The 219,337-nt window shown below is 47.5% G+C and overlaps 2 protein-coding genes across 16 annotated transcripts; one reads left to right on the top strand and one right to left on the bottom strand.

Moving 5' to 3' along the window:
• Positions 1-24,177: 24,177 nt before the first annotated feature.
• lcp1 (lymphocyte cytosolic protein 1 (L-plastin)) lies at positions 24,178-138,400 on the bottom strand. 8 transcript variants are annotated; one of them, XM_038802661.1, is made up of 18 exons: positions 95,600-95,715; positions 77,410-77,510; positions 75,037-75,194; positions 72,489-72,615; positions 68,870-69,005; positions 61,601-61,682; positions 61,254-61,419; positions 57,845-57,987; positions 54,421-54,441; positions 51,796-51,822; positions 51,481-51,576; positions 44,298-44,493; positions 43,423-43,501; positions 37,172-37,286; positions 31,664-31,797; positions 30,677-30,800; positions 28,657-28,780; positions 24,178-26,228 (listed from the first exon to the last, which is right to left on the bottom strand). In XM_038802661.1, the coding sequence occupies exons 2-18, from the start codon at positions 77,474-77,476 to the stop codon at positions 26,167-26,169; spliced, it is 1,857 nt and encodes a 618-aa protein (XP_038658589.1). In that variant the 5' UTR covers positions 77,477-77,510; positions 95,600-95,715; the 3' UTR covers positions 24,178-26,166. The 8 variants fall into 8 exon arrangements, with proteins under 8 accessions (XP_038658589.1, XP_038658592.1, XP_038658594.1 ...); XM_038802664.1 differs by lacking the exon at positions 95,600-95,715 and adding an exon at positions 95,382-95,401; XM_038802663.1 differs by lacking the exon at positions 95,600-95,715 and adding an exon at positions 138,295-138,400 and having other exon boundaries at positions 24,189-26,228.
• Positions 138,384-209,576, top strand: LOC119969274 (leucine-rich repeat-containing protein 63). Of its 8 annotated transcripts, XM_038802674.1 has the most exons (11): positions 138,850-139,232; positions 139,815-139,854; positions 140,119-140,227; positions 145,914-146,324; positions 150,308-150,382; positions 154,264-154,418; positions 170,424-170,522; positions 171,831-171,967; positions 186,957-187,040; positions 202,203-202,442; positions 209,219-209,576. In XM_038802674.1, exons 3-11 carry the CDS (start codon positions 140,137-140,139, stop codon positions 209,373-209,375), a joined length of 1,449 nt encoding a protein of 482 aa, XP_038658602.1. In that variant the 5' UTR covers positions 138,850-139,232; positions 139,815-139,854; positions 140,119-140,136; the 3' UTR covers positions 209,376-209,576. The 8 variants fall into 8 exon arrangements, 7 of the variants coding, with proteins under 7 accessions (XP_038658598.1, XP_038658605.1, XP_038658604.1 ...); XR_005461325.1 differs by lacking the exons at positions 138,850-139,232; positions 139,815-139,854 and adding an exon at positions 138,384-138,551 and having other exon boundaries at positions 202,325-202,442; XM_038802670.1 differs by lacking the exons at positions 138,850-139,232; positions 139,815-139,854 and adding an exon at positions 138,384-138,551.
• The last annotated feature ends 9,761 nt before the right edge of the window (positions 209,577-219,337 follow it).

Raw genomic sequence — 219,337 nt, 5'->3', positions numbered from 1 at the left:
CTGTTCAGCTATTAGAGATCTCGGTAGAAAGCAATCTCCCACAAGCCCCAAAAAATTACCTCAAGAGATTTGACCGTTGTTTAAATCTGCCAGCCGTGACCCTAGAAAGCTGATTGTAATACATTTAAATGAGAGCTAGTTGAATGGCAGACCCGGGAGTGCTAGTTTTACACTTGTGATGCACCAGTATTCAAGTTAGGTTGCAAAATAAAGAGCACAACTGTTGCCAGGATTGACAGAAGTGAGAGGCGGCACAGTGTAGTTAGCACTGTTGCTTCACAGCGCCAGGGTCATGGGTTCGATTCCCGGCTTGGGTCACTGTGCGGAGTCTGGACATTCTCCCCGTGTCTGCGTGGGTTTCCTCTGAGTGCCCTGGTTTACTCCCAAAAGTCTCGAAAGGTGTGCTGTTAGGTGAATTGGACATTCTAAATTCTCCCTTTGTGTACCCAAACAGGTGCCGGAATTTGGCGACTAGGGGCTTTTCACAGTAACTTCATTGCAGCATTAATGTAAGCCTACTTGTGACAATAAAGATTTTTATATTATAAGTTTTGCCGTACAGAGATTGCTCCTCGTATGAGCAGTGACCACAGCGGCTGGCAATGACCATAGAGAGTCTTTGACTTGCTTCTGATTGTAACAATATGACGCCACTGGGATTTGGTACACCAGCCTGTCCCACCCCTCCCCAACGTCCGAGCACTTCAGGATCAGATATGGAAGCCTGTATGGGCTAAACTTTGGATGCCATTATAATGGCTGGTAAAAAGGAGAATGAGAAAGCATTTAACGGCAATGCATCAGATACATTATTTCCCCTTCCCATGAGTGGAACATAGTTGCAATGAGGAACATCGATAGTTTGGTGTTGATGGAAAAGGAAAATGAGTGCCTATGGAATTATTGATTTCATCCCTCCAGTTCCTCCCTTCCCATTCATCCTTCTTTCCCAATTGTTTGTGGCCCAACAACACCCCAGAAATCATTGTTGTGCCTCACTGATTGGGGAAATCCATGCAATAAATAATAAATACAGTAATATCATAGCTGTTCGTTGCCTGGTTCTTTTCAACACAAAAGGTGTGGCTACTGCTTGCAGGGTTACTTTAGAAGTTGGGCACAAATGAGAGAAAGAAAACCGATCTAAAAAAAAAGTAATTGCTCAGAATCTACAATGAAGTAGAACATGCTACAAAGACATGGATTGCCATCAGCTTTTGAAAAGACCGAAGGCAGTCTTGACCTGTGACTTCAGTCAAATCTCTGACATCCTCCAAGCCTCTCAATATTTATAGATGGCTCCCAAATTTTCTAAAAATATCCTGCGCTATCTTTTTTGATTGCCTAATTGTATTTTACAATTTAGTGCAACTTTCCCACATGTATGGTTGGTCAGAGAATTGTTACAGCGCAGAAGGAGGCCATTGGACACGGCGGCTGGGACTTTTCTGTTCCACCTGTGACGATGCACATCGCTGGTGGGAGCAAAAATATGGAGAGCAGCCAAAAGTCCATTGACATTGGGCAGAAAATACTGGCCATTGTGTCTGCACAGACTCTCCAAATGAGCAGTTCATTTGGGGCCATTCTTCCACTTATAGGAGATTATGGTATGGCATTTTCTCCAGCCAATGGCGAGCCACCTCCGCCACCGGAAAACACGCCATGGAAATTCCTGGTCTATGACATTTAGTTTCAATGATGTGGAGATGCCAGCGTTGGACTGGGGTGAGCACAGTAAGACGTCTTACAACACCAGGTTAAAGTCCAACAGGTTTGTTTCAAATCACTAGCTTTTGGAGCACTCCTCCTTCCTCAGGTGAAAGAAGAGGTATGTGTTTTAGTTTTTCAAGCCACTGATTTACAAAAGGGATCAAGTTCTCCTTTGCAAGGGCAAGGAGTGTGTTTATAGGTCTTGCTGCTGAATAACATAGCTTTGAAATTCTTAAAAGTTATTGTAAATCTCCAATTTTACAATAATTAATAAAACAGTATTGTCACGATAATAGCACATTGTGATTGAGGATTCCATTATTAGATACTATACGATATGCTCTGTACTACATATGGGGTCATCGGACCTGGAGGTTAAAGGTCAGATAGGACATGTTAAAGACGGTCGGGATAAGGCTTCAGATGCATTGCAGATGTGTGTTCATCTCAGGAAAATGTGTTATCAATAAGGTTAGTCCAACAACAACGATGCTGTCAGCATGCATCATAAAAACAAGACAAGTATTTTAAGATTGAATTAAATTTGTTTCCTAAAGAGACTGTTAATGTGTCAATTCCTAAACTTAATTAAATGTTAGTAAAATTGAGTGGGTGTTCTTCAAATGAAGACCAGTGATGCCACACTGAAATACAGTTGCCTTGTCATTCTTGCCCAATGGTGCATAATTTAAGAGGCTTGGGAGCAGGAAGGTTCCCTATCTTCTCAGCAAGCACAGGGAGCTGTGAAAAATTAGGGCATTTTCTGGATAGACAGTCGACAATAAACTGAGTTTTCGTAGCCTTTTAATGCAGAAAAATATTCCAAGATGCTTCATAGAAATGTAATGAAACCAAAATGGACACCGATTCACAAGATTATTTCAGGACTGGATGCAAAGCTTTTATTACCTCTGGCCGGAAGGTCTAGAACAAGGGGTCACAGTCTCAGGATACAGGATATGCCATTTTGGACTGGGATGAGGAGAAACTTCTTCACTCAGAGGATAGTCAACCTGCAGAATTCTCTCCCACAGAAAACTGGGGAGGCAAAATCACTGAATATATTTAAGAAGGAAATAGATTTCTAGACTTTAAAGATGTCAAGGAGTGTGGAGAAAGTGCAGGAGTTATGGCCATGATCATGTAGAATGACCAAATTGCCGACTCTTGCTCCTATTTTCTATGTTTTTATGGATCAAAGACTAGGGTCAGGATTCTCCATTTTACAAGAATAGAACGTCGAGACAAAAACAACACGTTGCAACGCTCTGATCCTTCACCAGAGGCCTCAGAGCACTGCCCGCCTTCAATTTGATTAGCAGGCTGGAAACCCAATTCACAACCCACCCCCCTACCCGTCATGGTGGTCCCCTAGGTGGGTCAAGAGCTCAGAAAATAACTGAGGTAGCCCCCAAAGTCCATCAAAAGGCTCCGCTCCCCCCACATTGCAAATCCTTCCCCTCCCCCCAGCCTACATCATCCCCCACCACAGGAATAACAGGTCACCTCCCCAACACATTTACGCATGAGGGTGACCCCACCCGACCAGCCCCCCATCAGCAGCCCCCCCCATCAGAGACCCCCCCCCCCATCAGAGACTCTCCAACAGTTGTCCCCTTCAGACATCCCTGCCTGAGAGCTGAAGAGCAGCCCAGGCATTACAAAGAAAAAAGAAAGTACAGCACAGGAACAGGCCCTTTGGCCCTCCAAACCTGTGTCGATCATGATGCCCTAACTAAAAACAAAATCCTTCTGCCCTTACTCGGTCTGTATCCCTCTATTTCCTCCCTATTCCTGTACCCATCCAGATGCCTCTTAAATGTTGCTAATATGCCTGCTTCCACCACATCCACTGGCAGCGCTTTCTAGGCACCCGCCACTTTCTGCATGTAAAATGCACCCTGCACATCTCCCTGGAACTTTCCCCCTCTCACCTTGAACCTGCGCCCCCTTGTAATTGATACTTCCACCCTTGTAAAAAGGCTCTGACTATACATTCTGTCTATGCCTTTCATAATTTTGTAGACCTCTGTCAGGTCTCCCCTTAGCCTCCGTTTTCCAATGAATATATAGTGAAAGATGACTGCATTTTCACTTAACTTTTCCTAACATCTGCTGCCTCAGACAAAAGTGTTTAAAGTAGCAGCCGTTACAAGTGTTGAAGCTTCCTCAAAAGCCAAGTACACTTCAAAAGGCTTCAAATCCCCTGACAGCCTTTTAAATGCAAAATTACCATTCAATTTCACAGAGCAATACATTGCATTAGCTAGTGATTGGTAGTTTTATTGACTCAGAGATAGGTGCGTGGTGGATTGTTTATATTTCCCTTCATGCTTAAATGCATTTCAAGTATATTGGGAGGGTGAGCAGCCAGAAGTCGTGGTGCACATTGGTATCAACGATGTAGGTAGGAAAAGGGGTGCGGAGGTAATAAACAAGTTTAGGGAATTAGGCTGAAAGTTAAAGGCCAGGACAGACAGAGTTGTCATCTCTGGTTTGTTGCCGGTGTCACGTGATAGCGAGGCTAGGAATAGGGAGAGAGTGCAGTTGAACACGTGGCTGCAGGAATGGTGTCGGAGGGAGGGCTTCAGGTATTTGGATAATTGGAGCGCATTCTGGGGAAGTGGGACCTGTACAAGCAGGACGGGTTGCATCTGAACCAGAGGGGCACCAATATCCTGGGAGGGAGGTTTTCTAGTACTCTTCGGGAGGGTTTAAACTAATTTGGCAGGTGAATGGGAACCAGATTTGTAGTCCAGCAACTAAGGAAGCTGATATTCAGGACACTAAAGCGTGTAGTGACACAGTGGGGAAGGTGACACTGACAAAGGAGAGTACTTGCAGGCAAGGAGATGGGTTGAAGTGTGTATACTTCAACGCAAGAAGCATCAGGAATAAGGTGGGTGAACATAAGGCGTGGATTGGTACTTGGGACTACGATGTGGTGGCCATCACGGAAACTTGGATAGAAGAGGGGCAGAAATGGTTGTTGGAGGTCCCTGGTTATAGATGTTTCAACAAGATTAGGGAGGATGGTAAGAGAGGTGGGGGGGGGGGGGCATTGTTAATTAGAGATAGTTTAACAGCTGCAGAAAGGCAGTTCGAGGAGGATCTGCCTACTGAGGTAGTATGGGATGAAGTCAGAAATAGGAAAGGAGCAGTCACCTTGTTGGGAGTTTTCTATAGGCCCCCCCAATAGCAGCAGAGATGTGGAGGAACAGATTGGGAAACAGATTTTGGAAAGGTGCAGAAGTCACAGGGTAGTAGTCATGGGTGACTTCAACTTCCCAAACATTGAGTGGAAACTCTTTAGATCAAATAGTTTGGATGGGGTGGTGTTTGTGCCGTGTGCCCAGGAAGCTTTTCTAACACAGTATGTAGATTGTCCGACCAGAGGGGAGGCCATATTGGATTTGGTACTTGGTAATGAACCAGGGCAGGTGATAGATTTGTTAGTGGGGGAGCATTTTGGAGGTAGTGACCACAATTCTGTGACTTTCACTTTAGTAATGGAGAGGGATAGGTGGGTGCAACAGGGTAAGGTTTACAATTGGGGGAAGGATAAATACAATGCTGTCAGACAGGAATTGAATTGCATAAGTTGGGAACATAGGCTGTCAGGGAAGGACACAAGTGAAATGTGGAACTTGTTCAAGGAACAGGTACTGCGTGTCTTTGATATGTATGTCCCTGTCAGGCAGGGAAGAGATGGTCAAGTGAGGGAACCATGGTTGACAAGAGAAGTTGAATGTCTTGTTAAGAGGAAGAAGGAGACTTATGTAAGGCTGAGGAAATAAGGTTCAGACAGGGCGCTGGAGGGATACAAGATCGCCAGGAGGGAACTGAAGAAAGGGATTAGGAGAGCTAAGAGAAGGCATGAAAAATCTTTGGCGGGTAGGATCAAGGAAAACCCCAAGGCCTTTTACACATATGTGAGAAATATGAGAATGACTAGAGCGAGGGTAGGTCCGATCAAGGACAGTAGTGGGAGATTGTGTATTGAGTCTGAAGAGATAGGTGAGGTCTTGAACGAGTACTTTTCTTCAGTATTTACAAACGAGAGGGGCCATATTGTTGGAGAGGACAGTGTGAAACAAACTGGTAAGCTCGAGGAGATACTTTTTAGGAAGGAAGATGTGTTGGGCGTTTTGAAAAACTTGAGGATAGACAAATCCCATGGGCCTGACGGGATATATCCAAGGATTCTATGGGAAGCAAGAAATGAAATTGCAGAGCCGTTGGCAATGATCTTTTCATCCTCACTGTCAACAGGGGTGGTACCAGGGGATTGGAGAGTGGCGAATGTCGTGCCCCTGTTCAAAAAAGGGAATAGGGATAACCCTGGGAATTACAGGCCAGTTAGTCTTACTTCGGTGGTAGGCAAAGTAATGGAAAGGGTACTGAAGGATAGGATTTCTGAGCATCTGGAAAGACACTGCTTGATTAGGGATAGTCAGCATGGATTTGTGAGGGGTAGGTCTTGCCTCACAAGTCTTATTGAATTCCTTGAGGAGGTGACCAAGCATGTGGATGAAGGTAAAGTAGTGGATGTACTGTACATGGATTTTAATAAGGCATTTGATAAGGTTCCCCATGGTAGGCTTATGCAGAAAGTAAGGAGTCATGGGATAGTGGGAAATTTGGCCAGTTGGATAACGAACTGGCTAACCAATAGAAGTCAGAGAGAGGTTGTGGATGGCAAATATTCAGCCTGGAGCCCAGTTACCAGTGGTGTACCACAGGGATCAGGTCTGGGTCCTCTGCTGTTTGTGATTTTCATTAATGACTTGGATGAGGGAGTTGAAGGGTGGCTCAGTAAATTTGCAGATGATACAAAGATTGGTGGAGTTGTGGATAGTGAGGAGGGCTGTTGTCGGCTGCAAAGAGACATAGATAGGATGCAGAGCTGGGCTGAGAAGTGGCAGATGGAGTTTAACCCTGACAAGTGTGAGGTTGTCCATTTTGGAAGGACAAATATGAATGCGGAATACAGGATTAACGGTAGGGTTCTTGGCAATGTAGAGGAGCAGAGAGATCTTGGGGTGTATGTTCATAGATCTTTGAAAGTTGCCACTCAAGTGGATTGAGCTGTAAAGAAGGCCTATGGTGTGCTAGCGTTCATTAACAGAGGGATTGAATTTAAGAGCCGTGAGGTGATGATGCAGCTGTACAAAACTTTGGTACGGCCACATTTGGAGTACTGTGTGCAGTTCTGGTCCCCTCATTTTAGGAAGGATGTGGAAGCTTTGGAAAAGGTGCAAAGGAGATTTACCAGGATGTTGCCTGGAATGGAGAGTAGGTCTTACAAGGAAAGGTTGAGGGTGCTAGGCCTTTTCTCATTAGAACGGAGGAGGATGAGGGGCGACGTGATAGAGGTTTATAAGATAATTAGGGGAATAGATAGAGTAGACAGTCAGAGACTTTTTCCCCGGGTGGAACAAACCATTACAAGGGGACATACATTTAAGGTGAATGGTGGAAGATATAGGGGGGATGTCAGAGGTAGGTTCTTTACCCAGAGAGTAGTGGGGGCATGGAATGCACTGCCTGTGGAAGTAGTTGAGTCGGAAACATTAGGGACCTTCAAGCGGCTATTGGATAGGTACATGGATTATGGTAGAATACTGGAGTGTAGATTAATTTGTTCTTAAGGGCAGCACGGTATCATTGTGGAAAGTACAATTGCTTCACAGCTCAAGGGTCCCAGGTTCGATTCCGGCTTGGGTCACTGTCTGTGTGGAGTCTGCACATCCTCCCCGTGTGTGCGTCTGTTTCCTCCGGGTTCTCTGTTTTCCTCCCACAGTCCAAAGATGTGCAGGTTGGGTGGATTGGCCATGATAAATTGCCCTTAGATTATCATGATTAAACTAGGACAAAGGTTTGGCACAACATCGTGGGCCGAAGGGCCTGTTCTGTGCTGTATTTCTTTATGTTCTTTGTTCTATCCTGCATTGATGCTAACCACAATGTTAATAATACTCTTGCTATTAACAGCTCCTTACCACAACAAAAGGAGTTAAGTGCTTTCTACTGTGAAAAAGAGGAAGAAATGAAATGAGAAATGAAATGAAAATCGCTTATTGTCACAAGTAGGCTTCAATGAAGTTACTGTGAAAAGCCCCTAGTCTCCACATTCTGGCGCCTGTGCAGGAAGGCTGGTACGGGAATTGAACCTGCGCTGCTGGCCTGCCTTGGTCTGCTTTAAAAGCCAGCTATTTAGCCCTGTGCTAAACCAGCCCCTGGAAAATGTGGGGTCAGCATAAAAGCAAGCTACTTGAGATGCATTCAAGTGTGAAGAGAAAGATATGCCCCCTGCTCATTGATTCTGTATTCTTGCAACAAAAAAAATTCTGTAACCCTCTTGTTGAAAACTACTGTTACATCTTCAATCTCCTTTTCTCTCACCAAGGGCTGGTTTCACACAATGGGCTATATAACTGGCTTGTAATGCAGAGCACTGCCAGCAGCGCAGGTTCAAATCCCATACCAGCCTCCCCGCATAGGCACGGGAATGTGGCTTCGAAGGACTGTGGCTTCGACTGTGGAAGACTTTGCAGCATTTTGATTCCAAACAACCTACCGAAGCGATGGATCACACGCCACTTCCAGAGTTGCTGAAAACTACCGGTAATTTGAATAGTAACTGGAAAATGTATAAACAGCAGCTTCAAATATAAATGGCAGCTACTGCCCTAAAAGAAGCCCCCGACGAGAGAAAGATTGGGATATTACTCTCAACGGCAGGCTGGCAAGCTGTAGACATTTATAACTCTTTTACGTGTGGTGACAGTGAAGACAAAACTAGCTTTCAAGTGATCATGGCAAAATTTGATGAACACTGTAAATCACAATCAAATGAAATCATGGAACAATTTAACCTGCGTAACAGATTCCAAAAAAATGGGGAGACTATCTCTAATTTTGTCACAGATCTCCCCTTGCTAGCACAAGGTTGTAACTATGCTGATGCAACAGACTCCATCATCAGGGATCAGTTAATCTATGGTCTCTCAGGTGAAAATGTAAGGGAATCATTAATGCAGCAAAATGATTTAAATTTAAAAACTACTATAGCAAAATGCTTACAGCAAGAACAGAAAAAACAGCGTACCTGGAGTTTCTTGAGAAAAAAAAATGGAGAAATACTCCACGAGGGAGAACACATATGGCGTTTGAATCATAAATGCCACAGAGGAACCGCACGAGCCTCAATACGTGCATACCATTGAATCCACAAGCGAAGGAGTGCAACGGTTCAAGTGAACAACTCCCCAATTACGTTCAAGCTCGACACGGGAGCATCCGCAAACATGATGACAAGCAAAGATCTTGCATCTATCCCGGGGACACGAGATGATACCAGCCGCATGCAAGTTAACAGACTACAATGGCAACCAGATCACCTCACTGGGATCATGCCACCTACAAATAGTTAATAAGAAAGTCACAAAAGGACGACATTTTGAGATCGTGGACAACAAAAGAACGTCACTGTTAGGTGCTCAAGCCTGCAAGGATTTGTGGCTGATACAAAGGATTTTCATGAACACGGTTGACTCATCACGACTGGCCGATGCCATCCAGCTGCTTCTCAGTGAGTATCCTGACGTCTTTTGTGGCATGGGTACATCACCCTACAAGTACAAAATCCTGCTCATAGACGATGCTACACAGGTCATTCATGCACCAAGGAGGGTACCAGCTCCATTGTGGGACAAGCTAAAAGCAGAACTCCAACGCCTCCAATCTTAAGGCATCATATCACAGGTCACACAGCCGACTGACTGGCTCAGCTCGTTGGTATGTGCCAAGAAGCCGTCCAGTGAACTCAGAATCTGTTTAGATCCCAAAGATTTGAACAAAAACATTCGCAGGGAACATTGCCCTATCCCCAAGCGAAATGACGAAGGCTCGCATATTCACCAAACTTGATGCCTCACAAGGCTTCTGGCAGATGCAGCTCGATGATTCCAGCCGACTGCTGTGTAATTTCAACACACCGTTTGGACGATACTGTTATAATTGTATGCCTTTCGGGATTATCTCTGCATCCGAAATATTTCACAGAATTACGGAGCAGATGACGGAAGACAGTGAAAGCGTCCGTGTAAATGTTGATGACATCATAATATGGTCAACGACAGAGGAAGACCACATTGCTCGGTTAAAACAAGTCTTCCAAAGAATCCACCAATTTGGGCTGAAGCTCAACCAAGCCAAGTGCACCTTCGCACGTTTATCTCTGACCTTCCTGGGTGACATGATATCAGAGCACGGGGTGAAGCCGGACGCTGAGAAGATCGCGGCAATTCAGAACATGCAGTGGCCACATGACAAGAAAGCGGTGCTCAGGTTTCTTGGATTCATCAACTTCCTAGGAAAGTTCATATCAAACCTAGCAGCACGGACGATGGCGTTACGGCAAGTGATAAGGAAGGACACGGAGTTTGACTGGACTCCACGCCACCAAGACGAGTAGGTGGATCTGAGACACCAATTGATGGCAGCTCCAACACTGGCATTCTTTGACCTGGCAAAACCCACAAAGATCTCCACCGATGCCAGTCAGCATGGAATTGGTGCAGTGCTACTTCAACAGAATGACCAGTCGGACTGGGTCCCAGTGGCTTACACTTCTCGAGCGATGACCGCCACCAAGTGCAGGTGTGCACAGATAGAGAAGGAGTGCCTGGGATTGATCACGGGTATAACAAAATTCCACCACTATGTGTATGGTCTTTCCACATTTCTAGTGGAGACTGATCATAGGCCACTGGTCAACATTATCAACAAAGATCTCAATGACATGACGCTGCGCCAACAACGCATGATGATGAAGTTGCGGAGCTACGACTTCATGCTGGTCTACACTCCTGAGAAGGACCTAATAATAGCTGACACCTTATCCAGAGCCATTGATGCTGACAGTCCACCTCCTGTTTCCATTAATGATGTATAAGCTCATGCACAGTGGTGCAGGGAGACACTCCCGGCAACAGACAAAAGGCTGCAGCAAATTCGTCAGGCAACACAGGAAGATGCGACCCTGCTGCAGGTCATGCACAACCTTCAGCATGGCTGGCCAAGAGGGCGGTGCCCACAGTTCCAAAACATCCAAACTGAACTGTCCGTGGTGGATGGCATCATACTGCGAAATGACAGAATCGTCATTCCACTGCCGCTCCGGGCGGACATGCTCCGCAGGATTCATGAAGGGCACTTTGGTGTCGAGAAGTGCAAAAGAAGAGCATGGCAATCCGTGTACTGGCCTGGGATAAACGAGGACATAACAAACATGGTGCTCACATGTGCACGTGTCATAAACATCGACCGGCACAATGCAAGGAGCCACTCCGACAGCATGAGATGGCTACGTCACTGTGGGACAAAGTTGGTATTGACTTGTTTCATTCCATGGGTCGACACTATGTTCTTCTCATCGATTATTACTCCAACTTTCCGGAAGTAATGAAACTCCCAGATCTCACATCGGCGTCAGTTATCAAAGCCTGCAAGGAAACCTTCTCGATGCATGACATCCCACAGACGGTCATGTCCGACAATAGCTCTTGCTTTGCAAGCTGGGAGTGGTTGGAATTCTCAAAAAAATACAACTTCAAGCACGTGAATTCGAGTCCACACTTTCATCAGTTTCATGGCAGGGTGGAGAAAGGTGTCCACATTATTAAGCAACTGATCAGCAAGGCCACTGAGAATTCTGACATACACTTGGCTCTATTGTCATATCGTTCATCGCCTTTGAGCTCTGCGCTGTCACCGGCTCAAATGCTCTTCAATTGAGATGTGAGGACAACGTTACCGGCGTTACACTTCGCCAATCCAGATCACTCGTCAGTCCTGGACAAGATGCGTCACCAACGTCACGGACAAAAGCAGCACTATGACCGGCAGGCAAAAGTACTGCACCCGTTAGCGATCAATGACATGGTTAGATTGCGACACCCTGGTGGAGGATGGTCTAACATGGCGATGGTGCTCCGCCAAGTATCGCCTTGATCGTACATTGTGAAGTCTGATGATGGAATACTGTTTTGACGCAATCGGCGAGACCTACTGAAGGTTCCACCTCATCAACCTGTATTTCCGATGTTAGATCTGCAGGACTCTATCAGGCGACAACCCGGGACACCAGCAGTTGACTCCCAAATGGACATTAAAAACCTCTGGGTCTCCATGCACAGTCAGGAGGTCTACCCGAATCAGACGTGCACCCGTCTGAACTTGTAAACATGAACTGATACTCATTGTTCTCTGTTCTGTATTTGTGCATGAAACTAACTGTGTTTGATTTTTTTTAAAGCTACAGTTCTGCAACTATGAAAAAAAATGTGAAAAAGGGGGATGTAGTGATCTTTATATGGGTATGTACAGAAGGGGCTGATGGGTAATGGAAAGACCACAAGGGGGCAGCACTGGCATGTATAAAAGTGGGGCGCAAGCAGCCCTCTGGTCTCTTTGGCTGATTTGATTGTGAGAACAGAGGCAGAAATTTAGCTCAGGGCTGCTAGCGTGGTCAGGCCTAGTTGTAGAGCATAGAAAAGTTGTAACCTTTCTACTAGTACAGTTCTTAAAGTAAGAACTCACTCAGTTACTTAAGTTGTGTTGCTCAATAAACCTTCTGTAAAACTTCTGGACGACTTGGAGCCTTCTTCCAAAGCCTCTATTGTAACTGAGTTGAGTAGCGCAGATGACCTGCTTTACAGGTAACAAAACAGAGGGTAGCTGGCTTGACCAAGTCACTTGATCTCCTGGACTTTGCTTGATCATCTACAGGGAGCTGGTGAGGAGTTTCACAGCAATTTTTCCTGAATAAGTTTTAGTTTTTTTCTTACCTCTACCAGGAAGTTGTTTTATTAACATAGAACATAGAACATTACAACGCAGTACGGGCCCTTCAGCCCTCGATGTTGCGCCGACCAGTGAAACCATCTGAAGCCTATCTGACCTACACTATTCCATTTTCATCCATATGTCTATCCAGTGACCACTTAAATGCCCTTAAGGTTGGCGAGTCTACTACTGTTGCAGGCAGGGCGTTCCATACCCCTACTACTCTCTGAGTAAAGAAACTGCCTCTGACATCTGTCCTATATCTACCACCCCTCAATTTAAAGCTGTGTCCCCTCATGTTTGTCATCCCCATCCGAGGAAAAAGACTCTCACCGTCCACCCTATCTAACCCTCTGACTATCTTATATGTCTCTATTAAGTCACCTCTCAGCCTTCTCCTAACGAAAACAACCTCAAGTCCCTGAGCCTTTCCTCGTAAGACCTTCCCTCCATACCAGGCAACATCCTAGTAAATCTCCTCTGAACCCTTTCCAAAGCTTCCACATCCTTCCTATAATGTGGTGACCAGAACTGCACGCAGTACTCCAGGTGCGGCCGCACCAGAGTTATGTACAGCTGCAGCATGACCTTGTGGCTCCGAAACTCAATCCCCCTGCTGATAAAGGCTAGCACACCATATGCCTTCTTAACAGCCCTATTAACCTGGGTAGCAACTTTCAGGGATTTATGTACCTGGATGCCGAGATCCCTCTGTTCATCTACACTACCAAGAATCTTGCCATTAGCCCAGTACTCTGCATTCCTGTTACTCCTTCCAAAGTGAACCACCTCACACTTTTCCGCATTAAACTCCATCTGCCACCTCTCAGCCCAGCTCTGCAGCTTATCTATGTCCCTCTGTAACCTATAACATCCTTCAGCACTATCCACAACTCCACCGACCTTCGTGTCATCTGCAAATTTACTAACCCATCCTTCTACACCCTCTTCCAGGTCATTTATAAAAATGACAAACAGCAGTGGCCCCAAAAGAGATCCTTGCGGTACACCACTAGTAACTGAACTCCAAGATGAACATTTGCCATCAACCACCACCCTCTGTTTTCTTTCAGCTAGCCAATTGATGGGCAATTGGGCAAGGTGGGGTGGGAGGAGGGGGAAAGAACAGGCCATGGGATTAGTGGTGAGAGAAGTTTGCATCATATAGGGTAGAATAGGTTTGATGGACTAATTTATCTTTCTTGGTTCTTTACATATGGGTGCATAAGGAGGCCATTTGGCCCATTGAGTCTGCACCCCATCCTATCCCCATAGCCCCACCAAACACCTCTTTTGGACACTAAGGGCAAATTAGCATGGCTAATCCACCTAACCTGCACATATTTGGACATCAGAGGGCAAGTTAACATGGCCAATCCACCTATCCTGCATATTTTTGGACTATGGGGGGAACCGGAGCACCCAGAGGAAACCCATGCAGACATAGGGAGAACGTGTAAACTCCACAAACAGTTGCCCAAGGCTGGAAGTGAATATGAGTCCCTGGCGCTTTGAGGCAACAGTGCTAACCACTGTTAACATGCTGGCTAATATTTTTACTTGGATAGTCAGCCTCAGAGGGCAACACAGTGGTGCAGTGGTTAGCACTCCTGCCTCATGGCGCTGAGGTCCCAGGTATGATCCCGGCTCTGGGTCACTGTCCGTGTGGAGTTTGCACATTCTCCCCGTGTTTGTGTGGGTTTCACCCTCACAACCTAAAGATGTGCAGAGTAGGTGAATTGGCCACGCTAATTTGCCCTTTGGAAGCAAAAATGAATTGGGTACTCTAAATTTATTTTAAACATAGAGAAATAAAAGGAAAGTCAGCCCTAGTGATGTTATACCATCAGGGATCCTTGGCCATTGACAGCACCTGTTGGAAAATCATGCCCACTCATAATTACAAGGAGAAGAAAACAACATAGTACCACCTATTGAGCCCTTTATTTCAGGCAGTTGAGCATAATCAGTCTACTTTGTAGAAAGGAATTCTAAAATGCATACCTTATTTTATAGCTCGTCGAGATATTGTGGGAATCTTTTGTGTTGCCAGTGATCTGATGTTTTTCATAGAATTTACAGTGCAGAAGGTGGCCATTCGGCCAATCGGTTCTGCACAGGCCCTTCGAAAGGGCACCCTACCTAAGCTCACACCTCCACCCTATCCCCATAACCCAGTAGCCCCACCTAACCTTTTTGTGACACTAGGGCAATTTATCATGGCCAATCCACCTAACCTGTACATCTTTGGACTGTGGAAGGAAACCTGAGCACCCGGAGGAAACCCATGCATACACGGGGAGTACGTGCAGACTCCACACAGAGAGTGACCCAAGCGGGATCGAACCGCGGGAATTGGACCCTGGTGCTATGAAGCAACAGTGATAACCACTGTGCTGCCCTGCAGCCGATACCGAATGATGGAGGCCATTCCTACCACAACCTAATCAAGTCAAAATTTCATTCACACAGCTTTTCCAAAATCTGGGCTCAAAAATGATCATCTGTCATTTTAATTGTCTAGAGATGCAACACCATTGATGGAAATTAAATTATGCAGTTTGACGCACAAACAATTTGACTGAGGTAACCGCTGGCTTCAAAAAATTTGATAAAAAAACAATGTGCAAAGACAAGCAGCCTCGGGTCCAGAATCTAAGGACAAAATGAACCATGTGTTCAAAGACAGTTAATTTTTAGCTAGATGGATCTAGAGCTGCTCACAGAGGATTGTTATTGAATGATAACTTGTCACAGTTATTAGTTGAACAGTGGAACTTTTGCCTTGAAATCATGCTGCGCAATATATTGTAATGAATCTGCTAATGCTTTTGTGTGTAATTCCCCCAGCTGGCTTAAATAAAGGTCTTCAATGTATTTATTAATATACGCAGCCTGATTTCAATCCTTTAGATTGTGATCTGCATGTGAATGCTTATGTGCAACAGTCAGTACCGCTGCTTTAGTCATCTGGTCCTTCTGCATTTATGGCAGGCATGATATAAGGATGACAAAAGATGGAAAACAGCATCAATAAGAGTTAAACGTCAAATAGCATTTACGCAGCATAAAAAAATAGAAAATAGAAAAAAAAATCATACAATGATAGGAGCCAGGCCAAAGGGATTGAAACAGAAGAATGGCAATTTTCAATTTGATACCAGGAGCCAACGTAAATCAATAAGCTCCGGGAATAATGGGCTAGTAGCACTTGATGTGTGATTGGATGAGGGCAGTGAAACCTTAGATGAGGATAGGTAGTCAGGCCAGGAGAGAATTGGAGGTGGCCAAGACATGAATTTGGATTTCAGCAGCAGTGGCGCTGAGGCAGGAGTACAGATGGGTAATGTTAAAGATGGGAATTGGCAATCATCGTGACAAAGGAAATATGGGATCAGAAGATCAGCTCAGGATTAGACAGGATACTGTGGTTAAACGAGCAAGAAACGGGGGGTTAGGTACTTTTTGGCGCAACCATTTGGGCGCGGCCGTTTTGGCGCGGCCGCTTTGGCGCCAACCCGTTTTGGCGCCGGCTGTTTTGGCGCCCGGACGTTTTGGCGCCAAAATAACATTTCTTTATTATTAGCCTCAGGTGAGTTGGCTGGTGCGGGTGCGTTGAGTTGGGTGCTGGTGCATTCTATCACCGTCTGTTTATATATTGGCGTTATATATTGGCATTATTGACGTTTTGGCACCAAAATAACATTTCTTTATTTGTGAATTAGCCTCAGTTGAGTTGGCTGGTGCGGGTGCGTTGAGTTGGGTGCTGGTGCGTTCTATCACCATCTGTTTATATATTGGGGTTATATATTGGCATTATTGACGTTTTGGCACCAAAATAACATTTCTTTATTTGTGAATGAAACTGTTCTTAAATTTGAAAACATGGATGCTATCGAGTACTTGAGGAGCCTTGCTCATAATTACCAAATGAACTAAACTAAAGGTTTTTTAACTTTAGTTTTTAACTAAATGAACAATTACCAAATGAACTAAACTAAAGGTTTTTTAACTTTAGTTTTTAACTAAATGAACTAATTTAAGGTTTTTAACTAAATGAACTAATTTAAGGTTTTTAACTAAATGAACTAATTTAAGGTTTTTAATTTACAATAAAGATAAAAGAATACATGAAAGTGTTCTTAAATTTGAAAATTTGAGTACTTGAGGAGCCTTGCTCATAATCACCAAATGAACTAAATTAAATGAACTAATTTAAGGTTTTCTGTCGTCTGCGCCCAAACGGCCGCGCCAAATTGGCTGCGCCCAATTGTCCCATGGCGCCCAAACGGCTGCGTCCAAACGGCCGCGCCAAAACGGCCGCGCCCAATTGTCCCATCCCCAGAAACGGGGGTAAGACCCTTACTCAACATTGATCTTGATAATTGTGAAGGTATGTTTTTGTCTTGTTATCCCAACCCATACCAGGAGAGAATATTGGGAATATGGGGACTGTCATGTATTTGCATTGGGAGCAAATGGCAAGTGTCTGTGCCAGCACAGTGCTTCATATACAGCCCCCCAAGAGGACATCCCCATAACTTCATCAGTCACAATCTCTGGCGGATTGCCACTCTCGACAGACTTACTCATGCTGGGAATCCAAAGCCCACGGGGCGCGATTCTCCGCAATGGCCGACGCCGGCGTGAAACCCGGAGTGTTTCATGACGGCGTCGGAGGCCGCTCCTCGCCCCCTATTCTCCCCCCCCCCCCCCCCGAGGGTCTAGAAGCGGAGTTGCGGGGAACTCGGCCACCGTTCCTTGACGCTGGTGTCAAGGCGGCGCGCCGATAATGGCACGGCCGGCGGTGCCTACATGACGTCAGCCACACATGCGCAGGTTGGCCGGCGCCAGCCCGCGCATGCGCGGTTGCCGTCTTCCCCTCCGCTGCCCCGCAAGACATGGCGGCTTGATCTTGCAGGGCGGCGGAGGGGAAAGAGTGCGTCTCTTGGAGACGCCGGTCCAACGATCGGTGGGCACCGATCGCGGGCCAGTCCCCTCCCGAGCACGGCCGTGGTGCTTGACCCCCTCTCCACCCCCCACAGGCCCCAAACTTACCTATCACACGATGTTCACGCCTGCAGCGACCAGGTGTGGTTGCCGCCGGCGTGAACAGGTCGGGAACGTCAGGCCGCTCGGCTCATCTGGGCCGGTGAATCGCGGGTCACCGTGTCTGGGGGGTGGGAGAATCGCGGGGGGTGCCAGAGCGGCCCTCCCGCGATTCTCCCACCCGGCCTGGGGAGCGGAGAATCGCGCCCTGTCTTTCTCGCTCAGGATCGGTGAGACAGGAGTCGCGAAGCACGCTCCCAGCTACATCAGCATGGAGTAACTGGGGGGGGGGGGGGGGGGTGCCCCGTGCGAGGCTGGGTTTGGGTTTTTTAAACAGTTACTCAGGAGTTAAATGTGATTTTTTTTCTCCTCTAACCTTTTCAGAGTAACTACCAGGGCAAAACTTGCAGAACCATCTGAAGTTAGCGATTTAAATCGCTTCCGACAAATGGTTCCCAGTCCAGTGCAATTGTCTGGAGGGAGTTAGCACTTCTGGGTAATTGCCGAGTAAATCCTTTTGTGGGGACTTCCTAGAGGTATTCCCCAGCACACCATTGGTGTATCCCCTAAATGCAATGCTGGGGCACCAGGAAGTAATGGTCCAATATGGTGGATCTAGAAGCTTTGTCAATAAAAGATGCTGCTTAACCCTTCAATGTCCATTCATGTGTCATTCATAGCCCAGTCTAGCTATTGCCCTAGATTATCTAGGGCTCATTACCATGCATTGTATCTTCTATTTAAAAACATGTCTTGGAGTCAGGATATTGACTTTAGTTTACTTTCTCTTGTTGTGAGCCTGGCTCATTCTCAGTGGTCCAGAACAAGGCAGTAGCTCGCAGCACATTCCATGTCACTCAACAATGTTGGTAAGGACATACGACATACAGTGTGGGCTGCATTTTATGGAGCACTGCAGTCCCCACTACCTCCCCATCAGAAAAGTCAGGGGCACGTCCGCCCGACACAACAGATTGTCCCACAGCTATTTAATGACTTTCAAGCCATTAATTGTTTCAAGCCAGGACTTTGGCCCGCCTCTGGAAATCTCACCTGCTAATTCCAATCAAATGGCCGGCAACTTTCTGATCCCAACAACATCACTGGGAGCAGTGGCCACAGCTAGTACTGCATCCAGTCCCCAACAGCGAGGAGCCAAAGAGTTGCAGGGGCCCTCCAATGGGCCCAAGGGCATCATAAAGAGTTCCTCCATAACCTTGCCCTCCACCAGCCCACACAGTGAAAGCTACCAGACTGGATGCTTGGTGTGGGCCGCATTGGTTAAACCCTAGTGTCGGCAGGATGAGGCCTGTTATAACGTACCAGATTATTATTGGCTGGGGACTAACGGCAATCCCACAATCCTTATTATGAGCTCCCCAATGAGGAGGGCGGAGAAATCATTAGCAGAGTCATCTGCATAAATAGAGCTAACCGGTGTGGAAACAGCTAGAGGAAAGAGCAGTGGTGGAGAATTGCTGTTGTATAGATGTAATTGTAAATAAAGTTATTTCTTTTCGGTTCTACAAACTCGTGCTGGATTCTTCGTGGCCCTCACAAAAAGGCCCTTAAAAAATGGGCAGGTAGGTGGCAGGCATGGCGCCATGGTATTTTATGGGCACCCCCTACCTGCAAACCTGCTGCTGGAGCGTCATAAAATCTGAAGAGGGAGCACAGAGTTAGTTACAGTGCGCAGCTGAGAGGACCAAGTGGTATTGGAAGAAGACGACCAGGGATCGTCTGACTTAATAACCACACATGCCTCCAATCAATGACCCCTTGTATTAAATAGAATTAACAGCACAGAACCAGGCCCTGTAACCTACTTGGTCTGTGTCGCTGTTTCAGTTCTACACAAGCCTCCTTCTACTCCCTCAGCATATCCTTCTAATCTCTTCTCCATCCTGGATTTACCTAGTTTCCTCTTAAAAGCAGTCATGCTAGTTGCCTCAACCATTCCGTCTGACAATGATATCCACAGTGTAACCAATCTCCGGGGAAAGAACATAAGAACTAGGAGCAGGAGTAGGCCATCTGACCCCTCGAGCCTGCTCTGCCCTTCAATGAAATCATGGCTGATCTTTTGTGGACTCAGCTTCATTTTCCGGCCCGAACACCATAACCCTTAATCCCTTTATTCTTCAAAAAACTATCTATTTTTATCTTAAAAATATTTAATAAAGGAGCCTCAACTGCTTCACTGGGCAAGGAATTCCATAGATTCACAACCCTTTGGGTGAAGAAGTTCCTCCTAAACTCAGTCCTAAATCTCCTTCCACTTATTTTGAGGCTATGCCCCCTAGTTCTGCTTTCACCCGCTAGTGGAAACAACCTGCCCGCATCTATCCTATCTATTCCCTTCATAATTTTATGTTTCTATAAGATCCTCCCTCATCCTTCTAAAATCCAACGAGTACAGTCCCAGTCTACTCAACCTCTCCTCGTAATCCAACCCCTTCAGTCCTGGTATTAGCCTAGTGAATCTCCTCTGCACACCCTCCAGCGCCAGTACGTCCTTTCTCAAGTAAGGAGACCAAAACGGAACACAATACTCCAGGTGTGGCCTTACTAACACCTTATACAATTGCAACATAACCTCCCTAGTCTTAAACTCCATCCCTCTAGCAATGAAGGACAAAATTCCATTTGCCTTCTTAATCACTTGTTGCACCTGTAAACCAACTGTAAACCAACAAACTCTGCAGACTTCCCGGAGTCCTCTGCACTTTTTGCTTTACCACTCATCTTAGTGTCGTCTGCAAATTTGGACACATAGCCCTTGGTCCCCGACTCTAAATTATCTATGTAAATTGTGAACAATTGTGGGCCCAACACTGATCCCTGAGGGACACCACAAGCCAACCAGAGAAACACCCATTAATCCCCACTCTTTGCTTTCTATTAATTAACAAATCCTCTATCTATGCTACTACTTTACCCTTAATGCCATGCATCTTTATCTGATGCAGCAACCTTTTGTGTGGCACCTTGTCAAAGGCTTTCTGGAAATCCAGATATACCACATCCATTGGCTCCCCATTATCTATTGCACTGGTAATGTCCTCAAAAAATTCCACTAAGTTAGTTTGGCACGAGCTGCCCTTTATGAAACCATGCTGCGTCTGCCCAATGGGACAATTTCCAACCAGATGCCTCGCTATTTCTTCCTTGATGATAGATCCCAGAATCTTCCCTACTGCCAAAGTTAAACTAACCGGCCTATAATGACCCACTTTCTGCCTACCACCTTTTTTAAACAGCAGTGTCACTTTTGCTCATTTCCAATCCATCGGGACCACCCCAGAATCTAGTGAATTTTGGTAAATTATCACTAGTGCATTTGCAATTTCCCTAGCCATCTCTTTTAGCACTCTGGGATGCATTCCATCAGGGCCAGGAGACCTGTCTACCTTTATCCCCATTAGCTTGCCCATCACTACCTCCTTAGTGATAACAATCATCTCAAGGTCCTCACCTGTCATTTCTCCTGAGCACTTTACTGATTTATTAAAGCCTCTCTTATATTTATGACCCCTAGTTTTGGACTAGCCCAAGTGAAAACATCTTTTCCACGTTTAGCCCATTAAACCCTTTCAACATTTTCAAAGAGCTCTATTAGGTTATGCCTCAGTAGTGTTCCATAGAACCCTTATTGCGGAAGGAGGCCATTTGACTCATCGAGCCTGCACCGACCCTCTGAAAGAGCACCCTACCTCGGCCTATTACCCCGCCCAATCCCCGTAAACCCATCTAACTTGCACACCCTTGGACATTAAGGGGAAAGTTTAGCATGGCCAGTTCACCTAACCTACACATCTTTGGACTGTGGGAGGAAACCCATAAGGACACCGGGAGAATGTGCAAACTTCAGTCACCCAAGACCGTAAATGAACCTGGTTTCCTGGCGCTGTGAGGCAGCCATGCTAACTACTGTGCCACCGTTCAAGCCATGCAGTGCATCAGTCCAAAGTCCCTGTGCACAAGTCAGCCCCTTTAAATTATCATGCATGTGCACCAGTGCAAAAATATTTAAAGGGACCATGCACTTAAATCACCCACGCAGTCCTAAAGTATTAAAAGGTATGCTGCTCCTTGGCCCTCTTATTTTTTTCTAAAGAACCCCAGCCTTTTCAATCTTTCCTAATGGTTAAAACTTCTCAGTTTCAACATCATCTTCGGAAATGTCCCCACCATCTGCAGTGCCTCCACATCCTTTCTGTAAAATAGACCGGAACTGTGCATGGTACTCCACAAGTGTGGTCAGCTTTTTTTTGAGAAATGTAACAATGTGGTGAAATCGTGCAATTTTGTCATGTCAATGCAACTCTTAGATGGGATAGGAGGTGAAACTGCTGACGGGTTTAAACAACGCAGCTGTCCTATACTTGATCCACGTGTGGGAAAACATGTTGGCTGATAATACTGAAGCCAAAAGCCGGGAAGTAACCTTCACTGTCCCCCAGCAGTGATATCACGATTGTGCAAGTTACTTTGCAGCAGATGGTATAGTTCTGCAATCGGTTCCCTGGCAATCTAAAGGCTGCAGAGACAATCTTGGTCGGTGTGGGCAGACGCAGGTGTGGGCAATCTGGCTTTGACGCCTGCTGATCTCCTTGGCACATCGTTCTTTTATCTTGTACCATTCAGCCATGAAATGTCACACTGGGACTGTTGCAGAATCGACATTGACTTGTCGATTTCTGAGGAACACTGCCTTGCACTTACCATTCTCTCAGCTCCCATGAAAACCTACAAGAGCTCCTCTCTTCAGCTTTTCCTGTTCTATGAAGTTTCCTAAATGTGTTGATTGTAGCCAGCTTTCCAATGAATTAACAGACAGTATTCAACTAGTTTAGATGCTTACCTTCTGTTCCAATAAAAATATTAAACTCAAAAAATTGTAAAAATTACAAAAAAAAGAAAAACACACAATATAGCAGGCCATGAAAAGTATCAAAAACAAATCCCTCGGCCCTCTTAGGAGCTACATCATGCATGGATCCTCAGGCTCAATCCAAATGGGGGAAAAGGTGTTATCAACATAATTCTGTTCTATACAGACAGAAATTCCTGCCATGCTTCATTTCAATGTGTTCTATTATTTAAACGAATGTCCTGCACGGAAAGGTCAGCCAGTCAATCATGCATGGAACATAGACATAGAGTCAGTCTGAAGTTGGATCGCTGTTCATGTCTGTCTGTTTTATCACAGCTGTACTATGTTCTTCAGATAGAGAAAGGTGGCGCAAGCTCATAGCAACCTTATGTCCCTCAAGGGGATGAAGAGACTAAGTAAGTAAGGACCGTGCTCTTTACCTATCAAGGAGTACATTAGTCTTTCCCTGAGCCACATAATGTTTATGTCAGGATATGTCAAACTGATTTCACAATTCCAATCTCTTTGGGTTGACTGTAGGTACACATGGTGAAGCAATACAAGCGAATGAAAGGGAGATGAAGTAAGGTGGGAGGAGGTTCAAACGGAGCTTTAACACTGGCACAGACCTGTTGAGCTGGATGGTCTGTTTCTATGCTGTAAAATCCAGTGTAAACGTATTCTGCCAAGCCAAAAGAGTGTGTTATGTCATGCAAACTGATACACCCACATAATTATCTCAAAGGCCCAACAGGGACATGCCCTGTAGATCCTCCTCCATCACATAGTTGGACTGAACCTGAAATCACTGTAGCTAAATTAGGGATTGTCTCCTGATATACTCGGCAAGCTCCATGTGGTACTTTGCCATACCCATGAGGAACCTCGCAGGTTTAATGAGGTTTGTAAAACATTTTCAGTAAGAATGATATAGCAGAGCACTTGGCAGCCAGTTTCATAGAATTTACAGTGCAGAAGGAGGCCATTCGGCCTCAAGTATATTACTTTTGGAATATAGGCACTGTTACAGGCAGCCAATTTTCCCACCAAGTCTCACAAACAGAAAACCAGGCGAATACCCTGTCCTTATGGTGTTCATTTGAGGGGAAACAATTCTTCGACTAGTGGCCATGGGATCTTTTGTGCTCTCAACAATAATCAGTCAGGGCCTTAGTTTAACACCTCCTCTGTAAGATTCCCCTCCTACAGTACAGCATTCCTTCAGCGCTGCACTGAAGTACTAATCTGGATGATATGTTCAAGTTACTAGTATTTGAGTCCACAACCTTCTAGCTCAGCTGACAGAGCTATCAGTAGTAGCTGCTCTGTATTAATTGATAGCAGTTGGGACAGTATTGAGAGTGCTACACTTAATGAATGTCTCTGGCTAGAGTGGAACGAAAAACAAAAATAAACTGTAATAGCCAGAACGGGGTGGGAATGATTATCTTTCCCGTGGTCCTTGTGGAGTATGAGCTCCCTGCTAGGAGTGGGGAATCTCTAGTAACCTCTGTATAAAAGGAACCGACCGACCAGATCAGGAATCCAGTAGGGATCTACCGGGCAGTGTACATATCGTGGCATAAATAAAACTATGTTTCTTTATTTTACTCAGTGTGGACACACCGTGTCCTTATTAAATAAACCAAGATTCCCATTTGCAGGGCAGAGAAAGATGGAAAAAAATGTAGATATACAATTTTATTTTGCTTTACTTGCAAGATGTCAAACCATTTTAAAAAATTTAATTAATCAGGATATTTATATGAAGGCATGAATTTCTAGCTTAGCAAGTACCTTAAATAAACAGCATCTTATGCTTAAAGCTGCCATTTTTAAATGAATTTTACATAACCAAAATATAAAAACACACTTTTTTTGGCGTAGAAAAGTTAGTTATGAAAATGAAATGCAGTAATTTAGATTTTCTAGCATTGCTGTAAATGAGACAACACATTAGGGGCCATTTTGGTTAGTTTACATTCAATACTGTTCAATTGTTTCTGGATTCAGAGAAGGACTGACCAAAGAGACATTCTATGTGCACAAATGCAAGCTCATTTGTTTAGAAAGTAAGACCAATTTCCAGTATTTAGCTAGAGGATATTGCCCAGGGTGCACTGTTTGCAGGATTAATGGATAGAAAATCCTGCTGAAAATCCTATCGTAGAAGTGTTAACCCGCTTAAAATAAATGGGCCAACACCTATACTGTAAATGACAAGGGAATATCATAGAAATGGGTTGCATGTTCATTCCCCATTGCCAATAATGGATCTGGGTGAATATGTAGGGACTACACACGCTACAATTAACATATGCTTTGATCTTTGTGAAGCACATTGAAGCTGCTAAATTTAAGGTCTGAATCTAGCTATAACAGAAATGCTGGTTTATAACATCAATCTGCAATAGAAATATTATTGACAAAGCAGAATGGGCCAGGTTATTCTGAGAAAATTAACAGTATCTGACTGACGCACCCTGTTATCAATTTGCAAATTAGCCAGCAACTTGTGGCAAGAGAAAAACTTCTTGTGAATGTCAAACTGCCCCTAATTTCTAGCCAATTTGTGTTGCTTTGTGGTTAACCTCACAAATATGCACTTCACACTTAAATTTCCTTGTGATTTCCACCAAGTTTCTGCATTTAAACATTGAATGTCCATTGTACTGAAGTTTAGTAATTAACAACACAAGAATCATTTTGATGTGATAATTATTAGCCAATTAACCTCTCTGGCATAGAAAGTGAACAATTATAAGTTAGGCATCTCATTCTTTCAGCTTGTGAAGTGTTCTAGGCAACATTAAATATAATGACAAATTTTAATTCATTTTCCTTTCTCTTTTCTTCCATCTCTCAATCCAATATTCCCCTCCCCTTTATGTTTCTTATGGCGCCTGATCTGATATTGAATTCACCAACTTTTGCAGTTCCTTCTTTAGTTTTATTGGTTAAGAAGATAGATACTTGGACCTGTTGTTCACCAAGGTTCCAGATGCCCCGTTTCCCTCTCTACATTGTCAGCTCGCACTTCCAGCAACTTTGTAGGCAACATATTTTAAACCTAAATATGCACAAACAAATCTAACCGGATATGTAGCACAATATCATGCTCGGGCAAAACCTGGGTCACTTTCCAGAAGGAGCAAATGTCCTCAGGGCTTCTTCCACTGCATCACAATGGCACAGTAGAACAAGCTCGGAAAACATTTGCCGACAAATAAGTTCTTTTGACACTACTCAAGTGGTACTTGTTGAAATAGGTAAATGGTTTGGTCAATGGGTAAGTATTGTAATTGGTATTATTTAAGCACCAGTTGCAACCCGTTTTGTTTTAGTGCAGGAAGTTTCGAGTATGCATAAAGGTTCCATAGCTCAGCATGCGTTCTAGTAAGCATCCTGCTGAAGGGTTTTTCTTTACAATCACTGGGGAAACATGGATCTTCGATCGACCATGATTATCTCAGCAGTAGCAAAGCCAGTTAAAATGGTTGTGACAAAACAGGAGCAAATTGAAGCAAATGTCCTACATTTGAAAGTTGCACCCAGGCTAGGAACTAGTGAAAAGAAAATAGATCAATTTAACTTGGGTCAGATCTTTCAGACTTTCTTCATTCCTTTTCCCATCAAACATGCAAAAACAGTCATAACCATTTTCGGGTTTACTTCAACTAGGTCCTCTGGAAGAGCATAGACTCGAGTTCCAATTTTTCTTGCCATTGAAATGGCGTACCTGGAGAAAAAAACAACAGAATCAAATGTATTTGGGCCGGGCACAAGTTTTTAATAAAAGCAACCTCATTGTTCCAGTTAAATTATTGAACGTGCTGTGCAACTGCACTAATTTAAATATTGCTGGCAGATTTCTGACACTTCTTGTGATCTGAATGGTAGTTCGGAGTGCCGCAGAAACTTAACAAGCAGTGCTGAATGAAATGGTACGCTAAATTATTGTAGGAATTGTAGACTTCTGACTTTTTGAACTTATCCTTCTTATTTCCTGCCTTGTTATGATCAGGCCCTCGGGCATCAAACAACACCTTGAATTTATACAGCACCATCCTAAAATGGTCAAAGGTTATTCACAGGATCATAATTAGACTAAAAGTGACACAAAACCACAAGAAAGATATAAGGACATGTGACCAAAAGTTTGGCTAAGGAGGGAGGTTCAAAGGAGGAAAGAGAGGTGGACAGGCAGGCTTGCAGGGGGAATTTAAAATATTTCAGGCTGAGGCAGTGAAGGCATGTCCACCATTGGTTGGATGAAGGAATTGGGAGTTTTCAATAGGTGAGATCTTTAGGGATATTCAGGATGGATGCACCACGTTTCAACAATTCTAGGTGCAACTGGTTCCATTTCTTATGATTTCTAATTTAAAGGGAAAAGTAAAGGTATCACTTAATAACCAGTTCTGATGAGGGTGTCACCAAGACTCTGAACAAAGAAAGCATTATTTCCCTATATTTGAATTCCAGCACTTAATCTATCTATGCCCCCTTGTAGCTTCCTGCTTCCATGCTGAAAATTTACTGTGCCTAATTGGCATCATCTGTAAACTTGGATATACTCTCTCTATTTCTTCACTGAATTCAATGATATATATATGTATACATATATATATATATATGGGGAAAAGTGGAGGCTCTAGTGCAGATACTGGGAGAACAACACTTGTCACATTCCACTTAATAGGTGATGGTCATCCATTCTGTAAAGCCACCTAAGCAGATACATGGGAATGCCACCACCTAGATGTTCTCCTTCAAGTCATTCACCATAATGACTTGGAACTATATCACCCACCATACTCTGCCATTGGGTCAAAACAATATCCTGGAGCTCCCTCCCTAACAGCACAATGGATGTACCTACACCATAGGAATTGCAAGCGGTTCACAAAAGGCTGCCACCACCTTTTCCAAGGGCAATTAGGGATGGGCAATAGATGCTGCCCTAGCCAGTGATGCCACATCTTGAAAATAAATTTTATTTAAAAAGGTTTCAAGAATCTGAAATCCTCTCTTCTATGTCATCTTCCTGTTACATGTTGACACCCCAAATGTTGCCCTCTGTCTGCTCCAGTACATGGCATTGGGATCTGGAGTTCTCCAGTCAGGCCTAGGACACAGTCTGAATAGCAGGTGCAGTGAATCTCTGCAGTATCCAAATTGAGGGATGACTAACTACATTCTCTTTCTTATAAAGGGTTAATCTTGCAATTGGCCAAAAACATACAATAAAGAGCAACTTGAAACTAACTCCAAGCAGCACCATGAGTAATTTATCTGGCACATTTAACATAGTACAAACTCCCATTATACTTTCACAAGAGCAATGTCAACACAAAAAAAACCATTCTTGATGCTGAGCCATATAAGGAAACATCACAAGAATGATCAAAGAAGTAGGTTTTAAGGAACAACTTAAAGGAGAGAGACGGAGGGGTTTCACAAGAGAATTCCAGAGCTTAGGGCCTTGGCAGATCAAATTAATGCCACCGCTGGTGGGCTGATTACAATCAAGAATGCACAAGGGGCCAGAATTGGAGGAGCACTGGGATCTCAAAGACTTGTAAAGCTGGGGGAGGGATGGACAGGCCATTGAGAAATCTGAAAACCAGGGTGAGGATCATCAAATTGAGGTGTTGTTCGGCAGGGAGGCAGTGAAGACCAGCAAGCACAGGGGGCATGGATTAACGAGATTTGGAACATGTACAGACAGTAGAGTTTTGGATGAACAAAATTCAAAGTAAAGTCAAATTTCATAGCAATTACATCCTGAAGCTCTATTTTAACCACTTAGGTCAAATCCTCTGGCTGTTCACGTCTGCAGGATCTTCCAGCCCTGCCGACGGCGCACCAGGTGTTGGGTGGATTGAATGGGAAATCCCATTGACAGCAGCGGAACCAGAAGATCCTGCCAATGGGGACCGTCTCCAGCTGCCAGGGAACACGCCATGGGGAGAATAGAGGATCTTGTCCTTTCAGTGAGGAAATTAATAATGTCCCTGCTTTATCCAACAATACCAGAATTACATAGAATTATTCTGCCCAACAGGTCTATGTCAGAGCTTATGCTATCAACAAGCCCTTCCATTCCTTTCCTCTGATTATATACCTTTTCCTGAAATTATGCTGCTAGCGTATAGGCTACTCACTTGGCATTTGAAGTTTCTCTTCATCAGTCAGATCTCCAGTCTTCACAAGGTCATACCTGACTGACCCGGGCTGAATGGCATCGATCAGATCCAGTACTGGTATACTTGTGCTAATTTCTTTGTCCTGTATATTGAATAACATGGATGTTATTGGACGACATACACATCAGAAAAGCTCTGCACAAACTGTACACTCTTATGGGCCTGTGTTCTTACGCAGGGAACCAGCAACAATCCTTGCTATCGGGTCACCACTATCTCAGACAAACACAGCTGGCACCAAAACTCACAGCTGGGAGAGAGGCCTGCGCACACTGGGGCAGAAACCTTCCGGCCATTCACACCGGTGGGATCTTCTGGTCCCACCGATGCTGCACTCCTGTTGCGGGGTTCACGGCAGCGAAAAGTGCATTCAGCAGGGAACCCCATTGACAACGGCAGGACCAGGTGATCCCGACCCCAGCCAATGGCGGGCTGTCTGCACTGCCGTGAAACACGCAACGGGTGGCGTGGAAAATCCCGCCCAGGGAGTTCATGAATTTCAGACTTGAACTTCACACTCTCAACCCTACACAGGTTAGTGTGGGATGTCACCTTTAAATAGTATCCACATGACCATCAAACTTCTTTCTTACAAGAAATCACTGCAATCAATTGTTCCACTTAATTTGATTACCAGACTTGAATGTTTTCAGGGGCAACAGGAACAAAGGCCAGAATGGCGGTGATTGGGTAATTTCCCTCTAAGTTGATCGTATTGCTATAAGTGGCTGGGATTGATTTTACCCACATGATGTGTGCTAGGTAACTATCCTCCATTCATTTAATTTTACTGGAGATGTAATCCTGTTTTTATCGGGAGACAGTTATGGGGCGGAATTCTCCCAATCCATCCACAGTGGGTTTGGAGGTGGGCGGGTGCAGAGATTCTGGCGAGCGGCAAAAAGACAGCTACCGTGCTGATGAACAGACTTCTTCTTGAAGCTGCTAGCCTCTTCACTCTAGGTTGAGGACATCCTGCATGGTCTGGTGAAGACAGGTGGGCTGGAAAGAATGATATGAGTGGGCAGCACGGTACCACGCTGGTTAGCACAATGGCTTCACAGCGCCAGGGTCCCAGGCTCGATTCCCGGCTTGGCTCACTCTCTGTGCGGAGTCTGCATGTTCACCCCGTGTCTGCGTGGGTTTCCTCCAGGTGCTCCGGTTTCCTCCCACAGTCCAAAGATGTGCAAGGGTAGGTGGATTGACCATGCTAAATTGCCCTTAATGTCCAAAAAAGGTAAGGTGGGGTTACAGGGATAGGGTGAAAGTGTGGGGATAGGGTGGAGGTGTAGGCTTAGGTAGGGTGCTCTGTCCTAGGGCTGGTGCAGACTTGATGGGCCGAATGGTCTCTTCTGCACTGTAAATTCTGTGATTTTTGAGAGTGTGCTGAGCTGGTATTTAAATATGGCGCCGGGACCTTTGAACCTTCCAGCTGAGGTGGGCATGGACAAATCAGCTGCTGGCCCACAGGAAAGTCAGAGAGGAATTTGTCCTTGCATAATTAATGACGTTCCAAGCACAGAATCTGGCACAAGATCCCGCCATTCTGGTTGGCCAGACGGGCACTACTGAGCTGCCCGGCACCGCACTTCATCTCAACCTGGGATGCATAGTTCCAGTCATGGGTGCTGTTTGCTGTAATCAGTATAATCATTTAGTGGACTCTATTAAGTAAATACACTGTTGCTGTCATGCATAGAGACTCTTCAAGCAGACTCTTCTGTAGTTCATACCCACTGTCAAAATAGGCTGTTTGCTGACTAAATGGACTCTGCTATGAGTCCCACCCCATCTCTCACTCATTGACAACACTGTCAGCCATTATATGGTCACACCATTAAACAAAACTTTTGTGTAAATGGAAGCAGGTTGTGAAAGTCAAGCTGACCTGTGTAATACTGGGGAATTTAAATAACAAAAATTCTATCTTTGAGCAATGCCACGGGGGATCTACAAGTAAAACAACAAAGTAAATTACCTTAAAGCTTGCAATAGAGGAACTTTTCTGTGAATCCGACAAAGTTTTATTCACCCAGTTTACAATGATCTCATCGTTAACCTTTTCTCCATCACCAATTTCCTCCAGCATGTTCAATGTATACCTAGGAGCAAAGAAAATAGTGTTACTTTGATCTGTGAGAAGAAATATCATCACTACCATTGGTGCAGTGTCAGGAGTTAAAGAATAGTGCCTGGACTATAGTACTGATGAAAATACTTTTGATTCTGAGGCGGCATGGTGGCGCAGTGGTTAGCATCGTTGCCTACGGAGCTTGAGGACCCGGGTTTGATCCTGGCCCCCGGTCACTGTCCATGTGGTGTTTGCACATTCTCCCCATATCTGCGCGGGTCTCACCCCCACACCCCAAAGATGTGCAGGTTAGGTGGATTGGCCACACTAAATTGTCTCTTAATCGGAAAAAAATAATTGGGTACTCTAAATTTATTTTTCTCAAAAGAAAATACTTTATTTTTAAATACATTTGATGAAAATTACTTGAAACTAAAGCAGGATAAAAACAACAAGTTATTATGATCTAGGATGCATTGCCTGAAAGGCAGATGGAAGCAGATTCAATAGTTTCCTATTCCACAACAGCTTCCCCCATTGTTCACAAACTGACTGACGTATTTCACACAGGCTTCAATAATCCACCCACCTCACTGAAGATCTCAAACTCAGGAAAATCCAAAGTTGAAGCAGGTGTTTGAAGAGGAAAGATTTGCAGGTATGTGGGAATAGAGCAGGGCAATGAGGAACTAATTGAATGGCCGGACTTTGTTGTCTTGCGCAATGCAAGGGCAGGACCGACCCCCTAGATTATTTTATCCCAATGTACAAGGTAAAACCAAGCAGCAAGAATATACCAAACTGTCCATATTTCCAACATTCATCAGTTAGACTTCATTACAGTGCCATCAATATCTAGCTTTTATCAATCTTACAAGTTAAAATCCCACTCACCTCCTCATTAACTGCCACATCAAAGCTAAAGTTGGCATGTGTTTGCCCTCATTCAGATCTTGACCTGCAATCCCAACGAGTGAAAACTTGGCTTTGTTCCTTCCCAGCTCAACTGCATAGTTACAGTTTTCCAACTTTTGGGTAATAAAAGGTATATGTTAATGCCATGCCAAGAAGATATGGAAGAAAATAATATATATATCTATATCATCCCGCCCATTTTATAAAATTATTTAAAAATGTATATATAATCGACAAAGACTGAAGCCATGACAGGCTACGACTCACACAAAAGGCATTTCTAGCCATCAGAAAACCACAACAACCGTGTTACCTCTAAAGAGGCACCAATACCCCCTGTGACTGCAGAAATAAAATTACGAGGAAATGCACAATGACCCCTTTGCATTTCTGAGGCAAATCCCTGACCAATAGCGATGGTCTATCTGCGAAGATGAATGACCATCAAACTTTATTAATGGACGAAACAGAACATCCGAAGAATCTTGATGAGAAATATACATCCTTTGTCCAAACCAAGGGGAAGAAGTGGGTGTTCTGTCACCTGACCCCCCCCCCCCCCCCCAAAGCTGCTAGAACCTGTAATATTGTCTTGTGAAGCTAAAGGAGATAGTCTGCCGTCTTCCATCAACTAAAGAGCAGTAGAACTGGAGCTCTGTCCAAGTTTAAATTGTCTGGCCCTCATCTTCACTTTTTGTGTTGGAGGGTCTGAACACTATATCAGTGCCTACCAAAAGACTAATTCATCTCTATGTGCTTCTCCCACCGTGGACGTCAATGCTACTGGAAAAGTGGATTACCCTGCATCACCTTCAACCTACTAACCTCTCTGAGGGAATACACCATTACAATTTTGATTCTGACTCAAGGGAAACAACATTTCTTATTTTATTTCTGATGACTGCCCTGTACCTCATTCTTTCTCTTATCTCTCTTTTCTTGTATTAATGCAAAAAGGGGATGGGGCAACACTGTGGACCCTCTTCTCGTGTTTTGAGCATGTGTAAAATAAACTAACCCTCTAATTTTATCCTATCTTGAGTTTGTTGTGGGGTTATTGATAGAGAAATGGATCATTTCAAAACTATTGGGCTGGAGAAAAACTGCTGTGATTTATAAAGGGGGAAATCTAAAATCAAAAACACCTTTCTGTTTACAGATGGGTGGTGAGTGGGGGAATCAGGGCCGTTCTAAATTAAACCCACTTCTCTCCATCACATTACCAACTTTCTGGTTTCACTCATTATCAGTGATTTAATTTTGTTTTTTAATTGATCATTTAGTTTAACAGAACCCTTTGGCTGTAGTGGTACAGCTTCATATGGCCTGGGTTTCAATCCTAGTCTTCTGTCATTTGTGCTCACTTCAACCCAATGAACAAATCCCACCAGCAATATGGAATACTGAAACCTATTCAAGAACTGAAAGACTGACTCACGGGCTTGAACTCAATCCCCGACATCTCCCCTCCCACAAGATGCTCTGGATTGAGCTTCATCATTCTATACCATACAGTTCAGCGATGCAGATCTGCTGGGATGGTCGGACGTTGCTCACCAATTTTATGTACCTACTGGGCATCTGGCCGCCATCCTGATGCCAATGATAGATGGAGAGGCCTCAAACTTGTTCCTTCACCAGCATCATGCTAGAAAGCTCCACAAATGGAACTACATTTAACAATATAGCACAGGCAGTCCTGGAGTCCCAGTCTAATTCACTGACATTTGGGTTAATTTGGATCAGAGAAAGTCATCCGCTTCCTCATGTTGAAGAGTCTATTGTTTTAACAACATTTAACAAATGCACTGATTTATTTTTCAGAATTAAACGAGAGGTTAGAAAATTCAAAACAGTGAAAGTAGATTCATTACTAACCTTTAAAAGAGAATTAGATATGCATTTGAAAAGCAAAAAGAAAAATTACAGGGGAAGAGCAGCAGAGAAGGATTAATTCAGGGGTGGACAAACTACGGCCCGCCAAAGGTCTTTATGCGGCCCACCATGATCAAGTCATTAAAAAAAAAAATTTCTTTTTTAAAAATTCTTTTTTTTTTAATTTTAAGGTTAATGTGGGGGGGCTGTTGGGTTACTGGTATAGGGTGGATACGTTGACTTGAGTAGGGTGATCATTGCTCGGCACAACATGTGTTTCATGTGAAGTTTCTACTTTAAAATATTAATTAATAAAAATTAATTGCTTTTTTTTTCTTTAAACTGAGTTACTTTGTTTTTCAAATAAATGTGTTTCATGTAAAGTTTCTACTTTAAAATACTAATTAATAAAAATTAATTGCTTTTTTTTCTTTAAAACCTTTTATTTTGGCTATTTTAAATATTAATTATTTTACTTAATATACTATGTGGCCCTTTAAAATTGTGAATTTCTGAATGTGGCCCTTGCACGGAAAAGTTTGCCCACCCCTGGATTAATTGGATAGCCCTTTCGAAAGAGCAGGTACATGCACATTCTCTCCGTGACTGCGTGGGTTTCACCCCCACAACCCAAAGATGTGCTGGTTAGGTGGATTGGCCATGCTAAATTGCCACTTATTTGGAAAACAAAAATAGGGTACTCTAAATTTTTTAAACAAATAAATAAATAAAGAGCAGGTACAGGTATGATAATCAAAATGGCCTCCTCCTGTGTTGAATGACAGTAGATTTCGAAATTTCTTTCTTCAGAACGTAGTTTGAGTTTGCATTTCCTGGGCACGTACAATGAAAGTAGATTTTATCTATCTTTCTAATAGGAAACTAGGTAGTTGCTTGAAAAAGAGGAGATATAAAGAATGGAAAGTGAGCATGAGAGTGGGATTAGATTAGGTGGTTCAAGTGAGATTAGGAACCAGTATAGACTTGATAGGCTGGATGGTCTAGTTTTGTACTGTGACATTTGACATTTGCCAAATAGTGCTGGAAATGAAAAAGCACACTGCTTACCAACTGCTTATGCCCTAATGCTAATAGAAGTGTAGATCTGGGGGGAAAATCTGGCCTTCCAATGAAACTTCGGGAGAATTTTTTCCCTAAAATTCTTGCTGGTAGGGGAGGAGATATGAACAGTGACTGCCATTCAGTGTTCAAGAAATCAATTTGAATGCCCTGAAAATATGTTCCACTTCAAACAAATCATGGGGCACTAGGTAAGTCATCAGGCAGTCCCAATGATTACACTTTCAAGGATGGCTCGACAGTAGTTCACCCAGAGCTCATGCACCTATAGCCAATGAACGAAGAGACTACAGCCATAGATTCTGTGAGACTGGCTGTAATTGCAATCATATAGATTGATAGTCAAGTGTTCTAAATTTTAACTTAGTACTCAGCTTCAAAGACTGGGAAACAGAATATCTAGCCATCTTGCACCAGGAAAACCAAGGAACTATTTCCCTATAGTCACATATACATTCTTTAGTTATATATACATCCCAATTTTGACCTACCCACCATTCTCCAGTTCCCAGCAACACACTCCTGTGATTTCGACCTGCTGTTTTGACTAAATCTTTTAGTGTGGCTCACTACTAGGGTCTTTATTATGGCACAGAAAGCGGCCATTCGGTCCTGGAGCCTATGCCAACTATTCATATAGAGCAATCCAGTCAGTCCAATGCGCTCTCTCCAACCCTGCAGCTGTGCAAGTTTCTTTCCTGCAAGAGCCTTTCCATGCCTGTGGGTTTGCAACAGCAGTCATTTGTCATACTTATCTATTTATGATCGTCTAAAGTGCTGTAATTCCTATTTTAAAGAGTAGCAAAGATCTAAAGCCTGTTTCAACTGTGATGTACATGAGGGAATCTCAGAACTACGAAAGGTGCAGAGACAGAAACCCTCATTGATCTAGAGCAGGGGTGGGCAAACTTTTCCGTGCAAGGGCCACATTCAGAAATTCACAATTCACAAAGGGCCGCATAGTATATTAAGTAAAATAATTACTTCACCCGGTTATGATTCTGGGCGCCTCATATAGAACATAGAACAGTACAGCACAGAACAGGCCCTTCGGCCCTCGACGTTGTGCCGAGCAATGATCACCCTACTCAAGTCAACGTATCCACCCTATACCAGTAAGTAACCCAACAGCCCCCCCCCCCTATTAACCTTAAAAAAAAAATTAAAAAAAAAAAAAAAAAAATTTTAAAAAAAAAATTTTTTTTTTTTTTTTTAATGACTTGGTGGGCCGCAGAAATACCTTTGGCGGGCCGCATGCGGCCCGCGGGCCGTAGTTTGCCCACCCCTGATCTAGAGGCATCGAGGATCTCAGATTACCTCAGTTACAATGCAAACCAGTAAATAGTCAGATTAACAGTATTTCAATGACATTTATTACGATCCCAGACCAGACCCCAACAGTGGCTAATGTAATAGACCAAAACCCCAATATTTTATTTCATTTTGTAAGACTGTGCGGAAAGAATACTTCGCTCCAAGAGTGATTGTATGAAGAAATCGGGATTTGGTATTTTAAAACAAAACTTTATTATTAACACAATATTAAACTCTTTAACTTCACACCTGAAAATAGCTTACAATTAGTTACCCTTTAACCAATACTACTAAATACAGTAAATATAATACCCTTAATTACTATCTCTATTCCCAATTAAACAACAAGAAAAATGGCTCAGAGTAATACTTGCTTTCCAGAACAGATTTGGCTCCTGTTGGAACTCCTGCAGACTCTGGCTAGATGTCTTCAAAAAGCTGTTTCAACTAGTTTTTTTTCAGTTTCCCCCTTGTCCTAAGACAAGTCTGCACTGCTTTAAATACTATTGATCTTTTTTTTAAACTATCCTATTAGGGCAACACGGTGGCATTGCTGCCTCACGGCGCCGAGGTCCCAGGTTCGATCCTGGCTCTGGGTCACTGTCCGTGTGGAGTTTGCACATTCTCCCCGTGTTTGCGTGGGTGTCGCCCCCACAACTCAAAGGTGTGCAGGGTAGGTGGATTGGCCATGCTAAATTGCCCCTCAATTGGAAAAAATGACTTGGGTACACTAAATTTATTTTAAAAAACTATCCTACTGTGAGAGCAAAAAACCTTACTTTGTGGACTCAGTGTTAGCTAGATCAGAACTCAACTCAAAAGCTCTCTCAAAAATGTCTGAATACCTTAGCTCCACCCAGCAATGACATCATCTCCTCACGCTGAAAGCGAATCAAATTCCCAGGCTGAAAACACATTAACTTCCCAGAGACTCCTCCGAGTCAATCAACAGTGCATTAGCCCAGATATTTTACTCTGGTCAATTTCACCTCTGGCTCCTAAAAGCTTTCAGGTCTTGCAAAACAAGATTATTTAAAAAAACGTGACTACTGCAGTCAATCACACTCTATCCCAGGCCTTCAACCCATACGTTTCCAAATGTTTATAATCCGCTATATCTAAAATCCTGTCTTCGTCACATATGATTAGCCTTCAGTTAGCACAAAGCCAGTTAGCATATATCCTGCCAGAGATTCAAATCTTTCATAGAAAACTCACTTTCTTCATGTTAGCACCCAGTTTAGGATAAGGTGGTTTGTTCACCCGACTCCAGTCCACTGGAACCTTGATCTTTTCATAGAGCTGCAGAATCACCAAGGCATCCTGCAGGTCACTGCAACAAAATGGTTGATAGAGAATTAAATCATTTCCACAGTATGTTATGGGAAAAATATGATTGAACTTGCAAATTGTGCACTCAGAACAGCTCTGGTTGGGGTGTAGGTCTGGATAAAGGTCCAGCCAGAATCCGTAACTGAATATTCAGGCCCAGAGACTGGTGCAGTTTTTTAAAACAGGGAACAGGTGAAATTCAAAGGTTGATTGACATCGGAAAGAGAAAAAGACACAGCACCCTGATGTAGGAGCTATAGTTGGGGTCACAGAAGAAGAATGCCACCGCGCACAATGTTCTTCCAATAATTCCAAATTGGCAAATGGACTGCTAATAATTAAGGTTTTTAAAAAATAAATAGAGCGGAAAGAAAAAACTTCAACTTTCAAAATACCCAAACGGCTTCCTGCCTTTTACAAACCTGACTGCTGGCTGTATTGATGGATTGACATTCCAGTCTGTGATAACCTGACAGGCCTAGTTTTGAGCCCGATTAAAATTGGATATCCTAAATTAAAGAAGTGGACACTTTAAATTAAACTGCAGTCAGCTCCAGCGAATGGCCTGCTGGGAATTCGGACTTGGCCAAGTTTGAAAAGACAAACTCAGACAGGCTGCCTGGGTATGCCTGGGCCTGCCCTGTCAATCGCCCATCAAGAGATCATTGCACCCTATTGATGTGCACCGATCTATTGGCCGGAGCCCAGATTGAGCCAGACTCAGGCATCCAGAGTTCCCACCATTACCTTATTTAGTAAGGGAGTATGTGCAGACCACACCACCCGGAGGTGGACACCTGGGGCGGGCTCAGGTGTCCTGTCAACTGGATCATTGGCTGAGACCCCCTCCCAAGGCTTCGTTGGCAGAATGCCAGAGGAAGTGGCAAAAGAGAGCGAATGGAAGGGGGACAAAAATAGTCACCCACGGCACATCAGGAACGAAGACTCGCTCGACATGGGAGGTGACCTTGACTAACCGAGACTGACCAGAGAAGGAAGGAAGGAAGAAAATGCCAGCAAGACCCACCTTCGTGACAACAGATCAGAGGGACTCAAGAATCGGACCCACATTTCCATCAAGCTATCTTTGCAGGCAGTATAACCGAATCTTGGCTATTTCTAGTATAATATATGTAGAGTTAATTTATGGGTTAATAGTGTGTTTAATAGATTGTTAAATTTGTACTTGTGCTTGTCCTTTGTTCTCCTCGCTATTAAAAGACACCTGGTTAAAACCTTTGAGTAAGAAAGCTAGTCAAAAGTATCTGAATTGGACAGATATCAAAATTGTAATGAACTAAATCTGCTACAATTTATATTGATTTAACTGATGGCGAAGATATGCTCGACATTTATTCAATAGTTTCACCAGCACTCATTGAGAGGTTACAATATTTTTGGATTAATTGTTTAGAGTCTACATTTGTAAATCAGTACTGTTTGTTTTATAATTGGCTGTGTCTGATTTAGCCTATATCCTAAAACCTGATGCATACGCTGGCTGCTAATGTTAACAATTGGACTGTGGGGAAGAATAATTTGATTCAAACATCATGTTGGTACCATCTAATGGTGGGCAACAGAAGTACAGTATCAAAAGGCAAATCACAGATTTAAGAATTAATTTATGCTCCACCTCAACCGCAAACAGTAATCATGTAAAGATTTCTTGACTTATTCACGTTTCAAACAGTATTAATATTAAATGTAATTTACTTAAATGGGCTGTTTGTCATCAGTGATGAATTCTTACTCATTTCAAATAAACAGGTTAACACCTACCTAAATAAAGGATAAGAGTTCATTGGAGAATGATCCACACAGGACATTCATGACCTGAACTTCAATCGAAAAACATATCACTATTCAGTCCGTAACTGATTTTGAGCTGTTCACTGTGGCCGATCAGTAGTATGCATGCCTCTGACTGAGAAGGTTCTGGGTTCAAGTTCCTGTGAAGTGATATAAGCCTATAATCTAGGCATACTGAGGGAATATTGCATTGTTGGAAGTGCTATCACGGAGATGGGATGTCAAACCAAGGTTTGTTTTGCCTCAGGTGGATGCATGGCACTATTTCAAAGAAGAGAAGGGGAGTTATCCCCTATACCCCATCAGTATTTATCCCTCAATCAACATCACAAAGTTTATCTGGTCATTATCACATTGCTGGTTGTGGACCCTGAAGCTCCCCGGTGGAGTGGAGCTAACCTATCGGACAAGCGGAAACTGTTCAACCTCTGACGCCTCCAGGCCAGAACCAAGACCACCCCAACTTTTGTCATCGAGCTGCAGTCTGCAGATGATGCCTGTGTGTACGCACACTCAGCAGTCGAGCTACAAAACATTGTTGATGCATTCACCAAGGCATATAAGAGAATGAGCCTCAGACTAAACATCCAGAAAACAAAGGTTCTCTACCAGCTCCCGCTCCTGCCATGCAAAACTGCCCCCCGACCATCAAGATCCACAGTGAGCCCCTGGACAATGTGAATCATTTCCCATACCTCGGAAGCCTCCTCTTGGTGTGAGCAGACATCATAGAATTATATAATTTACAGCGCAGAAGGAGGCCATTCAGCCTATCGGATCTGCACCAGCCCTTGGAAAGAGCCCAAACCTCCACCCCATCCGTTGTACCCCAGTAACCCCACCTAACCGTTTGGACACTATGGGGCAATTTATCATGGCCAATCCACTTAACCTGCACATCTTTGGACTGTGGGAAGAAACCGGAGCACCCGGAGAAAACCCACGCAGACACGGGGAGAACGTGTAAACTCCACACAGACAGTCATCCGAGGCTGGAATTGAACCCAGGACCTTGGAACTATGAGGCAGCAGTGCCCCTTCGACGATGAAATCCAGGAACGACTCCAATGGGTCACCTGAGGAACAGAGTGTTCGAAGACCGAGACTTCAAATCCAGTACCATGCTCATGTTCCACAGAAGCCGTGGTCCCCGCCTACTGTATGCATCAGAAACATGGACAATGTACATCAGCCACCTCAAATCTCTGGAGTGATATCCCTAATGTTGCTTCACAAAATCTTGCAAATCCACTGGCAGGATAGGTGTACCAACGTGAGCGTCCTCTCCCAGGCCAATATCCCCAGTATCGAGGCACTGGTCACGCTCATCCACCTGCGATGGGCTTGCCTGACTCAAGACTCACGAAACAAGTGCTCTACTCTGAGCTCTGCAATGGTGATCGCTAGGAGGGCAGAGAAAACGCTACAAGTATACTCTGAAAGCCTCTCTAAATAAATGCAACATCCCCATCGACACTTGGGAATCTCTTGCCTTAAAACGCTCAAACTGGAGAAGAAGCATCCGCGAAGGCACCAATCACCTCGAGCGTCACAGGGTGGAGCACGCGGAGGCCAAGCACAAACAGCGGAAGGAGAGCGCGGAATCCAGAGCGTCCCACCCATCTCATCAACCACCATCTGCCAAACCTGTGGCGGAGTATTCAGCCACTGCAGAACCCACCTCTCTGGAGTGGAAGCAAGTCAGCTGTAGGTGGGAGAACCACTGTCTAGCCATCCTAGACACTGAGGGACTGCCCAAGAAGAAATGAAATGAAATGAACTGAAAATCGCTTATTGTCACGAGTAGACTTCAATGAAGTTACTGTGAAAAGCCCCTAGTCGCCACATTCCGGCGCCTGTTCAGGGAGGCTGTTACGGGAATCAAACCGTGCTGCTGGCCTGCTTGGTCTGCTTTCAAAGCCAGCGATTTAGCCCAGTGTGCTAAACAGAAGCTACTTGTGGGGGCTAATTGGCTGCTGTAGTTTATATGCTATGGTAATGACTCAATTTCAGAATTATTGCTGGAATAACGCCAATAGCGCAAAGACAAATCAAATGGGCGGGACGGAGTGGGTAATGTACATGCCATGGGACTGGGTGTGAGGGGCCATATGAGTGGAGCAGGGGCTGCCGTGGTGGTTCAAACCACGGAGGAGGAGAACACTGTTCACATTATGGGCGCAGTGGGGGTGCCCACTCCATGAATACTGTCCAAAGCCACCCCTCGAACATCAGGCCTGCTGTTGGATGGATTTTCAACAACTCTCTGCCATGAATACACAGTGGCAGCTGATACTCTCCCGTTATCCACAAATCCATTGGTGAACCACCATCAATGGAAGAGCTGCAACGAGCAATCAAATGAATGAAAAACAACAAAGCCTGTGCCCCCGATGGTATTCCAGCTGAGATCTTCAAAGCTGGAATACCATTGCTCACATCAAGGCTCCAGGCACTGTTCCTAAGGACTCCCCAATTTCAGAAAGGTAACAGTTGCAATTATCTTCAAGAAGGGAGATAAATCACACTGTGGAAAGGATCGAGATACTTCCTTCTTTTACATAGCAGGGAAAATCCTCAGTTGCATTCTCCTGAATCACCTACTTCCTGTGGCTGAGGAAATCCTCCCAGAAACACAGGGTGGCTTTAGACTTTCCAGAGGAACCTCTAACATGGTCTTTGTTGCCAGACAAATCCAAGAATGTCAAGAATAACATCAGGAATGCTTCAGTGCATTCATTGACCTGACCAAAGCACCTGACTCAGTAAATCACAAAGATCTATGGATTGTGCTCCAAAGATTTAGATGTCGAAGAAACGTTATCCTGCAATTGCTTCATGATGATTTGACTGCAATTGTCTCAAATGGGAGATTTGAAACAGGCACCTTCAAAATCCAGGCTGGGGTCAAGCAACGTTGTGTGATAGCCCCCGATATTATTAATAACCTAAAAGATATCGGCTATTCACCTCATCAAAGATCAACTGCCCTCTAATGCCAATGCTAAATATGGTCTAGCTGGAAAACTCTTTTAACCTCAGTTGCCTCCATGCCAAAACTAAACTGAGCACCATAGACATACATGATTTACAGTTTGTGTATTACTGCAGTATTATTGCCCACTCTGCACTCGATTTGCAAGCAACTCTTGATCTGTTCAATTCTGCATTCAAGACGCTTGGCCTGTCCTTGAATGCTGACATAACAAACTCATATATCCCAAATTTGTTCCTCGAAATATTCCACCGGATCAGCTGCACCAGCTGAGCCTTCTATAAAATAAAGCAGCAGGTGTTTGACAACAAAAAACCTCTGCAAGCCAACAAAAGTTCTAATGTACAGACATGTTGTCATTACCACATTCTAGTACTGCAGTGAGAGTTGGACTGTCTATCAGTGGCACTTTATAGCCAGAGATAAATCCTTTCAGCAACGTCTCTGCCCCATCCTCCAGATTCAAGGGGAGGACAATCAAACAAATGCTAGTGTCCTTCTTGAAGCCCACTCCACAAGCATTCATGAAAATCTCCTGCAAAATCAACTTTGATGGCCTGGAAACTGTGTCCGGATGGTCAGAAGGCATCTCTTCCGTTAGGTCCTGTTCTCTCAACTCTCAAATGGCAAACATGTTGGGGAGGACAAAGAAAAGGGTTCAAAGACATTCACAAGTTCTCTTGAAGTGTGACAACATTGACATTAATAACTCGAAGAGCTTACTACCAAACATTCAGAATAGCGACAACTTGTCCATCAAGCTGCATCACGTTTTGAGTCCAAAGGCCTTAATGATGGTGCAGAATGGCTGCAGAGAAGGAAAGGAAGGGGAGTGAATCCTGCACACTGGTTCCCACTACCCCACTGGATATCCTGCCCCATGTGCCCAAAGATCTGTGGGTCAAGAATCAGCCTGTTCAGTCACGCGAAGATTGATAGCAGAAACCCGTGAACGTGTAGGCATCATCCTTGAACTAAGGGACAGGTGACAACGAGATTTCCAAAGTACTTCATTGGCTGCAAACGCTGTGGAATGTCCTGAAATTGTGCTGTAACATTTTATAATGATGAGTGCCGTTGAAGTCTTGGAATGGAAGATGCTGCAATTGGTTGTACCTGTATTGTGATACTTGCACGGTATTGAAGTGTAGCTAGCTTATTCACATATGACTGAGCTGGACTACTAAACATCGAGTTATTGTGATTGCTGCATGTGATTGATCCATGTATTCACATGGTGGGTAAGTGTTCTGCCAGATTGTCACTGCAGAACAGAGCAATATCACCCAGGCATCACCCGAGGATTATGATTTTCTTTCAGTTACCTCACCTGTACAAATGGTTCACGCGAGGAGTCACACCAAGTGAGTTCATCCAGTTTCTGAATGTCCTTTCTTCTCTCGTTTCACCTACAAGTTTAGAAAAATGGTCAATTTACCTGAATGATTGACAGAAAGTTATCAAAAGAGTAGGAAGTACAATCAATTCCTGAATCATGCAAACGCAGCAGCCACAATCATTTTTTTTTAGGAAACATCTTATTGAGGCATTTATAATTTTAACATTTTAACAAATTAACATTCTAAATAACAGAACGGTCCCACACACGCAAAACCCCCACAGTAACATGCTGAACTTCACCTGCCCTAACTCCTAGCTACACATATATTAGAATCTCTAACCTTATTTTCCACTTCCATGCCTCCCCTTTACATAGCCCCCCCCCCCCCCCCCCCCCCATTCCCCCACCCCACTTCTGCTGATGGTCAGTTTTCCTTACAGGACTCAATGAATGGCTGCCACCTAAGCAGCCACAATTTTAAAGTCAGCACAAGCGGGGCAGTGGTTAGCACTGCTGCCTCATGGCGCCGAGGTCCCAGGTTCGATCCCAGCTCTGGGTCACTGTCTGTGTGGAGTTTGCAAATTCTCCCCGTGTCTGCGTGTGTTTTGCCTCACACCCCAAAGATGTGCAGGGTAGGTGGATTGGCCACGCTAAATTGCCCCTTAATTGGAAAAAAAATAATTGGGTCATCTAAATTTATTTTAAAAATGAGGCTCAAGTTTGTCCGACAACAATGAGTATATGTAGTACCAGAGGAGGAGCAGGTAGTTATTAATGGGAGCTCAGACTGAACTAACCGTATTGTTCAGCGGTAGGTGGGCTTTTACATGCTCAGAGACATATTAATTTTCCCTGAAGCTTACCCTCCAGGAGACTCCAGTCTATGTCCTGGTTCTCGGGTTTCCGAAGAGCTGGATATTTGTTGAAAAGATTTGCAACAAAGGCCAAGTTGAGCTTGGGGTTTCCACGAACGACATCTGTTGCTGTGACAAACTGTCTGCAGCCAAGCCTTTCAGCCTGCTGAAGCATTGACTCTGCCCGTTTCAGGTCATCATTTTCCTGTATGAGTAATTGTAGTAATTGTGATTTACCATCAAACATAGTTAAAACAAAAAGTCAGACTAAAATCCTTTAAGATATTCTCTCATTCACTAAATGTAACACAAACCTACCTCACTTGATATCTGTCCTGTGGAGGAGTTTGAATTGCCGGGTGGGAATGGGTTTCGCTATCTGCAGGTGAGTGACTTTGTACAAAGGCAGGTTTCGACCTTTCCGCTTCGACCGCCACAGGGGGTACAGGATAAGGCAGTTTCAAAAACGGGAGTGAGGGAAGGGAAGGTCTCAGAGATTTACAAAGAGCTCATGGAGTGGGAGGGCACCCAGATAGGGGAGGTAAAGCGCAAATGGGAAAATGAAATGGGTAAGGAGCTGGAGGCAGGTTGTGGGAGGATGCTCTGAGTAGAGTCAACATGTCCTCATCATGTGCCAGGCTCGGCCTGATACAGTTCAAGGTGGTTCACTGGGCACACATGACGGTGGCCCGGATGAACAGTTTTTCTGGGGTGGTGGACAGGTGTGTGAGATGTGCAGGAGGGCCCGCAAATCACGTCCACATGTTTTGGGCATGGCCAAAGCTTAGGGGATTCTGGCAGGTATTTGCGGATGTCATGTCCATGGTGCTAAAAACGATGATGGCGCCTAGTCCAGAGATGACGATGTTTGGAGTGTCGGAGGACCCGGGAGTCTCGGAGGCGAGAGAGGCTGATGTTTTGGCCTTTGCCTCCTTGGTAGCCCGGAGACAGACCCTACTATCGTGGAGGGACTCGAAGCCCCCAAAATCAGAGGTTTGGGTTAGTGACATGGCTGGGTTTCTCAGGCTTGAGAAAATTAAGTTTGCCCTGAGAGGATCAATGTTAGGGTTCATCCGGAGGTGGCAGCCGTTTATCGACTTCTCCAGAGAAAACAAAACTGTTAGCAGATTCAATAAGGGGGGGGGGGGGGAAGGTTAGGGAATGAGGGAGGGTAGGGGGATTTGTTCAGTTTAGACAGGATCAGCGAGAGGAGATGGAGGGACTTTGGGAATTGTGTGTATAAGCTATGTTGGCGGGGTATTGATGTTGGTTGGGGGGTGTTACGTACTGAATTATGTTTACATTTGTATTCGTATCTTTCGTTGTTATAAAATCATAAATGCCTTAATAAAATGTTTGTTAAAAAAAAATATTTACATGTTTAAAAAAGAGCAAAAACACAAACTTCTGATGAAAGCTGTTAACCTATGTGACACAGAAGCATTAACCCTTTGACAACTGTGTTACACAGAGAAAGTAACCTGTTAACTTTAATTATAACCTGCAACCATATCCATTAACCTATTAATCAATTGTTCTGTGGGGAAGTTAAACCCATTAGCCAGAGTGCTGCACAATGGAAATTAAACTCATTAATCAATGTGTTATACAGAGAAATTAAATTCCTGTGAAAGTCTAATCAATTAATCCATTAACTAATGCTCAGGAATTCAACTCATTTAGACATCAAGAGGATTTGAAATGAGTTATTTAGTATGTTATACACAGAATGTTAAAGCCTTATCCAGTGTGGGAATATTAAACCCTTAACCAGAGTATTAGATAATATATTAAAACAGTTCGCCAGTGAGTTAAATTTCATATTTTGAAAAAAATATTTTAATTCTCCTTTTTCACATTTTCATCCAAATTTAAACCCACCAACATTGAACAATAACAAAGTACAATGGTAATCCCCGATAAACAATCCCTTCCTCCCACCAACCCCCAAACAGCCCCAACATTTTAAATACAAACATCAATGAAAAGGAATCAGGAATCTACCATCTCACCAACCCCATACATAGTCACCAACAACATACACAGTCCAAACCACCCCCCCACCCCAACAACCCCTCCCCCTACCCAACCCCGTCTTCCCACCCCAACCCCGTCCTCCCACCCCAACCCCGTCCCCCCACCCCAACCCCGTCCCCCCACCCCAACACCCCCCCCTAATGTTTGATGTTATCCAGTTCTTGAAAGTGCACAATGAATAAAGCCCATGAATTGTAGAACCCTTCCTTCCTTCCTTCCCCTCAACTCAAACTTCACCTTCTCGAGGGTTAAAAACTCCAGCAGATCCCCCAGCCACGGCAGGGCACAGGGTGGAGAAACTGACCTCCACCCCAACAGGGTCCACCTTCCGGCAATCAGCGAGGTGAAGGCTACAACATCTGCCTCGACACCCGCTTCCGACCCCAGCCAATCCGATACCCTGAATATGGCCTCCAGAGGACCCGGCCTGTCTCGCATGTACCACCTTCAAAATTATCTTGAAAATCTCCCTCCAATACCCCTCCAGCTTTGGACAGGACCAAAACATATGAACGTAGTTTGCCGTGCCTTCTCTTCTCCCAGAATCATCCCATAAATTGCCAAAACCACGCCCTTCTCCATTCCCCCTGTCGTCAGCACCTCCTCCAACAGTGCGGGGGCTGCGCCACCGTAGAGCTCTGTATCTCCTTCCTAGCGAACTCTCGGACCTGCATATACCTAAACATTTCCCCCTGCCCCAACCCATATTTCGCCTCCAACTCCTTCAGTCCTGCAAACTGGCCCCTCAGAAACAAATCCTTTAGTGCCCTGACTCCCTTCTCCTCCCATCTCTGAAAACTCCCATCCCACTTCCCTGGCTCAAATCTGTGATTCCCCTAAATCGGCATTTCCCTTGACCCCGCCCCCAGCCTAAAGTGCTGGCGCAACTGCCTCCAGATTTTCAACGTCGCTACTACTACCGGACTCCCCGAATATTTCCCCAGGGTCATTGGGAGTGGCGCTGTTGCCAACGCCCTCAGCCCTGACCCCCTACACAGACTCTCCTCCATTCTAACCCACTGGGAGTCACCCCCTCTAACCCAGCTCCTCACCTTCTCTGCATTCGCCGCCCAGTAATAATATGGTAAGTTTGGAAGACCCAACCCCCTGACTGCCGTCCTCTCCGCAACAGCACCTTCCTAATGCTAGCCACCTCACCCCCCCCCCTCCTCCATATAAACAAGGTAATCATCTTTTCAACCCCCTTGAAAAATGCCTTTGGCAGGAAGATCGGCAGGCACCGAAAAATAAACAAAAATCGCGGCATATTATTTTAATTGCCTGTACCTGACCTGCCAGCGACAGAGGGAGACCATCCCACCGTGTCAGATCTGCTTTCACCCTCCCCACCAAACTAGTAATGTTATACCTAAGGAGCCCCCACAATCCCATGCCACCTGCACCCCAGATATCCAAAGTGAGTCCCTGCCCCACGGAATGGTAACTCCCCCACCCCTGCCCCCAACCCCTGCCGAGACACCACAAAATATTCACTTTTCTCCAAATTAAGTTTACATCCCAAAAAAGACCCAAATACTCGAAGCAACTCCAATATGCCCCCCATCGACCCACTCGGTTCTGATACATACCAGCAAGTCGTCCGCATCCAAAAATACCTTATGCTCTACGTACCTCTCCCTTTCCACATCTACAAACTCCTCAACGTGATGGCCAACGGCTCAATCGCAAGCGCGAACAACAGGGGGCACATAGGACATCCCTGCCTGGGCCCACGGTGCAGAGCAAAATATCCTGAATTCATGTTATTTGTGCGGACGCTCGCCCTCAGCTCCCTCTACAACAGTCTTACCCAATCCACAAATCATGGCCCGCTCCAAAACTGCCATCAAATACCTACACTCTACTCTGTCGAACGCCTTCTTGGCATCCAATGCCACAACCACCTCTGTTTCCCTCCCCTCTGCCGGTGCCATAACCACATTCCTATAATAGTAACCCTGTAATGTTTGAAAAGAGCTGCCTCCCCTTTACAAATCCCGTCTGATCTTCTCCTATTACCTTTGGGGGGCACTCCTCCAACCTTCCCGCCAATACCGTCGCCAACACTTTGGCTTCCACATTCAAGAGTGATATGGGCCTAAATGACCCACATTCTGTCTGATCCTTATCCTTCTTGAGCAACAGGGAGATTGATGCCTGGCCCAAAGACTGTGGCAACACCCCCTTCCCCATCGCCTCCTCAAACATCCCAACCATCAGTTGTGCCAACTTATCTTAAAATTTCTTGTAATTCTTCACTGGAAACCCATCTGGCCCTGCTACCTTCCCCGACTGCATCCTCCCAATCACATCTTTTATCTCCTGCTCCACTATCGCCCCATTCAATATGTCCCTATCCCCCTCCTCCAACCTCGGGTATTCCAAACCATCCAGGAATTCCTGCCTCTCCCGATCCCCCCCAGGTGGCTCCGACCTATACAACCTCTCGTAAAACTCCTCAAACACTCTATTACTCTGATCTGGAGCCACCACCAACTCCCCTGCCCTATCCCGCACCTGAACAATTTATCTCGCCGCTGCCTCTCTCCAAAGCTGCTCTGCCAACATGCGCCCTGCCTTCTTTCCATATTCGTAAACCGCTCCCCTTGCCCGCCTCAATTGGCGCACCACCTTTCTTGTGGGCAGCCAGTCAAAACTCGCCTGTAACTCCTTCCTCTTTTCCAACTTCGTTGGATCCCCGTCTTCTGCATAACTCCTGCCTACCTCCAACATCTCATCTACTATCCTTTGTCGCTCCACCGGCGCCTGATCCGATATCGCAATTGCCGAGTATTCCAACCCCTTAACCCCAGATAACAGCGCCTTCTCCACCACAAAAAAGTCAATTTGCGAATAAACCTTGTGGACCGAGGAGAATAAAGAGTACTCTTTATGCAGAAACCTCCAAGGGTTCACCCCTCCCATTTCCGCCATTAGTCCAGCCAATGCCTTCGCCCCCCCCCCCCCCCCCCCTCCCCCACCCACCCCGACGGGACAAGCGAAAACAGCTGTGACTTGCCCAATTTCGGCTCCTGCACCAAGTTCCAGTCCCCACCCACTATCAATTTGTGTGAATCCAAGTCGGGGATGGCCCTGCACATCTTCTTCACAAATCCTGCATCATCCCAGTTGGGTCCATACACACTTACCACCCTCCCCTCCAATGCCCATGTCACTATCACACACTTACCTCCTTGGTCTGCAACTACTTTCTCCATCTGGAACCGTACTCGTTTGCTAACCAGTACCACTACCCTTTGAGCCCTGCCATCAAATCCCGAATGAAACATCTGGCTGACCCAGTCCTTCCTAAGCCTCACCTGGTCCTTCACCCTTCAGTGAGTCTCCTGCGGCATCGCCACATTGGCCTTCAAACCTTTCAGATGCGCCAGAACCCTTGATCTCTTGACTGGGCCACCCAACCCCCTCAAGTTCCACATAACTATCCTAACCGGGGAGTCTCTCACCACTCCCCTCCCTTCTTATCCACCATCATTGTAACACCGGGCCCTATCCCATGAGCCTGACCCGCCCCTATCCATTGTTAACATTGAACCCCCTCCCAGAATCTTCCCTGCACCTCTTGGAAAACCCTCACCCAGTATCGATCTCCTCTCCTGCCTTTCACACCTTAGGCCCATCAAAACCTGCTCGCCAGGCTCCGATGTTCGCAGCCCCTCCCCCCCACCTCACCTCTACTCACTAGCCGACTTAAATTAGCTAGAACGGGGGCCCCCACCCAAGGCTTTCCCTCCCCTCCCCTGTCCCAGGAAAAAAACCAAACACAGACATCTCAGTAAAATAACATAACATTGTCGCAACAAAGAATGACAATCAAAAAAAATTTAAACTTTATAACAACGTGAAGTAAATAAAGAACAATGGAGATCAAACACAAAACATTTATACATTCTCCCAACTCCCCTTTCCCACTCCACAACCCCTCTTCAGTTCCAGTCTTCACTCCTGCCCCAGGCTTTCTGCCTTCACGAACGCCTCCGCCGCCTCCACCATCTTGAATTTGAAATCTCTGCCGTTGTAGGTGACCCTCGGCTTCACTGGATGCACTATACCAAATCGCACCTCGCTGTTGTATAATGCAGTCTTAACTCGGCCGAAAGCCGCTCGCCTTTTTGTCAGCTCCACCATCAAGTCCTGGTAAATGCGAACACCGGCACCAGCCCACTGCACCTCCCCCTTCTGCTTTTCCCAACATCTTCTCCTTGTGGTACTCATGTGGTACCTGTGGAAGCAGATGATCACTGCCCTTGATGGCTCATTTAACTGGCTTTGGCCTCAGCGATCGATGGGCTTGGTCCAGTTCATATCGGGAGGGCTCCTCACCCTCCCCCATCAATTCTGCCAACATGTTGGCGAAGTACTCCGTCTGCCTTGAGCCCTCTACCCCTTCGGGAAAGCCCACAATCCGCAAATTTTGCCGCCTCGAGCGGTTCGCCAGGCCCACCAGCTTTGCGCGAAGCCCCTTATTGGCCTCAACCACCGTCCGCAGCTTAACCCCCATCGAGGTGAGCTGATTACTGTGCTGCGACATGGCCTCCTCCACTCCCTTCATCTTCTCACTCCGCTCCCTCACCTCGGCTGATGTCTTTGCCACAGCCACCCTCACCGGGGCAATTGCCTCCTCCACCAAAGCCACTGCCATCTCCTTCCTCGATGCCTCCATGTGCTTCGCAAACTGCTTCTCCAGCTCCAAATACATCACCTCAGTCATCCTCTTTGCTGTAAGCAGTGCGGCGCCACCCAGCAGCCCAGCCTCCACCATCTTGCCAGCTCCCGGGCTGGCCCTCTCACTCAGCGGTGAACCCTCACTCCCTCCCTCCTTCCAGGCTGTTTTTCTTAATCCTTTTGACATCCTTTGCCTTCCTTGTACTTTCCTTCATTCATTCATTCGCAAATTGCTCCCAGGACCAGACTTTAAAACTCCTAAAAACACACCTCAACCAACATGCGGCTTCCCCTCTACATGTCGCCACCGGAAGTCGAGTTAAATTTCATGTTAACCTTTATTTCTTTTTATAGTTGGAACCAATCTTTAAGCAAACTAAATATCATTTTCCAGATTTTAGGTAAGTGTAACATGACAAGATGCATTGTACAAACAGGTCATGGGAAGATTGTAGGTTTTAGTACTTACATTAATACCGGACATATCAACTGGAATCGGAGCTTGTCCCTCTTCATCGCCTTTTGGTGCAATTTGATTGAGGAGGTGGTAGTAAGCTTTTGAATCCTGCGGAATTGGTGAGGAGACTTAGAGACTGTTGCATTCATTACAAAAATAGGTACAGCACACTGAGAGAATGCTGCTCTTAACAAAGACTTGTCATTAACTCCGAAAGGTTAAATTTTGCATGCAATAAGATACAACATAAATTGATTCAAATACATCATCGCTAGGTGCATTGAATCCACCTTAATCCAATACACTAAAAACGGTTTGAACAGATACCTTCATCAAGTTACAGAAGTCAGTCAGCTTTTGAGTTCACCCATAGGACAACAGTCCAGAAACACGAGACATCCAGGGGGCAGCATTAAGAATTCAAACAGACAAAGAGTACAGGAAAGTAAAACGGGACAGGATTTAGCATTTAAGGCAGACACATCGAGGGTAAAGCATTCAAGGGACCATTACTGCAAGCTGTAGCACAACAGTAAAGACACGGTAAATATGTTTCCAGTCTTGTTGTCATCGCCTCCTCTAATACTTGGCAATTCAGAAAATTTGTACTTTAATGAAGCTTTCGAGGGTACGGTGGTATAGTGAAGCTACTGGACTAATATTCTGGTTCTTACGAGTTCACTCCCGCCATGGCAGTTTGGGAATCTGAAATCAGTTTTCAATAAAATGTTGGTGTCAGTAAAGCTGACCATGGAGCTGCCGCGTGTCAGCAAACCTCAACTGGCTCATCAACCCTTGAGAGAAGAAAATCCATCATCCTTATTGGGAATGACCTATCGGTTGTCCAGTCCCACACTGATGTAGCTGACTCTTTGTGAAATGGGTGTAGTTAACCGTTCTGTTGTATTAAACTGCTATTAGGGATTCAAAAAGAGGGTCCATCATGACCTTCCCAATACAACTGGGGAGAGGTAATGAAAACTGGCAATGTTCACATCTTAACTTTTTTTGTTTATGGTTACTTTAACAGTCATTTTTCTTGTAAGAATTTGCTTTATATTAATTACATTCTTCTCCTATTTTAATTGAATGTTCAACTAAAAACAAAATCAATTTACTGGTCAAGGGTAAACTTGTCTTGCTTGTGGAAATCTCGCCTCTTGAGTCAGGGGCTGTGGGCCTCTATCCAGGATATAAATCAGTAATCCAGGTTGATGGATCGGCATTGAGGGAACGCTGAAACATTGGAAGTGCTACCTTTTAGATCAGATACTAAAGAGAACTCGGTGGGGGTGGGTGGTTGCAACAAATCCCATGGCACCACATGGAGAGCATCAGGAAGCCTGACCAACAGTCCTCACTCAACCGACACTATCAAAAACAGATTAACTGGCCACTCATCTCAGGTGCCTGTGTGGGATCTTGCTGTGCACAAAAGGGCTGCGTTTGCTCAAGAAAATAATTTGTTTACTGAGACGCACTTTGGTACGCCCCTTGGACATTAAAAGTCATTGCATGAGATGCAAGACTTTTTCTCTTTCACATGAATAGTGATTGAAACTCAACATATAAATGGTAAATTTCTTCTTCGCTTTACGTACTTCCAACAAAGGGCCGATCTAACCATGGAGAACTGGAGGCTCTTTAGACCCACTATGCCGAGGACTGGAATACCCAGGCTCAAATCCTAGTTTCTGGTGTCCCTTTGAATGTTGAGCTCCAATATAAGGCAGAATGTCAGGAACTCCAGGGGACAGAGGAGAGGTTTCTTGCCCAGACCCCAGTATCTGAGCCAAGAATGGTGTAACACCACTGACCAGTCCTACTGATCAAAGATGCCAAATGTGTATGAAATCCAGATGTTACATATTCTTGATAACATTCTCCTTACTTTGATTTAAGAAGTGCAAATGTTGTTTTTTATTGTTGCTGCATCTAATGGGGCAGCACGGTAGCATGGTGGTTAGCATAAATGCTTCACAGCTCCAGGGTCCCAGGTTCGATTCCCGGCTGGGTCACTGTCTGTGCGGAGTCTGCACGTCCTCCCCGTGTGTGCGTGGGGTTCCTCCGGGTGCTCCGGTTTCCTCCCACAGTCCAAAGATGTGCGGGTTAGGTGGATTGGCCATGATAAATTGCCCGTAGTGTCCTAAAAGGTAAGGTTAATGGGGGGGGGGGGGTTGTTGGGTTACGGGTACAGGGTGGATATGTGGGTTTGAGTAGGGTGATCATTGCTCGGCACAACATCGTGGGCCGAAGGGCCTGTTCTGTGCTGTACTGTTCTATGTTCTATGTTCTAATAACTCACTGAGTTTGTGTCTAGCGTGGAGGCATGTGCAGATGCTTCTCCACCTATCAGACCAGGTTTATATAATAATACAAGAAAAACAAGGGCTGAAAAAAGTATTTTCAGCCCATAAAAGCTCAATGCTCCCAATTCATACATGTCAGCATCCAACTGCTTTTTGTACATTCTTAATTCTTTGGTCTTGGCGGCATGTGCTAGCAGTGTATTCTGAGCACACGTTGAGCAAAGTGGTTGTTGTTAATGTTTTACACTGATGTATCACTTCTCTTTGTGCATGTACAATGGTTGTGGGAAAATTTAACAATTCCTGGAGCAGGAGGAGTGTTTACAAATTGGATAATCAGGCACCGAGGCCAACTCATAACCTCTTGATTCTGCAAAGATTAAAACGGAGATTTAGCGGGCAGTGAATGGGAGGATACTGCTCTTTCTCCATGCTCATTTCAGAGATCAGCACTCCTGTTGATGAAGGCTCCACACTAGGAGTTCTAACATATCATTTACCCCATGGTACTAGATATAGGAAATAATTTTAACAGTAACATTAGGTTGTCAATTGCACATGCACCCTGGACAATTTTGTACAACGCTTAGAAGGAAGACAGTTGGGAACTGCAGGTGGTAGGGTTTATAGCGATCGAACTTACTTCAGTTTCTTCTATTGAAGGCTAGTTTAAGAAAATAGGAAATATATTACTTTTACAGACATTGTTGACAAAAGGCAGCTCATGAATTGATGTGGCACTCTGATGGATCAATGTGGTATACCACAGAATGGGGATAGAGGGGGTACACCATCTCTCATAGGCCCTCGCGCCTATAGAAGTTCGGACCTCAATTGATCTCACGGGATCATGACAGGCTGGAATGCACTGTCTGGAAGTGTGGTGGAGGCAAGTTAAATCAAGGCATTCAAGCGGGCATTAGATGATTACTTGAATAGAAACAATATGCAGGGATATGAGAAAAACGGGGCGGCACAGTGGTTAGCACTGTTGCCTCTCAGCTCCAGGGACTCAGGTTCAATTCCGGCCTCAGGTGACTGTCTGTGTGAAGTTTGCACATTCTCCCCATGTCTGCATGGATTTCCTCCCGGTGCTCCGGTTTCATCCAACAGTCCAAAGATGTGCGGGTTAGGTGGACTGGCCATGCTAAATTGCCCCTTAGTGTCAAAAAAGGTTAGGTGGGGTTACTGGGTTATGGGGATGGGGGGGTGGAGCTGTGAGCCTACGTCGGATGCTCTTTCCAAGGACCGGTGCAGACTCGATGGGTCGAGTGGCCTCCTTCAGCACTGTAAATTCTATGAAAAGGCAGGGAATGGCACTAAGTGACGATGCTCGTTTGGAGAGACGGTGCAGACACAATGGGCCAAATGGCCTCCTTCAGTATCGACCAATTCTGTGAGGCCATCTTGAAATGGGATTGTGAAACACTACATGTGAGCCAACATCATAAAAAAGATTATTTGGTTATTGTTCTCAGTGATGTTTATGGGACCAGGGTTTATACAAAGTCTCTATCATGTTCACGGGCAGCACAGTAGCACAAGTGATTAGCACTGTGGCTTCACAGCGCCAGGGTCCAAGGTTCGATTCCCTGCTGGGTCACTGTGCGGAGTCTGCACGTTCTCCCCGTGTCTGCGTGGGTTTCCTCCGGGTGCCCCGATTTCCTCCCACAGTCCAAAGACGTGCAGATTAGGTGGATTGACCATGCTAAATTGCCCTTAGTAACCAAAAAAGTTTAGGAGGGGTTATTGGGTTACAGGAATAGGGTGGAAGTGAAGGCTTAAGCGGGCCTGTGCAGACTCGATGGGCCGAATGATCTCCTTCTGCACTTATGTTCTATGTTTGCCTACATTACAAAATAATTTGTTGGCTGTAAATGTTTTGTGATGTCTTTGAGCATGTGAAAGCTGCTCGACATATGTAAGTATGGACAGCACAGTAGCAAAGTGGTTAGCACTGTTGCTTCACAGCACCTGGGACCCGGGTTCGATTCCCGGCTTAGGTCACTGTCTGTGCATAATCTGCAAATTCTCCCCGTGTCTGCGTGGGTTTCCTCCGGGTGCTCCAGTTTCCTCCCACAAGTCCCGAAAGACGTGCTTGTTAGGTGAATTGGACATTCTGAAGAATTCTCTCCAGTAATTTCCCTACCACTGACATAAGGCTCACCGGCCTGTAGATCCCTGGATTATCCTTGCTACCCTTCTTAAACAAAGGAACAACATTGGCTATTCTCCAGTCCTCTGGGACATCACCTAAAGACAATGAGAATCCAAAGACCTCAGGGTCAAGGCCTCAGCAATTTCCTCTCTAGCCTCTTTCAGTATTCTGGAGTAGATCCCATCAGGCTCTGGGGACTTATCTACCTTAATATTTTTCAAGATGCCCAACACCTTGTTATTTTGGATCTCAATGTGACCGAGGCTATCTACACACCCTTCTCCTGACTCAACATCCACCAATTCCTTCTCTTTGGTGAATACTGATGCAAAATATTCATTTAGTACCTCGCCCATTTCCTCTGGCTCCATACATAGATTCCCTCGCCTGTCCTTCAGTGGACCCATCCTTTCCCTGGCTACCCTCTTGCTTTTTATGTACGTGTAAAAAGCCTTGGGATTTTCCTTAACCCTATTTGCCAATGACTTTTCGTGACCCCTTTTCGCCCTCCTGACTCCTTGCTTAAGTTCCATCCTACTTTCCTTATATTCTACACAGGCTTCGTCTGTTGCCAGCCTTCTAGCCCTGACAAATGCCTCCTTTTTCTTTATGACACTAATAAAGATCATTATTATAAGTTCATTTTTTTCCAAAGGATTTAGAAGGAAATATTACATAAACGTAGGGAGCAATCAAATTGTTTCATTCAAGAACTATTAGATTATCATCACAAATGTTCAGGATGAGGTTTGCCTTTTGCAACCGTGAAAGCACCAAGTGTTTAAAAGGTTTGGTCCAGCACGGGCCAATGGCAGAATGAAAGCTAGCATTGCGGCTTATTATTGACGAATGGAAGAATAAGCACTATGGTACTGATAGTAATTGTCCTACACCAGTCATCCGGATAGCCTCTATAGGAACAAAGGGACAGGATTAGGCCATTTGTCCAATCAAGCCTGCTCTGCCATTTGACTAGATCCTGCTGATCTTCTACCTCAATGCCATTCTCCCGCTCTTCCTCCATATTCCTTGATGTCTTTAGTAACATGAAATCTATTTACCTCTGTCTTGAACATAATCAATATATCATAATCATAATGAGCCTCCGCAGCCCTCTTTAGTGAAGAAATTCCTCCACCACAGTCCTAAATGGTCTACCTCTTATCCTGAGTCTGTGTTCCTTGGTTCTATACTCCTGCCAGGGCCAACATCCTTCCTGAATCTACTCTGTCCAGCCCGTTAAATTTTAAAAATAAATTTCAATGAGATTGCATCTCATTCTTCTAAACTCGAGAGAATACAGGCCCAGTCTCCTCAAACTCTCCTCAGAGTGCTATCTCACCATCCCAGAGATCAGTCTGGTGAACATTCTTTGCACTTGCTCTATGGCAAATATATCCTTCCTCAGGTAAGGAGACTAAAACTGTACATGTGCGGTGTCACCAAGGCTCCACAAAATTGCAGCAAGGCATCTTGATTCCAGTACTCAAATCATCTTGCAATAAAGACCAAATGAAGACTGCCTGCGTAGTGAAATGCAGATCCAGGGCAATGTGGGATGGACAATAAATATGGCCTTGCCAGCGTCACCCACATCCCAAGAAAATATTTAAACATAATTGTGGGAAGTTCGGAGTTCTGTACTTGTACACATTTGGAACTGAATGGAGAATTCTGAAACATTTTGTTACATATTAAGGTACTTGAATTTCAGCCTTGTAAAACTTACATGGCATGATTCCATGAAATAACACAAGCTGCCACAAACGTCAATAAAACATTTGGTTGGATTATATTCCAGTTAACAAAGCAGCATAGACCGTAAAGCCTATATTGTATCAGTTTCTCTCCTACAGTTGGTGAGACTAAAAATTACTAAATAATTTTCTAGTGAATTCATCACTTGTACCTTGATATCAGTGCTGAAGTTGTTAACTTTTTTGCAGCCGGCACCTTCCAGGTGGTAGTTAGCCCATCGTAGCAGCAGCTCCTCGGGAGACAGTTTCATTAGGTCTTCCAGATCTTCCCCCTCTCGGAGCAGGGCAATCAGCGCTGAAAACAAATGCATCTTATAAATAACAATGGCCGCTCCCTGTTGTTAACTTTTTTTTGAAAGTATTTTTATTCAACAAATTTCCAACAGCTTTACAATACAAAACAACCCCATAAAAATACCCAGCCCACCCACCCCCAACAGTCAACCAATTCCCGAAACTGCACGATGAACAAACCGCAACACTTGTAGAATCCATCACTCGTCAAAATCAGAGCAAACTTCACCTTTTCCAGGGTCAGAAACTCCAGGAGGTCCCCCCCCCCGCCCCGCCACGCTGAGGCACAAGGTGGGGAAGGTGACCTCCATCCCAGCAAGACCGACCTACAAGTAAACAGCGAGGTGAAGGCTAAAACATCTGCCCCCACATCCATCTGGAGCCCCGACCGTTCAACGCCCCAATTATAGCTTCTAGGGGACCGGGCTCCACGTCCACATGTAAAACCCCCAAAATGGTGCTGAGCACCGGACTCCAAAACATTTCCAGCTTCGGGCAGGACCAAAACATATGTACATGATTCACAGGGCCCTCCCACATCGCTCACAGACATTCTCCACCCCCTCGAATAGCCGGCTCATCCTAGACTTTGTGAGTTTCGCCCTGTACACTACCTTCAGATTTATCAGCCCCAGCCTCGTGCACAAAGTCGAGGCATTTACCCTCCACAGCACCTCACACCACAGACCCTCATTCAGCACCGCCCCCCAACCCCTCCCTCTTCTCCTTAACCCATTCCATGGACACCCTGTCCTCCTCCAAAATCCTCCCATTAATTGCCGAGACAACCCCGTTCTCCAAACCCCTCGCTGACAGCATCGCCTCCAACTACGAGGAGGCAGACGCTATCGGGAATGTCGGAAAGACCTTCCTCACAAAGTCCGGTACCTGCATATGCCTAAAGCTTTCGCCCCATGCCAGCGCAAACCTCTCGCCCAACTCCTCCAAACTCACAAATTGCCCTCCCAGAAACAAATCCTTAATTTCCTTAATCCCCCTCTCTTCTTATCCCCGAAACCTTGCATCCATCCTCCCCAGCTCAAACCCATAATTCCCTGATTGGCATCCCCTTGACCCATCTCCAAACCTAAAATGCTGTCTAAACTGTCTACAGATCTTCAATGTGGCCACCACCATGGCCACACCATGTACTTCTCTGGGGCCATTGGGAGTGGTGCCGTTGCTAGCACGCTCAACCCTGACCCCTGCAAGAGCCTGCCTCCATCCTCACTGACAAAGCCCCTTCCCCAGCCCACTCCAACCCCAAACCTTCTCTGCATTTGCTGCCCAATAATATACAACAAATTTGGGAGACCTAACCCCCCCAAGCCTGCCGTCCCCTCTGCAGTATCACCCTCCTAATCCTGGCATCTTCCCCGCCCAAACAAATGGGGAGATCAGCCTGCTCATCCCTTAAAAAACACGTTGGGCAAAAAGACCGGCAGGCATTGAGACAAGAACGGGAATCACGGCAAAACATTCATTTTCCTGCCTGCACCTGGCTCGCTAACAACAGAGGGAGTTTGTCCCACCTCAGAAAGTCATCCTTCATCCTCCCCACCAAGCTCGCTCCTAACACATTAAAGTCACCCTCTTGTAGCTGTGATTTGATAGAGACAAATTGTGAACAGGGGGTAATCAATGACATAGTTCCACAATGAATAATTATTACACTGCACTGACTTCTAGCTCTTGGGGGAGACAAAAGCTAACTTGCAGTTGATGAAAAGCACAGCTTTGATGGTGTATCAGAAAATACCATTATAATTGCAACTCTGTTTCTCCATAAGCTTATTTTGCAAATGACAGCTAGTTTCAAGCAATCACAAAATGAACAATTTTAAAAATGGGTTTGATGAATTGATACCCTGTAATCCCAATTCAATAGAGTTAACAGAAATCAAATTCAATTCCTTCTGCATAACATGTATCCTCGAGCCGCTACCCCGTACAGGCTTGGTGACCTAGGTTAAAATCTAATTCTGATTTATTGCTAATGGGCATGCTTGTGGATAACAATGTTGTACAGGTTGAGGCACTTGGCTGTGCTCAAGTCAAGAGGATGAAGGAAACAGGTAGATTTATCACCTGTTGACAGTGACTGAGGGGAGAAAATTTAAAAATACACGTTTCAACATTAATTCTTGGGATGAGGGCACAGACCAGGAAATTATAGACCTCATTGGCTTAATGTCAATTGTGGGAAAGTTAGTAGAATCTGTCACGAGGGGCACATGCAGGGGGTACAGATTCATTACAATGATACTGGGGTGAAAAGGGTTAAATTGCAGGTTGCACAGATTAGGCTTGCTTGAACAGAAACGATTGAGGGGTGATCTAGTTGAAGTGTTTTAAGATGCTGAAAGGTGTTGATAGGGTAGATGGACAGAAACTATTTTGTTCTGGTGAGAGAACAAGGGAGAGTTAGACCATTCAGGGGAGATTCACTAGGTTAATCCCAGAGTTGAAGGGGTTGGATTACAAGGAGAGGTTGAGTAGACTGGGACTGTACTCGTTGGAATTTAGAAGGATGTGGGGGGATCTTATAGAAACATATAAAATTATGAAGGGAATAGATAGGATAGATGCGGGCAGGTTGTTTCCACTGGCGGGTGAAAGCAGAACTAGGGGGCATAGCCTCAAAATAAGGGGAAGTAGATTTAGGAGGAACTTCTTCACCCAAAGGGTTGTGAATCTATAGAATCCGTTACCCAATGAAGCAGTTGAGGCTCCTTAATTAAATGTTTTTAAGATAAAGATAGATAGTTTTTTGAAGAATAAAGGGATTAAGGGTTATGGTGTTTGGGCCGGAAAATGGAGCTGAATCCACAAAAGATCAGCCATAATCTCATTCAATGGCGGAGCAGGCTCGAGGGGCCAGATGGCCTACTCCTGCTCCTATTTCTTATGTTCTTATATCAGAAAGTACTTCTTCACACAAAGGGAAATGGGAACCTGGAAATCTTCCCACCCCCACCACAAAAAAGGTGCTGAGACTGGATCAACTGAAAATGCCAAAATTGACATTGATGTGAGGCAAGGTTCTAAATGATTATAAAACCAAGGCAAGTAGGTGAAGTTAAGATACAGCCAAGATCTAAATGAATGGCGGACGGGCTCGTGAGGCTAAATAGCTTATTCTTGTTCCAATGAGGACAATCTCTAAAAGAGCATACTTTCCATTAGTGATCTGAACAATCCTTACCCTTTATCCTTCAAGTCTTAATTAACTCTAAAACCTAAAATTGTGGAGACACCAGCACCTACCCTCATTTCTGCTCAGTTCAATGTCTGCAAACAGACCAATTTTGATAACTTGCCACAACAGGCCCAACACAAGGTGAGGCTTCCCCTCCTTCAGATCCTCAGCACCGATATTAACCACATGACACCCAATTGCTAAGGCAGAATTCAAAGCCAGATTCAAATTTTCCTGTAAAAAATAGAAAGAGTGGAAGCAATTATAAACATTTGTACATGTCATATTTAATACAAAAAGAAACCATTATGGCGGCGAGCAATGTATTTAGTCATCCAAGACAAGCACACCAACTCAGTGTTAAAATGGTGAATATATATTTATCAATTCATACTTTGCAAGTTAATCTCTCTACCTGTATAGTGAATGGGGTGAGCTTCTTTTTGTTAATCGTCCTCTCATCGATTGTATCAGGCACCGACAGGTTGATCATTTTGCTACATTAAAATAGAAGACAGAAATGCAGATAAATTATGAATATCCATGACTCATGCAACCAAGGAACAAAAATTGAAACAAACAAATGTACAATAGATTACTTTTTCAAAGGCAACAAAGAAAAAGGGACATGTTTTAAAAATCAGGTATTAAACAGGTACATGTGAGCATTATCTTGCTCATTCTTCCCTCTTGAATTTCACTGTATTGTGAAGAATTCTACAGTATGTCAAAGACAAAGCATGGTGGCGCAGTGGGTTAGCACTGCAACCTCACGGTGCCGAGGTCCCAGGTTCGATCCCGGCTCTGGGTCACTGTCCGTGTGGAGTTTGCACATTCTCCCTGTGTTTGCGTAGGTTTCGCCCCCACAACCTAAAAATGTGCCAGCTAAGTGGTTTGCTGCGGAGTGCCAGCACAGAACAGGCCCTTCGGCCCTCGATGTTGTGCCGAGCAATGATCACCCTACTCAAACCCACGTATCCACCCTATACCCGTAACCCAACAACCCCCCCTTAACCTTACTTTTTAGGACACTACAGGCAATTTAGCATGGCCAATCCACCTAACCCGCACATCTTTGGACTATGGGAGGAAACCGGAGCACCCGGAGGAAACCCACGCACACACGGGGAGGACATGCAGACTCCACACAGACAGTGACCCAGCCGGGAATCGAACCTAGGACCCTGGAGCTGTGAAGCATTTATGCTAACCACCATGCTACTGTGCTACCATCTCGCTGTTTTAAAAACGGGATAAAGATCCGGAGGTTTGTGGGTCCTATAGGCCAATCTCCCTGATTAATGTAGACACTAAACTGCTGGCCAAGATCCTGGCGTCCAGAATCGAGGACTGCGTACCGGACGTGATTGTGGAGGACCAAACGGGGTTTGTTAAGGGGAGGCAGCTGGTAGCCAATCTAAGAAGGCTACTCAATGTGATTATGATGCCCCCGGAGGGCAGAGAGGTGGAGGTAGTGGTGGCAATGGATGCCGATAAGGCTTTTGACCGGGTGGAGTGGGACTATTTATGGGAGGTGCTGGGACGGTTTGGGTTTGGAGAGGGCTTTGTGGACTGGGTTAAACTGCTATATCAGGCCCCAGAGGCTAGTGTAAGGACGAACAGGACGACATCTGAGTATTTTAGACTACACCGCGGGACAAGACAGGGATGTCCCCTCTCTTCACTGCTGTTTGCGTTGGCCATGGAACCGCTGGCAATTGCTCGGAGAGCGGCAAGGGCTTGGTAGGGAATGGTCGGGGGGGGGATAGAACACAAGGTCTCGCTCTAGGCGGACAACCTGCTTTTGTATGTGTCAGATCCAGCGGCAGGGATGGACGGGATTATGGAAATCCTAGGGGAGTTTGGCCGGTTTTCGGGCTACAAGTTGAACATGGCAAAAAGCGAGATGTTTGTGGTGCAGGCGAGGGGTCAGGAGAATAGGCTGAGGGAGCTACCATTTAGGCTGGTTGGGGTAAGTTTTAGGTATCTAGGGGTACAAGTGGCGTGCGCCTGGGGTAAGATGCATAGGTTGAACTTGTCCAGGCTGATGGAGCAAATGAGGAGCGAGTTTCGGAGGTGGGATGCACTCCCGCTGTCACTAGCGGGGAGAGTACAGACAGTGAAGATGACGATCCTCCCGAGATTCCTGTTTATTTTTAAGTGTCTCCCTATTTTCATTCCGCGGTCCTTCTTTAAAAGAATCAATAAAATAATCCTGGGATTTGTTTGGGCGGGGAAGTCCCCGGGGGTAAAGAGGGGGATGCTGGAACGGAACCGTAGCGAGGGGGGACTGGCGTTGCCAAACCTCAGCAACTACTACTGGGCGGCTAGCATAGCCATGATAAGGAAATGGATGGTGGGTACGGGGTCGGTTTGGGAGCGGGTGGAGGCTGCTTCGTGCAGGGGCACCAGCTTGGCAGCCCTGGTCACGGCTCCCCTGCTGTTTCCGCCGGCCAGGTACTCCACCAGCTCTGTAGTGGTGGCGGCTTTGCGGATTTGGGGCCAATGGAGGAAGCAGGCGGGGGAAGTGGGAGCGTCGGTCTGGTCCCCAATATGTGACAACCACCGATTTTTCCCGGGGAAGATGGATGGCGGGTTTCGAGCGTGGCGGAGGTGGGAAGGATGGGTGACTTGTTCCTGGAAGGGAGCTTCGCGAACATGAGGGCGCTGGAGGAGAAGTTCGGGCTGGCGAGTGGGAATGACTTTTGGTACTTGCAGGTGCGGGATTTTGTACGTAGACAGGTCCCGTCCTTTCCACGCTTTCCACCAAGGGGGATCCAGGACAGGGTAATTTCCAGGTGTGAGGTAGAAGAGGGGAGAGTCTCAGATATTTATAAGGAGCTTATGGGAGCGGAGGACACAGGGACCGAGGAACTGAAACTTAAGTTGGAGGAGGAGCTTGGTGGGGGGTTGGAGGGAGGCGTATGGGCAGACACTCTGAGGAGGGTAAATGGAAGCGCAACATGTGCCAGGCTCGGTCTGATTCAGTTCAAGGTGGTTCACCAGGCCCACATGATGGTGGCCCGGATGAGCAAATTCTTTGGGCTGGAGGACAAGTGTGCTAGATGTGGGCGTGTCCAAAACTCAGGGGATACTGGCAGGAATTTGCGGACGTCATATCCCGGGTACTGAAAATAAGGGCGGCGATAAGTCCAGAGGTGGCGATTTTTGGGGTGTCGGAAGACACGGGAGTACAGGAGGGGATAGAGGCCGACATTGTGGCCTTTTCTTCCCCGATAGCCCGGCGACGGATACTGTTGGCCTGGAGGGATTCAAAGCCCCCAAAAACCGAAGTATGGCTGTCGGACATGGCAAGCTTTCTCGGCTTGGAAAAAATCAAGTTCGCCTTACGAGGATCACTATCGGGGTTCGCCCGGAGGTGGCAACCATTCATCGACTTCTTCGCGGGGAATTAATCGTCAGCGGGGGGGGGGGTGTAGAATAGTGTAGAGTAGGGGGGAAGAATAGGCGGGTATATCTGCAAGAGTGGTACTGTTATTTGTAATTGGTATCTGCACACTAATGCATATTGTTACTGTTTACAATGCCAAAAATACCTCAATAAAATTGTCTGTTAAAAAAAAACAATGTTAAATGAACGTCAATATGTAAAAGAAGCGACAGAAGGAGTGATATGAAGTGCAAAGTCATTTATGGTGAGCTGCATCGAGATTAAGTGTATAATTGCCCCAAAAACTTGCAAATCTGTGGCAATAGTTTGAATAAATGGCAGGTATCAGTTCCCGAACGTCAGGTGACTCCCTATGGTCATTCATGCTCCATGTTTGAAGTGGTATGAATGTGTTGGCATCTTTCGCTCCATATTTTATTTGGCACCATATGGTATGAATGTTGGATTTTCTTGGAATTAGAACTATTTGTTCAAGCTAATCACTTAACTTGTTTTATGCCAACTTGGCGTATCTTTTATATCCACCTGAGCAAGTAAATGGGGCCTCAATTTATCATTTCATATGAACAAGATCTGCAACAATCCACCACTCCCTCAGTGATACATTGAAGTGTAATTTCAAACCTTAGAGTGAGGCTTCCTATTTTCCAATTTTTGAGCATGAGAGAATTTTCACAAACTAAACATTGATTTTATTTATAGGAATTACACAAACGTAAGTATTTCCCTCCCTAACAGCACTGTGGGTGTACCTACACCACATGGTCTTCAGCAGTTCAGGAAGGAACTCACCACCACCTTCTCAAGGGAAATTTGGGGTGGGCAATAAGTGCTGGCCTAGTCAGCGACGCCTCCAACCCATTAAATATTTTTTTTAACAATCCAACTTTCTGAGATATCACAATGAGTATTAGATGATGCCTACATAATGTATATAATATGAAGGAAAATGGCAGGAAGGAAGATAGTCATGGAGGTCAATCATATCAGTCCCAGAACATCGCTGCAGGAGTTCCTCAGGATGGTGTCCCAGGCCTAACCATCTTCAGCTGCTACATCAATGGCCCTCCTCCATCATAAGGTCAGAAGCTGATGGTGATTGCCCAATGTACAGTACCGTTTGCAACTTCCCAGACACTGAAGCAATCCATGTCCATAAGAAGCAAGACCTGGACCATATTCATGCTTTGCCTGATCAATGGTATGTAACATTCATGCCTTCTATAAGGCCATGAAGGAGCCCACACCAAGTAGTTCAAAGAAACTTAATTTTTTACAATAATTATTGTACACGTCACACAGTAGACGCCAACTGGGTCTGCCTTGTCGGTGCCTAAATGGCCGGCTTTACAAATCATCCAAATATACATATTTTAGAGGTCTCCAGGCCCCTTCAAGGGAGAGCCTGTATTCTGTAAGGTTCACGGGGAAGTTAATTGTTCCCATCCCACAAGATACTTGCGGATTATAACAGTGCCACACAAGTGCCAGGCAATGGCCATCTCCAACAAGAGAGAATCTAACCATTTCCCATGACGTTCAATGGAATTACCATCACCAAATACCCCATCAGCAATCTGGGAGTCACCACAGATCAAAAAAACAAGTGGAACAGCTACATAAGCGCATATCTGCTAAACTAGGGCAGAGGCTGAATATTCTGACCCAATTGGCTCACTTCCTGTTTCCCCAAAGCCACTCTGCTACCAACAAGGTCGGGAGTATAATGGAATACTCCAAGTGCCTGAATGAGTGCAGTCCAAAACTCAAACATCTCAACACTAACCAGGACTAAGTCCATTTACTTGACGACCCATCCACTGGCTTAATTATCTACTCTCTTCAACTTCATCAGAACTTCAAGAAGGTGGTCTTTCCGCCACCACTATCTCACGGGAAATGCCCATGACGTAATGAATAAAAATAACATATATGGCAGTGTGAACATTGGATTTTAAACTGAAAATTGCCATATCAAGTGGTATAATTAGAGGACAGAAGGTAGAAAGGATGCACAAAGATGTTTCTGAGACCAATGCACAGTAAATACATTTTTAAAATAAGGATGATTAAATAATTATATAGCTATTGCTGGGACCTATGTGAGATGGAGATGATTTTGAATAAAAAATGTAGGTAGCACAGTGATGGAAAATCGTTCCCCACCCAATTCCTAGTCTTAGTCGTATGACCTTGGCAAGCTCCTGACACTTGCTGCATTCCCATGAGGAGGAGGTAATATGGTGCAAGAGATGCTGCCAATTCATTGCCCTTATGTTACCAAGTTGACTAAGGAGCTGCATTAGAAGGCACCTTGGTGCCAGCTATGAAATAGGGTGGTGGAGATGGATGTAGAGGAGAAGAGGAAGCCTTTTTATCAGAGCCTATGCCAAATAGAAGCAAAGGATGCTGCAAACCTGAAATATAAACGGAGATTGTTGGAAAAGCTCAGCAAAGTTGCTGGACAGGTTTCTCTGTCCCGCCGCACCAGATTCTCTGTTTCGCCGGCTGGTCAATGGGGTTTCCCATTGTGGGGCAGCCCCATGCCGTAGGAAAACCCCTGGGCTGCTGGCAAAACAGAGAATCCCAACAGCGGAGAATTCAGCCCAATATTTCAGTTCAAGGCATTCTGAATATCTTGCCTCTCCCCACAGGTGCTGGTTATGGGCTGGTTTAGCACAGGGCTAAATAGCTGGCTTTTAAAACAGACCAAGGCAGGCTAGCAGCGCGGGTTCAATTCCCGTACCAACCTCCCCGAACCGGCGCCGGAATGTGTGGCGACTAGGGGCTTTTCACAGTAACTTCATTTGAAGCTTACTTGTGACAATAAGTGATTTTCATTTTCATTTTGGGTGGTGTCATGACTGCTCAGTATTTTATGGGTCTTTTTGAGCAAAAGAGATCTGGGAATATAGATGGAGGGACAATCAAAGAGAGAAACGGTCGTTATCAAGCAAGAGATCCCTGAAGATCAGAGGAAGTTGAGTTTCTGCATAAGGAAGGCCACATTATATGATGAAGGAGCATAGTAACAAGGTGAAACCATTCAGTCCCTCGACCCCTTCCGCCAAGGGTCTTCTGCAGCTCAATTCCATTTATCTGTCTTTGTTCCATATTTCCTCATATTCTTGCCCAATGAAATCTGTCAATTTTAGACTTGAACTTTTCAATAGATCCAGCATCTACCACTGTTTTGGGGGGAGAATTTGAGATTTGCATCACCTTTTAGATTCTACTCCTGAACCCTAGCTCTAAGTCTAAGGCCATGACCCCTTGTTCTGGATTCCTTCACCAGAGGGAGTAATTTTTCCACATCTACTCTGTTAAACTCCTTAATCATTTTGAAACACCTCCGTGATTATCCACCAATCATCTAAATTCAAGGAAATGCAAGCCTCGTCTACTGAACCTGTCCTCGTAATTTAACCCTGTAAACCCCTGGTATCATTTTGGTAGAACTTGGCAAGTTCAGGGGTGATTTGATTGAAGTTCCAAAAATATTAAGGGGAACAGATAGTATAGATGGGGAGACACTATTTCTGCTGATTGAGGATGAGGGGACATATCTAAAAATTAGAGCCAGAAATCAGGAAACATGTCTACACATAAACAGTGGAGTTTGGAACCTTCTTTTACAAACTGTAATTGATGCAAGATCAATTTTAAATCTGTGATTGATAAGATTTTTGTTATTAAGGCATTAAGGGTTATGGGGTGAAGTCGGGTATGGACTTCGATCACATATCAGCCGCAATCTCATTGAAAGATGGAATAGGCTTGAGGGGCTAAATGTCTTCTTCCTGTTTCTATGGTGAATCTGTGCTCTTCCCCCCTTCCAAGGCCAATACAGACTTCACGGGGTTTGGTACCCAAAATTGCAGTTCACCAAATGGGGTCAAATCGCAATTCAGCAAGTAACATCTTTGATATTTGAATGTTCATTGAACAGGTTACATGTGCCGATCGTTCTCATCTGTTCGAAAAAGTAAATCAGTGCTTTTACAGTTAATTTTAAAGTATTTTTTATTTTATTTTAAGTTTAATCTTCTGTAAAGCACAGACATGGACTGCAACAATGGCACTGCCAGAGGTTTGTCGGCATCGACTGCTGCCTCTAGTGGTTCCCTGGTGACATGGGCAACATAACTACAAAGCTATAGGACAAATATTATATTCCCCACACCACTTGGTGCAATCAGAGAGGAATGACGGGACAGTTTTGGACCACAGCGACCCTGGCAGTAATGTGCGAGGAAAAACGGAGTTACTTACCAAAGGATGATACCGTTCCCAACAGCAGCAAAAAGTTCAGTGTCACTGTTGGCATCCATAGGAATCAGTTGCTGACAGTCTGGATCCTTCTCCAAAGCCTTGTTGATCCAATTAACAAAAGCATATCTTTCTTCCTCTGCAACAAATGCGACTTGAATAGTGATTGTTTTGCTCAAAGAAAATAGGGGCACATGCTGGAGACATCCAGAACAATCAATGTATTCAGCATTTGCTCAAAAGTACCTCTTTTGTTTTAGCCCTCCCCTTGTACATGAGATACAGTACAATGTACAGTCCACAGTATCTTACAACACAGTAACTAACGTACCAATAATTGAGAACATAAAATTCCTATTGCCAAAATTGAAAGAGAGACAGACTTTTGAATTTCATCAGCTGCTGTGGTGGGACTTGAGCTCTTATCCACAGAGCATTGGCCTGGGTCACTGGATTACTAGTCCTATGGCTTTTGAATGCCTGTCACAACACACAAGTCCCTGCTTAAAAAAAAGCAGCATCAAAGAAATGTCAGCCAATAACAGGGGATGGAAATTTTCCATTTTTTCACAGCGTTGCAGCGGTTGTGAAGTAGAATTTATTTCACACAGCGAGTGGAAATGACCTGGAATGCGCTGCCTTCAAGAGTGGTGGAAGCAGGGACGATCAATGATTTCAAAAGGAAATGGGATGGACACTTGAGGAAAATAAATGTAGGGCTACAGGGATAGGTAGGGAGAAATGGAGCTGACTGAATTGTTCTAGAGAGAGCTGGCACAGGCTCAATGGCTGAATGGCCTTCTTCAGCACCATAATGATTTTAATTTTAATGCAGGAATTTTATTTTCCCACCCAGGAGCAGGCTAGAAAACAGGTGGAGGGTGGTGCATATAATCAGATGGGATGGTGCTATGTCTGTCATCTACCTGTCTCTGCTTCTACTTTATCAGTGGTAGGGTCAGTGTTGGATGACACGCCAACCCCTGGGCTAATTAATGGCCACATAAGAATCTCCTCCTAGCGTCAGTTTTACCAGCAACTGGCGTGCCCATGCCATGTGACAAGGCCTGGCTATGGGCTTGATCTCCTATTTAAGCACCCTGTGCCCAAGATAGGGCCACCTGCCCTGCTTGAATTTCACTCCCCTTATTGCTCCATCCTCCCGACTGCCACACTCTCACTCCATCCCCTCACATGGGCCTTGCTGAAAAGCCCAGTGAGTTCACTGAACTCATCTCCAAGTCCAGCCTACATTACATCTTGTCAGGGACCAATTGCAGTCCCAGTAGTGACTACTGTTCCTGGAGAAGCTGCTGGGACTGGAGAGCTGTCGGCCATCTGACTTCCTGGCCGGTAACTCTTGGAGGTGTGACATCCTCGCTCACAGGTCATAAGCCACCGAATGGCCTAATGACCATAAAATCTGGCCAGGGCTTCCCAAAGATGACTTCTCAGCCAGTGGGTGGTGCCACTGCTTCTGTGTAAAATTCAGCCCTATGACTCCATGACTGATATGTGAAATGCACAGTGAGTTCCGTTAAATGACTCATTGCTAAGTGGGGAAATCCCACATGACATCCTGCATGTGTGAAAAATGCTATGTGATATATATCCATGCAATCATTAATTCCTGTGTTTAAAACTAGCTTCACGCCCACCCCCCTTCTTAAACTGTTCTCAGAAATATGCTAAACCCTGCCGGTAATTCAGATTGCTTAAACGTCTTGTAAAATTACAAAAATTGAAGAAACGTTGCAACTGACAATTGGGTCACTCCTCAAATCATTGGAGAATATAAATTGTTAAAAATAACAGTATGGTGTGGCTGTTTAGAATATTCACCACACAAACTAGTTATGTGAACCAGTTAGCTATAACTAAAATTACATAAAGTATTCAATGTGAATGATAATTAATTATATGTATAAGATAGATTTGAAATCTCACAGGAATAGATAGTTGTAAAATTAACTTCATGTCAAATTGATTTAACATGTGACTGTAAGGCAGGGGTGGGCAAACTACGGCCCACGGGCCGCATGCGGCCTGCCAAAGGTCTTTATGCGGCCCACCAAGATCAAGTCATTAAAAAAAAATTTTTTTTTTAATAAGGTTAATGGGGGGGGGGGGGGGGGGGGTGTTACTGGTATAGGGTGAATATGTTGACTTGAGTAGGGTGGTCATTGCTCGGCACAACATCGAGGGCCGAAGGGCCTGTTCTGTGCTGTACTGTTCTATGTTCTATATGAGGCGCCCAGAATCATAACCGGGTGAAGCGCCATTTTTGAAAAGTAGAGAAAAAGAGGGCTAAAGGCAGGATGCCGCCGGGGGAAGCACTGAGGTATATGCCGCACACTAATTGGTTAGAACCGGGACTATTAATTAATATATTATGCGGCCCTTTAAAATTGTGAATTTCTTGCACGGAAAAGTTTGCCCACCCCTGCTGTAAGGTGTACCATAGATTATTAATTTATATTTACATACCTGAAATTCATATATGAATAAAAATAGTGAGTCAGGTTTAAAAACTAATAGCTGCAACAGGTAAAGTATTAAATTCAGACGAGTGAGTCTATTAATATTGAAGTATTAAATATTATTGACATCAATGACTTCAGACCATGAACTTTGTCCTCCATTTTGTACTTTTCCGTCCTGGTGCCAGTCTGCATCTTCTTCTCATGTTTTTGCTTCCAGCTGGCCATGATCTTTATTCCTCTATTAACGCCTACTCTGGACCAATGCTTTGTTCCCAGGTTGTGTAATTTTTTTCACATTTGCTTCACAACAAAATTTAGTTCAATGTTATGAAATCAAATTAAACCATAGCCACTAAATTGGCTATTGTTTCAGGGTCCGAGGACCAGAGATCATTATAGTGGGATATAATTGCTTGTACAGCATGCAAGAAACAATACTTTTCACTGTATACTAATACATGTGACAACAATAAATCAAATCAAATCCAATCAAAAAAATTTCCGAGGATGCATTTAGACAATGCTAATGCTATATATAGTGTAGTGCCTATACACCAGCTTTCTGAACCCTCACTTTAAAAATACACATGGTGATCATCATTGAATTATACAGAATGCAGAAACCGGCCAATTGGGCAGCATGGTAGCACAGTGGTTAGCACTGTGGCTTCACAGCACCAGGGTCCCAGATTCAATTCCCCACTGGGTCACTGTCTGTGCGGAATCTGCACGTTCTCCCCGTGTCTGCAGGGGTTTCCTCCGGGTGCTCCGGTTTCCTCCCACAGTCCAAAGGCGTGCAGGTTAGGTGGAATGGCCATGCTAAATTGCCCTTAGTGTCCAAAAAGGTTTGGAGGGGATGTTGGGTTACAGGGGTAGGGTGGAAGTGAGGGCTTAAAGTGGGTCGGTGGAGACTCGATGGACTGAATGGCCTCCTTCTGCACTGTTTGTTCTATGAATGTCTGTGTTTAGGTTCCACACGTGCCTCCTCCCACCCCACTCCATCTAACCCAATCAGCTTATCCTTCTATTTCTTTTTCCTTCATATGGTTATCCAGATTTCCCTGAAATGCATCTTTTAAAATCATTCAAATGCAGTGAACTAGAGCACAGCAGATGAAGAATGAGACACTGCGACATACCTGAGTAAGAGTGTTGGGTTCCTTCACTGGATTTTTCAGTTCCACGAACAGCACAGATTCCTTCCTTCTTTAAGAGTTGCTTTCTGAATGTTTTAGCAACATCGCTGCTCTTTAAACCATGGAAAAGCTGTGAAAATGCAAGACATGAGTATGAATTCTCAACAATATTCTATTTCCTGAACTCTTCGTGCTTAGTATATATTATTGATTCTGCTATTCTTTTGGAGTGAAATTATTCCAATCAATTGCAAAATAAATTTGCCATGTTTTGCTGTAGCAAGACATCTGCTGTTAGACTGATGGAGAAGATGTGGGGCACAATCTTCAGCCACGCTGTGCCGGAAAAACAGCTTGCTGCAGCGCAGCATGGCCGATAAAAGCCTGGAGACCCCACTCCCAGGAAACACGTGGCTAAACACGCTCGCTTGGGAAGATCACGCCCATGGAGTCAGAAGAATAGCTCAAGGTCACACTGGATGTCACACCTGCAAATAGTCTAGTTCGGCCTCAGAAAGTTGCCAGGTGGATGATGGAACTGGTGTATAGGGAACGGAGTTTGTGGCACAGGCCACAAACAATGGTCTGGTCTTCCCAATATTTAATTGGTCAAAATTGCTGCTTATCCAGTACTGGCTGTCGGATAAGCAGTGTGACAAATCAGAGAGAATGGAGAAATTGAGAGGAGTGGTGACATAGTAATCTTTGTATAATTCTATGTGAACCATTTCTCTGAAATCAAACTTGTTTCTGGTTCTAAGATCTTTTATCTTCTTATGATTACTAAGGGCTGGATTCTCCGGCCCCCCCAGCCGCGTGTTTCTGAGCAGCGGGCTGCTCCCTGGTGACTGGATTCTCTGTTCCTGCCGCCTACCAATGGGATTTTCCATTGAAGCCACCCCATGCTGCTGGGAAACCCACAGGCGGGGATGCACTGCCAGTGGGAAAGGAGAATCCCAACGGTCGGAGAATTCCAGGCCATACTTTCCATATTCCTAGTTACGTATTAATCTCCCACTCTGCATAACATATACCCCTCTTCGTTGCTTAGTAATTAAATATACAGACAAAATGGGGAAAAGTGTTTTTGAAGAATACATTTCAAGAGTTTATGCATTGGGCCATCTTTGAAGATTAATATGCTTTATGTTCGAAAAGAGATTAATTTTAACTTTAGGAAATATGGTAGTGCACGACTTGAAGGGAAGTATGGCAAACATAAAGCACATACTAAATTCAGAAAATTTACATGGTAGCAAAGGCTAAACCAAGAATTCCTTCCTTGCCTTTGTCAAACTATGGGCTAAATTCTCCGATGTCCGTCGCAATGCCCGGGACCGGCGGCCAAAAACGGCGCTGATGACTCCGGCATCGGGCCCCGCAAAACATTGCGCATCCTCCGGGCCCGAATGGGCCAGCAGCGGCGTTACGCAATTCACATCGGTTTCACCCGCTGCGGAAGTGGCGCGTCGGTTGACATCGGGCGACTTCATCAACGCCGTCCGGCGAGACATCACATAAAGAGCCCCCCCACCCCCACCCAACCCACCGGCACTCGCAGTTTGTCAGTTCTCTCTCTCTTTGTCAGTTCTCTCTCTCTTTGTCAGTTCTATCTCTCTTCCTACCCCCCAACCCACCGGCACTCGCAGTTTGTCAGTTCTCTCTCTCTTCCAAACCCCCCCCACCCGGCACTCGCAGTTTGCCAGTTCTCTCTCTCTTTGTCAGTTCTATCTCTCTTTGTCAGTTCTCTCTCTCCTCCCCCCCAACCCCCAACCCACCGGCACTCACAGTTTGTCAGTTCTCTCTCTCTCTTCCAGCCCCGCCCAACACCCCAACCCCTCACCCACCGGCACTCGCAGTTTGTCAGTTCTCTCTCTCTCCCCGGCCTGTCACCCATCTCAACGCTGAACGGCGTCAACCATCAGCACTGGTTGACGCCGTTAAATACCTACTTTGATTAACGCCGACGTGACCCGTGTCCATCCGGGCCGGAGAATAACGGCAGCACATAAAACCATTGCATCCCGCCGGCCCCAGCCATTCTCCGAGGTGGGCGGCGGGATTGGCGGAACGCCGACTTCTGGCGGGTGGGAGAATTCTGGACATGGCGGGAGCGGGATTCTCGGCCGTCCCGGGCGATTCTCCGACCTTGCGTGGGGTCGGAGAATTTCGCCCTATATCTGTTTTTCAGATGAGACATTAAACAGAAGCCCTGCTGCACTCTCAGACAGTGTTAAAGATATCACAGCACAATTTGAAGAGGAGTTATCCCTGCTGTCCTGGCCAATATTTATTCCACAGTCAACACCACTAAATAAAAAAAGGTCATCAGCCCAATTTCTATGGCTGCTTATGGGCCTTTCTGTCCACAAATTCACTGTCCTATTACAATAATGTGCCTACACTTCAAAAGTAATTCGCTGTAAAAGCTTTTGGGGTAACCCAAATTCTTTCTTTTTTGCTTAATAGTGCAGGACTTTTAACAATAATATTCAAGAACTCAGTCTTTTTAAGCCAAAATTAATTTTTAAAAAGTAAATCAGTGACTTACTCCAACAAAGTCTTCAAAATTGATCTGGTCCTTCTGACTTCCAGAGGCCAGCAGCTCATCTTTGATTTCTCGTATTTTATGGCCTGGTAGATCTAGATTTGCTGCTTTAAAGAGGTTGTGCAGCTCATTGTTATCAATATATCCAGAGTTATCGGTGTCTGAAAAGAAAAAAATATCCAATTAAAACTTGTAAAATCCTTTATATGAAAAGAGGGCTAGAAGCATTTGCCCCATTGAACCTATTCCGACACCCAGCCTGAGTAATAGACATCTGGGCTAAAGTTTATGTTTAAATGTAATTGCCATCTGCTCCATGTTTCTGTTCAAATTTATTTTCATATCGCCAAGCATAAAATGACATTATACTGGCAGCCAAATCCGAAACCATTTGACATATGTCCACTCCCGTCTCCATCAACTTTGCGTTTGAAGTCTGTTGTGGAGCGGGGTTAGATGTAGGGGAAGGGAGTTGGTGGTGTACATAGGAATTAGGAGCAGAAGTAGGCAGTTCAGCCCTTCGACTCTGCTCCACCATTCAATCAGATCATGGCTGATTTCTTCCTGGTCTCAAATCATCCTCCTCTTCATTGTCTGCTTTCCCACCTATTTTAGTTTCACCCACAAATTTTGATATGTTTTAATAATAATCTTTATCATTGGTATGTTTTTTGATATGTTTTGATATGTTACACTCTGTCCCTCCTTGCAGATCATTTATATAGATTGTAGACAGTTGAGGTCCGAGGACTGACCCCTGTGGCACCACGCTAGTTATAGTTCACCAGCCAGAGAAGGACCCATTTATCCTGACCCTCTGCTTTCTGTCAATCAGCCAATCCTCAATCCAACCTAGTCCTCCACCCCCAATCTCCTGCGATCTCACCTTCTGGTTCAGTGTTTTATGCGACAACTTGTCAAACGCCTTCTGGAAGTCTGGATATACCGCATCCACAGGTTCCCCATTATTCACCTTGCTGGTTACATCCTCAAAGAACTCAAGCAAGTTTGTCAAGTATGACTTATCTTTCATAAAACCATGCTGACAATGGTGGATTCAGCTTTGTCTTTCCAAATGTTGAATCACCTCCTCCTTAATGATTGATTCCAGCAACTTCCCCACCACAGAGGTCAAGCTAACTAGTCTATGGTTTCCTACATTTTGCCTCTCTCCCTTTCTGAATAGGGTCATCACATTTCCGTGCTTCCAATCCACCGGGATCTTTCCAGAGCCCAGAGAATTTTGAAATATCATCATCAATGCATCCACTATCTCTGCTGCCACCTCCTTTAATACCCTAGGGTGCAGGCAATCAGGTCCCACAGACTTATCTGTCTTTAACCACATTAGTTTATTCAATACCTTCTCACTATTGATGGTTATTGCACCAAGTTCTCTGCATTAATTGTAGTTTTTTTGAATTTTTTAATTATCTTCTACCGTGAAGACAGAGGCAAAATATTGGTTCAGTGCCTCCGCCTGAGGCGGTACAGTGGCACAGTGGCTAACACTGCTGCCTCACAGCGCCAGGGGCTGTTTAGCACAGGGCTAAATCGCTGGCTTTGAAAGCAGACCAAGGCAGGCCAGCAGCACGGTTTGATTCCTGTAACAGTCTCCCCGAACAAGCGCCGGAATGTGGCGACTAGGGGCTTTTCACAGTAACTTCATTTGAAGCCTATTTGTGACAATAAGAAATTTTCATTTCATTTCAGGGACATTAAACTCTGATAACACTCAGCTTCATCCCCAACTTTCACTCCCAGAGTCTTCTTATATTTTGATATTTTTATGTTTCCTTTCCCCTCCACAGTCGTTAGACTGGCCTTGCCTGTTCATCCTATTAACCTCCACCATCTCCCCCCCCCCCCCCCCCCCCCCCCCCCCGGATTTGCTAGTTTAAAGTCCTTGTGACCAACTTACTTATCCTTTCCACTAAACACTGGTACCAGATCGGTTCAGGCAATGACCATACCAATGGTACAGAACCCTCTTGTCCCGTTACTGATGCCAGTGCCCCATGAAATAGAAACCTTCTTTCCCGCATCACTCCTAATGGCGAACATGTCTTTACATCCCATTTGCACAAATACAAGGCCAGCTGAATGTTGAGTCACCTGCCCAGAAGTAGTCACAGAGATTGTAGCACCTAGATCTTCTACCAGCTGAAGGAAGGTTGGTGTGGTCAAGAAAGAGAGTAGTACCGGCAGCGAAAGATGGGCCCATCTTCAAACTGAGAGTAACAAAGTACCGGTGACATGTTCCAGCTACTTGACTTAACCCGAGGTACAATTAATGGACCTTCAGTTCAGTCAGACAGTCACTCAGTTGTTCCTCCCAAATAACTATTGTTAAGGTTATATCATGAGGTTACTCACCAATTTTTGAAAATGCAATTCGAAGCTCTTCCAGCTCTTCACTGCCGATCTGTGCTGTTTCTGCCATAATCCTCTAATATCTCTGACACAAGCAAACAAATCTGAAAACAAAATTAAAATATTTGGCTTATTACTTTCATAGTTGTAGTCAAATAATGTAATTTCTCGCAACAGTCCTCATTCCGATTAGTTATTTTAAATCGTGCAGCTGATATTATTGATTTTTGTTCAAAATCTTGTAAATATCTCTTTTTGGCTTAATGATTTGAAACCATAAAAGAAAACGTGATCAAATAGCAGCAGCAAGAAGTGCATGAGTACTGCGCTTTCCTCATCACCCAAAGGGCAACTCAATACAGTTCCAACAACTAATTTTCACACAGCAATGTCCAAAAACCTCAATAAGATAAATGGTTATTTAAATGATTTTTGCTGTTGTTGGTTAAGGGGTAGATATTGGCCTAGTTATGAGGAGAATTCTGCTGTTGTACAGATGAAGCGATTGTTTACATCCACTTGATGAGGCAGATACGGTATCAGTTCCACACCTCCAGGACACCATCTCTAACATTGCAGCATGCACTCGGTACTTGTACTAAGGTGCTCACTTGTACTCAGGAGTATTGTAAGCAGTTTTGGGCCCCATATCTAAGGAAGGATGAGCTGGCCTTGGAAACTGTCCAGAGGTGGTCCACAAGAATGATCCCTGGAACGAAGACCTTGTCATATGAGTAACACTTGAGGACTCTGCGTCGGTACTTGGGAGTTCAGAAGGATGAAGATGCATCTTATTGAAACTTATAGGATACTGCGAGGCCTGGATAGAGTGGACGTGGGGAAGATGTTTCCACTTGTAGGAAAAACTAGAACCAGAGGACACAATCTCAGACTAAAGGGACGATCCTTCAAAACAAAGCTGAGGAGGAATTTCTTCAGCCAGAGAGTGGTGAATCTGTGGAACCCACTGCCACAGAAGGCTGTAGAGGCCAAATGTGAGTGTCTTTAAGACAAAGATAGATAGGTTCTTGATTATTAAGGGGGTCAGGGGTTATGGGCAGAAGGCAGGAGAATGGGGATGAGAAAAATATCAGCCATGATTGAATGGCAGAGCAGACTCGATGAGCCGAGTGTCCTAATTCTGCTCCTATGTCTATGGTCTGATGGTCTAAGGTGCCAGCCTAGATTATGTGCTGATGTTCCAGAGTGTGTCTTGAACCCATGACTTCTGACCCAGAGGCAAGCCACAATGGACGGGATCACTTTTTGGCAAGTCTGCATATTAGAGTGAGACAGTAAGCCTCACTCTAATGTGGAGATTCCTGAGGTACCTGAGGCTTTGGGATTCAACCTGACTCCTCAGAGACCTTGGGCGAGCGCCATTAATCAGTGGTCCCCACAAACAGGGACCGGAAGGGACAGAAGGACCCCAGCTGCATGCCCTTTGGGCAGGGCACCACCCTCTCAAGGACAGCTCGGGATGGCCAATAAATGCTGGCCACGTCACTGACACCCACATACCATGAATGAATCAAAAAATGGGGGAAACCTGCAGTAAAATGAACACCTTTTTCTGAGGAAATGAGAAACTTGCAGATAATAAAATTATTCTCTAAATACATCCAGTGATTAAGAAGTAATTAATACTTTTATTGGTCTATTGGTGCTGAAGCAAATCACTTGAGATCAAGGTCTCTGTGCCACATTAGATACATTGTACATATTAGAGTGGAACCCATTTTTAGTGCATCAGATGTAACTATTCCTCAAAACAGCTGTTAGAGAAGTTTATGGAGTGGCACGAGTTTAGTGAAATTACTACCTAGTTGTCAATAGCTTAACTTCTGGTGCTTAACAGAAGAGGAACACAGGGATGCATGACCTTTCACTTTGATGGAAGCAGCATCATCAATCATAAAGCATTTCCTTGGAAATGTGGTTGTGATCTCTAATTTGGAAACAAGTTCTTTTTGCACAGGCTTACTTAGAATTTACAGCATACATACAGATAGCCGGGTGACAACATCTCATTTTCGGTTAGGTGCAGACAATAAGACTCAGGGAAAAATTGCTCATACGAGGGCTCTCAGAAATGCAGAGGTGTGTCACAGAAGCTACATTTTCCAACTAATGCCCTATATTAATAACATTTTCACTCCATGAGTCACAAATTTGTGTGAGAATGACTTGCAGCTGTTTTAACTTCTTACACATCTACATATATAATCCATCTTGGCAGGAGACAGAAGATTGTCAGGGCCCTTGAAACACATTCAGAATTTAATTCAGAAATATGTACCCTCTAATTGAAATAGTGTATTATATATGGAGAAGCTAGTCACCTGCATTGTGCAATGCGGTAGCATGACAACTTCATTCAATGTTTTTAAAATAAATTTAGAGTACCTAATTATTTTTTTTTCCAGTTAAGGAGCAATTTAGCATGGCCAATCCACCTAACCTGCACATCTTTGGGTTGCGGGGATGAAACCCATGCAGATATGGGGAGACAACAAGTGTTCCTTAAAATAATTACCCTCATTTTGCGTCATGTAACAAGAGCTCAAAATACTTTAATGTACTGATGATCTAGAAACGAGAGCACTGTCTCCAAAGTAGGAGACACAACCTGTTATTTATTAAAATTTCTCCACCTGTGTGCACTTCTTGCAAACTTTTTCCCGGTAAATTATGAAAACACTTTGCAACGTCTCATTGAGGCTCATCGCTGCCCTGTTATTCGCAGGGTTCTAACTCATTCCAAACGATGGTCATTAATTTGGAGTTAAAGTGGTTCCGTTTCTTAACCAATGGGTTGGTTATTTGTTGCACACCTGGTGACAAATTATTTTCAGGGTGTGAGTTTGGTAAAAACAAACCTGTTCCAATAGCACCTTTTTTAACATGAAATCCAGAGGTCATGTAAGGCACTATATAAATGTAAGTCATTCTGTTTTTTCTTTCTCATCCCATGAGCCTGCAGTGAAAGCTCTGCAGCAATCTAATTGACATTTTTAGGCTGATTGCCTGCATTAACACTGTCGCACCGGTATAACCCATTGAATTACAATCTGTTCCGAATTATGTCAGTTTTATTTCCACTCTGCCATTGGTCCCTTTTCCTTTTGTGTTTTAACTTTTGGTTTCTCGACTGGCCAAATGAACAGATTGAAGGAATTCTCTCCACCTCCTCTATTAAAGTCTGCTTTTATTTATCCTTTGTACAAAGAACAAAGAACAAAGAAAATTACAGCACAGGAACAGGCCCTTCGCCCCTCCCAGCCTGCGCCGATCCAGATCCTTTATCTAAACCTGTTGCTTATTTTCCAAGGATCTACTTCCCTCTGTTCCCCCCCCGTTCATATATCTGTCCAGATGCATCTTAAATGATGCTATCGTGCCCGCCTCTACCACCTCCGCTGGCAAAGCATTCCAGGCACCCACCACCCTCTGCATAAAAAACTTTCCACACACATCTCCCTTAAACTTTCCCCCTCTCACCTTGAAATCGTGACCCCTTGTAATTGACACCCCCACTCTGGGAAAAAACTTGTTGCTATCCACCCTGTCCATACCTCTCATAATTTTGTAGGCCTCAATCAGGTCTCCCCTCGACCTCCGTCTTTCCAATGAAAACAATCCTAATCTACTCAACCTTTCTTCATAGCTAGCACCCTCCATACCAGGCAACATCCTGGTGAACCTCCTCTGCACCCTCTCTAAAGCATCCACATCCTTCTGGTAATGTGGCGACCAGAACTGCACGCAGTATTCCAAATCTGGCCTAACCAAAGTCCGATACAACTGTAACATGACCTGCCGACTCTTGTACTCAATACCCCGTCCGATGAAGGCAAGCATGCTGTATGCCTTCTTGATCACTCTATCGACCTGCGTTGCCACCTTCAGGGTACAATGGACCTGAACTCCCAGATCTCTCTGAACATCAATTTTCCCCAGGACCCTTCCATTGACCATATAGTCCGCTCTTGAATTAGATCTTCCAAAATGCATCACCTCGCATTTGCCTGGATTGATCTCCATCTGCCATTTCTCTGCCCAACTCTCCAATCTATCTATATTTTGCTGTATTCTCTGACAGTACGCCTCGCTATCTGCAACTCCACCAATCTTAGTATTATCTGCAAACTTGTATCCAATTAATTTTTTTATTTCAATTAAGGGGCAATTTAGCGTGGCCAATGCACCTACCCTGCACATCTTTGGGTTGTGGGGGCGAAACCCACGCAGACATGGGGAGAATGTGCAAACTCCACACGGACAGTGACCCAGAGCCGGGATCGAACCTGGGACCTCGGCGCTGTGAGGCAACAGGCTAACCCACTGCGCCACCGTGCTGCCCTGTATTATCTGCAAACTTGCTCATCAGACCACCTATACCTTCGTCTAGATCATTTATGTATATCATAAACAACAGTGGTCCAAGCACGGATCCCTGTGGAACACCACTAGTCACCTTTGTCCATTTTGAGACACTCCCTTCCACCACTACTCTCGGTCTCCTGTTGCCCAGCCAGTTCTTTATCCATCTAGCTAGTTCATTTTTTCCATCAACCTGCCATGGGAAACTTTATTAAATGCTTTACTAAAGTCCATGTATATGACATCTACAGCCCTTCCTTCATCAATTAACTTTGTCACTTCCTCAAAGAATTCTATTGGGTTTGTAAGACATGACCTTCCCTGCACAAAACCATGCTGCCTATCACTGATAAATCTATTTTCTTCCAAATGTGAATAGATCCTATCCCTCAGTATCTTCTCCAACAGTTCTCTTTCCTCACTAACCATAAACCCCCAACATCACACAAATTTGTAGTCAGAGGACCGGTCTGAGTTCGATAGTGATCAGAATAATTCTCAGACATAAAATATTTGCGAAGATCTATCTTTATTTTCAATGACACGTTTGAGTACACAATGAATTATGAGGCATACCATCTCATACCAATCCCGTGTCATACCTAGTAAATGAGATTTGTGCCAACTTTTCCTGATCCTATTCAAAATCAATTAGGATTTACTTCACTTTGGTGCAATTCTGATCAGCTGGGTCCAAAAATACTAGAATAAATTGACAGTGTTTTCTGTGCTTTGTTTCAGAGTTCAGAGATTGCAGAATGATTGATGCCAACAGTAATCCATCCCAGATGTTCACCGTCAGATTCTAACATAAATTATTAAAAATTGAAAAGGTAATTTGTCAGACTTCATTGCACAAAATATGGAACCAAATGTATTGAATGTGTAGCGACACCTATAAATTCAGATGTATCTATTTGTCTGTTGAAAAAGCAGCAATCTCATGAACAGAACAAATTCTTGTTGACGGAATACAGAAGTACAAAGACACACTGCACAAGTTATTAAAGTGCTGAATATTTAAAGAATAATGTAAATTTATTTGCAGGGCTCTTGGTAGAAAATTCACTCCTGTCTATTCCAAGTGATTTAATTTAAACTCGAGTTGATATTGGACAAATACTACCCACAATACCCTACTGTTGTTTTATTAAAATGGCTCAAATCACCTCACTGAATAATTCAAACTTTTTCAAAGCAAAGAATAGGCTTCTAAGCAAAGTTAAATAACCAATAAAGAAAGTGTCTAAATTTATAAAGCACCTTTCACAACCTTGGGTTGTCCCAAGGTATGTTAAAGCCAACAACTTTAGGCATGGTCATTGTTGTAATGTGGGGAATGTTGTAAATCAATATGAACACTGCAAGAACTCAAAAACAACAATAATGTACAAACCAGATTATCAGTCCTTTTAGTTATGTTGCTTAAGAGATAAATGTTGGCCCAGGGCGAACAAGTCTTTTCTTTAAAATAGTTGCAAGGATTTCTTAGATGCATCTAATTGGGCAGACAGGACCTATATTTAATGTCTCATCTAAAAGATTGCAGGCGTGATCTACCAGCCGCGTTGCGCCCAAAAGGCGGTGTAGTCGGTAGATGCCAGGAGATCCTTCTTCCGGGATCTACCCGGCTCGCCACACCTTGGGAGATCTAATACGATCTGAATTCTGCCCAATGTGGGCGGGATGACTATTTTGCAAATCTGCATATTGGAGCAAGACAGCTAGTCTCACTCTAATATGCACTCCCCTGATCTACCCGAGGTGTTGGGACCTAATCCCATCGCCCCAGAGACATCAGCTGAACGCCACGGCATTTGTGGGGGTCTCTCAGGGGATCGGAGGCCCCTAGGCGCTTGCCCTCGGGGCAGGGTGGCACCCTGGCACTGCTGAGGCCACCCCTGCCAGCTGCCACTGCCAGCCTGACACCCTGTGCTGGGAATCGGGATGCCCTGCGTTTGTGAGGTGGGATGCGAGTGGGCCTGAGGATGCCCTTATGGGTGAATTGGGGTGGGGGTTCAGGGGTTGTGGAGGGTCGGGAAATCGGGACACCATTTAAAAATGACCCCAATCTCCTCCTACACTGAGAAGCTCTGGCGAGTGGAGCTCCTTAGTGCAGGAAACAGGATTAAGTGCAGCCTCGGCAGGGGGTTCCCCTGCTGGGCCCCAAATTGAAACAGAGTCCCAATAGATAGCATGCGGTCTGCAAGCGGCGAGAACCACCCGGCTGAACGCGCTCGTCACGGGACTCTGTTCGAATTTGGTTAGATTGTGCCCTGCATCTCCAAAGAGTGTCAACCTGGTTTATGTACGCGGCTCTCGTATAGGACTTGAACCCACACCCTTCTGATGCAAGAGTCAAGAATATTACCACTGAACGACAGTTGATCAAAATAGAGTATTACCAAAATATTCAAACAATGGGCAGGATTTTCTGGCTCCGCCAGCAGTGGGCATCATCACGGGCAGGAGTGGAAATTTTAGTGAGTTTGGCCGCTCTCCAAATCTTCCCATCCCACCTGTGATGATGCTGCTGCTGTCGGGGCTGGGAAATCCCAAACAAAATCTTTGAAAATTTCTCAAACTTATCAATAAAGGGAAATGTATTTTAATAACTGGATTCTAATAATGTGCATGGGTTAGATCTTTGACATCTAACTGAGTCAATGAACAACATACTGGAGTCGACTTTTGGATACAGATCTGCCGATGATGTTGATAGGGCACCAGATTGATTGGAACCAATAGGCCTTATTTAAATTGAGCAGGCACGCTGTCATGTTCAGGACAGTGGAAAATCATAGAATCGCTACAATGCAGAAGGAGCCATTCGGCCCATCGAGTCTGCACTGACCCTCTGAAAGAGCACCCCACTTCCCTACCCCCCCCCCCCACCTTATCTCTATATCCCCACCTAACTATTGGACAATAAGGGACAATTTAGAATGGTCAATACATCTAACTTGCACATATTTGGACTGTGGGAGAAAACCGGAGCACCTAGAGGAAACCCACGCACACACAGGGAGGTAGAGAAAACTCTACACCGTCACCTGAGGTTGGAATTGAACCCGGGTCCCTGGTGCTGTGAGGCACCTTGCTGCCCACCGTGGCCCCTCATTGGCACTGACAATGAGCTTGCTACTGCATCCTAAAGGAGATTAGGGGTAAGGGAGGCGGGGGTTAACACAGCAGCAAATTTAAGCAAAGAAACTTTGAGCACACTCGTAAAGTTATAGAGGTAAACAGCACAAAGGCCCTTTGGCCCATTGTGTCTGCGCCAGTCAAAAACAACCACCTAAGTATTCTAATCCCATTTTCCAATGCTTGGCCCATAGCTTTGTATGCCATGGCATTGCAAGTGCACATCTAAATATTTCTCAAATGTTATGAGGGTCTCTGACTCCGCTAATCTTTCAGGCAGTGACTTCCAGACTCCCAACTCCCTCTTGGCGAAAAAGATTTCCTCATAGCTTCTCTAAACGTCCTGCCCTCTATCAAGCATTCCCTTTCCTTGTTTGTCCTGCCAAAGCGCATCACCTGACACTTATCCGGATTGAATGCCATTTGCCACTGATCAGCCCATCTGGCCAGCCCATCAATATCCTCCTATAATCGAAGGCTATCCTCCTCACTATTTACTGTCCCACCAATTTTTGTTTCATCCGCAAACTTATTGAGCAACCCGCCTACATTCATATATAAACCACAAACAGCAAGGCCCACAACACTGATCCCTGCAGGACCCCACTATACATAGGCTTCATAGCAGCGAGGAAAACCAGATACACTCAAATGTCCCCAAAAGAAATCCAGAATAAAAAAGTGCCAGATTCGCACCACCTATGGTTTGTAGACAGGTTAAGGAAACAGTCATGACAGTGCTGATTGATTGACACTGGGGCAGCAGGGTAGCACAGTGGTTTGCACTGTTGCTTCACAGTGCCAGGGACCCGGGTTTAATTCCCGGCTTGGGTCACTGTCTGTGCGGAGTCTGCACGTTGTCCCCGTGTCTGAGTGGGTTTCCTTTGGGTGCTCCGGTTTCCTCCCACAAGTCCCAAAAGACGTGCTTGTTAGGTGATTTGGACATCCTGAATTCTTCCTCAGTGTACCAAAACAGGCGCTAAAGTGTGGTGACTAGGGGATTTTCACAGTCACTTCATTGCAGCGTTAATGTAAGCCTACTTGTGACAATAATAAAGATTCTTATTATTATTATTGAATTTCACTAGGGATCAATGACAATACTAGTTGATCCCTAATTTCTACACTAGGACAGTGAATTAAATTAAATTATTGCACCTCAAAAGTAAACCATTGTTATGTAAAGCACTTTGGGAGGTCTTGAGACCATCTGCAGTGCAATATAAATGCAAGTCTTTCCTTTCACTTGAATATTTTAGTTTCTGTTTCTACATTGGCTGCTAAATTGTTCTGATTCTTGGGCTGAATTTCAGCGGTAAATCAGCAATTATTTTTATCCCACTGGTGACCATGTCTTCCAAAACAAAAATGGGCATCAGGATGGAAATGAGCACTGTTCAATATTAAACGGAAAAAAGTTTTGTTTCCTCTAAAATTCGGTATTTCAATCAAAGTGTAATTTTTTTATTGCAATCTACTTCTGGTGATTCATTGATGTTATGTTCTGTGTTGTGGCCGAGTACAGATACGCAAGAACATCTAGTTCTTTGACTAGTAAGATAGTTTGATTAACAAGATGATCACGTGGAAAGATAACTAACGACCTATGATACAAACAATAACAAAATAAGTTAATTCAGTGAATTCTCCTGGAGCTACTTCTCGTGCGGCTGTCCTCCAGTACGACTTACTACCAACTGCCTGATTCCTCGAGTCAAATGGTAGATCACTATCACCACCAGCTGGTTGGGGGGTGCATCGATAACTATATACATTGATAGACAAACATATACAAAACTGTGCACAGGCATATCACCACATCCCCCTTCCTTTGGAAGTGTTAACATTTACATACAAATGTAGCTGTGCTTTACAAAATATGATCCGCACAATAATTTTAAACATGTCCCTTGTGCACAGCTTATTGCACATTTAAAATGACATCATCCCGTTGGTCTCCTGAACCTTGACCAAATACTTGATCTTGCTTCAACTTTCGGAAGACCGGTTTTTGGCTGGTCTTTTTTGCGTCACCAACATTTTCAAACGTTTGAAGCGATGCTGCATGCCCCTCAACTGGTGAGCCACCCACTGACGGCATACTTCTGAATGCTTTTGCAGTTGCAGGCAAGTCTGTGACTTCAGGAATGATCTGCAAACCCTTGCATTCCGGTAACGTAGCTGGATCAATGTCCTCAACATTAGGCATTGCTCCTTCATTTTGTGTTTCAGCCTCAATTAGTGGCTCATCCTCATCTGCTATAATGATCCATGTGTCGTCTTTTGTTGGAGAATTGATTAGTGGCTCATCCTCATCTGATATAATGATACATGCTTTGTCTTTTGTTGGAGCACTGCACGAATATGTATCCATCTGTTCTTCCTGCAAGTTTTCTGATGGACTGACCTCGTGTACTGGGGAATCCACTCCAAGAACCATTCCATGGGCATAAGATAATTCATCATACTTCTCCGCACCTATGATGACTCATGTTCCATGTTCACAATAGAAAATGGTATGATGTGACTTCATGCTTCGACTTCACATGTTTCCAGCATCACAATCTCATTCCCACTGTGGTCTTTCAGTTGTCTCGTTTGATTGATGACTTTCGGTTTAACTCGCAGCCCTTTCAAATCGGACAAACTGAGAAGGTTGGCCCTCGATCCCATGTCGAGCTTGCATTTGATCAATGTGGCATTCAGCATCATTGGAATTTTCCATCTGTCTTCGATTGTAGCAGCATCATCATCACTATTGCTGCAACTGGTCAGTAAGGCTTCTTCACTCTGCATATTCAGACACATCGTGCCCTTAGTCAAAATCAGACCAACGAAAAACACGTCTTCAATGGACATCCCATCAATCTCATTTATTGATCCTATTTGGTCCACCGCTGGACGCGAAAAGCATTTCTTCGCAAAGTTATTTGTTCTGCCACACTTGGAACACACCTTCCCAAATGCCGGTCATTGATGTGGCCTATGTCGATTGCCGCATCGCTGGCGTAAAATGGCTGATCCAGTCGGCCATTTAAAATGGCCGCCCGCACTGAGACCACGTTTCTTATTCAACTGCGTCACAGTGCTGATGGCACTGGCATCTTGTTTCAGATTGGTGTCAGAATGTTTCAGGTTGAGCATACTAATCTGGTGTCCAGCCAGCTCACTCGCATGACAGTTCTTGATAGCGTTTTCCATTTGAAGCTCATCATCCCTCAGCAGCCTCTCACGTACTTTATCATTCGATATCTCGAACACTATCTGATCGTGGATCATCGACGACTTTAACGTACTAAAATTGCACAACTGCTTCCTCAACCGCAAGTTGGTTAACAAACTATCAAAAGACTTGCCTGCCTCCTGGGGACGCGTACAAAATATATAACGTTCAAAAGTTTCATTTCTTTTCGGACAGAAACGCCAATCAAAGTACTTTATTACTTCATCGGAGCTCTTGCTGTCCTCTTCGCTGTCGAACATGAAGGTATTGTATATTTCTATTGCTTGAGGACCTGCTACCGTGAGCAGCAACACAATACGCCTCTCATCAAGCTATGCCTGAAGGCCAAGGGCTTCAACATAGAGTCTGAATTTCTGCTTAAAAACACGCCAATTCTCATCTGCTGAAATTATTTTAAAGGAAAAACAATAGATATCATTTTGAATCTGAGAATGATGCAGAGCTATGGGAAGAGATCAAGGTAGTGGAATTAATTTTGCAAAGACAATACAGACTGAATGGGGTGCCTTCAAACCTTCCATCTCTAACTTCACAGTCTTTCCGTGCATTGAGCTCCAATTGGCCATAGTTTACCAGGTAGGTGGGAGAATTTTCTTTTTTCTTTCTTCAGCCTGTTTTGTTCCGAATTCTCCACTGTTATCTTCAATTGTTCTGCTCCCCTGGTACCATGTTATGTTCTGTGTTGTGGCCGTAGTACAGATGCACACAGAACACTCAGTTCTTTGACTAGTAAGATAGTTTGATTAACAAGATGAACACGTGGAAAGATAACTAATGAACTATGATACAAATGATAACGAAATAAATGAATTCAGTGAATTCTCCTGAATCTCTTGAGTCACATGGTATATCTCTATCATCACCTGTTGGTCAGAGTTCATACCGAAAACTATATATATTAATAGACAACTATATACATTGATGTGCACATGCATATCACCACATATTATGTTCTGTGTTGTAGCCGTAGTACAGATGCACACAGAACATCTAGTTCTTTGGCTAGTCAGATAATTTTATTAACAAGATGAACACGTGGAAAGATAACTAACAAACTATGATACAAACAGGAATGTAATAAATGAATTCAGTGAATTCTCCTGGAGCTACTTCGAGTGCGACTGTCCTCCAGTACGACTTATTACCAACTGCAGAATCACTTGAGTCACATGGTGCATCTCTATTGCCATTTGCTGGTCGGAGGTCATACTGATAAATTTGGTTCAATCTCTCCAGTTTCCAACCTAATCTGGTTGATCTCCTGAGTAATGGCTGAATAGGCGATCATGTTCAACCTTCATTTATTGTTGGTGTTCCTGCTTGTTCTGTATTTATTGCTGCGGATGTTTCTCTGATTGCTGGCTCTGTTGGGTGGTCTGTATCCTCTTCAAGTGTTTTGGGATGACATACCAGCTCTTCTACTGGACTCAAAATGAAGGGACGTTGAACTTTCAAAAACGCTCTTCAGTAAATGGGAAGTTATGTTACCTCTAAAATTGGGTCTTTCATTCAAGGTGTAATTTTGTTGTTGCAATCTAGTTATGGCGAGTCATTGAAAGCTGTAAAACAAGTCTAAAATTCAGCCTGAAATTAAACTGTAAATAACTTATTGGTTGAAATGTTCACTGAGGAAGAACTAATCTGTCCTCTCAATTCGGAGCTCAAGGCAAACCAGAAACAGGAAATGACTAACACAACAGGTTCCATTTTGTCTCGTGTTTTATATCATAAGATGAATCTTCGAGAGCAAGATAGCATGTTAACTCAAAGCCATGCATCCTGCAATAAAACATAAACTTCAAGACGAGTCTCATTCTTTGTGAAGTAAACTCATGCAGCCTATGGGGAAGTGAGGGTTTTAATCCAACACTATTTGAAAGCACCTGGAAAGAAGCTAGCCTAAAGTATATAAAGTAACTTTAACAACAAGCAAGCCAAATTACATTAACTGATATGTGCTGAACTAAAAAACATTACATTTTTAACACAAAGTATTTTGTCCAATAGGAACCACTTTCCTTTGTCTAAAGCTACTAATGCATAAAGCTATAGACATTTGCGGCAGAGAAAAGGGCCATTCAGTCTGTACTGTCTTTGCAAAATTAATTCCACTACCTTGATCTCTTCCCATATCTCTGCATCATTCTCAGATTCAAAATGATATCTATTGTTTTTCCTTTAAAATAATTTCTGCTTCAATGACGCAGTGTGGCAATTAAAGCAAACCATGCTCCAGCCACCCTCTCTAAAGAGATTGAGCATAATTAACCTCTGCTTTCTCAATTCGTAATGATTTAAAAATGTGGACTCATCAACACTGACTCTCCAATTTGAGGAAATATTCCTTCCTTATTTACATCAGCAAAGCCTTTCATCATTTTAAAACTCTCTATAAAGTGCTGGCTTAGCTTGCGTTGCTCCAGTAGTAATAGCCCCAGACATTCAGAGTAACTATAGAATCCCTAGCACCATGTTGGGCCAAGCCCTGAATTAAGAGATAACGGGCCCGATCAATGGGAAAAAAACAGAGTCACGTCCTGGGCGAGATTAGAGGGGTACAAATGCGGGAATGACCCCGCTATCTAACAGCACTTTGTTATTTTTTCGGGCCTCAGCAGGGAACAGTCGATCCCCCAGACCCCCTCAATGCCCCAGCTCATCTGTTGGGGCCCCCCGCACACCACCTCATACGGACAGGGCACCCTTGGGCCCGATCCCCAGCGCGGGCAAATGCCACCTGGACACCTTGGGACTGCCACCCTGGAATCCTAGCAGTGCCCCAGGTACCGTGGAAGTGCCATTTGGGCATCCTGGCAGTGCCAGGCTGACACTACAATGGTGCTCAGGTGCTGGCAATGCTACGGTGCCTGGGTGGCATCAGCAGTGCAAGGGTACGACCCTGCCTAGGGCTGACCACCCTGGGGCCTCTGATCGCCTGCAAGACCCCCCCAAGTGCCGTTCTGCCTGAACCCAGTTTGTGGGGACCAGCGCTAACCAGCACCTGGCTGGAGTCTACTCAGCGAGGCTGGTAGATCCCGGGGGCTGGTTAGATCCAGCATTGGCATAGTTAAGATGTTAAGCTCACTAAACTATGAAAGTGTGAATCCCGCCTATTGACTCGTTAGATCTCGTGGAGCGTAACGATAATTGGGAATCTCAGAAGAGGCCTCTCTGGGATCAACCAGCCGAGTCCAGTCCCGATTCCGGTGGAACACTGCCAGTAAATTGCACCCAATATGTATAAATGCATTACTAAAGGCAACAGTGGTCTTCATTTACAGGCTACATTTGAATTTTGCAACAAAACTGTGGATAATCTCCAATAATTAGCAACTTCTGAAAAATAAATAAAAGCAATAACGATCACCAATAATTGTCAGGATAAAATCTGAAATATTTTGTGTAATATGTCCTGAAATGTATTGTAGGCTCAGCTCCTCACTCACCAACTCTTACATCATGTGTGCCATGGACTGGTTCACAAATCAGGATAAGAAAAATGACCCTGTTTCTACTGTTCCTCATCGCGGAACTGTTCTAATGTTTCCCCACAAATTACCCAAATCACTACTTCTCCTTTTCATGTTGCCAATAAATAAATGAATTATTGTTATGCAGGCATTTACAAGAAGTTAATACATTTATCAGAAGGAATTATTTTTTCAGGAAAATAACTGATAGTGATTATCAAGACAGCACGGTGGCGCAGTAGTTAACACTGCTACCTCACGGAACCAAGGACTCGGGTTCGATCCCGGCCCCGAGTCACTGTCTGTGTGGAGTTTGCACGTTCTCCCCGAGTCTGCATGGGTCTCACACCCCACAAACCCAAAAATGTGTAGGGTAGATAGATTGGCCACGCTAAAATTGCCCTTAATTGGAAAAAAAAATTGGGTACTGTAAAAAAAATTTTTTTTAAAGCCATGTGACCTAATAGTGAGCTACAAAATATTCCAAAGCCACTTGCACCATATGGTTGAATCCCTTGGTTTTCAACCAACGCTAGGCGGATGGGTGGCTGGACTATCATGTCAGTACTGTTCTCTTTCACCTCAATTAAACATCTAAACTGAGGTGATTTTGTGTTTCAACTTTGAACCTGCAATGAGAGTGCAGGCACATACACAGGCTTTTATAAAATATTTCCCAAAATTAAGTTAGACTTCATCTATGGATTTTATGGAAAGCAAGCTAGTTTCAGATGAAATGTTATGCTGAGGTGCAGCAGTGGTCTTGTTATTTAGGGAACTGAAAGTTAGCCAATAGTTATTGGGTGGAATTCTCTGGCCTCCCCGTGGAGTGTTTCCTGGCCCGTGGCAGGGGTATGCCATTGGCAGGACCAGAACGTTCCGTTGGAGCAAAGAGTCGAAAGATCTTGCCCACTATCTACACCAGCCAGGCTTGAGAATCTGCCAGGCCTTCTCTTCTAGGTGAGTTTCACTGACATCCAGCTAATTTGGAAATAAATTTTGACTTTTAATATTGACTTTCATCTTCTATGCCAAATTAAAGACAATATAAACAGAGTAGAATTTTGTTTCAGTTGCCAGTTTATAGAGTTAAAATAAATTATTGCTGTGCAAGCTTTTACATGAAGAAGTTTTTCATGAAAATAAATGACAGTCTCTTTTTGTACAAAGTACTTCAAAAACTATTGACGCTATGCTTGAATCCCTTGGTTTGCAACCTGACCGGTGATGGGACTGATCCTCTTTCACCTCAGTAAAAGCCGCTTACTATTCCCCAAGGACATAATGGAGAGCAAAAATAACTCCAAATTTATCTTCATTGCCGACCCCTATCTCATCTGTCCATCGATTCCCCATTCTCACCTCAAACTCTAAATTCAAGGGACTAATGGACTTCATGTCCAAAACTATACCTCCATTAGTCTGCTACTGATTTATCTGACTCACTCAACTTCCTCTTCAACTCCTTGCCATTTACTCAACTGAGCTTACCACCATTGCTTTCCCCCACATCCACCCTGTTTCTTCCCCTCAGGCCTAGAGAGCATCCATCTTATGAATGAAGCCTATTACACTTGACTTTCTCATATCAATTTCATTTTCTCAACCCTATATGAGCAGACTTTATTAATCTGTCTCCATCCTCCATCACTGTCTCCATCTCTCTCAAGACTATCTTTATCAGGCCCTGTCTCAAGAAGCCCACCTTCAATCCACTAATCTCTCTAAATACCACACATGAAAGCCTTCCTCTTCTTTCAAGATGTTGGAATGCATCTTGGTTTCACAAATATGCTTGCACCTCTTCCACCACACATGGTTCAGAACCTTTCAATCTGGCTTCCAAACACAATACAACACTGGCCAGTACTCCATCACACTGTTGTCTCCAAGCTCCACTGGCTCCCCATGATCCAGTCACACTGACTTTAAAGTTATTGTCCTCACTTTCCAACTACTCCATGACCATACCACACCCTGTTTCAGTGATCTCATCTTGTCATGCTTCCTCAAATACAGCGCACACTTGTATAATGCTGTTTGTAGCCACTCATCCACCATGCTCCTAACGTCGACTTTTTCCACTTTTCCATCTTTTTAAAAACCTTCCCCAAACCCTACTCATTGATCCACCATCCCAATCCCGTTCAGTTTCCCCCTTTCCCCTACTGCCCCGTAATCCACTAATTTGTCTTCCTCGACTGAAAGCACTTTGAGGCAGTGTCCTGTGCAATCAGCTCCAGAGAAACACAAGAAGTAGTTTTGAAAACGGTACTGATCTCAGTAATATCACTGTGGGAAGATATCAAGCAGAAACTGCCGATTATCCAAGCACCAGTCATCTTCACTGGCTGCTAAGAAGGCATTCAAAGCATTCATATAGTAACAGTTCCCCACCCTGTCCCCAACCATGTTGCAAACACAGAATTAAAAAGAAACTATTCACTTCAGATTTCAGAGACAATGAAAAGAAAAGCTCACACAATACTGTCTATATCTCATCATCTACATTACTACTTAAACAAATTACATTTCCTACAGATTCTCTGTATTTTAGATTTGGTTTTGATTTCAATATTTTCAATGTAAATATCTGATAGCCAACAACACCATTTATAACTATTAGCAGCCTCAAACCTGAGCCAAAGACTCATATTCTGTACATCTGTCAACAAAAGTGGCGGACGGTCAAAGCTGGAAGAAAATACTCTCACAATCTACCTACAAGGTTTCCCTCAGAAACAAGTTACAAATACATAGTGTGCCATGTTTTTGCAATGTTCAACTTTTACTTCCTAATATTTGGTTTCCCAACTTCCCTTAGCACAGCAACACTTCTGCTTGCTTGATCAATTCTCACTAGTGTTGCACTATGTCATTTAAATAAATGGTACATTTAATAAAGTACCTAATTTAACTTGTCCCTGCAATCTGTAGTTTTGAGTGTTTCTGTGATTTCACTGCTTACACTACAAATTATCAAGTGAGTTAAAAATAGGTACCACTTTAGGGAAAAAACAAGCTGTATCAAACTTCTCAGTAAATCTTGAAAATTTTAAGGAAGATCGATCCATTAAGTTCAATACTCCATCCTTGACTCATACAAACATACAAATCCAAGGATACTGCATTTCAATAATGGTTTTATAGCATAATTTTACAGATTTTGGGACAAATTTTTTTAAATGTATGAACACTTTCTGATTCCCCGACCTGTTAAATATGACTTAAAATTATATATTTTTTAAAAAACACAATATTAAACAGGTCAATACTTTCAACAATTGAATCGTTTGGAGATTCTGTATAACATTTTTGATTTCCATTGATAAAGAATAAGTTAAAGCACATTCAATCACATTCCCTGTACATTAGGCAGTCTGGGCCTAAAACAGAAACAAGAAAAAGTGCCTTTAAAATAACAATTCTATTTTAAATCAGAAAACAACACCATTCTTAGATCTAATAAGATTCGAGAGAGAGAGAGAGAGAGAAAGAGCAAGGTACATTAACAGAAACTAGTTCTGTACTAATTGCACATTGTACTCTGACCCAATATCAGGCAGAGTAACCTCGACGAGCATTAGCAAAGGATCATAATTTACACTGACCATACCAAACACATACTGCAGATTGAGCAAACGAATGAACAAATGCTGCATTCTCTCATGCTCAATGATTTCCTTTCAAAAATTGTAAAGTGACAGTTGAAGGTGGGATAAATGTACACTCACAGCCTGATCATCAATATGTCTGCTTGGTGCAAGTCTAACCACAGACTTCCTTCACTTTTGATTAAAGATATAATCACATGCTTACAACACCGACTATGCGCAATTCGCATTGACTGCTTAATTCCAGTGCAGTGCACCACAACCCGACTTTGGTTCCTTTGCACTTAAAAAACAAAATGTTTACAACAAAGATGCACAAGTCCAACTCCCATCAATACCTTAGTGAAGCAGAGTGATTTCTTAAAACTCTATGATTGTCTTAAAGGAGTCTTCACGGTCTTCTGTCAGAAGGGAACATATGCAGTGTATGTCAAATCGATGCATAAGAGGAAGGAAGTGACATGAGTGGCGGTAACATGTCATCCTGAGAGTGCAAGATTTGCCTTTATAAGGCAATTAAGTAGTAGATGCAGTTATCACATGAGCGGACTTACCGCCTGTTTTCAGTCTTCATTCATTTTCACCCGCTCAATCACTCCCCAAAAAGGCTTCATGCTATCATTTAAAAAATATATATTTTTATTGGTATTTTCTATAGTGTACCTGGTATTTACTCAAGCACTAAATTCAAGAGACTAATGGACTCTGTGCACCACTTTGAGCTACGTGAGGCTTAGCCTGGCGCAGGAGGAGGTGGAGTTAACCTGCTCAGTGCTTCGCTCCAGAGTCCCCAACCCACTTCCGTCTCCAGTTCGTCCCCCCATTTTCATCTGACTTCGTCCAGTGGAAGTCTTGCCCTATCCAGTAACCGTCCATATATGTTCCCACAGTTCTTCTCCTCCTTACTGTCCATGTTATTAGTTTCTCTTGTAGTGTGTCTCTCAGGGCTCTGGAGTACCTTACCATCTCCTTGTGGAGAAAGTGTTTAATTTGAAGGTGCCTGAGTTCCTGTCGGTAGTTCCAGGTCTTCCGTCAATTCGGCCAATGTCACGAGTCTGTCCCCGATGTAAAAGTCCCTGACTGCTAACGTTCCCCTGTCCTGTCTCCATTTTTTAAAGGTAGCATCGAGCATGGCTGGTGGGAATTTGTGGTTGCCGCAGGTGGAGGCCATGGAGGACAACTCGGTTAAACCAAAATGCTGCCTCATTTGCTTCTATGTCTTCAGTGTGGCTACCACCACTGGGCAGGATGTGTACTTTGTCGGGGGGGGGGGGGGGGGAGCGCTGCCGTGGCGAGGACCTGGAGGGGGTCGTTCCCTTGCAGGAGGACTCCTCCAGCTTCACCCATTCCGTGTTGGGTTCTCGTATCCTCCTCTCATCTCTCGGCTGTGGCAGCCCAGTGGTAGTATTGTAGATTCGGCAGGGCCAGACCACCCATATTTTTTCTCCTTTGCAGTGTTGACTTAGGAATCCTGGGTTCTTACCCCACAACACAAATGCCATGATAATTTTACCTACCTTGCAGAAAAAGGTCTTGGGGTGAAGATCGGTATGGATCTAAACAGGAAGAGGTATCTTGGCTGATTGTTCATCTTGATTGTCTGCACCCTCCCCGCCAGAGAAAGCAGGAGTGCATCTCATCTCTATAGGTCCTGAACTTCCTCCACCAGACTGGTCAGATTTCACATGTGGATCCGTGTCCAGTCACAGGCTATCTGGATCTCCAGGCAGTGGAATTTGCTTTGGGCTAGTTTGAATGGTAGTTCCTCCAGCTCTGTCGCTCCCCCCTTCCGGTTCACCGGGAATGCCTCGCTCTTGCCCAAGTTGGGTTTGTAGCCCAGAAGACTCCGAATTCTGCCAGTAGTTGCAAATTGCTTTTAGGCCGTTCCATGTGTCCGAGACATAAAGGAGCAGGTCATCCACATAAAGCGACACTCCGTCCTCTCTGTTCCCTCTTTGGATGCCATTCCAGCTTCTCGCATCATGCAGAGCGATAGCCATGGATTCGATTGCCAGGGCAAACAGGAACGGGGATATTGGGCATCCCTGCCTTGTGCCTCTGTGCAGCTGGAAGTACTCAGAGCTGGTGGTATTAGTCCAAACGCTTGCCTTGAGGGTGATGTACAGGAGTTTCACCCATGAGGTGAACTCCGTCCCCAGCCCAAATGGCCCCAGTACCTCAAAGAGGTACCTCAAAGAGTTACTTCCACTCGACTCTGTCGAAGGTCTTTTCTGCATCTAGGGAGATGATCACCTCTGGTGCTCTCTCCCCGGATGGGGTCATTGTTACATTTAGCAGCTGCCTGATGTTCGCAGTTAGCTGCCACCCTTGACAAAGACCGTCTGGTCCTCTGCAATCACCCCTGGTACACAGTTTTCCAGTCTCTTGGCCAGGACTTTCACGAGTATCTTCATGTCTACTTTGAGCAACAAAATCAGTCTGTATGATCCACATTCCATTGGGTCTTTGTCTTTTTTGGGTATCAGCGATATTGTGGCCTACGTTAGAGTAAGAGGCAGGGTGCCCCTCACTCGTGAGTCTGCGAATATCTCCCGTAGGTGCGAGGCCAGAGCTGGTGCAAATCTTTTATAGAAGTCCGTCGGGAACCCGTTGGGTCCCGCCATCTTCCCCGCCTGCAGGAGCTTATACTCTCCATGATCTCTCCCAGTCCTATTGATGCTTCCAGTTACCACCACCTATCGTCCCCCACAACTGGCATGTCCAGTCCATCGAGGAACTGCATCACTGTCGGGGTGTCCGGAGCTGTACAATCCCCAGTAGAAGGTCTCGAATGCTCGGTTGACCTATTTTTGCTCAGTTACCAGTTTACCTCTGCTATTCTTCACCTGAGCTGTCTTTCTCGTGGCTGCCTGCTTTCTCAGCTGGTGAGCCAGTAGGTAGCTAGCCTTTTCTCCGTGTTCATAGAACAGCCCCTGTGCCTGGCAGAGTTGGTGTACTGCTTTCCTGGTGGATAACAGGTTAAAGTCTATTTGCTGGGCATGGCCCGTCTCCAACTTCACATCCACATTATGTGGAGCGTGGTCGGAGCTAACTATCAATGAGCATTTTGCCCTTACTCTTCCAGGAAGCAACCCATTTCCCCACTGCAAAGAAGTCTATCCTTGAGTGCACTTTGTGGACCGGCAAAAAGAATGAGAATTCCTTCTCAGCGGGGTGTAGGAACCGCCAAGTGTCCACCACCCACATCTGCTCCATGAATGTTCCCAGTTCCCGAGCTATGCCTGACCTTTTCCCCGATCTGGGGTTCGATTGGTCTGTCAGTGGGTCCAGTACACATTTGAAGTCGCCCCTCCCCATGATCAGTCGGTGTGTGTCGATATTGGGGATTTCCGCCATGGTCTTTTTTATGATGTCTGTGACGTCCTAGTTGAGCGCTTACACATTTACCATAACTACCGGTGTCCCATCCACGACACCGCTGACCATGATGTACCCTCCCCCTTGGCCAGTAACCGTCCTTGTACTGTAGACCTCATCCTCTTGCTAATCAGTATGCCTACTCCCCTAACCCTCGTCGCATAGCATGAATGGTACGTCTTCTTGCATCTAACCAATCTAGTCCTGTTGGAATTTTATAGGTGACCTTGAGATGATAGAATCTCTACAATGCAGGAGACCACTCAGCCCATCGTGTCTGCACAGACCTTCTGAAAAAGCGCACTATCCCCGTAAGCAACTCACCCACCCTATCCTTGTAACCCCACCTAAGCTCTACATCCCTGGACACTAAGGGGCAAATTTTTTATCATGGCCAATCCATCTAATCTGCACATCTTTGGATCCCCCCTCATTCTTCTAAACTCCAGTGAATACAATTCTAACCGACTCAATCTCTCCACGTACGTCCCACTATCCCAGGAATCAGTCTGGTAAACCTTTGCTGCCCTCCCTCTATAGCAAGAACATCCTTCCTCAGATAATGCGACCAAAACAGCACACAATATTCCAGGTGTGGCCTCACCAAGGCACTGTATCATTGCAGCAAGACATCCCGGCTCCTGTACCAAATCCTCTCGCAATGAAGGCCAGCATAACATTTACCTTCTTTACTGCCTGCTGTGCCTGCACGCTTACCTTCAGTGACTGGTGTACGAGGACACCCAGGTCTTGTTGAACATCCCCTTCTCCTAATTTATGACCATTCAGATAATAATCTTCCCGTTTTTGCTGCCAAAGTTGCTACCAATCTTGCATTTATCCAAATTATACTGCATCTGCCATTCAATTGCCAACTCACTCAACTTGTCCAAATCACACTGCAGGATCTCTGCAACTTCCTCACAGCTCACCCTCCCATCCAACTTTATGTCATATGCAAATTTGTAGATATTACATTTTGTTCCCTCATCTAAATCATTTATATTGTGAATAGCTGGCATCCTAGCACCAATCGCTGCGGTACCCCATTGGTCACTGCCTGCCAAGTTGAAAAAGTCCTGTTAATTTCTACTCTGTTTCCTGTCTGCCAACCAGTTTTTTTTCCATCTCAAAACACTACCCCTAATTCTATTTACTTTAATTTTACATGCTAATCAATTATGGGGGACTTTGTCAAAAGCATTCTGAAAGTCCAAATAAACCACATCCATTGGCTCCGCCTCATCAACTCTACTAGTTGCATCCTCAAAGAATTTCAGTAGATTGGTCAAGCATGATTTCCCGTTCATAAATCCATGCTGACTCTGTTTGTCCAATCCTGCCAGTGGTTTCTAAGTGCTCTGCTATAAAATCTTTTTAAATGGATTCTCGAATTTTAAACACTACCGACGTTGGGCTTACAGATCTATAATTCCCTGTTGCCTTTCCAGTGGCGACCATGGAGTGAACGGTTGCACATTTGGCAGCTCCCGCTGGAGGCGTTTCTTTCAGTCCTTTTCCCCGGTTGCCGGGTGGATGTTTTGGAGAAAAAAGGTGCAGAGGTGGTGGACGAAAGCTGTACTCCACTGGTGAGGTCAGTGGATGGATCCGCAAAGCAGAAGTGGGTCTAGAAGAAAGGAGCTGAAAGAACAAGAAACCCTTCTGCGAAACAGGGAAGATTGCAAAGGGTAAAGGGTCCCTACCAGCCCAAGGGTCGATGGAGCAGTTGGTGGACCTCCTGAATGAAAAGTTCAGCCAACAGAGGAGGGAGGCTCTGGAGGATCTGGCGAAGGTGATATACCCACTGAAAGTGGAGATCAACCGTATGGAGCTCAGGTAGGAAACCCAGAGCCTGGCGGTCCAGAAGTTGGAGGAGGCAGTGGGAGAGCATGAGGAGCAGCTTACCTTGTTGGCGGCCAAAATTGGGATGCTGAGGGAGACCCAGAAGTGGCTCAAGGAGAAAGTGGAGGATTTGGAGAACCGTTCCAGGAGGCAGAATCGGAGAATAGTAGGGATGCCAGAGGGTATCGAGGGAGCAGACGCAGGCTCTTATATAGCCAAGATGTTGGAGCAGCTAATGGGAGAGGGGGCCACCCTGGAAGTCGACCGGGTGCATAGGGCGCTGATGAGGAAGCCGCAGGCAAATGAGCCGCCGAGGGCGATGGTGGTGAGGCTACACCGGTTTTTGGATAAAGAGACGACCTTGCGGTGGGCCAGGCAGTTGAGGAGATGTACCTGGGAAGGCAACAAACTCTGGGTATATCATAACCTTGGTGCGGAACTGGCAAAGAGGAGAGCTGGATTCAACCGGGTCAAGGCTGCCCTTTTTAAGAAGGGGGTGAAGTTCGGGATGCTGTACCCGGCCCGCCTTTGGGTGACCCACAATGGCCGCAAGCATTATTTTGGATCACCGGAGGAGGCATTGGAGTTTTTGAGACAATGGACTGGCACGAGAATACAGTGAACTTTGGAGAAAATGTGAGGTGTTCTTGGTTCTTCCCGTCCCTCTTTTTGTTGTATTGCTTTGTGTTCTATTGTGGTGATGGTCACGGGAGAACTTCTCTTCTCTTCGGGACTGTTTAGCTTTTTACGGGATTCTTTGGTGGGAGGCCGGAAGACAGTGGGTGAGTGCATCTTTTTTTCTTCTTTTCATTATTATTGTTGATTGCACTAAGGCAGTGTAGGAGCAGGTCGGAGGGGAATCAGTGGGGGAGGGGGGGGGAGTAGGGTGCTTGGTGCCAAGGGCGGGGGCTTCCAGCCTAGTTGGGCGAGCTAGTTCACGGGCGCGCAGTGGGGGGGGAGAGAGCAGGTGGTTAGAGCTTTAGAGGGGGATGGGTGATGGCTGTTTTGTTTGGGGGGGGGCGGTCTGCTGACTGTGGTGGGGCTGTTGAAGTGCAATAAGGAGGGAGTTGGTGACGGTGGACATCTGAGGGCAGGCCTGGCGGGTCGCGGAACGCGGGCCGTGTTCTGGCCCAAGAAGGGGTATGGTTGATTGGCAGAGATGGGGGAGGGGTTCCCCCCCCCCGACCTGGCTGGTCACATGGAATGTGAGAGGGGTGAACGAGCCAGTTAAACGGTTGCGCGTGTTCACACACCTGAGGAGCTTAAAGGCAGATGCAACATTTCTACAGGAACCGCATTTGAAGATTAAGGATCAGACTAGGCTCAGGAAGGGGTGTGTTGGACAGGTTTTTCACTCAGGGTTGGATTTAAGATGCAGGGAGTGGCAGTGCTAATAAATAAGTGGGTAGCGTTTGAGGTGGGGAATATAGTGGCGGATCCAGAGGGAAGGTTCGTGATGGTGAGCAGGAAATTGGATGGAATGCCAGTGGTTCTGGTGAACTTGTATGCCTCAAATGTCGAATTCATGAGGTGGGTTTAGGGAAAGATCCCGGGTCGGGACTCGCACCGGTTGATTATGGGGGCAGATTTTAATACGGTGATCAAGTTGAGATTGGATCGGTCGTGACCGCGATCGGGGAGGGTGCCAGCGATGGTGAAGGAGCTAAAGGGGTACATGGAATGCATGGGGGGGGGGGGTAAATCCGTGGAGGTTTGGGAGGCCAAGGGCAAAGGGATTTTGGTACTTCTCCCATATGTACAGGGTGTACTCACAGATCGATTACTTTGTGGTGGACAAGGCTCTGCTATTGGGGGTGGTCGATTCGGGGTATTCGGCGATTGTGGTCTCTGACTTGCAAGTGGATGGGGGGCTGCCATTCGGGGTAAGTGTAGCTGAATGACATGGGTGAGGTTTCGCCCGCCACGCTATGGGAGGCACTTATGGCAGTGGTCAGGAGGGAGTTTATATTGATCCAGGCGCATAGGGATAGGACGGAGCGGGCAGAATTGGCTAGGCTGGTGGAGGCGATCCTGCGGGAGGTACTCGGGAGGCCCTGCTGGCAGGTTTGTTGAAGGAGCAGCTGAAGCTCCAGATGGGAGTTCGGGTTGGCGTCCATGGGAAAGGCAGTAGGGCAGTTACGGAGGGCCAGAGGGACGGTGTATAAATATGGGAGAAGGCGAGCAGGATGCTGATCCACCAACTTAGGAAGCAGAAGGCGGCAAGTGAGTTTGGAAAGGTGAAGGATGGGAGGGGAAAGGCGGTCTTGGACCTGGTGAAGGTGAATGGGGCATTTGAGGCATTTTATAAGAGGCTGTATGAATCGGAGCCCCCGGCGGGAGAAGGATTTGCGATTTCTGAATGGGTTGGAGTTCCCCAAAGTGGAGGAGGATCTGGTAGAGGGACTGGGGACACCCATTGGACTGGTGGAGGTGATGAAGGACATTGGGCAATGCAGGCAGGGAAAGCCCCAGGCCCAGATGGGTTCCTGGTGGAATTTTCTAAAAGGTTTTCGGGGGATCTAGGGCCCCTGCTGGTGAGGGCATACAATGAGGTGAGGGAGAAGGGGGAGCTTCCCCCTACTTTGTTGCAGGCTTCAATATCCTTAAACATGACGAAGAATAAGTACCTGGAACAGTGTGGGTCCTACCGACCAATCCCTCTGCTAAATGCGGATACCAAAATGTTGGCAAAGATCTTGGCCTCGCAGATTGAGGACTGTGTGTTGGGGGTGATAGGGGAGGACCAGACGGGGTTTGTAAAGGGGAAGCATCTATTGGTGAACGTGAGGCACTTATTGAATATGATTATGGTGCCCCCAGTGGGACAGGAGGTGGAGGTCACTGTGGTGTGGAGCAGGCCTTTGATCGGGTAGGAGTATCTATGGGAAGTACTGGGACGGTTCGGGTTCAGGAAGGGGTTTGTGGATTGGGTTTGGTTGTTATATAAGGCAGGTGGTGAGCGTCAGAATGAATTGGGTGAGCTGGGGTATTTTGGATTGCATCGTGGGACAAGACAGGGATGCCCACTCACCCTGTTGCTGTTCGCCTTGGCGATAGAAACATTGGTGCTGAGAGCACCAAGAGGTTGAAGAGGGATAGTGCGGGGGGGGGGGAGGTGCTGGCCTTGCCAAATTTAATTAACTGTTACTGGCCAGCGAATATAGCCATGATTAGGAAGTGGGTAGTGGGGGAGGGGATGGTGAGGGAGCGGATAGAGACAGCCTCTTGTAAGGACACTGGTTTAGGGGCACTGTTGACGGCGCCTCTACCGTACTCGGCTGCCCGATGCTCCATGAGCCCGGAGGTGGTGGCGGCCTGAGGGTGTGGGACAGTGGCGGCAGCACCTGAGGTTGGAGGGTGGCTCAGTCTGGGCACGATTTACGGAAATCATAGATTTGTACCGGGGGGGTTGGACGCTGGGTTCCTGGGGTGGTGACGGGCGGGGAACGAATGGTTTCGGGACCTATTTGTGGGGGGCAGTTTTTCGAGCCTCGAGGAATTGGAAGAGGAGTATGAGCTGCCCAGTGGGAATGGGTTCCGGTACTTACAGGTACGGGATTATGTTCGGAAGCAGGTGTCTCCCTGAGATACCCTCAATTACGACACAGGAGAAAAGATTGGTAATTCAAAGGCTTTAATTACCAGAGAGCCGGACAGCTGCCGAGAAGTGTGGTCACAGCATGCTGCCCAGTGAGCATCAGCTTTATATACCGTTTCCTGGGGGCGGAGCCAGAGGCGGAGTCCCCCAGGGTTCCAAGCCCGGTCTTAAAGGGCCAATGTATTAAAGGCAAGGTACAGTTACAGCAGTTACCGATACCATTCATCACATATACCCCCTGTTTAAAAAAAACACATAGTCCGTCGGGGGTGAAGTGGAGTTATAAGTTCAGTCTTTTGGGTGGTCTGACCATCCGTGCTGACCTTCTCCGCTCCGGTGGTGGTGCCGTGGATACGGTCGGTTTCGGTGAAGGTATATCCGGGTGCACGGTTGACTGAGTCTCTGCCCACTTTGGAGCGGGGGGGGAGGTATCCGGGGTGACTAGAGTGATTGGTGCCAGCGCCGGCTGGGGGGCAGGGGGCGCTAGGGGGGGCGCTTTTAGGGTCGGCAGTTGGTGCGGGGAGGGGAGCGTCGGTAGGAGGGGTCGGTGGGGAAGCCGGCGGGTGCCAGGTCTCGCAGGGAGACGGTATCCTGCCTGCCGTCGGGGTGCTCGACGTAGGCGTATTGAGGGTTTGCGTGTAGCAATCGGACCTCTCGGCTATCGGATCTGTTTTATGGCTCCTCACGTGTCTCCGGAGTAGAACTGGTCCCAGAGTCGTCAGCCAGCGTGGAAGCAAGACCCCAGAGGTGGACTTCCTGGGGAAGACAAACAAACGATTGTGAGGGGTCTCGTTCGTGGCCGTACAGAGGAGCGACCTAATGGAATGTAGGGCATCGGGTAGGACCTCCTGCCAGCGGGCGATTGGGAGACTCCTTGACCGTAGGGCTAGAAGGACAGCCTTCCAAACTGTCGCGTTCTCCCTCTCCACCTGCCCGTTTCCCTGTGGGTTATAGCTCGTCGTTCTGCTCGAGGCGATACCCTTGCTGAGCAGATATCGGCGCAGCTCATCGCTCATGAATGATGTACCCCGGTCGCTGTGGATATAAGCGGGGAAACCAAACAGTATGAAGATGCTGTGCAGTGCCTTGATCACGGAGGCCGAGGTCATATCGGGGCAGGGGACAGCAAATAGGAAGCGGGAGAACTCATCGATAACGGTGAGGAAATAGATGTTGCGGTTGGTGGACGGGAGGGGCCGTTTGAAGTCCACACTTAGTCGCTCGAAGGGCCCAGAGGCCTTTATCAGACGAGCCCTGTCTGGTCGATAGAAGTGCGGTTTGCACTCCGCACAGATCTGGCATGCCTTAGTCATGGCCTTGACCTCCTCTGTGGAGTAAGGTAGGTTGTGGAACTTGATGAAATGGGCAAGCCGGGTGACCCCCGGGTGGCAGAGGTCGTCGTGGATGGCTCTCAGGCGGTATTTTTGTGCGTTGGCGCACGTGCCGCGGGACAGGGCATCCGGGGGCTCTTTGAGATTCCCCGGGTGATATTTAATATCGTATGTATAGGTGGAGAGCTCTATGCTCCACCTCAGAATTTTGTCATTCTTTATTTTGCCCCGTTGTGCGTTATCGAACATAAAGGCAACCGACCGTTGGTCGGTGATGAGGGTGAACCTCCTACCGGCTAGGTAGTGTCTCCAGTGCCGCACGGCCTCCAGTATGGCTTGTGCCTCCTTCTCGACTGCAGAGTGCCGAATTTCCAAGGCGGTGAGGGTTCGGGAGAAGAACGCTACTGGTCTGCCCGACTGGTTGAGGGTAGCAGCCAGGGCGACGTCTGATGCGTCGCTTTCTACCTGGAAGGGAATGGCTTCGTCCACCACGTGCATGGCGGCCTTGATGATGACCTTGATGATGTCGGCCTTGATGCGGCTGGGCCTCAGCCGTCAGGGGAAAAACCGTGGTCTTATTGAGTGGTCGGGCTTTGTCCGCATATCTGGGGACCCACTGGGCGTAATAGGAGAAAAGCCCCAAGCACCGTTTGAGAGCCTTGAGGCTACAGGGGAGGGGGAGTTCCTTAAGGGGACGCATGCGGTCGGGGTCTGGGCCTAGGACCCCGTTTTCCACGACGTAGCCGAGGATGGCTAGCCGGGTTGTGCGGAACACGCATTTCTCTTTGTTATATGTGAGGTTGAGGGCCCGGGCAGTCTGGAGGAACTTCCTCAAGTTTGCGTCGTGGTCCTGCTGGTCATGGCCGCAGATGGTGACGTTGTCCAAGTACGGGAAGGTAGCCCGTAAGCCGTACTGGTCCACCATTTGATCCAGCGTCCTCTGGAAAACGGAGACTCCGTTTGTGGCACCAAAAGGGACCCTGAGAAAGTGAAACAGCCGCCCGGCTGCTTCGAAAGCCGTGTAGGGGCGGTCCTCTGGGCGGATAGGGAGTTGATGATAGGCCGATTTAGGTCGACCGTAGAGAATACCCGATACTGGGCGATTTGAGTCCCCATTTCCGCTATGCGGGGAAGTGGGTACGCATCAAGTTGCGTAAAGCGGTTTATGGTCTGGCTATAATCCACTACCATTTGTTGCTTTTCCCCGGAGTGGACTACCAATACTTGAGCCCTCCAAGGGCTGTTGCTGGCCTCTATGACCCCCTCTTTTAGTAGCCGCTGAACCTCTGACTTGATAAAAGTCATGTCTTGGGCACTGTACCGCCGACTCCTAGTGGCGACGGGCTTACAGTCGGGAGTGAGGTTCGCAAGAGGGGGGGTGGCGCAAATTTAAGTGTCGGCAGGCTGCATACCGTGAGTGGGGGCAGGGGTCCGCCGAACTTCAGTGTCAGGCTCCGGTGGCTGCACTGAAAGTCCAGACCGAGCAGGAGGGGGGCGCAGAGGTGAGGGAGGATGTAGAGTTTAAAACGGGTGTGTTCAGCGCCTTGAATCGCGAGGTCCGCGACACAATACCCCGTGATTTGTACCGAATGGGACCCTGAAGCGAGGGCGATAGTTTGGGAGGCGGGGTGGGTGCGCAGGGAGCAGCGCCTTACCATGTCTGGATGAATAAAGCTCTCCGTGCTCTCGGAGTCGAATAGGCAGGGAGTGTCGTGGCCGTTGATTTGTGCCCCCATCATTGAGTTCCGCAGATGCTTTGGCCGCGACTGATCGAGCGTGATCGCTCCTAGTTGCGGGTAGTCAGAGTCCTCGGTTAAGTCGGACTCACAAAATAGCCGCCTTGAGTCACAAAATGGCCGCCGCCGTCGGTCGCACGTGTCGGGATTCGAAGATGGCCGCCCCCATGACTCGCACGAGGTCGATAACGCGTCGGAAGTAGGCGTGTCCGGCCACCGCGTGGCCGCGTTGCGGGGCCTGTGAGGCCGGGAGCTTGATTTCTGGGCATGGTGAGGCTTTTGTTTGCGGCCTTTGGGCCCAGCCAGGCAGACTTTAGCGAAGTGCCACTTCTTCCCGCAGTCGTTGCAGATCGCGGACCGGGCCGGGCAACGTTGACGTGGGTTTTGGCCTTGCCCACAGAAATAGCATGGGGAACCCCCGGAGTGAGCGGATCGCCGCGCGGCGCAGGCCTGTAGCGTGGCCGAGTCTGGAGGGGATCGAGAGGGGTTCGCAAGGTCCACGGAGTATGTACGGAATTTATGGTGGGACGTTTCTAGAGAAGAGACGAGCATTACCGTGCCTTGGAGATCTTTTGCGCCGTCTTCTAGGAGCCGCTGCCGGATGTACGAGGACCTGATACCGGACACGAAGGCATCACGAATATGTAAGTTCATGTGGACTTCTGCCGTCACTTCTTTATGATTGCAGTTCCTCGCGAGCGCAGTGAGTCTCTCCATGTATTCGTCTAGAGTTTCCCTGGAGCGCTGGCTGCAGGTCGAGAGCAAATGTGTGGTGTGTACCTCGTTAATCGGCTTTACGAAGCGTTTCTTTAGTATATCGACCGCAGTTTCGTATGTCGTAGCGTTCTCCATCATGGAGGAGAGTCGGTGGCCCACCCGGGCATGTAGTAAGCTCAGCTTGCGAGCGCCGTCGACTTCAGTCTCTGAGGAGTTTAGATAGGCCTCAAAACACCGCAGCCAATATTTAAACATTTCTGGGGCCTCCGGCGACCGAGCGTCTAGGTTGAGTTTCTCCGGCTTTAGAGCGCTGTCCATCTTGATGTGTCTGGTAATTAAATTGAGATACCCTCAATTACGACACAGGAGAGAAGATTGGTAATTCAAAGGCTTTAATTACCAGAGAACCGGACAGCTGCCGAGAAGTGTGGTCACAGCATGCTGCCCAGTGAGCATCACCTTATATACCGTTTCCTGGGGGCGGAGCCAGAGGCGGAGTCCCCCAGGGTTCCAAGCCCAGTCTTAAAGGGCCAATGTATTAAAGGCAAGGTACAGTTACAGCAGTTACCGATACCATTCATCACACTCCCACCCCCGGGGCTGCAGGACAAAGAGGTGTCAAAAACAGGAGTTGGCGAAGGTAGGTTGTCGGAGATTTATAAGGAATTAATGGATTGGGAGAGAGCCCTGATAGGAGAAGTTAAACGGAAATGGGAGGAAGACCTGGGGAGGGAGCTGGAGGCTGGCTTATGGGATAAGGCTCTGAGGACAGTGAACACATCTTCTTTGTGTGCTAGGTTTAGCCTTATTCAATTCATAGAGCACATATGATAGTGGCCAGAATGAGCAGGTTCTTTGAGGGGGTGAAGTGGCGATTTTCGGAGTGTCGGAAGCAGTTGACGTCTTCTTTGCCTCCCTGGTAGCCCGGAGATGGATTTTGCTGAATGCGGAATGCGAGTCTTCCATGTTCCTGTGACTCACATTCCAACCGTTCACCATATTCCAATCTGTAATTATCTTGCAATTGAGTCTCTGACTAAATATGCTGCGTTTGTGAACCAGCCTCCACTTCACCTGATACAGGAGCAGCGCTCGGAAAGCTTGTGATTTCAAATAAACCTGCTGGACTTGAACCTGGTGTTGTGGGACTTCTTGTTGTGCCACCCCAGCGCCAGCATCTCCACATCATATGTAATTGTGAGACCCTGCAATTGTGGCACACTGCCACCAGTAGCCACACACTGGGGGCACTCCATTCAGACCACTGGCAGAAAAGTGTGGTTACAGTGTGACAAGTTTGCAGAGGTAACTTTTGTTAGAAATGTGGGTAAAGGGTTTGTCATGCAACTTTAAAAATAAAGACAGAATGCATGGCTTTAAAATAGAGACTGAATTACTTTTGCGCACTCTGACCCCTTCTCTCTAAACTGTCTCACTTGAATACTGCACCTTGCAATGAGATGGGAGATTGACGAGTTTTTAATATTATTTTGAGGTTCGTCACTGAAATATTTTTTAGCATTGTGGAATTCCGAAGTGGAAAAGTCAGGACCAGAGGGACTGGAGTGACTATCGTTAATAATTAATGAAACTGATCTGTGATCATAACACAATCCATGCTGGTCTGATTTAGGATGGAAAATAGGAGTAATCAAGTCACAGAATTATGGCAAATGAAATTTAATATAATGTTGCACAAATAATAAAAATGGTGAACATCCTGAATGAATACTGTTAAACTGGCTACAGAGGAAGCTGGAGGAAATCTGAGTTTCTGGGCCGGACCCGCGCCTTTGCGTCTGCTCGCTCTCTGGACTAAGATTATGCTCTTTGTCCTGAACCCTTAGACAGGCTTCACATGCTACATCGCAGAGAGGTGAACAAATGCTATCTTCTCTCTTTAGCAGCCCCCCGGTCCAGGAGTTTAAATCTCATATTTATCTTTGATTTGCCTGGAGTTCAGAGAGTAGACAGTGTAAACGCAAAGGCCCAGATGTGTCAAATGCCTGTGCTCCTTGACGACCATTCCTCTGATGTAGCCGTCACCAGTGATCTGTCTACAATGGCTTGCTTGCTCATGTCTCGCTCTGCCAAAAAATATTTTGAACTAAATTGTACACAGGATGGGTGTCAGTCACACTTCAATTCTGCAGGCATGCATGAATATTTTCACTGTTGCTATGCAAAATGTGGGTTAAAACTCCAAGGTGCAGCACTGAATCCTTCTAATTGCTTGGACGCTAGTTCTAGGAAATACTGTAGGAGAGCTACTGGAAAGTCACAAAAGCATGTCCAGAGATCAGTGGACAACAGGATGAAACACCCTTTGCCAGTAATATGCATGGAGTAACATAGCAGCAAAAGTCAACGGTTGGTTGGTCTACTCTGCAAGCCGACAGTGAGTGACTACTGTAAAATGGGTTCATGCAGTTTCACTGGGATAGGTCCCAATCCGCAAGGTCTTCAGTGTGACTGATGCTTGCTAACTCGGGGGAAAATGGGCACATGGGCAACAAACGTGGTGATGATCATAACACAAATGGTAAAAATACGCACACAAAATATCATAAAATTAATTCACTATTATATATCTTGCAATCCATAATTCTTTCACTGTGTTTTCCGTAATGAATTGCTTGACACCAATGGTTTTCATGTGCATGTCCTCGGATAGAAAACTAAACCTAGTAAACTAAAATTAAACTAAACTCAGGTAAAATCCACATCAATCTAGAATCAGTTCAAAGGAAAACAGATCTCTGTCTCCTATGTTCTTCTCATCAAACGAATATTAATTGGAGGTTCCTTTCTTAGGAAAATAATGATGCCACAAAATCAATCCTATCTTATGTCAATGGTATATTTATTGTCAAAAGGATAAATAATTGAATAGTAACAAACTCAGTTGATGCAATGAGATTCAGGGCGTTATCCTCAGGCCTCGTTGTGCTCTCGCAAAAGCAAATCTAGACCGTTGACTATCGGGAGAGGCCGAAAATGAGAACCGTGCCAGACACCAAACAATTTGCGATGTAACTAGCCTGCTCCTGTAGGTGAAATCGGGATCTCACCGTAGCGTAGCGATTAAGCCCTATTTCCATACAATTAACAGGAGCCACCCCATATCCAATGGCCTCCCATCTTTCATCGGTCTCCCCAGCAAATGCTCACTCTGGCGCTGATTAGTAGTCCTTTTTAAAATCGTGAACCTGGCGGAAGGGCTTCTGTGGGGAGCTGAGGAGGTGAGTAGTCAACTTTTCTCACAGGCAAAGAGCCCGGGGCGCTGGGGTTGCCGTCCAGTGCTCGGCGGGTTGCTGGGGACCCTCGGCTTAGGGGGAACCCGGCTGATGAGAGAGAACACTCCGTAGAGTGAGCCGCCATGGGATGGTGGGGAGGAGGCGCGGGGAGGGGGCAACCGCGCACGGGACCACCATGCCAACCCCTGGATCTGTTCCGGGGGCAACCCTTGTCCCTGCCTGTCGGCCCTACCGACCACCCATAACCTCTACCGACTGCCGAGGCCTCTGGCTGAGCGGCTGAAAGCTATTGCTAATAGGGAATTGCCAATCATGGTTAAGTGTGAGCTCTTCACACAACCCAAGTGGATTCCCGTGGGTGGACGGGCCATGCAGCATGTGGGAATCATTGCCTAGCATCCTAATCAAACCGCAATGCCTGGACACTGTGCCTAAACACTGCGGGAGACATTAACACACACGCAGTAGCCAACATCCGAACACCCGGGGGATGAGACAGCTCCGGGGATATGTCCACGGCCGGAGGGAGGGTGAGTGCAAAGGTGAGGAGAGAGTGCCCGGTTCAGGTGACATTTTGAGCAGGTGTCTGGGGTACAGGATCTGCGGTCCGTTGAGGGGGGCCCGCTGCAACGGAATTTGTGTGCAGGGCATTCCGGGTGGGGGGAAGGTAGGGAAATCAATGGGGGGGGGATGGAGAGTCCCGGGGTGGGAGCCACTGTTGTTTGTAAGTCTAACATCCTCTCCCTATTCGTTAGATATTGATCGGTATGGACAGTTTTTGGACCCCCAGAACCTGCCCTAGTGGTGCTGCTGCTAGGCCAGGCGACAGACACTGGAGACGGCTACAGCAGCAGGGTCTGCAGATGCTTGAGGTGGCGGCCCATGTGCCAAACCCTGCCCCACTCCGAGGACCCGGCCACCCATCAGGCCAGGGAGGGACCCAGAGGGGAGACCCGCGATGGCCCAGGATGTCGCTCATCGTTAGAACAGATGACGGACAGTACATGAGGGCCTCACGGTAGCATGGTGGTTAGCATCAATGCTTCACAGCTCCAGGGTCCCAGGTTCGATTCCCGGCTGGGTCACTGTCTGTGTGGAGTCTGCACGTCCTCCCCGTGTGTGCGTGGGTTTCCTCCGGGTGCTCCGGTTTCCTCCCACAGTCCAAAGATGTGCGGGTTAGGTGGATTGGCCATGCTAAATTGCCCGTAGTGTAAGGTTAATGGGGGGATTGTTGGGTTACGGGTATACGGGTTATGTGGGTTTAAGTAGGGTGATCATTGCTCGGCACAACATCGAGGGCCGAAGGGCCTGTTCTGTGCTGTAATGTTCTATAAAATTCTATTCTTCTATGACTCAGGAGTTTCTGCCCCACCAGGGAGATGACGCGGCACCTCCGTCATGTTCTCGCGGACCTGGCACCACGTGGAAGAGGAGGACAACTGTCCCCAGTGGCCGCCAAGGTAATAGCAGCCCTGAACCTTTACGCCTCAGGATCCTTCCAGGGATCGTGTGGGACCTGTGTGGCATCTCGCAGGCTACAGCCCACAAGTGCATCCGACAGGTCACGGAAGCCCTGTTTGCCCGGGCGGTAAACCATATAAACTTTGAGATGGACCAAGCCCGACAAGATGCCCGGGCAGCAGGATTCTCGCTATCGCCAGGATACCCCAGGTTCAGGGGTATGAATGTCACCCTGCATGAATGTCGCCCTGCGCTCACCGGCCATCTGGGAGTGTCCACTCCCTGAACATACAACTCATGTGTGACCACCACATGACGATCATGCACGTGTGTGCATGCGTACCATGACAGCGACATCCTGGGACAGTCGGTCACCCCGGCCTCTTCGAGGACCACCCCAGGATGAGTGGCTGGCCCTTGGGGGGATAAGAGGTATCCGCTGAGGACCTGACTGATGGCGCCAGTATGGAGACCGGAGACCGACACGGAAACCGGTACAACAAGACCCATGTGGCCACCAGGTCTGTCAGCGCGGCGACAAACTGGAGGTTGGGGATTAGGAACATGTGGCCACCTCCGAGGAGAAGGACGAGGATGATGAGCCAGTGCCGGACCTGCAGGGGCTGGAGGACAATCCCAGGGAGGAACCGGAAGAGAGGAGCAACTGGAGGCTGCAGGACAGGCAGCAGAAACGAGGGTCCGGCAAGCCCAGAAGACCACCGAGGCCCTCATATTTGCCTGCTTCACTTAGGATGTGGCCTAGTCCATCATTTATACCTTACCCACCCCCATCTCCCACCCTCCCAGGGTCTGTGTCACATCACTCCAGGGTGCTGGGACTATGGCACTGTCAGCGGGCCACTGTCGAGGACAGGGGGGTAATGATAACCCGCAGAGAGCTGAGCGCCAGCGCTCCTCAATCTAGGCCATAGTATGACCCCTGCCTGTCCGCTGAGTACTTGCTCACACCCAACACCTGCAGGCGGTGTGCCCGCGGAGGGGGGATGCCTGGAGAGATGGCCCAAGGGTTCAGAGGTCGACCGGCATAGCGGAAGAAAGTGTCAGAGGCGTCATACTGGTTGTGCTCAAGGGGTTATAGTATGTTACAGGTGTCCAACAATTCCCCTCTCTCCCAATGGTGTCGCCCATTCTCCCCTCCCCCGGTGTCTTTAGTAATCCTCAATGTGCTTGGCCTTCCTTGCTCTATTGCCACGTCTAGGTGTCTCTGCAGGATGCGCATCTGAGGTGGAGGCAAACAACTGCTTACCTTGTCCTGTGGCCTTCGATGCCTCTGGCGGGCATCCTCTGGGGGCTCTGGAACCAGAGAGCCCTGCCGCACTTGTCGACAGCACATGCACGGCAGTGCTGCCCTGCCCCATGGGCAGGCTGCACGACGTGACCTCATCAGAGGGGTGGAACTTGGGGGAGCTGGTGCCCACCATTCCCACTCCATGGGACAGATCTAGATTGACACCAAGCGCCTCCACCTCCCGCTAGGAGCCCATAGGGCCCTGGGATTCACCTCAGGACAGAGGAATAGCTGGTTCAAGCCCCGGCTGTCCCTGCATCATTTAGGCAGTTCAGGTAGTGCCCCCATGTCTGCACCATGGTGTCTATGCCCTCGGCGATGTTCCTCAATGACTGGGACATGCTCTGCAGCGCCTCGGCAATGCCCACCTGCGACTGGGACAAGTCCCGCAGAACCTCATCAAGATCAGACTGATACTGGGTCACATCCCCCAGCAAGTCGGACATTCTGCCGAGACTCTCAGCCACGTCCATCACTGACTGTGCAATGCCTTGGAAACCTTCACTCAAGCTGCCGACGTTGTGCACCAAGCTCTCCTCCACTGCGGTCACCACCCTAGCAGTGTTGGCCTCGGTGCCACACATTGCCGACAACATCTCCAGTGTCCGTAGTCTCTGGGGCTCCTCAAATCGGCTATGGACCTGCTGGACTGTTGCTAACATCTCCCTCTGAATGTCCTGGCTGCACCCTAATGTCTCCATCAGCTCCGGGTAACCCTGTACCCGGGGCTCAGCATTAGGCTGGGACCCAGCTGGGTCCTGGTATACAGCAGACCTCCAAGTTCTGTATTGCCTGGGGGTTCCTGCCTCCACCAGATATGCATCATCAGCTGTGTGGTGCTCACCAGACTGTGCGCCAGAAATCTGACCACTAACATTTCTGACTGAGGCGTGTGTATCTGTGCTGGTGGAGGGGGGGGGATGGTAGCTGTGATGCATCGATCGTGTCTTCCTCGGTGCTCTACTCCAAGGTGTTCTCCTGGAAGGCAGGATAGGGCGCCGCCTGGGATGTGCCGGTGCCGTTGGCTGGAGGACCCGCAGAAGAATGAACATGTGGTAAGTATGATGGATGAGTCAGTCAGTATGGCAAAAACAACTCATGTTTGACAGGTGCTTTGGCTGGGGCCCGGTGGATCCTCATCTCTACCGCTTCCGCAAACTTCGGCGTTGTTGACCGCTCTGTCCTTGACCATCCCCATCATCTCCAGGGCCCGTTCCTCGAAGATAAGAGGATCTGTATGTCCGGCATGCCTCCGCCAATCTGGGCCCTCTCCCAGCAATTGTGGGAGAGCTTCTCCTGCGGGCATCATTAGCCACACATGCTTAATTCACAGTGGTGAGAGGGGGTGTGTGAAGGAAGGGTTGGGGGCTGCATGGAGGGTTGGAGGGTGGGGGGGGGGGGGGGGTAGGTGGATGCTTGCGTGGAGGCGGAAATGTCTTGGGGGGTGGGGGGACGGGGGACATTGGTGTCAACTCACCGGTGCTGCCCGGTATAGTTTGTTGATCTTCTTACGACACTGGAGGCCATTCCACCTGGTCAAATTTCCCAAGCTTACACCTTGTCTCAGGCGGCACTGGCTGTCCTGTGAATCACTCTATGGAACCCTCGGGGGATCAGGAAAACCCTCCTGGCCTCCACCATATCGAGGAGACTCCCCAGATCTGCATCCCCGAATCTTGGGGCCAGTCGTCTTGGCATCATGACTGCGTGCTGAGTGGGTTTGGCTGTGCTAATGCTGTTGAAGTGCTGCTCGACCTTGTTAGCGGGGGGCTGGCGAACGCGGTCCCGGCGAATCGACGCTGAGCCTTCATTTGCGCCGAGAGGCCAGTGGGGCCTCTTTAAGTGGACCAATTAACGTTGAATAGTGTTGTTGGCCTCGCTGGGCCAGGAAGCTCGCGGCAGTTCCGGCGTGCTACCACACTTAGAAATCTCTCCGGAGGATCGTGCCCTCAATATCTTAGCTTGTTAATTCAGCAAACAAAACCATTTACAAGTGCAGCAGGATTAACGTGCAATAAATGTAAGCATGCGCTCTAACATTGTACTAACCTTTAGGGCACAAAATGTCAGGCTCCCGTCCTAATATCTCCATTTTTGGCTTGGTGTCATTCTTTGTATGAATACCCTCATGTGAAGTGCCTTAGGGTGTTTCCTATGCGAAAGGCATTTGCTTTACTATATTCATTCTTTCCTTTCTTGCTTCTTTCTTCACGGCCCAATGCAAGGGGATGGAGGTAGGGCTTTCTTGGGAGGGATGGAGGTAGGGCCTCCCCGGACAGGCGCCGGAATGTGGCGACTAGGGGCTTTTCACAGTAACTTAATTGCGTGTCGCGTCTTTTCGTCCGACGTCACTTCGTCCAACGACACTTCGTCCACGTCTTTTGGTCCAACGTCTTTTTGTCCGCCCGTCTTTTGGTCCAACGTCACTTCGTCCAATTATCCAATTACAAATTAACTCCGTATAAAACCATTTAATTGATAAAATGCAAGTACAATACAGCAAGTGAATTTAATTGTTAAAATTTAGACAATGAGTGCAGTTCTGAAAGAAGCAGATTTATTTCTCGATTTTTGTCGAGTGATTAAAACCTCTGGTTGGCAGTGGGTTCTGACATTACAGGTCTGAAATTATCAAATATTCCATCAGATACAATGGCTCTCATCACGCTGGAGCATACATGGGTGAATATCCTGCAGCTTATCTTAATAATGTCTGGAGATCAAGCAGCACAAATGCAGAACTCAACATCAAGAGGCGAAATAGGTGGAGAGGATCCTTGAGCAGTAACATTGAAAAACTAAATTAAACTTTTTGTAATTGGATAATTGGACGAAGTGACGTTGGACCAAAAGACGGGCGGACAAAAAGACGTTGGACCAAAAGACGTGGACGAAGTGTCGTTGGACGAAATGACGTCGGACGAAAAGACATAGCACCACTTAATTGAAGCCTACTCGTGACAATAAGCGATTTTCATTTCATTTCATATCCATTCATGGCTCACTCCATAATTTAATATGGCATTTTCACTGTGAGTGTCCCACTTCCATACTCTAGGTATCTCTCATGCAAGGGCAAGAACAAAGAGGTGGACTGAACAACTGGAAACCAAAGTGGCCTTTGCAAGTGGAACTAGTAACTTTTCCAGTCTTGTAATCAGGCTGTTGCAGCCAGCGATCAGGGAGGCATGCTTTTAGTTGGTTGTGGATATAATAATGTTAATTAGAAACTGCAAGCAGCAACACTGGGGTCAGCATTTGGCTCAGTGGTAACATCCCCACTTGAGTCAGCAGGATTTGAACCTGGCTCCAGGCAGCAATTAAGACAAGAGCTCTGGGTTGACAGTAGAGTTTCCAACTCTGGTTAGACATATTACTAAGGCAGAAAGCACAACACAGAATCCCGACAGTGGGTGTTGGAACCAACAATTCTATGGACACGTGCTTGTAGGATTAGAATAGCGGTTTTAATATACTCACAACAGAGCCAGCCTATTAGCCATTGAACTGGCCAGCTGACCATGTGGCACTGATCTTTTATACAGCAGCTTCCGGGGGAGGAGTCCTGGGCAGAGCCAAGGGAGAAGCCCCGTACAACTCAAGCATTCCCAGAGCTACTCCCCCTGGAGGACAGGTAGTGCAACTGCACTTACAATAGAGACACATGTATATACAGATTATAATCCGGTGTGAATCACATTCACCACAGTGGGTGAGCCCATTGCGGGGGGGGGGGGGGGGGGGTCCTTGTCCAAAGCTTCAGACACTAGTAGGAGGAGATGGTTTTGTTTGATCCGCAAAATTACTTTGTGTTCCTATCCTTGTTTAGAATTGGCTTGATGAGGCACTGCTGCACCCAGGTGCTCAGTGGAACCCTGTGATCAGGTGGGCGGTCCTTTAAAGCAGCCATTGCTGAATCCTCGGCCTGCTCCCTGTTCCGGCTCCAAGTATGTTCGCCCTGCTTGCCCCGCACCCCAGCACACACACAGACAGATACAAACACACAGGGACAGACTCCTGAAGGACGAACGCCCAAGTGCGCATGCACACCAGGCGCTAACAAGCAGCTGCCCTCAGTTTCTCTCCAGTCACTCCTTTTTAAAAAAAAAAATTTTTATTGAAATTTTTTACTGAGAATATAACAAACAATAAAATGCAACAAAATAACCCATAACAGCTTTAACACCTCTCAGACCGCCTCAACGCACGTATCATATCCCCCCACCCCCCCAACCCCAACAAAAGAACTTAAAAATAAATTAAAATTAAATTAACAAACATAGTCATCGTCTCCCCCCCCCACCCCCTTTTCCCTCCCCCTCCCCCTCCCCCCCGGGTTGCTGCTGCTACCGTCCCAGTACCCTATTGTTGAGCCAAAAAGTCGAGGAAAGGTTGCCACCGCCTAAAGAACCCTTGTACCGATCCTCTCAGGGCGAATTTGACCTTCTCTAGCTTAATAAAACCCGCCATGTCATTGATCCAGGTCTCCACGCTTGGGGGCCTCGCATCCTTCCAATGTAGCAAAATCCTTCGCCGGGCTACTAGGGACGCAAAGGCCAGAACACCGGCCTCTTTCGCCTCCTGCACTCCCGGCTCCACCTCAACCCCAAAAATCGCGAGTCCCCAGCCTGGCTTGACCCTGGATCCTACCACCCTCGACACCGTCTTCGCCACCCCCTTCCAGAGCTCCTCCAGTGCCGGGCATGCCCAGAACATATGGGCATGGTTCGCTGGACTCCCCGAGCACCTGACACACCTGTCTTCACCCCCAAAGAACCTACTCATCCTCATCCCCGTCATGTGGGCCCGGTGCAGCACCTTGAATTGGATGAGGCTAAGCCGCGCACACGAGGAGGAAGAATTAACCCTCTCCAGGGCATCAGCCCATGTCCCATCTTCGATCTGTTCCCCCAGTTCCCCCTCCCACTTAATTTTCAGCTCCTCTACTGACGCCTCCTCCACCTCCTGCATAACCTTGTAGATATCAGATATCTTCCCCTCTCCGACCCAGACCCCCGAAAGCACCCTGTCACTCACCCCCCTCGCGGGAAGCGAAGGGAATCCCTCCACCTGCCGTATAGCAAATGCCTTTACCTGCAGATACCTGAACATGTTTCCCGGGGGGAGCCCAAATTTCTCCTCCAACTCCCCCAGGCTCGCAAACCTCCCATCAATAAACAGGTCCCTCAGCTGTCTGAAGGGAACACTTAGGAAGCAGTGATCATAATATGGTTGAGTTCAGTCTGCAGTTTGAAAGAGAGAAGGCAAAATCGGATGTAATGGTGTTACAGTTAAATAAAGGTAATTACGAGGGCATGAGAGAGGAACTGGCGAAAATCGACTGGAAGCAGACCCTAGTGGGGAAGACAGCAGAGCAAAAATGGCAGGAGTTTGTATGCATAATTGAGGACACTGTACAGAGGTTCATCCCCAAGAAAAGAAAGATTATCCGGGGAGGGATTAGACAGCCATGGCTGACAAAGGAGGTCAGGAAATGTATCAAAGAAAAAGAGAGATCCTATAAAGTGGCCAAAAGCACTGGGAAATCAGAAGATTGGGAAGACTACAAAAACAGAGGTTAACAAAGAGACAAATAAGGAAGGAGAGGATCAAATATGAAGGCAGGCTAGCCAGTAATATAAGAAATGATAGTAAAAGTTTCTTTCAATACATAAGAAACAAATGACAGGCCAAAGTAGACATTGGGCCAATTCAAACTGATTCCGGAAGGCTAGTGATGGGAGACGAGGAAATGGCTGGAGAACTTAATAAGTACTTTGCGTCTGTCTTCACAGTGGAAGACATGAGTAATATCCCAAAAATTATAGAGGGTCAGGGGGCTGAGTTGAGTATGGTTGCCATTACAAAAGAGATGGTGCTAAAAAAGCTAAAAGGTCTTAAAATTGACAAATCTCCTGGCCCCGATGGGCTACACCCTAGAGTTCTGAGAGAGGTGGCTGAAGAAATAGCGGAAGCGTTGGTTGAGATCTTTCAAAAATCACTGGAGTCAGGGAAAGTCCCGGACGATTGGAAGATCGCTGTTGTAACCCCCTTGTTCAAGAAAGGATCAAGACAAAAGATGGAAAATTATAGGCCAATTAGCCTAACCTCGGTTGTTGGTAAAATTCTAGAATCAATCGTTAAGGATGAGATTTCTAAATTCTTGGAATAGCAGGGTCGGATTAGAACAAGTCAACATGGATTTAGTAAGGGGAGGTCGTGCCTGACGAACCTGTTAGAATTCTTTGAGGAGGTGACAAGTAGGTAAGACCAGGGAAACCCAGTGGATGTGGTCTATCTGGATTTCCAAAAGGCCTTTGATAAGGTGCCACACAGGAGGCTGCTGAGTAAGGTGAGGGCCCATGGTGTTCGAGGTGAGCTACTGGCATGGGTTGAGGATTGGCTGTCTGACAGAAGGCAGAGAGTTGGGATAAAAGGTTCTTTTTCGGAATGGCAGCCGGTGACCAGCGGTGTCCCACAGGGTTCAGTGTTGGGGCCACAGCTGTTCACCATATATATTAATGATCTGGATGAAGGGACTGGGGGCATTCTAGCGAAGTTTGCCGATGATACGAAGTTAGGTGGTCAGGCAGGTAGTGCTGAGGAAGTGGGGAGGCTGCAGAAGGATCTAGACAGTTTGGGAGAGTGGTGCAGGAAATGGCTGATGCAATTCAACGTGAGAAAATGTGAGGTCTTGCACTTTGGAAAAAAGAATCCAAGCATAGACTACTTTCTAAACGGTGAGAAAATTCATAATGCCAAAGTACAAAGGGATCTGGGAGTGCTAGTCGAGGATTCCCTAAAGGTAAACATGCAGGTTGAATCTGTGATTAAGAAAGCGAATGCAATGTTGTCATTTATCTCAAGAGGGTTGGAATATAAAAGCAGCGATGTGCTATTGAGCCTTTATAAGGCTCTGGTTAGGCCCCATTTGGAGTACTGTGTCCAGTTTTGGGCCCCACATCTCAGGAAGGACATACTGGCACTGGAGCGTGTCCAGCGGAGATTCACACGGATGATCCCTGGAATGGCGGGTCTAACATATGATGAACGGCTGAGGATCCTGGGATTGTATTCATTGGAGTTTAGAAGGTTAAGGGGAGATCTAATAGAAACTTACAAGATAATACATGGCTTAGAAAGGGTGGACGCAAAGAAACTGTTTCCGTTAGGCGAGGAGACGAGGACCCGTGGGCACAGCCTTAGAATTAGAGGGGGTAAATTCAGAACAGAAATGCGGAGATATTTCTTCAGCCAGAGAGTGGTGGGCCTGTGGAATTCATTGCCGCGGAGTGCAGTGGAGGCCGGGACGCTAAATGGCTTCAAGGCAGAGATAGATAAATTCTTGATGTCGCAAGGAATTAAGGGCTACGGGGAGAATGCTGGTAGGTGGAGTTGAAATGCCCATCAGCCATGATTGAATGGCGGAGTGGACTCGATGGGCCGAATGGCCTTACTTCCACTCCTATGTCTTATGGTCTTATGCCCGCTCTGTGCCAACCCTGAAATCCCCCATCAATGTTCCCCGGGACGAACCTATGGTTCCCCCTTAACGGAGCCTCCATCGAGCCCCCCACTTCTCCCCTATGTCGCCTCCACTGCCCCCAAATCTTGAGGGTAGCAGCCACCACCGGACTCGTGGTATACCTCGTAGGAGGGAGCGGCCACGGCGCCGTTACCAGGGCCCCCAGGCTTGTATCTCCACAGGACGCCCTCTCCATCCGTTTCCATGCTGCCCCCTCCCCCTCCATCACCCACTTGCGCATCATCGACACATTGGCTGCCCAGTAGTACCCCGAGAGATTGGGTAATGCCAGCCCCCCCCCCATCTCTACCCCGCTCCAAGAAGACCCTCTTCACCCTCGGGGTCCCATGCGCCCAAACAAAGCTCATGATGCTGCTGGTCACCCTTCTAAAAAAGGCCCTAGGGATAAAGATGGGCAAACACTGGAAGAGGAACAAGAACCTCGGGAGAACCGTCATTTTGACGGACTGCACTCTACCCGCCAGCGATAGCGGCACCATGTCCCACCTTTTAAATTCCTCCTCCATCTGCTCCACCAGCCTGGTAAAATTAAGCTTAAGGAGAGTCCCCCCAACTCCTGGCCACCTGCACCCCTAGATATCTGAAACTCTTCACTGCCCTCTTAAACGGGAGCCTCCCAATTCCCTCCTCCTGATCTCCCGGGTGTACTACAAATACCTCGCTCTTGCCTAAATTTAACTTATAGCCCGAGAAGCCCCCAAATTCCGCTAACAGCTCCATCACCCCCGGCATTCCCCCTTCTGGGTCTGCCACATACAACAGCAGATCGTCCGCATACAGCGATACCCGATGTTGCTCCCCACCACGCACCAGACCCCTCCATCTCCCTGACTCCCTCACGCCATAGCCAGAGGTTCAATCGCCAGTGCAAAGAGCAAGGGGGACAGGGGGCACCCCTGCCTGGTCCCACGGTAGAGTCTAAAGTACTCCGATCTCCTTCCATTTGTAACTACACTCGCCATCGGACCCGCGTAGAGCAGCCTCACCCATTTGATGAATCCCTCCCCAAATCCAAACCGCTCCAGCACCTCCCACAGGTACCCCCACTCAAATCTATCAAACGCTTTCTCTGCGTCCAGCGCCACCACTGTCTCCGCCTCCCCCTCCACTGCCGGCATCATGAAAACGTTAAGCAGTCTCCGCACATTCGTGTTGAGCTGCCGTCCCTTGACAAATCCTGCCTGATCTTCGTGTATCACCCCTGGCACACAATCCTCTATCCTGGTGGCCAGGATCTTCGCCAGCAACTTGGCGTCAACATTGAGGAGCGAGATAGGCCTGTATGATCCACACTGCAAGGGGTCCTTATCCCGCTTTAGGATCATAGAGATCAGTGCCCGCGACATCGTCGGGGGCAAAGCCCCCCCTCCCATGCCTCATTGAAGGCTCGCACCAACAGGGGGCCCACCAGATCCGCATACTTTTTATAGAATTCCACCGGGAACCCGTCCGGCCCCGGGGCCTTACCTGACTGCATTTGTCCAATCCCCCTGACTAGCTCCTCCAACTCTATCGGCGCCCCCAGCCCCTCTACCAGCTCCTCTTGAACCCTTGGGAAACATAGCCTGTTCATGAAGCTCGCCATCCCCCCTCTCCCCATCGGAGGTTCCGACCGGTACAGTTCCTCGTAGAAGTCCCTAAAGACCCCATTTACTTTTGTCCCCTTCTGCACTACATTCCGACCCCCATCCGTCACTCCACCAATTTCCCTAGCAGCATCTCGCCTACAGAGCTGATGCGCCAACATCCTGCTCGCCTTCTCCCCATACTCATATACCGCGCCCTGCACCCCCCTCCACTGTGTCTCCGTCTTTCTGGTGGTCAACAAGTCAAATTTGGCCTGCAAACTACGCCGTTCCCCCAGCAACCCCTCCTCCGGTGCCTCCGCGTATCTCCTGTCCACATCCAGGAGCTCCCCCACCAGTCTCTCCCTCTCCCTCCTCTCCCTCCTCTCCCTATGGGCCCGGATGGAGATCAGCTCCCCCTGGATCACTGCTTTCAGAGCCTCCCAGACCATCCCCACCCGGACCTCCCCCGTGTCATTGGTATCAAGATACCCCTCAATACTTCTCCGGATCCTCCTACACACCTCCTCATCAGCCAGCATCCCCACATCCCTCTCCAGTCACTCCTGATGGTTACATTAGTAGCAGAGGCGGCATTGTAACATTTGCTGTGTGCACTCCATCCCTGGGACCATGGCCGCACGTCCCGTGCCTGCTTCCTGCAGAGGCGCTGATTTCCCCCGCCTGCTTACTACACACTGACTTCACAGACCAATGGCAAGCCTCCGACCGAGCAAACTAGCACCCAGACATAAAGCTGTCGCCATGCCCTTACTCATGTATTCCCTTCTCTCCAACTACACGTGAGAGCCTTTAACCTCTCAGTGGGAAAAATAGCCATTTATGAATGCAGTAGGCATGCGCACCCCACTTCAGTACCAGTGTGTGGCAGATTTATTTATTTGCTTAAAGTACTATTTCACGGGTGGCACAGTGGTTAGCACTGCTGCTTCAGGGCCCCAAGGACCCCGGGTTTGATTCCGGCCCCGGGTCATTGTTCATGGGAAGTTTGCACATTCTCCCCATGTCTGCATTGGTCTCACCCCCACAACCCAGGGTAGGTCAATTGGCCACACTAAACTGCCCCTCAATTGGAACAAAAATGAATTGGGTACTTTAAATTTATTTTAAAAATACAATTTCAATGGGCAGCACGGTTGCAGAGTGGTTATCACTGCTGCCTCACGGCACCGAGGTCCCAGGTTCGATCCCGGTTCTGGGTCACTGTCCGTGTGGAGTTTGCACATTCTCCCCGTGTCTGCGTGGGTTTCACACAATATGTGCTGGTTAGGTGGACTGGCCACGCTAAATTGGCCCTGAATTGGAAAAAAGATGAATTGGGTACTGATGCACTATCAATTACGACGAGACGAGAGTAGAATGTAATTGAGGCTTTATTACAGAGATGTGTGGCCTCCTACAGCAGCTGACGAAATGGCTGCTGTACGGAGAGCACACATATTTATACTCCGCCTACTGGGCGGAGCCAGCAGGCAGGGATCTACCACCATACCTGTAATACAGAGGCCCTACCGTAAAACCCATATATACAATATAATACAACAGTGGTTACTACCACATTCACCCCCTGTTAAAAATGAGTCCAGCAGGGGTGGTGGAGAACTATATACATACAAATTGCTTTTAAAAATCACAGAAAATGTTACAGATTCAGGCGGTCCGGTGCCTTGATCTGTCGTGCGAGCGCCGCAGTGCTGGTGGTGACTCCGGCGTCGGCTTGGTCTTCGGTGACTCCAGGAGAGTGTCGAAATCCTCTTCATCTCCATGTGGGAGCAAGGGGAGGATGGATTGTCCTGGAGCGGGGGCTGTGGTGGGGTGCACCAGGGAGGGGAGGGTGGTGCCGGGGCAGAAGGGGAGGTGTTTGGGGAACCAGCTGGTGCCAGGTCCTTTAGGGAGACTGTGATTGGCGGCCGTCGGGGTTTGCTACGTAAGCGTACTGCGGGTTGGCGTGGAGTAGCTGTACCCGCTCAACCAACGGGTCCGCCTTGTGGAGTCGCACGTGCTTACGGAGGAGAACTCCTGATGCTGCCAGCCACGTTGGGACCGAAACTCCGGAGGTGGACTTCCTGGGGAAGGCAAAGAGACGTTCATGGAGGGTGTCGTTAGTCGCGGTGACCAAATGGAGTGAAGTGCGTCGGGGAGGACCTCCTGCCAGCGGGGGGGTCGGTAGATTTCTGGACCGTAGGGCCAGCTGGATGGCCCTCCAGACTGTCCCATTCTCCCGCTCCACCTGCCTGTTGCCCCTGGGTTTGTAGCTGGTCGTCCTGCTCGAGGCGATACCCCTGTTCAGCAGGAACTGGCGCAGCTCATCGCTCATAAAAGAGGATTCCCGGGCGCTGTGGACGTAGGCGGGGAAACCAAACAGAGCAAAGATGGTGTTGAGGGCTTTGATGACGGTGGCAGACATCATATCAGGGCATGGGACGGCAAAGGGGAATAGGGAATATTCGTCAACCACACTGAGAAAGTACGTGTTTCGGTCGGTGGAGGGGAGGGACCCTTTAAATCCACACTGAGGCGTTCAAAGGGGCGGGACGCCTTCACCAGGCGCGCACGGTCCGGTCGGTAGAAGTGCGGTTTACACTCGGCGCAGACCTGGCAGTCTCTGGTGATTGCCCTGACTTCCTCGATGGAGTAGTGCAGATTGTGGGCCTTAATGAAGTGGTAAAAACGGGTGACTCCTGGGTGACAGAGATTGTCGTGCAGGGTCCGGAGTCAGTCCACTTGTGCACTGGCACCTGTACCTCGTGAAGGGCTCATTGAGCTTACCGGGGCGATACAAAATCTCGTAATTGTAGGTGGAGAGCTCAATCCTCCACCTCAAGATTTTATCATTTTTGATCTTGCCCCGCTGTGTGTTGTTGAACATGAAGCTAACCGATCATTGGTCAGTGAGGAGAGTGAATCTCCTGCCGGCCAGGTAATGCTTCCAATGCCGCACAGCTTCAAAGAACGCTTGGGCCTCCTTTTCGACGGAGGAGTGCCGAATTTCGGAGGCATGGAGGGTGCAGGAAAAGAATTCCATGGGCCTGCCTGCCTGGTTGAGGGTAGCGGCCAGAGCAACGTCTGATGCATCGCTCTTGACTTGGAAGGGGAGCATCTCGTCGACCGCGTGCATCGCGGCCTTGGCAATGTCGGCCTTGATACGGTCAAAGGCCTGATGAGCTTCGGCCGTCAGAGGGAAAACGGTGGATTGAATGAGTGGGTGGGCCTTGTCCGCATAGTTTGGGACCCACTGGGCGTAATACAAAAAGAACCCCAGGCATCATTTGAGGGCCTTGGGGCAGTGGGGGAGGGGGAGTTCCATGAGGAGGCGCATGCGATAGGGGTCGGGCCCTAGAACTCCGTTCTGAACCACATAGCCGAGGATGGCAAATCGGTCCGTGCTGAACACGCACTTCTCCTTGTTATAGGTGGGGTTGAGGAGAGTGGCTGGTTAGCGGGGTGTACTGCGAGAGAGCAACGCCTTACCGTATTGGGGTGGATGAAGCTGTCAGTGCTCCTGGAGTCCAGAAGGCAGGATATCTCGTGCCCATCGACCTTCACCTTTGTTGAAGCGGTTGCGAGGTTGTGCGGTCGAGACTGGTCAATGGTGACTGAGGCGAGACGCGGCTGGTCATCGGCGGTTGCAGGTGCCCTGAGGCGGGTACGATGGCAGCGCCCACGGGCCACACATGTCCTGGGGCAGGCAAGATGGCGGCGCCCATTGGTGCTGAGGTAAGCAAGGTGTTGTGAGTAGAGCAAGATGGCGGCATCCACGGGCCGCACGTGGTCCGAGGAGGGGAAGATGGCGGCACCCACTGGCCGCACGTGGAGGGTGCCAGGACAAAAGCGGCGATTGAGCGGGCCTGGCACACTGCAGCGAAATGTCCCTTCTCGCCACAGGCCTTGCAGAGCACACTCCGCGCCGGGCAACGCTGCCGGGGGTATTTTGACTGTCCGCAGAAATAGCATTTGGGTCCCCCCAGGGTGGTTGGCTGCCGCGCGGCGCAGGCGTGGGGTTGGCTGGGGGCGGTCGCTGATTGGATCCATGAAGAGTTGGCCATCGACGGGGTCCACAATGCACGGGGGGGTTGGGGGGGCCGCGTGGTCGGGGGCATAGGCCTGTACGTTGTGTGAGGCGACCGTAAGCGATAACACTAGTTTTTTTGGTTGCCGTGAGGTCAAGCGTGGCCCCTTCTAAGGCGGATGTAGTCAGACCCTATGCCCGTAACGAGTCCATCTCTCATCAGCAGGTTTGAATGTTCAGTGTCCGAAATGGCCTGGCAGTCACCGTCTCTCACTAAGGTGAGCAGGGCACGCCAGAAATCTTCCACAGACTCACCGGGAAGTTGGTGCCGCGTGGATAGGAGATGCCTGGCATAGATTTTGTTGGTCCACTGAGCGTAATTCTCCTTCAGTAGCGCCATGACTTCTGCGTAGGTCGGTGCATCCTGGACGAGGGGAAAAACATTGGAGCTCAGCCGCATGTACAGAATCTGAAGTTGCTGTGCTTCTGGGATTGGGTCTGACGCAGACCCAATGTATGCTTCAAAACAGGCTAGCCAATGTTTGAAATCTTTTTTGGCATTATCTGCTTGAGGATGCAGCTGCAGGCAGTGGCGTGCAGAGGGGGGGGGGGGGGGGGGGGGGGGGCGACGGTGCATTGGCCCCGGGCATCCATTGGATGGGGGCATCCAATCAGAGAAGGAAAAAAAAATGTTTTTATTTTTTTTTTTTAATTTGTTTTTTTAAATTTAGAATACCCAATTATTTTTTTCAATTAAGGGGCAATTTAGCATGGCCAATCCACCTACTCTGCACATTTTTTGGGTTGTGGGGGCGAAACCAACGCAGACACGGGGAGAATGTGCAAACTCCACACGGACATTGACCCAGAGCCGGGATCGAACCTGGGACCTCAGTTCCGTGAGGCGGTTGTGCTAACCACTAGGCCACCGTGCTGCCCCAGAGAAGGAAATAAGATAGTAATTTTAAAATTTCAGCGGTGATAAATCAATTTTTGGAGGCTCACCACACTGCAGAGGCAGTTGTTAGCCCTTTATTCCTTTAACATGGTGTACCCTTTCTGTCTAGAGAAAATGGTCCTTCTCTCCATCCCCCCACACGCATGCGGATGATGTACGTGGTGCAACCATCAAAAGCAACAAGCAGACGTGGCTGTTCGTTCCTGCGTTTCCTCGAGTCATAACTCGTCTTTTCTTCAGCTTTTTGTGCATCTAGATTAGTTCTTTTACCTACTCAGGTCAGTGAATAGCTCTAGAACAGGTGCAACTACGGTTTTTATAGGTTTTTTGGCGATATTTAATGAAATATTTACGTGGGATGTAGTAAGAGTGAAGCCTGGATGATCAGAGGACTGCTATGGCATTTAATCTCGGAATAGGAGACATTTATTCCTTAACATGCTAATATTCGAATACAGATACCACTAATTTGCAAGTCTATGATATAAATTGCACAAAATTATCAGTGGAGAATCAGTGTGAAATAATTTGATACAAAGGAACAAAGAAATGAAATGTGGTTTATCCGTCTGCAACTGACCGATTGTTTACCAGTTTCTTCCCATTTTCTCATGCGTCTTACGGTTTTTGAGATAGAAAATGAAATGTTACGAGTATTTCGTGTACAACCGAGTGGAGCACAGAACAGGAAAAAAAAGAGGGCCAGAGTCGAAGAAGAGTCCCATCAAAGGGGGCATTAGATGCATGGATAAAAAGAAGTAAAGAAGAAGTAGGAGAACCTGGAGAAGTAAAAGATGATGTGGGTGCAGAGAAGGATTTTTCTGATACGGATTCAGCTCGGTCAGAACATAATACTCTCTCTCCTCAGTCTCATTGTCAGGATGATGATCCATGTGAAGAAAATAAAGAAGATTTTTGCATATTTTTGCAAAGAAGCGATTTTGGCTGTTTGAAGAATGATCTGTTTCCAGATCATTTGAAGAAGACAATATTACAACATGGCCCTGAAAGATATCAGAATAAAAGTGGTCCATTTGCTGAGAAGGATGGGAGATCATTTTCCAAACAGTGGTTTGATAAAGTTTCCACAAACGGAGAAATTGTGGAGAGAAAATGGTTGTTATACTCTCCATATCGGAAAGCATGCTACTGTTTTGTTTGCTTTTTGTTTTCAAAGGAGCATTTGTCGTCTGTGTTAAACTTTGGAAAGGAAGACGGTTTCTCCACTTGGAGAAAATTAAATCCAACAATACCTGACCATGAGAAAAGCCCTTCTCATAGAGCTCACATGAGGGAATACCTGAACCTCGTAGTTCGACTCCATCATTCAACTACGATAGATGCTGAACTTCAACAGCAAATGTCTGCTGAAAAGAAAAGATGGAAAGCTATAACTGAACGGATTGTCGAGGTTATATCCTTTCTGGCAAAACAGAATCTGGCCTATCGTGGACATCGAGGAGAAGGAATATCTGGGTTATCAGAGCCGGGGAGACAGTCAGTGAAAATACAGGAAACTTTCTAGCAACAATCAGACTTTTGGCCAAATATGATGACATCTTAGCAAAACACTTGCAGAGAGGGAAAGAGAAACCAAAAAGTGTCACCTACTTGTCCAACAGAATTCAAAACGAAATAATCAATCTTCTTGGTGAAACTGTCAAGAAAAATATAATTTCCGAAATTAAGGACGCAAAATATTTTAGCATAGTGCTGGATTCAACTCCAGATATTGCCCATGAAGATCAGGTTTCTGAAATTCTGCGTTACGTTCATATTGATGAAAACAGAAAAGTAGAAATAAAGGAGACATTTCTGGGATTTTTTCAAGTCAACAAGAAAGATGCAGTCAGCCTGGTAAATAAAATTCAGGAAAAATTGGAAGAAGACAAAATTTCCATGAATGACTGTCGTGGTCAAGCATATGATAACGCAGCAGTTATGGCTGGAGTAAGAGGAGGTGTTCAACAAAAAATTCTTGAAGTTAACCCAAAAGCTGTGTTTGTGAACTGCGAGAACCACAGCCTCAATTTGTCCTGTGTCCATGCAAGTGAGGTGCAACCTGTTGTTACATTTTTTGGCATTCTAGAAAAACTCTTTACTTTTTTTTCTTCATCTACTTCTCGTTGGGAAGTGTTAAAATCATGTGTCACTCGGACTGTGAAAAGACAGTGTGACACAAGATGGCGTTCCAGCCATGATGCTGTGCAAGTAATCCACGAAGAGTGTGACAACGTTATTGCAAGCCTTCAACACCTGCTGGAAGGAGAATTTTCAAGGGAAACTAAATCTGATGCAGGATCGCTACTGAACTCTATTCAACAGTTCCCGTTTATAGCTTTATTAAATTTTTGGTACTCAGTTTTATCATCAGTGGATAAAGTCTCAAAACGTTTGCAGGATCCGAAAATGGGGTTCCATGAAGCTTCTTGTGATCTGAGAGGACTTATTCATATCTTGAATTTGAAGAATGACGAAATTATCCACAATGCAATAGATTTAGCCAATGAATATTGTCAAAATTGGGGAATACCAATTGCACGAACAAGGAGAAGAAGAATAATGCCTGGAGAGTCAGCAAGAGATAGTGGACTGACGGCACAAGAAGAAATGAATAGAGTAATGGTAGAGATTGTGAACAGATTAAAAACTGAAATTGAAGACCGCAGTGTCCGTCTTCAAAGACTCAGTGACCGATTTTCTTTTCTTCTGAACTTGAATTCAGGAGTGATTGAAGATGAACAAGAAAGAGAGAAATTAAAAAAGGAATGTTCAGACTTTGCAAATTATTATGACAATGATGTGGTTGCAATTCAGTTATATGACAAAATTATTGATTTTGTGATGCTCCTTCGAGCTGGAGGGAATAGAGTTCCCCCTGATCCTAAAGATGCTCTGGAGTCTTTACTGCAGTATGGGAGGGATGTCTTTCCGACGCTGTGTGTTTCATACAGATTACTGCTTACAATCGCATTTTCAGTCGCAAGCTGTGAAAGGTCATTTTCAAAACTGAAATTAATAAAAACATATCTGAGGTCTTCTATGTCACAGGAGCGACTGACCAACCTGGCTTTAATAAGCATTGAAAAAGAATTTCTCACAGCTGATGTAAAAAGTGAAGTAGTTCAGGTGTTTTGTGACAGGAGGTATCATTTGGGGAAAAGAACTTAATAAATTTGATTGATTTATATTAAAATCGAATAAAGCGTTTATTTCATGTTTCATCCGTGTTTATATATTCAAAATGTTTTCCTTTCTCATAATATTTCTCAGTATATTAGGCCTTATACTTGAATCTTTGGGGCATACAATCAAGATTTGCCCTGGGCATCACCAGACCTCTGCACGCCACTGGCTGCAGGCGATCCGGCTTGATGCGGAGGTCCATCTCTGAAAAATCTCTGTGTAATAAATTGATGCACTATCAATTACGACGAGATGAGAGTAGAATGTAATCGAGGCTTTATTACACAGAGATGTGTGGCCTCCTACAGCAGCTGACGAAATGGCTGCTGTACGGAGAGCACACATATTTATACTCTGCCTACTGGGCGGAGCCAGCAGGCAGGGATCTACCCCCGTATCTGTAGTACAGGGGCCTTACTGTAAAACCCATATATACAGTATTATACATCAGTGGTGACTACCACAGGTACTCATAATTTATTTTTAAAAAAACTTGTCAAAACCCCCAAAATTGCTTTCAATCGTCACCATGAGATTGATGTCAATTCCAGGAGATTCCCAGTCATTCCAGGGGGTTTAACACCCCGAGCAGTTGTGTACATATTTCCAATGGGTGAGAATATGGGCTCAGGGATTGTAGAAGCCTATAAAATCCTCCTGTCACAGAAGAGAAGGCACCCTATTGATCCAAGCTGGTTATTACAGCCACGGAAGGAATTCGTTGTGGCCTGTGAATCCTTCCACGCCTTCACATGTTTCCCTTGAAGGTGAGAATGAAGCTGTAAAAGCAGCATCATCACCGAGCATTAAAGGGAATCACCGAGGTAACTTTGGCCTAGCTGTGGCAACGTGCCACAGCACGAAGCCTGTATACAGTTAAGTTCCTGATCATCAGAGGAAGTGGTCAGTCACAGCTTAGTGCGATGGGGCCTCAGGGGGAAAACAAACAACTGAAATGAAAAATGAAATGAAATGCAAATTGCTTATTGTCACAAGTAGGCTTCAAATGAAGTTACTGTGAAAAGCCCCTAGTCGCCACATTCCGGCGCCTGTTCGGGAAGGCTGTTACAGGAATCGAACCGTGCTGCTGGCCTGCCTTGGTCTGCTTTCAAAGCCAGCAATTTAGCCCTGTGCTAAACAGCCCCTAAACTGTAAAAATCATTGAAGAATACAAATGAAAGTAGCATGCAGTCAGTCATGCTGCAAGTAACCTCTTTTGCCAACTCACTCTGCTAAACCCTGCCGGTGTACTATCACCCCTGCAATTTAAGACTAAGACAAAGTAAAATAAATACGAACACATAAATGTAAGGTGGGAAATTCAAGCACCTGCCAGTAGAGTGCTTGAGGATGATCGACTGGATTCTCTGTTCCTGAGACTAAGTGTTGACACCGAGACGGGATTCGTGGACTTCCATGACAGCAAAGCTGGCACCGTACCTGGACTGATTCCGCGGCTGTTAAGGGGCGAGCACCGTTGCCACATGGAACACAATCGAGTCCAATGAGAAACAGTGCGGAATTCGCCGGTTTCGTAAGTGACACTCAGGAGGCTGACAAGCTGCAGCCGCAAATACATACTTCACTCCACATACATACCATCCCAGCCAACAAGATGGCAGCAAGACACGTTGTGCCAAGATTCACAGATGCTGAGCTCAAGACCCTCCTGGACGCAGTGGAGAAAAGGCAGGCCACCCTGGCCGAGAAGGAGGCGGCCAGCCACCGCCATGCCTGTGCGCAGGTGGCAGAGATGGTCAGCACCACCAGCAACACCATCTGGGCCGGCCTACAGTGAAAGAGATTGCACAACCTCCTCAGGGCGGCCACGGTGAGGAGGCAGCTCTGTGCCCAAGGCATCAACCCTTGTCCCGCACATCAGTAACCCCCCCCCTCACCAGGAGGACGGCAGAACCTTCACCCTGCACCAAGCTCCATAGCCCTGTGCCCTGGCCACTGAGGCCACCAGCTACCCGCTACCTGGGCTGCATGCGTCTGACAGTGTCATTCTCTGCTCCCACCTCTCCAGGAGAAGGCCGCCCATAAACGCCGCGAACTGGAGAAAACTGGAGGGGGACCGTCGTATCTGCAGCCCCTCACTATGGCAGAGCAGAGGGCCCTGGACGTGATTGGCGGCCCAGAGGAAAGGGAAGTTGCTGGGGTGGAGGTCGGACACGGGTGAGGAAGTGAGGCCCCGCTGAGTTGCGGTTCCCCATGCCATGTGTGTCAACCCTCCCCACCCCCCCGACATCAACCCCACCCTCAGCCCCACACCCATCCTCACTGCCACACGATCCTCACCTCTACACCACCCGCACCCTTACCCCCACCCTCACACCATCCTCACCCCCTCACCCCCCGCTCCAGACACCCCCATCATCCCCACACCCCCTCCTCCCCCTGGTCTAATCATGCGTCCTGTCTTTTGACTTGTAGGACCTGTTGGTGATGGGACGGGTTCATCCAGTATGCCCGCCCACAGCCAGTGCCACAGCCAGTGCCATATACCGAACGTCGATGAGGACAGTCGCACGTATAGAAACCCTCGACATGAGACCCACGACATCGCAGAGTTCGATTCCGGGGATGACACAGATTTCCCGTCACAGCTGTCTCCAACACCCTCCACCATCCCCGAGACATCTCGGTTGGGCACTTTAGTACAGTGGTTCCTGGGACACCCTCAGGTGTGCACCACACAGCTGCCCCGGTACATAAGGTGGAGGTAGGAACACCAGAGTGGGCGGAAGGTCAGAGGGCGGGCCGACTTCAGGGACTAGCTGCCATCCAGATGGGTTTCAGGCTTCTGGAATGGACAGTCCCATCCATAGTGGAGATGCAGCCACAGAGCCAGGGACCACATGAAGGGTTGTCGGCGAGCATCCAGCACCTGTAGGTGCAGTTGGAGGAGTCCAACTGCATGTGGGAGCAGGAGGTGGTGCTAACCATGCATGCCTCCCAGGTCAACACCATACAGATTAACCCCCTCCCCCTCCTATCCCTGGCGCATCTGGTGGGCAGCCAGCAGAACACCGCAGCACCATGCCACCTGGGATGCCCAAGCACCATCCAGGCCCGGACGCCTCAGAAGACGGCCGTGAACAGGGACCCTGGTCACAGGGTGGGAATCGCAGCAGGCCACTTCCACCCTGATGTACCGTTTGGGGATCCAACTGGACTTCACATTAGGGCCCATAAAGCCAGAAAGCTAGACACCAATTAAGTATTTTTTTAAAAACCAAAATTTTTATTATTGTCACAGGTAGGCTTACATTAGCACTGCAAGAAGTTACCATGAAAATCTCCTAGTCGCCACGATATGGCGCCTGTTCGGGTACACTGATGGAGAATTCAGAATGTCCAATTCAACTAACAGCACGGCTTTCGGGACTGTGGGAGGAAACCGGAGCACCCGGAGGAAACCCACGCAGACACGGGGAGAATGTACAGAAAGGGGAGAAAGTTGGCATGGGTGCAGGGCACAGTTTAGTTATAGGCACTGGGGCACCTATCTGTATATATTTGTGCACATTAAACACCTGTTCACACTTTTACAACCTGCCTTGACGCTCTGTCAGATGAGTGTAAGGGGTGTGCTGAGCAGAGAGGGAGTGCGGGTGGTGGGGTGGATGGGCAGATGTTGTGGGTGGGCTGGGCTGGGCTCCTCTCCCCCACCATGCCTACAACACCTCCACTCCAGGAATCTGATGGGACCATGTGATGGAATGGCCAGCTCGCATGCAGGGATCACCCAGGTGAATGGTGGAAAGTGCTACCATGAGCAGGAGCCTGACGTTGACGAGGTCATCACAGAGTGTGTTGTCATCATCCTCCATCCCATGGATCAGACCTGTTATTACTATCAACCCAGGGCCCATACTCCCTAGTGCGCCAGGTATGTATCACAGATGGGTTGTAGGCAGCGGATGGCCGGGGATTGGGGGTGTGGGATGGGATGCAATGTCCATGCCCTTGGCCAATCCCCCCCCCAGTCAGTGAACCTGCAGGCAACCAGAGCATCCTGTCCGCGTTGGCCCTGGTGCACATGTCGTGCAGCCTCCGTGCCTGCCTTGGCCCCATGTCGTGCTCATCCTCCCCTGCATCCTCCTCGTTGGCGAGACCTGGCCTTTATCCTCCTCTTCCAGCATGACACCCCTCTGCTGCAAAATGTTGTTCAGGATGCAGCAGCCCGCCACGATATGGGCGACCCTCTCAGCGCCATACTGGAGGGATCCTTCAGAGCACCTGAACCACATTGTCAGGAGGCCGAAGTACCACTCGATCACACCCCTGGCCGCTGCATGGACGTCATTCTAGCAGGTCTTGGCATCGGTCTGTGACCTCCAGATAGGTGGCATCAGCCATGGCCGCAATGGATAACCCCTGTTGCCCAGGAGCCAACCCCACAGTCAGGGGGGCATCTCAAAGAGGCCCAGAATCGTCCAGTGTGCCAGGACGAAGGTATGCTGCAGGCTGCCCGGGTATCCAGTGCGCAAATGCATGGTGCGCATCTGATGGTCACACACCAGCTGCACATTCATCAAGTGGAATCCCTTTCGGTTTGTGTGGAGCAGTCTGTCATTTGCAGGTGCTCATAGGGGAAAATGCATCCCGTCAATCGCCCCCTGAACTCGGGGCGTGTTGCCGATGGCAGCGAACCCCCCTTTCCCAGGCATCCTGGTGGGCTCGGTCCACATTGAAATGGATCTAGTGTGCCGACCGGGCATATAAGGCCTCTGTGATGGCGTGGATGCACCTACGCACTGAGCTCTGTGAGATACCGGACAGGTCCCCAATCTGCAGAACCAGAGGCCAAGGTGGATGGTCAGTAGGGTGCACAGCAAGATGGCTGCCTTGCAGACCGTGACAATGTCGGTCTGTGCCTGGACACCGCCCTAGTCCCATGAGGGATCACCCTAGCCACACAGCCTGTTCCCCCGTCACCACCCCCCTCCCCCAGCCAGTGTCCGGCCCAGAGGCCACAGTCTCGCCTGTCACTGTCCTACTTCCTCACTCTCCCTCATCAGCCACAACTCCAGTTTCACGATCTTTAAAAGCACAGATGAACCTCGCCATCAGGAATTCGGCCCAGTGGACGCAGAGAATTGCAGGGGCCCTGTAGAATAACGGCTCAGCCCCGCTAATGATATGCCAATGGTGTTTACTGTACATTCGTTCTGTAACGCTCTGACGCCGCTGTTGAAGTGTCGGAGAATTGCGATTTGGCAATTTATTTGTACATTTATATTGGGTTGCTTAATTAGAATTAGTGGTAGGTTAGATAATAAGTTCAAGTTTTTCCTTTCATTTAAGAACTCTAACTAATAAGTGTACTACCCAACTCACAACTTAAAGTTGCTGTCTTCATATTTTAAACTATGTGGCTATCAGGCAAATTGAATGAATCTAAGGATTTTCTTTAACGTTTGCCTCTTTCTCTTCTTCCTAAAGTGGTCAGCAACTCCTGTCATCAGCTTAACCTCTTGTCTCACTCAACCATTGCTTGACTGTGAGCTTCCCACTCTATGGAGAGTGTGATCCAGGGACTGCCTATTTTATATATCGCAAAGACTTGGTCCTCAAGCTCTGAGGGTTCAACAGCTTCCACCCCTCTGCCACCTGATGTAGACAGATTCTCTGGGCCCCTTGGAGATAGGATGACATCTTCCATTTTTCCGACACCCTTCTAATTGTCAATTCTAAATCTTACAAAGAAAAAGTACTGACTCCATTCTTTTCATGCTGTGTTATACCTCAAGAAGATAGACTGACCTCAAATGAGATAGTGTTGATTTATCAAGATAATGCTTGTATATTGAAACATTACTTATTTTCTGAATTGAAAGTATTTTTCTCAAGTTTTTTTTTCAGTATATTTAAACAGGATCCTTTGATTTTTTTAAACATTTATTTGTAAGCCTATGTCTGGCCGAATCCTGTCACGCTTACAATAATAATGGAAATAATTATCCTAGGCTGTTCTGCGTATAGATCCCTTTAATTTACCTTTAGAACTGCATGGTAATGGTTAAGGTGCAAGAGTTAAGCTCAGCTCATAATCGCACTGGCCTATATGCACAGTGCATATTTCATCAGAGTGCAGCAGGAACCAAGGAGGATGGCTTCAGTATCCACAAATTGATGTCAGATAGAATAGCCAGACTGCATGGTGATGGCCATATGGTTCAGGAAAGCTGGCCGTCACTATAAACAAGGAAGCGAACTCAGGCCTCTAGGATCATTGTGCAAATTTTTAAAAAACGAAAGGAACTAAAAGATGACTGGTTATACATTACTACCACTTGGCATCCAAAACGAATCCCACAATTTGCCCTCTTCCTGGAGTGCTCGTCCTTAAAAGGTGCAATTGCCTCTGCCTCAACTACTCCTTGTTGCAAAACAATATATGTTCCAACAACCTTTGCATAAATAACTGTCTCCTAACCTCTCACTGCATACTGAAAATTTTACATTGGTGATCTCTGATGACCACAGGCTTCCCAATTCCAACGTACATCGTGCAGCAATGCAGCAACCGGACAGCCCCAGCAAGCATTACATTGTTCAGTGGACCAAATTCTTACTTTTTTGCAAAACATTCAGACACAAAAAGAGTATTTTTGAACACCCGCATGATGTAATTTTGTGATTTAACTGAGATTGAAACCTCTCTTAACAAGAGAGCGAACAAATACCAATGAGCCTGCATTTTCATCTAAAAACCCAGTGGATCGAAGGAAAATCAATTCACCCGGGATACATCCCCTGCGGGTCACACGCGTACGAAATAGGAGTAGAAGTAAAACCTCTTGTTTTAATTTCTCCGCGCTGAGTAGAGGATGACAGTATAAAGAAACTTGCTGCATCCTTTTTCTACAATCCATGTTTTTTTTACATTGCATCCTGCATAATCAACGTGCAATCACCGTTTCACCTATTTGCCAACTTTTAAATATGATTATCAATGCTTCAAGCCAGTGCAGATGAACAACAATGTTACATTTTACGGCCAGCAATTTGTTTGATCTTAAATAACCTTTTCCCTAATTTGACACATTTTACTTAATTATCTCAGCTATCTCCAAGGCAGCTTTACATTTTCTCAGAGCTGTCAAGTACCTGCAAGTGTTTCTTGCCCATCCACTGACGGAGTTTGAGCTGGACGCAACCCCGGTCACCCCACCCCCACGCGGCGTCCTTCCTCCTGTATGCAAAATGCTGCCAGACCATTGCGACAAGCGGCTGCCTCACTGACTGGATGTCTCCCCACAGAAAAAGCACGTACAGTGGAGTTCATCGCTGGGGATCTGAGTGACGGCCCAGTCCTTGACCGACCCACCTCCCCTGGCTAAAAAAAAACATGCCGGGTTTTAAAGGTAGCGTTTCCCACAAAAGTGGTTTGTTTAGGGGTGGGTAGGGGGAGGAGCTAAGCAGCAGGAAGCCCCCGTCCACTAATACGGTGCTGAGTCTGCCAGCAACAGAATGGAGCAGCACGCGCACGGCGCCCGGGAGCGAGCCAGCGACGGTTGCCAGGGCCGTTGTTAGGGTGGTTGCTCGGATCGATGTTGGGGTCTTTTTACAGGTCCGTTGTCGGTATGGTTGCTCGAGCCATTATTAGGAAGGTTGCTAGGGCCACTGTTAGAGCGGTTGCTAGGGCCGTTGCTCGTTGTTGACCAGAGCTTGGGGGCCGAGGCTGACTGGAATGAGCACGGCCCGGAGCTTAGGGGGCAGGGGCTCACCAAAGCTGCGGGCCGGAGTTGGGCTGTCCAGAGTTTTGGCCAGAGCTGGACCTGCACCGGCGGCCGCAAGTCTCAGAATCAATCAGTGCCAAAGCTTCAGTTTGCAGGCAATGGTCGGACGTGAAGTAATTGTTCACTTAAGCCAACCAAGCAGGTCCGAGCACTCATTATAATGTGGGACATTGAAGTGCCCGACAGGCTCAATAAAGCGGAGATCCCATGGTCAGGGTCGCTTTCTTTGACAGTCCTTGGATGCCGGAGTAAGGTTATTCCAGTGAATGGCTATCACTTATTTTGGTTCGCTGAAGCAAGTACAATGTGTGTACATATTTCTGTTTGCACAGAAGAATTTTTTATATTAAGATATGTAACTTCCAGTACATGCAAATGTGGCACACGATTGCGTCCGACTGACAATATTAAATTGTTGTCAGTGTAATTTTTAGCACACATCGAGAATTATTCAGCAAGTGTTGTCCAATCGCAGAATCACATCTAATGTCGGGCATTGTGTTTTAAGTTTTGCTAGCACCGGCTGGTTTTTGAGCACCAGCATGTGCCTTGCCCATTATGAACAGAGGAAAGGATGTACTGTTTGATACAATCCACCAGTCATTAGGATGTACAGCTGTTCGCTGCTTTATTCCTCCGGGCAATGCCTTGACCCCAATCACAGTCAAGTTGATCAGTTTAAATTTTCAAACAATGCTTGGCAATTGACTGTCAGTCAGTATTAACTAGTGCATTCCCCATGGCAATGACTCCACCAATCGCAGTCCACTTGCCAACCAATCAGCACTCGTTTTCTAGTATAAAGTAGTTTTTCCCCCGACATTTGTATACTTGTGGTTGTCCTGATGAGTGCAAGATGAAAAACTTCAACAAAATGTATTTTTTCAGCAATACTAAAATTCTGGACGACCAAAAAACTACTCTAAAGGTAAGTCATTGTACGGTAATTTGGATGTCTTGAGAACTTCAGAGGCACTATTTCAGTTCAAGTTCCTTCAATTTGGTGAATGGTGTCACCCAATTGCACATCAAGGTTTATTTTGAATATCAAAAGGGCTACAATAAATAAATTCAGGAACAACTGAAAAGTCGTCTTTGTGATCCCCTTAACTAATTAACATGTTTTGCATGCTCTGTTTAATGTAAAACGTGACATTATGTTTCAATTAACTTGTTAAAAAAAACTCTGCAGGTTTGAACCGGGCCCAATATGTCCAAACACCCACAGCTTCTTCGCAGACCACTGCCTCCGAAAGACGCATTATATCCAAAACCCTGTGAACCCAGGAGTAGATCTCCTGGTAAGTACAGTAGTTTCACTGCACTTGACATAGAGGCTAACGGTTTTTGTTGGCAATAAAATGTTTAAGACCATTTACTTGTTATTTCTTAAACAGTTTTATTTCCAGAAAATTTCTATTTGATTTCCAGATGTGTTTTTAGATGTTGTGACATAATGTCAACTGTGGCTCAGCTGGTTGCACTGTTGCTTCTGAATCACAAGGTTGTGGGTTTAAGGCTCAATCCAGAGTCTTGAGCATAAGACTGAAGGAGTGCTGCACCGGCAAAGGTGTTGTGTTTTGGATGAGACCAAGACTCTGTCAGCTGGACATAAAATATGTTACGACAATATTTCGAAGAAGGGCAATGGATCTACTCTCAATATCTTGGCCAATATTAAGATTCCTATATGAATGTTTGTATGGAAGTCTACTCCCTTGGTAGCTCATTATAATGTTGGGATGGAGAAGCTTGAAGTATCTACTTTCTGACAACATTAAAAAGAGGTTGATGTAGTGACCAGGTGTCCCTGAGCACTTTCAAATTGCTGGGTCAGAGTTATACTTGAGCACTCGGTTTGGGACATCACTTTGAAATGGATTTTTCACCATTTAGTTTTGCTATGCAAATAAGCCACATCAGTAAATTGGCAATAGAAGTGCATTCCTAGTTTATGTTAGCCATTTTAATGGAACATAGTAAACAACATTAGCACCAATAATTTTGACTTTTAGACTGTAAGGCTACACGATATGGGAGTAGAATTAGACCATTTGGCCCATCGAGTCTGTTCCGCCATTCGATCATGGCAGATATGTTTCTCATCTCCATTCTCCTGCCTTCTCCCTGTAACCCCTGATCCCCTTATTAATCAAGAAACTATTTACCTCTGTCATTAAGACATTCAATGATTTGGCCTCCACAGCCTTCTGCGACAATGCATTCCACAGATTCACCACCTTCTGGCTGAAGAAATTCCTCCTCATCTCAGTTTTAAAGGATAATCCGTTCAGTCTGAGGTTCAAATCTCTCCTACTAGTGGAAACATCTTCTCCATGTCCACTCTTATCTAGGCCTCCCAGTATTCTGTATGTTTCCATGAGATCCCCTCTCATCCTTCTAAATAAACTCCATCGAGTACAGACCTAGAGTCCTCAACCACTCCTCAAATGACAAGCCCTTCATTCCCGAGATCATTCTTGTGAACCTCCTCTGGACCTTCTCCAATGCCAGCACATTCTTCTTGATACGGGGTCCAGAACTGCTCACAGTATCCCAAATGGGGTCTGACCAGAGCCTTATACAGCCTCAGCAGTATATCCCTGCTCTTGTATTCTAGCCCTCTCGAAATGAATGCAAACATATTATTTGTCTTCCTAACTGTCAATTGAAACTGCATGTTAACTGTTGTAACCTGCACGAGACCCACAGGGACAGACCAATTAGCCTCCCCGTGAGCCTCGTGGAATATGAGCTTCCCTGTTGAGGGGCGGGCCCTATCAGCAGAGTAAATGGACTCCAGCATAAATACCGGTCCAGATGGGAGCTGAGCATGGATAGTATCGGCAAGGACCTGAAGTACACTGTGTATATAGTTTATTTTACAATAAAACAGTTTTCTTTATGCCTCTTGTTGCGACTATACCGTGGCCACTAAATTAACCTTAAGAGAATCCTGAAGTAGGACTCCTAGCTCACTTTGTGTTCAGATTTCTGAAGCCTTTCCCCATTTAGAAAATAGTCTATACCTCTATTCTTCCTTCCAAAGTGCACGACCTCACACCTTTCCAGGTTGTATTCCATCTGCCACTTCTTTGCCCACACTCCGAGCCTGTCCAAGTTCTTCTGCAGCTCCCCACTTCCTCAACATTACCTGTCCCTCTTCATATCTTTGCGTCATCTGCAAACTTAGCAACAATGCCCTCAGTTCCTTCTTCCAGATTGTTAATGTATATCATGAATAGTTGTGGTCCCAACACTGACCGCTGCTTAACACCACTAGTCAACTTCCAGTGGTGGCCATGGAGTGAGTGGTCGCACATTTGGTGGCTTCCAATCGAGGTGGGTTTTTTCGGTCCTTCCCCGGATTGTGTGGTATTTGAGGGCAAAAGCCGCCCAGGGAAGGCAATATTTATCTGATGGAGTTGGTGTATGGATCAGCAGACGAGGAGTGCCACGAAGAAGAGACAGCAGTTGGGGCAGGAAAGTTTCATGGTGCGACACAGGTGAAGATGGCGGAGTGCAATGGGGCAGTGCTGGCCACTCAATGGTCAACAGAGCATGGTCTTTCCAGCAGCAAAGGAAAGAGCCCTTGGAGGATTTGGGCAAGGTGGCGGAGCCGCTTAGGGAAGTGATCGAGCGGGAGCAGCAGAGACAGGAGGCTTGGGGCCTGACGATCCAGATGGTGGAGATGTCGGTAGTGGAGCATGTGGATCGGCTAACCTCGCTGGGGGCAGAGATGGGGATGGTGATAAGCAGTCAGGAGAGAAGTTGGAGGCCCTTGAGAACCGCTCCAGGAGGTAGAATTTGAGGATCGTTGGGATTCCCGAAGGCATCAAAGGTGGGGAGGTCGGCAATTTTGTGGCAAGCATGTTGGAGAAACTAATGGGGATGGGGGGCTTTGACCAGACCCTCGAGGTGGATCAGTCGCACAGGGCGCTGAGGAGCAGCCCACAGATGGGGGAGCCTCTGAGGGCGATGGTGGTGAGGCTGCATCGGTTCTTGGATAAAGAAAAGATCTTGAGGTGGGCGAGGCAGACCAAGAAGTATACCTGGGAGGGAAGTGAGCTGCAGATTTACCAGGACCTGGGTGCGGAGCTGGCCAAGAGGAGGGCTGGGTATAACTGGATAAAGGCCGTCCTCTACAAGAGCGGGGTGAAGTTCGGGGTTTTGTACTCTGCCCGCTTGTGGGTGAAGCATCAAAAGCAGGAATTTTATTTTGACTCACCGGAGGGGATGATGGACTTTATGAGAGACCATGGACTGGGTGGACTGTGAAGACATTGAACCTTGAAGAGGAGTTACATGAAAATTGTGGGATATGTTGGGTGGGTGGATTGGGGCAGGTTACGATGGGGAGCAGTGATGGTGAGTGGGCCTTTTGTTTCTCTTTGTTTCTTGATGGTTGGGAGGTTTGTGCGGGAGGGGTGGACGGTGAGGGTGAGGGGAAGTCAGAGGCTTGGGAAGTGGCCACCATGCTTCGTGCATCAGTCGCTGAAAGTAAGCGCGCAGGAACAGCAGGCAATAAAGAAGGCAAATGGTATGTTTTAATAATCTTTATTGTCACAAATAGGCTTACATTAACACTGCCATGAAGTTGCTGTGAAAAGCTCCTAGTCGCCACATTCCGACACCTGTTCGGGTACACAGAGGGAGAATTCAGAATGTCCAAATTGCCTAACATCACGTCTTTCGGGACTTGTGGGATTAAACCGGAGCCCCCGGAGGAAACCATCGCAGATACGCGGAGAACGTGCAGACTCCGCACAGATGGTGATCCAAGCCAGGAATCGAACCTGGGACCCTGGCACTGTGAAGCTATAGTGCTAACCACTATGCTACCGTGTTGGTCTTCACAGCGAGAGTATTTGAGTATAGGAATAGAGATGTTTTATTTTAAGTGTATAGGGCATTGGTGCGTCCACACTTGGAGTATTGTGTGCAGTTTTAGTGTCCTTATCTGAGGAAAGATGTCCTTGCTATTAAGGGAGAGCAGCGAAGATTTACCAGGCTGATTCCTGGGATGGCGGGACTGTCATGAGGAGAGACTAAATCGGTTAGGATTATATTCATTGGGATTTTCGAAGAGTGAGATGGGATTTCATAGAAACTTAGAAAATTCTAACAGGATTAGACAAGGTAGATTCAGAAACAATGTTCCCAATGGTGGGGGAGTCCAGAACTATGGGTCATAGTTTGAGGATAAGGAGTAAACCTTTTAGGCCTGAGGTAAGGAAAAGTATCTTCTAATAATTTTTATTATTGTCACAAGTAGGCTTACATGAACACTGTAATGACGTTACTGTGAAAATCCCCTAGTTGCCACACTTTGGTGCCTGTTCAGGTACACAGAGGGAGAATTCAGAATGTCCAATTCACCTCACAAGCAAGTCTTTCGGGACTTGTGGGAGGAAACCGGAGCACCCGGAGGAAACCCACGCAGACACGGGGAGAACGTGCAGACTCCGCACAGACAGTAACCCATGCGGGAATCGACCCTGGGACCCTGGTGCTGAGAGGGTCCACTGTGTTACCCTGCTGCCCGTTCACCCAGACAGGGGTCAATCTGTGGAATTTGCTACCACAGAAAGTAGATGAAGCCAAAACATTGTGTAATTTCAAGAAGGAATTAGATATAGCTCTTGGGGCTAAAGGGACAAAGGGATATGGCAGGAAGGCGGGATCAGGGTATTGAACTTGATGATCAGCCATGATCATAATGAATGATGGAGCAGGCCCGAAGGGCCGAATGGCCTCCTCCTGCTTCTATTTTCTATGTTTCTATCTGCTTTCAAATCATCCAAGGCTATTGGATGCTGAGTTTGAGTAGGAATGCTTATTAAGGATGCTGCCATCTCTAACATAGGGTATCTGAAGTCAATTGTAGCACATCTGGCACCCCTCCAAGTGAGATCAACTTCCTCATAATACAGATTGAATTTGGTCTTTCTGTCTCACTCCCTAATTATGTGCTGCATTTACACACTGACCCACTGATATTTGACTCTTTTGGATCTAAATTTCTAAGTCCATTCAACTTAGTTGATTTTTTTCTCTGTACCTACTCCCAATACAGAAATAACCTTCTTGCCATGACTTGAGCACCAAACCCCTGCCCTGGACTCACCACATGTGAATACCAAAGTTGATGTGATTTTGAAAGGCTAGTGAATGAAGTTTATAATTTACCTGAAAACACAGCACCAGCTTCCATTTGTATACTGATGACGCCCAACTCTATCTCACATTTACCTTTCTTGACTCCTTCATTATCTCTAAATTGTCAGATTAATTGTCCGACATCTAGTCCTGAATGAGGAGAAATATTCGCAACTAAATATTGGAAGCAATTGTCTTCAGACCCCATCCTATCTTCATCTCTGTTTTAAATCTCTTCATGCTCTGACCATTTCTTATCTCTGTAATTCCTTCAAGCCCTGTAATCCTGTGAGATAGCTGTGGTCCTCCAAATCAGGCCTCTTATACATCCCTGATTTTAATTGCTTCACCATTGGTGGCCATACCTTCAGCTGGTGAAGCCCTAAGCTCTGGAAATTCCTCCTAAGACCCTCTGCTTCTTGAACTCTCTCTCATCCATTCAAAGACTTCTTAAAACCTGCCACTTTAAACAAGCTTATGGTGATCTGTCTAATATCTCCTTTATGTGGATTGGTGTCACATTTTGTTTGATGAAGCTCCTTTAAGGGTGTTATGTAAATACTCGTTATTTTTGTTATTGTCACTTATAGTAAAATGTTCTGTTATATATCAGTAAACCCTACCACATTCTCCCTCACGGTATAATTTAACCAATCTCTTGCTGCATTTTCCACATGTACATTTTGGGTTACTTCACAAATATTACAGTAAACATTTTAAGAGTATTTGTCAGAATGCATAAATGTAGTGCAGTAAAATAGTGCATGAAAATAATTGTTGTTCCAGGATTTTAAAACTATTTACAGCCTTTTAAAATTTCTGTTATAGATAAAATTTCAACGAAAGATACATCAGCTCCCCATGGTGGATACAGTAGAGAACAGGACTCTACCAACCAACCAGTGATACCATCCAGGCCTTCTGCTCCAAATAGATTTCTTTCCTCTGATTTTAAAATAGAACACAGACAGAATGATGAAAAGTTTGCAGAGGATGACCTTTCGTGCAATATTCCAGCTAAATTCAGTTTGGATGGTTTTCTTTACAAACCTAGTGTTAATTCTCCACCTTTGCAAACTAAAAATATAGTTTTATCCCACTACAACTATGAAAAAATTGTGAAACTCCTTGCCATAGAGTTGTGGAGCCAGAATCAGGAAAAAGTGAACATAGTAGAATTGCCTTTCGATGATATTCCAACGGTATCAAGACGAATCCCTGAGAGACAGCGTATTATTGGTAAGATATTTTCTCCGCTTGGGAAAGTTAAAGCTAAAGTTCTGGGATTGGCTTGCTTGTAAACAGAAAATCGCTTCTAGTAGCAGAGAAGATTTCAGGGTTTTTAAAAGTATATTTTCCTGATTAGCTGATGAAAAATATATTTGGAAGTGGGGGAACTAAAGTTTCCCTGTGTTAGAGAAGGAGGTGGGGTGACAAATTTGCCACTCTACTCTTCATCATCATATAACAACCTCTACTAGAAGCGCATGTGTGTGGAGATGAACTGAAAACGGAAATATTGTAACTTGTGCTCTGCAGTGAAAGAGTGTAATAACACTCATTTAAAGATTCACACATGCTGCTAAGACATGTACCCTAGAGAAGGGTTTATACCTTCTGGAGACGTTGAATAAACTCGGTTTGTTCTCACCGGAACGATGGAGGGTGAGGGGCGACCTGATAGAGGTCTACAAAATTATGTGGGGCATAGACAGGGTGGATAATCAGAGGCTTTTTCCCAGGGTAGAGGGGTCAATTACTAGGGGGCATAGGTTTAAGGTGCGAGGGGCAAGGTTTAGAGGAAATGTACGAGGCAAGTTTTTTACACAGAGGGTAGTGGGTGCCTGGAACTCGCTGCCGGAGGAGGGTGGAAGTGGTTTAAGGGGCATCTTGACAAATACATGAATAGGATGGGAATAGAGGGATACGGACCCCGGAAGTGTAGAAGATTTTAGTTCAGACGGGCAGCATGGTTGGCACAGGCTTGGAGGGCCGAAGGGCCTGTTCCTGTGCTGTACTTTTCTTTGTTCTTTGAAAAGGAGGGACAAAATTGGCATGCACAAGGGGAAAATTCAGGAGTGCCAACATTTAAAGGACCCTACTTCACTTTGTCTGTGCCTTGGTCATAAATAGTGAAGTCTGAGGAGCCCCAAATATTGGACCTCAGATCTCATTATACTGATGATAACATAGTAGGCAGAGGCTGAAAAGGGAAGTGCTGCAAAGTTAGGCTGCCTCTAATGGCCACAGGTAAGTGGTGACATTGGACTCAGTGCGGCTGGGCATGGATAGCAACAGGTGGGAGCGATTCGGCCCTCTGGTGTCGGGTGTGTAGCCACCTGGGTTGGCCACTTCCCGAGTTAAAATGGAGATTCGCAAAGAACGCAGGGAAAAACGGACAGTATCAGAAAACAAGCAGGTTGCAGAGTTCTTCTGTGTATTCGGTCTGCAGAAAGCAGACAGCACTGAAACCAACAGCCATACATATTAAATGAGCAATTCCCGTGCACAATAGATACAATTAAGGATGACCAAGGTAAAGCCAGACTCCTCGGCGCCAGCAGGAATCCAAGACAAAAGAAGCTAACGAGCACTCAAGGACCGCCCAGCGATCAGGAAACAGCCCCAGTATTGGGGAATTCAAACCGACCGATTGGTACGTGATCCAATCGATTTGAGTCAGGTACGGGGTCCGCCCAAAAGGGCGCGAAGCCCCTGGGGCCTATAAATTAGAGGCCCCAAGTTCAACTCATCCTTCTTGGCAGGGTCTCTCAGCAGCTCGAAACAACCCTTGACAGAGACCTGCCTAGCAGCTGCACCAACAAATAAGTGTCCAGTCAACGCACGCTACGAGATAGGCGCTCCTAAACCTTAGTCCGTACCAGCTGGAAGCCTGCAGTCTCAGGATTAAACAAGAGGCCATTGTTCCCTGACCCATTGGGTTCCTTTTCCAGAAGATAAGTATTGGCCTTTAGTGGTAGAAGTAGTCTAGTTTTGTAGTATTTATGCATGAGTAGCGATTGACTGTGTATATAATAAATGTGTTTTGATTTGAACCTTACTAACTGGTGTATTGAGTTATTGATCAGCACTTGAACTTGAACCTCGTGGTGGTATCATAAAGATACCTGGCGACTCTAGAGCAAGGTTATAAAACAGAGCCAATTGAGTGTAAAGCACACTCACCAAAACGAGCAACAGGTGTATCAGATGTTAGGGAGAATTGGAGGTTGGAGATCTCGAGATCACAATCACTGTGATCAGAATGGGGATTGCGATAAATGTTTACGTGGGTAATGTTAGGCTTTGCTTTTCCATGAAGAGCTGGTTGCCTCGGTACAAACCAATGTAGCAGGAAGTTGAAACATTTAGGCCTTTGTTTCTTTTATTAATTAATACGGTGAGGCTGTCACTAGTAAGGCCAGCAGTTATTGCCCATCCCTCGTCGCCCTTGAGAAGATGGTGATGATCTGCCTTCTTGAACAAAACTAAATGGCTTACTAAGCTATTTTAGAGAACAGCTAAGAGTCAACTGTATTGCTGGTATGGGCCAGACCAGGTAAAGAGATTCCCTTCCTTAAAGGATATTATATGTAAAGAACCTGATTGACTTAAGGCTTGGGTCAAGGACCCCTCTTGTTTGTCTTTGCCCAATGTTATGAGCAGCATAGGTCCTGCCCTCCATTTGTGGACCAATTAGGAGACTGTTTAGCACAACAGGCATAATTTAACTTTCATCAGCCCTGCAGGGAATTATTAGGTATCATCAATTGGTTTGAAATCTAATTCCGATCAAGAGACTTGAAGGCCTCCGATAGTTGTAAGAATCCCATGTCAAATGATTAAAGGTTGTCAGAACAGTTAGCTTTGGACATTGGCCCATAGCAGGAATTCCCTGTAACTCAGCAGGAATAGGTATTAAATTGTCATGCTACCTCACAGAAACTGTAAATATAGTTGGTGCAGGAAACGGAAGGTGAAATACTTAACAAAATCACAGCCACACCTGGTTTTGAAGTGTTGCATTTCTGAAAATGTGATTCTGTTAATGGGCTATTGGGAAAAGAGGCATTGTCCCATCTGTTTTGTTAGAAGAGCAGACCTCAGAGGATAAAAAGTGCGCTTCTAGAGATATTACTAGTTCTGTGTCAGAACCAGCACCTATGATTTATTAATGTGTAGTTATGTTGTGTGCTAATGTTCATTTACTTGCCGACACTTTAAACTTGCTCCTGGCAGTAAAATATGTCTGGTTTTTAAGCAGTAATGAGTATACTAATTTATTCAAATTGACGTTATTTCCTCATTAGATTAATTGCTCCCATTTTATGCAGGTATTAAAGCATTTGAGGGAGCAGCAGAATTTTAGTTGTGAGGCAAATGTGGACGATGGACTGAAAAGCTCTTTATAGAGAGAGGCATTGCTTCAAGCTTATCCCTGTTTTAATTTCCATCATACGAATAGAATACAATGTTCACTGTGAAATCTATCTATTTCCTGTGTTCCTCACCGATCAAAATAATAGAGGCGCCATCTTACTATCCATGTAGACTTAGACCAGCTTTTTAAAATAAGTTGAGTTTAGTCAAAGTTGGCTGGTCTATGCTTACCGTTGCTGGACACAGCTTACCTGCTGTGTCCTGAGAAGAAAGAGAACTCTTCTTTTCTCTTAGGTTTATGAGCTGGAGTGGGCTCGGGGCTTGACCAACAGAACAGGCATGTAAGATCACCACCTTAATTGAACAACTCTCCTTTGATCCCAGTCGAAACAACTGTACAAAGGGAGTGATATAACATGTGCCCACCCCCCCACCCCCAGGTGTCACAAGGAAGCCAACATGTCACAACAGCGCATAATGTCCGAGATTGTACATAAACACCCCAGCCTTTGTTTATTGGTAGAATTGGCACTTTAAACATTGTGGCGTGCCAGTCACATCCCAAGAACACAGTTTTTTAAAAAACTGTCTTGCCGGTTCCCTCCCTTATTCCACATAGAATTCCCACACATTAGTTTTCCCTCTTTTATTACCAGAAGAAGACCAGTCACCATTTTCTCAGGGAAAAATAAGGATGGGAAACAAATTGCTGAGCTTCCCATTGATTCCCACATCCAAAGCATAAAATGCAACAAATTTGTAAGAACAAGTAAGTGAACCTTCATATTGTAAATGTAATAAATATTATTTAGTACTAATAACTGGAAATGTTATTGTTCCAGAAATGATTGCTGCTGCTAAAACCCAAGAAAGTCACTGTGGACATGGTATCAGCTCAGAATTGCCCAGTTACCCAGGTAATGAAAATATTGTAAATTGTGACAACATGGGATGGAATGGAACATAAAGGCATAATTACATCAGTTGAACATTTGCCATGATACTCAGCTTTATCTTTTAAAAATAATCATACTCTATTCAATGTAGTGTTATGAAACACGTCACACAAAACAGGTGTATCAGGAAGTAGCACAACATTTTAAAAAATCAATATCTCATGGCAGAGTATGAAATGTAGACGATCCACAATAAATATATGTAGGCTAGCATTTGCATTTAAGAAGTCTTGTTGTACAATTCATTGTAAAAAGGTGCTAGTTTTAAGAAGCCACTTAGATAAGCTGGCTTTCAGTCTTTATTTGGAGATCCCCATCCCTCAAGATTCATAACTTAAGACAGTTTCTTAGTGACATTCGCCATCTCTGTCAGTAAATTGAGTTTCAAAACATCCAGTGGCATAAAAAGAGATAGAAAGATAAAATCACTTGTTGAGTGTTAGTATGTACCTGGGGTTTGAACTTAAAATGGCAGGTATGGGCTGGGACGTAGGGTTGGAGGATATTGCGGAATATCAAACATATTTGCATCATGGACTATTTGTAGATGAGAATAAGGATGTTAAAGTCCGTCTTCTGGAAGTCGGTGACAATAGAGATGAAATTAGGATTGTACTTGCAACTGTTTTCTACCCGAAGTGCTAAGTAGGTGATCTATCTTGGGCTCATCTTGAGCTTCCCATCACCATAGATGACAGTCTTCAGCAATTAGATATGCAACACATGATACTAAGAAATGGTAGAGTGCACTAAATACAGCAAAGGCTGTTGCCCAGGTATGCCCTGTCCATAAAAGTGGACATTAATTCACCAACATCCCAAATGGGGATTTGAGCTCTTCTAACCAGTACACATACAGCACTGGCAATGGGCAAAATTGCCAAGTAATCCTGTCTCAAAAATGCAGTAAACATTCAATCGACAGTGATGTCAGGTAGTATTCTCATCAATGTCTCCACAGTCCCAAAGGACCAAAAGCTGTCCTCGCCTTTGCGACCTGACTGGTGCTGATTTAACCTGAAGGTCACCACACCTTGGGCAAGGCTGAGAAGGCAGGGCCTTCATGAATAATCTCAGCCGGTACGGAAATTGAAACCGTGCTCTTGATGTTGTTCCACACCACGAACCAGCTGTCCAGCCAACTGAGCTAGCTGACCCCCAGTCAATAACTCATCAATAACCTGTTCCTTGATGCACAGTTTAGATTCTGCCTCCCAAATCCCGAATCACACAGAGCAGAAAAGGCCCTTCGGCCCATTGGGTCTCCACCAACACATGAAAACACCTGACCTTCCTACCTAACCCCATTTATCAGCATTTGGCCCATAGCTTTGAATGTTATGACATGCCAAGTACTCATCCAGGTACTTATTAAAGGATGTGAGTCAGCCCACCTCTACCACCCTTCCAGGCAGTACATTCCAGACCATCACCACCTTCTTTATAAGTATCCCATGTGGGACCTGGTCAAAGACTTTGCTGAAATCCATATAAACTACATCATCTGCACTATCCTCATCTGTATACCTGGTCACCTTCTCAAAAACGTTAATCAAATTTGTTAGGCATGACCTCCCTCGGTCAAAGCCATGCTGACCATCCCTGTGACAAAAGTAACCTTTCCTCACATCCCCCACCTAAACCTCCTGCCCTTCACCTTGAACTTGTATCCCTCGTGACTGACCCATCAACGAAGGAAACCAGCTGCTTCCCATCCACCCAGTCCATGGCCCTCATAATCTTATACACCTTGATCATGTTGCCGCTTAGTCTTTGCTCCAATGAAATCAAACCAAGAATATCCAACCTCTCTTCATAACTTGAATGTTCCAGCCCACCAACATCGTGGTGAATCGCCTCTGCACCCCCTCCAGTACAATCACATCTTTCCAAAAATGTGGTGACCAGAGCTGCACACAGTACTCCAGCTGTGGCCTGACCAAAGTTCTATACAACTCCAACATGACCTCCCTGCTTTTGTAATCTATGCCTCGTTTGGTAAAGGCAAGTGTCCCAAATGCCTTTTTCCCCACCCTATTAACCTACACTTCTGCCTTCAGAGGTCTATGGACAATTATGCCAAGGTCCCTTTGTTCCTCAGAACTTCCTAGTGTCATGGCATTCATTGAATACTTCCTTGTCAAATTACTCCTTCCAAAGCCTCACACTTTTCAGAGTTAAATTCTATCAGCTACTTGTCAGCCCGTCTGACCATCCCGTCTATATCTTCCTGTAATCCAAGGCACTGAACCTCACTGTTAACCGGGGCCAATCTTTGTGTGATCGGCAAACTTACTGATCCTATCCCCACATAGTCATCTGTGTTGTTTATATAATAACAAATAATAGGGGACCCAACATAGATCCTCATGGTATCTTACTGGATGCTGGCTTCCAGTCACTAAAGCAGCCTTCTGTCATCACCCTTTGTCTCCTACAATTAAGCCAATTTTGAATCCACCGTATCAAATTAACCTGTATCCCATGTGCATTTGTCTTCTTTATAAGTCTCCCATGTGGGACCTTGTCAAAGACTTTTGCTGAAATCTATTTAAACTACATCAACTGAACTATCCTCATAGATACATCTGGTCATCTTCTCAAAAACTTCAATCAAATTTATTAGGTATGACTTCCCTCGGACAAAGCCACACTGACTATCCCTGTGACAAAAGTAACCTATCCTTCCTCACCCGTCTCTACCAGCCTGCAGCATGTGATATTGTTGACCACATCAACTTCCCCCAACCCCTCTCCCAGTTGGGTGGAACTGCACTTACCAGATAAATTTCTTATCTATCTTATCATATCGGGAGTATCAGTTGCATTAACTTACCTTCCTGCTCCTTCACTATTATCCCTGATGTCCCACATGGATTATTCTTGCCTCTATTACTTGTCTACCTGCTGCCCTCTGGTGAAATCACCTGAAAATATAGCGTTAGTTTTCACATGTATGCTGGCGACACCCGATTTCCTCAATTTCCACCACTCTTAATTTCCCCACTCTGCTGACTCCATCCCTCTCTCTGGTAACTTTCTGAGGCAAAACCAGACTTTTCTCAATCTTGGTGCCATATTTTACCCCGCATTCGCCTCCAACCACAGATTTTCTCCATCACTCAGGCGGTTAATTTCCTTCTTGATATCACCACCTGATTCTTCCCCTGCCTCAACTCATCTGCTACCAATACCTTCCTCCATGCCTTTGTAATCTTTAACTTGACTATTGCAACACAATCCTGGCCGACCTTCCACATTCTACCCTCTGTAATCTTAAGGTCATCCAAAAATCTACTGCCCGTGTTCTTACTTACATCAAGTCCCATTCACTCATCAATCCTGTGCTCATTGACCTACACTGGCTACTGGTCATGCTATGCCTTGATTTTAAAGTTATCATCCTTTTTAAACCCTCAATAGCTTTACTCCTCCTCCCTATCTCTGTAACCTGCTCCAGACCCATAACCTTCCAGATATCTGTACTCTTTAATTCTGGCCTCTTGAGCATCCATGATTTTAATTGCTCCAACATTAGTGGCTGTGCCTTCAGCTAACTAGACCCCAAGCTCTGGAATACCGTCCCGACACCTCTCCGTCTTTCTACCTCTTTTTCTTTTTTTAGGGCACTTCTTAAAACCTACTTCTCAGCCAAGCTTTTGACCATTTGTCCTAATACTTCCTCATGTGGCTCGGTGTCCCATTTTGTTTTTTGATTCTCCTGCCTTAGGAAGTTTCATTACATTAATAGCTCTTTATAAATACAAGTTGTTGTGCTGCCTTCAGTAAATGAATGAACTTGCATTTCAGCATTAACAAGATTCATATTTTTCTGACTTCAGGAACAGTTCCAAATGCTGAAGAATATAAACAATTTCTTGAATCTTCAGACACTGAATCCTCAACCACAGAGGAAGAACCAGAAAGAAGGATAAACCCATATGATTTTTTCATTCAGAGATCACTAGCAATAGGAAGTGACTGTTTAAATTTCAGGGTAAGTAGTTTAAAGTTCCCAGTCATTAAAATTTAGCATTTGCATCAAATGTAGAATTTGTATTTAGACTATTAAAAAGAGTGCAAATTTGCAGGCTGGCCAGTTTCAGAACTTGGAGTGAGGCAGGGAAAAGCCTCTCGGAAGAGCTGCATAATTGTACTCATGCTGACCTAACACAGCATGGCAGCAGGGCCAGCTCAAGGTACCGGCAACTCGGGCAGTCGCTCGGGGCGCCATGTGCTAGGGGTCGCCACCATGAGACAAAAACCTAACTTGTTTGAAGAGAAAAGGAACCAGAAGAAGGAAAGAGAGAGAGAGAGACTAAACAAATTGTGAGTTAAACCCTCACAATCTTAGTTTGGGCTACAATAAGCTGAACAGCCACAAGTGGGCTGAAACCAAACTTTAGGAGAATAATGCCTCACACTCTGAGACTGGCTCGGAATTTTTCCTCCTCGGAGCATTGCAGTTTCTGAGCTGCTATTTAGCCCCCTTGGAATGTGCAGCTTAGGTCAGCGAGAGTCAGGTATTTTAGATTAACTGGGTCTAATTGCAAGCTTCCCGAAATTTCATTATACTTCTGGTGCTCTCGAAATGTTGTTTAAAAAAACACACACACACAAGGAAGGCAGATTTTGCCGCCGTAAATAGCATTGGAGGGAGTTTCTGGGCACTCCTTGCCGAGTTAACCTTGATTAAAAAAGATGTGGGTTGTATGCTGCCAAACCCTTTGCACTTCTCACTAAGTGGCAATGAAGAAGCAGACAATTGGCGTCTGAGGTCCTGAATCTAAAAAGAGGTAGGTCAAGGTTCTTGGCTATTTGTTCTCTTTAATTTTTCTCTTATGAACCAATATCTGGTGTCATGTTTTGCAAGTAAATTCTCACAAGTATTCACTGTTGAAAATGACTGCTGGAGAGGTAATATTGTACCTGGGCAGCTCCTGCTGCGATGTCAGGGGCCAAATTATATTTAAAAATTATACTTGTAAGGGCGCCGAAGTTCAGCTTGCCCGGGGCGCCAGCAACCCTAGGGCCGTTTCTGCATGGCAGAGGTGTATGCTCTGCTGAGTGCCCTCTTCACTTGTTATTGTTACGTTTTAGTTTGTTGTAAGAGTTTTTCAGAGTGATTGGCTGCTTGATGACATCACTGTTGCTGGACACCTGAGATCTCCTATAGCTGGCACCAAAATGAAAGTGAATCTGGGAAATGTGCAATCTATGTCTTATAGACAAACTAGATCTTTATGAGCAGCTTTCTTTTGAGGTCAACGGCGAGCACTGTGACTGTCACTGATCACAAAATCTGGGCCTTTGTATAATTCGGGGCGGCACGGTGACACAGTGGTTAGCTATGCTGTCTCACAACGCCAGGGATCCAGGTTCAATTCCGGCCTTGGTTCACTGTCGGTGTGGAGTTTGTACCTTCTCCCCGTGTCTGCATAGGTTTCCTCTGGGTGCTCTGGTTTCCTCCCAGTCCAAAGATATGTGGGTTAGGTGGATTGGCCATGATAAATTGCCCCTTAAAGTCCTGAGATGTGTGAGTTAGGCTATGGGAAGAGATTTTTGTAGTTACACCACTCCACTAGGTTCTCTATCTCTCTCCTGTATTCTGACTCATCGTTGTTCGAGATCCGTCCCACTACGGTCGTGTCGTCAGCAAACTTGTAGATGGAGTTGGAGCCAAATTTTGCCATGCAATCGTGTGTGTATAGGGAGTATAGTAGGAGCTAAGTACGAAGCCTTGCAGGGCCCTGGTATTGATGACTATCGTGGAGGAGGTGTTGGTGTTTATTCTTACTGATTGTGGTCTATGTGTCAGGAAGTCAAGGATCTAGTTGCAGAGTGAGGAGCCAAGTGAACGGGCAGCAGGGTAGCACAGTGGTTAGCACTGTTGCTTCACAGGGCCAGAGTAGGCCTGGTCAGGCCTCCATGGAGTTGGCCTGGTCGGGCCTCCATCCTACCCTCCCCTTCGGTAAGTCGGGTTGTTGGTCGGGTGTCCCCTGGTCAGGTCACTGGGTGGGCCTCTCCGGGTTGGGTTGGGCTGGGTATCGTGGTCAAGGGCTTGGTCTGGTGCTCCGGCAACTGGATCGGGCGGTCTGGGGACTGGTTTTGGTTCCTAGGCCGGGTTGGGTGCATTGAGGACCGGGTCGGGTCCAAATCAAGGTCGGGGTCGGACTTCCAGTTTGGGCCTCTTTATCTTTGGGTTGGGTCGTTCGAGGAGTTCTGCCGGGTCGGGTCGGATCAAGTCGCAGATCCAGTCCCCGGGCCTCTGAGAATCTTCAAACCGGCAAGAAAACATAAAACATATGTGAGGACCGTTGGCAAGCATTACAAAGACCAATGAACAACAGAGCAATTCTAATGTATTTACTTTCACATTACTAAGTGATAGTCAATTCTGCAACTTTGTGCATAAAAATTATATCCCTAAGTTGTGTTTAGCTTACTTTTCTTTGCAAAAATATACTTTATTCATAAAATATCTGAAAGAAACATTACAACACATTTCAAATTGGCATAACAAGAAAGTGCAATGATATTTACTTTTCTCCCAAAATCAAGATGCACTCTGAGGTGCTTCAATTCAGTAATTTTCTTTTATCCTACCCTCCCCTTCCACGTCTGGAAGCAGCATTTGTTCCAATAGGGCATACTTCAGCAGCCTGGGAAACACTTTCCACACCTTCCGTGCAAAGTCTCTCACTTGTATATACCTAAATTCACTTCCCTTCGGGAGCTCTACCCTATACCACAGCTCTTCCAGACCTCTCCTCCAATTAAAAATCCCTCGCCCTCACCAGCTCCATTCTCTCCACCTCCTGTCCATGCCATCCATCTCCCCGGCTTGAACCTGTGGTTCTCACACAATGGTGTTAGCACCGACATCCCCTCCATCCTAAAATGTCTCCTCAATTGGTTCCACACCTTTATCGTGGACTCTACAACTGGATTCTCAGTATATCTCCTCATTGCCATCTGTAGCACGCCGTTACCATGACCCTCAGGCTGGACCCGCTACAGGACTCCTCCTCCATCCTAACCCATTCTAACCCCTCTCCTTCCCACCACCGGCTCACTTTCACCCCATTTTCTGCCCAATAATAGGGCAGCAGGTTCGGTAACACCAGCTCCCATTTCTGCCTCTGTCTCTCTGACGGCCTTCTTTACCCACGGTACCTTCCCCGCCCATATAAACTCCAAAATCACTGCGTCCAGTTTCCAGAACAAGGCCTTTGGAATGAAAATCGGGAGTGTCTGGAGTACGAATAGGAACCTTGGCAGGAGATTCATTTTCTCCACTTGGACCATCCCACCAGCCTCAGGTGCAGTGTATCCCACATCCTGAAGTCCTCCTTTATCTCTTCCACTTTGTCAAGTTCCATCTGTGCATTATTGGCCACTCCCCCATCACCTAGATCCGCAGATACCTAAACCTATCCCTGTCTACCCAAAATGGCAACACCCCTAAATTAGCTTCCTGACCCGCCTCGTTCACCGGGAACACCTCGCTTTTTCCCACATTCAACTTATAACCTGAGAAAGCTCCGAACCTCGCTAGTAGGCCCATAATTCTCCCCATATTCTCCAGCAGGTCTGACACATATAACAGCAGGTCGTCCGCATACAGCGACACCCAGTGCTCCCTACTCCCCCTCATAATCCCCTGCCACTCTGCTGACCCCCTAAGGGCCATCGCCAAGGGCTCTATCGCTAGTACAAACAACAGCGGCAGCAGTGGACACCCCGCCTCGTTCCCCTATGCAATCCGAAACTCCGTGAGCTCATCTCATTGGTCCACATATTCGCCACTGGAGCTACGTACAGCAGATGCACCCATGCCACAAACTTTGGCCCAAACCTTCCCAGAACCTCAAACAGGTACCGCCACTCCTCCCGGTCAAAAGCCTTCTCTGCGTCCATAGACACCACAACCTCCAGTACCCATCCTCATGACGGGGTCATGATCACATTCAGTAGCCACCTTATATTACTCCAGAGTTGCCTACCCTTCACAAAGCCCGTTTGATCCTCTGCAACCACCACCAGTACCACATCATTCCATTCTCTCCACCACTAACTTACCCAGCACTTTCACATCCGCATTCAACAGTGATATGGGCCTTTACGACCCACATTCTAACGGGTCCTTCCCTTTCTTTGGAATTAGAGAAATCGTCACCTGTGTCATTGTTTCTAGCAGTTCCCCCTTCTCCAACGCCTGAGGATATGTGGTCCCAACTCCGCCGTAAACTATTTATAAAACTTAGCCAGGTAACCGTACAGCCCCAGGACCTTCCCGAACTTCATTCCTCTTATGTTCTCCATAAGAACATAAGAACATAAGAACTAGGAGCAGGAGTAGGCCATCTGGCCCCTCGAGCCTGCTCCGCCATTCAATTAGATCATGGCTGATCTTTTGTGGACTCAGCTCCACTTTCCGGCCCGAACACCATAACCCTTAATCCCTTTATTCTTCAAAAAACTATCTATCTTTACCTTAAAAACATGTAATGAAGGAGCCTCAACTGCTTCACTGGGCAAGGAATTCCATAGATTCACAACCCTTTGGGTGAAGAAATTCCTCCTAAACTCAGTCCTAAATCTACTTCCCCTTATTTTGAGGCTATGTCCCCTAGTTCTGCTTTCACCCACCAGTGGAAACAACCTGCCCGCATCTATCCTATCTATTCCCTTCATAATTTTAAATGTTTCTATAAGATCCCCCCTCATCCTTCTAAATTCTAACGAGTACAGTCCCAGTCTACTCAACCTCTCCTCGTAATCCAACCCCTTCAGCTCTGGGATTAACCTAGTGAATCTCCTCTGCACACCCTCCAGCGCCAGTACGTCCTTTCTCAAGTATGGAGACCAAAACTGAACACAATACTCCAGGTGTGGCTGCACTAACACCTTATACAATTGCAACATAACCTCCCTAGTCTTAAACTCCATCCCTCTAGCAATGAAGGACAAAATTCCATTTGCCTTCTTAATCACCTGTTGCGCTTGTAAACCAACCTTCTGTGACTCATGCACTAGCACACCCAAGTCTCTCTGAACAGCGGCATGCTTTAATATTTTATCGTTTAAATAATAATCCCGTTTGCTGTTATTCCTACCAAAATGGATAACCTCACATTTGTCAACATTGTATTCCATCTGCCAGACCCGAGCCCATTCACTTAACCTATCCAAATCCCTCTGCAGACTTCCAGTATCCTCTGCACTTTTCGCTTTACCACTCATCTTAGTGTCATCTGCAAACTTGGACACATTGCCCTTGGTCCCCAACTCCAAATCATCTATGTAAATTGTGAACAATTGTGGGCCCAACACGGATCCCTGAGGGACACCACTAGCTACTGATTGCCAACCAGAGAAACACCCATTTATCCCAACTCTTTGCTTGCTATTAATTAACCAATCCTCTATCCATGCTACTACTTTACCCTTAATGCCATGCATCTTTATCTTATGCAGCAACCTTTTGTGTGGCACCTTGTCAAAGGCTTTCTGGAAATCCAGATATACCACATCCATCGGCTCCCCGTTATCTACTGCACTGGTAATGTCCTCAAAAAATTCTACTAAATTAGTTAGGCATGACCTGCCTTTTACGAACCCATGCTGCGTCTGCCCAATGGGACAATTTCTATCCAGATGCCTCGCAATTTCTTCCTTGATGATAGATTCCAGCATCTTCCCTACTACCGAAGTTAAGCTCACTGGCCTATAATTTCCTGCTTTCTGCCTACCTCCTTTTTTAAACAGTGGCGTCACGTTTGCTAATTTCCAATCCACCGGGACCACCCCAGAGTCTAGTGAATTTCGGTAAATTATCACTAGTGCATCTGCAATTTCCCTAGCCATCTCTTTTAGCACTCTGGGATGCATTCCATCAGGGCCAGGAGACTTGTCTACCTTTAGCCCCATTAGCTTGCCCATCACTCCCTCCTTAGTGATAACAATCCTCTCAAGGTCCTCACCTGTCATAGCCTCATTTCTATCAGTCGCTGGCATGTTATTTGTGTCTTCCACTGTGAAGACCGACCCAAAAAACCTGTTCAGTTCCTCAGCCATTTCCTCATTTCCCATTATTAAAACTCCCTTCTCATCCTCTAAAGGACCAATATTTACCCTAGCCACTCTTTTTTGTCTTATATATTTGTAAAAACTTTTACTGTCTTTTTATATTCTGAGCAAGTTTACTCTCATACTCTATCTTACTCTTCTTTATAGCTTTTTTAGTAGCTTTCTGTTGCCCCCTAAAGATTTCCCAGTCCTCTAATCTCCCAGCAATCTTTGCCACTTTATATGCTTTTTCCTTCAATTTGATACTCTCCCTTATTTCCTTAGATATCCACGGTCGATTTTCCCTCTTTCTTCCGTCCTTCCTTTTTGTTGGTATAAACCTTTGCTGAGCACTGTGAAAAATCGCTTGGAAGGTTCTCCACTGTTCCTCAACTGTTCCACCATAAAGTCTTAGCTCCCAGACTACCTTAGCTAGTTCTTCTCTCATCCCCTTGTAATCTCCTTTGTTTAAACACAAAACACTAGTATTTGATTTTACTTTCTCTCACCCTCCATCTGTATTTTAAATTCCACCATATTGTGATCGCTCCTTCCGAGAGGATCCCTAACTATGAGATCATGAATCAATCCTGTCTCATTACACAGGACAAGATCTAGGACCGCTTGTTCCCTCGTAGGTTCCATTACATACTGTTCTAGGAAACTATCGCGGATACATTCTATAAACTCCTCCTCAAGTTTGCCTTGACTGACCTGGTTAAACCAATCGACATGTAGATTAAAATCCCCCATGATAACTGCTGTACCATTTCTACATGCATCAGTTATTTCTTTGTTTATTGCCTGCCCCACCATATCGTTACTATTTGGTGGCCGATAGACTACTCCTATCAGTGACTTTTTCACCTTACTATTCCTGATTTCCACCCAAATGGATTCAACCTTATCCTCCATAGCACCGATGTCATCCCTTACAATTGCCCGGATGTCATCCTTAAATAACAGAGCAACACCACCTCCCTTACCATCCACTCTCATCTCAACTCAACTCTTACCATCCACTCTCACCTCTCTCAACCCTAATGGCTGTTCTGGTGCCTGCCTCCTCCTTATCCAGCAATGGGAATTACAACCTATCCAAAAACCACCCCATATCCCCTTCCTCACCCCTGGATCGGCCCTATATAATTCATCACAATACTCCCTAAATGTCTAATTTATCCTCCCCGTCTCTGACACTATCTCCCCCTTCCTTATCCATACCCTCAGGATATCTCTGGACGCGGGCGGCCTGCCTCCATAATAATATTTTTTATTAGTGTCACAAGTCGACTTACATTATACTGCAATGAAGTTACTGTGAAAAGCCCCTGGTCGCCACATTCCGGCGCCTTTTCAGGTACACTGAGGGAGAATTCAGAATGTTCAATTCACCTAACAAGCGCGCCTTTCGGAACTTGTGGGAGGAAACCGGAGCACCTGGAGGAAACCCATGCAGACACGGGGAGAACATGCAGACACCGCACAGACAGTGGCCCAAACTGGTGCTAACCACTGTCCTCCATAGCTGATGGGCTGGCATGCGGCTCACCTTCTCTCCATATTCATACTGCAGCCCCTCGCCCTCCGTAGCTGCCCAGCAGTCAGCCCCATCGTCAGCCTATAGAACTGCCCCTGTAACTTCTTTCTCTTCACAAATCCCTTGAATACTCGATGTCCACCTCGCATCCATAATTGTTCATACCCCTCTCTCCTCTTCCTATCTCTGTGTGCCTTGAACAAAATAATACCACCGCCTTCAATGCCTCCCAGAATGTGGCCACCGATACCTCCCCATTTTTGTTCAACTCTACATAATCCTTAATCACCGACCGCACCTTATCACAGAACCCCCCTGTCCGCTAACAGCCCCGAGTCCAACCTCCATCCCGGCCTCTGTTCCTGCCTCAAGCCATGTCGAACCTCCAGCCAGTACGGCGCATGGTCCGAAACACGATTCCCGCATACACTGGCCGCACCACCCTCATCAACACTCAGAGCTCACCACAACAAAAATCGATTCTGGAGTATACTTTGTACATGTGCGAGAAGTAGGAGTACTCCCTCTCCCCTGGGTTCCTAAACCTCCATGGATCCGCCATAACCATCCTTTCCATAAACCCTCCGAGCTCCTTCACCATCCACAACCTTCCCATTGACTTGGGGCTTGACCTGTCCACCCTCGGCTCCAGCACGCAATTGAAGTCCCCTCCCATAATTAGATGTGTGGCCAAGTCCGGAATCGCTCCCAGAAACCTCCTGACGAACCCCACGTCGTCCCAATTCAGTGCACATACATTCACTAGTACCACCGGCATCCCCTCCAACACCCCGCTCACCATCACGTATCTCCCACCCGGGTCCCAAACTTCCTTGGTACTTACAAACCCTGTCCTTTTAATCAACAGAATGGTCACCCCCGGTGACTTTGAGTCAAACACCGAGTGAAATACCTGACCCACCCATCCCTTCCTCAACCTAACCTAATCCCTCACCCAAAGGTTAGCACAGGGCTAAATCGCTGGCTTTGAAAGCAGACCAAGCAGGCCAGCAGCACGGTTCGATTCCCGTAACAGCCTTCCCGAACAGGCGCCGGAATGTGGCGACTAGGTGCCTTTCACAGTAACTTCATTTGAAGCCTACTCGTGACAATAAGCAATTTTCATTTCATTTCATTTCCTGCAGAAAGACCCCCACGCCTTCAGGCTTCTCAAGTGCGCAAAGACCTGAGATCTCTTCATCGGCCCATTCAGCCTCTACATGTTCCATGTTATGAGCCTTACTGGAGGCTTGTGTCTTCATACCCCTCTACTGTCCGCCATCCTCCCCTATCGATTCTGTCCCCTTTAATTTCACCCTAAACCAGGCACATTAAGGTGGCCCCCTTTTCCTCACATAACCATGCTTCTCCTCCAACACTGCCACGTCACACTTTCTTCACCCCTCCCCTCCCCCTCTACCCACCCCCCCTCGACCAACTTTCGAGTCCATCTTCCCCCCTTCTATTCAACAGCATTACCTGCCAGTATGGCAGCTCCTGCCCGAAGGCTCCTCCTATTTACCCCTCCCCCCACCCTTTCTTCTGTGTAGAGGGCTCCCTGCGGACCTCACCCACTCCTACCCAAACAAAGACACATCCAAAACCACAGGTCATCTCATCCTAAAAATAAACATCACCACGGGGGGTGCGCAGTTGCCCTCCTGCAAACATATTACCCTTTAACAAATAATGACCATAATGAAATCGTCCCACCCGACAAGAATGAAAGAACCTCCGGCCCCCACACACCTCCAATCTCCAAACTCCATTGTGCCAACTCCTCTGTCTCCCATCAAAGTTCAGTTCTCCCCCAGTTTATGCTCTTTAATAAAGTAATTGGCCACCTCTGGGGTTTCAAAACAGTACTCCCGGCCTTCAAAAGGCACCTGTAGTTTCACAGGACACAGCACCCCAAACCTGATTTGCCGTTGATTGAGAGCTGTTTGGCCCTGTTAAACCCAGCATGCCTTTTCACCAGCTCCAGTCCAATGTCCTGATATATTCGGACCTTTCTCCCTGCGTCACCGCAGAATTTTCTCTTCACAAACGTGTGGAGCCTTACAATCACCGCCCGCGGCAGCTCCCCCATTCGTGGCTTCTGCCTTAGAGATCTGTGCGCTTCTGGGGCCTTGTTTACAACCCCTCCGCCACCAGCCTGCCAGCATCATCGAGACGTATCTCGTAACACTCATGCCTCCACACCTTCAGGCAGGCCAACGATGCGCAGGTTCTGCCTTCAAGATCTGTTCTCCTGCTTCTCTACCTTTGCTCTTATTGACTTGCAAAGGTCCCCCAGGAGCCCCACCTCTGCCTCCAATGCCACCACCAGAACACTATGGTCAGACATCACCCTCTCCATCTCCCGGATCTGCCACCCCTGTGCCTCCAAGCACTTCTCAACTCTCTCCATCGAGCCTTTCAGGGACGCAACCGCTCCTTCGATGGCCTTCAATTGGTCTTCCAGCATCTCCTTTTTTTGTCGGCGGATCTCATCTTTGATAAATGCCATCAGCAGCTCCATCTGGGGTTTTCCAACGTCCAACATGCAACGACCCTTCCCCCTCCGCCATCTTTCCAATTGTTGCTGTACCACAGGTCTCTTCCAGTTCCTTGGCCAGATATTTAACGCCCTTCTGCCGGGTCTGATAACCAGTAGACATGCCACTCCTGGGGGGAGCTTCTCCTCCTCACCTTCAGCTACACTAAAGAGCTCAAATCTTCACCTTTGAGACGGAGCTGCCATGTGTGCGACTGTTCACTCCATGGCCACCATCGGAAGTTTCAATTCAGTAATAAGAACATAGAAATATTGAAAATAAAAGCAGGATGAGGTTGCAGTGGGGGGGATCCTGCCAGGGCCGGGGAAGGGGGGGGAAACAGGCCGAGCAGCCGGGGTGTCCCCCCACAGGACTGGGGCGGTGCCCAGGCACCGACCGCCATTACGGTGGCCATCTTGCTGCGCACCCACTGACCACCCACCTCGGCCCCTGGTTCTACACAGTGACACCGGACATTTGGGCGCACCCAACCCCGCATTTCCCCACCCCCGGCATAGGGCATCCTGTCCAGGCCTACCTGCCGCCACCCACCGGCGGACCACCCAGGGCCACACCCATGGCAGCCCCCAGTGAGGGCAGAGCCAGCCAACAGTACTGGCATCAGGGATGGGCACTAGGCAGGGGCCCCCAAGGTGCCGGATACCGATGGAGCAGGAGTGGAGGGTGGGGGGGACATGCGGGACCAGAGCCCGCACCGCCAACCGGGGCCACCGTGTAGCCCATGGAACCTGGTTGGGCCCAAGGGTTGGCACCATGCTAACATGTTGGCCTCTCACCCCCTGCAGACAATGGTGTTTGGAGCTTGACCAGCAATGGCGGCTGCCCCGGTGATGGTCGCAGCTTTGCGAGATGCCCTGCGGGTGTATGAGCGTGAGCCGCTCAAAGAGGAGGAGGAAGCTGCAGCAGCAGAGCGGCCAGTAGTGGAACGGGCTGCAGGGGGCTGGCGGCAGCTGCATAGGCTGGAAGACCGGCTGCCCAACAGGCCGAGGAAGAGGAGGTGCTAAGGAGGCATCGCATGAGGTCCCGTGTGTACCGGCAGCGCCTGTCATTCGAGGACCTGCCGGACCAAACATGCTGTTGTAGACTCTGGCTGATCAGAGGGACAGTGCGACACATCTGCCATATGATGGCACACTTGGCACCGCGGGGGTATGCGGGAGGACACCCGCTCCCAGTAACTGTCCAGGTGACGGTCGCCCTGAACTTCTATGCCACGGGGTCTTTCCAGTCGCCGAGTGAGGACCTGTCGGGGATCTCACAGAGCTCAGTGCACATGTGTAACCGTGCCGTCACAGAGGCCCTATATGCCCAGGCGGATCAATACATCCATTTCGATGTGGACTGAGCCCACAAGGATGCCCGGGCAGCGGGGTTCGCCGCCATCGCTGGTATGCCCTGGGTCCAGGGGGAGAAAGACGGGATGCATGTCTCTCTACGGGCACTTGCAGATAACACACTGGTCTACACAAAACTCAATGAACGTCCAGCTGGTCTGTGACCATCAGCTGCGCATCATGCACCTCTGCGCCCGATACCCAGGCAGTGTGCACGATTCCTTCTTCCTGGCACAGTCGGTGATTCCTGACATGTTTGAGGGGCACACACCCCCACCCGTTCCCAGAAAGCCGACGACATTCCCAGCCATGGAACTAACACTATACTTAGGTGGTTACCCCGACGGTACAGCAGGAGTGGAGGCGGTCTGCTGTGACTCCTGTCCTGCGATAAGGGTTCCCGTTGGTGCGCGTCTCCTGGGGCGGACCAGCCTGGCTGAGCCTGGCTGCTGCTCGCGTATCCCAGGTGGCGTGGTGCCGCCCTGTTCTGCCCACTGCCCACCAGATGCACCGGGGGGGGACTCCTGTGTTGCAGCACCTCCCCTGTGGGAGTCATCGGCACGGTCCCCATCACCTCCTCCTCCCTTGGGGTGCCCGATGGCTCCCGGGCTACTCCATGGAACGGGGGTGCGAGCAAAGCTAACTCCTGAGGCCCCCCCCCCCCCCCCCCCCCCCCCCCCGGCCACCTGGTGCTGCCAGTCCTGGAGGCCCGCTCTGCATGCTTGAGCCATGGAGCACAGGGAGTGGACCATCTCTGTCTGGGACTGCACCACATCGCGCTGCGACTGTGCCACCATCTTCTTGGTCTGTGCCACATCAGCCAGTGACTGGGCCACCTCCCTCTAGGACTGGGCCACCTCCCTCTGGGTCTGGGCCACCTCGCCCAATGTCTGTGCCATGGCAGCCAGCACCTGGGCAATGCCGCCGACGTTCCTAGCCATGGCCTGCTTTGACTGGGCCATACTGAGGAGTCCGCTGAAATGTTCAGGTAGCTCTAGCACATGGCTACCTGTCAGAGGGCAGCCCTGTCCTGGGCCTCTGCCACCTCCTGCACAGAATGCCACAGGCCTTGGGCACGCTGGTCCATAGTCAAAACTGTTGCCCCAAATGTCTGTGCGGAGTCTGCACGTCCTCCCCGTATGTGCGTGGGTTTCCTCCGGGCGCTCCGGTTTCCTCCCACAGTCCAAAGATGTGCGGGTTAGGTGGATTGGCCATGCTAAATTGCCCGTAGTGTCCTAAAAAGTAAGGTTAAAGGGGGGGGGATTTGTTGGGTTACAGGTATAGGGTGGATACGTGGGTTTGAGTAGGGTGATCATGGCTCGACACAACATCGAGGGCCGAAGGGCCTGTTCTGTGCTGTACTGTTCTATGTTCTATGTTCTATGGACTCCACACGTGCGGTGTCGGCCTGGATGGCACGCATGGCCGGCACAACACTCTGCTCCTGCACACAGTTGGACTCTCTTATGGGCCAGGGTTTAGAAAACTCCAAATTGCATTATGGAGTCCACCTAACCTATAACTGTTTGTTGAATTTGGCTGGGATGAGCACAAGAGCCTGCCTTTCAGGTGTTATTCAACAGACTTCTCAGGTGATTTTAATCAAAAAAACAAGCTTTATTCTAAGAATTTAGTTAACATTTGTATAAACACACACACAGCAAGAATTTGTATCAATTATAAACATAAAGACCCCACACAGCTACAGTAGTCTATGTATAACCCTAAATGAAATTTCCCTTTAACTTTTCCAATTCGGGGTTTAGCACAGGGCTAAATCGCTGGCTTTGAAAGCAGACCAAGGCAGGCCAGCAGCACGGTTCAATTCCCGTACGAGGCGCCAGAATGTGGCGACTAGGGGCTTTTCTTCTTTCAACCTGTGCAGTTCAAACCAGTCCCAAACTCATGTGAAAGTAAAATCTCACAAAGCCACAGCCCAGCTCCACCCACACAATGACATCACTCATGCCACATGATAAAACAAAACCTCTCTTAAAGGGTCACCCCCATGACAACTCCTCCACCTGCGGACGCAGGTACTGGATGCCCAGTATCAACCCTTCTTGTAGTCCCTGGCTCTCTGACTGCATCTGCACTGTGGCTGGGACTGGATGTTCCAGAAGCCTGAGACCCATCTGGATGGCAGCTGATTCCTGGGGCCGGCCTGCCCTCTGACCATCCGGCCTCTTGGGTGCTGGTTGGGGCTGGTTTAGCTCACTTGGATAAATCGCTGGCTTTTAAAGCAGACCAGCAGGCCAGCAGCACGGTTCGATTCCTGTACCAGCCTCCCCGAACGGGCGCTGGAATGTGGCGACTAGGGGCTTTTCACAGTAACTTCATTGAAGCCTACTCGTGACAATAAACGATTTTCATTTTCATTTCATTTCACCTGCACTTGCTGTACTGGATTAGATGTGTGGTGTCCACCTGATAGTGTCCCAGGAGCCTCTTCACTCATGTGCCCAACCGAGATGATGGTCACTGGGATGGTGGAGGGTGTAAGAGACGGCTGTAACGGAATGTCAATGCCATCCTCAGACCCGAACTCCAGGGTGTCCTGTGTCTCGGGCTGGGGATGGTGTTCGGGCTGCTCTCCCCGTCAGTGCTCGGCCGCCTGGGGGGCACCGGCTCTGGCACTGGCTTGGGGCGGGGGACCTTGGATGGACCCGCCCCAACAAAAGACAACATGTATGATTAGACAGCGGGCCGGGGGAGAGTGGGGGGGGGGGTGTGAGGGTGAGAGTGGTGTTGGGGTGTGGGGTGAGGGGTGTGGGAGTGAGGGTGGTGTGGGAGTGAGGGTGGTGTGGGAGTGGATGGTGTGGGGTGAGGGGTATGAGGGTGGTGTGGGAGTGGATGGCGTGGGGGTGAGGGTGGTGTAGGGGTGAGGGTGGTGTAGGGGTGAAGGTGGTGTGGGGGTGAGGAGTGTGAGGGTGGTGTGGGGGTGAGGGGTGTGGGTTGGGGGATGTGGGTTGGGGGGGTGAGGGGTGTGGGAATGAGGATGGTGTGGGAGTGGATGTTGTGGGGATGAGGGGTGTGAGGGTGAGGGGTGTGAGGGTGAGGGGTGTGAGGGTGGTGTGGGGGTGAGGGGTGGGGGGGTGAGGGAGGGGGTCTCGACACACTTGTCATGGGGAACCGCAACTCAAAGAGGTCTCACTTGCTCGCCTATGACCGCACTCCACCCCAGCGACCTCCCTTTCCTCTGTGCAACCGGCCACATTCAGGGCTCTCTGCTCGGGCATGGAGAGGGGCCGCAGTTCTACTGGTCCCCCTCTGGTCTTAACATAGAATCATACTCTCCCTCTCCCGGTGATCGTGCCCGGCCGTTTCTTGCGGGGTAGGGGGTGGGGGCGGCGGGGAAACACATACAAGGAAACCGTTAGACGGTCCGGCGCATGCAGCCCAGGGGTTGGGTATTTGGTGGCCTCGGTGGCCAGGGCACCCGGCCATGGCGGATGGCATATGGGGCAGGGTGGGGATTCGGCCTTCTCCCGGCAGAGAGGGGCTGGGTTACGGGTGTGTGGGGGGTAGGGTTAGTGCCAAGGGTACGGAGCAGCCGACTCCCCCTGTCCATGAGGGACAGTTGAGAAGGCATGGTCCAACTACTTGGAGTGATCTGCGACAATGTGGCCAGACCAATCCTTCACAACAGCGGAGACAGGTAGTAGCTCGATATGTTGTGACACTTGATGTTTGCTCACTGAAGACCTACGCACATCTTGATGCAGTATTTATCTAATATTTGTTTTTACCTTAGATTCATCTTTTTGGGTTCTGCTCGAATCTTTTCCAAATCTATCCCAGCAGTTCCCTTTAAATACTATTTAAGTACCAAGCCACTATGGTCTAGAAGGTGTTGAGTTTGCAGCATCATTGGTTCGCATTATTCTTTCTATATAAATGCTTTGTAGTTGAAATTGAGTTACTTTAACATATCTTGACAGTTTAATGTTCTTGATCATTGGGTCTCATAACCTTCTGAGCTATTTTGTGAATCACCAATTTTTTAACGGCTACAATTACACAAATCTGTTGTTAATACCTGGGCATATTGTACTTTAACCACAGTATCTGAAGAACGTTATTAGACATATAGCTAAGGTACCAATTACCTATTTAAACAATTTTCATAACTGCCAATGTCTGACATTCATTATGAACATTTGTTGAATTATTTAGGGCTGGATTGTCCGTTGGCGTGATCCTCCGTTTCGCCGGCAGCACACTCATGCCCACGGATATCCCGGCGACGTGGGGGTGTCCAAATGGGAAACCCCATTGGCCGGCTGACGGGATGGAGGATTCTGCTGCCGGCAGGGCCGCGCTGCAACAGAAAACGGGTGCGGCGGGATGGAGAATCCCGCCCTTAGTATTTCAATCATTTCAAAAGAATGCAACTTTTTTTCTCAGTGTATTAAAGTAATGACAAAAGATACAAAGGTACATTTCCAGATTTGAAGAATATGATTACCATCTTGTTTAATATTGTTACTATATCATAGGGTCATTTCATTAGCCAACTTCCTGATCTGACTGCATTTGCTTCCGTACTAAAATATCTGAACCTGTCATTCAACAGTTTTCAGGACATCCCTGTTGTGGTGAGTGTAATTTATTAAATGATCTATAATATTTATGCTTATAATTTATTCCAGTGAATGAGAGGATCATGTGACTAGGTCTAAACCAGAGCATTCCTACAGTAAAACCTCTCATGGCCAACTGTCTTTCTTAAATTAATAACTTGCATCTGGTTACCAAGGTTGCAGAACACATTAATTATGGAGAACAATACATAGCATATTGTTACACCCTCAGAATAATACCACACAATCAATGAATGATTTTGAAACCGTGCTATTCTGTAGCAAATGAAGGTTTGTTGGCATTTAATGTAGTAAACCTTCTGTATCATTACATCTGTTGAGCAACTAAGTGGTACATCAAGTAGTTTCAATGAGCTGCAATTAAAACAAAGACTATGCTATACAACACCTCCGTGATGTTTATATACACTTTTCCAATGGTGCTAGTGCTAATTTGGTGCATTAACTTGCAAACATTGCCTCTAGAAGGTAATATGAGATATTTCTGTCAGTTACGTGCTATGCTGATGATTTAGAAAGTTAAGACATTCGTTCACTGAGACATAATAAATTTCACAACACTTTTGGCTTCCCAACTTTATAGTAGTGCACCATTTAAAATTATTGTAGATTATCCAGCTCTCTTCCAAAATGTTGCTCATAGAATTTACAATCATAGAATTTACAGTGCAGAAGGAGGCCATTCGGCCCATCGAGTCTGCACCGGCCCCTGGAAAGAGCACCCTACCTGAGCCCACACCTCCACCCTATCCCCACAACCCAGCAACCCCACCTAACCTTTTGACACTAAGGAGCAATTTAGCATGGCCAATCCACCTAACCTGCACACCTGTGGGCTGTGGGAGGAAACCGGAGCACCCGAAGGAAACCCACACAGACACAGGGAGAAAGTGCAAACTCCACACAGACAGTCCCTGAGGCTGGAATTGAGCTTGGGTCCCTGGAGCCATGAAGCAGCAGTGCTAACCACTGTGCCACCGTGCCACCCCCAACATTCTTCCCAACATTTGAAATTTTTATTTATTGCTTTACTTTGTAAGCTAACTATGTTGATATAGAACATAGAACTGTACAGCACAGTACAGGCCCTTCGGCCCACGATGTTGTGCCGAACTAGTCTGGAACTAAGATCAAATCAACCTACTCCCAATCATTTTAGTGCACTCCATATGCCTATCCAATAACCGCTTGAAAGTTCCTAAAGTGTCCAACATATGTTGCCAGCAATTGTTGTACAGTACATTTAAACATTTTAAGTGCTTTATTATTAAGTTTTTATATTAACTCTGTTTTATCCTTAAGATTTATGGATTCTCCCGACTTGAAGTGTTGAATTTAAGAGACAATCCTATAATGGAAATTTCTTCTGATATTGCAAAACTGACAAACCTGAGAATCTTTGATATTTCCTTCTGCTTGGTTTCAACTCTGCCTGCTGGGTAAGGTGGTCCAAAAGTTTTGTACAGCCTAATAGCAACTTTTACCAGTGCACAAATCTTGAAACAGTTTTTTTAAAAGAGACTTATAAGCAAGTGATTGAAATCAGGAAATGTCCAGGTCTGGGTCTTTTCGCACCCATTTGAGATGGGCATCATTGTGGGAGAAAGCCAAAAATCAGTTTTGCATCATCCTAAAAACCAGGTCGTTATTGTGCACTCCAGCCGTCAAATGTGGGCTGTATTTCAACCGTGGCACATCGGGAAAGTTATTTCAATACATTTGCATCTTATTATATGGACTCCTCACTGGAATCAACACCCCACACTGGATCATCTGAGCATGTCGGTGTGCAATTAGGATGACATGTTTCATAATGGCACAAAAGCGACCTGCACTTTGCTCGTCACTTTGAGGTTAGCTTGCCTACCTTGCATCGTGCAACACTGATAGGAATCTGCTTTGTAGGAAGCACCGCATTGCCTTCAGGGGGGTGTCAAAGGTAAATCTCTACCTACCAGACCAGCAGTAAGGCAGGGGAGGCTTTTCAAGTGCTGCAGAGCTCGGGCTGTACTGGAGAAGAGAGGAAACTGTTCTGAAGCAAGGGAAGGGGCTGCAGGGCTAGTGTAACTGCTCCTTGGATACCCACGAGTTAATAGTGGGGGTGATTGAAAGTGGTAGAAGTGGGGAGGTGTGCACACAGACATATAACTAGGGGGGGGAGGGGAGTGTGCAAGGATCAGCATCCTCAGCACCAGGATGGGGGGAGTGGATGTTACCGAATGACGTAAACCGCTTGGGGCCAGAATGGGAGGAAAGGCGAGTGAAGAACCACTTCACTTTACATTATTGAGCTTGCAAAGACTGCCCTTGTCCCTGTCCATGGAGGGAGTGGACATGTTAGTCCAGTCTCCAGTCTGCCTAGCACATTGTGAGTAGGGCGTGGTCGTAACATCATGTACCTCAGTCCGTCAGGTTTCTGCAACCATAATGGGATGCAGCTGACACATTCAACCATGGGACGCATATGTAACCTAGAGACAGGGAAAAGGCATTATGGGGGTATCCCAGGTGGTATTTATTTAACTGTGTAACTGACCTCAAGTTGGGGAGGGTTGAGGGCCAAACGGGTTACCGGCACATCCATTTCAAGATATTCAGGGGCAAACAAAAGGATATGTACCACAATGGAATCCAGGAATACAGGAGAAGAATTGAGAGAGCTGTGAGGGAAGGAAACCTGAACATGATCCTCCGGGTTGATGAAAGAGGTTTCCACATCCACACAGGAAGGATCTAAGCTGGCCTGGCAGTGAGAGTTCGCAACACCATCTTCCAACCAGCAGCGATGGCTCAGTACAAAATTAAAATGAGGAGAAGCTTTGCTGGTGAGGATTGGGGGGCAGCTGTATTCACTGGGGGGCTGATTAAAGGGGCACCCAACTCAACAGTGCATTCCCAGAAGAACACAGTAACAAATCTTGCAACACCAGGTTAAAGTCCAACAGGTTTGTTTCACATCACTAGCTTTCGGAGCACTGCTCCTTGGATACTCACGAGTTAATAGTGGGGGTGATTGAAATATGGTTCAGGAACTGAAGGTGGATAGGTCTCAGCCGAGCTGGCTGGCCCAGTCAGCGGGGGCGAAGGCGCTGGTCTCAGCCGAGCTGGCTGGCCCAGTCAGCGGGGGCGAAGGCGCTGGTCTCAGCCGAGCTGGTTGGCCCAGTCAGCGGGGGCGAAGGCGCTGGTCTCAGCCGAGCTGGCTGGCCCAGTCAGCGGGGGCGAAGGCGCTGGTCTCAGCCGAGCTGGTTGGCCCAGTCAGCGGGGGCGAAGGCGCTGGTCTCAGCCGAGCTGGCTGGCCCAGTCAGCGGGGGCGAAGGCGCTGGCGGGGCTCATGAGAGTGATTGAAGGAGTGGACCGTGGAGGTTCTTGCACCTGAGGGAATGGAAGTATTTGTTTTTGTTCCCAGTACATAAAGTGTACTCTAGGATATACATTTTCATGGTGCAGAAGGTGCTATTGGCTAGTGTTTGGAGGTCGTATTATTCGACCATAGTGATTTCGGACCATGCTCCGCATTGGTCGGATGTGGTTTTGGAGAAGGGGATGTTTCAGAGGCCGGGGTGGAGGATGGACGTAGGGTTGTTAGCGGACTGGAGTTTTTGCAATAAGATCGGTAAGGTGATTGAGGAATATGTGCGTTTTAATTGCACAGGAGAAGTTTTGCGGTCAGTGGTTTGGGGGACTCAAGGCAGTAATGAGGGGGGAGGTGATTTCATTCAAGGCTAAGGTGGACAAGGAGGAGAAAGAGGAGCACTAAAAATTGATAGAGGAGATTCTGGAGGTGGATAGGAGGTGCGTGAGGGATCTGGATCCGGCCCTCTTGGCCAAGAGGAACAAGCTTCAGGCGAGGTTTGACCAGTTAACCACAGGGAAGCGGTGCACCAGTTGAGAAGGGTGAGGGGGGGCGGTCTACGACCATGGGGAGAAGGCAGGGCATATGTTGGCCGGCCAGCTCCAGAGAGAGGCAGCGGCGAGGGAGATAGTTCAGGTGTGGGCTAAGATGGGGAAGTTGGTGGTGGCCCCAGAGCAGATCAATAAAGTGTTTGAAGAAGTTAAATGAAATGAAAAATGAAATGAAAATCGCTTATTGTCACAAATAGGCTTCAAATGAAGTTACTGTGAAAATCCCCTAGTCGCCACATTCCGGCGCCTGTTCGGGGAGGCTAGTACGGGAATTGAACCGTGCTGCTGGCCTGCCTTGAGCTGCTTTAAAAGCCAGCTCTTTACCCCTGTGCACAGTTTTATAAGAAGCTATATGGGATGAAGCCATCAGAAAGAGCGAGGGATGAGGGAATTCCTAGACAGGTTGGATAATCCAAGGTTGGCTGAAGAGGATAGAATAGGCTTGGAGGGGCCAGTGGTGGAGCAAGAGGTGAAGCAGACGATTGGGAGGATGCAGGCAGGGAAGGTGCCAGGACCTGATGGATTCCAAGTTGCATTCTATAAGAAATGTAAGGATAATCTGGCACTGCTGATGGTGGGAATGTTCGAGGATGCGATAGACAGGTATGTCCTGCCACAGGTGATGGAGCAGGCTTTGATTTTGCTGTTCCTAAAGAAAGATAAGGACCCATTGGAGTGTGGGTTGTATAGGCCCTTATCCCTACTGAATCTCGAAAGTGAGGCGGTTGCTAAATGTGATCCTGTCTCTGGCGGAGGGAAAGGAGATGGAGGTGGTGGTGACACTAGACACAGAGAAGACAATTGAATGGGTAGAATGGGGTAACTTGATGGCAGTATTGGAAAGATTTGGAATTGGGCCGAGGTCGTAACGTGGGCATGGCTGTTGTACAAGGAGCCAATGGCGAGCGTTCGCACTAACAGTATGAATTTGGGATACTATTCTCTGCACCGGGGTACGAGGCAGGGATGCCTTATGCCCCCCTGTTGTTTGCACTGGCTTTAGAGCCCTTGGCTATCGCGCTAAGGAGCTCTGGGCTGTGTGCTAGTGAGGGGATTTTCCAGCATTTCCTTTTTGGTTTCAGATTCCAGCATCCGCAGTAATTTGCTTTTTGTTTTTACCAAGTATTTCATGGTCTCTAGCTGGAAATAGGGGTGGGAGTGAGATGGCTGCCATTCTGTTTGGCGGCAACCCACTTTAGGTACTTGAGTGTGCAGGTTGCTCAAGATTGGGGTGGGCTTCAAAGATATAAATTGATGGGGAAGGTGAAGGTCGACTTGTCAAGGTGGAACAATCTCTGTCATTGGCGGGCTGGGTGAAGGTAATTAAAATTAATTGGTTACCATGATTTTTGTACCTATTCCAGTGCCTGCCGGTCTTTTTACCCAAATCCTTCTTCAGGGGGGTGGACAAATTTATCTCATTTATCTGGGGGAGGGGTGAAGGTGATCAGGATTAGGAGGGTGGTCTTGCAGAGAGGGTGACAGGCGGGGGTGGGCTCGGCCTCCCAAACTTACTGTACCAGTACTGGGTGATGAATGCAAAGAAGATGCGGGGCTGGACCAAGGAGGGGGAGGCCCGATGGGTTAAGATGGAGGAGGGCAAAGGGCAGCATGGTGGCGCAATGGGTGGAACTGCAGCCTCACGGCACCGAGGTCCCAGGTTTGATCCTGGCTCTGGGTCACTGTCCGTGTGGAGTTTGCACATTCTCCCTGTCTTTGCGTGGACTTTGCCCCCACAACCCAAAGATGTGCAAGCTAGGTGGATTGGCCACGCTAAATTGCCCTGAATTGGAAAAATGAATTGGGTACCCTAAATTTATATTTAAAAAAAGATGAAGTGGGGCTTGCAACAGCGCCGCTCCCGATTGCTCCAGGAAAGTACTTGGTGAGTCGGTGGTGGTGGCCACTTTAAAGATCTGAAGGCAGTTTCAGCAACATTTTAAGCTGGGGCCGGGTCAGGAGGGATGCCGTTTAGGGTAAATCACGGGTTTGAGCCGAGGAGGATGGATAAAAGGTTTCGGAGATGGGACGAGAGGGAGAATCAAGGTTCAGGACGATTCGCGAATTTGGAGGAGTTTTGAGAGAAGTATGGATTGGCACAGGGAGAAGGATTTAGGTGCCTGCAGGCTCGGGATTGCGCAAGGAAGGTGTTCCCAACAGTGCCGGCCTTCCCGTTGCTGGAGAGGGGGGTTGTTTTGATGATCTATGGGAGGATTCTGGAGGAATATGTCTATGGAGGGGATTAAGGTGAAGTGGCAGGAGTAGCTGGGGGGGGGTGATGGAAAAGGGATTGTGGTGTGAGCCATTTACCCTTGCAGCATCTCGTAGACATAGGGCGCGATTCTCTGACCCCACGCCGGTGCGGAGAATAGCGGGCCGCGCCGGTTTTTCCCGTGACGCCGGTCCGACGCGCTCCCGCTATTCTCCCAAACGCGCAAATTTGTCGCATCGGGTTTCCCGCAAAAAAACTCGGCAAATCGGCCAATACGCCCAAAATGCCGATTATCCGGCCCCCCGCTATTCTCCGGCCCGGATGGCCCGAAGTCCCGACGTCGTGACCTGGCGTCACGACGTCGGCGATCACACCTGCTTTTAAAAGTCGTCAGCCAGTCGTGCTGGCTGACGAGAGGAGCGAGGAGGTGAGCGGACCGCCGGGGTCTGGGAAAACCGGGGAAGGCATCCCCGAGAAAGCAGCGACCAGTGGGAGGTGGGGGGGAGAGAGGGAGGGGGGAAGAGAGGGGGAGAGGGAGGGGGGGAGGGGGGAGAGAGGGCGGGAAAAGGGGGGAGAGGGAGGGGTGGAGAGGGAGGGGAGAGAGGGGGGGAGAGGTGGGAGGGGGGAGAGAATGGGGGAGAGAGGGAGGGGAGAGAGGGAGGGGGGAGAGGACGGGGAGAGAGGGAGGGGAAGAGGGGGGAGAGGAGAGGGGGGAGAGAGGGAGAGGGAGGGAGAGAGGGAGGGGGGAGGAGAGGGGGGAGAGAGGGAGGGGGAGGGGAGAGAGGGGGAGGGGAGAGAGGAGAGGGGGAGAGATATAGGGAGGGGAGAAGGGGGAGAGGAGAGGGGGAGAGAGGGAGGGGGAGAGAGGGAGGGAGGGAGGGAGTGACTCGTCCACCCCCGGTTACAAAATGTCAGCCGCCCTGCCACGGCATGACGGTCACGAGGACACGGCCGCTGGTTGCCCTGTGGCTTACGGCCACAGGACACTGACGCACCGGTGAGGAGGACGTAGTTAACTGCTCGTTGGATGCAGAAAGTGACCAGGGGTTAGGCTGGCCGCGTATCAGCAGCGCGACCAAGCCACCGGGACACACAGGTATCCCGTGGCACGCGGCTGCCGAGGTGTCGAATAACCTCCGTCTAACATGTCGTTTCTCTGCCCCCAACCACCCTTCCTTAGGTGACCATAATGTATTCGACCAGAACAGCTATGTTCAGCGCAGTGGTTGGGGCCGCTGCACTGCAGTTGGAGATCGAGCAGCGTCCACAGCCACAATCCGCAGTGGATGCAGGGCCAGCTGCAGGAGCAGAGGGAATGGCCGCAGAGTGGCCCGTCGTCGAGCAGCATGGGGGGGGGGGGGGGGGGGGGGGGGGGGGGGAGAGAGGAGAGAGTGAGGGTGCAGCCGGGGCGCCAGAGGCGACGACCGAGGCCTAGGGTGTACCATGCCCGGCTCTCTTTCCAGACAATGCCGGACATCACCTGCAGGAGGAGACTCCGGTTGAGTAGAGAGACGGTGACACATATCTGTCACCTCATGTCGCACCTCGCCCCACGTGGAACGGGAGGAGGACACGTGATCCCGGTTACCGTCAAGGTGACGGTGGCACTTAACTTCTATGCAACCGGCTCCTTCCAGTCTCCGAGCGGGGACCTATCCGGGATCTCCCAGGCATCGGTGCACAGGTGCATCCGGGATGTGACCGATGCCCTCTATGCCATCACCGACCGCTACATCACCTTTCCCGAGGACCGAGCAAGTCAATATTCACGAGCTCGTGGATTTGCGAACTTGGCCGGGATACCGATGGTGCAGGGGGTAATTGATTGTGTTCACGTCCCCATGCGCCCGCCTGCAGGGGACAGGGAAGTCTTCACAAACAGGAGGGGGACATACTCCATGAATATCCAGGTGGTATGCGACCGCCACATGAGGATCATGCACGGGTGCGCAAGGTTCCCAGGGAGTGTGCATGATGCGTACATTCTTGCGCAGTCGTTCATCCCTGCAATGTTTCAGGGAAGGCCCCCCTGGCTGAGGGGCTGGTTTCTGGGCGACAGGGGTTATCCATTGAGGTCTTGGCTGATGACGCCTATACGGATGCCTAAGACCAACGCGGAGACCCTTTACAACGAGGCCCATGCAGCAACCAGGGGTGTGGTGGAGCGCTGCCTTGGTCTCCTGTAGATGAGATTCAGGTGCCTGGACCACTCCGGAGGCGGCAGTACCAGCCCGACAGGGTGGCTCGCCTTGTCGTGGTCTGCTGTGCCCTGCACAACATCGCGATGCAGAGGGGAGATGCCCTGGTGGAGTAGGCGGAGGGAGAATCTGTGAGCTCAGAATCGTTAGACAAAGTCTGACTCATGGCAATAGCTGAACCATCCATCTCGGTGGCCGCCGAGTTCGTCAGGGACACTCCATCACGTGCCCACGTGGGGTAGCTGTGGGAGGGGGTGGAAGGGACTGCATACCCGGCACCGAGATTTCAACGCTCGTCAACCCCAGCGACACTCGCGGTCACCATCACGATCCCTGTGGCAACGGAAAAATCACACAGTCTTACAAGTTAGGTGCAACAGTGAGTTTAATGGTTAACATAATGTTCAGATGCCCTAGCCCCGACAACTAATCTGTGCCCTTCTCCCGTGCCAACTTACTTTGTGTCCCTCTTCGTTGCCTTATGGGCCCTACTACTACGTCTAAGTGAATCCCCAGATGATACAGGAGGAGTGGAGGCGGACTGCTGCGAATCGCCCCCTTCGACATGTCTCCCCGTCGGCACTCGTTTCCTGGAGCGACCCGGCCTTGCTGGGCCAGGTTGCTCCCCAGGCGTTTCGGATGATGTTGTGCCACCTTGCTCTGCCCGCTGCCCACCTGATGCACCAGGGATGGGACGGGGGGAGGCTGAGCGTTCAGGGACGTCCCATGATGGAGTTAATGGGACGGGCCCCAGAACCTCCCCCTCCCTCGGGGAGCCCGGTTGCCCCCAGGCCTCACTGTGGGACGGACGTGCGAGCGGGGAAGTGCCCCGTCGCCCCACCGACACCTGGCGCTGCCAGTCCTGGAGGCCTGCAACGGTCTCCACCAGGGGCTGAAGGTTCGCAGTGACGGAGTCCAGGGAGTGAGACATTCCCGCCAGGGACTGTGCGACCTCAACCTGTGTGTGCGCGACGCCATCCAGCACGTGTGTCAGACGGTTGATGCTCTCCGCGACTGACTGCTGGGACTGTGCCATGGCCTGCTGGGACTGGGCCATGGCGTGCTGGGACTGGGCCATGACCTGGTGACACTCGGCCAGGGCCCGTAGCGCGCCGGTAATGTTGTTTTGGCTCTGGCACATTGCTGCCTGTGAGAGGGCAACCCTGTCCAGGGTCGAGGATGACGCGTGCACATTAAACCCAACGCCTTGCAGAACCTGACCCATGGCCGAAACCGTTTCACCCATTGCCTCGACAGCGGATGCCACCCGTGCGGTGTCGGCCTGGGTGGCTTCCATGAGCGGCACCACTCCCTGCTCCTGGACGCGGTTCGACTCCTCTAACTGCATCTGCAGCTGCTGGAAGACAGCCCTCATCCCGTCATTGTGTCCCTGGGTTTCAAAATGCATCAGCTGTGCGGGTGGTTCAAGTAAATCCAGGAACCCGGGATACGTCTGGGAGCCAGCTGAATGCTGGGCTTGGGCTGCCCTCCGACAGTCCAGGCCCTCGGCTGCTCCGACCTCCACCTGCTGTACCGGCTCAGCTGTGTTGTGCGAACCAGACCGTGACCCAGGAGTCTCATCAGTTAATTGGCCAACCGAGGTGAGTGTCTCTGGGATGGTGGATGGTGTGGGAGATAGCAGTGCCGCAAGCTCTAGGTCCTCGTCTGTACAAATGTCCTCAAGGTCATCGCCCCAATGATGAGCGGCCGCAGGGCATTCGCGGCCCATGTCTGCTTCTCCCACATGTTCTGGTGTGTGTGTCGCCATCCTCTGTGCCTGCTGCTGCACAGTCTCGGGTTGGGATGATGGTACTCCTGACTGTCCTCCTGGCACCCTCTGGCGTGCGGCCCTGGGTGCGGTGGTGATGGCAGATGGTCGTCTTTGCCTCGACGCAGACAGCCCTGGTTGTTCGGCAGCACGTCCTAGGGAACAGAATGAAATGGGGTTATTTAGAAACGCTCGGCCAGGCATAGGACGGTCCAGTGGGCAGAGTGTGAAGGGACAGAGGATGGGGGGGGGGGGGGGTCCAGTGTGCAGAGTGTGAAGGGACAGAGGATGGGGAGTGGGGGTTGTCATGCAGGGTTGTCTCACTTCGTTCTGCACCTCCAACCTCGCATTGCGCGACCTCCCGGGTGCCAGAGCCCCCAGCAAGGTCCAGTGCCCTCTGCTCGAACGTGGTCGGGGGTGGAAAATGGGTGAACCCCCTCCGGTCCTGTTGCGTTCACGGTTGTTGTGAGCAGTCTTGTCCTGTTGGGAGGGGGTGCATAGATAGATCATCAATTCGGCAGGTATCATCAGGGCGTTCACATATTGGCAAAGGTTGGGGGGGAAATTTGGAACTAAACCATGGCATCTCTCCAGGGGGTCGCAGCGCTCATGTGGGTCCGTGACTACTTGGTTAACCACCCTCCACTCACTCTTCCCCCCTCCCCCTCCCCCTCGTGGCCAGGGGGAAGGTGGGTGATTAGGTACACGGAGGGGGGGATTGTTGTGACCCGGGGGCACCCTCTTGGCACTTACCCTAGCAGCCCTGGTGAGGTCGTGCAGCTTTTTGCGGCACTGCTCCCCAGACCGAGGGGTCTGCCCCACAGCACTCACGGCAGTGCCCACCTCACGCCAGGCCCGTCGCACAATGCTCGCAGGGTGGCGATGCCCTCTTCTAGGGCACATGATGCCCCTCCTCTGCTCAACCTCATCTAGGTGGGTCTCGAGGTCTGCCTCTCCGAACCTCGGGGCGGCCCTCCGTGGCTCACTCATCCTCTCCTCTTCCTCCGTTGATCTGGCCGCTCGCGCTTTTTTACGATGCGAGCCTGCGTCATCGTGTCGTCATTTGGGCATCGCAGGCTTGTGGCGTAATTTCACACGTGATTCCCGTGGCCCCGCTCCTAGCCCATTTCCTGGGCGTGAATAGCTCGGGAACGGGGCCGTATCGGGCCGTCGTGAAAGTCGGCCGATTTCACGACGGCCGTCACGATTTACCGCGGGAGCGGAGAATCGCGCCCATAGAATTTCTGCACTGTAAATTCTATGTCTATGAGATGCTGGGGCTGATACAGTTGGAAGAGGGTGCACCTCACAAAATCGAGGATGAGCCAGCTGTTTGAGGGGGTGGAGAATGTCTGTGAATGATGTGGGAGGGGCCCTGAAAATCACGTTCATATGTTTTGGTCGAGCTGGAAAGGTTTTGGAGAGAGGTATTTAGCACAGTCCCGGGGGTCTTGCACATGAATGTGTAGCCCGATCCCCTAGAGGCCATTTTCGGGGTGTCAGACCATCCCAAGTTGCAGGCGGGTGCGGAGGCAGATGTCTTAGCCTTCACCTTGCTGATCGCTCATAGGCGAGTCCTGGTGGGCTGGAGGTCAGTCTCCCCACACTGTGCCTCGGTGTGGCGGGGGGAACCTACTGGAGTTTTTGACTCTGGAGAAGGTGGAGTTTGAGCTGAGGGGGGGCAAAGGTGAGGTTCTACAATTCCTGGGTTTGTTTATTATGCACTTTTGGGAGTTAGTTGTTGTTAACTTTTGGGGTGGGTAGTAAAGGGGGCTGTTTCCTTTTCCTTTTTATATTGTTTGGGTTGTTTTGTTTCTGTTTCTCTTTTGTATGGCGAAGATGATGAAAATATGGCGAATAAAAATATTTTTAAAAGAAATTTGGTGCCAGACAATTCACAGAGAAGAAGCCTCAGGCACTCCTCATTAAATCTACGGGAAGACCTTGATATGCACTGGCCATCATTTCCGGAGCCAATACTTTTCGACACGGGAACAAAGCCCTTGAACCCTCATTCCCTGATGAATTATTGACAGCAGGAGGACCTTTGGGGACTAATGCTGACTCTTGTCTGTTCCTCATTGATACTTCAGAGAGTTCACTATCAGGAAGATGGAACCTGGATTTATTGTAGTCTACATTATCATCTGCAGGCAGAAGAGAAGGAGAAGTTTGCGACAGAGGCTCCTGGCTCACAAAAGGAAGTGCAAACACTCAATACCAAGGGCCAGCAGGACCTTTTTCAGACATGGAGACGTCATTCATAGGTGGTTTACAAGACCCAGGGTGTACAGAACTCGCATGTGCTACCTACAGATGAAGAAGAACCAGTGTCGCTGACGCCTCATCATTTCTAGGGATCGGTATCTCACATTTGCCACATTCTCCAGAAGTTGGCAGCAAGGGAACTGGGAGGGCATCCATTGCTGCTGACTATGAAAGTAACCGCCACACTGAATCCCTACACCAGTGTTGCTTCCAGGGCTCCAATGGAGATCTCTGTGGAACCTCTCAGGTCGCCACACACAAATGCATACATGAGGCCACTGACGCTGTTTTTGCCAAAGCCTACAATTATGTCAATGTCAACAGGGATCAAGCAAGTCAGACATTAGGCTTTGCTGAGATTTCCAGATTCCCACAAGGCAGGGTGCCATCAACTGAACTCATGTGGCTGTAAAAACTCTCTGTCAACAGACACTCCAATACATAAACTGGTAAGGATGCCACCTGCTCAATGTACATCTGGCCTGCGACTATCAGAAACCTATCATGCAGGTTTGCACTAGGCACCCAGGAAGCATCCACAGTTCATATATCTTGAGTAGACCGTAGATCCAAGACATCCTCAGGGGACCATACAGGACTGGCTTCTTGGTGACAAATGGTACCTGCAAAGGACATGGCTGATGATGCCCATGTGTTGGCCTTAGAATCATGCTGAGAGAAGGTATAGCTTGGTAGCACACGTGATTAGCACTGTGGCTTCACAGCGCCAGGGTTCCAGGTTCGATTCCCTGCTGGGTCACTGTCTGTACGGAAACTGCACGTTCTTCCCGTGTCTGCATGGGTTTTCTCCGTGTTCTCCGGTTTCCACCCACAGTCCAAAGACGTGCAGGTTAGGTGGATTGGCCATGATAAATTGCCCTTAGTGACCAGAAAATGTTAGGAGGGGTTATTGGTTTACAGGAATAGGGTGGAAGTGAGGGCTTAAGTGGGTCGGTTCAGACTCGATGGGCCGAACGGCCTACTTCTGCACTCTATGTTCTATGTAATGAGATTCTTGGTGAACAGAGAATTTAAGTTGCAGTTACTAGTATTGGACTCAAATTAGTTCCTCAGCGTCAGCTTGGAAAGAAAGGGGCTTTTTGGGTTGGCTCTTCCATTTCCTTCCTCTTACTGCTCCTGTTCTCCTCCCCAGTTGCTCGCCTGGCAGCTAGTTGCAAGGGCTGTGCCCACATGATAACTATTTTATGCAGCATGCAGCAAACCAGAGACCTACTCAGGTAAGGCCTGAAGAGCTCCTCCAAACTAGTCCAGTCCATGGAGAAGTTGTTTGCAGCACACTGAACAATCTGCTCCATCACATTTCTTGTGGCAACATGGCTCTCATTGTATGCATGCTACACACATGTCCGTGAGTTGTGAACAACAGTCATGAGCCATTTAGTCAGCAAATGCCCCTTGTCACACCCTTAAAATGGAAGAATTGTAGCTGGCACAGTGAACTACTGTATCAGAAAGAGCTCATGACTGTTGCCAAGATGCTAGACGTTGGCCTACATTATTAATTGTCTATGGTTTCACACACCAGGTGAACGTTGATGGAAGGAAATGCCTTCTGATTCCAGTATATTACAGAGTTGATATGTGGCAGTCACAAAACAATGTACCTGTCAACAATGGTGCTTTGCACCATGGGGAAGCCTATAATCCCGAACAAACCCTTTTCCTCCCTCCACCTATTGCTCTCTGGCAAGATGGAATAAAATGTAGTTATTTCTCAATGAATAGAGAGCATCAGTGACCACTTTAGGCAACAGTGGACAGCAAACTGCGCGATGTTGCTAAGTACCTTCAGATCCAGTCATGCTCCATTCCAAGAGGAATGGCAGTCAACCAGTGCACCTACATCTGGTAGCAACTAGTTTGTGCAGAAGCCTTGAAGTCAGCACAAACTCTTCAGCACCCACCACGTCATTCTCTGTTGAATTTTACAACTTGAAACAACTATGGGAAATGCCAAACTGAATTGTGTTAAAAGCTGTTAACCTGTGAATGATTCTAAAGTAAAAGTTAAGTCGCTATAGTCTCAGTTGGCTACAGGCTGCTTTCCGCTTTGAGGGGAGAGCTGACTGGTGGTGATTTAACCTGAGGATCACCGCACCTCAGGCAAGGGGCAATATTGAGACGGTGGGCCTCCATGAATAACCTCAGCCGGTACGGAAATTGAATCTGCCCTGCTCTGCATCACAAATTGTCCAGCCAACTGAACTGATGGTCCTGTAATTTAGCATTGATGAGACGTCCTTCATGTAGCTTCACACATGATCAGCTGGAGTCTGGAACTTCAAAATGGAAGAACTGGCATCAAATTCACATTGCCCAATCCACATCAAAACGTGGCTTGACCAAATTTATGTGTTTAATTGTCACACAATCAAACAACCTGAGGTGGCAACCCTATCCTAAATTAAACGGCCAGGAATTCTGTGTATTTTTAAATGTAATAAATGATCCTGAAAAAAATATGAGGCGCGATATGTTGGCCAACACCGAAATAGCGAAACGCGATTAGGCATAGAATTGGTTCCGACGCCAAAATCGCGGCGGCGCCAATTTGTAGCCAAATCGTGATTCTCCGACACCTCGACAGCGACGCCAGTGGGTTCCGGAATGCATGTACAGTAAACAGCGTTTGTATATCATTAGCGGGCTCGATCCGATATTCTCCGGGGCCTCCGCGATTCTCCTCCCCCGATGAGCCGAGTTCCCAAAGGCGTGGTTCATGTGTGCTTTTAAAAATCGTGAAACCGGCGTGGTGGCTGCTGAGGAAGAGAGAGGGATTATGAAAAATGCCCAACATCAACTTAGATTGCAGATAGTTGTGCTGCTCGCTGGGGGGAGTAGCGGGGGGTGGGGTTGGGGTGGACAGACACCATTGCCGCGGCCGGGAAGGCAGCCATGCAGCTGCGAATGCCGCTGACTACTCACTGTGAACTTAGTGCCACGGGTCGGATGGGTCTCTCCCCCCCCAGTCACCCCCTGGGTGCCTTCTGGCCCCAGCCAACACATCAGCTGTATGGACGCGCCCCAGCACAACCAGTGCCATCTTGTTGGCTGGGATGTGTGTGTGGGGATTGTAATGTGTATGTGCGGCTTCAGCTTGTCTGCCTCCCGAGTGTCAATCCCAGACCCAGCGAATCCCGCACTATTTTCCATTGGAATTGATTGTGTTCCACGTGGTGCCGGTGCTAGCCCCTCAATAATAACGGAATCAGTCCAGTGCGGCGCCAGTTTTGCTGATGTTAAAGTCCACGAATTCTGCATTGGTGTCACCACTCTCAGAATTGGAGAATCCCATTCCCGGAGTCTGCTAGTATTGTTTTCAGAATATAACATATGATATTATTCCAAGAAATACCAATATCCAATAGTGAATAGCTTGTTTTTTATATACAATTTGTTGAACATGTCACTATCAATATTTTGATACTTTATTGTGGAGAAGCATTGTAGATTTTAATTGCTGTTGCACATTTGTTCTTACAACTTACCAATTTTGCTGACATAGTTGTAATATATTTTCTCAACTTACATTTATATAGCACCTTTAATGTAGTCAAACATCTCAAGGTGTTATAATAGGAGTGTTACCAAATTCAATTTGACACTAAGCAACATAAGGAGATATTAGAGTTGATGACCAAAAGCTTAATCAAAGAGATAGGGTTAAGGAGCACCTAAAAGAAGGGGAGAGAAGTAAAACTTGAAGATTTTGGGAGGGAATTCCAGAACTTAGCACCAAGGCAACAAATGGAGCAACGATGAAAATCAGGATGTGAATGAGGGCAGAACTGGTTGAACAAAGAGATCAACACAAGAAATTTAATCCAGTATTGGTTCATTTTTAAATTTCAAGCACACCAATTTGTAAGCATCAAATTAATTACATTGAATTAAGCTATGTGACAACTGACAAATGGAAATGGTTCCTTGGTTAGGCAGAATACAATTCAGGCTACACAATGGCAGCATTGTGCTCTAGTCCAGAAAAATCTTTGCCAATTAAGAACATAAATAACATTAGATTAATCTTAAATAGATATGGATTTTTTTTTTAACAGGCTATTCCTCTTATCAAATCTTCAGTCTCTGAATGTTGCCTACAACAAGATATCATTAATTTCCAACGACATTAAGAACTTAAGGTTAGTGAACAGTGTTTTTGTATTCTTAACATTGCAGCATTTGTAGTGATGTATCAGTGCAGATTAGCTTTCAGTAAAGTATCTGATTCCTGATTAAAAACCATTAAACATTTACATGTACATAAAGAATAAGGAATCGGATGCACAATTTCAAAAGTTGCAGATGACACCAGATTGGGGTATAGTTAATATAAGGAAGGTTGGGCCATCATGCATTAATAAACTAGCAGTATGAGTGTATAAGAACATAGAACATACAGTGCAGAAGGAGGCCATTTGGCCCATCGAGTCTGCACCATCCCACTTAAGCCCTCACTTCCACCCTATCCCCATAACCCCTCCTAACCTTTTTGGACACTATGGGCAATTTAGCATGGCCAATCCACCTGCACATCTTTGGACTGTGGGAGGAAACCAGAGCACCCGGAGGAAACTCACTCGGACACGGGGAGAACGTGCAGACTCTGCACAAACAGTGACCCAATGGGGAATAGAACCTGGGACCCTGGCGCTGTGAAGCCACAGTGGTATCCACTTGTGCTACCGTGCTGCCCACACGTAATTAATTTCAATATAGGTAAATGTGTTGGTATATTTTGGTATAAGGAGAAATAAGGAGGCTACATACATCTTTCAAAATGAGAGTGTAAATAGAGAAGAGGAGCAATGGGACCTGGAGTACAATTTCACAAATTAATAAAAGTGGAATACAGGTTAACAAGGACATGGAAAAGATTAACCAGGCACCGGGGTCATTTCTTCAGGAAAAGTAGAGAAGTTACCTGAAACTTATATATAACCTTGGTTAGACTACACTCAGAGTACTGTGCATAGTAATGTCATAAAAATAATTTAGAGACATTTCAGAAGGTGTATTACAAAGATCATACCAGAACAGAAAGACATTGGGTAGGATTCCCATTAGCCGATGGCGAAATCGCGAAATGTGAATAGGCAGAGAATTGTTTTCGACTCCAAAATCGCGGCGGCCGCCTATTTTACGGCAAATCGCAATTCTCTGTCACCTCGTCAGCAGCCTCGATGTGTACCGTAATGCACGTACAGTAAGCACCGTTTGCATATCATGAGCAGGCCTGACTCAGTATTCTCCGGGGACTCCGCGATTCTCCTCCTCCGATGGACCGAGTTCCTGACACCGCGGGTTCCTTGTGCTTTTAAAACCGTGAAACCGGCATCACAGCTGATGAAGGAAGGAAAGGAGGTAAGACACAGAGAGGAGCGACTGGGGGTTGCCGGGCCAGACGCACTGACCGGGCTGGCTGGGATGTGGGGGCCCTGCCAGGGTCGGGGAGGGGGGGAAACAGGCCGAGTGGCCGGGGTTATTTCCTACAGGACTGGGACAGTGTCCAGACATGGACGGTCATTATCAGGGCCTGCAAGGCAACCATTTTGCTGCACGCCCCACTAACCACCCACACCTTGGCCCCTGGTTCTGCAGAGTAACACCGGCCATATTGGTGCCCACACCCCCCCTTGCCAACCCAGCCGCCACCCGCCGGCAGCCCCCCAGGGCAACATCCACCTACTGGGGCTGTGGTGCCTACCCCTGGTGGGTTGGCAATGCAAGCCAATGGTACCCCTGGCACCAGAGGCATCCAAGGTACTGTCAAACGACAGGGACTGGGGTGCGGGGATGGGGGGGGTGGAGGGACATGCGGGGGCGGAACCCGCAGTACCAACCGGGGCTACCATGTAGCCCGGTGGACCTGGTTGGCACAGGGATATGCACCATGCTAACATGTTGGCTTTTCTCACCCTGCAGACAATGGATATGAAATGAAAATGAAAATTGCTTATTGTCACGAGTAGGCTTCAATGAAGTTACTGTGAAAAGCCCCTAGTCGCCACATTCCGGCGCCTGTCCGGGGAGGCTGGTACGGGAATCGAACCGTGCTGCTGGCCTGCTTGATCTGCTTTAAAAGCCAGCGATTTAGCCCAGTGAGCTAAACCAGCCCCATGATATTGAAATTCAACCAGTAATGTTGGCCTTCCTGCTGGTCGCCACAGCCCTGGGGGATGCCCCGCGGCTGTACGAGCTGGAGCTGCTCGAGGAGGAGGAGGAAGCTGCAGCAGCGGAGCGGTCAGCAGAGAGGCAGGTAGGTGGCAGCCACTCAGGTTGGATAGCCAGCTGCCCAACAAGCCGAGTTGGAGGAGGTGCCAAGGAGGCGCGCATGAGGCCTCATGCGTCAAAGACTTTATGCAGGGGGAACAGTATGACATATCTGCCAGATCATGGCGCACCTGGCACCACAGGGGTATGGGGGAGGACACCCACTCCCGGTAGTCTTCTAGGTGTAAGTCGCCCTGAACATTTTACGTGACAGGGTCCTTCCAAACACGAGTGGGGACCTGTCCGGGATCTCACAGACCTTGGTGCACAGGTGCCTCCACGCCGTCATGGAGGCCTTATATGCCCAGGTGCCTCAATACATCCATTTCGATGTGGACCAAGCCCACCAGGATGCCCGGGCAGCCTCCACTGCAGATGTCAACCTTGCGGTGCTGGCTAGGGTTGCACACACACACCCCCCCCCGACCCAAGACACCCCGCCCAACCAGCTGCCACTCACCGGGGGACCACCCAGGGCCACACCCACGGCAACCCCCCCCAGTGAGGGCACCTGGCACCACAGGGGTATGGGGGAGGACACCCACTCCCGGTAGTCTTCTAGGTGTAAGTCGCCCTGAACATTTTACGTGACAGGGTCCTTCCAAACACGAGTGGGGACCTGTCCGGGATCTCACAGACCTTGGTGCACAGGTGCCTCCACGCCGTCATGGAGGCCTTATATGCCCAGGTGCCTCAATACATCCATTTCGATGTGGACCAAGCCCACCAGGATGCCCGGGCAGCCTCCACTGCAGATGTCAACCTTGCGGTGCTGGCTAGGGTTGCACACACACACCCCCCCCCGACCCAAGACACCCCGCCCAACCAGCTGCCACTCACCGGGGGACCACCCAGGGCCACACCCACGGCAACCCCCCCAGTGAGGGCAGTGCCAGCCAATGGTACCCCTGGCAGCAAGGACGGGTGCCAGGACCGGGGGCACCGATGGTGCCGGACACTGACGGGGTGGGGGGGACATGTGTCAGCGGAGCCCGCACTGCCAACCGTGTAGACCATTGAACCTGATTGGCTTCAGGAATATGCACCATGCTAACATGTTGGCCATACGCCCCATGTAGACAATGGCGTTTGGGGTTCAACCAGCAATAGTGGCCGCCAGGGTAATGGTCACAGTTCTGCGAGATCCCCTGCGGCCACGTGAGCGGGTACTGTTCAGAGAAGTGGGGGAAACTACAGCAGCGGAGCAGGCAGCAGCAGAGGACTTGGCTGCAGAGGAACGGGCTGCAGAGGGTCAGGTGGTGGCTGCACAGGCTGGAGGGCTGTCCACCCAACAGGCCGTGGAGGAGGAGGTGCCAAAGAGGCACCGCATAAGGCCTCATGTGTAGCGGCGCCACCTGTCATTCAAGGACCTCCCGGACTAGACATGCCGGCGGAGACTCCAGATGAGCAGAGAGACAGTGCGACACATCTGCCATATGATGGCACATTTGGCACCGCAGGGGTATGGGGTGAGGACACCCTCTCCCAGTGACCGTCAAGGTGTCAGTCGCCCTGAACTTCTACGCGACGGGGTCCTTCCAGCCGCTGAGTGGGGACCTGTCCGGGATCTCACAGCCCTCGGTGCACAGGTGCATCCATGCCGTCAAGGAAGCCCTATATGCCCAGGTGGAGCAATATATACATTCCCATGTGGACCGAGCCCACCAAGATGCCTGAGCAACGGGGTTCACCACCATTGCCGGGATGCCCCAGGTCCAGGGGTGATAGACGGGATGCATGTCGCCCTAAAGGCACCTGCGGATAACAGGTCGCTCTACACAAGCCGAAAGGGGTACCACTCAATGAACGTCCAGGTCTGTGACCATCAGCTGTGCATCGTGCACCTCTGTGCCCGATACCTGGGCAGTGTGCACGACTCTTTAATCCTGGCACACTCGCCGGTCCCTGACATGTTTGAGGGGCACCCCTCGGCTGAGGGGTTGGCTCCTGGGCGACAGCGGTTACCCACTGCAGCCGTGGCTGATGACACCTATCCGGAGGCAATAGGCTGACGCGGACACCTGCTACAACAACGCCCATATAGTGACCAGGAGTGTGAAGATTAGCTTCAGGTGCCTGGACCGCTTTGGAGGGGCCCTCCAGTATGATGCTGAGAGGGTCGACCCTCTCAGTATCCTCAAGATGAGGAAAGGCAGGCCTCGTCTGACAAGGAGAGTGCGGGGGAGGGGGAACGATGAGCAGGACATGGTGCCCGGGGAGGCCCGACAGCGTTATCGCCAGCCTTCACCAACTAAGAGGGGGAGGGGGGTGCTGGCCAGGGGCATGGACACCACATCCTAGCACCACACCCCCTCACTTCCCACAGCGCCAGACCGCCCGCTTGCACACTCCTCCGTTATGCATACCTGCGGCGCTATGAGCTGGGGGCCCTGGGTTGGCAGAAACAGCGGGTCTGGTCCATGAGATGGAGGATGATGACAAACTGCCCTGCAATGAGCTCTGGTGCACCATCGTATGACAGTGTCTGACTCATGCCCACGGTAGCACCTTCCACCTGAGTGATCGCTGCATGCGAGCTGGCCAGTCCATCACATTGTCCTACTGAATCCCTGGCGTGGGGATGGTCCTCCCACAGGGCCTGCACTGGAGCCCTGCCTCCAGCCAGCCCGGACCAGTCCACCCCCACACTCATCAGACAGAGCACCAAGGCAGGTTTTAACATTGTTAACAGGTGTTTATTGCAAAGAAATATATACAGTCTGTGCCCTAACCCCCATAACTAAACTGTGCCCTGCACCTGTGCCAACTTAACTGATGTCTAACGTTCTGGCCTTATGGGCCCTGACACTACTCTGAGGTGGTTCCCCAGATGATAAAGCAGGAGTGGAGGCTGTAACTCCTGCCCTGCAACAAGTTGGTGAGCATCTCCTGGGGCGACCCGGCCTGGATGGGCCCGGCCGCTGCTCAGGTGTCCCGGGTGGCGTGGTACTGCCCTGTTCTGCCTGCTGCCCACCAGATACACCAGGAACAAGAAGGGGGGCGGGGGGAATGTCTGACGTGCTGGGGTATTCCGGCACCTCCCCTGAAAAATGAAAAAAATGAAAATCGCTTATTGTTACAAGTGTGGTGATTGTATATAAGTGTAGATGCAATACAACTGAGCAAGCACTAGAGGGAGCACGGGAGAGCTATAAATACAGAGGAACAGGAAGTGAGGGGACACTTCACAGAAGGGAGAACTGGTAGCAAGACACAGGCAGGCAGCTTTGAGGTAGCTGTAAGTTGAGCACTGAAGACAGAACAAACTCACAATAAAGCATCTACTCCAACTTTGAGACTACGAGCGTTATTAAGACACAAGGAACAACACATGGTACCAAGGAGTGGCTTCAGGCGCTTACTCCAAGATTACTCAGCTGCAGACACAGAAAGACCAAAATGGCAAGAAAAACTCCTACTGGGCATTTGACTTGGGAAGACCTCGCTTATTCGATGATGTGGGTTGGAACCCCACCTCAGCTGAACATAACCGGTAATGTACGTAATGTCTGGTAAAGATTTAAACAAGTATTCGATATATATATCATAGCTAATGATTTAGCAGCAGCCTCAGACAAAATGAAAATAGCACTGCTCATCACAGGACATGAAGCTAGAGAAGTATATAATGGATTTAAATACTCGAAAGCTGAAGACAGCAACAACTTACAAATAATACTAAAAAAATTTGAAGAGTACTGTATGGAATTTGAACAGCACTGTATGCTCAGAGGCCAAACTGCACAGGGACTGAGTGATGCAAAACTCAAACAATCACTATCAGAACAGAAAGGGTTCAGTCCAGAAATCGCGAGTGAAAAGTACAGATCAAAAGGAAACAGTAACTTGAACGTCTCACATAGACAATACACTGAAATCCAGTTGAGATCAAAAGGAATAAGTAACTTGAACTTTTCACAAAGACAAAATGCTGAAATCCAGTTCAGAGCGAAAGGAAAAGGTAACAAACTTTTCAGAAAGGAAAAACGCTGAAATCCGCTGTAAAATGGCGTTGGAGCACATTTTACAGTCTCGGGGCAACAAAGGACGAAAATCTCCGTCTGCGCATGTGCAGGAAACAGAAGCCGCACATGTGCAGTTACAATCAGCCGTTTTGCATTCTGCACATGCGCAGTTAAAAAAGGTTTTGGTCGCGGATCGTTATGCGCATGCCCAGTTGAAAGGAACGAGTGCACCATTCGAAGATGGTTCTGCGCATGTGCAAGCCGCGCATGCACAGTGGGCACAAAACCGCACAGTAAAGGAAGGCCAATTTGTGCATGCGCAATCAAATCCTACGCATGACATCACGAGTGTCATGACGTCTGAGGACCCGGACCACGCCCACTTAAAAGGGAAATGCCCGAAAATTAAAATCTAGATACTTAAAGCTGTAAAACCCAATTTCCTTACCTCAAAAGACAGAAAAACGCCTGAACTTACACTAGCATTTGAAAATAACTCTCACAACACCCTGGAACAAGCAGTCTGCACCACCCAAAGTGAAGAGAACAAAAACAATCACGAAACAAAAAAAGATGTTTGTTTTTCGAACAATACTACTCAGACATGGCTGAATTATTTGGATATGCAAAAAATGATGAAGAAAACGATACCAAATCCGAAGCAAAAAAAGATGATTTGCTTTTCGAACAATTCTACTCAGACATGGCTGAGTTATTCGGATATGCTGATCACAGCATCAGCAACACGGTCGCAAAGCTCAACACGACTCTACTCGTGGTAGATGAATCCAACACCATGGTGCCATGGCAGATCGTCGATACATTGGATGACAGCAATACCGAAGACGACGCCACACAGAGAGCACAGAAAGACTCCACAGAGAGAGCGATGACAGGCTCCACAGTGAGAGTGATGAAAGATTCCACAAAGAGAGTGACGTGAGCCTCCACAGACAGCTCGTTGAAAGACTCCAAAATGGAAGCAAGCAAACACTCCCTAGCGAACACCATGCATGAACAAGACCATGAAGGTCAACCCGCCGTATCTGAGAAACCGCAAGCAGACTATGAAAGTCTACCAAGCTCACATATTCAAGAAGAAGACAATGTAAATCTACCCACTGCATGCGAAAACAGTGACAATGTGATCACACTCGACATACAGGAGGTGCAGGAGCACAGCGAGACTGACAGATCTCAGCTCGTCTGTACAGAAGCACAGAGTAGGGCCACCCAAGAGTCCAGAGAGACCACGTCAATAAAAACCATGAAGATTTTAACTCCAGAAGAGGAGCACCAAGAGTCCAGAGAGACCACGTCAATAGAAACCATGAAGATTTTGACTCCAGAAGAGGAGCACCAAGACCAACAAGAAAATGAAATCGTGAAGAACTTGACTCCAGAAGATGAGCACCAAGAAAGCAAAGGAGATGAATTAAATCCACCACAAATTACTCCAGAAGAGGAGCACCAAGGAAGCAAGGAAGAGGAAGCAAATCCACCACAAATGACTGATGTCACCAGCATCAATGCAACATCAGATCATTCTCACCATTCTCTAGACGAAACGTTCAATGTAACAGATTCCACAAAGGACACTCGCACCATTAACTGTGACAATGACTCAAATTATCCACACGGGACACTCATTGAGCACAACATGAAAAACAAAAACCACAAGAAGCACAGCAGAAACGAGAACAACAACAGCAAGAACAAAAGCAACATGAAGCGCGATAAGAACAACAAAAATCGCTAGAACGCTGCAGAAACAAGAACAACAGCAACAACAAAAACTACAAGAAGAACAACAAAACCAACAAGAAGCACAACAAAGATAGCGACAAGAACCAAGACAAAAACGACAAAAACAACAACAAGAACGACAATGAAAACAACAAAGACAGAAACGACAAAAACAGCAACAAGAACGACAACGAAAACAACAAAGACAGGAACGACAGAAACAACAGCAATGAAACAACGACTTGTACAAAATGGTACAACTCTGCATATGAAGGACAATGCCACAGCACACTGCAAAACAATGACAAGACTACAAACATGCCATGGGATGACAACGAATCGCACAAACTCACATCTGCTCCAGAACAAGCAAGCACACCAGCTTTCAAGGCAGATGACACACTAAATCGATACCACAAGCACAGAAAAAAGTCCATGTCAGTCAACATCAGTGGTTTGACCATTCAAACACCTCGGGATGATGTATGAGTTACTTAAAATAACAAGAACACCGACAACATTCACAACGGAGTTGCAATAGCAATATCACCACGTCAACAACGAGAAAGAAAAAACTCAATGAACAAATTAATCAAGTTTAGACTCATAAATGTTTTTATGAAGATTGGACTCATAAATATAAATTGGCTTTGTAAAATATGCAATAGCACCATCACTTGTATAGATACACATATCGTAAGTAATCTAACTGTTTTGTACAATTTTCTTTAACAATGTACAGAAAATATGTAAAGAAAAAAGGGGGGATGTGGTGATTGTATATCAGTGTAGATGCAATACAACTGAGCAAGCACTAGAGGGTGCACGGGCGAGCTATAAATACAGAGGAACAGGAAGCGAGGGGACACTTCACAGAAGGGAGAACTGGTAGCAAGACACAGGCAGGCAGCTTTGAGGTAGCTGTAAGTTGAGCACTGAAGACAGAACAAACTCACAATAATGCATCTACTCCAACTTTGAGACTATGAGCTTCATTAAGACTGGGGTTTTCCGGCACCTCCCCTGAAAAATAAAAAAAATGAAAATCGCTTATTGTCACAAGTAAGCTTCAAATAAAGTTACTGTGAAAAGCCCCTAGTCACCACATTCCGCTGCCTGTTCGGGGTGGCTGGTACAGGAATTGAACCCGTGCTGCTGGCCTGCCTTGGTCTGCTTTCAAAGCCAGCAATTTAGCCCTGTGCTAAACCAGCCCCGATACGCGAGAGTCACCGGCTTGGGCCCCATCACCTCCTTTTCCCTCGGGGGACCCAATGCCCCCCCCCCCAGACTACTCCATGGGACGAAGGTGTGAGAGGAGCCATCCCCTGAGGCCTCCCCCACCACCTGGCACTGCCAGTCCTGGAGGCCCGTTCTGGTCTCAGCCAGAGTCTACATGCTTGCAGCCATGGAGCACAGGGAGTGGACCATCTCCGTCTGGGACTGCACCACATCACGTTGCGACTGTGCTACATCAGCCAGTGACTGGGTCACCTCCCTCTGGGACTGGGACACCTCCCTATAAGTCTGCGCAATGCTGGCCAGCACCTGGGCAATGCTGCCGATGTCCCCAGCCATGGCCTGCTGTGACTGGGCCACACTGAGGATGCCACTGCGATTTCCAGGTGGCTCTGGCAAATGGCTGCCTGTGAGAGGGAAGCCCTGTCCTGAGCCTCAGCCACTGCCTGCACAGAATGTCCCAGGCTTTGGGCACACTGATCCATAGCCTAAACCATCACCACCATTGCCTCCACGGCAGGTGCCACCCATGCAATGTCAGCCTGGATGGCACACATGGCCGAAACTACACCTGTTAACGGGGGGGGAGGGGGGGACCCGAGGGAGACCCGAGGTGGGCGGGGGAGGGGGGGGACCCGAGGGGGGCGGGGGGAGGGGGGGGGGACCCGAGGGTGGAAGGGGGAGGGGGGACCCGAGGGGGGAGGGGGGGACCCGAGGGGGGCGGGGGGGGACCCGAGGGGGGGGGGCGGAGGGCGGACCATGGGGGGGAGGGGGGGGGCGGGGGGGGGCGGGGGGGGGGGCAGACCGAGGTGGGGGGCGGGGGGGCGGACCGAGGGGGGGGCGGGGGAGCGGACCGAGCGGGGGGGGGGGGCGGACCGGGGGGGGGCCGCCCTGGGGGAGGGCGGCCACCGCGCATGCGCTGGTTGGCACCGGCCCAACTGCGCATGCGCGGGACCCGAGTCTCTGGCGCCCCCTTGCACATGGCGCCCCGGGCGACTGCCCGAGTTGCCGGTGCCTTAAGCCGGCCCTGCCCTCGGTTCTCGACTCCGGAATTATGGTAAGGGATATTTAAATTGTGACACGACCAGAGAAAACTGATGAGAAAATGAAAGAGCAAGATGGACTCCAATCGAGTTCAAATCATATATCTTTTATTAAACACCAAGATTAAACCTCATCAACACCAGAAAGCAACATATAGGTATCTTATACTCTATAACTATGACTATGGGAATAAAAACTAAACGGACACAACGTAAATTCTAACTTTAAACAGTATTAGCAATGTATTACACTATGAAAGGTTCATGCACCCACCATTTCCACAAAGCCTCAAGTGGTCCCAGGTTCGATTCCCGGCTGGGTCACTGTCTGTGTGGAGTCTGCACGTCCTCCCCGTTTGTGCGTGGGTTTCCTCCGGGTGCTCCGGTTTCCTCCCACAGTCCAAAGATGTGCGGGTTAGGTGGATTGGCCATGATAAATTGCCCGTAGTGTAAGGTTAATGGGGGGATTGTTGGGTTACGGGTATACGGGTTACGTGGGTTTAAGTAGGGTGATCATTGCTCGGCACAACATCGAGGGCCGAAGGGCCTGTTCTGTGCTGTACTGTTCTATGTTCTATGTTCTATGCTGTGTTAACCTCGGGAGCTTCACGAATGACTAGGAAATACTCACAATCCTGAATTATAAATTACTCAGTTGAGTCGACCTTGACCTTCTGGGCTGGCTGCGTGCTGTAAAAACTGCTGTCTGTAACTCGGTTCAGGAGAGTCCGAAGAGAAAGAGTTGCCATGCGGGTCCGAAGAGAGAAGAGGGCAGAATGGCTGCCAAGCCACACTTTTTAAAGTCCAGATTTCAACAAGTCCCGTGAGCTCCGCCCCCAGCAGCAATTGCAAGAACAATGGTCCTGGATTGCTATCAGCCTCAGTGATAGCAGTCTATTGAAAATCACAAACGGCTGAGACTGCCCTGTCCAGTATGAATGGGCCCCATTGATGTTCCTAATCACTTTACCGGGGCTTACAGATTGCTTTCCCATCATGGAGATGGGTTTCTCCTTACTGCTGGATATCCCCATTATCGAGTCTATTGTTGGTATCGATCTTCCAATCTCGATGCGGGTCTGGTCTGGTGATGTCATCTGCACCCTTTGTGTTTCAGTTAATCTAATCAGCAGCCTGCCTGGGCTTTGACCGTTTGTGGATTCGACTGGGAGCTGAGCCTGCTGGGAGAAACAGTCAGTTTCTGCAGCCAAACTTGGCCACTTCTTCCATTTAAAATGGCCAATGTACGTTTTACAGTCCTTATAGGTGTTGGTGTTGCCCGAAAAACTTACACACCCTGCTCCTGCACATGGTTGGACTCCTCCACCTGTGCCTGCAGGTGCTGGATGCTCGCCGACATTCCTCTTGTAATCTCTGGCTGTCTGACTGCACCTGCACTGTGGCTGGGACTGGATGTTCCAGACGCCCAGGACCCGTCTGGGCGGCAGCTGCTTCCTGGGGCTGGCCTGTCCTCCGATCATCCGGCCCTTTGGGTGCTCCTACCTCCATCTGCTGTACCGGATGCAATATGTGATGCGTACTAAATAGAGTCCCATGGTGGGGATGAGGGTGGAGCCATGCCCGAAAGTGGCGGTCTTTGAGGTTTCGGACCAGTCAGATCTATTACTGGGGAGGAGGGCGGACGCCCTTGCCTTTGCCTCCCTGATTACCCGCCATAGAATCCTGTTTGGCTGGCGGTACGCAACACCACCCAAAGCTGCAGACTGGCTGTTCGACCTCTCGGAATCTCTCCAAATGGAGAAAATCAAATTCGCCATCCGAGGGTCAGACGACAGCTTCCACAGAACGTGGGAGCCATTCACGCAATTGTTCCGGGACCTGTTTGTGGCCAATGAACAAGAGGAAGAATAGCCAGGTAGCCAAGAATCAGGGGAAAGTAGCCAAAGCATGAAAGGGAGAGATAGACCGGGAGGGAGGGGGGACGGGACAGCTAAACCTAAGAGGAATGAAAGGCGAACCATGGGAGGAGGGAAGGGGAGTGGAGAGAGAAGAGATAGGGAACAAGAGGGGAGAAGCAGGGAGGTGGGGGGGGGGGGGGGGGGGGGTAAGGTAGGGAAATGAGAGCCGGAAGGAAGGCACGGGAGACAATAACGAACATGGCATCTCCAGGAGTAGGGAACGAGGAGAATGAAGACGAGGAGAGGAGAAGAGACGTCCGGGAGAAGCGAGCGACAACAACACCAAACCCATTCGAGTATTGCCTCCTCCCCCCCCAAACAATCGCCTATTTATGTGTTGTGAATAATTTTGCCAGGTGTACCGAGTTGCTGCTGTTGAGCTGGTGCACAATACCCTACCAGTTATTCTATTTTATTTTTTATTGTATTTTCTTTTACTATTTACTATTTTCTCTTCTTTGGTATGTTTGGGTGTGCCCTTCTCTTCTATATATGTGTGTGTATATATATATATATATATATATATTATATATGTTTCTTATCCTGTGTACATAACGGTAAATATACTTTGTTCAAAACCCAATAAAAAGAATTAGTCCCAGGAGCCTCTTCACTTATGTGCCCAACCAATGTGATAGTCTCTGGGATGGAGGAGAATGTAGGAGACATCTGTGAGGGAAAGTCTCCACCCCGGCGACATCCCTTTCCTCTGAGCCAGCGGCCACGTTCAGGGCCCTCTGCTCGGCCATGGTGAGGGGCCGCAGTTCTGGTGGTCCTCCTCCGGTCTTCTCCCGCTCCCGGCGGTCATGCGCGGTCTTCTCCTGGTGGGAGTTGGGAGGGTGGGGCAGGCGACACATACAACGACACGTTAGATCAGGAGTTCTCAACCTTTTTTAACCCATGGACCCCTTTTCCTCTTAATTTTTTTTTGTGGACCCCCATAGCCATTCCTAATCCTTATATTTTGTCCGATGACTAAAGTCCATCTACCTTACCATGAGGGTTGGAAACGTATTAGCGGTATTTTCGTACGTTGCCAAACTTATTCTAATATGAAAAGTAATGAAAAAACTTTTTACTGACTAAATTGAATTAAATTACTCTAAAAATAACCAATTCATATCAAATATACACAGTTTCCAGTGATTACTGTGTTAAATCATTCATTAAACTTGTCAAGGAGAAACGATAGGTGATTTTCACCTCCGTTTGTTCTAGGTAACTTTAAATTTACGACACTGTCAAATGTAAAGTTTTTTTCTTCTACTTGATTGCCATAAACAATTCATAGCTACATGAATATTTCTACTTTTAGTATTTTAATATGGCGTAGATTACTGTAAAAATTTAATTCTCAGTAATAACAATTGTTCTGAAGTAGAATTGCTCTATGGACCACTAAAATATCACTGTGGACCCCCAATTCGGTATATTTTTTGTGTGGACCCCCAGTAATGTTACATGGACCCCAGGGTCCATGTGGACCCCGGTTGAGAACCACTGCGTTAGATGGTCCTATGCATGCAGTCCAGGGGATGAGCAGTGGCCTCAGTGGCCAGGCCATCCGCCCATGGCGGATGGCATGGGTGCTGGCATGGGGGCCAGGTTGAGGGTTCACCCATCCCCAGGTTGGGAGGGGTCAGGTTACGGGTGTGTGCGGGGAGTGGGGTTAGTGCCAGGGGCACGGAGCAGCCAACTCACCCTGGCTGCCCTGAGAAGGTTGTGATGTTTTTTCTGGCACTGCATACAAGTTCAGGCAAAATTGCCCATGGCGCGGACCCCCACACCTATGCCCAAGCACCTCGGACGGCAGCGCCCGGCAGCCTTCCTCCCTGGCCGGTGTTTAGGGTTATCCTTCTCTCCTCCATGGCGTCCAGGAGGGTGTCCAGCTCAGAGTCCCTGAACTGTGGCACTGCTCTCAATCGTGTTGGCTGGGACAGTGTGTGCGGGGGGGGGTAAGGACCGTTTTAAGTGCGGCTGCGGCGTGTGAGCCTCATGAGTGCCAATCATGGACCTGGCGAAACTGGCACCATTTTCCATGGAATTCATTGTGTTAGCCCATTTAAAGTAGCTGAATGGGTGCAGGTGTTATGCTGGCGTCAACACTTAGCATCCCTCCTTTGAGCCAGGACTTCATTAATGCCGCAAAATCAGTCCCAGATGACAACTTGCCCCTGCAGCTCACCAGCCTTTTTCCCCATACAATGTGCATTTGTGTACATGCACTCAAAACCCATCTTAGACTGTTTCATATGCGATCATAGAGATCATAGAATTTACATTGCAGAAGCAGGCCATTCGGCCCATCGACTCTTTACGGCCCTTACAAAGAGCACCCTACTGAAGCTCACATATCTACCCTATCCCCGTAAACCAGTAACCCCCACTTAACGTTTTTTGGAAACGAAGGGCAATTTAGCATGGCCAATCTTCCTAACCCGCACATCTTTGGACTGTGGGAGGAAACCGGAGCACCCGGAGGAAACCCACGCAGTCATGGGGAGAACGTGCAGACTCCACACAGACAGTGACCCAAGCCGGGAATTCGAACCTGGGAGCTGTGAAGCAACTGTGCTAACCAATGCAGCGGCAAATAACATAGATGGAGTTAAAGAGAAGCCATGAGGGAAAATAAATAAATGAAATGCTGATAGGACTCGAGAAGCAGTTGGAAGGAGGCCCGTGTAGGAGCATAAACACCAGCATAAACCAGATGATCTGAATTGTCTATTTCTGTCCTGTAAATTCTGTATAATTTAATGATTTTGGCCATCTGTTTCTCGGATATAATGATGATGTAAAAGCTATTTTTTCCTCTGGATTTACTGCATGGTAAAAGTATAGTGACATAAAGTAAAGTCAGCTAATCCTCTGCATCAACTCTCCTTGTATAGTAGAAATAACATATTTTCAATATATGACAGATTTATTTTTGATGTTTGTGTAAGGTAATTGCACTTCAGGTTATATCTTTGAATGTACTGAGTTTACACATCTGTTATTGGTTCCATGTAGTACATTAATTTTCCTTGGTAACTTTTATATAGATCTAATTGAGAAGATGAAGCACAAATTTTCATAATTATGACTTTAATCTTCTTTATGAAACTCCTGTTACCCAGAAACCTTCAGTTTTTAAACGTTGATGGTAATGAGCTGACAACATTGCCATGTGAGCTCCTCCAGCTCCAGCTCAAGAACTTACGCATGGAGAATAACTACACAAATTCTTTGTTTTGGGAAGGAACTGTTCGGAACCAACCACAACGACTGACTGATCTAGCTGCTGTTACTTTCTCCAAGAACCACTTAGGTCAGCAGTACACAAACATTTCTAAAGACGTGCAAGATACACTGAACAAGTAAGTAGCTCAGTTTACATTGGACTGAGATAATGGGCTTGGCTTTCAATTACACTCTCCAATTCTAGCACAGATGTGCCTGATACAAGGCACCATTACCCTGTAATGGCTTCTCCAGTTACATTTTCTCTTGCCCAATGTAAAAGTCAATTATGTTAGACAAACCCAGACTCAATCTATGAACTGAAGTTGGATATTGAGTACAGAGTAAACTGGGATAGTATTCCCTCAGTGAATGATAAATTAATTTAGTATCTCACAATAACATGTTGTATCCATATCTCTTCAGAAAATGATCAATATCAGTCACACCAGGCATTTTGATACAGGTTAAGCCCCAAACTAAGTTATACACAGATAAGCATTTGTAGCAAAACGCAGTAATAACCAGTTACTGAAGCCAATTCTAAATAACACAGCAGCTTTCCCACCCAGGTCATGAAAGAGGTAACCAGATAAGACAATCAATTATGTTTTGTTAAATGGCTCTTGAGGATTTTTCAGCAAAAGGCAGACATTCCTGCCTTTGTGTCGCTTCCCAATTCTTACTGATTCAACTCTTTCCCAAAATTTCAAAGGCAATTCCTACCCACAGAGTCATACCTTGTTCCCCTTCCCAGCCCCTGTTACCTTCTCCATCTGTTGTGGTGAGGTTGAAACCATAAATCATTGGCATATTAAAAATACCTAATTTGTAACACACATATACATATTGAAATACAATTATCTTTTGAGAAGCGAATCCTTCCTTAAAATGTGATTCGTGCTAACGTTTTATATTTTATAGTCAATATTTCAATGTCAGTGACACATAAGGGTCACACATGCATGTTTGCTGGAATTAATGGGCATTTCAGCTGCCATTTACAGCTGATGCTTCAGTTGGCATGGCTGAAATTGTACTTCACATTGAAAGGGGGAGACCCTAAGTGATATAAACAGAAGTGTAGCATTGCTGTACACATCATGCTAATGAATAATGGATGCCGAGGGTGAGAATTTCTTATCAAAAATTCCCAGCCTCACTTCAGGTAGGTAGGGGTGTAGGTGGCGCGGAACTGGGTACGGCTCTGTAAGCTGAATTTCACCATCCTGGTAGGGATGATGAAGGAGGATCTGGAGAGGTGGGATAGTCTCACTTGTCATTGGCTAGCCGGGTGCAGGCAGTCAAAATTAATATTTTGCCACAGTTTTTGTTTTTATTCAAATGTCTGCTGGTCTTTTGCCAAAGGCATTTTTTCAAGGGGTGGATAGGCTTTTCTCATCGTTTGTGGGCAGGTATGGTGGCGAGGATAAGGAAGGCGGTGCTCCAAAGGGGCCAGCAGTCGGGGGCCTGGCTCTTCTGAATCTGTTGCACTATTGGGCGGCAAAATGGGGAGAAAGTGCAGGGCTGGAGGAAGGAGTCAGAGGTTTGTGGGTGTGGTTGGAGATGGCATCCTGTAAGGGGTTAGGATTGCGGCTGCTGCCGCGAGCCCCCCAGGGAAGTATTCTGGGAATCTGGTAGTGGTGGTCACGCTGAGGATTTGGGGGCAATTCCAACAGCACTACAAGTTGAGGATAGCATCGAGGATGATGCCGTTAAGAAGGAATCATGGGTTTGAGCTGGGGAGGCTGGATGCGAGGTTCAGGGGATGGGAGGAGAAAGGGGTGAAAGACATGAAGGATCTGATTCTGGAGGGAAGGTTTGCAAGTTTAGAGGAGTTTGGGGTGAAGTATTGGCTGTAGCATGAGGAGGGCTTTAGGTATATGCAGGTTCGGAATTTTGCGAAAAAGCCTTTTCCGAGTTTCCTGTGGCGCTGCCCCCCTCATTATTAGAGGAATTACTGTCGGTTGGGGGCGGGGGGGGTGGTCTCAGCAATTTATGGTAGGATTATGGAGGAGGAGAAGGAGTCAATGGAGGGGATTAAGGCTAAGTGGGAGGAAGAGTTGAGGATGGTGCTGGAGGAAGGATTATGTGCAAAGTGCTGTGAAGGGTCAATGCCTCGACCTCATGTGCGAGGCTGGGGCTGATCAACTAAAAACGGTGTATAGAGTGCACATAATAAGGGCGAGGATGAGCCGGCTGTTTGAGTGAGTGGAGGATAGCTGTGAGCAGTGTGGGAGGGGCCCAGCCAACCACGCCCATTTGTTCCGGTCTTGCCCAAAGTTGGGGAGGTATTGGGGTCAGTTTTCAGCAACATGTCCAAGGTTCTGCATGTGGAGCTGGTTCCTGAGAGGCTATATTCAGGGTGTTGGACCTGCCAGAATTGCAGACGGGAGCGGGGCAGATGTTTTTGGCCTTATCCTCATTGATCGCTCGCAGGCGGGGCCTGTTGGGGTGGACGTTAGCTTCTCTCCCCTCAGTGCTTCGGAATGGTTAGGGGACCTGCCATGGAAAAGGTGACATTTGCACTGAGTGGGGTGGTGGGGGGTTCCACCAGAGGTGGGGGTTGTTCATTTTGTATTTTGGAAACATGGTTGCTGCCGAGGGGTTTGGGGCGGGGGAGCGTTAGGATTTGTTTTGTTTGTGTAAAAATGTTTTAAAAATTGAAAATGTTGAATTAAAATATTTTTTTTTAAATCCCAGCCACAGGACTGCCGATTCCTGGCTGGGTCAAGATTCTGACATCGCCTCAATCCTGGGTCAGAAATACGGAAATGCTTGTGGCAGAATGGCAGTCACAGTATTTCCAGAGGCAGACAATTAAGAAGTCGCCTCTGGGAACCCCATTCAATTAAGGAATGCAAGTGGGTGAAGGAGCCATCAGGCCCAAAAGTAGGACATCCAATTTGCAAACCCACTATAAGAGAAGGATGCTGCTGAGACTAACAGGAGATTGCAAAGGCATCTCAATATGAGGATAGCCTCAGAAGAATTATGAAATTATAAAAATAAAGTGTGGCCCTAGCTGCTGCACTACATTTTAAAAATACCTCATTGGCTGTAAACCCCTTTGGGGATCCTGAGGTCATGAATGGTGCTTTAAGAATGCAAACCTTTTTTTCTTACCATGACTTCCGATTGTCCCAACATTGTATTTTAAGTGGCTTTACATGTATGAAATTTAGATCCTCAATCTACCACAGAGTCCTGAGGCTTTGTGGAAACCTGCACAAGAGAAATGCCAGCCCTATGCCTGATACCTCCGAACCTTTATTTCTATGACCGTACAGCAAGGTCTGTCTGTTGCCTGAGCAGCTCTCAATTGCCTGTGCTGGTCCTGTGGCTGACTCACTAATACAGCTCCAACTGTGACCCAAAATTGCCATGCATGGGTTTCACCACATAACTATTTATATGACCTCCATTTAATTGGCGTTGGAAGACTAGCTTGGTCTTCTCCTAATAAGGTACATAGATACATAGAAGATAGGAGCAGGAGGAGGCCTTTTGGCCCTTCGAGCCTGCTCCGCCAGTCATCACGATCATGGCTGATCATCCAACTCAATAGCCTAATCCTGCTTTCTCCCCAGAGCCTTTGATCCCATTCTCCCCAAGTGCTATATCTAGCTGCCTCTTGAATATATTCAAAGTTTTAGCATCAATTACTTCCTGTGGTAATGAATTCCACAGGCTCACCATTCTGTGTGTGAAGAAATGTCTCCTTATCTCTGTCCAAAATGGTTTACCCTGAATCCTCAGACTGTGACTCCTGGTTCTGGACACGCCCATCATTGGTAACATCTTCGCTGCATCTACCCTGTCTCGTCCCGTGTGCCATATGTGACCCATTCCATCATATCTTCCCCTGGATAGGGAACATAACATTAGCATCCCCCATGTTTGAGAGTTGTTTTAGGGAAGTCACATCTTTTTTTAATATATGTATTTTTATTAAAGTTTTTCCACTTTTCCAAATAATGCAATAAACCCTCACAACTGGTATATAACAATATAGGTGCTTCTAAATACAAGAGTACAGAAAAAGATAGGAGAACAGCAACACAATTGGTTCAGCTTAATCTTTAAACTTTGGTGTCTCTGACTATACATGAACAAAAAACAACGACAGGTGCAATATAATGGGTGGGATTTTTCAGCCACATCTGCCCGGCGACCGGAGAATCCCGCCCAAAGTCAATAGACTTCTCCATTGCTGCGTCTCGCCTGTGACGTTCTTACGGCAGGCGCCCCAGAAGATCCAGCTCAATGTCTTTTCCTCTGATACCAGACCTGCCTGTACCATTGCAGGATCCAGTTCACAATTCTTTAACCCCAAAATGAATAAAATACAAAATGTTTGCGACTACACTAATTCTAAGGGGACATTCCTCAATGTATGTGAGGACCTGTAGGGCTAGCCCTATCAGCAGTCCTTCCAGGAGACATAAAATCATGAAATCCCTACACTGCAGAAAGAAGCCATTTGGCCCATCGAGTCTGCACCATTGTACTATCCATTGCTATCCATTGTGCCACTGTATTGCCCCTACTCCTACATACTCCTCAGAAGAGCAGAAAAGATAAGTCAGAATGAGAATGGGTGCCAAATGCACTGCATCCCCCCTCCCCCTGCATTTTGACCCCAACCATGAAGATTTAAATCACTCCTCCACCTCCTGGCAGTGGCACTATTTATCACAATAAAGTCAGGAGACCGTAAAGCATAGATTATCATCATTATGCAGGGATAAGGCAGCACGGTGGCGCAAGTGGTTAGCACGGTTGCCTCATGGCGCCGAGGTCCCAGGTTTGATCCTGGCTCTGGGTCACTGTCCGTGTGAAGTTTGTACATTCTCCCCGTGTTTGCATGGGTTTCACCCACACAACCCAAAAGATGTGCAGGGTAGGTGGATTGGCCATGCTAAATTGCCCCTTAATTGAAAAAAATGAATTGGATACTCTAAATTTAAAAAAAAAATGTTTTAAATTAAGTAGCGACAAGAAGAAAAGACGGATATCTATCACGCAGCCCCACTGTCAAACCACCTACACAGTGCACCCATTAATCAGTCTCGTGAGTGCTAATATTCTGTGCCAATTAGCCAAGTTCATCGTCAATGACTTTAATGATGTTCACAGTCATCGTCTGCAATGTCTTTGAGAGTGCTGGATCAAGAGTCTGCTCAAGGATTAGGTCGCCATATCAAGGAAACAGTCCTACCCCAGTTGCATCTGACTACTCCTTTTATCAACACTTTTTAGCTTCCTCAGCATATTTTTCAAACACCATTTCGGCAGAAATCTTTTAGGGTCATACTATGGAGTATTCAGTCCTGGATTAGGTAGTATATGCAGGATAAATGAGATGATTAAAGGATGAGTGGCACCAGAGCTCACGGAAATGCTGCTATTCCCACGTCTGGTTCACATGATTCCCCGACACAGTTTTTTGAAGATTTTAGCCATCTTTTCATCATTTTTCAGATCAGTATTCCTTCCTGTGATTGACTCTGGGTGTAAAACATGGGAAAATTTCCAGTCTGTCGTAAAGACATCCCTTAACTTGATGAGCGCCAAGCTCATCAAATAAATAGCAGCAAAAAGAGAAGCATCATTCAATAATACTTTTGTTCTCATTGAACTGGATATTGTATCAGTCCCTTTAGTAATCCCTGTTTTCTCTGATTAAAACTATGTATGTTCCAATAGTTAAAAGGTGAGAAATTGATGTGTGTGGTCATGGAGAACATGAGTCACATTTGTGTTTCAAACAGTTTCAATATGCTGTCCATCTTTGTTTCTCAATCAACGAGCTTACTGACAAAAATGTGGAAAGGAATAAGCAGAGAAAGGTTGATGAAAAGAATATACTTAACATAAAGCATGGCTCCGGCGAGTGAATGCTTCCACCTCGTGTGTGAGGTTGGGGCTGATACAGCTGAAGGTGGTGTACAGGGCACACCTCACGAGGGCGAGGATGAGCCGATTCTTTGAAGGGGTAGAAGATGAGTGTGAACGTTGCGGGGGGGCCCCGCTAATCACGTTCATATGTTTTGGTCCTGTCCAGAGCTAGGGGAGTACTGGAAGGAGGTGTTTAGGGTAATTTCCAAGGTGGTACATGTGAAACTGGACCTGGGTCCCCGGGAGGCCATATTTGGGGTGTCGGACCAGCCAGGGTTGGAAACGGGTGCGGAGGCACATATCTTAGCCTTCGCCTCGTTGATCGCCCGAAGGCGGATCCTGCTGGGATGGAGAGCGGCCTCTCCACCCTGTGCCCTGGCGTGGCGAGGGGACCTGTTGGAATACTTGACCCTTGAGAAGGTTAAGTTCGAACTGAAGGGAAGCTCGGAGGGGCTCTACAAGTCATGGGCACTATTTATTATGCACTTTCAAGAACTGGATAAATTTGAACATTAGTTGGGGGGGTGGGTTGGGGTGGAGGGGGGGCTATCTATGTTAAAGATGGCTATGGGTAATCCCTGCTTCCTTTTTTGTCATTTGTTTATGTTAACATGCGGGCTGTTGTCTGGGGCATGGTGGGAGGATGGGATCGTTGTTGTTGTTATGAGGTTTGAGATATTTGTTGTTGGTTATTGTTTGTGGTTGGTGGGTGTAAATTCGAGAGAAAAATTGTGAAAAAGGAGGAGAATAAAAATCTTTCACAAAAAAAACATAAAGCATGGCATGAATTGCAATATTCCCAGCACAGCTGAAGAATTATGCATATACAGGTAACTAGTAAATAAAAGAGCTCTGTCTCCTCAGAGAGTGCTTTTGAAACATCTGATTTATTGAGAGGAAGAGAGAAAATTGAGGAATAATGCCCCATTACTTATCAGCAAAACCCAGAGCTGAGTATCAAATTTCATTTTGTTTTATTGTAATTCTTTTATTTTTCTATTTTTTGTGATAGTGCGACTATATGTGACTGCTGCAAAGGACCTCTGTATGGTGCAGGACTTAAAATAATCAAGCAACGTAAGACCATCTTTAATACTGAAAGCATCCCGCTCCTTTTTCATGCCTGTTCACCATCTTGTTACAAATGGTTCTTGTCTGAGGCTCACTGAACAATCTATTTTCACTAAGATTTGTCTTATTGCAAAAGGAAGTTAATGAGGACCAAGTATTCTCGTCCAGCATGTTTCAATTCATATGCAATTAATAGATACTCCTGGTAAGCACTTATAATTTTGACATTTTAAAACGTTGTTTGGTGCTTGTTCTTCACTCAGTCATTAAAGAATTTCCTTTGCACATTTGTCACTAAATTGATTGTAATATGTATAATTATTTAAATTCAGCAATACACTTTTTAAAAGTATTGATCTGTTTTGAATTGCTGTCAACTCATGAAAACACATGGCATAGCCACTTGAAGAGGTTTTTAAAGGAGAATTTAGTGTTTTAAGAGTGTAAAAATATATAATTTTGACTATTGATACAAAATATTTCACAATTACTTCCTTCAAACTGGTAATCATCAAATAATTGCACTGTTGCTTGTATCAACTTAACATTGGAAAGTACTTCTTAGATTCATAGAATTTATAGTGCAGAAGGAGCCCATTCGGCCCAGCAAGTCTGCACCGGTCCTTGGAAAGAGAACCCCACTTAAGCACACGCCTCCACTCTATCCCTGTAACCCAGTAACCCCACCTAACCTTTTTAGACACTAACGGGCAATTTATCATGGCTAATCCACCTAACCTGCACGTCTTTGGACTGTGGGAGGAAACTGGAGCACCCAGAGGAAACCCACGCAGACACGGGAAGAAAATGTAAACTCCAGACAGTCACCCGAGGCCGGAATTGAACCCGGGTTCCTGGAGCTGTGAGGCAGCAGTGCTCACCGTGCCGCCCCTAAAAAAACTCCGTCTCAACCCTATTTCAAACACTCCTCCATTGTTTTGTCCTTGATACAAAAAAAAGACAAGGATTGAAAATAGGTTTAGCAGTAGAAAACAAGTAGTTGGGGACAGGGTAACTCTGGCTGTAGGGCTTTGACTAATGGAGTTGCAAGAATTGGTTTTAACTCCCCACTGTTCACACTTTTCATAAATAACAGGGAGGGTTGGGAATAATAATGGTCCATCTCTGACATACCAAAAATGGTACATCAGTGAATGTTGATTAAATGGTTTACATTTCATAATAGTAAAACAGTAACAGAATTCTGAGACAAGATGCAGTAAGGAAAATGCACCTAATAAAAATCAGAAACAAAACCAATAAAGTAATTTCAGAAACACTTTTTCAGCCACCTATCTTTGTCACAAATTCAACTATCCATTAGCTAAAATGAAATTTTCTAACAAGACATTACAAAAAATACATATTTCACCACAGGATTAGCATTATCTTTGAAATTGTATTGTGCCCTTTATCAAAACTTTTGCTCAGAGTCGCACTTGAAAGCCTACGATTGGAGATGATCATCTTTCAGGTGCTATCAGTCAACTGAAGGCAGTTAATGATATTTGTGCCTATTATTTCTAGGTAATCACAGTCTGATGATGGCAGTACATCAGAACTTCCCAACATATATTATTATATGGGCCGTAACGTCTGGTTCCAGGGCAGTGTATCTGGGGGGTTGGTTCCCAAAAGATGCGCTGGGGACCTCTGGTTGTTCCCAGGTAAGAATCTCATCGCAATTGTCTGGGAAGCTCAAATTTCCTTTGGGCAATTGCCCTACACGATGGACCATCCAAAATTGAAAAAAGAAAAATAAAGACAGGGGGAACGACAGCAACCCTGGGGGGGAGGGGGGGGGGTGGAGGAGGAGACACAGAAAGGATAATGTGGGAGGGAGGGAGCAACACCACCGCCTCAGAATCACAGGGGAAAGACAGCCGAAGTTGACGGGGGGGGGGGGGGGGGGGGGGGGGGGGGGGGGGGGGGGATGGAACACACGCCGAACCAAAGGGTGGCAGAATGTAAGTCGGGGAAATTAAGAGAAGGAAAAGACAAACCTTTCTCTATTGCACAGTGAACACGGCCAACAATTTACATAACTTTGTAAATTTTGAAAATGCCAATAAAAAGATTTCAAAACCAAAACAAAATGAACCATCCAAAATTGTGATTTAAATTGTGAACTTCAGATGGTTCTGACTGTGTTCCAATACTCCCAGATGAGGCTTCCAATACTCCAAATGCTGCACAATTTTGGACTCGAAACCATCTTCACCCTCAGTACCTCCAACATCACGTCAGTGGAACCCCCGTCCGAAGTCCCTCCAGCTTCGGAGCAGGCCCAAAACATTTGTGGACATGATTAGCGCCCCCCCCCCCCCCCCCCCCCCCCCGCCCCCCCCCCTCCCCCCCCCCCCCCTCCCCCCCCCCGCCACACCGTCCCAAACCTGTTCTTGCCAGTCCCTCTTGCAAAGACCCTAATACATGTCCAGCCAACCATCCATGTTGAGCCCCTGTGGACTATTTAAAATTGAATGAGACTCAGCCTGGCAATGAAGAGGACGCATTCACCCCTCCAGAGCCTCCACCCATAATCCAGCCTCCAGCACCCTCCCAAGCTCCCACTTCCGCTTTTATCGAGGTGCCCTCCCAATCCATTAATCTTCATAAATCTCAGACATCCTGCCCTCACCAACCTCTGTTTTCGGCAGCACGTTATCCTGCAATCATCCACAGGTTGAAGAATCCCCCGGGGGGGGGGGGGGGGGGGGGGGCAGCATGAATCCCGTCCCACCGCTCCAACGTCGGCTGCCGAATTCTCCAGCCCCCGCCGGCGTGAAATACACAAGGTCTATACCGGCGGGACCTGGCTCTGAGGGCGGCCTGCGGAGTCCTTGAGGGGGCGCGGGTGGGCCGCGATCAGGGCCCTCCAATCTGCGGGCTGATCCTGTGCCGTGGGGGCACTCTTTCCCTATGCACCGGCCTCTGTACAGCGCCGCCATGGCCGGCGCGGAGAAGAAACCCCCTGCGCATGTGCTGGGATCTCGCCAGCGGTTCTGCACATGCGTCAACTCGTGCCGGCCGGCGGAGGCCCTTCGGCGCTGGTTGGCGTGGCGCCAACCACTCCAGCGCCGGCCTAGCCCCCGGAAGTGCGGAGGATTCCGCAACTTCCGGGCGGCCCAACGCCGGAGTGGTTCACGCCACCCTTTGGCGTGCCCGCCCGCCCGCCGGTTGGGGGAGAATCCCGGCATAGTTTCTCATCTGTAGGTACCGGAACCCTTTTCCGCTGGCAACTCATACTCCTCTACCAGTCTCTGCAAGCTCAGGAAGCTTCCCCCCACGAATAGATTCCCAAAACTCTCAATCCCCGCCCGCTGCACCCCTGAAACCCTGCGTCCAACCTCCCCGGAACAAACCTGTGATTCCCACAGATCGGAGCCCAAACTGAGGCCCTCTCCTGCCTCAGGTGCTGCCGCCATTGTCCTCACAGGACTTGTGGAGTACATGGCCGGCAGGAATGGCAGAGGGACGACCAATATTGCCCCAAGCTAGTGCCCTTACGCGAGGCTGCCTCCATCCGCCCCCATACCGACCTCTCCCCCACAACTCACTTCCTTACCATGGCTATATTTGCCACCCAGTAATAATTCATTAAATTTGGCAAGGCCAGCCTGCTCCCCCTTCGCCCCCGCTCCTACAGCACCTTCTTTACTCGTGGGGCTTTCCCTGCCCACACAAATCCTGATATCAATGTGCTAACCTTCATAAAGAAGGCCTTTGAGATAGAAATTGGGAGGTTCTGGAATACAAACAAAAACCTCGGGAGCACAGTCATCTTCACGGACTGCACCCGCCCCAGCAGTGACAGCGGAAGCACGTCCCACCTCTTAAAATCCGCCTTCATTTGCTCCACTAGCCCGGCAAGATTCAATTTGTGTAGTTGCTTCCACCTCCATGCCACCTGGACGCTCAGATACCTAAACCTCCATGGGCAGCATGGTAGCACAGTGGTTAGCACAATTGCTTCACAGCTCCAGGGTCCCAGGTTCGATTTGCGGCTTGGGTCACTGTCTGTGCGGAGTCTGCACATTCTCCCTGTGTCTGTGTGGGTTTCCTCCGGGTGCTCCGGTTCCCTCCCACAATCCAAAGATGTGCAGGTTAGGTGGATTGGCCATGATAAATTGCCCTTAGTTTTCAAAAAATGGTCGGTGTGGCCACTGGGTTATGGGGATAGGGTGGAGCTGTGGGGTGCTGTTTCCAAGGGCCGATGCAAACCCAATGGGCCGAATGGCCTTCTTCTGCACTGTAAATTCTATGAGTCCCCATGTTTAATTTATACCCAGAAAAACGGCTGCATTCCACCAAAATGTCCATAATATCCCCTATGCTTTCCAGTGGGTCCGATATATACAGCAGTCGGTCGTCCGCATATAGCGAAACCCTATGCTCCACCCTTCTCCGCACTTTCCCTTTCCAACCCCTTGATGCTCTAAGCACCAAGGCTAGTGGCTCTATCGACAAGGCAAAGAGCAATGGGGAGAGTGTGCATCCCTGCCTCAGAGAACACAGAACATAGAACATTACCTCGGCCCTCGATGTTGCGCTGACCTGTGAAACCACTCTAAAGCCCATCTACACTATTCCCTTATCATCCATGGCCGGGATTCTCCCCTACCCGGCGGGACAGGGGGATCCCGGCGTGTCGGAGTGGCGTGAACCACTCCAGCGTCGGGCCGCCCCAAAGGTGCGGAATTCTCCATGAAGACCATGGCGAAGGCGGAAGAAACAGAGTGCCCCCACGGCACAGGCCCGCCCGCCGATCGGTGGCCCCAATCGCGGTCCAGGCCACCGTGGGGGCACCCCCCCACCCCCCCCCCCCCCCCACCCACCCACCCCCCCCCCCCACCCCCCCCCCCCCCCCCCCCCCCCCCCCCCCCCCCCCCCCACCACCCCCCCCCCCCACCCCCCCCCCCCCCCCCCCCCCCCCACCCACCCCCCCCCCCCCCCCACCCCCCGAGGAGCCCGCCCGCGCCGCCAATACCGCCGGTCAGATAGATGGTTTAATCCATGCTGGCGGGAGAGGCCTGTCCGCGGTGGGACTTCGGCCCATCTTGGGCTGGAGAATCGCCGCGAGGGGCCCACCGACCAGCGCGGGGGGCCCGCCGACTGGCGCAGGGGGCCCGCCGACCGGCACGGCGTGATTCCCGCCGCCGCCGAATCTCGGGGGCGGAGAATTCGGGACACGGCGAGGGCGGGATTGACACCGGCCCCGGGCGATTCTCCAACCCCTCGGTTTATCCAATGACCATTTAAATGCCCTTAATGTTGGCGAGTCCATTACTGTTGCAGGCAGGGCATTCCACGCCCTTACTACTCTCTGGGTAAAGAACCTACCTCTGACATCTGTCCTATATCTATCCCCCCCCCAATTTAAAGCTATGTCCCCTCGTGCTGGACATCACCATCCGAGGAAAAAGGCTTTCAATGTCCACCCTATCTAATCCTCTGATCATCTTGTATGCCTCAATTAAGTCACCTCTTAACCTTCTCTCTAACGAAAACAGTCTTAAGTCCCTCAGCCTTTCCTCATAAGATCTTCCCTCCATACCAGGCGACATCCTGGTAAATCTCCTCTGCACCCTTTCCAATGCTTCCACATCCTTCCTATAATGCGGCGACCAGAACTGCACGCAATACTCCAAATGCGGCCGCACCAGAGTTTTGTACCAGAGCTGCAACATTATCTCATGGCTCCGAAACTCAATCCCTCTACCAATAAAAGGTAACACACCGTACGCCTTCTTAACAACCCTCAACCTGGGTGGCAACTTTCAGGGATCTATGTACATGGACACCGAGATCTCTCTGCTCATCCACACTACCAAGAATCTTACCATTAGCCCAGTACTCTGTCTTCCTGTTACCCCTTCCAAAATGAATCACCTCACACTTTTCTGCATTAAACTGCATTTGCCCCCTCTCAGCCCAGCTCTGTAGCTTATCTATGTCCCTCTGTAACCTGCAACATCCTTCCGCACTGTCCACAACTCCACCGACTTTAGTGTCATCTGCAAATTTACTCACCCATCCTTCTACGCCCTCCTCCAGGTCATTTATAAAAATGACAAACAGCAGTGGCCCCAAAACAGATCCTTGTGGTACAAATGTAGTAACTGAACTCCAGGCTGAACATTTCCCATCAACCACCACCCTCTGTCTTCTTACAGCGAGCCAATTTCAGATCCAAACTGCTAAATCACCCTGAATCCCATGCCTCCGTATTTTCTGCAATAGCCTACCGTGAGGAACCTTATCAAACGGTTTACTGAAATCCATATACACCACTTCAACTGCTTTACCCTCGTCCACCTGTTTGGTCACCATCTCAAAGAACTCAATAAGGTTTGTGAGACACGACCTACCCGTCACAAAATTGTGTTGACTATCCCTAATCAAATTATTCCTTTCTAGATGATTATAAATCCTACCTCTTATGAACCTTTCCAAGACTTTGCCCACAACAGAAGTAAGGCTCACTGGTCTATAGTTAGCCTCGTCCCACGATACACCCTAAAATACCTCAAACTCACCCGATTCATTCTTTTTTTTAAAATAATTTTTATTGAAAAATTTTGATTTTATACAACATTGACGCACCTTAGTAAAATACCGAAAATAACAATAATATTAACAATCATATACATTCGCCCCATCCCCATGAACAACCCAGCATTTTAACAACAACGCAAATTAACACACTATAAAGTTACAGAATAAACACTACAATAATGCCCCCCCCCCCCGCCCCGGGTTGCTGCTGCTATTGACCAAGTTACCTATCTCTGAGCCAGGAAGTCCAGAAAAGGCTGCCATCGTTTATAGAACCCTTGTATTGATCCTCTCAGGGCAAATTTGACCTTTTCCAATTTTATAAATCCCGCCATGTCACTGATCCAGGTCTCCACGCTTGGGGACCTTGCATCCTTCCATTGTAACAGAATCCTTCGACGGGCTACTAGTGACGCAAAGGCCAGGACACCGGCCTCTTTCGCCTCCTGCACTCCCGGCTCTACCGCAACTCCAAAAATCGCGAGTCCCCACCCTGGTTTGACCCTGTATCCAACCACCCTCGACACCGTCCCCGCCATCCCCTTCCAGAATTCTTCCAGTGCTGGGCATGCCCAGAACATATGGGCGTGGTTCGCAGGACTCCCCGAACATCTGGTGTACCTGTCCTCACCCCCGAAGAACCTACTCATCCTAGTCCCGGACATGTGGGCCCGGTGCAGCACCTTAAATTGGATGAGACTAAGCCTCGCACATGAGGAGGAAGAGTTGACTCTCTCCAAGGCCTCCGCCCAAGTCCCGTCCTGTATCTGCTCCCCGAGTTCCTCCTCCCATTTTGCCTTCAGCTCCTCCACTGACGACTCCTCCACCTCCTGCATTACCTTATAGATGTCAGACACCTTCCCCTCTCCTACCCACATCCCCAAAAGCACTCTGTCCATCGTCCCCTGCGAGGGCAGCAAAGGGAATCCCTTTACCTGTCGCCTAGCAAACGCCTTTACCTGCAGGTATCTGAACATGTTCCCTTGAGGAAGGCCAAATTTATCTTCCAGTTCCCCCAGGCCCGCAAACCTCCCGCCAATAAACAGGTCCCTCAATTTGCTGATGCCCGCCCTTTGCCACCCCCTGAATCCCCCATCCGTGTTCCCTGGGATGAACCAATGGTTGCCACCCTGTGGAGCCTCCATCGAGCCCTCTGTTTCCCCCCCGATTCCGTCTCCACTGTCTCCAGATTCTTAGGGTCGCCGCCACCACCGGGCTCGTGGTAAACCTCTTAGGGGAGAGCGACAACGGTGCCGTTACCATGGCACCCAGGCTCGTACCTCTACATGACGCCATCTCCATTCTTTTCCACGCCGCCCCTGCCCCCTCCATCACCCATTTACGCACCATTGACACATTGGCTGCCCAATAGTACCCCAGAAGGTTGGGCAGCGCCAGCCCGCCTCTATCCCTTCCTCGCTCCAGGAACACCCTCCTCACTCTCGGAGTCCCATGTGCCCACACAAAGCTCAGAATACTGCCGGTCACTCTCCTAAAGAAGGCCCTGGGGATAAATATGGGCAGGCACTGAAAAAGGAACAAGAACCTCGGAAGCACTGTCATTTTGACGGACTGTACCCTCCCCGCCAACGACAATGGCAGCATGTCCCACCTCCTGAACTCCTCCTCCATCTGATCTACCAGTCTGGTAAAGTTATGCTTGTGGAGAGTCCCCCAGACCCTTGCACCCTCAGGTACCTAAAGCTCTCCCCTGCCCGCCTAAGCGGGAGCCTACCAATTCCTACCTCCTGGTCTCCAGGGTGCACCACAAACACCTCGCTCTTGCCTAAGTTTAATTTATAACCTGAAAAGGTCCCAAACTCGGCTAGCAACTCCATCACTCCCGGCATCCCTCCCACCGGGTCCGCCACATACAGTAACAGGTCGTCGGCATACAACGACACCCTATGTTCCTCTCCACCTCGCACCAAGCCTCTCCACCTCTCTGAATCTCTCAACGCCATCGCCAGTGGCTCGATTGCCATTGCAAACAACAAGGGGGACAGGGGGCAACCCTGCCTGGTCCCTCGGTAAAGCCGGAAGTACTCCGACCTCCTCCTATTCGTGGCCACGCACGCCATCGGGGCCTCATATAGCAGCCTTACCCATCTAATGAACCCTTCACCAAATCCAAACCTCCCCAACACCTCCCATAGGTACCCCCACTCCACTCTATCGAAGGCCTTCTCCACATCCAGCGCCACCAGTATCTCTGCCTCCCCCTCAATTGCCGGCATCATGATGACATTCAGCAATCTCCGCACATTCGTGTTCAGCTGCCTTCCCTTCACAAAACCTGTCTGGTCCTCGTGCACAACCCCTGGCACACAGTCCTCTATCCTGGTGGCCAGGATTTTTACCAGTACCTTAGCATCCACGTTGAGGAGAGATATGGGTCTGTATGAACCACACTGCTGGGGGTACTTGTCCTTCTTTAAAAATTAACGAGATCAGCGCCCGCGACATCGTTGGGGGCAAAGTCCCCCCTTCCCACGCTTCGTTGAGTGTCCGCACCAGCAAGGGGCCCACAAGGTCCACAAACTTTTTATAAAATTCCACCGGGAACCCATCCGGCCCCGGTGCCTTCCCTGACTGCATCTGCCCGATCCCCTTAACTAGCTCCTCCAGCTCAATCGGCGCACCCAGCCCCTCCACCTTCTCCTCCTGCACCTTCGGGAAAGAAAGCCTGTCAAGGAACCTCTCCACTCCCCTCCTCTCCCCCGTTGGCTCCAACCGGTACAGTTCCCCGTAAAAGTCCTTGAAGACCTCATTCACCTCTACCCCCTTCCGCACCACATTCCCACTCTTGTCTCTCACTCCAGCAATCTCCTTAGCCACATCCCGCTTACGGAGCTGATGAGCCAGCATCCTACTCGCCTTTTCACCATGTTCGTACACTGCCCCTTGTGCCTTCCTCCACTGTGCCTCCGCCTTTCTAGTGGTCAGCAAATCAAATTTAGCCTGCAGGCTGCGCCTCTCCCCCAACAGTCCCTCCTCTGGTGCCTCTGCATACCTCCTGTCCACCTCCAGCATCTTTCCCACCAGTCTGTCCCTCTCACTCCTCTCGCTCCTCTCCCTGTGTGCCCGGATGGATATCAGCTCCCCACGAATTACTGCCTTCAGGGCTTCCCAGACCATCCCCACCTGAACCTCCCCCATATCATTCACCTCAAGGTACCCCTCAATACTTGCCCGGACCCTCCTACACACCTCCTCCTCCGCCAACAACCCCACATCCAACCGCCACAACGGACGTTGGTCCCGCACCTCCCCCATCTCCAACTCTATCCAATGCGGAGCGTGGTCGGAGATTGCAATGGCCGAATACTCGGGGCAGCAGGGTAGCAGGGTAGCAGGGTAGCATGGTGGTTAGCATAAATGCTTCACAGCTCCAGGGTCCCAGGTTCGATTCCCGGCTGGGTCACTGTCTGTGTGGAGTCTGCTCGTCCTCCCCCTGTGTGCGTGGGTTTCCTCCGGGTGCTCCGGTTTCCTCCCACAGTCCAAA

The sequence above is a fragment of the Scyliorhinus canicula genome, chromosome 7, assembly GCF_902713615.1.
Source record: "Scyliorhinus canicula chromosome 7, sScyCan1.1, whole genome shotgun sequence".
Lineage (NCBI taxonomy): Eukaryota > Metazoa > Chordata > Chondrichthyes > Carcharhiniformes > Scyliorhinidae > Scyliorhinus > Scyliorhinus canicula.
This window is presented reverse-complemented; position numbering and strand designations above follow the sequence as displayed.

Coding starts and splice junctions, on each gene's coding strand:
- lcp1 (XM_038802668.1), bottom strand. CDS start 77,476: ATGGCAGAAACAGCACAGATCGGCAGTGAAGAGCTGGAAGAGCTTCGA. Junction 51,823..57,844: donor ACTTCAGCACTGATATCAAG/GTACAAGTGATG, acceptor TGAACTCAAAAG/CTGACTGACTTCTGTAACTT. Junction 43,502..44,297: donor AGACTGGAGTCTCCTGGAGG/GTAAGCTTCAGG, acceptor CTAAACTTGTAG/GTGAAACGAGAGAAGAAAGG.
- LOC119969274 (XM_038802670.1), top strand. CDS start 140,137: ATGTCCAAACACCCACAGCTTCTTCGCAGACCACTGCCTCCGAAAGAC. Junction 154,419..170,423: donor GTGACTGTTTAAATTTCAGG/GTAAGTAGTTTA, acceptor ACTATATCATAG/GGTCATTTCATTAGCCAACT. Junction 202,443..209,218: donor GTGCAAGATACACTGAACAA/GTAAGTAGCTCA, acceptor TTTTTGTGATAG/TGCGACTATATGTGACTGCT.